Genomic DNA, 261,257 nt, shown 5'->3' on the forward strand with positions numbered 1-261,257 from the left:
AGGAGAGAGACTAAAAAATAGCTATTTATAACAGCAACATTTACAAGAAGGAAAAGCAAAAGTTTTTCCTCTTAACTTTGTCCACTCCGAAAAATTGTAGATTATGCTGTTTTAAGCCTTCAATAATAGAAGAAATTTTCAAAAACTAATTGGAATGAGGCCACGAACTCTGGAGAATGTGCTCATATTATTGGAGAAACAGTTTTCACTTAAGAGAAACTACCGCCCTACTAGACTTTCAAATCAATTTATGACGATGAAAATTTTATGAAGAATTTAAATTTAAAACAACTAATGCCTTATATTCCCATATATAAGGAGTAGGTGAAGTCGTTTTAGCCCTATTTAGCATTTGCAGACTGAGGGGGAGGGGAGTTAATTGCAGCCCATCAGTGATAGACTGTCACTAATTATACATTTGGCATTCGGTGAAGAGAGGCGGTTGAGAAGTGCCACCATTTCGTGGTCCCTAATTCTAACAATATGTTTACTATCTAGAAATATTTTGGATTTCTATGGTCGATTTTCTTGAGTTTATGGAATGATAAACCCGAGTTTCGGGGAGGAAAATCCTGCTTGCCATGCCGGAGATCGAAATAAAGGCTTAGTAAAAGTTCCTCTAGTAAGCGACTAAATAGAACGCTCTTTCTTCTGGCAGTCTAGCACCTTGACACGCCACTTCTACAGAGCTATACAGGCGCATCTTTGCCATTTTTTCCTTTGTTCTTTCTCTATTTCTTTTTCTTTTCTTTTCGTTTTAAATTCAGACTGTTGTGAGATGTGATTTAAAGAAATCTGTCTTAAAAATGAAATAAATATCTGGCATCAACAAACCTAGCCATATCTAAACAGCAAGATAAATTTAGCTAGATGAGCATATACAGTAATTTCCATGCAGCTCAAATTTTTATGGAGAGGGACTTGTAAAATAAGTCTAAAAAATGGCTTTCATTCTACAAAAATGAAATTCTATAGAAAGAAAAAAGAATATTAATATTAATACAGGCAGCCCTCGGTTTACGACGGTTCAATTTCCGCCGATTCACAATAACGGCGGATGCCTGCGCGTGCTTTCTTACTGTAGTGTGGTCTGACTGAGAAACGAAGCTAGCAGGCACTTTAGTGTTTGAGTGTTCACCGAGCTACTACGACGTATATGTATCAACCTAGTTTTACTGTTGAATCTACCTCATTGTTCTATTTAATTTTTTTACATACATACGTATTTAAATTGATAAAGTACATAATTACATTATACAGGCCCGTTTCTACATTTTGGGGGCTCTGTGCGAAATGGAAGAGCGGGGCACCTGAAAGTTAGTAACATTTATGGAAATTTTAAATGGAAGAATATCTTGTTAATTAATTAATTAAATCAAATATGAAAAATATTTATGCCTATAAATAAACAAGTATGCTCTCTAGCATCAATTTAAGTAAAGGGGAAAAAATAATTAAAAAATAAATGTGTTTGTATGTACATGATATATTATTTTATTATGTAAGTACACATTATCATATAAATACAGCAGAACAATGATTTATTTAATAATATACTGTAAATAATAATATAAAAAATATTTTTAAAAAATCTTTTTTTACTATAAAGAATGAATTATATGCATAACTTATAACATTTAAAAGAAATCTTAATATATTAAATTTATTTAACCTAATGCGCTTATCAATAAAATCATTTATAATGCTATCAAAATTCAATTTTTTTGCAATTTCATGCTCTATAGATATTATTGCCAGGGACGACAAACGTTCTTGAGACATAGAAGATCGCAAATAGGTTTTTATTAATTTTAATTTGGAAAATGATCTTTCTGATGATGCGACCGTAACTGGACTGGTCAATAATATTTTAAATGTCGTAGTAATATTTGGATAAATATCCGACAAATTATTTGTAATTACGAATTTTAAAATATTAATGGGTGCATCTTATGGAACAATATTTCTAAAAATAATTAATTCATTGTAAAATTCAGATTCATCAATATCTGTATTTAATTTTTGATACAGCTGTTTGCAGCAAAAGTTTAATTCATTTTATGTCATTTTTCTTATTAATTTCATATCATAAAGAAATTCAAATGATTTTTCGTGAATTTCATACAATTCAAATCTTTTTTTGACAGATTATAGAGCAGTATCTAAAATTACAAAAAAGAAATTTATCCTAAAATTATCTTTCTTATCACCTATGTGTGATTCATCAGGCGTTTCATAATCACAAAATACTTTTCTTCGACGTACTCGACTTTCTTTAAATTTAATTTCTATTTCTAATAGATTTGACAGTTCTTTAGCAATCTCAAAACAGCTATCAAATCCTGATATTCTCTGCTCTTCAAAGTACTGCACTAACTCTTTAATATGCTTAGGTGCTACGTCTATGGGAATTTTTGCATTTTGTAATACTTTACTTACTAAATTAACTTTTGACAAAAGCTCATACCAAATTACAAGACTTAGTATAAACTCAAATGAATCTATTTGTTCATATATTGAAACCACTTCTACTTTGATAGTATTATTTGATGCAGTTTTAGATAATTCTTTTAGTGCATTTAAAAATGTTATACGATATTGTTATATATCTTAGAGTAGTTTCAAATACTACCGCTCTAGCGTTACGATCTTAAAATTTATTGCCTATACTAATTACTGTTTATCCTAATGTTATTTCATCGAACAATAGAATATTGAACAATAGAACGGCCCTGCGCCACCGCACAGTTTGCACACCTATGAATACGGTTCTGATTACATACCATGTGTGATAAAAGAAGTGCAGAAAAGTTCGCAGAACTTGGTGTTAAGAAGGCGAGGAAATCAATCACACTTGAAAAGAAGATGGAGGTGATTCGAAGAATGGAAGATGAACAGACACGTGCTAATGTCTGTAGAAGTATGAACTTACCTCCATCGACTGTTACTACAATTATGAAAAATGCAGATAGAATAAAACAGTCTGAGCAACAATCTACGGCAGTACTAAATGCAAAATATGTAAGTTATAGCAGGGATAAACTCCATGAAAAAATAGAAAAATTATTATCATTATGGGTGGATGTTTTGAATCATAAAAACATTCCTCTGATGCAGGCCGTTATATAACTGAGAAAGCAAAAACAATTTTTGAGGATCTTAAAAAGACAGATGGAGGCGAAGAAACATGTTTAGGAAGCAAATGTTCAAAAGTTCATGAGATTTAAGTCTCCAAATAAGTTTCATAGTGTCAAATTATGCGGTGAGGCGGCAAGTGCAGATGTTGCAGCAGCAGCTGCTTTTCCAAAAGAATTTCAAGACTGTGTAGAACAAGGAAGTTATCCTCCTGATCTCATTTTTAATGTTGATGAGACTGGGCTCTACTGGATAAAACTGCCATCACGCACCTTCATTTCCTGTGAAGAACGTTCCGCTCCAGGTTTTAAAGCTGCAAAAGATAGACTTATGCTTTTGTTGGGTGCAAATGTCTCCGGAACTTTGAAGCTTAGACCAATGTTGGTGTACCATTCACAGACACCACGCACCTTCAAGGGTCTAAAAGCCATGCTGCCAGTCTATTGGAAATGGAACAAGAAAGCTTGGGTTACACAAGACGTTTTTATAGATTGGTACACAAATTATTTTTGTCCTATCGTGTCCTGCTTCTGTAAAGAAAGTGATTTGCCAGCCAAGGCATTGCATCTCTTGGATAATACCCCTGGACATCCTCTAAACCTTGCTGAAGTAAGAACACCATTGGATATCAAGGTTATTTACATGCCCCCAAATACAACACCACTTTTGAAACCGATGGATCAGGCAATTATATCAATCTTCAAAGCCTATTACCTCCGTATAGCATTTGTGGAAATGGCAAGAGTCTTGGACACTTCAGGAAAAACTATTAAAGACTATAGGCGGTCATTCGATATTTTGAAGGGCATTAACATCAAGGTAGCTTGGAACGAAGTGTCAACAAAGTGTTTAAAAGGAGCATGGCGAAAACTTCTTCCAGCATTTATGCACGACTTCGAGGAATTAGAACAAGAGGAGAATATTATTGAAGACGTTACCAAGCTTGCGCGAGAGGTGAGACTGGACGATATTACAGCTGAAGATGTGACAGAGGTCTTAGAGAGCCATGATAAACCGATTTCCAATGAAGACTTAAGAGAATTAGCCAAACAATTAAGTCAACATCCAAAGGAGGAGAAAGAAAACGAAGAAGGTCCTCTGAGAGATATAAAACGGCCTATTTAAAGCGTATCTTTGCAAGCATAGAGACAATGACTGATGAACTCTGCGAAATGGACCACGATTGGGAACGGAGTGCGAACGTAAAATGGAGTGTAATTGCATCTATTCGACCTTACACTGAACTCCTTAACATGTTCATTGCCGATTACGCGATATCGCGCGATGCGAGTTCTCACCAAACGGCCGATCACGCGTTATCGCGTGGACGTCGCTAACTAAATAAAAAAAAAATAAATAAAATTTGGCCACCACACGAAATTCCAATTTTCAGCTTGGCAATGAAAGTGTTAAAGAAAGAAAAAGAAAATCTAGGCAGTTAACACTGGATATACTTTTTCAAAAAAAAAATGCAGGTGATCCAAAACCAGGAACTTCAACATAGAAATATGTAATATCTTTTCGAAGTTTCATATTTTTTGCATATAATTTTGTTTGGAGCATAATTTTATTTTAACAAATATATATGTATGTATTATCAAAGCTTTAAATATAATAATGTTACACATACTTTATGAGCATATTTTTTGACTGCACGGAACATAACTTTGTACCTCCCATTAAAATTGGGTTCGTTTTACGCCGATTCAGTTTACGCCTGTTTTTTCAGGAATGGAAGTGAGGCGCAAACCGAGGACTGTCTTGTACTTCATCAACATCATCAGAACTATTTCCAAAAATGATCAGCAAATTATAATTTAATTATGTAAAATTAGAAAAAAGGAAAAATCTTAACACAGCTTAAACACTCACCTCTTTGGTAAGAGAATTGATGTTAGTAAAGGGTTTTTTCAAAATTCTATAAGGAGAAATATTATGACTGTTTTCTAAAGAACAGCATACACTGATTGATGATAGAAATTAAATATTTCTATAAAAAAATTCTTATAAGAATGAAACTTTGAAAAATATTGCCATTTATAAAAATACAGAGACTTGAATTTAAATAAATAATAATAAGCTAATGCCTTTTATTCCCTTATAGGGAGTAGGCAAAGCCTTTTAAACCCGATCTCGCTTTTGGAGACTGAGTGGGCAGTTCAATCTTCACCGATAGCTAATCAGAGATAGCTGGCCCATGTCTATTACTAATTATAGGAGGCCACCGATGAAGAGATTGGCAAACAAGTGCTGCCATCTCTTGGTACTTAACCTTAAAAGTATATGTTAATATCTGAAATACTGTGGGTTCTACGGTCGATTTTCTTCAGTTTACGGGACAAAACACCGGAATATCCAGGAGAAAAAACCCCTTGCCCATGCCAGAGATTCGGGAACCGGTCGAAGAAAGGCTTAGAAAAAGTTCCTCCAGTCGGCGATTAGATTTGGACTATAAGTCTATCTCCGGGCAGCCCAGCACAAAAGTTGCAAGTGCCACTTCTGCTGAGCTGTACAGGCCGACTTGAATTTAAAGAAAAAAAAAACTATTTTTTATAGAAATGCATGTTGTAATGAACCTGATGACTTTTTTTAAAAGCATAAGTTTTGTAAATATTTACTGTACTGCAGAACTCTAAACATTCCCCTCATTTACTAAAACAGTTATAATTTATAAATAACGAAGTGTTCCTACTTAGCCATTTGGATATGGCCATTAGTATCCACACCACTAGCCTGACTAAAGAGATACCATTATAACTTAATTCTGGTTGCCAAATAGAAGAACTATTTCTGAGCCTTTTTTTGTACTTCATCCTGAGTTAGTTGATCTCATGGGAAAATAATGCTTTTCCTTTCCAAAAACTCAGGTGTTTAACCTTGCATCTCAAAAAGGCAACAGTAGAATTCACGCTATTACAGACCATAGTACATGTTATGGCAACATGACAGCAGTCCATACTATTCAGCCAACCTTTGAAAGCTATTAGACAGTTAGTCTCCACACTTAGCCAATTGTAGAATAGCTAGCCCAGTACTACCTTGAAATTTTATGTGCAGAGAGTATGGCAGACAAATGTTGCTTTCTCTTGTCCCTAATCCCAACAATGTATATTATTATTATCTGAAATGGTATGAATCCTGTGGTAGATTTTGAGTTTATAGCATTCACATTCAATAATAATAATAAACCAAACAGAAGCTTCTAATTGCACCATTTTCTTACCTTTCCAGTATTTCACTCACTTTTACATGAGGTTTTTATGAGATATCACCTTTTTATAGATGAATAGGTAAAACAGTAAACATATGGTTCAAATTAGTTAATCCTGCAACCGCAAGAATTTTACATCCTTTATGCAGAAAATTTTAATTTCTTCACTTTTAACCCTCCTTTATTTTGGTCCAACTATTTGGGAATTATTAGGGAACTTTAAATAAAGTAAGAAATAAATATTTCAAATTTAGTTGACAACTATTGAACGATATGTTTAGAGGCAGTTGCAGAAAAAGGTTCCCCCCCCCGTATTTAATGTGACAAATAAATTTGACACCAAATATTCTTGGTATCAAAATCATTCAACTATCATTCAAAATCATCAAATAGTTGAATGATACGACGTATCATTCAACTATTTTCGATCAGATTTGATCGAAAATAGTTGAATGATACGTCGTTTTCTATGTTGGACTCAACATGCACATTTACCATTTCGCATTCATTTTTTTTTCTACCGTATTTACACGAATATAACTCGTCCTCGCGTGTATCTTGCATCCCTGATTTTACTTTAAGAAAAAGGTTTCGCATATACCTCGCACATGAAAAAAGGTTAAAAGTTAAGCAATAGATAGCAAATGTTGTTATGGTGAAATAGTAAAAAACTTTCGGATGTGAAGACCGATGTGGCCGTTATTTCTGGTGGTCTTATATCTCGTCTACAGCCCTTGGATGTATCGTCGACAAACCATTCAAGGACTACGTACGAAAATTCTATACGGAGTGGATGAGAGCCGGCGGCTGCAACTTGATTCTGGTGGGAAAATTAAGAGACCACCATTAGAACTGTTATTCAAATGGATTTTGAAAGCTTGGGACATGATTTCGCCAGAAATACCGTATATGTCGGCGTATAAGATGAGGCCTAAATTTTAGGATATTTTTAGTTTTAAGCTTATGTCGGTTGTATAAGACGACCCCTCCCCCCAATTTCTTCTTTCTTGTATTAAAGCAACATTAGGTATTGTTGTTATATCCGTTATTTTTATATATATGCATATCTGTTATTTTTTTGCATATCATAGATTTCGTATTTACGCGAATTACTGTAATTAAAAGTTATTAACCCCAATTTTAATTATTAATTTTACATTATTTTAAAATTTTAGGATTATTAAAATTGTTATTTAAAATCATGGAACCAGCAACAAAATGAAGAAAGTATGAAGCTCGATTTAAAATGAGGGTAATTGAAATGGTAAAGCAAACTAATAACTGTGCTGCTGCAAGAAAGTTTGACATAACCAAGAAGATGGTAAGAGAATGGAGGAAGAAAGATATTTTTTAAAAAAATGCCAAAAAAAATCTGCTATGAGAACGGGGATCACCCGATGGCCGCAACTGGAATATCACGTTGCAGAATGGGTATTCGAACAAAGGCAGAATGATTATCATGTTACAAGAAATATGATAGCGCATATGCACTAAAATGGTCAAGATTGAATCCGAATGAAAGTATAGAATTTCAAGCTACTTCAGGATGGAGTAATCGTTTTATGAACAGACAAAATCTGGTAATACGACAAAAAACGAAAATTGCTCAAAAACTACCAGCAGATTTTGACCACAAATTTACTAGTTTCCATAAATGTATTATTCAGTTGAGACAAGAACATAAATTTCTATCGTCAAATATTGGAAATATGGATGAAACTCCTATGAGCTTTGATATGATAAACAATAAAACATTGGAGTCTAAAGGTAGTAAGGTGTGCCTGTTCGAAGTACATGTCATGAAAAAACAAGGTTTACAATTGTGTTGTCATGTTTGGCTGATGGAACCAAGTTAAAACCAATGATCATCTTCAAACGTAAAACTAAACCTAAGATAAAATTTCCTTCAGGTGTTTTTGTATTTTCACAAAAAAGGATGGATGGACGAAAATGGTATGAAATTATGGATAAATAATGTGTGGAACAAGTGATCAGGTGGTATAATGAAGAAACAGTTTATTAGTATGGGATATGTTAGATAGTCATTTAACTGAAAATACTGTCTTCTAAAAAACAATAACACAAAAATTGCTGTTATACCAGGTGGTCTAACTTCTATATTGCAACGTTTGCTTGAACAAACCGTTTAAAGATCACATGCGAGAAGAGTGAAATAATTGAATGTTGAAAAATCATTTACAAACGGTGGATCTATGTGCGCTGCATCACTGGATGGTACAGAAGATGATCTGTTGTGGGACACTGATGATAATGAAAACGAAATCAATTCACCTTATTCGAACTGGGATCCATACGACGATCATTTAAACCACATATGGGCAACCCCCGGTCCTAATCTATTTCAGCAAAGTTTGTCTGATTCATGGTGGGAGAAAACATGGTGTTCTACTAACTCACATTAAGCTGACATCATATGACTTGTGCAAAATACTATGTTTTCTCCAACCAAGGTCTCTTTCTCACTTTGACTAGCGGCGTGTGTGAACGTGTTATGTGTCAGTTCAGTACTTGTATACTGGTGTTGTGCTTTGTTCAGTGCCTGCATTGATGTTATGTTCTGTTCGGTGCCTGCGTCGATGTTGTGTTCTGTTCAGTGCCTGCAGTGTAGAAGACAGTTTTGAATATCGCTTCTAAATTTGGGACAATATCAGGGGTTATTGCAAAAAAAAAAAAAAAAAAGTAGATGCAGAGAATCGTCAATTTCAAGACAACTGGACGGAGGATTGTTATTTTATTCTGAATAAAGGTTTGCCTGTATGTTTGCTGTGCAACGAATCCGTATCCGTCAACAAAGAATACAAGTTGAAGAGACACTTTACTTCGAGACATGCCGATCACCCAAAAATTGGACAACTACAAAATGATGAAATACAGAAGTTGAACTTCGATAACCAGCAGCAAATGTTCAACAAGCAAAGAACGCAGCACCACACATTTGTCAAAGCCAGCTTTGTGGTAACTGAAAAAAATCGCTAAGCATTCTAAGTCATTTGGTGAAGGAGAATTTATCAAAGAATGTCTGCTGGATGTTGCAAGTATAATATAATATGTCCTGAAAAGAAAACACTTCGAGAATATTTGTTTGTCGAGACGTACTGTTGTCCGACGGATAGAAATTACGGCTGATATCAAAAAAAAGTTTAAAAGAGAAGATTGCTAGATTGGAAGCATTTTCAATTCCTTTGGATGACAGCACCGATGCAGCACAACTAGCAATATTTATTCGAGTTGATGCGGATTTCAACATTACATAATTATTGGCGCTTCGGCCGTTAAAAGGAACAACTACCAGTGAAGATATCTTTGAAACAGTCAACACAGTCTTCTAGAGATTTGGGCTTAAATGGAGTTCACTATCTGGCATATGCACTGATGGAGCCACTGCAATGGTTGGTGCACAGAAGGGATTTATTGGAATAGTTCATGAAAGAGCAATAGACTAGATTCATCCGGAAAATTTAACAAATTTTCACTGCATTATCCACCAACAAAATCAGTGTGCAAAATCGATTAAACTCACAAATGTTATGGAATTTGTAGTAGCCAGTATTAACTTTATTAAGTCACGTGCACTTAATCACTGCCAATTTAAGGAGTATTTGACAGACCTATTTTCGGATCATGAAGATGTGTCTTATTATTGTGAAGTGAGGTGGTTCAGTAAAGGTAAAATGTTAAAACGATTTTATGATCTGAGACAAGACATTGCAGATTTTATGGACATAAAAGGAAACAATTAACCAAGTAAAAGATGATGAGTGGGTGTGATTTAGCATTCCTTGTAGATGTTACCAGATACCTAAACGAACTGAATCTTAAATTGCAAAAACAAGGACAATTAGTTCATCAACTGCATGGACATGTCAAAGCTTTTTGAAATAAACTGATTGTTAGAAAGTCAGATGAGCTAAAAATTGTTATCACTTTCCTACTCTAGCAACTCATAAAAATATCTCTTATAATTGTTATGGAGATGAACTGACGGCACTAATAGAGCAATTTGATACAAGGTTTGCTGACTTCAAAAACAAAGACTCCACATTCGCTATATTTGCTCGACCGATGGATGCTGATGTAAATAATGTGCCAGATGGAACTTATTGAGCTTCAGGTGAATTTAGTGCTAAAAATCACAATTTAACAACATTGCTTTGACGGATTTTTATAAATTTTATTTGGTGGAAAAAAAATAAACAAATTTACGTGCCTTTTCGAGAAAAATCATTTGTCTTTTCGGCAGCACATATATGTGTGACAAGTCTCTTTGGAGGATGAAATACAATAAATCAAAAATTCGGACAAGAATAACGGGTGAAAACCTCGAAAATTCTATGCGATTATCCTTAAGTAATATTAACGTCAATATTGATAGTCTTGTAGTTGAAGTACAAGGCCAACCTTCACATTAAATTGTTATGTCCTTCATTATATTATAAAATTTATGTAGAGCTTTATACCAAAGCATTATATTATAAATAAATGAAATATTAAGTAGTAACTTGTTTTTATTCATTTAATATTATTTTATTTTATTTAATAATTTGGCTCCCGAACTAGGAAAGGTTGCCCATGCCTGATTCAAACAATGAATCTGAATAACTATTTTTAGCAGATGAAGAAAATTAACATGAAAATTGAGGTTAATAATTGTTTTTTAAGACTTTTAAGTATTGTAATATTTTAAATTAATTTTTGTAACAAAAAATTAGTCTGATTTGTTTATAAACACTGCCTATTTTCTTATATAACGATGTATTGCAACTACCTAAATGCTCATCCAAGAAATTAAGCTTCCCTTTTTATACTCGCCGTGTAAGACGACCCATGATTTCGAGGGTTTTTCTGTAGTATTTGAGTCGTTTTATACGCCATGTACGGTAATTGCCAATAGTTTTTAAAAAACCGGCATCCCTAATGCCCTGGATGGGGACGAAGGTGACGCCATTTGGTTAGATTGACAATCCACACGACGAAACTGTTCTCGAACAGGAAATAGCGATTGCGAATCTTGGTTAGTCATGCCCATTTTCAGATTTTTTTTTTTTTTTTTTTAAATCATGATCTTATGATTCCGAAATGATAAAAGGGCAAGCAATAATGAAACTATTTGTTTTCATTTAATAAGGTGGGCATTGTCACTAGATTCAAATATATCGGGTGAAGGTGAGCGTCCGATCGCATAAATAACGTTGATAATTAAAATTTAAATGCATCACTTTATAAATAATGTGAGCAATTAATTTATTCATTCGTACGGGATTTCCCCCCCACTTACTCCCCAGTCCGTTAGGACAAGTTGAGCCCACTTAATGAGGGATTAAATATATGTATTTTATGACTAAATTCGTGTGTTCACCAGGCCGGTTTGCCTGTTCAGAGGAACGAAACTCCTGAGTTTCTGGGCGCAAAAACCTTTATTTAAGTATGAGACCGGCTAACTCACCTTTAATTGAAAGAGACCAGATACAGGTTCTTCATGTCTTGGACGGGAAAGAAACCCAGGTCTTTCCAACCGAGCTGTGGAGGCTCTGTGATCAATTAAAATTATAACAAAATACTAAGGATTCAGTTATAAAATTCAATTTATTTATTTTTTCTGAAAATCTTTAGTTTCCTAAAATCCCTGCATATATCTCACCACATTTTTTTTTTTTTTAACTTCAATTTTGGGAGAAAACGTGCGAGTTATATTCGAGAAAATACTTTATCGCAATTATCCGATAAAGAATAGACCCTTGGCCATGTTACAAACTATATTGCATATTTGGTCGAAATGATGTCATCAGTAGAGGTGTCCTAGGATAAGTTCTTGCGCACTTTGATTACCTCATCCTGTATTTTCCGACTGACTGAAATTCTAATGAAAGCAAAGCAACACAACTATATTCAAAAGTAGCTAATAAGAATGGAACGAAGTACTATTGTCATATCTCCACAAGGGACTTCATTGGCTCAATTCAAATTAACACCTGACATAAATATAGCAAAACCTCCAAGTGACAATCCTTCGTTACAATAGGCTGCTTTCAAAAACCTAAGCAATTCTGAAATAGTGATCCTGCCTGCAGATAAAGGAAACGCTAGTTATTCTTGACTCAGAAGAATATGGCTACAAAATTAAGCAGCTGAATACTGATACTTGCTCCATTTGGAAGCTCAGTAGGATCATGATCCTACTGAGCTTCCAAATCACACGAATAATCTTTTAAAAACAACTTAGGAATATAACAGATATATCAAACTAGCTCTCCAACATATTCACATCCTCTTCCTCCACGCCTACACAGGACTCCCAATATTTATAAAGAAGGCATACCTCTATGTTAATCAGTAGAAGGGTTGGATTCTCTGACATTCACTTCATGTCAAACCCCTTGCCAAACTGCACATGCTAGCCACTGAATTCGAAACCTTTATGCAGATATACATATGTAAATGTAACTTAAATGTATATGCAAAATACATGAAATGCTTCACGTCTTCTAGGCAACTAATTAAGAATGCTGCTCGTCAATAATCACCAACAGTGTTGATCACAATGGGAAAAAAACAATTCTTCAGAGTTCGATAAACGGCTTATTGTAGGTACCATGATATCCCAGGTGTTTAATCAGTGGGAAAATAACCAACATTACCTAAGAGGTGTAACTGTAGTTTTAAGACAGGGTGTCAGGAACGACAAAATCGCAGTCGCTTGAGAAGACTTGTACCAACTTCCTGTGTGCGACAATGGACTGAAGCATTCAATGAAGGCTGTTTTCCCGACCTATATCACACCGAACTATGTGCAGGGAAATGAAGAGAATCAGTACTGGTATTTGCATGCCTATACGGATTTCTGCAAACCAGAAAGTTCATCTAGTGGTGTCAGGAACATCATGACTGGACACTGGAAAAAAAGTCACGGTATATCTTACTCTGTACCAACACAATAGGCAGAGTTTAGTGACAGCGCCATGAACCCAGCTCAAGGTTCTGTTGGTACAGAACAGGCTCCCTGATATTGCTAGAAGTTCAGGCGTCTTCCAATGAATATCTCAACATTGTTGCAGTAAAGTCCATGCTACAATATTTACTTTTTATCCAGCAAGTGATGGTGGTTTGATGGATAATGATACTGTCCATTGAGCGAAAATTGTTCAGCAACAATGACAGCAACTTCCACTATCTTTCCTGGCCACCACAAAGTGCAGATCTGAGAGCAAATCCCTCTTCTGTCAAATCTGAGCCAGTTAAAGGACTACCTGGTATGTTTTAGATGTAGATGCAATCCAACACCTTGTGGAATATATGCCACTTGGCATATGTGCTGTAATTCAGGCTAAAGGAGGTCCAACATAGTAAATAAAAGTTCATAATTCAGTAGCTGTATGTGTACTAAAGAGCTTGACAGGACAGTCACCATCCTTTGTTAAAATCTCTGAGCATTTGGTTTCCAGCTCCTTGATGAACACGACATTTCAGTAAACTTTGATATAATAAATCTGTTTACCAATGTTCCAACAGAGAATCTCATCCCACTACAAAATAGCAAACTTTGGTTTAGCCATAGGCCATCCTCTTCGACCTGATTTAGCAAATATTTGTATGGAAACATAGAGAGAAAAAGGTCCTAGAATATCATCAAAAAGCAAAATCATGAAAAAGGTACATTGAAGATATATTTTTAGTCTAGAATCATGTCTACCTTCACTTTTAAATATTCACGAATACCTCAATCACTAACATCCTAAAATTTACCGAGTTAGAATCTAATGGTTCACTATTTCTAAATCTACAACTAAAGAATCTGGTAAATTAAGTCTGTATTTCAAAAGCTTACATATACTGAGATATCTACATACCTTACATGCTTCTTCCTATGATTACAGAACTCAAAAATTGTTTCAACACTAGGAGAAAGAGCCCACCACATTGCTGACAAGGATAAACTTGCTAAAGAACTCCAATATATATATTTTTTAAAGTTTCTACAAAATGGCTACAATGAATGCATTATCTCTAGACTGCTTAAACACTGGATTCGAAATATTTCTAATGGCGAGGAAAACAAATGATTCATCACTCTGCCACATATTAGCTGTTTCCATAAAATGTTCAAAAATACTTAAGAGAACATAAAATCAAAGCAGTGTTCATCCCTTTATCAAGATGAGATTAGTACTCCGATCCACAAAACCATGACATGGCTCACTTAAACATCCGAGTGTCTACTGGGCTACGGTGAAAATGCAGGCCATCTTAATAGTATTGGATTTAAAGCATCTAAATATAAATTCAAGCGGCAATGAGTATCGCACAGCATGCTAACAATGCAATGCACAACGAGAAATGTTTTTAAAAAAATTACTCTTCTATAACTACATAGTGCTAGTCACCTTTCTTAATCTTTACTCTTTGTCTACTAGTTTTCGCGTTTACACCTTAAGAAATGCTATGTTATTAGGATGAAATGTTGTTTTTTAAAATTAAAGTAATTGTTAATATATTATTATTAAGAGACCTCCAGGGAGTCAGAGACTCATCAAGGGATGCCACATACTTCAACTCTATTTTTTAAGTACATTTAAAGATTACATGAAAATTATTTCAATGATAAAGAGCATGTTCTCTGTATGTTTAGAGAAACAAAAAAAAAGAGTTAAAATAACATTATTATAAATTATACACTTTTCTTGAATTTCTCTTGAAAAGAAATGTAAAGTATAATGTAATGCATATTTATGTGTGTTCTTTAAAAGAATAAAATGCTAACAAAATGTTTTAAAAAAGACATTTCTTTATTTCCTGATTGTTGGTAGAACTGTAGACAAAAGTACAAGGATATAAAAGGTTCAGAAACTAGACTAACAACAAGGGAACCACTGAAGCATATGATGAAAACAAAATGCACACAGAAAAATCTATGTGCATATACTTTATAAGACAACATTTGTGAACTTCTTTCTAAATAAGCTCCTCAATGTTACCAGTATTTCTGGTAATAAAACCAAAAACATTTTTTCACTAAGTCAAGAGGCAGAACAGAAGGAGGTGTGAGCATCTGGAAGATTTATTTTTTTTCTCTCTCTCTCTTTTATTACAAAGTCACACCAAGCTTATACAAACTGATTCAAAGCAGCTGGAACTTTAGTATATAGGAACCATCTTGATGCAATTCTCATTTTTGGATCTCAAATGATCCTAATCTCAAAAAGCTCTTTATAAATGACTTGAAAAAGAGGTAGATCTAATTTTTTTCTGTTTGCTTGTTTACTTCTGCACCATATTAACTTATTTACTTTCTCAAGTAAAACTGTTTTTAAATTCTTCAGAAGATACATCACTTTAATTTGCACATTCTCATCCAACATATTAATCAACATGCACCAATTATTATTATTTATGCAATACACAATCGTATATCTGAGGCATTAGTGAAGCAAAAAAAAAACTTTAAAGACATAATGTAGGTGGCAGAATACAATATATTTGCATAATGCAACAAAAAATTTTTAATAATAAATGTGCAGAAATCAAATGAAAAAAAAAAAGAGAAGGTAATGCATTTTAATCACTGCTGGGAAATTTTTATGTTAAAGTATTTTTATTTTAAAATATATTCATAAACAAATTTAAATAATTCGTTAATTTAATAGTCTCAAGGATAGATATAAACTACTTAAACTTTTGGAGATATCAGCATAATGAATAATAATGAAAATGACACAGATAATTAGGAAAAGGCATTTCACTACAGAATGCATAAATAAAATTCCAAATTCAATAACTCTTTAATGGTAATATCAGAAAAATCATATTTGCAACTAACTTTTTCCCTCCACTTCCAATTTACTCATAACAAGTTACAACAGAAAAAACAGGATTAACTCATACTGCCAAAGGTGCAACCAATACCCCCCACCCCAATGAGTACAGACATTACTTCTTAATAGAGGTGATGAAACAAGTCAGCTGCAATAATGAAACCTAATACCTAATAAGAAAATGATTATTTGTTATCATTTATTTTCTATGACTATGCAAATCAATGGGTAGTAATTCAAACTTCAACTAATTTGCATTCAACAGATCTTAAGAACAAAAATTCAATTTGTAGAAAGTATATGTTTCATTTATACCTGTAATAGGTTTGTTTAGTACTTTCATTTATTTTCTGCAGAGAACCAATGATTATTCAATTCATATGATTTTAGAAGAGAAAAATGTTTTTCCTTTACTATTATAGTATATCAATGTGCATGTGCGAATGTGTGTAAAATTATGCAAAAATAGCAAAGATGATATCTAGTTTCCTGAGGGATTAACAATTCACACACTATTAATGAGGCCAACAGCTTAATTTCTGACTATTATAATAAAGTTCTTGGACTATTTGCTACACACACACAGGCAGTTATCTAGTCTGGTATTATCATTTGTTAGTTGGATAAAACTCGAAAACATATATTCAGTGTAATTGGCACATATGGTGTATACAATGAACACATACCTGACAGCTGTCTTTCTAAAAGCATGGCCAATGCAGTTGCCATTTACATATGGACTGTTTCAGACAGTCCAGTTTTCAGAAATACAACTACTGATTTTTGCAACACAAATCATGTTGCTGCTGCTGCTGTTTTGATGCTCTGATTACATTTTCATTTCAAATTACCTTAAACTTGTTTTTTATTAAAATCAAAGTTAAAGAAAGCATATAAATTATTTTTTGTAAGCAGTGAGTATCTGTCAACCTAATAAATTAGGTTGACAGATATTCACATAACATATATTTCTTATAGAAAAATAATTAAAATATGGCTTTCTATAAAATGACAAACTCTTGCTTTTCATACCAATCTACACAAAACATAATTTCACATAGAAAAATAATTTTAAACAACTTGATATTAGAATCTGTATTGTTATTTGCATCATGAAATTCTCTTTCAATTTCTTGTAGTTTTATGGTTTCCTCAAATTCTGGATCACTGAACTGCACAATTTCTGGAAAACTAGCCAAGTCTATAAGAAAGTTGCATAATTACCACTGTGATGTTAATTAGACCCACAACAAGAAAGGTAGCCAATGTTGAAGCTTTCTGAAAAAAACTGCACCGACATGGATTGCAATGCTTAATTTTAATTTTAAAAAAAACAAAAAAACTAAATATAACATGGACATTTTAATAGCATTATCTAAGCATTTAAAAATTCAACTCAACAAAGACACAAAATTAAATAATTTACTTAAAGAAAGCTATGTACTTAATGCTACAATTATGACTACTGCACTTCTTGTGGAAATCTTTTGTCACTGTTGTTGGAATTATGGCCAAAATAACAAGACAATGGAGCGAGTATATAACAACTGTTTTACAGGATAAAAAACCAGTTTCCTCGAAGGAAAATCCTGCCACCTATGTATGAGACTGGATAACTCACCTTCAATTAAAAAAAAAAAAGTCTTATAAAGGATCTTTATATGCCAAAATTGATTTTAAAATAAATTATTTTTGCTGCAGTTAAAATGATTTTGTAGGAGACTTGAGCTACTTCCATAAAAAAAAATAAATAAAATAAAGCGTTTTATTTATTAACAGTTAATGCATAAGTAAAGATTTAAAACTTTACTTATGCACTAACTTTACTTTCTTGATCTGATGGTTATTTTCTAGGTATGCTGAGATAGTCACTTTTGGGGTGTGTGGGGGGGGGGGGGTCAAGTTCTTTTCCTCTTATATATAAAAATTCTTAGCAAAAGCATAAATGAAACAGTCCATTTTATTCTTGATTTAGGCAAGACTACTTTTGCTCTATTTTGCTCAAAAGTTATTTGGAGAGCATGCTGTTCTCTCCAAGTAACTTTGAGAGATTCACATTGCGTGTTCTACATGCAATGTTATTCTGCTATAAAAGTTGCAATCTCTCTCTCTCTCGTTTGGTTTATTGCAAACTCGTGCACATGCCAATTTTACATCACTACCTTATAAAAAAAAATGCAGCATTTTGAAAACTTAACCTTTGGGATAGAGTAGATTTTTGTCATCAGAATCAGAATTGTCTCCAACAAAAGCCTTTGTTAGAAAACTTTCAAATAAAAATGGTTGGTATTTTATCAGCATTACCAAAATTCCGAATAAAAAAAAAGCCCTACTCTATAAACCTAATTAAATATATATCATCTCATTGCTTTTAAAATTAAATTAAAGGCAGAATAGATAAATCAGGGTGCTTTCTGAAACATCACAACTAAAAACTACTGGATCAAGTTTCTGCTCTCCTAAGATATATCAAAGAATGTTGAGAAGCACATTAAGCATACAGGAAGCACCAAAACAAAAAAATAAAATAAATAAAATAATATATATATATATAGCAATTTCTAGTATTAAAAAAAAAGCCATACTCTATAAACCTAATTAAATATATATCATCTCATTGCTTTTAAAATTAAATTAAATTAAATTAAAGGCAGAATAGATAAATCAAGGTGCTTTCTGAAACATCACAACTAAAAATTACTGGATCAAGTTTCTGCTCTCCTAAGATATATCAAAGAATGTTGAGAAGCACATTAGGTATACAGGAAGCACCAAAACAAAAAAATTGTCCATATATATATATGGACAACCTAAGAATTTCTAGCTCATCTTGTTCCTAGAAAATGAGCATTCCAGAACAGGAAAAACATAAGTTAGTGTAAAACAAAGTCATAAATTACAAAGATTCCTTTAAGTAGTTGAAGTCCTCCAAAATCTTCTTAAATGAAACATAAACTGCTCAACTGCAGTCAGTAAGTACAAGTGAACACGCTTCTGGCATCAAGCATGTTGTTGCTTTCTTTGCTTTTGCTGGATGTCTTTTAAGTGCCCACAGGTAACACTAGCCTGAACTAAAGAAACAACAGTTTTGTCAATTAAAATTAAGTGCTTTATTGCAATTCATGGAAACAATGTTGTTTAAAGCAAATGTAGCAATTTGCATTAAAGAAAGTGTAGTTATTTTTCCAGAAAACTTCAAAATGAATACTTCTAACAACCTTTGCAAATCTGCATACAGAAAGGAAAAAACGTCTACCAATACTGCAATATTATCAAATTGTTGTATTACTTGAAGGTAGTTCAGATTTGCAACAGGGATATATTTTTTTTTTACATCTCTTGTCAATTTTTCTTGGATAACTAGGGCCTAATAATAATGGCAATTAAAGGTTTAAACAATATACACACAGAGAGAGGCATTCTTCATAATTCAAATTATTCAAAAAAAAAATAAAATAAACATATGAGAATTAATTCAAGAACAAATGTGAAATAATGAATCACACAAAATGAACAAATAAATAACATAAGTAGCTTGAAGATTCCAGATAATCACAAATCTAATAAATAAATCACCATTTTTCTGTTTCATTTCCTCTCTCAGCAGAAAAAAATATCATTGGACAATACACAAAATTTAGTGTGAATAACAGAACAGCTGTATTTATTATTATTTATTATATTTTTACTTTTAGCAGTTGGAATGTGGTAAAATGTACATGACAAGAACTATCAAGTCTAACTGCTAATGATTAGTAATAGCCAAGAATGTAGCATTACCGTTTTAGTTATCTGATAAAGTGTTTCAAATGTCAAGATATAATTGCTTATTTTGAATGAATATACAAAAATCTTTAAAAAGTTGAGAATTATACTTCAGAACTTAATGTTTTGAAGTATAACTGATCCACAACAATCTTTTACTACATTCTTAACTTCCTCTTCAAATAGAAAAGATAACAAAAATCAATTTAACTTTTGGTCAACTATATATGAGTAAATGACTGAGAAGTTACAAAACACAAAGTTCAGTTAACACTGAACTACAAGCCATCAGACAATACATATTAGTATTCAGAGATAATTAATTTAAATATTGTAAAATAACAGCTGAATCAGCTAATGGAAATCTGTAAAGTGAAGCCTCTCTCTCTCTCTCCTAGTCATCACAACATAGACATCATATTCCTATCCAAATATCATCTTAATAAGCATACCAGATTGCTAGTTATTTATCAAAACAGTCATTAACACGAACATGATTAATTAACATGACTTAGTTGTTTTCAACTTGAACCTACTTTTCATGTTAAGTCTGTTAGGTGTGATTTGAATCATAGAAAAATGTTGTTTTGTTTTTTTAATTATATTCATCCTGAACAAAAATGGCATAAATGGTAACAAATTGCAGAAAGCCAAACCCAAAATTACAATAACCATCATTATGACTTAAGTAATTCCACTCTCTGCCATCCCCCCCCCCCCAATTTAATATGAAATCACTCTGTATTTTACTTGAAGTACAATAAGAGATTATTTTTTAGTTAGCATGAAAAAGCTTAACTCCTACAGATACAATGTCTCAATATGAAGTAAAATTATCAATTAAAAAAAAAATTCATTAAGTAAACTATGTTGAATGCTAGTTGCATGAAATGAATTAAAGGATACACAAAATATGTGTTGACATTTATTTAAAAATTGTGAAGTAAATATTCATAAATTCTTGGTCCACTCAAATTAACTTGTGAATTATGTATAAAGTTTTCTTAAACACTACATACAGAAAACATTTTAGAACGTCTCTGTGTATATTACTACAGAGAAACTAATTAAAGTAAAACTGCACCTGATTGTATTTACAACACTTATCTTACTTTATTTGTAAACATCTAAAGAAATGAAAATGCTATGAATATATAGATATTTCTAAGAAAACTGTAAATGGTACTTGCATATTATTATTTCCATATGCAGCAGGAATAAGTACAAATTTTCAACAAGAAATAAAATAAGTTTTAACTGATCTTTGCATACTACATTAGCTCTATGTTAATAATCTGAGATTAAATATAACTATTATCTCATAAAAACTGTATTTAAGCCTTATGTTGCTTAAAAATTGCTTACCTTTCTAAACTAAAGATAAAAATGGATCCAATGGAATAACACTGCTTTAGCATATAAAACAACCAAAAACTAAATAAATAACATTCATTGTAACTTCTTTAATTACAATATTTTTGAAAATATAAAGCGTGTTTTATATTTTCCAAGATGATCTGTTTTTTAATTAGCTTGATTTTTCATACTTATGGAAATATTAATTAGATCATGTAAAAATGAAGTCATAATATTAGAAATATAAAGGTTACATTACACGTTCTAAGTACATGTTTATATACTTCATTTATTAATTAAATGATTCATTTTTCAAAAATATTGCAATCAGTGTTATGGAATCTAAAACAGAGTATAACTAAGTTTATCTTTCTTTTTTCATGCTAATAGTCATCCTTTTGGGGAGAAAAGATGAAAAAAGGCCTACTACCCTGAAAATACTTATATTCAGTGATAAATATTAACTCAAATTCATACTATATTTGACTCAATATAGCAAACTCTTAGGGACCCTTAGCACAGTGTTTATGCCTATGAGGATCTTTGGTCAGTGCCTTTCAACAGCGTGTTATAATGAGTGAGTTTATTATAACAGTGCTTATTACAATAAGAATTTTACTGTTATAGAAATAACATTCGTATTAGTTATAGAAATATTAATTTTGTCTTTGCAGTAAACTTACATGCAACTACAATATGAGTTGGTCTAGAAATAAATAAAAAATAATACATATATATGTAGAAAGTTCTTTACCTTGGGTATATATTATGTTAAAGATACCAAGCAATTTTATAAGCTAGGTTTACTGGGGAAAAAGGATTAAAAACCTAGCTTATAAAATTGCTTGGTATCTTTAACATATATATATACTGTATATTAATTCAGGTTCCTTTTAAATAAGAAAAATAGTGGCTGATTTCTCCAGCATTTCTATGGGTTTTTTTTTTTTTTGTGATCCTAAATCAAAGTTTAAGATAAGAGGTGATGCTTAGAAAAAACATCACATCTTACCTAGCATGTCATAGAAATTCATCCAACCTCTTCCATGATAATAGGGTGAGACCGGCTGCCTACCAATTTCAAAAACCTTTGGGATAAAAACAGTGCCACCTGTTCCCTTTGGGGAATGAAGAGGCATTAGAGGAATCATTTTTATTTTATAAAAGTACACACTACTAAATTATTACAAGAGACGATAGGACAACTTTAATCCCTGAATGAAACATATTTTATATGAAGAACTTAAATGATCTAAAGTTCTCTATATTTTACTTTTTTTTTTATCAGCTCTTAAAACATAAATTTAAAAATGCCAAATTGCATATTTCAATTTCCTAATACAAGAATTTCAAATGAAATAATCTACAAAGTTATCAAGACCTAAAAAGATACCCTAATAAAAAATAATATTAAAAAAGGAACTTTGGCTCCTCAAATTAATAAGGACACCCTATATGAAATACTAACACCATTAATTTCCACTAGTTAAAGGTCCATAAATATTTCTGAATAAACATGGCTATAAAAACCTATTAAGAGGAACCTCTTTGATTCATTTACAATAAGGTACACTAGTAAACAGTCAACAGTGTAATAAGAAACCATAGAAAGCTACTTCTTCAATATCTTCAAAACTGGCAAACTATCTTGCCAAGTAATAAAATATTATTGTTCTTCTGAATGCAACACATGTACACGTACAAGGCAGTTTGAGTAATTCAAGAAAGCACCCAAGTGTATACATACAGAAGTAACATGCAGGTCCAAACTATTCAGGAGATATAATATATATATGTATATTCCTGAGAAAAAGAAAGGAAAATAATCCATGCTAAACTCAACAAGTGAGATCAATATACACTCCAAAATATTAAGTCACCATTTAAGAATCCCACAACATTTCTGTAATGGATTAAAATACTAATGACAATAAAGATGAATGCTAAAACATAATAGTGCAAATGAAATACAAGCAATTAATGAATACATTTTAAAAATTCTTTGATCCGGATTTAATCATTTGAATTTTGAATTTTTTTTTTTTTTTTGGTTTAAAATTGGTTACAACAGTTCTTAAATGAAGCTTATAGAATTCTAAATTTTTAAATGTATATTTGAGTAGTAAACTTTCTACCTTCCCCACCTCTTGTTTTGTTAAAATCAAATTTATTACTCTTCTGAACATAGAAAATGGTATAAATCAATTATTTTCTTTTCCAAAAAATAAAAACCTAATAATACATAACATAATTTATAGATGGAATATTTTTAAAAATCTGGATTAATGTACAGGCACTATTAAGAACATTAAAAAAACAAATTTCATAGCAACTCCATTAAAATGACAATAAAGCAGTACTATTTCTAGTCATTACTAGTAGGAATTAAGGAAATCAAAAAGATACATGCTGTGCTCAATGTCGTGTGACCTTAACTAAGGAGGAAGTAGTAGTTTCATCTGTATCCAATTCAACAGTTTCTTAGATTATTAATAATAAGAAATCCTTTATTACCTAATTTGTATTTTGATAATTTCAACTACGTATTGAAGATGGCGAATATTATTTTAAAGAAATATATTTTTTATTACCAGAAAAAGTGGAATGGAGATATAATACTGGCAATTTTACTTTGATTCTTACTTCATATTTTTGAAATAAATAGGTTGATTAAAGTATTGATACAGCAGCAAATAAGCAGAGTACATAATGACTATGTAAGATAAGAGGAATAAAATAATACTGCATATATGCATAACACTGATAAACATTTTTACAAAGGAAAATGTCAGAAGTTAAAGCTAAATCCCGATTTAAGCCCCCCCCCCCTTTTCCAGTTACAATAAAATCATGTGCAAGCAAAATTACAAATTACATGAATCTGATGACTATACCTTTCCCTTATAGTCATGTTTTAGCAAACACTTCATATTTAAATTTACTCTATTGATGTCTGAAATGTTTTTCTAAGAGAAAAGTGCATGACAAAACAAGATTTTACTTACAAGTTTTTATTATGATTAATATTTACTTATTTTACAGTAATCTGTGTTCATATTCTTGGCATTTGTAAACCTCTCAAACAAGTATGTCTACATCTAATTTTGAGAAACCAAATCAAACAGTAGGACAAAAACTCTTAGAAAAAATTATATGTTTAGGAATATATACCACCATTAATGCCAGAATATTCTGAATGTGCGCAAAAGTATTCCAAGTAATAATAAGTATGGGCAAAAATATTTGGAAAAAATCAGCTAAATAAACCAATTCTACCTGACATTCAGTAACTTTGAATAATGAGAAAGAAAATACACACATTTCTTATGTAAATCTAAGAAGAATGCAATTCTCATTCCCATTTCTGTTTAAGGATTAAATATACAACCGTCATATATAGAGCTGAATTTCTTATTTATGATGCAAGCTGCAGCAATCAATTAATTGGAATCAAGACAAACATAATTATAGATTAAAAACAGATTTTTTTTTTCTGCAGATATAACTGAACAGAGCATTTGTATATGATTGTATACAAACTTTATCTACAATGCACACAGTATGAGGCATTTATTTATGCCAATTCATTTAAATTAAATTAGTCCATAATGACAGTTCATTTCACGTATGGCAGTAATTATGATGAATATATGAAGGAAATGTACTCTGAATGTTATGTAATAGTTGAACTGGATGGGAAGTGATATTTACTATTCCAAATTAAATAACAAAATAGAGAATACTGAACCACCATATGAAAGATACAGATTTATAAATTACAAGATACCATCTTTGTATTTAAAAAATAAAAATAAAAATAAATAAAATACAAAAGCCGCTTGAAACTCTAATATACAAGTAAAGGTATTACCTGACATCAGTCACATTTGTGCATAAACATACTCTTCAGAATCTGCTGTGGGGTTCTATTACTAAAACAATACAAACAAAAATAAATTGTGCGATCCATTAATAGCCAACACCAGCACAGTATCGACCAACTGATCAAATGTGAAGCCCCTTTCCCCTATCTTTTGCATTCAAACCATAAAAGAATCATCAAGGTGCATATTCTGGCAATTTGTTCAGTTTGGCCTTATCCTCTTCTGTATCATCTCGAGCAATAAAAAGTGTATGCCCATAGCCACATGCCACACTGTGTATATGGATGCTGTCTAATGGCTTTACTTCTTGTGGAGTTGTGGAGGATTTAGGACGATTATCTCCATAGCCCTGATGGATAAAAAAATAACAACAGTAATATATATATATATAATAAAAACACACAATGCTAAACAATAAGTATTATCAAAAAAAAAGTTTTTTTTTATTTAATCAAAAGAATAAACTAACTTTTAAATTCTAATAATGACTTAACCTTCCAAATATAAAATTTCTAAAAACTACACAAACAAAGGCTAAATATACAATCTGAAAGTTATATGCACTAAATAATTAGTTATTGTCTGTTTATCTATGTACTTCACTTTAATGTGTTAGGTTCAATGCCCAAGAAACTCCACACAGACCTCATTAGTATCATGACAGCAAACTATGCAGGATAGGATTAACCATCTTCTTCTTCTTATTGCGCTATCTTCTATCGAAGGTCAGCGACCATCTTGGTGAACAAACTGCGCTCTTATGCTAATCTGAGCAGTTGTGCACTGCTCTTTCCTGTCCATGTCTTGATGTTGTCAAACCATGATATTATTTTTCTTCCTCTAGTTCCTTTGCCATCAATTCTTCCTACCAAAATAGTTTGTAGAAGTTGGTATTTGCTGTTTCTCATGATGTGGCCAAGATATGATGTTTTTCGTTTCTGAGCAGTTGTGCACTGCTCTTTCCTGTCCATGTCTTGATGTTGTCAAACCATGATATTATTTTTCTTCCTCTAGTTCCTTTGCCATCAATTCTTCCTACCAAAATAGTTTGTAGAAATTGGTATTTGCTGTTTCTCATGATGTGGCCAAGATATGATGTTTTTCGTTTCTTGATTATTTGTACAAGATGTTTAGCTTTGCCAATGGATTTTAAGACATCTTCATTGGTAATTTTTTTTGTCCATGATATCATTAGCATTCTTCTTATAGCCACATCTCAAAGGCTTCGATTTTCTTGATGGTTGTCGCCTTCAATGTCCATGTTTCAACTCCATAGAGCAGAATAGACCACACGTAGCATTTCAGCATTCGGCATCTGACTTCCATGTTTGTCTTTATTGCAGAATAGTGTTCTCATTTTCATGAAGGACTGCCATGCAACTTCAATCCTTGTCTTTATATCTATTTCTGGATCCCACTGTTCATTAAGCCAGCAACCAAGATATTTATATCTTGGCACTTGATCAATATTTTTCCCATTGAGTGTCAGTTTCATTGATGAGGCTGGATGTTTGCTGATGATCATGTATTTTGTCTTGTTGATGTTTATATTTATTCCCATTCTTTGGCTTTCTATGTATACTCTGTCAATGAGTTTTTGGAGATCCATAATATTATCTGCAATTAGCACGGTGTCATCTGCATATCGTAGGTTGTTAACAATCTTTCCATTTATTGTGATTCCTTCTGGACGTTCTTCCAATGCTTTTTTAAAGATTACCTCTGCATATATGTTGAACAGGAGTGGTGAGAGCACACATCCTTGTCTCACTCCTCTTTTGATGTTAATATCACTGGTGGTAATGTTGTCTAATTCAGTACTTCCCAAACTTCTGGATGTCAGGGCCCCCTTTGCAAAAATTAAAATATTTCATGCCCCCCCCTCAAAAAAAAATCATAATAGAGAGATATATTATTATAATATTTATTGTATTTATATTCAATACAAAACATACACAGCGAATATTGCAAAAATCAAATGCATATATTACATTTTTTGCTTCTTACCGTTCGGTTCTGAAGACGATGCGGGCTGTTCTGGTAAAATATGAAATACTGTCCTTTTTTTTTTTGAGTCTGTTTCTGCTTCTTCTGGTTGTTCGTGGGAATTTTTATTTTTTTTATTTTTTATCAGCCACTTATCCATCTCAGGGTTAAATTTTTTAACGTAGAATAGATCAAATAATATCACCACTTACCGATACTGGCACACCACAGACTGATAACATGAAATTAGTGAATATTACCTGAATAAGGGAATCCCAGGGCCAGGAAATTTTTCTCTTTTGTGACTTTTCTCCCTTTTGGTAATTAAGTCTAACGTGAAACAGACAGCAAAGGCAGGTTATTAAAACGTGCATATGATTGGTGCGGTATTAACAAAAGATCGCGCAACCAAAAGATAAAAGCACAGCTGACAATTGAGTTGAAATGGTACTCTCTTCAACCGAATTTCATATGTGAAACTGCCATAACATTCATTTTATATATATATATATATATATATATATATATATTACTTAGTTTTAACACTTTTACGAATTTTAACACGTTCGGTTGAATTTTATTGCTGCCTTGGGAAATCGAACTCACACACATCTAATTAATAACAATAGTTTTTAGTTAGATGCTGTGTTTGCCCATGCAACATATGGTTTTGTTTCAGTCTATACAGCATAGTTTCTGTATGAGGGGACATGTGACTCATTAATTAGTGTTTTTATCCCAGTTGCCTCTAATTGCACTATTTGTTGAGAAATATATTACACAGACTCCTCATACCTTATTCACTGGCATAATAAAAGTACTTGTTTTTATTGCCTTTGCAGTATAGTGTCTATTAGGGAGGGGTGTTGTTTACCACTGCAAGAGAGTTACTATCACCCCACATGAACTTCTTTAAGCTTTTTTTCATGTGTGAAGTATATGAGAAACTTTTATTGGTAACAGAAAACTAGCTCGGATGACAGTGATAATATAAAACGAGTTTTGATATGTATATAAAGTCAATATCAACAGTCCCTGATTACGAACGCGTGATGAAACGGACAGGAAGATTTGGAGCTTCCCTGGAGAGCATTCGAAGTAAATACAATTAACCACTGCTTTGAAATGAAGCATATGAATAAGCAATATTTACTAATATTCATTAAGCGCCGAAATACGCAGGAAGCAAAGTTTTGAACCAACACCAATGCGTGAATTTTTCCATTAAAATATAAAAAATAACAAAAAAAGAAATAATAAAAGTTAAATACGTTTCTTTTAAAATAAAAAAAATCAACTTAGTCTTAAAACATTTTAAGTTTGTTTTCATTATTTCACTGCCCCCCTCAACAAAACCTACGGCCCCCAAGGGGGCCGCGGCCCACAGTTTGGGAAGTGCTGGTCTAATTGAACGGTAGCTGACTGATTCCAATACAGATTTGTTATTAGTCTTATGTCTTGTTCGTCTGGCCTTATTCGTTGAAGGACTTCTATTAAGTTAGTGTGTCTGACTTTGTCGAATGCTTTTTCAAAATCTATGAAACACATAAAGACAGATTTCTGTTTTTCTATGCATTTTTGTATCAATATTTGGGTACAGAAAAGGGCCTCTCTAGTACCAAAACCATTCCGAAAGCTGAATTGTGTTTCACTTAGAGTTTCTTCACTTTTTCTATAAAGCTGGATATCTGAAGACTAACAATCAGATAGGTTATAGCTAAAGTTATTACTAACACAGACCATATTGAGGACAATTCATCCATTCCTGTTGTTATATGTGAAATATAGAGATCATATTTCTTTTTATCATTATTCCTTCCCTCCTCTTTGACAGAGGATACAAATCACCCACACCAGCTGTCATACCTTTTCCTGAATTCATTCACACTACTTGCTCTCACCACCTCCAAAGGCAAGCCATTCTTTCAGTCTCTATGAGAGAAAAAAATCCAGCTTTTACCCCTTTCTTGGCTGCATTCATTCTCGTCATCAAGTTCCTTCTGACGCATGAGGAAGTTTTATTGCAACAGTTCAATAAATTCAGCTTCATTCTACCCACTCAATATTTGGATAATTAAGTCATCTAGAATAATTAGTTATTTAGTACCCATCAGGTGATTTGGCAATGCAATTTGATCATCACCAGAAACTGACTGACTAGGTCTGTTACAACACCATAATCACCTCAATGATTATGCACATTTGTATCCTCATGATACCAAATGCATTCAAGTTCAGGCCATCCCTCTTATATAAATCCATTTTCTCTCAAACTCACTCCACACATCCGAAAACTTGTAACCATTCCTTCTACACAGCTTGCATATCGAATCATTTGTCATCATAGCCCTTCTTAATTCAGTACTATTATATATTGGTAACAGACTATCAATTTTTCTTACTCTTGCTTCTTCCAGTAATTCTTTCATATCCTCTCACATACTATATGAGAGGATATGAAATATCCTCTCATATAGTATGCGAGAGGATATTTCTGTTTATGTGAGAGGATATTCCTGTTTTTCTGATTTTCACTCCTGTAAACTCAAAGGAAGAAAGGAAGGAAAACTCAAAGTAGTAGCTTTTTTTTTTTTTTTAATTTGATTTTTATGGCACAAAGACATCAAAGGTCATACTGAGCTAGGACACAAGTTTACAGCAGTACATATGGTGAATGGTTAGTAGCACAATTACAAACATTCTTGGCTGGATTCGAACTCACAGCCTCTTGGCTGGAGAGCGGATATGCTAACCACTCAGGCAACCAGGCCGGTGAAATAGTAACAATGCCATCATTGACATGTTTTATAATTGAATCTCCATACCTTATTTGTGAAATGAATTTCATCACCCAGTGTGAGACCACTGCCCTGCTTATTGGAGAGCTAAAGTGACTTGAAAAAGTTTTGTATTTGGTCTCTTGAGAAAAGTTTCCAGATCAAATAAAATTTATTAAAAATATATATAAAAAAATTAATAAAGAAATAGGAAAAAATCCTTAGCCCACCTACAATTCTGATGTACTACAGGTTTACAACCTATCCTCTCACATACTGTATTTATCAGTAGTTAAATCAGGTATACCTATGGAAGTCCCCCTCCCACCAAATAAATAAAATAAAATAATATATATATATATATATATCCTTTTTATATTCAGCTGTAATTACTTACTGATTTTCATTCTCGATAACTCAACAAAATATTACAAAATACTCTTGGCCAATACAATAAAAACACAAAATTCATCAGTGGCGTGTTATAAAAAAAAACTAATTATTCTAAGGAGAAAAAAAAAACATAACAACATATAAAAGTAACCTGTTTCATAGGAGCATTGAACATACTGACTTTATGTGATATGGTCTCTAACCCAACTCTTATATGGTATTTGATACTGATAGAGATATGTTGTCAAAAATGATCATGGTTTTTGAATTGTTTAGAAAATTTTGGACTGAAGACTTGAAACATGCACTTTTTTTTATTTTATTTTAATTAGTGAACTAGCTAATCTGGAGAAAGGGAGATCAGCAATATCTACATGTGGACAAGACAGGGTTATCAACAATATTCTCCCTAAGCCAGGAAAGCAAATGCACAAGTGGCTTGATGATATCTCTGAACAGTAATTATGTTGGCCTGGACAATGCTGAACATGGGTAAGGGGGGGGGGGGTATGATTTTTCAAAAAAGTGCATAATGTACTTTACATTTAAAAAATCCCAAATTATTTTAAAAAATGAAAAACTTACATATTCTTATTCAACTGAAAATATAACTCTGCATAAAATATATGTACACACATCAAAACATCATTAAAAAGTAACTTAGCATAAGCTACTGTTGATACCTCTCAGTTTTTGTTATCTTTTGAATACACACCTCATTAGTGCATCATCTTTGACAGTAAGTGAGAAATTGAGTCATGTATGCAACACTGGCTATCAGGTTTTTTGGATATTTGGTCTATAAAATTTGGGAAGAGGGGGGTTTAGTTAATTCAAGAAATCAAAAGGTTACTGTTTTTTTTTTTTTTTTAGTAATTGTTTTAAGTGTTTCTCTTTCTGAGAGATGATGTGCATAATCTATGTGGTGTGGTGTGGTCTAAGTAAAATGTTCATTTTACAGTTGCACTCACTAGTATATTAAGGAATACAATAGAATTACTGTTATCAGTTCTTGTAATGACTAATTTATCTTTATGTAGATTTTTTAAGAAAAGAAAGTTGGTTTACAAAGAATATTCATTTAGGGGTGAAGCTCATGTAAAGGATCTTAGTCACTTCACGCCTGATGTTACTGGCAATATCTGGAGCTGAGCTTCAGATGCCACATTCTGTATGTAGCATATAGTTTGATGTTGGATCTGAGTGCTACTGTGAAGTTATGGCTAGGGTTTGCAAAACTGGTAAGCCAGTAAATGGGACAAAAATCCTTTGAAATTTCCTATTAATTTGGTGTTTTCTAATGGTATTTCACTAAATCAAAAACACTTTATTTATTAATGCATACTGTAAAAATTTTAATGTTGACTAATTTTGCAAAATATAATTCCTTGTTTGAATAAACTACTCGAATGTTAATGAGTCATGGCTCTATAGTTACATGTTTACGTTAGCTGTCAACTGCTTAAAATATTACCTCAAATATTTCATATACAATTTAACTTAATCGAATTAATAGACCTAGTAACTCACTATTAAATATATATGCCAGTTTCAATTCAGTAACTTTTATTTAAAAAAATTGTATTTGTGAACCACCTTAATGGCACAGAAAACCCCAAATGTAATGTTTTCTTATTTCATGTCACAAAAAGTATTTACTTTTGAATGCATTTTATAAATCTATTTATTACTGTACTTAATGAAGCATATATGAATGAACAAATTTCCCTTATCAATTATTTGAAATAGGTTGTTAGGGCATTGCACTTAATTTAGTAATAAAACTACTTTGTTTTGCTTATTTTCAGTAGTACAATGACTGTGGAGGAAGGATGTTTTTCACTATACCAGATCATAAATTTTAGTTGTCTCTAATTAAACTAAATGCAGTACATTGGTGCTATATATATTGTATTTAATGCTACAATAAAACTGTTTTGCTTTCAGCTGTTTAGTATGGTGCTTTTTGGAGAGATGTCTTTCACTACACAGGGTCATTTTCATTCCAGTACTAAGCTACTATATGGTAGAAGTGCTTTTTTTTTAATTACTGATTAGTTTAAACATACTGATCAAATATTGAGTTTTTTCCCTTAATTATTGGTTTCTGATAATGAAACCTACTGGTTTTGCCACTAAAACTCTTGGCTTCTTCTGGGTATAAAATGCATGAAAATAAATTCAATAAAGGCAAAAAAAAAAAAAAATTATAACATTACTAAAACAAACTATGTAAGAACCATTGTGCTATACACTGACTGAAAACACATGGAATGTGGGATGAGGTAGCCTGAGTTAGCCATAGTTCAGCATTGTCTCAAACTTCATTTTTTCAGTCAACTAATGCACACAATGCTGAATAATAGCTAACTCAGGCCACGTCCCCATGTTCCATATGTCTTTGGTCAGTTTATGTTGTAACAATACCTATATAGCTTGTTTTAGTAATGTTATAGTTTATGTTTGCCTTTATTGCATTTATTTTGATGTAATTTTTATCTAGAAAAAGTCACAATTTTAGTGGTAAAACTGGTAGGTTTCCAGAGCCAAATTATACTTTTTTTTTAAAATAAATAATGGAGATAACTGTGGAGTTGGTGTAATGCCTTTATAATACAAAAGAAACAGAAAATTCAACTGAAATTGTGATTTCCTGTCTGAGATGTTGAGATTCATGTTGAAAGCTTTTTAACTTGGTTATACTATAAATTAAAAGATGCCAAGAAATTGGACATTTGTTAAGTTATCAATGAAAGAAAAATTTCAACTGCCAATAAATTAAAAATCTGAAGTAGCTTGTGAAGATCTAACTCAAAAGTAAAAAATCCATAAAGAACTAACATAAAAAAAAGAACTTACTTATTTTCAAAAAGAAAAAAAATAAGAGGAAAATATTTTAAAATGGCTTTTGACTGCCTAATGACCAGTTGACCTACTGGTTTTGAATCAGAGCTTTTTTCCATTGCTGGATTATGAGTAATTTAAACAAAAATAAAGTCACATTTAGGAGACATAGAATTGGGAAGAAGGATTCAGAGGAGAAAAAAAGTTTCAGTTCAAAAAGTTGCTGATAGGTGGAATAAGAGCTATGTAAAGGAAAAACTTCACAAATGCATTCCAATTGATAACTGTGCTCAACATACGCTTCACTTTACTTTATTGCACATTACTTGTGAAGTTATTTTACCTTAATAAGTGCAATGCATCGGTCACTCTTCATGAGTTTAGAACCTGTTAGAACTTGAATAAAGGTCCTCTGTCAGCTAACACAGTTAGATCGATGATTCAGACGTTTGAAGAAACAGGATCTTTGGAAGTGTGACCTGGCAGAGGACATAAACAGTACCACCACGGGTAATTGAAGAAGTTGCCACCATGAATGTCAACAGATCACATGAAAACGTTGCAGGTAGTAGTAGCACCTGTAGAGTAGCGTGACAGTTGAATATGCCTTATTCCGCAGTATGGAAAGTCTTGCACATAATCGTTACATTTTATCCATACAAGATCAGCTACATACAGCAGCTTCTACACGATGATTATGACAAGCAATTAACATTTGCTCTGATGTTTCTGATCAGATTGGAAATCAACGATGCTTGGGCTTGAAAAATTCTGTGGGGAGATGAGGTGCATTTTATTTGAATGGGACAGTAAACACCCAAAATTGTCGAATTTGGGCTTCTGAATCACCCCATGTGCTCCAGAAACTCCCATTACACTCACAGAAAATTGCAATTTGATGTGGCTTCACAGCAGATGTTATAATATGCCCAGTCTTTTTTGAAGACATCACTACAGGACCAGTATTCCATTAATGCGATATGCTGAACTTCATCATCCCACAACTTCAGCAATGACAATGTCTAGACGAGACCACATTTATGCAAGATGGGGCACCTCTCCACATTGTACGACCGGTACAGTAGCTTCCACAGAAGAAAGATTGATTAGTTGCATGACCACCACACTCTCCTGATATTACTCCATAAGATTTTTGGTATGGGGTTACCTAGAAAGCTGACATCTATTCTGCCTTGAACTTGGCAGCCTAAAAGGATAGGTAGTGATGAACATTCCTCCAGACATGTTACGCTCTGCTGTTGAGAATGCCCTGTACAGGATTTCTAGTCCATGAGAATGGTGGCCACATCGAACCAGGTCCTGCATGGGTGAACTCAATGTGCTCGAGTTATGCAAATGGAGTGTGACAACACTTATGCTCCAGTAAGTGTAATACTGTAATTACTGTGCAAATTAAATTGATATTAAATGTTTTATTGCTTTAGTGCAACACATAAAGGTAATCTTTCATTTCAGTTTAGTCTTTGTTATTTATATGTCTGTTCATTTTAATCCCTTTTTTTTTATACATTGTACAGCACCACAACCCCCCCCCCCTAATATTGACTTTTCGAACTAAAAGTTTTTTTCGCAGAATCCTTCTTTCCATGTCTTGATTAGTCTTATTACCAAATTTGGTTACATTGTTAGATCAAACTACATAAGGCTGGCTGTGAATAGGGGAAGTTTAATTATGGTAATCCTGTACTTTGTTCCTTAAAGAAGGAAATTTGACTTTGCTGTTGGAAATATTAAATAAATTTATTGTAATAAATATTTAGTCTGGATATAGTCTAGTAAATATTTAGTCTAGTATAGATAATGTTATTCATTACCTATATGGATCACATTATGAAAGAAAGTGGTATTAAGCCTAATATCAAAATGGGGATGTTAATGTCAGCTCTTTGCTTTATGCAGATTATGTTATACTTCTAAATAAATCCACTACAAGTCTGCATTGTGGATGAAGAAAACCTATAGAACAAGTAAAACATTTCAGCTACTTTGGAACTCAATGAAAATGGTAAATTAAATATGGAAATAGACAACAAAATCAACAAAGCTGGTATGGTAGGAAGTCAACTAAATAAATATATATGGAATAAGAGAGAATTAGTCAAAACACTAAATTAACTGTATACAAGGGCAGTATTCAAACCAATTTTAACTTATGGATCTGAGAGCTGGTTTAGAAGTAAAACACTTGACCAAAGACTAGAGACCACAGATAAGAGAGTCCTGAAAAAGAGTAGGGATGTGAACAGATGGCATCAATGGCAATATCATATTAAAACAAGGATATTAAGAAAGAAGTTGATATTATTAGCATCCAGGAATGTGTAAGCAGAGCTAATCTCAGGTGGTATGGTCACTTAAACAGAATGAATGAGGAAGGATTAGCAAAACAAGTGTTCTCTGCCAGGTTGGCAGGAAAAAAGACCCAGAGGAAGACATAGATATAGGTGGATTGATACAGTAAAAAGTGCATTAGAAGATAGAAATATAAGATCTGATAATGTTGGAATCTTGACGGGTATCAGATTGATTTGAAGGAAAATTGCAAATAGGAAGTTAGGAATGATTCGTATAGTACTATCATATCTTGTACATGTCAGGAATTTGATGATGATGATATTTAGTCTATGTTGTAATTTCCTTAATTACAAAAATACCATTAGAAATCATAAAGGCTGTTGCATTTGGCACTGTTGTAATGCCAGGGAACACACCGGACTGAGAATGGCTGGATGAAGGTTGACCTGCTAAAAAGAAAACATGGATATGACTTAATGTAAGTCATACCCATTACATTAGCCCTTTAAGCACCATATTCAGAAAATCTCCAGCATTTGACTGCTGGAGATTTATGTAATGACTGCTGAGTAAAAATATATGGTAGGAGTGCAAAAAAATTCTTCCAGTTCGCTCCTACCATATATCTTTACTCGGCAGTTATTACATAGTCAAATGCTGGAGATTTTCTGAAAATGGTGCTTAAAGAGCTAATAAATAGTTGCATGAACTCTTATACCATTTCATGATCATGTTAATAATAGTGATTCTTTTGCATGAATAATAATTAATACCATAAAAGAGCATTTATAAATAAAACTTAAAGCAATAAATTTAAAATTGTTTTTTTTTTTTAAACATTTTTCCTCCATATGTCTGAATGATTTTTGCTACTGGAATGGAATCTAAAAAAATACTGAAAAGGGTCTGACAGGAGATCTTCAATTGTTTGTTGACAATGCCAAGATAGGCAGGGCAATCCAAATAGGCTGAAAGTGTAATAATGGTTGTCAATTCAATGTTAGTAAGTGTAAAGCACACTTTGCCAAGATATCCAAAGGCAATATTAAATCGGTGGGATTAAACTTGGAGTAATGGGTGAAGTTATAAATCTTAGGGTTATGGTGGACATGAATTTGAAGTTCAAGGGTCACATAGCAAAAACTGCAAATACAACCAAAAGGATAATTGCAGTCCTGAAACAAACACTGACATGTAGATTCCATAATTCCAATATCATCTTTATAACTCTTCTTTGCACCCTTTCCACAGCTTCTTTATCCCTTCTAGACCCAGGAGACCAAATCTATGCACAGCAGTATAGGTGCAGTCTTATCAGGGCCTTGTAAAGATATGGAAGTCATTTTGCCTCTTTACAAGGCCCTGAAAAGACTGCACCTATACTGCTGTGCATAGATTTGGTCTCCTGGGGTCTAGAAGGGAAAAAGATGCTGTGAAAAGGGTGCAAAGAAGAGTTACAAAGATGATATCGGAATTATGGAATGTAGTTTACAAAGAATTGAGATTACATAAGCTGCAGACAGGAGAAAGAGGGATAATATGATACAAGTCTATAATATTGCTCCTCTTTCTCCTGTCTCTATCCAGTTCTGATAATGTTATTAATTATCAGAATATAGCAAACTGGTGCCAAGAGCTCACAATCTTAATGCATTATCATCAATTAGTAATTAGCCAAATTGCATCAAACTTGGAGGGTGACCAAAGTAACAGTTTCTTATATGGAAGGTTTGCTAGTGAATTCCATTTAGAATAGTATTAATTAACCCTTTGACTGCTGAGAACGTATTATTACGGGCTGAGAAATACACGTCTGCTTTGCTGAGCCCGTATATGTTGGCACAATTTTTTAGTATGGAAAGAATCGTTGTAAGATATTCAAACTTTGAGAGTAGGTTCCTCCATCTATTGCCAACCAATTGATGTTTATTTGACTTGAGTTTCTGTCCTTATATGACATCTAAAGAGAAAAATCTGAACTGGTGCAACTAATCATATGTAGCACGATGCATAAACTACATGACTGTGGGGATTTCAGGGATGTCACAATATGGCGTCTACCAGTTGATGAATTGTTAACAACAAATGAGTCAGGAGAAGAATTGTCCGAGTTAAGCGAATTGTGTACTTCAGATGAAGAAGATCCTGGTGATGTAAGTGTTACAAGCGAGCAAGATAGTGACAAATGTCTCGATACGAATATGCATAAGTGAATGCGATTCAAAGATGTATTGTTCAAGTGCCATGATGATGCATTTACTCCAAGTGTACATGAATTTGATAGCAGTAATTCAGGAATAATTATTATTATCCAGGCCTCCATGGAGTCAAAAGACTCATCATGGGAGGTCGTTTTTAGGAAGCACAAAATTTATCATACCACTCCCCATTAACCCATTAACCATCCCCACTACCACCACTCTCTCAGGCAATGCATTCCAAGGTTCAACCACCCTCCACACAAAGAAACCACGCCTCACCCTCTTGCGCACAGCCTCCTTTCGTAACTTCCAGGGATGGCCCCCTTGTCATCGCTCCTTCCTGCCATTCCAGCAAATGAAAAAACTCTCCAATGTCTACCCTGTAACTGCCTCTCAACAATTTAAAAGTCTTGATCATATCACCTCTCCTTCTTCTATCCACCAAACTCTGCAGTCCACAATCCCTCAGTCGATCCTCAACTCATATTGTGCAGTCCTGAAACCATCTTTGTTATATGCCTCTGTACCTTTTCCACAGTCAATTTATCCCATTCAAATCCTGGGGACCAAATCTGAGAACAATAGTCTAAGTGTGGTCTGATCAGAGTCTTATACAACAGAATGATAACTCCAAGATCTCTTGTCTCCCTATCTCCTCCAATCGAGTATGCATCCTTCCATCGATGGATCCCAAACCTCAAGACTTTACATTTTGCTGCACTGAACCGACACCCCCATTCATTTGCCCATCTGTCTAGTTTATTCAAATCCTCTTGCAGGGCTGCCACATCTGCACTATTACTGATAACCCTCCCCAGCTTTGCATCATCCACAAACAACTGAGTGTTCCCTTGCAATCCATTGACAATATCATTGATATAAAGGTTGAACAATACAGGTCCCAGTACTGAGCCCTGTGGAACCCCACTTGTAACCATCTGCTTCCTTGATATTGCCCCACCATACACAACTCTCTAATACCTATCAGTCAGCCAATCCTGAATCCATTTGACTAACCCGACATTTAAATCCATATTTAAATGTCGGGTTAGTCGAACTGCAACTTAAATATCAGCTTATCATGTGGCACCACGTCAAACGCCTCTGCAAAATCGAAAAAAAATAGCAGAATATGCCTTTCCCTCATCAACTGCTCTTGTCACTTTATTATAAAAGGCAATCATATTACTAAAGCAAGCGTGCCCTTAACAAATCCATGTTGATTCTCACAGATAACATTACCCTCATCTGCCCAATGCTGTATATAGTCCCTCACTAATTTCTCCAAGACCTTAACAACTACTGATGAGACACAAACAGGCCTATGATTAGACACTTCCAGTCTGCTACAGCCCTTATGCAGCGGCATTATCTTACCTTCCTTCCATTCCCTGGGTACCTTTCCCGAAGCCAGACTTTTATTAAAAAGCCAAGTCAACGGAGCTGTCAGTTCTTTAGCACATTCTCTCAAAACCCGTGGTGAAATACCATCCAGTCCAACAGCTTTACTGGTATCCAGAGTACTCAGTATTTGGAACACACTCTTCTCTTGCACCTCTAAACCCTGAATCTGCCCTATCCCTCTGGTATTAAAACCTCCTCTAGGATGAAATACTCCAATAAAGTGCTCATTGAACAACTCCACTATGTCCTCTGCATCAGTCACTCTATTCCCATTTTTGTCCCGCAATGTCCTTCTTCCACAATCGTTTCTCCGCCTACTGGCCACACAGCTAAAAAATTCCCTAGGATTTTCTTTGGATCTTAGTGCCAATCTCTTCTCATATTCCAGTTTTGCCTTCCTCACCATTCTGGTCACTCTCCTGTCCTGCATCTTATATTCTTCGTGTATCTGTCCTCCACCCCTCTCCTTATATCTCTTCCATAATCTCTTTTTCAACTGCAGTTCCTGTTTGATATCGTTTGTCATCCACTTTACACCAAATTGTGTCCGCTTCTTCACCCATGGAATACAGCTTACTATTGCTGCTAACAAATATTCTTTCACAATTTCCCAAGCACTAATGATATCCTGGCCTTCCAATTCTGTCCTCCATGGAACTGCCACTAGTTGATACCTAAGACTATTATAATCCCCCGCCTTATAATTCCACATACGTTCCCTTTTTTTTGATACACCTGCATATCTGTTCATCTTCCAAATCAAAACCACGTGGTCACTCTCTCCAACTGGTGGGAGAGATGTTATCTCACTTATTATCAGCTCTTCTGATGCTATGGCCAAATCCAAAACCCTTGAACCTCTTGTTCCGTCTATTACATGCTGCCGAAGACATTTGTCCCTCAAGAATTCCAGAAATTCTATCCCCTTCTTACTACTTGCATTTTCCTCTTCCCAGCTTATACTGCTGTAGTTAAAATCTCCCATAACAATCATTCTTCTTGCACTTGCCAAGCTCAACTGCCTAAACATCTCCTGGTCCCCACCCTCTGTGCTCCCTGGTTTATAGCAACACCCCACCAAATATCCTGTCTTGACCACTTCTACTTCACACCATATGCTTTCAAAAACCATTTGTGTCACTGCCCTCCAAAAGCCTCCACTCTTAGAGGACATAAGTCATCGCTTATCATAAGAAGAATTCCACCACCATGTTTTCCTTTCCTATCCCCAAAAATGCTGTACCCTGCCACTTCAATTCCGGTTATTATATCATCCTCCGTCAACCACATCTCAGAGATCCCGATATCTTTGGCCAGGTTGATGCTATCAGTGCCACCAATTCATCTCCTTTATTTCAGATACTCCTGGCATTAGTATAGAGCATAAAAATGTCACTGCTTCTATACCTATCATTGTCCCCTCTCGACCCCCCCCCGGCTCAATGTTACCTGATGTCGTCCCCCCTTTCCCCCAAGCATCCATTCCCACAAGAGGCCAACCCCTGTAACCATCCGCCCTGGGAATTCTAGTTTCTCTTCATTGACACACTGACTCATTCAGAAAACAGCAATCTTTCCAGATGCCTTCGTTTCGTCCTTTCTCATTCAAATGCAAGCAGTCTCTAGCATACAGTTCCCTTCTGTCCTCAAACACCCTCCAAGTATCCACGTATTCCAATCCTCTCTTCTCACACATTCTGGCTATTATTCGATTCAGTATTGCTGCTCTTCTGCTCAGCTCGTCACTATCATACCTGGGCAACACACACACAATCTTCCCTCTCAGCATTTTCTTTTGCACAACTTCAAGCAAGAATCTCAGATCTCTCGCCACCCAATTTACACTGCCTCTCAAGTCATTCGTGTCCACCATCACAATCATTTCATCCATCCTTTCACCCCTCTTAATTGCCATAGCCACATTTTCTATCATCCTTCCAGGAAAACACACCTCTGGCATTCTATCTTGCACACCGAGATCATCAAGTCTCCATACATCACACCTCTAACCACTCTGTTCCTTGATTGCTCACCTGCATCCCTCACTCTCTCTCCTCTAACCCTTTCTCTCTGTGTTCCCCTATTTACCTGCTGTCCTCGCATCACTCTGTCCCTGGTTCCAGCACTCCCTCAATTCTTCTCATTTCCTCTCTCTTTGACTGTTTCCATTCTCCTCTCCTCTATCATTCCCATAACTCTCTCTCACTCCCTCTCTTCTAGCATTCTCATACCTCTATCTCTCTCATTCCCTCTCTCCTCTTATAGCATTCCCAAAACTCTCTCTCTCCCCTACTCCAATTCACCTTGCATTTATCTCTTCCAATCTCCTAATCTCATCTTTCATACTTCTCATTTCATTCACAAGACATTCCACCTCCTCTTTCAGCTCATCTATCTCTCTCTGCAAGTCAGTCACTCTTAATCAAAATTCATTCTCCCAAACAAAACCATCTCCGAAACTTGCACAGTCACTCACGCCTTCCACACTATCGACTATTATTTTCTTCATTCTCTCCTGTCACACTAGTCGTCTTCCAATATTCATTTCTCGTTCCTGGAGCAACTAGGTCAGTTATTGATATACCTAAATCATTTATTTCCTCCCCCTGCCTGCATTTTTGCATACATATGCACCCCCCCCACACACACACCAGCCATATATCCAACTCCTGAGACGCATACATGCCGCAAGCACTGCATGCCACAAAGTCCCTTATTATATTACTTATAATAGAGTTCTTAAATGGCGGAGGACTTGGTGACACGCCATTTGCGATTGCAGCTGAATCCGCCATCATTCCTTACTGTCGAGGAACTACTAAAGTAATCGTTTATTATATATAAATGCTATATAAACACTGTATTATATATAAATGCTATATAAACACTGTATTATATATAAATGCTATATAAACACTGTATTATATATAAATGCTATATAAACACTGTATTATATATATATATATAAACGCTAAATGTATATATACATATATATAAATGCTATATTCATCTATACCAAATAGCGAATAACTTATCTTTTCTTCCGCCGCCAATACTCCGACTGTGACCTCACGTTCTCGGTAACTCAAAAATCATTTATTTCCTCCCACATAATCACAGGTAATATCACTGATGATTCTTCAGCTTTAGATATTTTTGAACAATTTGTAACCATAGAACTAATGACAACAATAGCTGATGAAACACACAAGTTTCATACCTTTACCACAAATAATAGACCATCTACACCATCTTCACGACTAAAGCAGTGGAAAAACACCACTCCTCAAGAAATTTACATTTTTCTAGCTATTACAAAAAAAAACTATTTTTCCACCTTCTGGATATGACCATACTAAATTCCCACTGTCTCTATAATGTAAACTTTGGAAAAAACACAAACTTAGCAGACTACCAACTCATGCTTATCAGGAAAATAACTCAAAAGTACCATATCCCCCGAACAAGAGGGAGGTTGAAAGGACGTCCGTCACCTGGAGATCAACCACTGAGTCTCCAAGAAAGGCATTTCCCTTCTCTTGAGAAGAATGCAGCTTGAGTTTGTTATGTCTGTTCCAATACCACTCTTGAGCAGAAGAAGAGTAGTGAGAGCTGGTATTATTATTATTATTATTATTATTATTATTATTATTATTCGTGACACCTCCAAGGAGTCCGAAGACTCATCGCGGGAGGACACCTACAACTGTCTCAACTACTACACTGAACCTCTACTACGAATCATCTCCATCAATGCCATCTACCACAACTAGTATTTTTTGTCTGTAAATTGCGTGTGTTCTGAAGGGCCGATTTGTCTGTATGCAGGATGAAAAACCCGAGTTTCTGGGAGAAAAATCCCTGCTACCTCAGTATGAGATCAGCTAACTCACCTTCGATTGAAATCGTCCAGGTAAAGATTCCTCCCGTCGCAACGAGAATCGAACTTAGGCCTATTCCAATCGAAGGGTGCAATGTACCATCGTTCTTCCAATTGCGCTACGGAGGCGCTTAAAAAGTGTAGGGATAAGGTGTTATTGAGCTATTAAAGCTCTATATGTACACTAAATGTGATGTTGGACTCTGTGTACAGCCCTGTTTAGAAAAATATCATTCCATACTAAATTTTTAGGATTTTCATACCCTGGCACTTAGTAGGCTTAGTAATAACTGTGTTGTAAATAATAGTGCTCTTTATATATTTTAATTAATTTCTACATAAATTAATGTGTGTAATTTGTGTAATCAAGTTGACACCCCTTGATCATGCAAATTATATAAAACACTATTATTGCCATTTTTGTGGGTGAACAAGTGTATATCAAGACTGTATGATGCTGTCAGGACTTCTTACTTCGGTAAGAATTTTAATTGATTTTATTTATAAATTTGTTGCAAAATTAATTCAGCACATGGAACAATGTCAGTAGAATATAAAATCAGCAGTTAAAGGGTTAATGCTATGTGTTTTGCAGGGCATTTCAATAGTCTGTTATAAGTGAGAGTTGACTGTGATGTGGCAGCAGCAGCAGCAATATATTAAGATGATGCTTATGTTTACACCTATTTACCTTCTGGATTGTATGATGATGGTAAAAAAGCATTCAAGTAATTCGATTAATGAAATTTGAATTCTGTTCCACTCTGCCACATTGGTGGATGTGTTATTACCATAAGCTGTTGCAACAAATGTGTTGTTTTCAATATCTTAGTCATGATTTGGGAATTACAGAACTTTTACTGAGAATTTAACAACAAAGCTGTAATTTCGATGTTCTTTGTGAAGAATCTAAAGTTCTTGGTGAAAAATTCTTACAAAGGTTCTTTGTGTCCTACAGATGATTCAAACCGAAATCTTGTTTAACCTGTGCTGAGAGAGAGAGAGAGAGAAAAAGAGAGAGCAGGAGAATGGATCAAAAATTGTAAGTGCTTTGCAGCTAAACTGAGAATCTACAGGTATAAAAGGGACAATATCAGTAACATTAATAATGCTAAATTGTTTCCTTTTGTCTCATTTGCATGTCATTTAAAATTATATAATATGTGTCATTTGACATATTACACATAGTTCAGTGTAATAACATAATTTATTATTATTATTACACCTCCAGGGAGTCCAAAGACTCATCGAGGGAGGATACCTCCACCAACTACTTTCATCATCTATACCAATGCCATCTACTGCCGACCACCACCACCATTAGTATTTTCACAGACAATCACAAACATCCATGCCAACGGGATTCGAACCCGCAGCCTTTTGGCTGGAGAGTGGATACGCTAACAACTCAGCCAACCAGGCCAGCATAATGCATAACAAAATATCTCTAGACTCATTAACAACAAAATACATACAAATAAAATGTAATGCAGATAATTTAAGTAAAAAAGGTTTTTTAATAAAGTTTTATAAGTTTTAGATAACTTAAGTAAAAAAAAAATGTAGTTTTTTTTAACTGAAGTTTCGTAGCAATACATAAGACTTTAATCATATTTGATTAAAAGCCTGATAATTTTACTAATAACTATACATTTCAATCATATTTTAATCCAGGAGAAGAAAATATAAGAAAACTGGAAAGAAACAAACCTAGAAGCTGTGAAATGACTAACTGCTCTTTCTTTATTATTCAGTATATTATTTTGTGGATACTGGTGAAGCATTCCTAGTCAAGACCTGAAGATATATTGGCATACAAGAGGCACATAAATCTACACATTGTCATCAATCCCAATACAGATGACTGAATCAAGCATAAAATACGGTAATATTTCAATTATCCAACCCCAGAATGGGTTAGTGTGCCACAAACTCCTGATGCAGTATTACGTAAGTGCACTTTCAGTTAACCTACACTTCAATTATCAGACAAGCAAAATGAGTTCTTGCTATAGTCAGATAACTAAGGGATTACTGTATATAAATTAAGATATCTGTTCTACAAGAACATTTTTTTTTTTAAATGGTGATAAAACTTAAGGCCAGATCAAAATGGCACAATGACTGAGACATATTGTATTAGTTCTTAGAGTCTTGGCTTGGTGATGATGTAAAGCCCTATGTTTTAATATTCTGATGACTCATGTCATTTGGTTGATGGGATAATGATAAGGGACTGCATGCACATGTCTGTTTTCTGAATTCCTACAGACATCAAATGTAATGTTTTCCCATTGTTCTTTCTGAAGAGCAGTAAATATAGAAATCAGATTTGACAGCATTGTGCCAGTTGTTCAAATATTTTACCAATTCATGGAAGCTGCAAACTAGACAGGCATAGAAAATGTTCTTTGCACACTCGGAGGATTTTAATGACACACAATACACTTTCTAAAAAAAGAGAATGTGTGATTCTTCTGAAAGTGGCACAGACTCGTTGAGGGCTAATTTTTATTATTATGTATTTTTATTTTTTTTACTCTGCAAGAAATTTTCCACTACTTTTGTTGCTTCCATAGTGTCAAAATATTTGGAAGAGAAAACATGAAAATAAAATTTTAGTACACAAATTACCCAGAGTTCATTACTCAGTCAATCTGGTTAAAAAAGATTTGGGTTTGAATCATCTGTAGGACACAAAGAACCTTTGTAAGAATTTTTCACCAAAAGATAAATTAATTAGGCAGTCTCATAGAGAGATGGTAGGAAACATGGATTTTCATCCTGCAAACCAGCAGAATACACAAAACTGACAGGCACGGCAGTCTATGAAACATTAATAATGCCTGTTAGATGTTATTAATGCTGTGAAACACCCATAATCATTCATGTCCTACAATTTTGGCAATCAGGATATCTATTTTAAGTAAAAGAGAGTTTGTCACGTAGTATATATAACACCATAATAACAAATATTTTTTACAGAAGTGTTGATTCCCTGCTTGTTAATGCTTACCAATTCTCCATAGGTTGGACTGGGTCCCCAGGATATCACACTTTCATCAGCTAAAACCACTATGCTTGTGTTGCAACACCCCACACCATGAATCTGCCAACCAGTTAAATCTTGAACTGGCTTTGGATACATGAAAGCTTCACCAGACCTCTTGTTCTGTCCCCAGAAGAACAACACACCTGTTTAAAGAATAAATCTTAGAAACTCTACAGATATATACTCACCAAAGTAATATGAATCTAATTTACTTAACATATTTTCTCTAAAATGAATGGTCTATCACAATACCTGGAAACTGTTATTATCTCAAAAATAATTATAACAAAATAATACACAAGTGGAACATGTAAATTAAAACAAAAATTTAACTAGTGGTACAACATTTTGTTGTTGTCACAAAAGCATTTGCCTGAAAAGGCAAATACTTCTTCATCTCATGAAGGCAATACAAGAGTTAAGATGTAGAAAGAAAGTGACTAAAAACAAACCTAATATCCCAGTAAATACCTTCTAAAACAGTGCTTATTAAACTGGCCTTGGCCATGGGGCTGATAGAAGAGGCTGGTATTAAAATGATGAAATTCTTTATTTTATGTATGATAAAATAAATTAATAAATATGCTCAATTAGTTTATTTTTACTAACATGAATCAAAATAATCGTTCCAAGTTTCACTGATTAAATATCTGGTAACTTCTTCAGGATTAGAGAAAAATGGTACTGTAAAAAGAATTATTTCAATAATCACTACCAGGCAATGCAAGGTAACTGACCTGTAAAATCAGCACAAGAATGTTCTACAGTTTATATTACTAATAGTTTATTAATTGCATCTGAACATAGATTTTCTTTCCACTTATGTTATTTATTTTATTTATTTATTATTATTTTTTTGTACCATTTTCCTATATACTGATGAATTACCAAATAGGCAGATGAAACATGTAGGAATTATTTTGATTATAAAAAATATATTCAATCAATTTTTATAGTCAACGTCTCCCAAGATTTTGGGCAATTGATATAGCTTTCCTTGTATTTCTATCTGCTTCTATTCAGGGGCATAGTTTGCTGGAATAGACTTAATATAACAATTGTAGCAGAGCAGATATCTTTCTGAATTCATCCTGATGAATGTTCACAGCTTGCCACTGACCAGCATAGAAATGTACATAGATATCTTGTGCACTTCTTTTTTTTTTTTTCTTTTTTAACATTCATGCAACAGTACTATCCTTATTTGAGTAGAAGTAAGCCTTCCCATGTCACCATTTACTTTTTTTTTCCCTTCATTAATTCCTCTGTTACTGTTTTTATATTTTCTAAACACAATGCTAACCTTCGTCAGTGCCATCCATGTATTACACGAAGTCGCGGAGATGTTATTTCCTCACAGTGTATTAGCATTAACATTACCTATTGTTCAATGCAAACAACATCACATAAACTGCATCTTTAAAAGATCATCTATTAAACTACAGTGAGCCTGGACTAGTAGAGTAGTATGATTGTAAAGAAGCAGGAGGAAATGCTTGCTCATCAATTTGTCAGACACTTTTAGCAGATGCTGTTTCTGAGGAGGAATCAGCATTGTAATGTATGTAATAGTCACTGTCATGCAACATAAATGTGCTTCTGTCCAAAAAAAAAAAAAAGAGTGAACCCATATGAACAACTAATCCTTAGCATGAAATGCTTCCTACTCTGTGGCGTTTCTACGGAAACTGACCATTGTATTTTCAGCAAAGAGAGCGCACCATGTCATAAAGGCTGCTGCTGTAATTGAGTGGTTTGTGGACACAAATGTCACCACACTTACTGGCTTCTACAGAGTCCTAATTTCAACCCTATTGGACATTCAAGACATCTTTCACACACTGCTTGGAAAGAAGTTAATGGACACCATAGTGTAAGGAACAAACAGCCATGCCACCCACCTTTTGCTGCAGTGACTGCAGCAATCCTATGAGACATACTTTCCACAAGTGTACAATAGCAATCAATGGGAATTTTTGGCCTACTCTTCCTGTGGGCATGTAATGAGTTCCTGAACTGTTGTGGGGTAGACATCCCTTGAATAAGGTTGAAATCAGGACTCTGTGGAGGCAAAGTCAAGCATGGTTACATTCATTTCCACAAACCACACAATTACAGCAGCAGCCTTATGACACAGTGCAGTGTCTCTGCTGAAAGAGACAATGGCAACAGAGTAGGAAGCATTGCATTGTCCAGAATGTTCAGATATCTCTCAGAGTTAAATTTTCATGGCAGCACAAATGGAGGTCCGAAGTTAAACCAAGAAAAACAGAACCATACCATCATACCACCACCTCCAAATTTCATAGTTGGGGTTACGCGCTTTAGGAAGAGATGTTCGCTGAGCATCTACTCGGTAAAGGATGTAACATGATTCATCACTCCATAACACAGATTTCCAAGCTTCCACATCCCACTATACATGCTCTTTGCACCACTGAAGACAATGCTGCATGTTGGTTCAGGTAACGTGGAGGGGGGGGGGGGTCAAATATTGCAGTCCTACCATGGAAACCCATGTTGTGAACTTTGGTTCTGAATGTTTTTGTGCAGATTTATGTTCCAGTCAATGCCAGGACTCCAGGTTCAACACGTCAGCTAACAAATGGCTGTTTTTACATTGAATCCTAAGTCACATTTGGAAAGTGTGGTGGGTTGTCGAATGTGGATAGCGCTCAGATCAAAAATCACTGATTTTTGACCTGAGATGGCCCAATTTGTCAACAATTTGCTGAACAGATACGACTGTAACATGGCATCCTACCACAACACATCTTTCAAACTTCATCAGTTCCCTTCTCGCAGCCAATTCACCCAGACACAGTTGCACTGATTTGGGAGCATCGCATTCTCCCAATTTATCCCAATTACAAACACGACTCATTACATGGCATGATAAGCTGCGAATAAAGGGATGCAAACTACAGGCCTTTGGTTATATAGGTCTACTTGTTGTAAACGTTTTTCCATGGTTTGTCAAGATATCTGTGTACCTGTGCTTGAATGAAGCTGATTTGCAAGCTGACCTGCCATGGTGCATCAATTGCATTTTGCTGTTAGAACCAAAAATCTGTCTTCATGCTCCATGGCAGAGCAAGGGCAACCTCTTATCAAATGTCTGGAACACATTCCACTGGTTTGAAATGCTGCTCAAGGCCTGGATACAATACTGTGAGATTCTGGATGTCCATGGATCATCATACTACAGTAAACATGGCAACAAGGCATTAGATCCTAGCGATGGTGGTCTGGAAGACAGGATAGTAAAAACAGACTCAGGAGAAGCAGATAAAATAATATGGGAAGAAACGTATGGTAAAAGAATAAGAATGAAAAGGATCAGTATTATCCTTAGGAAGTCCCCTCCAACATGAACACATGCCTCATATGGAGGGACATATGAGGCATGTGTCAAATAACCTGCATGAATATAAAGAAGGATTTCACCTAATGTGACTGATTAATTTGATTTAATGCATTTCTCTATTACTTCTCTGCAACTGTTTATGCCACTACTGTATTTATCACTATGAAGACACCTTGGACACTTGTTCCCAATTTCAACACTTCCAAGATGTTTTGGCTGGCATGGGTTACAAATTACTGTGTTTAGTAACTTAAAGACAAATAAAGATTTTTTTTTTCCCTTCAAGTTACACAGTGATCAGAATTCATCATAAAAAATTATGGAAACAACTACTGTGTTAGAGTAAATCTTCAGTTTAATATAAACCAATCTAAAAACTCAACATTTCAAGCTTCACTACAATCTGCATGGTATGCTAAAGTTACATAGATATGGTCAACCATTAAAACTATTGGCCTGACCTCCGGTGAAAAAAAAAACAACTTACTACATCAACACTAGAGTCCTATTATTATTATTATCTATTTGGTTACAAAAATAAAAGCTAGAGAGCAACAAGTTCACACAAAGTTACTCATAAGTATACATATAAATTACAACAAAACAGTATGGATGGTGGCCAATAAAAGCTGAAATAATTGCTTAGAGTCCTAAAGTCAGGGTGCTGGAAAACTTGAGTAGGCTGAATATGTGCCATCCAAATTCTTGGGATTTTATGCCACCATTATTGTTAAGATTAGAATGGTTAATTAATTTTATTTGATTAATATTAAACTGAAGTTTTACTCTAACACGGTAATTGTTTCCGTATTGATTTTTGTTGACAAAAATGTGTACATATACAAATTCATCCTAAATGGTTAAGAATTATAAGTTGTCACTGTATAGTAGTCAGTCAGTCTTATCTACTCTACTGGAATTTGGTGTTTCATCCAGAAATACCATGTATGGTGCTTGTGCCAGGTTTGTTAGTGTGGCATACATGTTTTGCACATATGCCACATCTGTCAGGAGCTTAGCTGAGTGTGAAACATGTCTTTTCCACATCATGTGGACACATTTTTATACGTTCCATATATATGGCAGGCCAGTTTCAAGTTTTTTCATTAGAATTTTTGTTTAAAACTAATATTTATGAAGTGTCTTCATGGTATAGGTAATATCTTAAAAGTACATTTAAAAATAGCATTATTAATAATATTTTAATATTAATAATTATTATTAAAATATTAGTTGCTTTGGTTTCTGTGCCAAGTGAAAGATATATGAATAATTAGCAATATTTCTGTTTTCTGATTATACCATGGTGCATTATCTACAAAAATCAAAAGAAGACAAAGGCATTTATTGCAATCAGTACCCCCACCCCTACCATTCCTATCTCTAGGAATATAGAACTGCACTTTTATATGGTAGTATGCTAAATTTACTGATGTAAGCTAAAACTGCGTACAATTTTTTTTTTTTATTTAAATGAAATGCTGCTTCAATAATTTTTATTAGAATTATCAAATCATTAAGTTGCCATTGTTTTATATATTGGTGCTGAATAATATTTTTCACATTATCGATAGTTCCCATTCCTATTTCCCTTCAGTTCAGTCATCAAAAATAAACTAAACATTATACAGAAAACTGAAGTCACTGTTAACTACAGTTAACATTTCATAATCTTTAAAATAATCAGATACTATTTTTATATCATTTACATTCTTCTGTAAATGATTCATAATCTTGTAATATAAAATTGCTCATATATTTCAGTCTCAAATAAAGTCTCTAGATTCATCACCAAGTTTAAAAATTTTGCATAAAACCTCATAATTCTTTATTTTGCTTTTATACCTCAGGTGATTTCCAAAAACAAGATAAGTATTGCTAATCTTTTATGATTAGCCAGGCCTTTCTTTCTTGGAGTTAAAAGACAGAAGGAATAGATCCAATGTCTCGATAATTCTTAGAAAAAAAATTTTCCTTATCGATTATTTTAAAATAGGTTTTTAGGGTTTACTGTATTTCCTGCTATTGTAAGTTTTGCATATGCCTGTGCAGCACTCTGGTGATGGTGTGGGAGATTTATTCCTTTTAATATTTATTCATAAATCCCCCCCCCCCCCTTTTAACCAAGGTTCTTCATAAATATGCATCTGAATAACTACAGTTTATAGGATGACATGTAATTCAATTTCTATCATAGTAATTTATTGCATATTCCATAATACACCTGTAATTGGATATTTGTTTATCTGTAATTAATCTATGTGCATTCAATGCCTATTCTTTACCTTAGATGTGCCAGTCATAAGCAAATGGTTCATATATGTTAATGCAAACCTCTTAGAAATCTCTATCAGATTTACATTATTGCCTTCTAGGTATCAAGGTTTGTTCAAAAAACATACTTAAAGTTAAAACAATAAATTAGACAAAAATTTTGAATATGATGCTGTCATTATAGATATAAAGAAATTTTCTTTATAAACAATTTGCCACTAGAGTTAACATGTAAAATAAAAGTTACACATACCAAGTTCATTTACAGCCATACTATAAGTGCCACCAGCATATACACTTTTCACTCCTCGATTAGGCCCATCAAATGACTTGATAAGTCGTGGCACAAGTTCATCTTTCTGTTCTGCATGACCTAATCGACCATATCCTCCAAATCCCCAAGAAAAACATCTCTTATTAGTATCAAGAACAACCTGAAAGTTAGGTAAATGAAAAATTACTGTAAATCACAGTAGTGATTTTTACAACTCAGAAAAAAGTAACCCATTAAATCATGTTGATATAGGGATACTAACTATATTTATTTAATTATTAAGCCTATATTTCTATCTTAGTCACTTTTACAGGCATAAAGCAAGATATGCATATAGACACACAGAAAGGACCAACAATGAAGTGAATCAGAATGAGTACTAAAATGATACAATCTTGGGCAGATTAGGACTGCAGGATTATGCCTGTGTGCCTATTCCTACCTTTATACCTGTGATGCCTTAGCGAACAATGTACAATACTGGCTTAATAATATTTTTATTTTTTTTTAATTTTTTTTTTTAAATATTAGTCCTATACAAGGCAGGTAGGAGAACCTATAACACATCAGTATCTATATATGTGCTGCAGTTGACAGCTGAGAAAGAAGAAATCTATTAATATTTTACTTAAAAGAGTTTGGAGGTTGTAGTTGTTTAAGAACACTTTATGAGGAAGGAGAGAAGAGAGAGAGAGAAATGAATTGAATTAAACAGGAAAGGGAGATACACTGGCATGTCTGCAGTTGTACTGAAAAGGGATGTTAGGCAGCTGATAACCATCTGTTGGACCTATTAAAAGAAAAGCAGCAATTGAGTAGTCTTCATGAAAAAAAAAAAAAAAAACAGATCTGAAAAAATGCATTTATGAGGTAGATTGAAGTGTGTGTGTGTTAATATTTCACCTTGGTGTTGGCTCATTAATCCAATTAGTTAAATAAATAATTATTATTTATTGCAGATAATCAATGTTTCTCTTGCAAATCTAATGGTCCTGACAGGAATAAAATATCTCAAAAGAGATATGTTCTAAGATGTTTTAGATGCAATAAACCTGGTCATTTTGCTAAAGACTGTTATGTTAGGGATAAACTTTGTTTTCAAAATAAGAAATCTGAGAATATAGGAAATTTTGAAAATAATTATTATTCCAATATCATATTGACAAGGACAGAAATGTCAAACTACTCATTAGACATGGGTAAAGCTAAAGACAGCTCAAACCCTAAAAGAGAGTTTGATGTAGCATTAGCTCCTTATGCTAATGGAAATAATCCTTGACAGTTCTACAAGCATTTATTGAAAATGTGCCTTGTGAAATCTTACTTGACACAGGTGCTCACAATTCACTCATTTCTTATAGTTTGTTTAACAAAATTAAAACTTTAATTACAAATGACATTTTAGTTTTACGTTATCCAATTAAACTGAAGGGTATATTTGAATCAGAAATTTCAGCTGATAAGCAAATAAATGCTTTTATTTCAATTCCTTGTTTTCCTTTGAAAGTTTGTCATCCATTAGTAGTTCTTAAAGAATCTTGTAATCCAAATGTACAAGTAATATTTGAAATTGATTTTCTTAAACGTCTTTCTTAAATTTTCTTATATTGAGACTCGAAAAAAAGATGAGAGGGAAAACATTGAGGAAATAAAAGAGAATCTAATGCAGAATTCACTGAAATCAGTAAACACTAGTTAAGAAAGGAATAGAATTCTGAAATTCTTTAAATCTGCCTTTGAAGTTTTCTCTGGTGTTTTCACAGAGAATATTGTTTCAATGTCTTGCATTAATGCAGTAGAACACTCAGTGCAGATTTGTACTCAATCTCCTATTTACATTAGGCAATATCAGACTCCACTGAAATATATGGAGCAATTTTAGAAACTGCTGCAGGAATAATTGAAAAGTCAAATTCTCAGTAGAATAGCCCATTCACCTTAACTGAAAAACCAAATGGAAGCCTAAGGTTTGTCTTAGACTTGAGAGCCATCAATAAGGTTACAAAGCCTATTGATTTCTTTTTTTGTTTTGTTTATTGGATTTAAATTCTGGGTACTTTCAGATCCCTTTGAAGAAAGAAGACAGAAAATACTTTTTTGTCTTCTTTCTTCAAAGGGATGAAGGGATTTCGTTATTTACTACTAGATAGCAGAAATATCAGCTATGTAGATTACCACAAGGCGCAAGAAATCCTGCCATGCCATTCCAATCTTTAATGAATTCTGTGTTATCAGATATGTTGAGAAATGGAGTCATCTGTTTTCAGGATGATCTTCTGATTTATTCAAAGGATCTAGTCATTGTAAAATCCTGTGGAATGTTTTAAAGAGATTAGATGAAGCTAACTTATCTGTAAAGTGCTCTAAATGCCAATTTTTCTTAAAAGAAGTTGAGTATTTAGGTCATAAAATCAGCACAGCAACAAAGGAATTATTCCAACTTAGTCAAAAGTAGAAAGCATATTATCAGCTAAACCTCAAAAAACAGTTATGCACGTTCGTAAATTCATTGGCATGTTAAATTTCTATAGAAAATTTATTCCTATTGTTCACATCTATTAAGACCCATTGTGTACTTGATAAGGAAGATTTTAGATTCAACTAGGACAAAGCCCAACAAGAAACATTTGACAACTTAAAACTGGCATTAACCAAAGCTCCAGTTCTCATTTATCCAAAATTCGGTGAAATTTTTTTATCTTTCTGCTGATGCTTCAAATGACTGCATTGTTGCTGTATATTATCAAGAAAAGAAAGAGAAAGAAGGAGAAAATTTTAGGCCAGTAACTTTTATTAGAAGGAAATTATCAGGTCCAGAATTGAACTATTCGACCTTAGAAAAGGAAGCAGTAGCTTCCTTTTTTAAGGTCATGTGTGCACGTTATTGATATTATTATTGTCAAACCTCATAATTCTCCTGAGAAAATTTAGTTACTTCTTGTTAGGACAACCTATTAAAATAAGATCTGATCACCAGTCTCTGTCATTCCTAAGTATTGTGAAGGATAAAAATCAACATATAATTAGGTGGGCATTGGAATTGCAGGAATATAATATTGATGTGGCTTATATTCCAGGAAAAAGAAATATAGTAGCTGATTATCTATCTAGATCTCTAGGATCTGGTGATGATAAATCATTCAGGGATAACCATTGGAATCAAAATGAAGAGAAGTCCAAAGTTCATGTCATTCATAAGATGAATAAAGAATTAAGTTCACAGAAAACCAGATAGTATATTAAACATTTCATAAAGTATAAGTAATTTGCACTAGGAAATTTAGTATTGTTAGATGATAAATCTAGTATAAAAAGAGTTGGGAAATTAGGAAGGAAAGCTTCAGGTCCATATAGAATTTTAAACCAACTTTCTCCTGTGAATTTTAGGATTCAAGATGTCAGAAATCCTAGTAAATTTGTAAATGTACACTCTGATAGGTTAAAAAGGGAATTTTTAGGGAGGAGAAATTTAATTATGTTAGGAGATGATATGAATAAAATATTGAAAGATGAGGATTGTTTTCCTGATAACTAATTATGCATCTCATTCACAATCAGATGGTAGAAAAGAGAATAGTTTCAAACCTCATAATTCAAAAACACAGCAGAGGAGAAAATTAAATTCGGATAAAACAAAAACCCAATGCAAAAAATTCCAGAAGCTCCAGGGTACATAATTCAGATAATGTACAACATAAGAGTGATGATAATCAAAAAGAATCTAAGATGGATGAAATAGTGAGAGTATTATAGGTTAGTTAATTTAGAATTAAATAAACCAGAGGAATGTGAAAATAGCTGTAATTTAGTTAATGAAGATACAGAATCTCAGCCTATAGAATTTGATTCTGATAGTGATGATTCTGTAAACTCAGAACATAATTCAAATAATTTACGTGAAATATTTGAAAAGTACAGAAATGAAATTCGTAAATATAATGAATTGGGAGATGTAAATTCCCAATTATCTCTAGCATCAGATAATTCTGAAACTAGTACCTATTCAGAGATTGTAAATAATGATCAGCAAGAACCTCCTATTATTATTTAAGATCTAGGAATAAGCATCATTAAAAGTTTTGTTAGATGTAAGATAAAAATTTTGAAATTTAAAAAAAAAAATTTTTTTTGAGAGAAAGATGAAACTGATGTAAAAATAATCATAATTTACCATTATGAATCTTTTTACAATTATTTCTATATGTTAAATATATTATTAATTTTGGTTTTGTAACACATACATTGACATTTGCAACGTGCACGTTCTTGATATTATTATTGTCAAAATGAAATGTAAATGTAAACCATGTGAAATTGATGTACTTACTAGATTCTGATAGTTACATTATTTTCAAACTTTTTATTGTAATTTAAAACTATTAAGTTTTGAGATATTTATTGTGTTTTGTAAAGGCATTCTTATTATGCTAACGGAGATAACATGTCAACTATTATGCATAACTTCTTGCTTGCCATTTACATAGAGTGTGCATGCTCGGCAAGGAGTTTGATGGGTGATTGACAGCTGACAGAGAGAGCGTTCAGTATTGGGGTACCAAGGAAAACAAAAGGGAGATCTAATGGAAGTTTAAGAATGCAGACCAGAGAAATTTTGTTCTTAGGAAATTTTTAAGTTTTACGTGACAGTCAGGAGAATGTTAATAGAATCTGTAAAGGAATTGTAGAACTGTGAGTCTATAATCTGGATGAGTTGAGACTGTCAACAAGTATTTAGTAAATAAAAGTTGATATTGCAGCCAACATTTTAATTGAATGTTTGAGGAAACACTGAATGGAGAGTTTCATATTTTATCTTATGGACACCAGATTACTATGGAAAAAGTAACTGGTGAAATATGAAACTGTCAAGTGGCTTAACATGAAGAGAGCAACTTAGATATGTTGTTTATGAAGTAGTATAAGAAACTTTTTTCCTCTGGCACAAAAATTAGTAAATTGTGTGTTAAATAGAACTGCAAGAGGTAAGAATGTTTATACTTCAATGAGACAGGAAGATTAATCTTGTATGCTACATGAGGGAGATGAAAATGGATCCCATGAAAAAGAAGAAGAAAAATTTTAAAGGGCCTAACAAAGAAACTTACTCTGATGAATATTAAACAAGGTTTAATATTCATCAAACAATCAAACAATCCAATAATAGAATAAGTCAGGGAATAAATGATTTTAATCATTTTGGATAAGAAAATATCTAACGTGCAGATTTATTTTAGGCCTTGGCCAGTTATTTTTGTAGTTATGTAATTTTATTTAAAGTGTAAATATTGTTTTAGTTTCATTATATGTATATATTTTTTACATTGGTCTTGAGTCAGTGATTTTCCAGATTCTAAACAAAATAGTTAAAAGTCAATATGCCAATCAGAATTGAACCCCTGTTGAAATTAAATTAACACTTGGAGTAAACATCTCTTTATAGAGATGAAATAAAATAAGCAATCTCTTAACACTATATTCAGGCAATAACCAATGGGGAAAAGGAGTAGCTATAGTACTCAATACTAAATATGAAGCTAATTTCTTGAATGGCAGACAATATCAAGTAGATTGATGTGGGCAAAATATCAGAATGTGGGAACTGCACAATAAGACTTATTTGTGCCTAGGGTTCTACAAAAGGTTCTACTAAGGTAGAAATGGAAGCATTTTTTGAGACTTTAGAGAAAGCAACTGACAAATTGAAAAAAATAAAAGTTGAGCCTTGTTTGGGGATCTAAATAGCAGAGTAGAAAATGATTGTCAGACATACAAAAATATTTTGGAAAAATTTGGAGAAAAGAGCAAAGCTAATAATAATGGCAAATACTGGTCGGATTTCTGCTCAGGACATGGACTGGTTATTACTAACATAATGTTCCAACATAAAAATGTGCATAAAAGCCTCATTGACTATGTTATCATTGATAATGATGTTTTCTCATGGGTGCAGGACATTAGTGTACAGAGGATTTGAAATTGGAAATGATCACCATTTAGTCTTGAGCAGGATAAAATTGAATTTCATATTAAAAAGAAGAACATATAAGAAAGTTTTAAAGTGAATAAAAGTTGAGCAACTCTCAGATGTGAACTGTAGAGTAAAATACACAAACATTATTGAAGAAAAACTGAAAGAGTTTGAGAACAGGAACCAAACCTTGAAGATTCAATGGCAAGCAATGAAGAAAACATTGACCGATTCAGCCAGAGAGGCATGTGGTGAGGTTGTCTGCAAGGATAGAAAAATCAGAATCCCATGGTGGACACAGGAAGTTAAAGAGGCAGTGAAGGAAAAGAAGAAAGCATATTGAAAGTTCCTTGAGAATAAGTCAGCTTGTGCTCTTAAAGAATACAGAGACAAATGTAAGAAAGCTAAACACTGTGTAAAACTAGCTAAACAAAAGTCATGGGAAGACTTTGGCAAGAGCATAGAAAATAAATATCAGTAATGCGGCAAAATATTGTTGAAAAAGCTCAGAAATGGAGAAAAGAGTACAGTAAAAGGACTTAGAGATGATAAAAGTGATGAAAACTGGAGAAAAAGATATCCTTCATGTATGGAGTAATTACTTCAAAAAATTGCTCAATGAAACAAGCAGTGACAACACAGTGGTTAAAAAAATGCTGAACAGCATATAATCAGGAATACATATCCATACTTGAAGTAGAAAAAGCCATCAAAAGCTTGAAATGTGGAAAGGAAGCAGGAGTAGATGATAAAAGTATGCTATCATATTATTTCCTATTGTCATCATTTCAGTCCTCACCAGAATAATGGAGAAAGTCCCCAACAGTCGACTTTCTGAATAACAACTGAATGGATAAAAAGTAGCATCTAAAACTGGAAAAGAATGCCTAGTTTTTTTTAGAGATTGAGGAATTTATTGATGTGATGTTTTCATGCCAGGACAGGCTAGAGATAAATGTCAGTCTGTGGAGAGAGAAAGATGTACAGTCCAGTCTGGTGATTTGTATTACTGTGTATTACTGAGAGTAAGGGAAAGTGAGCTGCAATCCCTTTCATGAGAGAAAAGGCAAGACAGCATTCTGATTCTGATGAGAATGAAGTGACCAGATTATCCTCACCCCACTGAAGGATGGCATGAGATCAGTGTTTAAGACACTGGTTGCAAATGACCTTGATGCATGGAATGTGGTGTAGTTTGTCCAATGAGTAGGGTGAATGAAGTGTACTATTGTAGAATGTTGTAGACTGGATTAGTATAGGTCATTTACTGAGAATAGGTCATTTAGGTATGCAAAAAAAGAGAATAGGTGATAGAACACAAAAAAATGTCCTGAAGAACTGCTGCATTAGTGGCAAAGCTCAAAAGAAGGATCCATCCACCATGGCATGGCATGGAGTGAATGACCACAGAAAAACTGGCTACTCAGCTACAGCAAAGTGGCAGGTAGACCAAAAGATGGCAATTTACTGAGAAGGCCTCAATGCCAGGCACAATTAAATACTCTGAAAATGTCAAGGGCAGCAGCACATTTATCCAAACCTTTCCATACCATGTGTCCGGTAGTGGGTGATGTAGACTTAGACTAAGAAGCTGGCTCTGGATTTAGATTGGCAAAATCCATATTAGTAGTTGTTGATTAACTGACGATTTCTATGAAGAAGTCAACTGTTGACAATTTTCTCCATTATTCTGGTGATGACAATAAGAGGTAGTTTGATAGCATACTTTTATTTCCCTTTTTTGGAATAGGCTGGATATGTGCTTCCTTCTACAGAGTGGGATAAGTAACAGATGAGTATGAAAGAGATTGTAGAGATGATGGAGAGGAGGAAGGGGATCCAGGTGTTGTAATTTAATAAACAACAACACATTTCCAGAACAATGAATTGGTGTGTGTGTGTGGGAGGGGGTCCCTATAAAATGGCCCACTCAATCTCCAGATTTATTAACTTTAGTTTTTATTTATAGGGCTATGTTAATTCTCAAGTTTACTATAACAAACACCATGGAACTCAAATAGCATATTCAGGAAGCCATCACAACAATTTCTACATCTGTACTGCAGTGTACCATTGAAGAAACTGAATGCAAATTAATTATTGGACATGATAGACAGCATGTAGAGATTTATTAGCATTTAGATCTACATCTAAATGCTAATAATTGACATCTGCACTTGTTATTTTAGTTCTTACTATTTACTTCTAAGACCTTTAATAAAAAAAAAAAAATTAAATAAATAAAAATTAATTAATATTTCTTTTTTGGATGTCCTGTATAAGATATTCCCTATTTGTTAGTTTCTAATATATCCCAAAGCAAATATATGATTCCCCCCATCTATGCAGTTTTGGTTTCAATTGAAGCACATGCCACACACAATTTGTGGCATGCCTGCCAGACATGCAAAAGGTATGAGGTCTGCTGTAGAATAAGAATGGTGAAATCCGTACTGGTAATCAATAATTATGATGGATCTCCAGGCAGTTGTTGACCTTTGAAAATATCGGAGTGAGGAAACTGAGACATTACTCTGATGGCTAACTTTTATCTTACTTTTTAGGACATATTGGATAAAGGCTTGCTTATATACTGATAGACAGATGCTAAGTGAGTATGACAGCTTATATACACCCTATGTCCAAAAAGAAACCGAACTTTTGATAGAAAATAAAACACAGGCCAATTATAATTATTCAAATCATTCATTTCAATCAATATCCTCTCCCTCAGCTTTGATACAACATTTGGCATGGTCAATTAATTCATTAAATGAGTTTTTTATATCGGTTTTTGGGATACTGTTGAGGGTCGTGGTTACTGCCGCTCAAACATTTTCAATGGTGTCGTATCGCTTTCCTTTCATCAGCAAATGAAGTCAGGGAAGAGAAAGAAGTCACAGGGTGCTAAATCAGGTGAATATGGTGAGTGATCCAACACACAAACTTGGTTTTTACTCAAAAACTGCCTCACAATGTTCGAACAATGAGATGGTGCATTATCATGCAAAAGTGACCAGCTGACTGCATCACGATATTCATGCTGTATGCAACGAATTCTCGCTATCAATCGCTTCAAAACTTTGAGATAAAACTCACTATTTAGCCAGGCAGAATGAATTCTTTCTGGACAATGCCCTTGGAATCGTAGAAACAAATCAGCATTGTCTTTACTTTTGACTTCTTCGAGCAACTTTTTTTCGGATACCCCTCTTCTGGTGGTCTCCAATCAGCACTCTGGCGCTTTGTTTCGGGCTCAAAACACCATTTCGTCACCAGTAACAATCGGGTTACGAGCGGTTTAAATGAGGTCCTTGCAGTGTTCAATTTGATACATTTTTTAGTTGTCGGTTAACTTGTGTGGAACAAATCACGAATTCAATTTACTAAGGCACAAACGCCTGTCAAAATGTTGTGCACAGTTGATTTTGGAATTCCCAATTCATCTTCAATCACTCTCACAGACGATGTTGGGTTTTCTTTGATGAATCACGCACTTTTTGGATGTTAACTTCGCTCAGTCCAGTTTTTGGACAGCCAGGATTTTTGTCATCCTCAAGTGTCTCACGACCACTTTGAAATCACTTAAAACACTCGTAAACTTGAGTATGGGATAAGCATTCATCACCGTATGCTTTTTGAAGCATTTGATGCGTTTCTGTAAAACTTTTTATCAAGTTTAACATAAAAAAGTCAATCACAGCTCTCTGTTTGAAACTCATTTTCTGACCATTCATCAAAACACAGTCACTCTTGGCACTATTATAACTCGACTTCTAATGAAACAAATGTCATAAACTGTTGACACAACACTAATGGAGGTTGCTGCTTTCGACAAGACAACAAAAAGATGCAACAGGTGGCACCACTAGTTTCTTTTATTTTCAAAAAGTTTGGTTTCTTTTTGGACAGAAGGTGTGGGAAACAATGGATGGATATTAATCTGATGAACAACTGGAGGAAGAGATAACATCTTGACTAGACGATGTATTATCAAGACTAATGAGAATTTTTCCAGTGTACTTCTAGCAAAAGATGAGAGGAGAAATGTGGTGAATAGTTTGTTGTACTGGGAGGTGATTTCTCTTAGTCTCTCTTTAGATGATGTTATCATGAAATCACCAAGATGCGAGAAAGGTGGAAACAAGGAATATGCCCAATAGACAAGTGAAGGAACTAGAAGGCAAACTTACATCATTTGGCCCTTACAAAGTCTGCTTTGGATTTGCTGCCACAGACTGCAAAAAGCACATTTTTGCAGTCCCTGATAAGAGAACTATGGCTTAAATAGAAATTAGGAATTTGCAAAGGAGAAGGCCCTCATTTCAATAAGGATTATTTCAGTCAATTGGTCAGAACAGATGTTTGGATCAGGAGAGCAGAAATAGTAATCATACCACAGAGAAGAGTGTGGAAATTCCAAAAGTCACCCCTCTGCAGAAAAGATATGGTTAATGTTATATCATTCAAGTAATGAGAAGAAATGAAGGAAATAGAGGTAGATGTACAAGGGCTACTCCATCACATCAATGGACTGCAGTGCGGTCCATTGATGTGGTGCATGTAACAGACTGGGTGAGGTAAAGGATCTAAGATAGTAGTTAGGAAATGCAAAAGTGCAACAGCACAAACAAGCTCTTTCACTGGGATAGAAGACACTGCATCTGACAAAATATTATATTTTTCATCCATTTTACTCTAGCATAAGCAAATAAAAAGTTGCACACGAATGCACCTTCATGACTGTGCTATATGTATATAATACATACATACATACATACCGTATTTTTTGATAGATAATGCACCCCCCCCAACATTTATCACTCCTTTTGATGTATAGATAATGTGCATGTGCCAACTAGTGGTAGAGTTAGGAAGTACAGACAGAGGAATTCTTTAAAAGCACATGCGTTGCTAGTAGCAGTGGTCTATTATTCCATACATTCTGTTTTAAAATATTTCATACAGTAAATCATTATTTGTTTATATTTTGTTATTAGATCTGAATTACCCATGGAAGACAGAAATACTTCCCGGAGAAAAATCCTATACAGCACCATTCAAGCTTGAAGGTGGTAGAAGTAGCAAAGGAAAAAGGAAATCGTGAAGTTGGTAAATTGTTCACTGTTGGAGAAAGTAGTGTTCGTGAATGGCAAAAGGCTGAAACAGTCCTGAAATGTTTACGAAAAAACATGCTATGAGGTTTAGAAGGTGCTTGTGGCCAACCATAGAAAAAAAACTGTTTGATTGGGTTGTTAGTGAAAGAGCTAAAGGCATGATAATATCTACTGTCTGTGTGTTGCAGGAATCGAAAAGAATTGTGTAAAACGATAATATAAAGGATTTCAAGGCCTACCCATGTTGGGTTTTTGGATTTATGAAGAGAAACAATTTAAGTATGAGCTCCTCCACTAGCGTTGGATAAAATTTGCCGTGCGACTGGGAAGTGAAAGTAGCTAAATTTCATTTGTTTCTGAGAGAAAACTTGTGTGGGGTTTGATGCTTGTCACTTTGGGAATATGGATGAGGTTGCCATAAGTTTTGACATGCCTAGTTCTAGGACTGTGAATCTGAAAGGAGCAAAAGAGGGTTCAGTTGCTACAATAGGGCAGCACAAAAGTTACTTTACACTAACTTTACTGTGGTTCTCTGCATAACTGCAGATGGTTCCAAACTGCCACCGATGGTGATTTTCAAAAGAAAGACTGTTCCAAAAGGTTGTGATTCCAAAGATATTATTGCTACTGCTAATGATAAAGGTTGGATAAATTCCAAGGTTATGAAATTTTGGTTGGAGAATGTGTGTGTGGCAAAAGAGAAAAATGGCATTTTTAAACCCAAAATCTTTGTTAGTGTTGGAGTCGTAGGGTACACATGACAGCAGAGGTTAAAACAATTGTAAGTATTCCAAATTGGCTGTCATTTCAGGTGATTTAACAAAAAAAAAAAAAAAAAACCTCCAACCCCTTGATCTTGCAGCAAATAAACCATTCAAAGACAATTTGCAGGCTAAGTGGGAGGAAGACTGGATGATGAATGGCATCACGAATATAACAAAACAGGGCAGATGAAAAGAACGTTATATAAAGATATAGTTATGTGGATTGTAGAAAGTTGGGCTGCTGTAAGTGAAAACTGTGTTAGAAATGGTTTTATTAAAGCACAAGGGAATGAAGTGGTGTCCGGTGACAATTATTATGAAGCTGAAGAAATACCAAACGAAATTTTTATCGCAATTGATTCTTTCAATATTGAGTCTGATCAAGAATTTTTTGGATTTGAATAGTGTAATGTTCAATAAATATTAAGCAATACTTCTACCTTAGTTTTGTTATTACATTTGATTTACCTCTCATACCTTTCAAATGTATACCGTGCGTGTTCATTTTTAACGAACTTAGACTTTTTTGAATAGATAACGTGCGCGTTATCTATCTAAAAATATGGTATATAAGTTTATATTTATATAGCTGGTGTATCCAAGTATTGAGATAATACTTAAATTTATTTTATCTATTTTATTTTATTTATTTTACTTAGAAGTTGTTTACCCAAGTGTAAACAACGTTTGTTTATGCTAGTGTCAAATATGGATGAAAACAAAAATATGGACAAGAAAGTTACTGTCTTCTCTTTATAAGACCTTGATTAGACCATTTGAACACTGAGCAGCTTTCATTCAGCTACGATTTCTTTTGGAAAGGAATTAGTAGAGAGAAATTAGAGGTAAATCATTGGAATGCTCATGGGCATTTAAAGGTTCATGTGTCACAAAGTTTAGTAATCAGACAGAAAAGAAGGTGGGGTAGGGGGAGAGAGAAATATAAAAATAAGAAAGAGATTTTAAAAGGAGAGGCACAAAAAAAAATGTAAGGTATATTTTTTGTTCGATTATATTTTCATGCTCTGACAACTTTTAGAAAACCATTATGAATTTGATAAAGAATTACACCTAGTATTTGTGGACTATCAACAAACATGACAACAGTATGCATTGAAGCACATTATGGGATGTAGTGAGATTTTCTAGAATACCTTAAAGATATAGAAATATATGCAAATTTGAAATTCATCAGAATGAAGGAGCATCTCGACTCTGCCGAGGAGATGCTCCTTCATCAACTCTGTTTAATCTAGCCCTGGAAAAAAGGACCTAAATGAACAGAGGATGAAATGAATGGGAACAGCATCCTGTTGGATTATGATCATGATGGTACTAATATGCTTGAAGACTCTCATCAAAATGTTATCAAGGCAAGCAAGCATATTGGTTTTGTCATAAACCAGGAAAATAATAAATATATGCATTTCAAGGATCCATCAAGAGCAATCCAACTTGGTTGTTGATAATTATATATCTGAGCAGGTGGATAATTTTAACCATCTAGGAGTCACTGTTAACAGCCACATGATATGCATCAAAAGATAGAGGAGACAACTGAAAAGGTGAATCATGGATATTTTGTGATTTTACACCTCCCAAAGTCTAGAATACAGTAATACCCTATCTCACAATGCTTCACTTTACAACGATCTGCTCATATAGTGCTTTTCAATTATAACCAATGGCCATTTATACGACTCCACATTTGCTCATGTGATAGTTTTAGTGACATCATCATAACACTAATTACGGGTATAGACCATATTGGTCTGTTCTGGTCTCATTATCCATCCAATATCCTTTTTTGAGGTCTACCCTGCCTTCTCTTTCCAATTGGCTTATATTTTAGTATTTGTTTAGGATGTCGGGTGTTGGCCATTCAGTTTACATGTTCAATCCATTTTTGTTTATAATTGTTTAGTTTTTCTTCAATTGATTTTGTTTTTAGTTCTTTTAAAATGTCTTTGTTCCTTTTTTGATCTAATAATGTGTATTTTGCAGTTCTTCTCATAAATCTCATTTCACTTGTTTTTATTCTTTGTTTATCTTATTTGTTTACTGCCCAAATTTCACTGCCATATAATAATGTGGGCACTGCTAAAGTATTGTATATTTTCAAGCATGTTTCTTTTTGTACTATATTTGGGTTGAGTGTTCTATTTATTAGGCCAATAATCTGTAAAAATTTTGAAGTTTTTAATTTTATGTCTTTTTCTCCTTCATATGATATTTCACATCCAAGATAACTGAAAGTATTTATCTGTTATATTATTTTATCATTAATAACTATTTTGCTTCTAACAGTTTGTCCACAAAATGCCATTGTTTTATCTATGGAAATTTTCATTTCAAACTGTTCTACTATAATGTTTAAATTATATATTGCTCTTAATTGTCTTCCTTATCTGATATTATTACCTGATCATCTGCAAATAAGAGTATATATTTATTTTGTTATTCTGGTAAATTTCTATACCTTCATTGTTTAAGGTGTTCCACTGTATTAATATTGAAAAGTGTTGAAAAGTCACTCCTTGGTTTATAGATTGTTTTTCATACAACTTTTCATTTATTTTTATTTCATTATCTTTATATATATATTCAATAATGCATGTAGTAAAATATAAGGTATATTTATTCTTTGTAATATATCAAACAGCATATCTTTTTACTTTGTCAAATGCTTTTTTGTAATCTATAAACAAAAGATGAGTTTCCAAATTAAATTCTTTCCTTTTTTTCTATAAGTATTGGGTTGGCAAATAAGTTCGTTCGGTTTTTCAGAGTGGAATGAAACACATTTTATTTAATATATATAATACATATAGTCAGTTATATATTGCCTCTTTATCAATGACCTCTTGCCACCTGTCCACTAACTTCATTATGCCGCGTTCATAAAACTCCTGAGGTTTACTGGCAAAAAATTGACAGCCTCCTCATTAGTGAAGGTTTTCCCGTTCAGAGAATTCTGCAACGATCGGAATAAGTGGTAATCGGAAGGTGCCGAGTCGGGTGAATACGGAGGATGCGGCAAAACATCTCAGCCAAGAAGTAACAATTTGCTCCGGGTTGCTAAAGATGTGTGGGCTCTGGCATTGTCGTGGTGAAAGACAGCTCTTTTCCAATTTGCCAATTCTGGACATTTTGTGCTAATTGCATGGGCCAGTCGCGTTAACTGTGAGCAATAGACAGTTGAATCAATTGTTCTGCATGACAGTAGCACCTTGTAGTGGACAACACCTTTATAATCCCACCACACAGAGAGCATGATCTTCTTTGGGTGCAATCCCACTTTCGAGGTTGTTTGCGGCGGTTCGCTCTTGTGCCCCATGATCTTTTACGTACCACGTTATCGTACACAACCCATTTTTCATCTCCTGTAATCATCCGCTTCAAAAATGGGTCGTTTTCTTGGCGACGTCACAGCGAATCACAGATGGATATGCGAGCAGTCATATTGGCCTCAGTCAATTCATGCAGCACCCAAACATTGAGTTTTGAAATATATCCCAGCTTGTGCAAATGGTTTTCAAACGCTTGTATGGGATATGTTCAGTATTGTAGCAATCTCCTGCACTGTGAAGGATTTTTGTCGACGATATCCTTCACAATACTCGAATCAACCTCGGTCGGGCGACCGGCGCGAGGCTCACTCACTGACGTCGAAATCTCAAGAATGGAATTATACCACTTTTGGCATACGCGTTCTGTTAAGGCACTATCCCCATATACGCTGCATATTTTTTTTATGAGCCTCCGCAGCTAGTTTGTCTTTTTTGAAATAAAAAAGCAATATATGCCAGTAATGTACATTATTTCCTTCCATTTCTAAAAATATGTTACACACACACACACACAACTGAAGTAGGCCGAACGAAAATTCACTGAAAGATTATGTGAGATGTTGCCTTTCAACTGCGAAATAGCGACAGGCAAAGCGGCATAAACTTGTACTAACGCATAAACCGAACGAACTTATTTGCCAACCCAATAGTTTTAAACAGAAAGCTGCATCTATTGTAGAGCATCCTTTTCTAAATCCATTTTGACATTCTAATAATATTTTTTCACTGTATATTTTTAGTTTTTCATTAAGTATTCTGCTATATATTTTGTAGCATGTATTCAATAAACTAATACTTTTGTAATTAGCAGGTTTTGTTTTATCCCCTTTTTTAAATATAGGTATTACTATGCTTGTATTCCATTCTATTGGTATTTGTCCATTTGTATATATTTTATTTTAAAATTTTAGTAATCTTTGATGAATTTTTTCCCCAGCAAATTTAAACAGTTCAGAGTTTATCCCACCTTCTCCTGCTGATTTGGCACTTTTTATTTTATTTAGGTTGTCCTTTAATTCTTTCATTGTTATCATATCATTTAAGGTATTTTGTAAGTTTCTGGTGTAATTATTTTTGATGCCAGTATTATCCGTCCAAAGATCTGTAAAGTAATCCAAGAATTCACTAAGATTTTAGTGACATGATGCTGCCAAATCAACAGATGTGCAGTATTGTTGAACTCAATTTATTTACAAAGTTGTTACTCGCTATTATTTTACTGTTGCTCATAATGGTAGATAAAATTCAAAGTAAGGTATTGTTGCTGCAGTGAAAAGAAGATGCATGAACCTATTACATTAGATACTAAGATGAAAATTATTACATTTAGTAAAGATGTATCGAACACAGAGAGAAAGCCAGAGGAAACTTATCTCACACTCTGTTGTTACAGTTGTTAAAAACAAAGATAAAGTTCTAAGTGAAGTGAAAAGTGTTACACTAGTTACCACAGCTGTCTGTAAATGTGATAATCTTATTGCCAAAATGGAAAAACTTTTAATAGTGCAAAAGTGATGACCAAACTGATTGGTGAGTTTCCTTAAACCAAGCTATTCAGAATGACTTTTTCATTTGCAAAAATTATACTTTTTTTGTGCATCTGATGTAAATAAATGTTTTATCATGATTGCTTAAAACAACCATTACATACATCTACAAATGGAGGGGAAAGGGGAGGGACTGTGATTCACTATGCAATCTGGAACCTAATGTGTTATATGATCAGGGTTATGCCTGTATTATAAAGAAAATCCAAAGAAAAACTCCATTTAAGCTATCTACAATCAATATTAAAGAGTTATGAAACACTATCAACAACAAAGAGAAATAATTGTGAATGTCACATTTGAAACAAAAGTACTGAGAAAATTTCTTGGATCATCTTTCAATCAAAATACTGGACTGTATGAATGCAGACATAATGAAGAACTACAGAATTTATTTTAAAGACCCAATATCTTATCATTTATAAGTAAGAGAAATGAGTGGTTTGGTGAGGTTTAGAGAGCAGATGACCAGTTAATCGAACAAGTACTTATAAATAAAACTGACAAGAAAAGACCCCAAACACATACCAATGCATATGGTAATGAAAAACTTAAGAGAAAGACTGATGGAGAAATGTAGTGGCAGCAGATTTAGGCCTAAATGATCCATTAAGCTGTTGAAGAAGAAATTTTTTTGTCAAGTGAGTGATGAATGAATTACACGAAGAAGTGGCAGTGCATTGCCATGATCTTATGTGATGAGTCCTAATATAATAATAATAAATTACTAAAAAGTATTTAAATCATGCTTCACTTTTTCAGTATTCACTTACAGTATGATTAATTCCACAGGCAATATCAGCAATTGACACATCATCAACAATAGTAATATGGCCATCTCTTGTTTTCTCAATAAATGCAGCAACCCTACGAGGAACTACTTCACACCGAAATGAAAGCTTGTTACTGGTCACAAAATAACGTCCATCTGAATTGTGTCCTTCAATTACAAGTAAAATATAAATTAAATATTCTAATATTTTTTGTTTGTTTGTTTGTGGGGAAAAACAATCTGATTACATAGGTAAGAACTTTAAAAGTAAACATTCACGGAAATATAAAGAAGCTGAAAAAAAAAAGTAATGAAACAAAATTAAAATAATCTGAGTTAATTTTTTTTAAAGCTGTATTCTAGCAAAATAAATTTTTGTGCATGTATTTCACATGCACAAAAATTTTCACATTTCATAAATTGAATTACTCTATAACTGAAATCTTAGTTTAAAATTACAGGGAAAATTTCAAGTTTCTTTAAATTACAATAAAATTTGATAAAAAGGAATCCGAGATTATATAAAATGATCTGAATGTCTGAAGTAATTAAATTGAAAAATTATTACATGAGACCAGTCTATAGAACAGTGGTAGAAAATGCCATCAGACATATGAAAAGTGGAAAAGCAGCTGGAATAGATGATATCTGACCAGAAATACTCAAATGTAAAAGGATAAAAGTTTTACAGTAACTACACTACATGATTGAAGAAGGCATGGCCTGAAAGTTGAATTGCGGTTAATTAGAGTAGAGCTCTTAGTTCTCGTCTATATATAAAAAAGGGAGATAAAACAGTGAGAATTACAGAGGAATTTCCCTATTGTGTGTTCCAAGTCAGACTGATGCAAACAGACTTGAGAAGAAGTTAAGAAACATTGCAGAAGAAAAACCTGGATCAGATTTTCACGTCAAGAGAGGTAGCTGAGAAATCATGAGAATATAATAAGGATCTGTATTTAAGTTTTGTAGACCTCAAAGAGGCATAAGAAAAGAGTTTTTCAAACTGCTATAATTATATAGCAGAAATGGAACATTATACACCAATGTACAGTGTATATTTAAGTTGTAAGTCATGAGTTAGAACTGAAGGTTTGAAGTAAAATTGATTGTAAGACAAGGATGCACACTATGTGCTCACAATCATTCATTATCTATGTGAATCACATTATGAAAGCAAGTGGCATTCAACCTAATATCAAAACTGAAGATATTCAACTTGGCAAGAGAAGAGCTTTTCAAACTGCTATAATTATATAGGGTAAATGAAACATTATACAAAGCAATGCACAGTTTAAAACTGTGCATTGCTCTGTATAATGAGCACAATGATATAATATTGTAATCCTAAATAAATCCGGTACAAGATTTCAGGATTCTTTCACAAGATTAAATAAATGCTATAACAAATTTGATATGAAAATCGGCAATAAAGAGACAAAAGGCATGAAAATATGCAGGAACACAGAAAATATCAACCGAATCCCAAATAAAAAACCTATGGATTAAGTAATATACTTCAGCTATTTATGCAAAATGTTTAGTGAAGATAGCAAATTAAATATGGAAATAGACAACCAAATAAACAGAGCTTTAGGATTGGAAGTAAATTGAATAAAGTTTTATGGAATGAGAGAGAAATTGGTCAAAACATTAAACTTGTTTCTACACAAGAGCATTGGAAGGAACCATTTTTAACTTATGGATCAGAGAGATTGGTTAGAAATAAAACCTTTTATCAAAGACATGAGAGTTTCAAGAAAAATTAGCAGCATGAACAGATGTCATTAATTATTAAAATCATATTAAGAATGAAGATGCATGGTGATGAAAGGTGTTAAGTGCACCAAACATGTATCTAATGTGTATGGACCATGAGGCCAAACAAGAAACACATCATCAATATAGAACAGCCAAACTGTTGGTTTTAGTGTGACTGTGTTGAGTGCTTGGTTTTCAAAATGCTCCATACAGAAGTTTGCTAGAGGGGGAACCCACAGCATATGCTATGGATTCTAATGTTTAGTGCTGCGTGCCTGTCACAGTTATCACTGTACTCTGATGATGCTGGGTAGAAAACCAGAGAAATATTAGTGAGTTTAATAAATATATTTTTTTGCCCTCTGTTGTTGTTGGTTATACATTAAGCATTATTATGAATAATGAACAATACCTAATCCTTTCTTTACGTGTTAATATTTTAGAGAAGTGCAGTACAATCATCAGCAAAACTGTGTATTCAATTTCTTTAGCATATGATATACAGAAGATAGAACAAAGTTTGACGCTCAAGTTCCATCCACCATCACATCAAATGTGAGTTCAGAGAAAAGCTGGTAGCTCAGTTGCAAAAGTCAAAAAATAGCCCATATAATGGAAGCTTACTTTATAAGTCTTTGTGCCAAACCCAATCTAATGCCCTAGAGAGATATAAAGACCAACCATGTGGACTTCCCCAAACTTTTCCATAGCATATGTCTAAAGATAGGTAACATAAGCAGGATCTGTTAATCAACAGTACCATGCTGCTAATTTATTAGTCAAAAATATTCAAGATGACACAGAAGTTTAGTGTTGCTTTCTCCTTACTTTAACAAATGAAGTGGGATGGTAAATCAGATGACAACGATTTGTCACTATCTTTAGGAATAAGCTGAATATGACCTAATCCCCAGTCTGCATGATAAATACAAATGAAATAGGAGAGAATTAAAAGGCAACAAAGAATACAAGACAGCTCTGAAACACAAATCTTCAGTGCAATCTGAGAAATGCCAACAGGATTACAAGACCTTTTGATGTCCCACTTGGACAAGATTATTCTGATTTCTATCTGACAAAATTCATTCAATGTTTTGTATTTAGAAATATTACAAAGATATTTAGAATTAGACGGAAAAGTAATGAGATTGAATTTTTCTGTGTATAATGATGCAATGGAACCATCCAAGTGCAAAAGAGGTGAAAGCACTGTCAGACAAAAGTTACAGGCAATACTTACTTTACTTAATCCTCCTCTTTTACCTTTATGGTGTCAAGGTAAGTATTCTTGGACTTCCAACCACAACCATAACCCGAGAATAAGGTAAGCTCTATGCCTCCCAGTGTGTCCTATGTCTGTAGATGTGTGTGTGTGTGTGGGTGTTCACAGGGCAGGTTTTGCCTGTTCTGGGAGATGAAAAACCTAAGTTTCCTGGTGAAACCCCCCCCCACCTCTGTATGAGACTGGCTAACTCACCTTTCGTCGAAAGAGACCAGATAAAGGTTCCTCATGTCATTGATGGGAATCGAAGCCAGATCTTTCCAACCAAAGGGTTTCACCTAGACTGATTGAGCTATGGAGGCTCTACAGTCAGTAACTATGGAAATAAAAGAAAACATGACTGGCATTTGGACATGATGCAAGCTTCCTGCTTTTAGTCCTTTCAATATCAGTTTCAGATATGCTGATAGTTAACTTTCAGCTATTTCAGGGTTTGATATAAAGAGAAAAGTGAAAATTTCAATGAAAGCCAATTGTGATATGCCTGATTATTCTTTTGTATAGCTAGCCTAACAATTAATAATTCAGGCTGGAATGAAAAGCAGAAGAATGGGAGGGGAGGGGGGGAAGACAGCAGAAGAATTGCAATCAGCATAAAAGTGGGATTGAGCAAACCTTTGCATTTGAAGCTAGGCATGAGATAAAAACCAAGGGCAAAATATATAGATGGGTGCCTACTGGGTGCCAAAGAAGATATAAATGAAATGCAATGGCAAATTAACTCAATGTGCACAAAGAAGTTAAATAATCATTATGAGGGGGGGGGGGGGGAATCCAGTGCACAGAATGGAAGTGGGAAAGGGTGCATGGATGAAAAAAAAAAGGAAATTTATACAGAGTTAATTACCTAACAAAGCATGTAACAGAAGGAATATGGCGTCTTAGAATGCTGGAATTACTGGCAGCACCAGAAAATTTATCCACATGTAAGGTAACCAATTTGTCTCTAATCAGCAAGAATGAGCATTCAGTCTTGACTTGGTAGGCAGCTAAGTATGTGTGGATTTTTTTACATAAGAAAGGAGATATGTGTGGAACTATAAAACTGGTGGCTATGACAAACCCAGGAGGAAGCTTACAATAGTGATACGACATAAAAAACTGCAAAGAAAGAATATTAGTAATACATGGGAAATGGTCAAGAAGTGTTTAAAGAAAGTAATATTGCATTATATACCCACGATCAGGCAGATAAATCAGATGAGAGTTAAATGGATGAGTAGCATCATTAAACAAGAGCTTAAAAAAATAATAAAGAAAAGAAAAAAAGGTAAAGGGAGTATAAGGGAGAAAGATAATAACAAGTACAAAGCACAGGCAAGAAGGTGACCAGCAAAGTGAGGAAGGCAAAATGAATTATGAAATTATGAGAAGAAATTAGAAGAGCAAGCCAAAGTAAATTCCAGAGTTCTATTCAGAGATACAGGGCAAGAAGAACGATAACAGAAGAATGACTTTAATGAATGCTGATAATAAGTTGGTGACAGAAGAAATAGTTGAATTACTGAATGACTGACATGGGAACATATGTTGATAAAAATGGAGGTGTTTAGTATACCCAGAAGTTATACTCAATGCGACTACAACTACAGAACTGGATGATATATATTAGTCTGTGTGGTACAGGTTAGGAATGCAGACTGACTGCATTCCTAACCAGGCCATTTAATTTAGGACTCAGCACTGGAAGAGTGGAATGAGGGTGAGATTGTTCTTATAAAAGAAAGCTCCAAGACAGGGAAAGCAGTTTACAAACAATTAATATTTCAGGTGTAGTTGTTAAGATATTGGAAAAACTGGTTAAGGACAGAATTCATGAATGGGTGGAAAGGAATATGACACTCTACCCTTCACTTTGACAGTCTTTTGACACTCTACCCTTCACAGAGCTATCCATGGGAAACCATGGATAGCTCTGTGAAGGGTAGGTCTCATCTTAGTAACATCTTTTTTAAAATGACAGTTGACTTGGATAAGGGAAATTGGCACATGATATTACTACACTTTACAAAGGCACTAGATAGGATTTAACAGGGAATACTATTATATAAGTAGTAGCAATTGGGGATGGGGCATAAATCTGGTGAAAATGAAAACGGGGTAATGTACAGACATTACAGAGTAGTATATGGAGGAGATGAATTAAGAAGGCAGGTAATCACTGTTGTGCCCCAGTGATTTAATTTACACCGGAAATGATCTGAGGGGCAATATTTTGCCTACGATGGGAGGAAAATAGTTAATAAAGATTATGTCAAGATCCTGAAGGATAATCTAAACAGACTGACAATTTAGCCAAATATAAGATTACCAGCATGCTGGACTGAAGAGATTTCGAAGTATATAATTATGGGACTGGAAGAATAATGACGATAGAGATATGGAGGTCTGAACAACAACACAGTTGATGTTCAGACAGATTTATCATAAAGCGAACAAAAGAGCTCAAAGGATCACTTGGGTGTTAAGAAACACAATGGATAAGCAAGGAAAATATTATTCCTCTTAATGAGACTTGGATATGACCACATCTGGACTACTGTGCATGGAGTTGACTGCAACAGTTTCTTCTGAATGTGGAAGTGGAAAAGAAGATTCAGAGATGCATGACCAAAATTGCAAGTAAGCTGTGTAGAATTTTATAGAGTATATGCTAAAGCAATTTTCCAATAAAATTTTTGGATGATTCTTCTAAGAATATATTAACATTCATCAAGGAGCTAATGCAATGTACATAGATTTACACATTCTATCTCCTCTAATAGTCAAGCAATCATATAATGCTTTTGCTGCTGGTCACACACATCTTTATAAGAAATGTCATTATTTATTTATTTACTTCTTTTTGCTAGTTCTAACTGTTATAGATATAATCGTGGAATCATTTAAGAGTTTAAACATAACATGAAATTCTTAATGACTAAAGTATTTCTTTTTATTCTCACATTTCTTTTTATTAACAATGGGTTTCATGTATAAACTAGCAGGTGACAAACAAATTTTGTCACCTGCTGGTTTTACTATCTTATGGCCACACTGCCAGATATTTCTTTGAGCATGAAAATGAAGTATGTGTAATCACTGCACAAAAACAGTGTAAAATTAGATAATTTTATTATTATGTGTATAATATTCATAGTAATAAATTATGATAATACATTATCATTTAATATTATAATTACACAAGAACCTCCATGGAATCCAAAGAATCATTGCAGGAGATCTGCACTATCCAACATCTTATCATACCTCTCCTTGAGTGCACTCACAGCTGATTGTAGATTGCAACAATCAGTTGTGATAAAATAAAATCTTTTCAGTAACTTACATGTTTCTATCACATCTCCTGTCCATATATCAGCCAGCCACAAACCCTCATATTGAGTTGTTTTTTTAATGTTTAAATTCACAACACAAGACTTGCACTACTTTGAGGGTCAGCTAGACTCACAATACGTGCAGCCGCAAACTTAGACTTGTTTGTCTGTTTGCTTACTTGGGAAATGGAGTAAAACCAGGTTTAAAATATCTTGGTATCTTCAACATATATATATATATATATATATATTATTATTATATATTATTTCTGCCATTAAATTTTCTCTAAATTTCTTGGCAAATTATGGCTGAAAAATATCGGCATTGCTACAATATTGCATACAAGCTATGTGTCATTGCATATACTAAAGAACATGGAAAGAGTGCCACCCCCAACTGAGAAAATGATAAGAACTTGGCAGAATCAGGAAGAGGATCTAAAAAAAGCAACTCAGACTAAACATAACCTACAATAAATTTCTAGGTTTTGACAAAGAAGATTAAAAGGTGGGTAATCTTTCCAAGTTAGATTAGGTATTTGTTGAAAGTAGACTTACTTATTACTTTATATTTGAAACACTGTAATTTCATTATAATATTCAGTGATAAAGTTTTTTTTCCTAAAAAATGGGTACAAAAAAGGGGGTGCGTCTTATACGCGAGCAAATACGGTACATACTTTGATGCAGATATTTTGCTGGTTTTATACCCAACATCTTCTGAATACAAAGAATTTGTCACTGTAATAATTAGTTAATAGTAGATAAAAGTTTACAATTGTAACAAACAATACAAAAAGAACTAAAGTCCTAATTATTGGCCAGCATCTATTGTAGGGGATATATATATATATAAGAGAGAGAGAGAGAGAGAGAGAGAGAGAGAGAGAGAGAGAGACCAATCCTGTGTTAAGGGGTTTATGAAGCATGGTCTTGGTTCTATTCCTGGCTTGCCCTACCAGAGGTGCCAAATGTATTTCTTATTCTCCAAGACAGATTCAACAGATCCTGCCTGTTCACTGTAAGACAAGTCATAAGTATAGGGTACTTCATATACTCCTAAACGTGATAAAGGAGAGTTTGTCCTTCGGTGAATGGATAAGGGTTGCCAGGTTGATATATGGTTTAAATATGGTGTGGAGCTGATATTTATTAGGCAGTCTAGATGATATCTTTTCAGATGTGATCATATGTATTAGGGAAGGTGGAGGGCATTTAGTATTTTCTATTTTCAGCAAAACTGTTACTTAACCATACTATCCAAATTGCTTTAGGAAATTTGAAATTTTGATATCAATGTCAGCTTCTTTTGCATATTATTATTATTATTATTATTATTATTACATGACACCTCCAGGGAGTCCAAAGACTCATCGAGGGAGGACACCTACTCTACAACTCTCTGTCTCCACCACTCAATCCACCAACTATACAATGAACTGTAACTACCATCATCATCTACCACCCACCACCACTAGTATTTTCACAGACAATCACAAACATCCATGCCCATGGCGGGATTCGAACCAGCAGCCTTTTGGATGGAGAAAGAGAGAGAGCAGATATGCTAACCACTCGGCCAGCCAGGTAGGCATATGATATAGCACATCCAAGGTATTTTGAAGCAGTTAATCTTCAATTCTTGCTATGATTATTTGGTCATCTGCAAACAAAAGGGTATTAAATATAGTTTCACGATCCAGTTCAAATGCTGATTTTATATTTTTCTTCCATTTCTTTATTATTTCATGTGTATACAAGTGGTGACATTGGGCATCCTTAACAAATCCCATTTTTTGATTTCCATTCTGTAACTTTTTTCATTGATTTTTTGCAGCTGTTTGGTTGTTTTGATACACATTATGATTGCTGTGAGTAGCTGATTTGGAATGTTTAAATCATTGAGTATGATCCACAATTTCTTCCTTTTACTAATGATATTAGGAAGGACAAGAGATCCTTCCTAATATCATTAATGCATTTATTGAACAACAATGGTCAAGGATTGATTCCTGGAATACACCACTAGTCACCTTAAATCTGGCAGATTCGCACCCACCATATACACCTACTTTTTTGATACCTGTCTATCAACCATCTACTAACTAAGTCATGTTTCTATTCCAAACCCATATTCTGCAGTTTATGCAACAACAACCTTTCATGTGGTATCCTATCAAATGCCTTAGCAAAATTCAATAGTATTATATTGTACCATTCCCTTTATTATCTAACTCAGCCAGAACACTGTTGTAAAATATGAGCAAATTGCTAAACCATGACTTTTCTGTAAACCCATTTCTGTGAGTTTTTACCAGCTTTTCTAAAAATCTTCATCACTGCCATTCCAGATATACTGATAGGTTGGTAGTTTATCTATTGTTTATGAGCTTCTTTCTCATCTTTGATTACTGCTTCAATGTTGTCATCCCGTGATGAATCAGTTTTTGCACCATCCATATAGAACTGAACTAGCATTGGACTCAAGTTATACAAACAGGTCAAAGCTCAAGCCAATTCAGTTGAACATTCCTTTAGCACACATGCTGATATTCCATCTATCCCTATCACGAACTTATCCAGGTTACAAAATAGCTCTTCAACCTCATTCTCACGCACCTCTATCTCTGCATTCCAACGTAGTCGTAGCACTGTGCACCATATTATATACACCTGGTTAATATAGCTTAGCAAAGTGAGTACTCATTAAATGAATAATATCATCTGCTTCATACTCGAGAGTACTGTCTGCATTCACTAAGTTATTCTTCCACATTCATTTTTTCTTTTAATTGAAGAATCATGATGAAAATTTCTTTTGGATTGTCTTTTGCTTGCATGGCCAATTTCTCTTCATGCTACAATTTAACTTTCTGCAAATACTCATAACTTTTCTGTTCTGCACTTTATATATTTCATAATACTCTCATTCTTATTCTCCTGATATTCCTTCCAAATCACCTTCTTATGAATCTCTTGCTTAATAAGATTACCTATCCATTTCACTCACCCCTATTTGTTCTTTGAACTTTAGGGATACATTCAGATTGCCTCATTTAAACACTTTTTCAAATATAGTATTCTCCTGAGTTGGCCACAATTTCCAGCTTTTTTTAGTTGGAAAGAAGAAAGGATATAACATAGTAGCAAAACAAATCATCCAGATTAAAGAAAGAAAAAGTAAATTTTTATAAGGAATAAGGAAAAATTTTTATAAGGAAAAATGCAAAGTCACAAAGAAGAATAGATTCCTGGAGTTATTTTATTTCAGAACTTGGAACAGATATAATAAAAATTACTCCTAAGCAATGAAACCTGGTAAGATTGTTTTCAGAATGGTGGATTTGAAAATTAAGTTTCAATCTTAATATTAATAAAATGAAAATTAATAACTTAATAGCACACAAATTATTTGGAAACAAGACAATAATAATATAATAAAACACATGGAGAAGACAACATTAACTTAAATCTTGTCTTATTAAATCAAAGTTGCTAGAACAACTTTGAAATTGCATTTTTGGAATTTTAATATATAGGATATGACAAGAAAAGATGTTACTAGATGGCAAAAAGGATGATAATTCCAATACATTCACAATTGTAATAACTATGAAGGATTAGTTTATTAAATCCTGTAAATAAAATATATAGCAAATAATAAAGAATAGACTTTGGAAAGGTTGTTCATGCAAATGGCTATTCTACTTTAAAGATTTTGTTAGAAAAATAAGAAAATATAACAGAAACTTATATGCAGCAGATTCTCACTATAGCAAATACTGCTACAGTGAATTTACACACTATGCCAAACAGAAAGATCCAGTCAAAGTCCATAATAACATCAATGCCATGTTAAATGAAATTCACTACAGTAAACCTTCCCTTCCACTATAATAAACTATTCTTTTTGTCCCTAACATTGACTTCACTATAGTCAGAATCAATTATAAAATTCATAAGATTATATCAGAAGTTTTTAATAAAATTGACTTTTAGATATATTACAGTAGTTTAATATTTATCCAAACTTCAAAACAACAACCCTTCAATTTAACTGATCCTCACAACTTGTCGTTCTGATAACTGAATGGTCAGATAAATGGCAAATTGCTGTATTAAGTTGATATAATTTCCTGTCAATTAATTAAAACAATATAGACCATCTATAGAAGGAATGAAATTTCAATTAAAATCAGAAAAGAAATTTCTAATTGGAAAGCGATAGTAAGAGATGAGTGAGATAAGACTGTAGCCTTTCCTTACCACTTTTAATATCTACATAAATTCAATCATAACACACTGGCAACAGTCAGTCCATTGCTATTCTCATAAATTTAAATACAGATACCATCTTGTTCGCAGACAAGTGAGTTATATTTTGCAACTGCTGAAGATCTTTGGTATTCAATATACTAATTAAACACACAGTAAATGATTTTAATAAGGAAATCTCAAAAGGTAAAACAACCAAAATGTTAGTTTAAAGGGCAAAGATTCTGTTAAAAACAAAACTGTTTAGATAACAAAATGACAAAACAAGTGAAAGGTTTTAAATATTTAGAACACCACTTAAAGTATACAAGGGTGGTATAGAAGAGGCAAAACTGAAGAATGAGAAGGTGAAGATTGCAAGTCTCCTAACCACGCTAAGATTAGAGGCGAATTGATGAAGAGGGTTTGGTTTATAGTGGTTCCTATATGGCCAATAAGTTTATATTGTGCAGGAACAATGTAGGATTTGTTGATCTGTGATCTGTGTTTGACAGAAAGAAGGATTTGTAAATGCTGACAGACCGCATCTAAATGGTTTTGGAGTTAGTTATATTTGGAGAGAGCTTTGTTCACCGAGCATGCTGATGCACAAATCAGGAAAACTTAAACCATTAGGGTGGAAGCAAGTGAGTTTGTGTGAAGGCACCCATGAGGTGAGAGAGAGTGTGGAAATGACTAAGTGTCATCAAGTCTCTCAAGCAAAAATATTGAATATTTCAGTCAACTGAGGAAGTAAACATGGGTTGGGGCATAAGTGAATGCTGCAGATTCTATATATACACCAATGCCAGAAGTATCGGGAACAAGAGGGAGGAGTTTTTGGCATTGGTTAGTGCAACCTTGCCAAAAGTACAGGCATTAGTGAGACTTGGCTAACAGCAGATGATGTAGTTACAGGGACTGAATGTGAATGGTTTAGTTTTTTCCAGAGAAGATAGGATGGGGGAGGAGTTACTACTGATGATAGATGAATTGCAGCCAAAAAGAATAGGAGACAGGCAGGAGGATGGCTGTTCATTTGAAGCAATCTGGTTTGAGATTAAGGTCAGTAAGACAAAATATACAGTTGGTTGTTGCTATAGGCCAGGGAGTTTCACAGATGATCTGGAAGACATGCATTGCCAAATTAGTACAATGAGTACAGGTCGAGTGATTATTACAGGGGACTTCAATTATGGAGATATAAACTGAAAAGAAGAAAGATCACATGGCAGGAAAGAAATAGAATTTATACACCTACTAAGAGATAATTATGGGACCATTGGTGTTTAATTTGTCCATAAATGGTAAGGAAATAACCTGAAAGGAAATATTCATTGTTTGTTGATGATATGAAATTAGGTAGAATAATAGTTAATCAAGGCGATGTGGAGAGCTTGCAGGGCAATTTAAATAGGCTGTTAGCATGAACAAAAATTAATGGATGTCAGTTTAATGTCAAGAAATGAAAAGTTATGCAATTTGGGATAAACAGATTTACAAGCTGTGTATCACACAGATGGCACTCCACTCCGGGAAATAGATGAAGCTAGAGATTTAGGGATGGTGGTGGTAGGTAGAGAGTTAAAGCTAAGATAGCCCATAAGATTACTTGGCTATTGAAGAACACGTTAACAAGCAGAGATAAGGAAGTTGTTAATCCTCTTTATAAGGCTTCTTTATCTCTATTAGGATAGATTGAAGGTATATGAATTGCAGCAGTTGGTTGATAGGAGAAAAAGAGGGGATATAATAGAAACATTTAAGTAAGGGTTTTATAGGATAGATGCAGGGGAAATGTTTCAGCACTTGGCTGGAGGGACCAGAACAAAGCATGATCCCAGGAAGTAAAATAAAGGTGTGGTTAGTAGGGGTGTGACTAGATTTTTTTTTTTCATGGAGAGTTGTGAATGAGTGGAATGGGTTGCCAGAGTCAGTTGTGAGGGCTTTGTCTGTTAATGGGTTCAAGGAGAGGTATGATAGATTGGGTCTCCCAGGATGAGCCTTCAGACTCCATGGAGGTGCTGGTATTATAATAATAATAATAATAATAATAATAATATTAATATTAGCACTTGTTTAACAGCATAGAAGAGTAGTAAGGCATAACAAGACTCACACCACTGATTTAATTTTCAAGAATTTTGTGAGTGGGTTGTTAAACTGACAATGACTATAAACTATCGGTAGCAGCATACATGCACTTCAATCCACAATGGGTAGTGGCATTTAGGCAATACGTTTGTTTATGCTAATATGTAGTGTACACTCTAGCTGGAGTGTGCTTATTTTGGCACCTTTTGGGCTTCCTTTCCCTCACTTTGTTCCTTATGCAACAGCCTGTGTAAGGATTATCTCTGCCAGCAATTTTGCAAAAATATTATTTCTCAACAAACACCTACTTCATTTTATTGGAGTTGCTTCTTCTTAAGGTAATGACATTCCCATACTCAACATCTGTCAAAGAGTTCATGTTTCTAGAATTGTCATGAACCTGATAAGGTCATTACTATAAGAAGAAGCCTAGGCAATATTAAGCAGATGTTTATTGATAATGGAATTCGTTTATACATTTGGGGGGGGGTTGTAATTTTCAAAAGAAAACTAATAATAATAATAACAATAAATTTTTAGCAAGCTAGCTATTAAAAATTTAATAGCACACAACTGCTAATAATTCACCTATGAAAGTGAGGCTTGGATGCACTGAAAGAGATTATATAGGAAATATAGAAATTGTGGAAAAGTTCAATCGACCAATAATGCATTATGTCAGCAACTGAAAAAGGAAATGAAAGAGATATGTGTAGAAATGGAGATAAGAATTCCAAAGCAATACCACAGAAAATAAATATCAGGAAGTGACAAAATATTCTTATGGCAATTAAAATAACTTAGAAACGGAGGAAAGAGTAATAATGTAAAAATAATCAGAGTTAATAAAGGTGACATGAAAACTGAAGATAAAGATATTCTAGATGTCTGGAGTAATTACTTTGAAAGATTGCTCAATGAAACAAGAAATGTCAGCAGGGGTAGAAAACAACCAACAGGAATGCAATCAGGAATATATATCCATACTTGAAATAGAAAAAGCCATCAAAACCCTGAAATGTGGAAAGGCAGCTGGAATAGATGATATTCAACAAAAAAATGCTCAAATATGGAGATATAAATGTTTTACAGTGGCTACACTGCACAATTCAGATGGCTTAGTCAGAGGGACAAATTCCAGATGATTAGAGTAGAGCTCTCATAGTCTCCATCTACAAAAAAAAATATATATATATATATATATAAATTAAAAAACTGAATGTGAGAATTATAGAGGTATTTCTCTACTGAGTGTACCTGGTAAGATTTATGCATATACTTGAGAAAGCCTAAGAACATTGTAGAAGGAAAGATTAGTGAAAAACAAGCTGGATTCAAGTCAAATAGATGTTACCAGGATCAGATTTTTCACTTTAAGACAAATAGTTGGGAATATAATAAGGATCTCCGTTTAAATTTCGTATTCTAGAAAAGGCATATGACAAGCTGCAAAGAGGAAAGCTCTTCAAAATGCTCCAGTTGTATGGTGTAAATAGGACATTATATTGAGCAATATATAGTCTCCATTTGAGCTGTAAGTCAGCAGTTAGAATTGAAGGAGGTACAGGAAAATAGTGCAAAGTGAAATCAGGTATGTGACAAGAGTGCACATTATCTCTAATGTTATTCATTATTTTTATGGATCACATTGTAAAGGAAAGTGATATTAAACCAAATTGGTGATGCCAATCTCCACACTTGACTTTATGCAGATGATGTTATACTTTGGAATACATCCATTACAAGTTTATACGGTTCTCTGACTAAATTGAATAACTGTTGTAATAAATTTGGTACAAAAATCAGCTAAATAAATAGACAAAGACAATGAAATATCCAGAGACATTGAAAACATCGAATGCATCCTGAATGCAGAACCTACAGAACACGTAAAACATTTTAGCTATTTAGGTACAATTTTTAGTGAAGATGACAAATTAAATATGGAAATATACAACAGATTTCGTAAAGCTGGCATGATAAGAAGTCAGCTGAATAAATTTGTATGAAATTAGAGAGAAATTAGTCAAAAGATTAAATCAACTGTGTATACAAGACAGTGTTCAAACCAATTATTACTTAGGGATCTGAGAAATGGGTTAGAAATAAAACAATTGATCAAAGACTGGAGACCACAGATATGGGAGTTTTGAAAAAGATTGGGGGTGTGATATGATACTGCCATGGTATCAATGGCAGTATCATATTAAAAATCGGGATATTAGGAAAGAACATGCCATTGTTAGCTCTGCTAATGCATTCAGAAATGTGTTAACAGAGCTAATCTCAGGTGGTATCACTTAAACAGAATGGGAAAGGAAAGATTAACAAGTGTTCTTTGCCAGGTTGGCAGAGAAAGACTAAGATGTAGGTGGAGTGATATAATAAAAAGTGCCTTAGAAGACAGAAAAATAAGATCTGATAATGTTGGAGTCTTGATAGATAACAGATTAATTTGGAGGAAAATTGTCAATCGGAAGTTAGTAATAACATAACTTTTTCATGTAATACTATCATAATAATATGTACATGTGAGGAATTTCCTGAGGGTACATATGAGAAATTTGATGATGATGCAATACCAAAGATGACATAAGACTAACAGGCTACATGGCCTAACACATAAAAGGAAAAAGAAGAAATTTTAAACCTCACTTTTGTGTCTTTTCTTCTAATCTTTGAAGATCATTCAGCAAAGAATCGAGGGTATTCAAACCGAGTTCTACCTAGTTTCCTAACATTAATCTGAAACTAAATCATTTATGAATATATTAAACAACAAGGGATCTGACATCCAGCCTTGGGATACTCCATTCATATCTACACCAGCTCATAAAAGATCCCCCCCCCTTCAATAAAAACGCTACTTCTTCCTTTATTCTATCTTTAAACTAATTTCTTAACCACCCCCACAAAGTAATCAAAGTAGATAGATCCACTATTTAGATGGTTACTAATACCACCAAACCATTTGATTAAAAAAGTGATCCTCTAAATTAATAAAGCCATATTCATATAAGAGTGCAGAGCCTACTTAGCAATTCAATTTATAGTCAACCCTCATTCACTATCGCAAACCTGCCAAACCACGGAATAGTTTTTGGAAGTTTTTCCACTTGGTTATACTATAAATTAAAGATACCAAGAAATTATATACTTAGTTTAATCCTTTATCCAAGTGTATAAAGAAGCTAATGGCTTCACATCACTTGCCTTAATATCCTATAATGCAAAGCACATATCCTTGCAGACATGTATAATGCTATGCATTATGAGAAGGGGTCACTACCCAGACTGGCTTCTACCTTTATTGAAGTCTCATCAGTGGGAGCCAGACCCAGAGGTGATACTAAGGTTGAAGTAATGCAGAAGTCATATTTTCATATATGAGTAGCCAAAAGGTGTCACTTATTATTAAAATACTGTGACCCTTCCCATAATGCATAGCATTATACGTCTGCAAGGATATGTGCTTTGCATTATGGGATACTAAGGCAAGTGATGTGAAGTCACTTCTATATATGAATTGCCCAAGTCCTGAAAATACTTCAGGCGCAAACTTTGTTTGCTTACACTTGGATAAAGGATTAAACCAAGTATATAATTTCTTGGATCTTTAATTTACATGGAAAGTTTGTTATAGCGGATAGTTTCACGTAGTGAATTTTTAAAAAATATAACAAACTAAAAAACATTTCCAAGTTTTTTAGTTTGTCATAATGCTGTTTGCTACTGATACAGCAAGAATTAACTATAACTGGCACATAATGCTATGTTCTGATTATGTATTGCGAGTTTATTTTTCACTTGGTTAGACTATAATAAGTTTAGTTTAATCCTTTATCCAAGTGTGAGCAAACAAAGTTTGCACCTGAAAGTATCTTCAGGACTGGGGTAAGGTAGTACAACACCAAGGCAACTCGTTGCAAAGGTGGAGAAAGCACTCATCACTCCTATCTCAGTATCTCCCATAATGCAAAGCACATGGGCAGTGGCCCTTGCCTTAATGCATAGCATTACACATATCCGCAAGGAGATGTGCTTTGCATTATGGGAGATACTGAGATAGGAGTGATGAGAACTTTCTCCACCTTTGCAACGAGTTGCTTTGGTGTTGTACTACCTTATCCCAGTCCTGAAGATACCTTCATGCGCAAACTTTGTTTGCTCACACTTAGATAAAGGATTAAACTAAACTTATTACTGATTATGTATTCCTTGCTGTCAAACTTCACATTAATGAAATTAATCTTTTTAATTATGATTTATCAGCTAATATGAGTGCAACAAATCTACTTGAAGTGTTTCTAAACAACAATGATTTTAAATAATCTTTTCTTATTAGTATAAAGCCAGAGAATTTGTCAATTTCCTTACAGATAGTTTTGTTCAGATCACTTATATTCTAGCTCTATAAACTTCCTTAAGCAAAATTCTTATATCACCCACATAAAATATTCCATATTTCTCCAGAATCATCACACATTTAAATGTCAGCACAATACCTAACAGATTGTATGATATACAGTGGTGCATCATTTTTTACCATAGTTTAACTCAATTGTATAGATGTGTACAAAATACATGAGTGGGCAATCACGGCATACTCAACAGTGTGCAGGGACTAAAAGAAGTATTGCTAAAACTAGTTCTGTTCTCCAGCACACTTGAAACTGTTCTTCACATTTACAAAATTTGATATAGGTGAAGACAACACCAATTATTTATAAAATTAAATCAAATTTAACTTTGTTAATCTCTATTTCACTATTAAACTATTATTTATGTTTTTGTTTTCATTATAAAACAAACCTAATGAGCAGGAATTGTGTTTAGCTTCATGATATTTGTTAAGTACAGTCAACTCTCAACATAGCCAACTTGCAGTAGCCAGGTAATAGTTTTATAGGTAGACAGTTTGTTATACTGAATTTCTTTTAGCATAACACTGCATAGCTCTTTATGCAGTGTTATGCTAACTTTCTCTTGTTAATATTTTTCATAGTCTATCATAGTGGTTCTTGCTATGGTGAGAGTCAAGTGTATTTAATGTCAGTCCATTTAAGACATTCAGTGAACAAATTAATTTGCAAGAGAAAACAAATCATATTTCTACACAAACTACTATAATTTTGGCAATCAATGAAAGTACTGCAAAAAATGTGAAAAATTCATTAGTATTTAGTGGGTTACAGTTACATAGTTCATTGTGTACCAGTATTTTTAAACTCACTATAGAAACTTTCCACTTTAAAAATGTTTTAAAAAGCAACAAAATGAAAGTTTATAATGAAAATAATAGTTTGTTTAGTAATAACTGTGGATTTCTAATAAATAATGATGACAACACATATATATATATATATATATATATCAAGAATAGAAATAGAATAAAAACTCCATACCTAGTTGTCCATATTCTGGACACCCAAATGAAAATAAATTTCCTCTGACATCAACAATCATGCTAAATTCTGCTCCACATGCAATTTTGGTAATTGGTCGTCCTTTAAAAGATATCTAAAAAAAAATAAACTTATAAGACAAAGTGCAATACCATATGTTTTGTATTTTTTTCTGGCAGGAAAAAATTTTGTTGATTATCCTGAATCTTTCGAAAAAAAATATATCATCCTGGTCTCTCAGACATGCAATTTGCATACATGTTTTAAACATGTAAACTAAAGTTAGCCAAGTTTTCTAGCCAATTATCATACCAAACGATGTTGAATGAACTATTAGTTATTATCCATCTCAGTCAAACCCCCTCATCTGAATTCTTTTTATAAAGTGTTTACAATGATGCAAAGTAGGAAGAGCACTCCCTCCCCATTGCCACCAGATGAGCAATAGTATGTTGACTAACATTAATCACTAATTCTATGTAGCTTCCTATGCATATTCGCATGTGCAGTTTAATCAAATTGGGTGCTTTACGCGTTCAATTTTAAAATCACATATGAATCGTTTAATAAAACATTCTGATTTTTTTTTTTTTTTTATGATTGTGCAGGTTAAACACAAAAGCGAGTTTTGTTAAAGAAAAAAATATAAACAGTGATTACAGATAATACAGAGAAACGATTTGAATTAAAATTCAAACAGCATACCAGAGAACCACTAATTTGATTAAACTGCACATGTGAATATGCGTAGGAAGCTACATAGAATTAGTGATTATTAAAAGGGGCTTTAGAGTCTCCCCCACCCATTACCTTACAAGCCTGACCACTGGAAAAAAAAAAAAAAAAACCTCTAAAACCCCTTTTATATAACCAGAGAAAAAATTCATAATTATTCTTTAATGAAAAATACTAATAAAAGCTACTACAGCATCAGTGGTGGTCCAATCAATTATTTAAAAATAAAAGCTAAATTTTTTATTGTCAAATTATGAACGAAATAATTAGTGACTAGTCCTGAAGTAAAGGATTGTTAGAAACCTACAGTCAAAATTATTATGACCTGTCAGAGCAAAAGTTATGTGGATCAAATATATGCAATCCATATACTTGCGATTTTTAGGTAATGATTGTTATTGTTGAGATTAGGGTGAGTGATTAGAATTTTGCAGATCGCGTTAAGTTTGTGCTCATACATCCTACATCATGCCAGGTAATAACTGCTTATTTGGCATGATGTAGGAAACAGATGCTTTTCCTATCAATTCTGCACACATATTCAAGATATGATCAGAAAGGTCTGATATTCCAAAATTATGGAATGTGATATGTCATTTGTGTTCCTTTTTTCAGATAAGAATTGTGCATCCAGTTTCATACTAGGGATTATACACACGTTACCACAAGAATAATTTAATATTTGCCAAATATTTCAGTCTGAAACTAACAGACTATCTTCAATGCCTACATAGGAACCATTTTTAACAAGGTGGAATACCAACAACTGATCATTCAAAAATAGAACGAGCCACGTGATGTTACATTGCTAAGCATTAAAGAGAGGAAAAATTTCATCAGTGATGACTACATTATAGGCCTTAATTCACAATTTCAATCTTAATTTATAAATAACATTAGACTAATGTAGGAATTAAAAGTCTCAATTAAAAAAAATATTATTAATTAATGTGTTATCCTGACTAAACTTTCCCATATTTTTGATAAGGATATACAGTCATTTCGATTCAAGTTAGGGCATTGAAGTAAGGCCTCAGCACTCTCTTTGAATATGCGTTCAAATTTAGAGACATCTGTGTAGAAGGCGAGTCTTGGACCAGAGGATGTTGTGGCTTGTCTCTATCACATGCTGAGCCAATCCAGACCTATTGGATTTGTTGTGCAGAATATATGATTGATGTTCTTGAATTTGAAAAATTTGAATACCAAAAAAAGTCAAAAACTTCATGACGATCTTTTATTTTGCCAACCCTTGCCAGAATATACAACAGGAGAAGAAATATTCACATTAATTAACATCATGTGGCTTGTTCTACTTTTGAATGATCAATTGTTGGTATTCCACCTTGTTAAAAACAGTTTCTATATAGCAACTGAAGATAGTCTGTTAGTTTCAGACTGAAATATTTGTCAAATATTAAAATATTCTTGTGTTAACGTGTCTATAATCCCTAATTATAATGTCACAAGTGTCTCTCAAGAGTCAGTTTCACACTATCTATATGGCAAGATAGTCAGTATGCTCTAGGGCAGTGTTTCCTACTCAAATTGTAATAACTGCTTCATTTGAATAGTTTGCAAATTCGCGGGCAATCACTTGTGAATCATCGTTCAACTTCGTTGTACTAATGAAAATTGCGAGCTTGCAACAATGCAAAGAGCGTATGATAGCGACTGATAACAAAGTAATTATACGAATCATTAGTGGATGTAATTAAGACAATTAAGCAGATATTAATGTGCTTCATTATTTGATCATATTACAAATTTGTTGTTAGTTAAAATAATGATTAATAGGTTTGTACTATTTTTAGTGATATAATTGCTTTAATAATGTAAGGAAGTTATAATACCTATAATAAATATTGTAATTTTTTTTAGTTTTCAAATTCTTAAGTATGAATCATTGGTTAAAGACTGGATTTATAAAATGCACAAAAGAGAGCAATGTAGCAGATACAAGTAGCTGAAAACAACAAGAAAACATTGATATTGTATCTGGATCAAATGAAATTGATAACGTTGACATCTCTGAAGAAACAACTAGGAAGAAGATGAAAACACTTCATAAGTACGATATGAATTACTTGAAAGAAATGTGGATTTTCATGGATGGGAAATGAAGAGGAACCTATTCCATTATGTGTCATTTGTGGTGAACTTCAAAAAAATGAAAAAATGAAAGCATGAAACCATCAAATTTAAATCGCCATTTTGAATCGAAACATAATGAATACAAGGACAAACCTGTAGAAGTTTTTTTCAAAATAAATTAAAAAATGTCAAAGAATCTCAAAAAATGATGTTGATTGTGTCATTAGGTGAAAATATGAAAGCTTTGGATGTAAATATGAAGGCTTCAATATTGTGTGTCGCAATTAATAACAAAAAGTGGTGCAGCGGAAACAATTGGTGAAACTTTGGTCATGTCTGGAACAAAAATAATAGCAGAAATTATGATCGGAGATAATGTAAAAAGGTCTTTTGATCGGATTTGCATTTCAAATAGTACTGTTCATCAAAGAATCACTGAAATGGCTGAAAACATAAAACAAACATAATAATCTGATATACATAAGAGTTGTTACTATGTGATGCAGGTCGATGAATCTACCGACATTACAAATCTTCTAGTGTTTGCTAAGTACGGAAAAAAAGTCAAAAACTTCATGACGATCTTTTATTTCACCAACCCTTGCCAGAACATACAACATGAAAAGAAATATTCAACAATATATTTATGCATCAAAACAAACTTGATTGGAAAAGTTGTGTTGGAATAAGCACGGACTGAGAGAAATCCATAGTCAGATCTAAAAAAGGGTTGCATCAGGGATTCAAGCTGTTGCACCATATGCAGTCAGCACACTGCTGCATACACAGGGAGGCATTGACTACACATGATGTCTACAGACCCAAGAAAAGTTCTGGATAAAGCTGTAAAAATCATAAATTATATTAAAAGCCATCCTCTAAATGCCAGACATTTCTCTCAACTTGCAAAGAAATGGAAGTAATCATACACAACTTCTTTTACAAGCCGAATGTTCATTGGCTTTCTCATGGAAAAGTCCTTACCCGTTTATTTGAACTTCAGAATGAACTACAAATTTTTCTAGAAGAAAATTTTGAATTGAAAAAAACATTTGCATAATTGGAAATGGCTCAGTCAATTAGCAAACCAGTCCTCGCGGTTAGCCTAGTGGCTATGCGCTTCGCAACCATATGCCTGGGGAAGGAGTGTCCTAGGCTTGATTCCCGTCGGTGACGTGAGGAGCTGAAGGATCTTCCTCAGCCATAGCCAAGTTACCCAGTCTTGGGGTGGACAGCAGGGTTTTTTCCCCAGTTTATTCTGTAATTTTCATCCCGCAAAGCAGGCAAACTGGCCTTGAGAACTCAACACTACAGGCCATAGGATACACCGGGGCATAAGGCTGACCACCTTATCCTGTAAACGGAGTGAGGTCCGATGATCAATGGACCCTCGACACCGCAAGGTAAAAGAGGGTATAAGGAAGATGACAATTAGCAAACCTGGCAGATATATTTACTGTATTAAATAATCTTAATTTGACTTTACAAGGTAAGGAAATTTCTACATTTCAGTACAAGATAAAGTGAACACCACATTGGCAAAGATGAAGTTATGGTAAAAGAGGGTGCGTAATGGAGAATTTCATACATTTCCATCTCTTCATGAATCACTCGCAAGTTCAAATGAACAAATTGGTGATGATGATGTGAAAATTATCATGCAGCATTTACAAAGCTTACAAATGAATCTAGAAAAGTATTTTCCTGAATTGGACATTAATATTGAGTGGATAAGATACCCTTTCAATATCAACAAATCTATGCTAAAGGGTTTGTTGCCAATAGAAGAAAAACTTTTAGAACGAGCTTATGATGATTTTCTAAAAAAATAAATACAACCAGAATACGTTATCGTCATTTTAGCTACAAATACAGAATGAATTTCCTGAATTAACAGATAAAGCTCTAAGGCTCATTTTACCATTTCCAACTTCATATCTGTGCGAAGTTGGATTTTCGGCCCGTGTAGATATTAACATGAAGAGGAATTGCATTATAGATGTCGAACCGCATCTACGATTGAAATGAACAACTATAGAGCCAAATTTTGCTCAAATTTTATCCCACCAAAAGCAATTTCACTCCTCTCATTGTTGATAAATTATTTAAATTAAGTAAAAATTTATAATATCTATAAATTTTGTTCTATAAAAATAAATCATATTTTGTTGTTTACATGTACATCTAAATTCAAATAAAATAGACATTTACAATGAAATATACTTTATTTTTAATTATCTTTATTTTTTTTTTAATTTATTTATTATTTTGAGAAAGGGATCCTTGGTAATAATGAAAATTTAAAAAGTAGGTACATAGATATCTAAAGTTTGAGAAACACTGCTCTAGGGTAAGTACAGGGTAAGTAAATTAAAACTATTACTTATAATGTAGTAGTAGCCATAATTTCACCAAAATAACAACACAATTTTTGATTTCAAGATACATGAGATGACAGTAAAGTGTACAAAATTTCATATGAGAATTAATGTCTGATATGATGCAAAGTTGGGTAGAGCAATTGTGAGTGCACAGGATGTCAAAATTTTACAGGATGATTTGGATAGTTTGGAGGACTGGGCTAAGGAAAATGGATGTCAATTTAATGTGGCAAAGTGTAAGGTTATGCATTTTGGGGTGAAAAGAATAGCAGCAGTATATCACATTGGTGGAACCGTACTCCAGGAGATTGATGAGGCCAGGGATTTGGGAGTGTTGGTGGATAGGGAATTGAAGTTTAAGCGGCACATTGCAAAAGTGGCTAAATCAGCTCATCAAATCACTTGGCTTCTGAAAAATACTTTAACAAGCAAAGACAAACAAGTTATTGTTCCTCTGTATCGAGCCTTGATAAGACCCCATCTAGACTACTGTGCCCAGATATGGGCACCAGGGTTTCTTCTTGATGGGGAAGAGGTGGAGAGGATCCAGAGACGAGTGACCAAGATGATAGCAGGTCTGTGGAATGAACCTAATGAGAACAGGTTGAAGATTTCTGGGTTGCAAAAATTGGTTGATAGGCGGAAAAGGGGTGATATGATTGAGACATTCAAATTACTGAAGGGTTTCTATAAGATTAATCCAGAAGATATTTTTGAGAATAGGACTGATGGTGGGAGGACTAGGGGCCATACATGGAAGATGGGCAAGAATGTGGTTAGCAGGGGTGTTAGAGCTAGGTTTTTTACTTGGAGAGTGGTGAATGAGTGGAATAGGCTGCCAGAATCTGTTATGGGTGCTATGACCGTGAATGAGTTCAAGGCGAGGTATGATAGATACTGTGTGAATGTCGAATAGTTGTTCTTGACATGATGTTAGGGTCTCCCTCGATGAGTCTGTAGACTCCTTGGAGTTGCCCGGAATAATAATAATAATAGGTCTGTCACTGCTCACTGCATGCCCCACTTTCTCTTTATCTCTTCCTAATCAAATATAATGGACCATAACCCAAAGAAATGTGATTTAACTGCAAATCACAAAAATTCTCCAACAAAAAATAGTTTAAAAAAATCTCATTAAAAAAAACAAACTCCAATCAAACATATCATAAAAGAACAACAGAAATCCAATCAAACAACCCACCAACATTAATTCTTACCAAAAGAAAAAAAAAAGTTTTCACATCCACTTCACCAACATCAAGTGGCCTCACTATCATCAACATCAAATTCCTGACATGCTCCCTCAAGGGGTGTACAAAATATGATAGTAATACATGAAAAATTTACATCATTACTAACTTCCTACCTACAATTTTCCTCCAAATCAGTCTGTTACCTGTCAAGAACTCCAACATTAACAGAGCTGATGTTTCTATTATCTAAGGCACTTTTTACTGTGTGGGGTGCTTAAGGGTCAAAGCTGTATAACTGAGAGGAAACCTCCACATTGTCTTTAAAGGAATGCGGAGAACCGACTAGGGCTTCTGACCTAATGTCCAATCCTCACCTTCTCGTGGTGCACCCTGTTGGGTATCTACTTGGGTACTGAACGAACAAGGATGGGCTGGCAATTTGGGATTTAGAAGACCAAATTGTATTCTTATTGGTTAAACCAAAATAAAAAATGATGGTACAACATGACATAATTTCATGCCAGCTGGGGCGTTGCCCGGCTAAACAAGGCCCCCCGTTGTTTTCGCCAGGGAACCAGGGCGAACAGCGAAAAGTCAGCTACTGGAAGAAATCTGAAAACAAACCCCAACTCAACATCGCCAGAGTTAAAGATCGGTACTATCAATGTAAGAAGCATGAATGGCAAAGAAATGGAGCTACTGAGGAATTAGATAAGTATCAGATCGACATAATAGGGGTGACTGAAACAAAAAAGACCAAAACTGATGAGATCTTTCTGAGCAATAAATACAAAATGTTATATTCAGGCAATGACAATCAAGGAAAAGAAGGAGTAGCCATAGTATTCAACACAAAATATGAGGCTAATCTTATTGAATGGCAGTCAGTCTCAAGTAGAGTAATGTGGGCAAATATGAGAATGGGGAACTGGACAATAAGACATTTGTGCCTATGGTCCCACAGAAGGTTCTACTAAGGTAGAAGTGGAGGAATTTTTTGAGGCTTTAGAAAACGCAACTGAGACAATGAAAAAGAAAAAGTTGGTCCTTGTTGGGGATCTAAATAGCAGAGTAGAAAATGACTGTGAGACATACAAAAATATTTTGGGAAAATTTGGAGAAAAGAGCAAAGCTAATAATAATGGCAAATATCTGTTAGTTTTCTGCTGAGGACATGGACTGATTATTACTAACACCATGTTCCAACATAAAAATGTGCACAAATTCACATGGAGAGAAGAGGCTAGGAATAAGAAAAGTCTCATTGACTATGTTATTGTTGATAGTGATGTTTTCTCCCTGGTGCAGGCACCAGAGTGTACAGAGGATTTGAAATTGGAAGTGATCACTATTTAATCTTGAGCAGGATAAAATTGAATTTCATATTGAAAAGAATAACATGTAAAAAAGTTTTAAAGTGAATAAAAGTTGAGCAGCTCTCAGATGTGAACTGCAGACTAAAATACACAAAGATTATTGAAGAAAAAATGAAAGAGTTTGAGAACAGGAATCAAACCTTAGAGATTCAGTGGCAAACTCTGAAGAAAACATTGATTGATTCTGCCAGAGAGGTATGTGGTGAGGTTGTCTGCAAGGATAAAAAAAATCAGAACTCCCTGGTGGACACAAGAAGTTAAAGAGGCAGTGAAGGAAAAAAAGAAAGCATATCAAAAGTTCCTGTCAAATAAGCCAGCTTGTGCTCTTAGAGAATATAGAGACAAATGCAAGAATGCTAAACACTGTGTAAAACTAGCTAAACAAAAGTCATGGGAGGACTTTGGCAAGAATATAGAAAATAAATATCAAGAAGGTGGCAAAATATTCTGGAGGTTGTTGAAGAAACTTAGGAATGGAGGAAAGAGTGCTGTAAAAGGAGTTAGAGATGATAAAGGTGACATGAAAACTGGAGAAAAAGATATCCTTGAAGTATGGAGTAATTACTTTGAAAAACTGCTAAATGAAACAAGCAGTGATGACAGCACAGTGATAAAAAACACTGACCAGGCATGCAGTCAGGAATACATATCCATACTTGAAGTAGAAAAAGCCATCGAAGGCTTGAAATGTGGAAAGGCAGCTGGAGTAGATGATATTCGACCAGAAATGCTGAAGTATGGTGGTATAAGAGTCTTATAGTGGCTGCAATGCATAGTTCAGAAAGCCTGGACAGAGGGACGAATTCCCGATGATTGCAGTAGAGCTCTCATAGTACCCATATATAAAAAGGGAAATAAAACTGAATGTGAGAATTACAGAGGTATTTCTCTACTGAGTGTTCCTGGCAAGATCTATGCAAGTATACTTGAGAAATGGTTGAGAAGAATTGTGGAAGAAAAGCTTGGTGAAGAACAAGCTGGATTCAGGCCTAACAGAGGCTGTCAGAATCAGATTTTCACTTTACGACAAAGAGTCGAGAAAGCATGGGAATATAACAAAGATCTGTATTTAAGTTTTGTCGATTTGGAAAAGGCATATGATAAGGTGCCAAGACAGCAGCTATTCAATACGCTACAGTTATATGGTGTCAATGGGGCATTATATCAAGCAATACTTAGTCTTTATTTGAGTTGTAAGTTAGCAGTTAGAATTGAAGGAAGTACAGGAAGATGGTTTAATGTTAAATCTGGTGTCAGACAAGGATGTACATTATCCCCTCTGTTATTCATTATCTATATGGATCACATTATGAAGGAAAGTGGTATTAAACATGATATCAAAATTGGAGATGTTAATGTCAGCTCTTTGCTTTATGCGGACGATGTTATACTTCTAAATAAATCCGCTACAATTCTGCAAGATTCCCTCACTAAATTGAATAACTGTTGTAATAGATATGGTATGAAGGTCAGCAATAAAAAGACAAAGACAATGAAAATAGGCAGAATCGTTGAAAATGTCAACTGCGTTGTGAACGGAAAATCTGTGGAACAAGTAAAACATTTCAGCTACTTAGGCACGATTTTTAGTGAAGATGGTAAATTAAATATGGAAATAGACAACAGAATCAACAAAGGTATGGTAGGAAGTCAATTGAATAAATTCATATGGAATAAGAGAGAAATTAGTCGGAACACTAAATTAGCTGTACAAGACATTCAAACTAGTTTTAACTTATGGATCTGAGAGCTGGGTCAGAAATAAAACACTTGACCAAGGACTAGAGACTGCAGTTATGAGAGTCCTGAGAAAGATTAGAGGCGTGACAGATGTCATCAATGGCAATATCATATTAAAAACAAGGATATTAGGAAAGAACTTGACATTGTCAGCATCCAGGAATGCATTAGCAGAGCTAATCTCAAGTGGTATGGTCACTTAAAAAGAATGGCAGAGGAAAGATTAACCAAACAAGTGTTCTCTGCCAGGTTGACAGGAAAAAAACCCAGAGGAAGACCAAGATATAGGTGGATTGATACGGTAAAAAGTGCCTTAGAAGATAGATATATAAATATAAGATCTGACAATGTTGTAGCTTTGACAGGTAACAGATTGATTTGGCAGAAAGTTGTAGGTAGGAAGTTATTAATGGTGTAAATTTTTTATGTAGTACTATCATATCCTGTACACCCCTTGAGGGTAAATGTCGGGTATTTGATGATGATGATGATGGATATAAGTAGCTGTTAAATCGCATTTCTTCAGAATTCTTGAAATTGGTTCTGAAATCCTGGAAATATATGGAATTGGAACTCGACGTATTGATTCTTTGCTGTTCTGGATTGGATTGTAGGAATCGAACAGATGTTGTGCACTTTTTTCAGAGAAGCCATTTAATTTCATTTGATGTTTGATAGTTGAAAGTTCTTTCTGTAATTCATGAGGAGTTGAACAATTAGTTCTAGCTCGTTGGATTAAACATTTAATGATTCCTGTTTTTTGATAAGCATGATGAGCAAATAATTGTTTGAGAATATAACATCCAGTGAAAGAGGGTTTTCTGTAAACTATTGTTGATAGAACACCTGAAGGTGAATGTGAGGAGGATGTCTAAAAAGGATAACTTGTTGTCTGTTTCAATCTCCGTGGTAAACTTAATACGAGGATGTAAGGAATTGATTCTGGCTAAAAAAGGAAGGTAAGGAATCTGTTATGAGGCCACACTGAGAAGATGTCGTCTATATATCTCACCCAAATGGATGGTTGAGGGAATATAGATGAAAACAGGACGTCTTATAGATGTTCCAAATAAAAGTTGGGTAGAGCAGGTGAAAGTTGACTTCCCATGGCCGTTCCTTCTACTTGGTTGTAGAATTTGTTTTGACAGAAGAAATATCAAGAGTGCATCACGAAATCAAATAATTTTATAATATCTGTGGGAAGATGTCAATAATCTGCTCATCATCCTTATCAAAAAACAGGAATCATAAAATGTTTTATCCGATGAGCTAGAACTAATTGTTCAACTACTCATGAATTACAGAAAGAACTTTCAACTATCAAACATCACATGAAATTAAATGGCTTCTCCGAAAAAAGTACACAACATCTGTTCAATTCTTACAATCCAATCCAGAACAACAAAGAATCAATACGTTGAGTTCCAATTCCATATATTTCCGGGATTTCAGAACCAATTTCAAAAATTCTGAAGAAATATGATTTAACAGCCACTGATATCCCTATTAACAAAATATCCACCTATTTCACCTCTTCTAAAGATAAACGCTCAACTATGTCTCTGCCTGGTGTATATCAAGTTCCTTGTAACTACTATCTATCCTACTTTGAACAATCAGGATGCTCTATAGAAAAAAGAATTCAAGAACATCAATCATACATTCTGCACAACAAATCCAATAGGTCTGGATTGGCTCAGCATGGGATAGAGACAAGCCACAGCATCCTCTGGTCTAAGACTCGTCTTCTACGCAGATGTCGCTATAAATTCGAACACCTATTCAGAGTGCTGAGGCCATATTTCAACACCATAACCTGAATCAAAATCACCGTATATCCTTATCAAAAATATGGGAAAGTTTACTCTGGATAACACATTATTTTATTTATTTTTTTTTTTTTTTAAATTGAGACTTTTAATTCCTATGTTAGTCTAATGTTATTTATAAATTAAGATTATTATATGAAATTGTGAATTAATACCTATAATTTAGTCAGCACTCTGATGAAATTTTTTCCTTTCTTTAATGCATAGCAAAGTAACATCACCCAGCTCTTTCTACTTTTGAATGATCAATTGTTGGTATTCCACCTTGTTAAAAACTATTCCTATGTAGCCACTGAAGATAGTCTGTTAGTTTCAGACTGAAATATTTGGCAAATATTAAAATATTCTTGTGTTAACGTGTCATAATTCCTAATTATAATGTCACAAGTGTTTCTCAAGAGTAAAAAAAAATATTAGTGAAACGCATTGACCAAATTCAAATTATTAACATTGGATAAGTTGAACTACCATGTATTATTAAGCCTTATTATGCAAACAAACATTTACAACTTGTAATTCATTTTACCTGTGAGGTAGCTTTGCCTAACAGCAGCCTACAGGTCTAGATGGCATTTGCACCTGCTATGTGCTGCAAATACGAAGTTCATATTTCACTGAGCAATACTAATTCATAAATGATTCAAATTTGGATCTCAGTAAATAATTTGATTTTCCAAGCTTTAGAACTTAGAAAAGTACAAGATTAAAAAACAGTGTTCTGAAATTAATTTTTTTTTGGTTTGATTAATTATCAATTAATCAAACCAAAATTCTGCATAACACATATTAGCCATAATGACTAAGGTTGTCCTTATAAAAAGTATTTTTGTATGTTATAAATGATAATGGTAATAAATAATACTTTTAGCAATCTCTCTCTCTCTCACACACACACACACACACACACGTGAACATGTGCACACACCTTTCAAAAATGTTGGGCCTTGCATCTCTTGAAAGTGGTCTAACATTCTGATAAAATGATGTTTGTAAAATCTATATATATATATATAAAAATATTTATCATTTTTATAAAAATAACCAAGGAAAATACCTCTAAACATAACTTACTCTGGTTGGAATACTTAGTGCAGTATTCTGAGATCCGTTTCCACACTGGCCCATTTTGTTGTCTCCACAGCTATATACAATGCCTCGATCTACAAGTGGTTATGTAAAGCAGACCTATGTCAGTGCTTAGCAAAGTATACATCAAACATTCACAGGGAAAAAAAAAAAAAAAAAAAAAGGGGGGGGATATAACAAATCTCAAGTAAAAATCATGCTAATATAACCTCTGTATATCTACTGATAATAATACTTTGGATATTTATCTTCACAAGAAATCTACAAGAATCCAAAACAGCATTACTCGAGTGACTTTAATCACACATCTCTAATCTTAAATGATGATGCAACCTCCCATTTAAAAAGCAGAATCCACATACAAAAATATGAAGGATAAAAATAAATCAGCAGTAATATATTCCTGTGGCTGTCCACAATGAGATTTTCATATTAAAAAAAAAAAATGCACTTAAAAATTCAGCTTTGAAATAATGTTGGATTCAATATCCACTTAATTTGAATAATTGTGCATTGCCGAAGTGAAGCCTTTTGGCTCTCTTATTTCAGTAATAAAAACGTATAATCTAAAACGGATGCAGATAAAACTAATTTCCATACTCATGCTACTTTTTTGTATGTGAATCCCACCAACAAAAGATTGTATCATGGGGTAAGCTAAGGATTTTATTTATTTATTTTTATTTTTTATTTATTTTTTATTTATTTATTATTATTTTTTTTTGCTGGCCTGGTGTGATTAGCATATCCACCCTCCAACCAACAAGATGTGGGTTCGAATCCTGCTGCAGGCATGGATTCAAACTTACTGGAGGCCTGAAGTGGCTTGAAACATTCACGTTTGGTCTCTGGAACAGGGTTTCTAGGCCAAGTAAAAAATGAATTAAAAAAAAAAACACAAAAAAATTAAAAAACACTTAAAGAGAAATAAATGAATAACATTCTTATTTCAGCTTTGTTGCAATACGGATTCAAACAACTCAACAACATGAATGTTCTTTTCTAAGAATAATGAATATCTAACAGTAAAAGAAGGAAACAGTTTTAAAATAAAATAATTTCTTTATAAAGATATTATATTAAACTCATATAATTAAAGAATGTTTGATGTTGAGTTGTCCAAATGTCACATGAGGACCGGTGAATAACGTATTACTAGTTTGCATAAAATAATAAGTAAATTCACCAATTGCAATAAAAAAAAAAACAGATGATTTCTGTTTGTTTGTTTTTTTACAATAACTAAAATATGCAACATAACTACAAGTAATTCTCAAAAAATTCCTACTTATACTATTCCAAAAAAAAAAAAAAAAAAAAAAAAAAAAGTAACTGCTTGTTAAATTCCAGTCCTGTCTTTTCACAGTACCATTATTAAAATTAACAGTATTAGTAGGCAGATTTCTTGCTTATGTTATGCAAATACGTACAAATTTTAATACTGCTGGAAATATTTATTTCAATAGATCTGGCATGAAAACATTTCAAAAATTTTCCAGGTTCAGCATCCTCTGACCCAAGTAATCTCCAACACAAAGGATTATCGTCTATAATTGCATTATGTTAACTATACTTTTTTTTTCTTTCAAACATGCATTATTATTGGGTGCCATATGCCAAACAGTGCCACCAATTATGGCCCTTTTTTGAATTTTTTTTTTTATTTCACCATTTTTTATCTCGCCATTTTCGAAAAACTAAATTTTTCGAAAATGGTGAGATACCGTGAATATTCGAGAGAGAGAGATTGACAATATCTATGTGGAGAGGATTAATAAGGGAGATAAGAGAGTTCAGGTGCATAAGAAGTGTAGCATACTTATAGATTATGAGATATAGAATGTGAACAGTAGCAGGTTCTGCACCACCTGACCCAAGTAATCTCACAAAGGATTATCCTCTATAATTGCATTATGTAACTACAGAAAGTGCAGCACCACTGATATCATCCATCATTCCTCTGATGGATGATATCTGTTAAGATTCTGTATTCATTAAATTTCTTTGTTCCTTGTATGCAGCTTTCAGAGTATGAGTAAAATGTAGGATGCCACAAAAGACAAATGCAAGTAGCATAGATTTTTCAAAAATTGTGACATGCTGTGAATACAGTATATATATGCTTGGAGACATGAAGATATCAATGCAGAGAGGATTAATGAGACATAGAGATAAGAGAGTTTTAGGTGCATAAGAAGTATAAGCATATTATGGATTATGAGATACCGAACATGAGCAGTAGCAGGTAAAAAATCGTGAATGCAGCTCCAGGGTTCTGCACCCCCCCCCCAACCCAAATAATCTCAAGCACAAAATATTATTCTCTACAATTGCATTATGTAACCACAGAAAGTGCAGCGCCACTGATATTATCCATCATTCCTTTGATAGAAAATATCCATGTTCAATGAGGAAGAAAGAACATAAGCAAGAAATCTGCACACTAATACTGTTAATTTTAACAGTAGTGCTGTGAAAAGACAGGACTCGAATTTAACAATTTGGCAGTCACTTTTTTTTTTTCCAGAATAGCATAGATAGGAATTTTTTTTTAGAACTACTTGTAGTGATGTTGCAATACTGATATCTATCAAAGGATTGATAATATCAGTATTCAATCGGGAGTAAGCAGAGTTGACGATACAGCTGAGCATTTGAACAGTAATGGTAAGACAGCAAGCAAAAGTGGCAGTGAGTTAATGATGACGATTGGTAAGAGGGGATACGCAAGGTGGTGAAAATATGATCTGTGTAAATAGCAAGGAGAAAATAATTGAAGAGAAGAAAAGATGTGGAATGAACTGAGAAAATTATGGATATGCATGGGAATGTGAAGAAGAACAGGGTGAAACAAGATTTGAAAGAAATATTGAATGATTTAAGAGTGGCAATGTACAAGGATTTTGATGATAAAAGATATGATGAGTGAAAAAGTTCACAATGTCTGTTTTCAGGGAGGTAGAATGAGCAGGGTGGTTGAAACACTGGATAAGAGGAGTATACAAGCAAAACAGTTGGTAGAAGTGGCTGGCAGAAATTATTTGACTGGTAACAAGAAGAATGTAAGGAGGGATGCCACAAGTCTGTTAAGGAAAGTGAAAGATAACAGTGTGGTAGTTAAGGTAGTCAGTGTGTTGCCCAAGTATGATAATGATGAGTTGAGAAGGCAAGCGAAGATTATGAATGGTATGCTAGCAGAATCTGAGGATAGAGCTGTATAAAAGCGATGGGCTAGATTTCAATGGATTTGATGTAAGTCAGTTGGAGAAACTGCTGCTGCAAGAGAAAATGACTGAAGTGAAGGTAAGACCTGAGGAAGCAAAAGGTATTGTGGAAGAGCAGGAGAGTAAGGTAGGCAAATTTGTGAATGGAGAGGTGGGTGACACGAGTGAACACAAGGTGGACAGGGAGACACTGCGTGAGAAGTGTAGATGATGATTTCAGGAGTAGATGTGTGGGTGTGCAAGAAAGGATTAAGATGGTCAAGGTTGTGGGGGGATGACATTTAGGTCTCAGGGAGGGGGGGGGGGGTAATATCAATGATGATAGACAGGAATGGATGGGGGAGTGTGGAGGAGTCATATCCGAGAAATACGGTCAGTGGGATTTGTTATAGAAACAGAAATGAGCTAGTGTGTATGTTGACAAATGCTAGAAGTATTTGAAACAAGGTGAATGAATTTGCAACATTGATAGAGTTCACTGGTCCAAACATTGTTGGAATAAAGGAGGTCATAGTTAAATGAGGATGACATTCTGACAGGGAAAGAGAGAGAGAGGGATATGTGATCCTTGGTGAAAACAGACTACATATGTAAGGCAAAAGGGGAGGAGTGCTACTGATGATGGCAGAGGAGTTGTGTCCATCTAGGGTGCCGATCTTCAAAGCCAATGATAGTGAGTTTTGAAGCCACATAGACTGAAGTCGAGATGGATAGGATGAAATGTTCAGTAGGGTGTTGCTATGATCTGGTAATGTGGAAGGCAGTAAAAAGGAAATAATTAGGCAAATTGGTCTGACTAAGAAGAAAAAGGTGATGATTACGAGCAATTTCAATTATGGTAATATAGAATGGAATGAAGACACAGAATCAGGAACCAAAGAGAATGAATTTCTTGAGTTTTTAAGGGACAACAACCTTTAGCAGTATGTAACAGAAGCCACACATGAATCAAGGGTCATGGATTTGATTATCTAACCAGAAGATACTGTTGTAACTGAAGTGTCACATCTTCCTCCAGTTGGTGAAAGTGACCATGAAGTGATCACTTGGGTAGTAGCCAGCCATATGAGGAATTTTGTGAGGAAGGGTTATATGTGGAACCAAGGCTGGTGATTATGACAAACTCAGGAGGCATCTTGCTATGACATCATGGAATGAGGAATTGCATGGGAAGGAAATCAGCGTTTCTTGGTCTCTACTCAGAAAATATCTTGTAGAGGCAATGACTGAGTGTATTCAAAAAGTTCAGGAGATTAAATAACCTAAGTGTAAAATGGATGACTGGAGAGGTGAAGAATGTAATCTGGAAGAAACGGGCAGTGTGGAGGTGGCATCAAGATGAGTAGGGATAATCAGTTACATGAGGAGCACAAAGGGCAAGCAAGGAAGGTAACTCGATTGGTAATAGTAGCAAAAGTGCAGTATGAATAGCAGTTAGCAAATGACATAAAAAGAAATCTTAGGGAATTTTTTGATATGTGGCCAGTAGAAGGAAGAATAATTATGGGAGGATGATGTTGGTCAGTGATAATGGGAGAAGGAAAAAACACTGAGGAGGATATAGAAGAGGTGTTTAATGAGCAGTTCATTAAAGTATTCCATCCTTGTGATTGTAGCATAATGCAGAACTTTAGAGCAATGGGAATGTGGGAGGAACCAATGATGGTAAGTGATGAAGAAGTACATGAAGAACTGAGTAAACTTGATGTCAACGAGGCAATGGGACCCGATGATGTATCACAACATGTCTTGAGGGAATGTTCCAAGGAGTTAACAACTCTAATTTCATTTTTGGCATGAGTCTTAGGTGAGCCAAAGTTCCAAAGGAGTGGAAAGATGGCAAAATTGTTCCATTTCATAAAGGGGATGACAAGACTAAAGCTTCAAATTATAGGCTATTCAGCTGGTATGGAGTTGTGGTCAAGGTGTTGGAAAAGCTAGTGAGGATAAGGATTCAGAACTGGGTTCGTAGCAGAAGAATTTTCTTAAATGGACAGCATGGATTTGCTAAAGGAATATCATATTTTAGCAATCTGCTTACTTATTATAACAAAGTGACATATACAGTAGTATATTATATTTTGCGAAGGCTTTCAATAGACACCACATGACAAACTAGTAGTTAAATTGGAACAGATGGGGCTAGATAGTAGATTAGTGCATTGAATTGGAGACTGGCTGCTGATGGTATCAGCAGGTTGTGTATTGGTGGGGGGGGGGGTATCCTAGAAGAGGAAAGTCACTAGCAGTGTGCCCTAGGAGTCTGTTCAGGGACTTATTGTTGCTTAATTTGTATTAAATGACATTGAAAAGTATTTAAATGGTGATATACTGTTGTTTGGGGAGAGTTATGAGAAGCAGAGCAGATGTCATAGCTTTGCAAGAGGACCTAAATAGACTGTCTGCATGGGTGAGTGTGTATGAGAGGATGTCAGTTTAATATAGCAAAGTATAAGGTTTTTAAATTCTGGGAAGCAAAGATGGGATGAAGTACAGGATTGGCAGAGATATTTTAGAGGAGATGAAAGATATGGGGTGATGGTGGATAGGGACTTGAAATTTTGTGGACATTTGCTAAAATTATGAGGACAACACAGTGGATTATGGGAATGATACAGAGAACACTAATGTGTAGAAGTAACAAAGTTTTGATTCCATTGTACAGGTTTTGATCAGGCCACATATGGATTACTGTGCACAAATTTGGTCATTTGGTTTTCAAGGGGATGATTCAGAGATGATTGACTGAGTTGGTTTCTGGTCTCTGAAATATGAGGGCAGATTGAGAGAATGCAAATTACAGAGCCTAGTGGATAGAAGGAAGAGGGGAGACATGATCGAGACACAGAAATCGATAAGGATTAACTAACAGATTCACGTGGATGAGATTTTTCATAGAATATCTGAGACGGGAGGGGGGGATGGCAAGCCATCCCTGGAAGCTGTATAAGATGGGTGTGAGCAAGGGGGGGGGGGGGGGCAGAGAGTAGATTTTTTGCACGGAGAGTGGTGAATGATTGGAATGTATTGCCTGAGAGTGTAGCAACAGTGAATGCATTTAAGTCAAGGTATGATGAGCTGTGCATGTGAGAGTGAGACCTCCTGTGATAAGTCTCTTGACTCCATGGAGGTCAGTTGATGATGATGATAATAATAATAATATACCAGATTAGAACTGGTCTGCTCACACATTAATAATGTCAAGTTCTTTTCTAATCTTTATTTTTCATATGGTTATGCCACTGATGCTGTCTTCTCACTCTCCAAATTTTTCTTCTACCTCATGCCTATGCTCTCCAGACAATCTCTAATCTAAATTTCTTTCATACTATTGGCTTCATGTTTTTGCTAATTACTCTTGTTTTTTGTAAATCTGTTTAACTGACATCTAATCACCATATCATCCTTTACTTATTGTACTACCTATTTCCATTCATTTGGTATCTTCACTAAAAACTGTATATAAATAGCCGAAATAGTTCACTCATTCAATAAGTTTGCCAACGAAAATGCAACTGATATTTTCCAAGTTACAATAGTTTTTATGATGCAGAATTTTATATAACCTATCATCGGAATTTGTGTCAGCCTCATGAAGACTTGTAGCTGATTATTTCAGAAGAATTTCAGGAATCATTTAAAAGGTCAGTCACATCTACATAACTAGGAATAAACCATTACATAGCCTAGTATAAGGAATGGTAGGCAACCAACTTGGGACTCTGCAAACTGAAATATATTCTATATTAGCTGAAACTACAGAAAAACACATTGAATATTATTATTAGTTCGGTAACCTCCATGGAGTCAACATATTCATCGTAGGGGGGGAGGGGAGGGGCACACTCAATCAGCAACATCTCTATCATAATGAGTTTTGAAGTTATTTAGACTACCTGCATTCAAAATGCGCTCTGGCAAAGCATTGCACTCACTAACAACTCTTCATGTAGAAAATCTCCTCCTTGCACCGTTCTTCACCAGATCTTTATACAACTGTTATAGGGGTGGCCTCTTGTTCTACCCATCATAACATCCACTCTTTTTATAATTCCTTCTATATTAATCTGATAGCATCCTTATATACCTTATGATGATATAACACAGAATATCATCTCAATGGAGAACTTGGGGAAAAAAAAAAAAAAAGAGGGGGGACGACTGGTGTTTTTGTCAGGAAACAGAAGTAAAAGTGTGTGTAAACTACTGGAACAACATAACTGAAGAGAGGCAGTAAAAATCATCTATCATGTGTGTGTGTGTGTGTGTATATATATATATATATATATATATATTAGGGTTACCAAGTAATTTTATAAACTTGGTTATTTTACTCCTAATCCCAAGTAAGCAAACAGTTAAGTTTGCGCCTGAAACATAGTTCAAGTCTAAAGTTGGTGCAACACCAGGGCAACTCCTTGTAAAGGTGGGTAAAGCTCTGATCACTATTCTTAGTATTTTCCATAATGTAAAGCACATCTCACTAAGAGATGTATACCGCAATACATTATGGGTAGGGTCACTACCCAGACCGGTTTAAACCTTTTTTGAGGTCTCCTCAGTGAGTAGCTAGACCCTAAATACCAAGGTTTTGGTAAAACAGAGCCTTATCAACTTTACCTATGCAATTTGCTAAAAGGTGTTTTTATTTTGAATAATCTCTGGAGGAAATATAGATGTAAATAAGTTTTTTTTACCTTGGAAATAATGTATATTAGGGTTACCAAGTAATTTTATAAACTTGGGATTAGGAGTAAAATAACCAAGTTTATAAAATTACTTGGTAACCCTAATATACATTATTCCCAAGGTAAAAAAACTTATTTACATCTATATCTCCTTCAGAGATTATTCAAAATAAAAACACCTTTTAGCAAATTGCATAGGTAAAGTTGATAAGGCTCTGTATTACTAAAACCTTGGTATTTAGGGTCTAGCTACTCACTGAGGAGACCTCAAAAAAGGTTGAAACCAGTCTGGGAAGTGACCCCACCCATAATGCATTGCGGTATACATCTCTTAGTGGGATGTGCTTTACATTATGGAAAATACTAAGAATAGTGATCAGAGCTTTACCCACCTTTACAACGAGTTGCCCTGGTGTTGCACCATCTTTAGACTTGAACTACGTTTGAGGCGCAAACTTAACTGTTTGCTTACTTGGGATTAGGAGTAAAATAACCAAGTTTATAAAATTACTTGGTAACCCTAATATACATTATTCCCAAGGTAAAAAAACTTATTTACATATATATATACACACACACACTAGAGAAGGAAGACTGGCACAAATAGATTCAATGGAAAGGAGGTGGCACAAAGAAACAAAATAGAAAAAATAACGGTCAGGCACTCATAAAATGGTGTTCCTGTGATAAATAAAATTAAAGCAAGCAAATTATTCCAAATAATTCTAAATAAAATATGATTATTCAAGCAATTGCAACCAAGGAAATGGAGTAGTTATAATATTCAATATCAAACTCAAAAGAACTACTTTATAGAAGAGAAATGGGATTTCAAGTGGTGATGTGGACAAATCTGAAAATAGATATTTGTGTTTATGCTCCTATTGAAGATGATGACAGATGGTAAGAAGTAGAGGAATCTTTCAAGTTATCAGAAAGAATAGCTGAGATAAAGGAAAAACTAGTCTCTTGTTGGAAGCCTAAACAAGTGAGTAGAAAATTAGTTCCAAAAGGTTTTGGAAAATTTTTGTGAATGAGCATTAATAGTGATGGTACCTGCTACATTTTCGATTCAGGATTTCTAAACATGGAACAGTAATAGCAAACACCTGTTCCAACAGTAAAATGTGCATAAATTCACACAGACAGAATGCAGAGAAAAAAAAAGAAAAAAGAAAAGGCTTACTGATTATAGTTGACAGTGATGTTTTCAGATTTGTCCACAATAACAAAGATTAAACAGGGATTTGAAACAGGAAGCAACCCCCACATATTGCTGAATAAAGTTAAACATGAATTAGAGAAAAAGTAAAGGTTTGTTTCTTTTCAAACGTTTTGAAAGCTGTCTGAAGAAAAGAAAAGAAAAAAAAAAAATGAGAGAGAGAGAGAGAGACAGACAGAATACCATGGTGAATATAGAAAGGCGAGTCATTTCTAACTAGTAAGTCAGCATATGCACTCACTCTTACAGAATAAAGAAAAAAAAAGTGGAGGCTAAGCAAGCTTAGAAATATAGCCAGTGGATCACAATTAAAGCAATTAATCAGACAAAAAAAGAAAAAGTACATAAAACGGAATCAATAGCAGAACTATATTAAAAAAATGAGGATATTAGAAAACAACACATCAACATCATCATTAATTCTTCCTAATATTTACCGTCATGGATTACACAGTATTACTGTTATAGTACTAAATAATTAAGTTTACATGGATATAAAGTAAGATTATATGTCACCTTAGATTACTTATACACTCTTGCATGATAATGATCATCATTATAATAACAATACTTCATTTAAAAAATTATTTTGACATTGATGTCATTGTTCACCCCTTCTTTTTTCTCAGAACTCTCACATGTATGGTGGTTTCTCGCTTCTGATCAACTTTTATTTATAACCCAACTCTCAGATTTATAAGTTAAAAACTGGTTTGAAGAGTGTCTTGTAAACTATTAGTTTATTCTTTTGGCATATTTTTCTCTGATTTCGTCATCATCATAATGCTAATTACAGATATAGACTATATTTGTCTGTTCTGGTCTCATTATTCCATTTAATATCCTTTTTTGAGGTCTACCCAGCCTTCTCTTTCCAATAGTTTATATTTTATTTTTTGTTTAGGATATCAGGTGTTGGTCATTTGGTTTACATGTTCTATCCAGTTTTGTTTATAATTGTTTAATTTTTCTTCTAATGATTTTGTTTTTAGTTCTTTTAAAATATCTTTGTTCCTTTTTTGGTCTAATAATGTGTATTTTGCAGTTCTTCCCATGAATTTCATTTCACTGCCATATAATAAAGTGGGCACTGCTAAAGTATTGTATATTTTCAAGTGTGTTTCTTTTTGTACTATATTTGGATTGAGTATTCTATTTATCAGGCCTATAATCCATTAAAATTTTGAAGTTTTTAATTTTATGTCTTTTTCTCCTTCATATAATATTTCACATCCAAGATAACTGAAAGTATTTATCTGTTCTATTATTTTATTATTAAAATAATAGAACAGATAAGTTTATCCATGGATAGTTTTATCCATGGATATTTTTATTCCGAACTGTTCACTATGATGTTTAAATTATATATTGCTCTTTGTAAATTGTCTTCCTTATCTGATATTATTACCTGATCATCTGCAAATAATAGTGTATTTATTTTGTTATTCCAGGCAGTGCTGTAGCTAGAGCTTTTGCCATCTGGGGTGGTCCCTGAGTTTGTCGCTCCTCTCAATACACATCAAAAATACTACAAAAAGTCAAAACGACATATAGGAAAATAAATTAAAACACTATGTTTATTTTTGAAGTAAAATTTTAATTCCAACATTCTAAAATGTTATTTTTCTTGTTTTTCCATTAGCAAAATCGTCTATGACATTGTCGAAGTCTATTTCATCACTCAATTGCTCTTCTATAGATAGTATGACAAGATTTCTTAAACGCAAAGTGCTGCTCGGGACGGACCACCCCCTTCGCCCCTGATTCGGAAATTTCTATACCTGGATTGTTTAAGGTGTTTCACCGTATTAATATTTCATTAATGTAAATATTGAAAAGTGTTGAAGACAAAGGGTACCAGGGTATCCATGTCTTACTCCTTAGTTTATAGATTGTGTTTCAGGCATTTTTTCATTTACTTTTATATATTCAATATTGCATGTAGTAAAATATTAGGTATATTTATTCTTTGTAACATATCAAACAGTATATATCTTTTTACTTTGTCAAGTGCTTTTTCGTAATCTATAAACAAAAGATGAGTTTCTAAATTAAATTATCTTCTTTTTTCTATAAGTAGTTTTAAACAAAAAGTGCATCCATTGTAGAGCATCCTTTTCTAAATCCATTTTGACATTCTAATAATATTTTTTTGCTGTATATTTTAAATTTTTCATAAAGTATTTTACTATATATTTTGCAGCATGTATTCAATAAACTAATACTTCTGTAATTATAGGTTTTGTTTTATCACCATTTTTTAAATATAGGTATTACTATACTTCCATTCTACTGATATTTGTCCATTTGTATATATTTTATTTAAAAATTTTAATAACCCCTGATGAAATTTTTTTCCACCAAATTCATACAGTTCGGAGTTAATCCCATCTTCTCCTGTATGATTTTTTTTTAAAAAAAACTTAGGTTGTCCTTTAATTCTTTCATTGTTATCATTTAAAGTGTTCTGTAAGTTTTTGGTGTAATATATCTATATCTATATATATATATATATATATATATATATATATATATTTGATGTTAGTATTATCTGTCCAAAGAACTGTAAAGTAATCCAAGAATTCTTTTAAATTTATTTTGCAAATCATACTTGCAGTTTCTTTTAAATCTGCATTCATGTATTTTAGTATTTGATATTTGATATTATTCAACTCCAAGTTTAATCGCGGTGCCACTACCATGATCTCTCACCTCAAGACTGGCCACACAAGACCAATCAAGTTTAGCAATGGCATAAGTCTTCTCCACCTACAAAAAATGTAACATTGAGGAAGCATCACCAATGCATTTGCTAAACTGTATGAATATTTCCAAATGTGAACTCTATAACCACCCAGAAAAGGTGCTGTATAAAATACATGAACTTGACCTCTATGATCTGGTGGTATATGTCATATTCTAGATATGATAAAAATTTTTCCATTTTTTTTTTTTGTATCTCTTTCTGGTTTCTCTTTTGGCTATTGCTCGTCATTTTTTTATATTCAATTTCATCTTCTTGTTTTTTGCTATTTAAAGCAAAATGTTAATCTCTGATTTCATATAAATTTATTTAACTGGTTCCCAGCCATAATGCCATTTTTGCTTATTCTGTTATCTACTTACTTATTTAACTTGCCATCATCACTAAAAAGTATTCCTAAATAGTTGAAATATATTGCTTGTTCTACGGTTTTTCCACTAAGAATGACTATTAGTTGATGCATTTTCATGCACTTGCCTATTTACATACTTTTCCATTAATGCCATATAAATGAGAATTTTGAACAACTTTTCTCTTAGTATCTTTTTTCGCATGCCTTTTTCAGATCCACAAAACATATTTGTTAATTCCCATGAATTCTCAATTATTTCAGAAATTCTTCATCATCAATCAATTATTGATATGTATTCTCAATGGGTGTACAAAATACAGTCAACTTTTACTATATCAAACTTACATGGATGGCCACAGGAATAGTTTGTTATAATGGATCATTTGCTATAGTAAATTTCCTTTAGCCTGAAGCATATGGGACTATATTCAGAACTTTAAAGTAGTTTAATATAATAAGCAAGTTTGTTATAATGAGTGTTGATTGTACTACAAGGAGTCACTTAAGGGTTGCAAAAATCTTTGTATTTCTTACTTAATGCAAAAACCAAACAAACAGAACTTCTCACTCAAAGTTCAATTTCACTTTATTATCTTTATTAGGTATCCATCTGCATACTGAAAGAATAAGAATAGGCTAGCCAATACAGAATACCAAAGTACATTCTGTATTTTAAACCACAAACAGTTATTTGTCGTAAAGTAAAAATCTAGTCTTGATTAAAGTTTTTCAGATCCGAGTACTGGGAATCAGATTCACCGTGTCTTTTAATTTTACTTGGATTCAATGCTTGATCTAAAACTTGATGAGTCTGAATCAAAATTTTGCGTATGCTAATAAAAAAATTTCATATGGTTTTATTACTTGTGCCTCTAGTTTACGGTTATTATTTATCTTATCTATAATTTTTATTTTTGTAGTCTACAGATTGCATATATATATATATATATATATATATATATATATATATATATATATATATATATAGTGACTATTAGTCACTATATAATGAAGTTGATATATATATCAACTTCATCTAAAAATGGAATTTAAATAAAAATGGATTTACATATCCATTTTATTTTCAGCCAGATTCAAAACTTCCCTAAGAGCTTATGAAAATATAAACTTGAACATGGTGGTTGCCTTGGTTTGCACTGCTTAAAAGACATGAACTCAGTTAACGAGCTCAAAAATTCACCTTTATTAGTGTGTTTAAGTTTTACTGGCCTGGCAGCTGTTTCAAATGGTTCTCATCAGAGACCAGGCAGAAAACTTTAAGAGGACAAAAACCCTCTGTTTAACCATAGCCATCATCTCATCTCAGAAAGTTATATTTTTCATAAGTGAACTCTCACTAGGTGTGTAGATAAATTACTAAAATAAATAGCCTAAAAAAAAAAAAAGCTTCATTCTAGCAAAAGTAAGTTATTTATTAAAGGATATTATTATATTTACTGAAGATGGTAATATTCTTACTGAGTCTAATATAAGGATCATCGTCTCAAGAAGGTGCTTTATGCTGAAGAAATTTATCATTTTTATTTATTATTATTATTAAAGTAGTTAGAGAAGGTTTCTTCTTGGCAACAAAATTAAAATAACCAAAAATGTTGTAATTTTTTTTTTTTCCAGATCCACATAAAAGTGATAATTTTCTTGATTTTGTAGACCACCTTTTGTTACACGTCAAGTATTTTATAATTAAAATTGCGTAAACTTAATTTTCTCTTTATAATTGTTTCTTTGGATAATGTAATTGAGAAAATGCAATTAATTACTGTATAGAATAATAAATTATGCACTGTTTATATAACTTTATGTATAATGTGACTTTTGAAACAAATGAATTTAAAGACTTGTTAAAAACGAATATCATAATTTTATATCACCATTATAATTTTAAATATTATATTCTAAGTCTGTTTTATAAGTAGTGAGAATATAAAAAACTTACTTTTTTAGTCAAAGTGTGTCAATTCCCATTTTCAATTAAAGTGCCATGATGATAAGAAGTAATGGCAGCTCCAGTTTCATGTTCTAAAATGGAAATCGGAAGTATCACGCATGCTAAAGCATGCACAAGAAAGAAGAACATGGTAACTATGATACAGTTGCTAGAGAAAAATGAATAAAATTTTTGGATGCTGATGGCAGATACTTCTGTTTGAAGTTTGAAATCTTTCATATAGAAACAAGAAAAAAAAAACGTTAAAAAGTTGTGAACTGTTATGATATGATGAAACTAGGATAACAGCTCTTAGAGAAATTTTGGAACTTGATGACAAATATTTGATATAATCTTTCAGATGAAAAGAGAATGTTTAAAAGTGCAACTATACAGTTGTTAGGGAGAATATATATAGCACAACTGAGGTTTAATAGTGTTGTGTGTTTTACTAAGAAGTCTTTCAAAGAAAAATAAAAGGAACATTGAAGGAGATATCAATAGAAAGAAAGTGAAGATGACTGTTTATGTGACTTTTAGAGAAAAATGGCAACAACTAAAATTGTAAGATTATCTGTGACTTTAAAAGGAATGTAGGAGTGTTCAAATTTTTGTAAGAGAAGACTGATCAGCTATGAAAACTTAGAATTTTCATTGATAGCATTCAGCAAATTCATTAAAAAGGGTTAGAATAATTGCTCTCTCCTTTACTTCTTAGAAATATAAAGATTTTTCGCTCGAAGAGACAGACAAACAGAGAGAGAGAGAGAGCATTGTTTCCTTACAATTTTATTAAAATGGCTGATGCAGAACTAAATATATATTTCAGAGAGAAAGAGACAGAATACTTTAAGCAGCTAACATAATTTGGACTTGGCTGGGTTTTATTTATTTTTATTTATTTTTTTTTAAGTTTTAGAATGATATACTGTTTTGAATGATCATTTAGAATGATATATATTTTTCTTTTAATTAATGCACCTGTTTTGGATTATTAAACTATTTTCTGTTTGGTATTTAGAAGTGTAAGAACTCAATTTTATTAATTATTAAAAAGATATGACTGTTTTAAAATAATAAAAAGGAGAGAATTATCATTACAAATATGTACATCTAAAATCAAACTTGTGTGCTTAGTTTTCACTTTAGAAATTTAATACCACTCGCAGTTGATAGGACAACCATTACAGATAAGAGAGACATACATATATGTATTGTAAAAACAGTCTAAACAATCGTTTAGACTCTTTTAGACTGTTTAGATGGGCTATCTATCCCTTCGACTATCAGCCAGAGTGGTGTGTTTTGTTTGTGTATTTTCGGTAGCCCGTAAATTCTCGGGGAACGAGCGTAGTTCGTTCCCTGAAAACAGAGAAACTACTTAAATCAATTACTAGGAGAAGGACACCAGGTGGCGCCAGTAAATAAGCTACTATAAGATGATGCTCCCTAATTTACCGTTATTGCGAGTTTTTCCATTGAAATTAACCATCAAAAGGAAACCTAACAGCGGGTGCCGAGCAGCGGAATACTTCAGTACAACCTGTAAGTACTTTTAGTGTATTAAAACAGCTATCCTTCCAATTCAAAATCAGCCACATGTAAGCGCTCTTGATGCCTACCATACGTAGCAAAGATGGCGGCAATAAAAGCCAATGGTGAACGAGCACCATGTGTTTTGCCAGCACAGTGTCATCCACCACTACCGACAATCCTATTACGTGCCGCAACTGCAAAACCGGTGTCACAGACAAAAAAAAAGAGCATATTCTGCGAGTTCTGTTGCCACTGGCTGTACACTTCCTGCGCAAAAATTGACGAAGCTGCACATAAGCTACTTATCGAACTTAACCAGCCATTCTTCTGTTCGCTGTGCCTTCCTTCAATAAAACAACTTCTGAACATAGGCAAACGTGTCGAAAATCTCAAACAGCACATCAATGCTTTAAATGAAACTTTTACTGACAAAATATGTGCAGCCGAATCTAAGCTAAATCAAATCAAAAACCAGCGCAACGCAAGCTCCACTCCGCCAGTGAAAGAACTTCGCGATCTAATCGCATCAACGGTAAACGACTTGATGGAGGCTGAACACAAAAAACTTAACGCCATCATTCTGAATTTCCCAGCGGAAAACAGAAAATCACTACAAGAGGACATCAAGAAACTAGCCAAAGAATGCAACATCGATCCTGAGAATATCGTCAGGTGCCATCGCTTCGGGCCTATAAATAAAAGGAAGAAGGGTACGAACTTTCCGTGCCTAGTAAAAGTGACTTGCAACACGCCGACAAGCACATTAAAAATAATAACAGTGATCAACAACAAGTTCAAAGACTCCTGCTGCCAATCGCACATACGTGCCAACCAGACTTACCATTTGCACAAAGAGAACGAAGACGCCAGCTTCGAAGACAACTCAAAGAAAAATGTCAAAATGGTGACAACAGTTGAACCATCAACTACAGACAAGATAAACTGATGAAAAAACCAAGTGATGCCACTAGCAGCCACCATGGAGACCAGCAGGCAGGCACCGCATAGGAAATGTGTAAGACCAATGCGGCCAAACAAACATCCCACAAAACCCTACACATCCACTTCACCAACATCCGTGGTCGAAACTCCAACCTGAATAGTGTCCACTACCACCTAAAGTCTACCAAACCACACCTACTCTCCATGGCAGAAACCCAAATCTCACCACCCCACCAGCACCACTTATCTCAACCTCCCAAACTACTCACTCTTCAACAACTTTCGCCCCAAGGGTGGTATGTATGAGGGGATGTGCCTGCGCATACATCTGCTCAGACATACCTTGCCAGAGAGCACCTAACCTAGAATCACCACTTGGACCTTCTTTGGTTGAAAATATCCCTTCCACACTCAGTTCAATTCATCTGCTGCCTCTATCACTCCCCAATGCAACCAACCACCCTGAGCTATTCAATTTCCTCTCACTAAAAGTAGACTTTCTCCAATCCTACTTTCCCAATAGCGAAATCATCCTCCTAGAAGATTTTAACATCCACTACGCTAGCTGGCTGGCTTTCCTCCTCCAGTTGACAGATCTTGCAGGCAGAGATGCAGAAACATTTGCCATTACCAATGACCTTACACAACTTGTCCAGATGCCAACCAGATCTCATCCTCATCAATGACGCCCTCCAAATATACAGTGAAAGTAGTGAGCCCCCCCCCCCCCCCCCCCCGGGCAATTCTGACCACAACCTAATGCCCCCCCTCCCATGCAACAACGTTTACACAGATACTCCCATACAAGAGTAGTTTGGCACTATAACAGTGCCAAGTGGGACAGCCTCTGCAACTTCTATGCCGCATTCCCGTGGTTGGACTATTGCTTCTGGCCTTCCAACCCAAACATATGCACCGAACTTATTACCAAAGTAATCCTCACAGGCATGAATACATACATTCCACACAACACTCTGAACTGCCATTCCCTAACGAAACCCTGGTTCTCCAAAAGATGTGCCAAGACTGTAGAGATGAAACACCAGACATACCATAACTGGATGAAATCAAGAGCCTCATCCTCCTTCAAAGCTTACACCGAAGCCCGTAATAGATGCAAAAAAAAAAAAAAAAAACAATCAACGTTTCCAAAACAGAGTTCGAAAGAGCAAAAAGCAGGAAACTAGCAGCCTGTCCAAATGACAGCCGAGCCTTTTGGTCTCTTGTCAAAGTAATTGGCCGTAACTTCTGTCCAACACTATTCCCACCTCTATCACACCCTGATGGCTCTACTGCCTCATCACCCACAAAAAAAGCCAATCTTCTGGCCTCATACTTTGCTTCAAATGCATGCATAACCGATGATGGTAAATGTCTCCCAACCATTCCAGACACCCAACATACAATGCCCCCTATATCCTTTTGCCAGGATGAAATTAGAAAAATATTGTCCCAATTAGACACAAAAAAAGTCTCCTGGTCCTGATGGCATTCCCCCAATTGTTCTGAAAAATTGTGCTCCAGAACTGATCCCTATCCTATGTCACCTATATATACTCTCCTACTCCACTGGAATCTATCCCACAAACTGGAAATTGGCCTATATTCAGCCCATTCCCAAGAAGGGTGACAAGTCACTGCCATCCAATTACCGCCCTATCTCGCTTACCTCAGTCCTGTCAAAGGTAATGGGAAAAATCATCAATTCCCACCTCCTACACTATCTTGAAGACACTCACCAAATAAATGACTGCCAGTATGGATTCTGCCACTGCCGATCAACAGGAGATCTACTCACATATGTCACCCATCTCTGGACAAATGCTATGGAGAGGTTTGGCGAATCTCAAGTGGAGATATCTCACTAGATATCTCCAAAGCCTTTGACCGGGTCTGGCACAAAGGCCTACTAGGCAAACCACCATCATTTGGTCTGACCCAGGACTTCTGTAGGTGGATTGCCAGTTTTCTGTCTGGACGCACACTGTGTGTGATGGTGGATGGCCCCCTATCCTTGCACCACTCAATCAATGCTGGGGTCCCACAAGGTTCTGTCCTCTCACCAACCCTGTTCCTGCTATACATCAATGACCTACTGCAATTGACCTCCAACCCAATACACAGTTTTGCAGATGACAGCACACTACACTCCTCGCTTGCATTCGATAAGCCTTACCCTACACAACTTGCCTCATCCTACAGAACATTGACCACCACCACCACCACCCTCAACTCCAATCTCCAAGCCATCCTATTATGAGGTTCAGATAACCTCATAAATTTCAATGCCAGCAAAACCCAGTTCTGTACTATTTCCCATAAAAAAGAACAACTTTTTCCCAGTATCCTTTTCTACGATACCCACATTTCCAGACAGCCTGAGATCTCGCTCCTCGGAATCACCCTCACATCAAACCTCTCCTGGCACAAACATATCTCAAACATTGCATTCTCGGCCTAAAAAAAACTAGGATTTCTCTTCCGCTAGAGATGTTAATTCACCCCCCAAACAGCTACTAACATTATACATGTCACAAATCTGACCAACTATTGAATACTGCTCCCACACATGGGATGGGGTCCCTAAAAGCTCTCTCGAAATGCTCGACTCAATACAGAGGAGGGCAATTAGACTTATCAACAATCCATCCCTTACCAACTCTCTCTCCCCACTTTCACAGAGACGTTTGGTCTCTGCAGTAAGTATATTCTACAAATATTTCCATGGGAAATGCTCATCCGAAATAACATCAATAATTCCCACGCTCAGTACTAAGGTCATTGGAACACCTGCAGCACAACAACCCTTCACAGTATACCTAGAAACAAACAGAACAAATTTCTTTTCCTCTTCCTTCATCCCTGCAACTGCTGCACTGTTCCCAACAAATACAATTTAAAGTCAAATCAAATGTAAACAAATTCATCCTTTCCCAGCCCACCACCCATACACGGTACTAATGTACTATAGGTTAACCAATCAACCTCCTGTGTATGGGCCCAACATAAAAAAAAAAAAAACATGGCCCGAAGAGATACGATCAAAAAACTACTTCCACACTATGCTCATTCCCCGGGCTACCGAAAATACACAAACAAAACACACCACTCTGGCCAACAGTCGAAGGAATAGATAGCCCGAATTATCACCTAGCGCCAAGAAATTAGCAGCAACACTCAAGGAATCGGTAGGTCATTCCTGCTCCTATATCAGAAACACACAACACTTCATAAACATAATCAAAGACATTACATTAGAATAAGATGATTTATTAGTCAGTTTTGATGTCTCTGCCCTCTTTACGAATGTCACAATCAATGACACAATCTTTTTTTACAGAACAAATTCCCTCCAGATATCACGGTGCTCTTTGCACATGTATTACGTTCTGGTTATTTTGTATGGCAAAACACTTTCTACCTACAAAAAGAAGGCACAGCCATGGGCTCGCCATTATCCCCCCTCCCTGTCGCTAACTTTTATATAGAACATTTTGAGCAATGTGCTTTAGATTCCTCTCCTTTAAAACCCAAAGTCTGGCTTAGATATGTTGATGATGTTTTCGCAATCTGGTCCCATGGCCGTCAGACACTAGACACTTTCCTTAGCCATCTAACCAAACAACACAAACACATACAGTTCACAACTGAGATTGAAAAACAGAACACACTTCCGTTTCTAGATACACTTGTCACACGTCTTCCTTCTGGCAATCTTTCCTTCACTGTTTACCAGAAACAGACACATACTGGCCAATATATACACATAAACTCCTACCACCACTCAACACAAAAACTAGGTGTCATTAATACTCTAAAAAACAGGGCTTTGAAGTTCTGATCCAATGAACATGTACTGAAAGACGAATTTAAAGTTATCAGCAATACTTTTCTAAAAAATGGTTACAGCCAAAACACTGTTAACAAAATTCTCTACAAGACCTCAATAAAAAACAAAGACAAAGCAGACTACAGTAAAACTATAACCATTCTCTACATTAAAGGGACATCAGACAAAATAAACAGAGTACTACAAAAATACAACCTCAAAGCCACCTTTAAACTTCCTACAAAAATTAAAAAGCTTACTCAACTCATCCAAAGACCCACTCCCTCCGCTGGCCCACCCTGGAGTATATCGTATTTACTGCACCTGCAACATACCATACATAGGAGAAACAGAACGCACAATTCCTATCAGACAAAAAGAACATAAACAACACATTAAATATAATAATTATGGTGAAGCTGGCCTTTCTGATCATGCCCTGAACACCTTACATAGAATTGACTGGAAAAGCACCAGGTGTTTACATCACACCAAAACATGGTATGAACACAAATTTAAGGAAGCCTGTGAGATTATTATCAACCACCCCAATCTGAACAATAATGATGATCTAAAAATCCCAAACATATGGAAGGCACATATTCGACCCACGGAACCCTCCTCTCTAAGAGTAACTATAAACAGGACTGTAGATAATCCAGGATCCTAAATCAAAAATAACAATTGTAATGCTAAAAATGGGACATCATTGTTACTGAAAGAAAACTATCCATAAGAAAGAATATTTGCTCATTTTATCATAAATAGAATTTAGCTTGATGTAGTTTCTAAATAATTAATTCATTTGTAATTTTTTTTTCCACTAGAGGTCATGCCAGTAGAATAACCTGTGATCAAATAATTGTTTCCCTAGCTTACTGTATGTAATGTAACTCAGCCTGTCCTGTATATTTGTATATGCTCCAGATGATGATGATCTTAATATGAAGATCGAAACGTCGAGAAATTAAAAGTTATTTATAACACGGTTGTAAAGTCCATAATTTCTAAAATGATGGATATTATGATAATACTGCATGAAAAGATGACATCACTACTAACTTGTTACTGACAATTTTCCTCCAAATGAATCTGTTTCCTATCAGGACCGCAACACTGTCAGATCTTATATTTCAGTCTTCTAATTCACCTAGATCTTGATTTTCATCTGGGTCTTTATCCTGCCATACAGGGAAAAACTTGTTTTCCTAGTCTCCAGTCTTTGATCAAGTGTTTCATTTCTAACCGAGCTCTCAGACTCATAAGTTAAAATTGGATAGAACAATTTCTTGTATACTGCTAGTTCAGTGACTGATTTTACAAATATAAATGTATTCAGTTGACTTCCTACCAAACTAGCTCAGCTAATTCAATAATCTATTTCCATTTTTAATTCACTACCTGCATTAAAAATTGTAATTAAAGAGCTGAAATCTTTTACTTATTCTATAGGTTCTCAGTAGAATAACCTGTGATCAAATAATTGTTTCTCTAGCTTACTGTATGTAATGTAACTTAGCCTGTCCTGTATATTTGTATATGCTCAAGATGATGATCTTAATATCATCATCGATACAGTTGATGTTTTAAATGTTTCTGCCTTTCATTGTTCTTTTCATTGCTATTGCTGATTTTCACACCAAATTTATTAGAGCAGTTATTCAATTTAGTCATGGAATCCTGCAGACTTGTACTGAATTCATTTAGAAGTATGCATCATCTGCATAAAGTAAAGAGCTGCTGAGATTAACCTCCCTACCAGCCGAGGTGGATGAAACAGTGAGATCAAATCGCACTTCTTATCCATGTTATTCAATGTGTTACAGCACATATGGGCAACCCCTGGCCCAGTCCTCTACTTCTTTTGATCCGGCCCTAATCTATTTCAGCGAAGTTTGCCTGATTCATGGTGGGAGAAAACATGGTGTGTTCTACTAACTCGCATTAAGCTGACATCATATGACTTGTGCAAAACACACTATGTTTTCTCCAACCAAGGTCTCTTTCTCACTTTGACTGGCGGCGTGTGTGAACATGTTACAACGTGCAGTTCGGTAAGTGCATTGATGTTGTGTTCTGTTCAGTGTCTGCGGTGTAGAAGACAGTTTTGTTTGACAGTTCTGAATATCGCTTATAAATTTGAGTCAATGTCAGGGGTTATTGCAAAAAAAAAAAAAAAGAAAAGTAGATGCAGAGAATTGTCAATTTCAAGACAACTGGACAGAGGATTATTATTTTATTCTGAATATAGGTTTGCCTGTATGTTTGCTGTGCAACAAATCCGTATCCGTCAACAAAGAATACAACTTGAAGAGACACTTTACTTCGAGACATGCGGATCACCCAAAAATTGATGAACAACCACAAAAAGATGAGATTGCTAGATTGGAAGCATTTTCAATTGCTTTGGATGACAGCACCGATGCCTCCAATACAGCACAACTAGCAATATTTATTCGAGGAGTTGATGCAGATTTCAACATCACAGAAGAATTATTGGCGCTTCGGCCATTAAAAGGAACAACTACTGGTGAAGATATATTTGAAACAGTCAACACAGTCTTCGAGAGAGTTGGGCTTAAATGGAGTTCACTATCTGGCATATGCACTGATGGAGCCCCTGCAATGGCTGGTGTACAGAAGGGATTAACTGGAATAGTTCATGAAAGAGCAATAGAACTACAGATCCATCCGGAAAATTTAACAAATTTTCGCTACATTATCCACCAACAAAATCTGTGTGCAAAATTGATTAAATTCACAAATGTTATGGAAGTTGTAGCAGCCAGTATTAACTTTATTAAGTCACGTGCACTTAATCACCGCCAATTTAAGGAGTATTTGGCAGATCTATTTTCGGATTATGAAGATGTGTCTTATTATTGTGAAGTGAGGTGGTTGAGTAAAGGTAAAATGCTAAAACGATTTTATGATCCAAGACAAGACATTGCAGATTTTATAGACATAAAAGGAAAAACAATTAACCAAGTAAAAGATGATGAGTGGGTGTGTGATTTAGCATTCCTTGTAGATGTTACCGGATACCTAAACGAACTGAATCTTAAATTGCAAAAACAAGGACAATTAGTTCATCAACTGCATGGACATGTCAAAGCTTTTTGTAATAAATAAGATTGTTGGAAAGTCAGATAAGAGCTAAAAATTGTTATCATTTTCCTACTCTAGCAACTCATAAAAATATCCCTCATAATTGTTATGGAGATGAACTGAAGGCACTAATAGAGCAATTTGATACAAGGTTTGCTGACTTCAAAAACAAAGACTCCACATTCGCTATATTTGCTCAACCAATGGATGCTGATGTAAATAATGTGCCAGAAAACTTACAGATGGAACTTATTGAGCTTCAGGTGGATTTAGTGCTAAAAATCACAATTTAACAACATTGCTTTGACGGATTTTTATAAATTTTATTTGGTGGAAGAAAAATAAACAAATTTACGTGCCTTTTCGACAGCACATATATGTTTGAACAGTTTTTTCGAGGATGAAATACAATAAATCAAAAATTCGGACAAGAATAATGGATGAAAACCTCGAAAATTCTATGCGATTATCCTTAAGTAATATTAACGTCAGTATTGATAGTCTTGTAGTTGAAGTACGAGGCCAACCTTCACATTAAATTGTTATGTCATTCATTATATTATAAAATTTATGTAGAGCTTTATACCAAAGCATTATATTATAAATAAATGAAATATTAAGTAGCAACTTGTTTTAATTCATTTAATATTAATTTACTTTATTTAATAATTTGATCCGACCCTTGACTGGGAGACAGAATGATAATTTGGCCCCCAAACTAGGAAAGGTTGCCCATGTCTGTGTTACAGAATCGTATGCAGATTTAGCTGGACGTCTATAGACGTCATGGTCAGTTAGGAAGGGGTGGTAAATCTCAAATTTTGATATAAGGTTTGCCACTTTCATTCATAATGTGATCCAAATAGATGACAGATAACAGTGGAGATAGCATACACCTTTGTCTCACACTTAATTAAACATCAAGCCGTCTTCCTGTATCTGTCCTAACTGATGACTTACAACTCAAATACAGACTATTTACTACTTGATATAATAACTCATTTGGGCCATATAACTGTAACGTTTTGAATAGCTTTTTTCTTGGCATCTTTTCATGCCTTTTCCAGATCTACAAAACTTAGATACAGATCTTTGTTGTATTCCTATGATTTATGAACTATTTGTCTCAAAGTGAAAATCTGATCCTGACAACCTGAGTTTGGCATGAACCCAGCTAGTTGTTCTCCGAGTTTCCCTTCCAGATTTTTTCTTAGCCTTTCTAAAATATACTTGCATAAATCTTACCAGGAACACTCTGTAAGGAAATTCATTTGTAATTCTCATATTTAGGTTTTATTTCCTTTTTCAATAGACAGGTATTATGATAGCTTTACTCCAATCATCTGGAACTACCAACCCAATGGCCAAACCTTCTGAATTATGCAGCATAGCCAATGTAAAACTTTTATACTAGTTTTTATCAAAAAACTTTTCTTTGGTGGCTTTTTATGCCTCAGGTACTGACAATACTCTTGATTCCTCTAAAATGTTTTTTTACTACTGTGCTGTCACTGCTTATTTCAATTAGCAATCTTTCAAAGTAATCAATCCAGACATCTAGAATATCTTCACTTTTTGTGCAACCTTTATGATTTCTTTTATAGTACTCTTTCCTCCATCATTTCTAAGTTTTTTTTCCAAGAATCCAAAATATTAATCTACCTTTCTGATATTTATTTTCTATGTTCTTACCAAAGTCTTCCCATGACTTTTGTTTCAGCTAGTTCTAAACAATGCTTTGCTTGCTTATATGTTTTCCAGTATTCTCTTGGAGCACGACTTACTTGCTAGAAACTTTTGATAAGACTTCCTCTTTTCCTTGAATGCTCTTTAACTTTCCGAAGCCTCCATGGAGGTCTCATTTTTCTATCCTTGCATATAGTCTCATCATATGAAAGCTCCAGCTGAATCAATCAAGGCTTTCTTCAGGGTCTGTCAACGAATCTCCAATGTTTGGATCTTGTCTTCAAACCTATTTATTTTGCTTTATTTGAGTCTACATTTCACCTCTAAAAGCTACTAAATTTTGATTCTTTTTATAACTTTCTTACACACTTTTCAATTTTATCCTGCTCAAAACTAAATGGTGATCACTTCCTATTTCAAATCCCCTTGTATACTCATGCATCCTGAATTAGAGTGAAGATTTTATATCAACAATACCATAGTCAATGAAACTTTTCCTATTGTGTTTACTCTCCAGGTAAATTTGTGCACAACTTTTTTGCTGGAAAATGATGTTGTTAGTAATGACTAGTCAAAATGACCTGAACAAAAATCAGACAGGTACTTACCATTATCATTAGCTTTGCTCTTTACTCAAATTTTCCCAAAACATTTTTATATTTACCAAATAATAATTTCCTACTCTGTTGTTTAGATCTCCAACAAGGACTAATTTTTCACTTTTCTTTGTGTCAACTGAATTCTTTAATATCTTCAAAAATTACATTACTTCTTCCTTAGAAGAACCTTCTGTCAGTTCATATACAGAAATAAATCTCATTGTCCAATTCTCCATACTGATATTTGTCCACATCACTGTACTCGATAATGCCCACCATTTAAGAAAATTACCTTAATTAGTGTTGCATGCTATAGATACTCCTATGTTTCCATGATTATTATTGCCTGAATATTACATCCTCTATTTATGCTTAGAAATTCCTTAAGCAAGTAGAAAGGCTTCATGTGTTGGCAGTTATATCAATTTACTTAATGGTATTGATTCACAACACAAGAATAATAAGAAAATAATTAATATTTATTTAACTTATTTGCTGATATTTTGCTGGTATTATATCCAGCATCTTTAGACTACAAAAACAGTTTATCACAGTGTGGATTACGAGCAGACCAAAGTCAAATAATAGTATTATATGTGAATTTAAAGTTAGACCATATAGCACATGAACAGCAATAATTAAGTTAACAGTGGAACCAGTTTATAAAAATTGTAACAGACAAAACAAGGAACTAGAGACCTAAAAGGTGCCATTTATTGTTGGATAAATAGAGAGAAAACACAAATATTAAATTGATTTTAAAATGACTATTTCTCAGATTTTTGGTAAATTGATACAGCCATAATGTTGATGTTTGGGGAATGCTTTAAGACTGCTGCTGATTTCAAAATCAACCTCTCTGACTTATAATGGCTTCTGTATAGCATTTTTGTTTTCTTCCATTTGATCCTGTGTAAAGAATATCCAAAACATGATTTGCTACCCAAGTGGCTATAACAATAATGCTGAATGTACTTATTTTTTTATGTTCTCCCAGGCAGATATCAAGACTTCCTCCCATCTATCCATAGTAAGCCAGGTCACAAGTACAAGGCACTTCATAGAATCCTGAGGTGATAAAGAAGAGAGTTTGTCCTTATATGAATGGATGAGAGTTGCCAATTTGATATGTGGTGAGGAGCTGATATTTATTAAGCACTTTAGATATCTTTTCAGATATACCATGAATGTACAGGATGGTAACAGTTTGCATATTAAGTAATGAAGGGGATTTTGGGAGAGCATTTATTATTTTGTCTATTCTTTTAGCCATTGACTTTAAAAGTGTGATGCAAGTGAGTTCAGCAGTAAGAGCATTGTCAGTGGAAGAGATGGCCCTGAATCTGTGAGTTAATGATTTTAAGATATCATATTGCTGAGCAGGATGATGGTGTAATTGTTTGTGCAAATAATCTCCCTTATGTGTAGATTTTCTATAAACATCATCATCAAATTCTTGACATATACCCTCATGAGGGTATGGAGGATCTTATGATAGTACTACATGAAAAGTAACATGATTACAAGCATCTTATCAACAATTTTCCTCCAGATTAGCCTGTTATCTGTCAACATCTCAATATCATCAGATCTTATATTTCTGTCTTCTAAGGCACTTTTTGCTGTATCAACTCACCTACATCTTGTTCTTTTTCCTTCCTCCTGGAAGAACACTTGCTTAGCTAATCCCCCCCTTTCTGTTTAAGTGACCATACCACCTGAGATTAGCTCTGCTAACACATTCCTGAATGCTAACAATGTCAAGTTCTTTCCTAATATCCTCATTTTTAATATGATACTGCACCTGATGCCATCTGTTCATCCCATAATCTTCTCAGGATGACTCCCATATCTGTGGTCTCCAGTCACTGATCAAGAGTTTTATTTCTAACCCAGCTTTCAGATCCATAAGTTAAAATTGGTTTGAACACTGTCTTGTATACAGCTAGTTTAGTGTTTTGACTAATCTCTCTCTTATTCCATATAAATTTATTCAGTTAACTTCCTGCCATACCACCACTGCTAATTCTGCTATTTCCAAATTTAATTTGCCATTTTCACTGAAAAGTGTGCCTAAATACCTGTGTAAAATCTTTTGTGGCAAAATATAGAAAAATTTTTCACCTACATCGATTTGACATGGGCCATAAAATACATATAATTAGAAGTGTATATAGCCTGTTTTAATGTAATAAATTTTGTAATACATTGTGAGAATAACTGAATGTAGAACCACTAGCATTTTGTAACTAAAAGGATCAGACAAGATTATGCTAGTAAACTGAAGGTCAACAATAGTCTCAAAGGTCACTGAATTATAGGAGTTTTGCCGCCAAAACCTAACGTAATTTTGTAATGCATTGTGAGAATAACTGAATGTAGAACCACAAGCATTTTGTAACTAAAAGGATCAGACAAGATTATGCTAGTAAACTGAAGGTCAACAATAGTCTCAAAGGTCACTGAATTATAGGAGTTTTGCCGCCAAAACCTAAGGCGTAAGCATGGATGACGTCAGGCGCTTCTGGAATATCTGGGAAGTTTGGAAGGTAAGCCAAGGAACGTCCAATGATATAAAAGGGGGAGAATGTGGGACAAGAAATCTCTTTTTTTTTTGGCTTTGGAAGAACTTTCAGGGAGGAGAAGAGTTGGATTCCCACAAGTGAGTCTTCTGGGAGATCGTGGGGAGTTCACTGGCAAGAGAGGCCATATTTCAAGATATTTCCAAGATATTCTTCGACAAATGTACTGATCCATGTGCATGCTGATTTGTTGCAGCCAAAGCAGTTCCTAACATCGCCAAAGAAATACATTACTTTTTCAAGGAAGGAATTTGTAAGACGGCAACCATCGAATAGTGCCCGATCACAACCATCTCGCAAAGTGAGAAAGGAACCAGCAGAATTCACCCTTATCCCTTGAGGACCCAGGATTTTACAAGATATTGTGAACTAGTAGGTAAATTGCTCTATGTTAATGTCCAAGATTGTGTGTGTAGATGATCAATGTTAGTTCTGTTTAATTAATGGTGTAATGTAGTGAAGAGGTCAGAAAGCCAAACGTTTGTTTGAATGTGCTTAAAAGAATACCGTAAACTTGAATATTGCTTCTGTTATATTATTATCCTAATGCTTAGAATGTGTTATATATAATTTTGCCTTATATTAATAGGAATGAGAGTAGGGATATGTATGCTAAAATCCATTCATGTGTCTAATAAGTTGGGTGTAAAAAAAAATTCTTTGTCTAGTGCTTTAAGTGAGTTGTCTCACTTAAAGCACTAGACATTCTCCACATATGAATATGTGGAGAATCAGGCACGTGATATGTCCCATTACTTGTGTGACAAAAGTGAAGTAACCGCCACAACTGAGTAATTTGAAGTTGCTTGAGATGAAATGATCTAAGGGTTATTATACGTGCTTAGCTAAATTATTCTCTTGTATGTAAAGGAAAATTATAAACCATTTTACAAAATCCTTAATGGTGCAGTCATTAACAAAAATAAATTTTTAAGGATTAATGCACTTGAATTATAGCAACCTAAATTAAGGATTTCTGCCCCGGTTCTCATACGTGCTAGCACCTTATACTAGGGTGCTAGCACGTGTGAGAGTGCACTTTACGACATTGGTTGGGAGGGGGGGGGAGGGTAAGCTAAGTGGATTACGAGCGGACTAAAGTCAAATAATAGTATTATACATGAGTTTAAGGTTAGAGCATATAGGCATTTTACACAAGCTCAAGCAGATACGAAAATAACGAAGAGAGGAAAATAATGGAAAACTCACAAACAAAGATTATTTAATAGTATAATTTTCACCTGTGTATCACAGGCATCTTCAGTACATTTTAAGCTCAAATTAAACAATAACTGACAATTCCAAAAAGAGCCACCTAAGTAGCTGGTATAAGATAATTAAAAAGGTGAATAAATTTCCTAACAAAAAAAAAAAATGTATACAATAAAAAGTTAGGAAAGAATAGGTGATTTATAAAGTACTATCTCCCATAAAGGGGGTAGTGTAAGCCGTAAGACATTTTTCTCTCATATTCCTTCCTATCTTGAATCAATATGAGAGAAAAATGTCTCTATTACTTCGTGACTATTCAACTTATAGGCCTCTTACACCGGATCCTACCGGGATTCAATTGAAGAGACTTAATTCTCTTATAGATAATGTATCTACATGGAATGAAGATCAAAAGAAAAAACTCAAAACCTTCTTCGGTCGTCCACCTAGATTGTATGGTCTTCCAAAAGTTCATAAACCAGGCATTCCATTGAGACCAGTCGTAGATTGTATAAGTTGCCCCACTTACAAAATCTCAAAATTTTTATCAAATTTACTCTCCTCTTCAACTAGAAGAACTGATACTTATATAAAAAATACTTCGGATTTCAAAAATAAAATTTCAGATCTTCATTTGGACATTTCTGATATCATGATCAGTTTAGATGTTGTTTCGTTATTTACAAATGTGCCTCTTTCTGAAAGCATTGAATTACTGCAACAGGAATTTCCTTCAGACATTGTAAAATTATTTGATTTTGTAATACATTCTGGTTATTTTTCCTTTAAAAATAAGTTGTATCAACAAATTGAAGGAAAAACAATGGGCAATCTTCTTTCTCCTGCTATCTCCAATTTCTTTATGGAACATTTTGAACAACGTATCTTTGACAACATTTCTCCCAGACCTACTCATTGGCTCAGATATGTCGATGACATTTTTGCTGTATGGAATGGCTCTTCTGATGAACTCCAACAGTTTCTAAGTTAAATGCACTTCATCCTAGGATCCAGTTTACCCTAGAAGTAGAATCAAATAAGCAGTTAGCCTTTTTAGATCTTCTAATTCTTCGTCAACCAGATGGTAATCTACATTTATCAGTCTATAGAAAGAAGACTCATACAGGCCATTATATCCATGCTGAATCTCATCACCATCCCAGTCAAAAGGCAGTAACCATTAAAACACTGGTTCATCGGGCCCACTCCTTTTGTTCTTCAGACGATCTTTTACAGAAAGAACTGCAATATATAACTTCTTCCTTTCTATCTAATGGTTATAAGAATTGCTTCATTAAAAGAGCTTTGAGTGGTTTTAATATGTTTTCCTCTTCAAATACAGAAGAAATAACGCACATTCCTATCCCTTATGTACAAGGCATTAGTGAACGTGTAGCAAAAGTTTTAAAACCACTGAATATTTTTGTTGCCTTTCGACCGTTTAGAAAAATCTCAACCTTTCTCATTTCTCCTAAGTACAAGCTTCCACATCTTAATTATAAAGGTGCCTACCAGATTCCATGCTCTTGTGGATTATCTTATTTCGGACAAACAGGAAGATGTGCCTCTATTTGGCTAGAAGAACACCAATCTTATATTGAATACTTTAAACCTGAAAAGTCTGGACTTGCAGAACAAGCCATCTTCACTAGACATAGAGTTCATTGGAGAAAGACAAGAATCCTTCACAAAAGTCGGTTTTTTTATAAAGGCATTCATGGAATGCCTTTATAAAGAAACATGTGAAACTTTGGTTCATTCTCCTAACTTAAACAGATCCGACAGCTTACGCCTATCGCCTTTATGGGAGATAGTACTTTATAAATCAGCTAATCTTTCCTAACTTTTAATTGTATATATATATTTGGGGGGGGGGGGAAATTTATTGACCTTTTAAGTTATCTTACACCAGCTACTTAGGTGATGCATTTTGGAATTGTCAGTTATTGTTTAATTGGAGCTTAAAATGTACTGAAGATGCCTCATTAAAAACACAGGCGAAAATTATACTATTAAATAATCTTTGTACGTGAATTTTCCATTATTAATTTTGTATCAATTGAAAATAAAAGTAATGCTACGTACATAAACAAACATAAAATAACTATATATTAAATACGTATATAAAAATGTTACACCTGAAATGTTTTACTTGTTCTATAGGTACTCTATTCAGGATGCAGTTGATGTTTTAAATGTTTCTACCTATTTTCATTGTCTTTTAATGCTGATTTTCATACCAAATTTATTAAAACAGTTATTCAAATTTGATCAGGGAATCCTGGAAACTTGTCATGGATTTATTTAAAAGTATAACATCATCTGCATAAAGTAAAGAGCTAAGATTAACATTCCCAATTTTGATATCAGATTTAATACCACTTTCCTTCATAACGTGATCCATATAGATGATGAAATAACACCAGAGATAATGCACACCCTTGTCACACACCTGACTTAACATCAAACCATCTTCCTATACTAACTGCTGATTTACAACTCAAATAGAGGCTATGCACTGCAGGACATAATGTCCCATTTAAACCATATAACTTTTTCAGATCTACAAAACTTAAATACAGATTATATAAGCTAAGTGGATATTAAATCCAACATTATTTCAAAGCCGAATGTAGAAACTATGAAAGTTTCGTAAGGTAAGTTAACCAGAGAGCTTATGGGAATACACTCCCTGGCATTCACGAGTTGCCTTAGTGTGGACTATTTAGAAGACATAGATGCCACTCAAGCATCTATATATTCTTGGTTAGACGCCCAAGTGTCTAAGGCAACTCATGACTCATGAATGTCGGGGAGTATATTCCCGTAAGCTCTCTCATGAACTTAATTTTTCATTCTGAAAAACTGTTTCATCAAATCTTACATTCTGACAATTTCACTCCAGTAGGCTCACTACCTTACATTCCCCTGTACCTAATTTTAATTTCCTCATTTTTACTTCCTTTCTCTCCCTCATCAGTTATTTTTGCTACTACATTCTTGCATCCTTCACTCTCTCTCTAAGTCTCAGTAGCTTTCATTCCATTTCTTTCACTAATGCTATACCAAATTGTATTTATTGTATATATTTATATGTTTATAGTAAATATTTTAATTTTAATTATTTAAGCTTAATTCTTTGAAATACGCAACACACACAGATTTTGAAGTTGATGCACCATCACAGGAACAAATTATTATCCTAAGATCCCTATGGAGTTAAGGACTCATCTAGGAGGTCCCTTTGTCATACACACAACTCATCATACCTTGCCTTAAACATTCAAATCCTCTACAGCAGGGGTGGGGAACCCATCGCCTGTGGGCAAAATTTCGCCCGCGAGTCTATTTCAATTCGCACCTTTGCTGATGTACTCGTATGTACATGTAAATAAAATTTTATAATAATTTCAATTTATTATAATTAAATTGATTTAAATTTAAATATACAAAATCAAAAATAACTATATTACATAAAATATGATCATCATACGTCTGGCAACCATCATATCGAGACCAGCCATTAAAATAAAAAGAAATCAGGAGCATTTCTCGCAGGCAAAGTTCAGACTCTCTCTAATTGGTTGCTTCCCAATTACCACCATGACATTTTCCTGCATGTCAAAACATATTGACTTTTGATTTTGTTTTTCTCATGCAGTACTCGCAGTACTGCATGAGAAAAAAATTTGCCAGTCGCCCGTGGAAGTTTTTAAATTAGCAAATTTCTTTGCTCTCAATACTAAAAAGGTTCCCCACCCCTGCTCAACAGAAACCATACTCTCAGGCAAGGTATTCCAATTATTCACAACTCTGCATGCAAAAAAACCTACTTCCCACTAGACTCTGCAAATTGCATCTTCTCAACCTTTCCTCATATTCAATATTCCAGAGATCAGTAACTACCTTAGTCAATCACTTCTGGACCTTTCCAACATCTCTTTGTCCTTTTGAAAATCAGGTGACCAAATCTTCGCATTGTAGTCTATATGTAGTTTAATCAAAGCCTTATACAACGAAACAAAAATCTCATACTTCTTATGTCAGTGTTCTCCACATCATTCCCAGAATTTATTGTGTTAACCTCCCAATTTTGGCAATGTCTCATCTAAATTTTAGATCCCTATCCACTATCACCCCAAGATATCTTCTATCTAAATTCTACATCCTATCTTTGTTTCCCAAATTTTAAAACCTTACATTTTGCAACAATGAACTGCGTCCCCACTCCCATTAACTCAATCTATTCAAGTCGTCTTGTAAGGTTGCAACATCTGCTCTACTCTTCATAGTATGTCCCAACTTTTGCATCATTTGCAAACAACTGAATATCCCCATCCAAATCTTTCCCAATATCATTAACATACAGGTTAAACAGCAATGGTCCTAAAAGAGACCTCTGAGGCACACCACTAGTGACTTTACTCTTCTGGGATATTGCTAACCCCCCTCCATACACAACTTACTGATATCTATCAGATAGCCAATCTCCAATCCAATGCACTAATATCCAATCCCATCCACTCTAGTTTGCCTACCAACAGATAGAGTACTCTATCAAATGCCTTTGCAAAATCTCAGTGTATCCATCTCCTTTGTCCAATGAAGCTGCCACCTAACTGTAATAAGTAAGTAGATTACTAAAACATGACCGCCCTTTCGCAAATCAATGCTGTCCATCAACGATAATACCACTGTTGTCAACCCAATTCTTGATCCTGGTTCTCACCAACCTCCTCAACACTTTAACCACAACAACTGACACACACACACACACACACACACACACAGATAGGACTATAATTTGATGCTTGAGTTCTGCCACCTTCCTTATGAAGCAGAACAATCTTGCCTTCCTTCTACTACTTCAGAACTTGACTCAATGTAAGACTCATATTAAACAAATATGTCAAGGCAGATTTCAACTCCCTGGCAAATTATTTCAAAATATGTGGTGATACATTATCAAATCCCACAGCCTTATTAACATCAGGTTTGCTTAATTCCCCATATAACTCTTGCTCACTTACAGACAGTCTGTCCTCCTCATCATCCACTGCTCTCAAACTCTCCATGATAAAACATGATGATTCACAAGGATGAAATTGCTCATTAAATATCTCAATTATGTCCTCTGCAGCAGTTATTCTTATATCATTTTCTCCAATCGATGTCATCCTTCCATAATGATTCATCACCCCCTTCCTGCCTGTTCTTTGTTACCTCTGTATCGCATGCTTAATCTTTTCACTGATCCATTTCACACCTACCTTATTTAACCTTCTGACCTGTGGAGTACATTTAGACATTGCTTCTACTAAACAGTTCTTGAATATCACCCAAGCAGCATTGATCTCCTTTCCACCCAATGCTTCATTCCATGCTATGCTGCAAGCTGTCTCCTGAGATTCTCATAATTACCAGCTTTGTAGTTCCACATACACCCTTTTCTCACAGAAGTACTCACACTGCTGGCAACATCCAGGAAATCACTTCATGGTGACTGTCACCAACTAGAAGATGATTTGACACCTTATTTCTAATAACACTCATGTGACGATCAAATCCAAAACTCAAAAATCCTCGTGTGCCCTCTGTTACATAATGCCTGATAGCTGTCTCTAAAAATCTGAAGAAACTCATTTTCTTTACTTCCAGTTGCTATCTCATCATCTCAGTCTATATTGCCATAATTAAAATCACCCATAATGATCACCCTTTTATTTACTTGGCTAATTTCATTATACATTTTATGGTCACTACCACCCACATTATCAGGTATATAGCAACATCCAACTAAGTATTTCATTCTATTAATTTTGTATCTCACATGTCACTATTTCCCTTTTGCATCTCTTCCTCGTATGGACATAACTCTTTTTTTTATCATCAATAGCACCCCCCCTCTACCTTTTTTACACTTTCTATCTTCATGAAATACATCATACCCTTCCATCTCTATTCCTGACAGAATGTCATCCAACCAATATCTATCACACCTGTCACACTAATATCTTTTATTCTTCTCAACAACCTCCTGATGTCCAATCTTATATTTTCCTTGTTCTCAGTCAAGTCATATGTTCCCTATTACCACTACCAACGCTTTTGCTCACTTACTCCTCATATCCAACACTTCAATCATTCTATTAATTTATCTCCAAGAAAAAACAAACCTTGTGTATCTTCTTGCTTACCACACCTCAAATAAGCAAATCTCCCATATAACGTCACTCGTAGGTCTTTTGTTACCTCTTTCATACTAACATCATTTGTTTTTGTCTTCTTCACTCTTCCATACATATCTACAATTCTCTTCATTTTACTCTGCACTGTTTCACTTCATCCAACCAATAAACAAAAATAAAAATTATACATAAATATACTTAATTTACTCTCCACAACTGATTTAACAAAGAAGATTGGATTCAGACAGATAGGTGGGGGATGACATGACAATATGCTGTAACTGCAGAGGATAACTACATCTACAATTAAATTAAGGGAATAAAAATCCCTTATTATTTTACAGCCAGTATGTGAAACTCTAAGATCGAAAACTACGATCTACGAGTTTCATGCCGAAGAACTATCGGCCAATCCAAGCGTAAGTGATCACTTGGTAGAACCACACCAAGGCAACTCGAAGCAAAGGTGGAGCAAGCTCCCTCACTATCCTTGATATGATTGGTGTGGTACTACCAAGTGGTCACTTATGCTTGGATTCGCCGATAGTTCTTTGGCATGAAACTTGTAGATCGTAGTTTTCGATCTTAGAGTTTCGCATACTGGCTGTAAAATAATAAGGGATTTTTATCCCCTTATTTAACTAACTTTGCCAGAAAATATACCCATTTGGCTTTTCATCTACATCTACAATTATTAGAATTCAAAGAAATGTATTTTAAATAATAATTATTAATTCATTAGACAAAGAAATAAGGAGTGCTACTTAGGGTGACTTTTCAAAATTGGGAGAGTTTAGTTTAAGATAGTTGTTTTCTTTGAGGTTCAAGTCAATGGATATGGCCTTCACAACTTTTTTATATAGTCTTTCAAGTAAAAAAAAAAACTTTTGTGCAGAACTTGAGTTTTATTCCAAATGCCTAGTGGATAATGTGTGGCTGGCCAAACCAGACTTATCAGACTCATGAAGTAGAATATACTTCATGAGAAATCTCTAAATAAATCTGAGCTGAACGAACTGCCTGCCCATAATAACAAAGGGCACATGAGCACAGGATTACATAAATTCCAGAATGAGAAAGTGGAGGATGTCTTTTGCTAAACTTCAGTTTCCCATTTTGTTTAATCGATCATACCATCACAGATTACCTCTTCTTGCAGATTTTTGAATATTAATAATGTGTAAAGACAGTCAACTGTCACCGGAGTTGAATAAATAGTGAATACATCAGTGATCATATAGGACCAAAGGAATATTGTAGTTTACATTAAAGAAAGATTTTACTTATTATAATTTACTATATTTAAATATTAGATTTATTTAAATTAAAGGAAGATTTGCTATAGCAATTTATTCCAAAAATTTATTCCATCCAAAGTCCCATAATCAGTTATGGGACTTTGGATGGATCTTTTCAACAGTTTGTTCTAAAATTGTATTATAATCTCAGAGTTAAATATATTTTGAAATAGTTCATTTGTTTTCAGTGTTTATGTAAAACCATTGTATATTTGTAGTTTTTCCACTAATGCTTCATATACTGATAGAATTCATTCACTTACAGTTCTGTTATGGGCTGTCTCATTAGCTGACTTCTCAATATTTAAATTGGTTCCCTAATAAAAATAGTTGGAGGGGGGGGGTTAACCAGGCAATATCCCCACTAAGCATAATTTCTATATGATATTATAGCATTACAGTGTGTGTATAGTTTCAGTCAATATCAATACAGAATACAATATGGTTCACCAAATCATAAACAGCGGTTAATCCTCATCTGTTCAGTATTTATGATGACTATTAATGAAGTCTAATGAATGCACCACAAGAAGGCATCACCACCTGGTCAGTCCAAATTCCTCACAGAATGCACGCAGATCTCCTAATCATATAGTTTTGAGCTTTTGCTCTAAGGAAGCCTATCTTCTTGTAAAGTTCTTACCAACATTAGTCTGGTTAGTATATCTGCATTCCAACCTATGGGTTTGAATCCTGCAATGGATGTATTTTGATAGTCTTTAAGGTGGTAGATGAATTTCCTTACCCAGTGCGAGAGCACTGCCCAGATTATTGGAGGCCTGAAGTGGCTTGAAAAAGTTCTATGTTTTGTCTCTAGAGTAGGGTTTCTGAACGAGGTAAAAAAATGAATTTAAAAAAATATTAAAAAATTGAAAAAATTAATAAAAGTAGAAAATTGGACTGGGATGGCAGTGGTGCACCCAGGGGGGACAGGCCCCACCCAAAAGATAAAGGAAAAAACACTAGAAAATTTTCCAAAATCTTAAATATAAAGAGCTAATAAGCTTCATTTCGGCGATATAAACATTATTTAAATTAAACGGATATTAAATCCCACATTGTTTTAAAACCGAATAAGAAACTCAAAGATTGGAATCGGAGAGTTTCTTGCCGAATATAGTAAACTATAAAGTATCGGCAATCACTAGCGTGAGCTAATGCAAATGACCCTAGTATGCAAAAACACATTTCCTAGGAAATGCTACGAGTTGTCCGGTATTGTACTACGCACTAGGGTCACTTGCATTAGCTCACGCTAGTGGTCGCCGATACTTTATAGTTTACTATATTCGGCAAGAAACTCTCTGATTCCAATCTTTGAGTTTCTTATTCAGTTTTAAAACAATGTGGGATTTAATATCCCCTTAATTTAAATAATTTTCCAAAAATCTTTTCCTAGTTAAAATTGATTTTTTTATTTACGTTGTGTCATGTCTTCTATACTACTTATGAATTAGCGATCACTGCAGATGCTCAGTCATAGGTCGTATGCAATGCATAGTGTGAATTCTCAAATCATCTACTCAACCCCCCCCCCCCCAAACACACACCCCAAGATTAAATCCTGAGTGTGCTACTGCTGGGATGTATGAAAGATTATTAATTTAGGAGAATGTCAAGGGAGAAATAGTAAGCAAGAGGGAAAGTTAGATATTTATTTTTAGTAAAAAGTGAATATATTCATATTATCAAAAATGAATTTACCTGAGAGAAATAAAGTATGAGATCGTCCACAGGCAGCATCCACGATTAGTTGCTCTCGTAAAGTGTCTATGGCAGTTGGATTATCCTTTCTTTTTAGATCACAATGTCCTAACTGCCCTTTATCATTTCTTCCTATATAAATAAACAATTTTTTTAGAAAAATAAATAAATACATAAACACCCACTGCACTTTCTAAATGAAAACAGTGATATTATTTCTTAAAAAGGGCTTTTCTTCACTTGAATTAGAGCAAAAGTGACATTTATAAAACTACAAAGTAATCCATTATCTCAGATATAAAATGTACAACACTAAAAATAAGTAAATTTACTGGCATTAACTATTAATTTTTAACAATTCCCTAACAATTTGCTCTGATGAACAGACACTAAAGAAGGATTATGAAATCATTAACCAAACCTTTAGAAAAAAAATAGCTACATCAAAAAAAAAATAATAATAATTCACAAGATCCTCAACAATAATGCCAAGAAAGGTAAAAAAGATTGCAAAAATGGTATGGCCATACTACACATTAAGGGAATATCAGAAAAAAATAGAACACTATAGAATACAATATTAAGACAACTTTCAAACCTCCTGCAAAACTCAAAAGTATACTCAGCTCATCCAAAGATCCCCTTCCCTACCTTGTCTAACTAGGAGTTTAAAAAATTTCATCACCCACCTGCAACCCTACATAGGGAAAACAGGATATACAGTTCCAACAAGAAAAGGCAAACACAAATGGCACATTAAATTCCTTCACTACAGTAAAACAGGTCTGTCAGACCATGCACTCCAGACATCTCTAGAATTAACTGAAAGGGCACAAAGTTCCTACACTGCTCCAAAAACTGGTTTGAAAGAAAATTCAAGGAAGTGGTGAGATGCTGATTCATCATCATAATCTCAACAAGAATGATAGATTAGTAATTCCAAGAATATGGAAGACCCATCTGCAGTCAATATAGAATCCAGATCATGATGGCAGAATGCCAAACAGGACTGTAAAGATGAATTTGATGTAGTCCTACTGTAATTTTTTGAATCATCTGTATGTTATTATACGAATTATGTATAAAAAGTATTTATTAATTTAATTTTTGTTTGTTTGTTTCACCAGAGGTCAGGCTAGTACAAATAATTAACAAAGCAGTTAGATTTAGCTTACTTTTGAATAGTGTCACGTAGCTTTTGTCTTGTTCATTATATTTTCCTGATGATGACCTCGACATAGAGATCAAGTGTCATTTTCCTAATTATAAGTAAAATAATTGCTCTAATATGTGTTTTTGTCTCCATAAATTCTACACAATGAATGCTGACCACCATGTGACCTTGAAAGAAAGTAGAGTAAAGATGATCAGCCAGCTACTGGAATAATCTCATGACAACGGAGGAAAGGCCCCATAAAGGTAAGAATTATCAATGGAAAAAGTTCCAAAAGTACTATGTGGGCATGATAGGTATTATTGAAACAAAGTGGACTGAAAAAGGTGTTATCCTTCTAAATAATAAGATTATTTTATCAGGCAATACTGGTCAGCAAGGAAGAAGCAGCAACAGCATTCAACACCAAACATGAAAAATAAACTTTGTGAACAAGGGATGATTGACAAATTTTAAAATGAGAACTGAAAAAGGCAACTAATTTTTGTCTACTGTCTCACTAAAAGTGGCAGTAGTAAAAAAAAAAGAAAAAAAAGTGAAATGTGTATGTAACTGGCGTACCCCTTTTATAGATAGATAAAATTATAAAACACGATAAAACTGAAACCAATAAACACAAAGAGTGACATAAACAATTTTACAATTTAACAAATGTGTATAGACATGGATTACAGCACCGCACTTCATCACCTCAGGCCTCAGAAATTAATCAGTATCAGTGTTGCCAACTTAGTGACTTTGTTATTAGATCTACAGCATACTCCCTAATAATTTTACCATGTACCCCCCCCCACAAGGGTTATGCATACCACACGTTTAGAACCCACTATTCTAGAGAGCTCCTACAGATTCTATCCCAAAGGGCAGGGAGTCTGTAAGAGAATATTATCTGTGAGAATATTATCAAATTGTAAGATAGATTGGTACAGCATAACAGTTGTTCAGAGGTAAAGTAATGCTTCAAAAAATGAATTTACTAAATGTTAAGATGGAAAGACTAGATATATTTATGTCAAGAAAAAAGGAGGTTAGAATTATTAAGAAGAGAAATGTCATCTTGTTTAGAGATATGGGTAATATCAAAAGTAAAACTAGATGAAGTGTTTTTTGATGCAAAAAAAAAAATAATAATAATAATAATAATATCATCATCATCAAATTCCTGACATGTACCCTCAAGGGGGTGTACAGTATATGATAGTACTACATGAAAAATTTACATCATTACTAACTTCCTATCTACAATTTTCCTCCAAATCAGTCTGTTACTTGTCAAGACTCCAACATTATCAGATCTTATATTTCTATCGTCTAAGGCACAGTGTACCGTATCAATCCACCTATATCTTGGTCTTCCTCTGGGTCGTTTTCCTACCAACCTGGCAGAGAACACTTGTTTTGTTAATCTTTCCTCGCCCATTCTGTTTAAGTGACCATACCACCTGAGATTAGCTCTGCTAATGCATTCCTGGATGCCGACAATGTCCAGTTCTTTCCTAATGTCCTCGTTTTTAATATGATATTGCAATTGATGCCATCTGTTCGCGCCTCTAATCTTTCTCAGGACTCATATCTGCGGTCTCTAGTCTTTGAGGGTACATGTCAGGAATTTGATGATGATGTTTATCTGGTTTGATAAACATCATCATCATTTGATAAACTGGTTTGAACACCGAATGAATATTCAGTGTTCAAACCAGTGTTTTACTTCTGACCCAGCTCTCAGATCCATAAGTTAAAACTGGTTTGAACACTGTCTTGTATACAGTGTTCAAAAATTTAGTGTTCCAACTAATTTCTCTCTTATTCCATATGAATTTATTCAATTGACTTCCTCTTCCTACCATACCAGCTTTGTTGATTCTGTTGTCTATTTCCATATTTAATTTACCATCTTCACTAAAAATCGTGCCTAAGTAGCTGAAATGTTTTACTTATTCCACAGGTTCTCCGTTCACAACGCAGTTGATATTTTCAACGATTCTGCCTATTTTCATTGTCTTTGTCTTTTTATTGCTGACCTGCATACCATATCTATTACAAGAGTTATTCAATTTAGTGAGGGAATCATGCAGAATTGTAGCGGATTTATTTAGAAGTATAACATCGTCCGCATAAAGCAAAGAGCTGACATTAACATCTCCAATTCTGATATCATGTTTAATACCACTTTCCTTCATAATGTGATCCATATAGATAATGAATAACAGAGGGGATAATGTACATCCTTGTTTCACACCAGATTTAACATTAAACCATCTTCCTGTACTTCCTTCAATTCTAACTGCTGACTTACAACTCAAATACAGACTAAGTATTGCTTGATATAATGCCCCATTAACACCATATAAAATATATGGCGTTTGGAATAGCTTCTCTCTTGGCACCTTATCATATGCCTTTTCCAGATCGACAAAACTTAAATACAGATCTTTGTTATATTTCCATGCTTTCTCAACTATTTGTCGTAAAGTGAAGATTTGATCCTGACAGCGTCTATTTGGCCTGAATCTAGCTTGTTCTTCACCAAACTTTTCTTCCACAATTCTTCTCAACCTTATTCAAGTACACTTGCATAGATCTTGCCAGGAACACTCAGTAGGGAAATCCCTCTGTAATTCTCACATTCAGTTTTATTTTCCTTTTTATATATGGGTACTATTAGAGCTCTACTCCAATCATTGGGAATTCGTCCCTCTGTCCAGGCTTTCTGAACTATGCACTGCAGCCACTGTAAGACTTTTATACCACCATACTTTAGCATTTCTTGTCAAATATCATCTACTCCTGCTGCCTTTCCACATTTCAAGCCTTTGATGGCTTTTTCTACTTCAAGTATGGATATGTATTCCTGACGGCATGCCTGGTCAGTGTTTTTTATCACTGTGCTGTCATCACTGCTTGTTTCATTTAGCAGTTTTTCAAAGTAATTACTCCATACTTCAAGGATATCTTTTTCTCCTGTTTTCATGTAACCTTTATCATCTCTAACTCCTTTAACAGCACTCTTTCCTCCATTTCTATGCTTCTTCAACAACCTCCAGAATATCTTACCACCTTCTTGATATTTATTTTGTATGTTCTTGCTAATGTCCTGCCATGACTTTTGTTTAGCTAGTTTTACACAGTGTTTAGCTTTCTTACATTTGTCTCTGTATTCTCTAAGAGCACAAGCTGACGTATTTGCCAGGAACTTTTGATATGCTTTCTTCTTTTCCTTCACTGCCTCTTTAACTTCCTGTGTCCACCATGGAGTTCTGATTTTTCTATCCTTGCACACAACCTCACCACATGCCTCTCTGGCTGAATCAATCAGGGTTTCTTCAAGGCTTGCCACTGAATCTCCAAGGTTTGGTTCCTGGTCTCAAACTCTTTCATTTTTTCTTCAATAATCTTCTATAGTACACACCAGAGAGCTGCTCAACTATTATTCGCTTTAAAACTTTCTTACATGTTATTCTTTTCAATACGAAATTCAATTTTATCCTGCTGAAGACTATATAGTGATCGCTTCCAATTTCAAATTCTCTGTACACTCTGTTGTCCTGCACCAGGGAGATAACATCACTATCAACAATAACATAGTCAATGAGACTTTTCTTATTCCTTGCCTCTTCTCTCCATGTGAATTTGTGCACATTTTTATGTTGGAACATGGTGTTACTAATAACCAGTCCATGACCTGAGCAAAAGCCCAACGGGTATTAGCCATTATTATTGGCTTTGCTCTTTTCTCCAAATTTTCCCAAAATATTTTTGTATGTCTCACAATCATTTCCTACTCTGCTATTTAGATCCCCAACAAGAACCAACTTTTCCTTTTTCATTGTGTCAGTTGCTTTTTCTAAAGCATCAAAAAATTCCTCCACTTCTACCTTAGTAGAACCTTCTGTGGGACCATAGGCACAAATAAGTCCCATTGTCCAATTTCCCCATTCTGATATTTGCCCACATCACTCTACTTGAGATTGCCTACCATTCAAGAACATTAGCCTCGTATTTTGTGTTGAATACTATGGCTACTCCTTCTTTTCCTTGATTGTCATTTCCTGAATATAACATTTTGTATTTATTGTTCAGAAAGATCTCACCAGTTTTTGTCTTTTTTGTTTCAGTCACCCCTATTATGTAGATCTGATACTTATCTAATTCCTCAGCTAGCTCCATTTCTTTGCCATTCAGGCTTCTTATGTTGATAGTACCGATCTTTAACCCTGGTGATGTTGAGTTGGAGTGTGCTTTCAGATTTGTTCCAGTAGCTGACTTTTCGCTGTTTGCCCTGGTTCTCTGGCGAAAACAACAGGGGCCTTGTTTAACCGGGTGATGCCCCAGCTGGCATGAAATTTTGTCATGTTGTACCATCATTTTGTATATTGGTTTAAGCCAATAAGAATACAATTGGTTCGTCTAAATCCCAAATTGCCAGCCCATCCTCGTTCGTTCATTATCCAGGTAGATACCCAACAGGGTGCACCACGAGAAGGTGAGGATTGGACATTAGGTCAGAAGCCTTGGTCAGTTCTCCACATTTCTTTAAAAGCTATGTGGAGGTCTCCTCTCAGTTATACAGCTTTGACCCTTAAGCACCCCTAATAATAATAATAATATATATATATATATATATATATATATATATATTATGTTTTGCTAATAATGAAGTCAAAAAGTATCAAAACCATACTAAATAATAGTCTAAAGATCAGAATTAGAGTTAGAAGTATGTATTATAGTAGATTTGTGTACTGCAAGGTTTGTCAAATAAGAAAGAGTGCAGTATACAATCATCAGCAAAGAAGATAACTAATAAACAAAAGGAAAAGAGCATGTGAATGAATCAAACCATGTAGTACTCTACCATTCATGGCAAAATTTAAAGATAAATATCCATCCAGCATATAATCTATGATCAGAGAGAAAAATAGCCTAGATGCAAAATTCAGAAGACCATACATATAGTGGGAACTTGCATAATACACCCTCTGTCCAAAAAGAAACCGAACTTTTCAAAAATAGAAGAAACTAGTGGCACCACCAGTTGCATATTTTTGTTGTCGAAAGAAGTAACTTTCATTAGAGTTGTGTCAACTGCTTATGACGCCAAGAGTGACAGTGTTTTGACGAATGGTCGGAAAATGAGTTTCAAACAGAGCTGCAATTGACTTTTGTGTTAAACTTGGTAGAAGTTTTACCAAAACGCATATGGTGATGAATGCTTATCCCATACTCAAGTTTAAGAGTGTTTTAAGCAATTTCAAAGTGGTCGTGAGACGCTTGAGGACAATAAAAAGCTGGGTCGTCCAAAAACTGGACTGAGCGAAGTTAACATCCAAAAAGTGCGTGATTTCATCAAAGAAAACCCAAAATCGTCCATGAGATTGATTGAAGATGAATTGGGGATTCCAAAATCAATTGTGCACAACATTTTGAAGGAAAGTTCGGGCCTTCATAAATCGAATTCGTGATTTGTTCCCACACCAACAACCAAAAAATGTATCGATTGAGCACTGCAAGGACCTCGTCAAAACCGCTCGTAAGGACTCAAACTTCCTTGTAACAATCATTACTGGTGACGAAACATGATGTTTTGAGTATGAGCCCGAAACAAAGCACCAGTGTGCTGAGCAGAGACCACCAGAAGAGGGCATCCGAAAAAAAGCTGCTTGTAGAAGTCAAAAGTAAAGACAATGCTGATTTGTTTCTACGATTCCAAGGGCATTATCCACAAAGAATTTGTTCCACCTAGCCAAATGGCGAGTTTTATCTCGAAGTTTTGAAGTGATTGATAGAAAGAATTCGTCGCTTACGGCATGAATATTGTGATGCAGGCTGCTGGTCACTTCTGCACGATAATGCACCATCTCATCGTTCGAACATTGTGAGCAAAACCAAGTTTGTGTGTTGAATCACTCGCCGTATTCACCTGATTTACACCCTGTGACTTCTTTCTCTTCCCCCGACTTCATTTGTCAACGAAAGGAAACCAATACAACGGCACCGAAAACGTTCAAGCGGCAGTAACCACAATCCTCAACAGTATCCCAAAAGCCGATATAAAAAACTCATTTAACGAATTAATTGACCATGCCAAATGTTGTATCAAAGCTGAGGGAGCGGATATTGATTGAAATGAATGATTTGAATAATTATAAATGACCTATGTTTTATTTTCTATCAAAAGTTCAGTTTCTTTTTGGATAGAGGGTGTATGCCTCTCTGCCAATTTTGAGCAAATGTAGAACATTTAAACTGTATTTAGGATAGCCAGTTTCTAAAAATTTTCATTTGGGCAAAGTTTGTCGCCTGCCTTTGGACAAATAGCATTTGTCCAAAGGCAGGTGACATAATGCAAGATCTACTGATTTAGAATTGTACAATCATAATGGCAATCATTTATTTGTTGAGAAGTCCGAAACAGCAGGAATTATTTTTTCAGATCCCTTTCTGGAATCAGAAGACACAGAATGTGTGTCTGGAATGGCAGAAAAACATTATTTTTCAAAATCAGAGCATTCCTGAAATGCTTTGTTAATCATCTGATTATATCATCCTCCAGTTCCTCTAAATGCAAGAACTGGAAGAGATGCAATAAAACCCTAGCCGTAAAGAAATGGAAGCCGCACAGTTCGACAAAGCTAGAGTAATAGCTTTAGCAGATTACTGACTGCCATTTCCAGGTTTGCTGCTTTTAGACCCTTCGAAATCAGATTTTAATTTTATTTTATTATTTTTTAAAGTGTTGATAATCTACTTATAATCATTTCTGGCTTTAGTATAGACAAAAAAAAGAAGGTACAGATTTCAAAAAGCCAGTTGAGATAAATTTGATTCTCTTTTCCTAAACATTTTTGTCACACTTCATGGGGAACAATAGCTTAGATAATAGATAAGAATTTAAAGTGAAATGAGGAATAAAGATTTCGATATTATTAAGAATTGTTTCAGTGATGCATTCAGCACAAAATGTTTGGATCAGAAGATGGAAACAACAATCTAATTAAAGATATTAATCACAGAAACCATGAAGATATTTCACTTGGCATTTATATAACACTTGACAGTACTAGGAGTGGATGTGTGTATTACATTCTTAAAGAAATTACTATCAGGTTATAATCTGCAATCACTAAAAAACACACGTACTAACCACAGTGATAAGTTTTAATACGTACATATTTCATCCCAAGTATCATGGGACATCCTCAGTACAGTAATTCAAACAATACTAGGAATAACATACAGTTAGGGTGCATGATTAGTGATGAATTCACCACAGGTTTCATTGTATAAACAAAAATATAATCTGCAATGCCAAGTCCTTTCTGACAAATATCTATGATGTATTTAGAAAGATAATTTGTAAGAAAGAAATCGAGAATGTTTGTAGAGTTACTAGGATTATCAGGTAAGAACTGCATTCTTGAAGAAATTGCTATCAGGTTATGATCTGCAATGTGAGAAAGAAACCAAGAGAGTTATTAGTTTTTTAAATAACGAAACCTGTGGTGCAATCATAATTAAAAGAAACGCATATTAACCACAGTGAAAATGATTTAATTGTAAATATTTTTATTTATTTTTTACTTCTGTAGCACGTTATGCACGTTTAATGAGATTCTATTGTAATCATGCGCCCTAACTGTATGTTATTCCTATTATTGTTTAAAACTACTGTACTCATGATATCCTAAGATACTTAGGATGAAATATTTACAGTTAAATAATTTTCACTGTGGTTAATAAGTGTGTTTCTTTTAATTAGAGTTATTAGGATTATCTGGTAAGAATCTCGCAATTTTGTGTGAGCTCACTGGTGACAAAAATACCTCACATTTCTATCCAAGGTATTAGCATGTTGGAAAAGATAGCCAGTTGGAACCAAGAACATTAACAAGGAAGATGACTTCACTATTAGGAAACTGCATGAGAGAAAATTCATACTTGAAACAAATCAAAAACATCAGAATGGTTTTAGTATTAGGAGAAAGATACCAAAAAAATAAAAATAAATAAATAAATAAATAAAAGATATCAGAAAAAGGAAATTTACATTGAATACTACCTGATATTCCATATCAGAGAGAGAGAGAGAACATATACACAAAGGCCATCTTTGAGATGGAAAGATTTTATAATTGGGAAAAGTGAGATAAGTAGACATTGAAAAAAGCAGAAAGTTCAGGTACTTAAGAAAAGTAGGCATGATTTGGAGATAAAAATGAACAACACTAAGGTTGGAACTAAGACCATGTATATTTGTAAATGAAAGATTTGGAGAGGACTGCCTTGTTCTGCAAGTAATCTAGTCATGATTTTTGTTTAATGTAAGCTGACACTAGGAAGGACATGAAATCTGGTAATGGATTCTTTGCACAACATACCACTCTTAACTTTGTGTCTCAACATCTGGAATGAATTCTGAGATTTCTAGTCTTCTTTTCAATGGTAAGACCACTGTTTGCACTCCCAATTTAAAAATCTGCTCTAATCAAGTTACAGAAATTTTCATTCTATTCAAAATTCATCATGCAAATTATGGAAACAATTACCGTGTTAGTTTAATATAAACCAAAATAAATACTTGATGTTTTGACCTTCATATTAAGGTCATCATCTGGAGTATACACATATATATACAGAGAAACGAGCTGCACTACAATCTACATGCTAAAGTTACTGACCAACCATAATAATTATTGGCCTGATCTCTGGTGGAAAAAAAAAACATGTCTACAAAAAGGAAAAAAATTAATAAATAATAAATAAAACTTATTACTTATATAAATATACATATAAATCACAGCCAATTGGTATAGATAGTGGCCAATAAAAACTGAAAAACTGCTTAAAGTCCTAAAGTCAGGGTTTACTGGAAACTAAGTGGGCTGAATCTGTGCCATCCAAATTCTTGGAATTTTTATGGCGGCATAAAAATCCCACGAATTTGGATGGCACACCACTAGTCCCCCATTTTAGCTTTGATTCTGCCTCTCCATATACACTTTTTGATATCTGTCCAGCAGCCACCCTCTTATCTACTTAAACAGTGTCATATCCATCCCCATTTGTTCTAATTTGCATAACAGAGCTCCATGTGGTATTCTGTCAAATGCCTTCGCAAAATCATTATGTAGTCATTTCCTCTATCCAACTCAGCTATAATTCTATTATAAAAAGTTAGTAAATTACTAAGGCATGACGGCTCTTCACAAAGCCATGTAGACTCTCATACAGTATCATATTTTTATGTACTCATTCTTGAATTCTTTTTTTTTTTTACCAATTTTTCTAGTACTTTTACCACCACACTTGAGATACTGATTGGTCTATACTTTGCTATTGCAGTCTTAGAACCTTCCTTATGCAGAGGAATTATTTTGCCCTCTTTCCATCCCTTGGAACTCTACCAGAGCTGGCACTTAAATTAAAAAGCCCAGTCAAAAGCATTTCCAGTTCCCTTGCACGTTCTTGCAAAACCCTAGCTGATATCCAATCTAATTCCACAGCTGTATTTACATTGAGATTTTGCAATATCCTAAGAACCTCCAATTCATTCATAATCAACGTGTGTGTCTCCTTATCTGAATATCTATAGAAATATACAGAAGAAGACAAACTACTGGAGTCATTAATTTCCTAAACTAATTGTTGTTTAATGGCATCAGCAATAACTAATACAAATTCTTTACATTTCATGCCATTTTGATACTGTTCTACTATTGTGCCCAGGAAGTTTGTGAAGTTAAACGATTTATAGAAGTTAGCTTTATAACAGGCTATATTAAAAACGCACTTCAGGTTTAAGTATTCTAGAATCATCCATCTTTCTTTGGAAAATGGATAGAGGTGCGTTACCCAGATGATTTCTGATAAAGTCTATATCACAGAATTTTTTGGAAAACTGAACATCTCTTGAAACCTAAATGTCTCCACTTTAAAATGGCCTTGAAAATCTTGAAGTAATCTACAATTTCTGTGTAGCCCAAGATTATTTTTTATGCATTACAGAATGCAACTTCACCTTTGTAGTGCCTTAGAAAGCATGTATTGTTTTTAGATTATTGATACAACAGAAGTATTATTTTTCTCTAGTGTTATTACTATTTAATGGTCTCTTATCTTAGCCTTGAATTTTGCACTGCTTCACAAAAAGTGCAGTTTGTATTTCCTTTCATTTATTATCCATAAAGGTGAATTTATACAAATTATTCATGAAAATAATTCAATAGGAAAGGCAAATAATGAATTTTACAAATACAACTGAAGACAGTCAACTCTGACAACAGAGGAGCCAGACTAACTTTTCAAGGTGTCATGTCAATAACGTGATTCATCTTTGACAAATAATTTTGTAAATAACACTATTAAAAAAGCCTTTCATCATGTAAAATGTTCAAATATATAATTACCTCCAAGCTAATTCACATTGTGAATTGTGGAAATAAGCTTATGCCAATCAACTGCATTACAATTACATATCTACTTAAGGGTTAAAGAGGGTATTGGGAGAATAAGAACATAAATGTCATATTTTGTATTATAATTGGCAGTGAACAAATGAAAATTGCTTTTCGTAAATTATATATATAATTTTTTTAATGGTATCCATGATTTTGATAAGAACAGTGATGACTTACAAATTATGCAAATTAAAATGCTTAAGAATATTTGACTATTTATTTAAAAATTGATCTATGGATGTAGGGTGAGGGATAAATAGTACCACCTGTTGTCATAGATTGGAATTACTTCATATTTCAGAAACAACAGTGAGGTAGTTGGCATGAAGATGCTCACTTTGAGAGCATCTTTGTGCAAACTGACTTTTGGCAGGGACAAACAGTCTATGAATGAATTACTTATTAAATTAATTACATAAAATTTATATCTCCTGGTTGAAAATAAAACTTCTTTATTACATTCACTGGAGGCCACTATGATCACATAATTTGATAGTGAATGAGGTAATAAAAAGAAAATGGGGGAGTATATTCTCGCTGCATTTAGAACAAGACTGAAAATTCTGCCACTTGTCTGATAACGTGCATGTGTAGAGTGGGCAAATGGATTTCTTCAGCCCTGCTCACAGTACTAACTTATCAAAGATTTTAAACAATAGCAAATTATACTTACCCCAAGTCATAGTTCTACCATCTTCTGTAAGCAACACTGTGTGGCAGGATGAATTCCCCGACACCACTGTTCGTACTCTAATTCCCTGAAGAGGAGCCAAACGATGAGGTCCCCACAAATTTCGACCACCTGCTCCCTTAGCTAGAATATTAATAAAAAGTTAAAATCAAAAATAGATTCCAAAATCAGTCTAATAATTTAAAAAAAAAAAAAAAAAAACACTAGGGTATGAATAGTTAATTATTTTTCTCTTTTCTATCTCACACCCCTTCCTTCTACCTATTATTATTTCTTATCATTATATAAAGAAACCTGTGGAGAATTCATGACTAAATAAACACATTTAAAACCACAGTAGGTTTTTTTAAAAAACCTACTACTGTGGTTTTAAATGTGTTTATTTAGTCATTTCTTATCATGTTGGCTAGGATGGGAAAGATGTTTGTTTACAGGATGATAGCGCATTTTTATACACAGTAAACAGCCTTAATAAAACTGAATTCAATTTATCTTCTAATTTACACAAATGGCTTAGGTTACTTAGTAATCATAGCCAGAGAAAGTCAGAGCTTGTCAACCAAATTTTGGATCCTGATGCTCACTAATCTTTCCAACACTTTAACTACAACACTTGACACACACACACACACACACACACGTTAATCTATAATTTGATGCTTGGATTCTGTTACCTCCTTTAGAACTTGACCCAATGTAAGACTCATATTGTCATGGCAGATTTCAACTCCCTGGCAAATTATTTTAAAATATGCAGTGATACATCAAGTCCCACAGCCTTATTAATATTAAGTTTGCTTCACTTCCTCACTCACAGTCTGTCTCTCCTCCTCATCATCCAACCACGTCTCACCTAAATCCACCAAAATGTTTGCGTAAACAAAATCAATGCAACCATTTAATTTCCCTTGCAAGTGCACTTCTAGCATTTGTATACAAACATAACAAACTCTCCATGATGTCACATTCACAAGGAGATGAAAAGCCTTTATGAACTGCTCTTTAAAGATCTCAACTACAGTAATCCCTAGATTAATGCACCCCCAATTAGTGCATCATTTTTTTTCGATACCCAAATTCAATTAGTGCACCTATATGCATCTTAAAAATAAATATTACAAATTTTAAAAATTTTTGATCTATACATTTTTTATGGCTAACTATTTTAAAAAATCACTCACCAGAATGAAATAATTTAGTTACTGATTTAAAACATTTTACAGAGTTATTTTTAATGGCATACTACACTACTTCCATGTACGCTATGTATACTATGTTCCAAATTTTTACCGCCAAAATTTATGTCATCTGCTAATTACATAGCATTTTCCTGATCATATCTTGTACCTCCTTTGCTATTATTTTCCTTACATTTTTTTTTATTTTAAAGTATTTTTCCAACCTTTCATCATGAGTAAAAGAAAGTGAAAGTGTGAAAATGATTCGAAAAGTAATCTCATTGGAAAAAAAACATGAAATAATAAAAAAAGTGAACAAGGCGAATACAGAGCAAAGATAAGAACAAGAACACAAAAATGGGTGAATCAACTATGAAAGCAATTTTAAGCAAAGCTGCCGAATACAAAGTATTATGATGACAGAATTAGAGAGACTTCTTTGAACATGGATCAAAGATTGTAACCAAAAACAGATCCTACTAAAAACTGACCTTATTAAATCAAAAGCATTAAGTCTCTTTGCAACCTTGAAAGAAAGGGTTATCTATCAATGATGGAAAAGAAGAATTCCACGTTAGTGCTGGGTGGTTTGAGAAATAGCCTACATAATTTTCTAATCACAGGCAAAGCTGCAAGTACCAATAAAGAGGATTGAAGAAAATTGTAAAAGAAGGGGGCTATTATGACAACAAATATTTAATGTCGATGAAACCAGCCTTTTTGGAAGCCAATACCCTCCAAGACTTTTCTGGCTAAATCAGAGAAATCTCAGCCTGGTTATAAAGTCACAACATCAAATGAAATTACTGCCAGCAATATGCGATCCATTTGGAAGCACATTCTTCCACATTGTGCAAATGATTTTAGAGGCTTTTCAAATGAATCTAAGTTAATTAAATCTCATTCTGAGAAACTGAGTGATTCCAACCTGCTAAATTTAGATGCACAGCAGGAAGATCCGGAAGAATATGAAGAAAATTTAATCACTGACAAGCCCAAAGAGATTTCACAGAAACAAATTTAAAATATTTTTCGTGAAACCGAAACTTTTAAGTAGCAATGCTTAGAAACTGGCCCTTGTGAAGAGAGAAGCAGGAGAATTTGCTGAAGAGGTAGTTGTATGAAAAAAAGAAACAGAATGCCCACCAGAATAATAGATTTATATTTTGAATATGTTTTATTGAATTTCAGCTTCATAGTTTTCCTTTTTTACTAGGCCCTGAGACATACCCTAATTCTTTTATAAAAAAAGAGTCAAGGGTAAAAAAAGAAATTTGAGGAACGAATTATACTTTTTTCCATAGGTTATACTCAATCAGTGCGTTTTCGATTAATGCGCCTGTTTTAAAGAATGCATTAGGCACATTAATTGAGGGATTGCTGTATATCCTCTGCAACAGTTGTCCCTATATTATTTTCTTCAATCAATGCCATCCTACTATAATTGTTCTTATTTTGGCTAGCTACATATTGAAAGAACTACCTAGGATTTTTTTTTTTTTTTGCTTCATTAGCTAACTGCTGTTCATACTTGACTTTCTGTACTCTTATCAATCAAGTCACCCTCCTTGCCTGTTCTCTGTATTTCTCATGGAATTGATTATTACCACTCATCTTATGTTGCCTCTATAATGCTTTTTTCTCTTTATTGCATGTTTAATCTCTTCATTTATCCATTTCGCAGCTACCTTATTTAACCTTCTGAGCTTTGGAATAGATTTAGACATTGCTTCTATTTGAATATCACCAAAGCAGCACTGATTTCCTTTCCACCTAACTCCTCATTCCATGCTATAGCTCCAAGCTGTCTCCTGAGTTTCTCATAATTATCAGCCTTGTAGTTCCACATATACCTTTTCCTCACATGGCCAGCAACCACTGACATAATCATTTCATGGTCACTCTCACCTTCTGGAGAGAGATTTGACACCGCAGGGCAAATGAATAGCGCTGTGGATGCCGCCAACTCGATCCCTCATGACACCACCCCCCTCGGCAAAAGGAAGGAAGAAGCCTTCTTTCATTGTTCCAATCAGTAGAGGTGAATAACACCTGCTGATGAGATGTCAAATCCAAGACCCTTAATCCTTGAGTGCTCTCTATTACATACTACCTGAGGAGGTAGTTGTCCCTCAAAAACTCATTTTCTTTACTTCCAATTGCAATCTCATCATCCCAATCGATATTTTCGTAATTAAAATCGCCCTTTTCTCATTTGCTTGGCTAATTTGCTTATACATTACCTGGTCCCTGCCTTCCACATTACCAGATCTATACCAACATCCAACAAAATATTTCATTCTATACACCTCTATCTAACACCATACTGCCTGAAAACCACTACCACTATTTACCCCTTGCATCTCTACCTTGTATGGACATAACACTTTTTCTATCCCCAATAGCACTCCACCTTCCTTTTAATGCTTTCTACCTTCACAAAATACATCATACCCTTCCATCTCTATTTCCTGTCAGGATGTCATCTTCATCCAACTACGTCTCACCTAAATCCAACAATGTTTCGGTAAACAAAATCAATGCAACCATTTAATTTCCCTTGCAAATGCACTTCTAGCATTTGTATACAAACATAACAGCTCATTACTGGATCTATAACAAGTTTCACTGATACCACTTATTAGATGTGACTTCTCCATACTTTCCTCAAACCATTTCTTTTTCTCCTCAATCATCTCAGAACCTTCTTCAAATCTAAGTTTTCCCTACATCCCAGGTCATCTCCTTCCTTACACTCTACACACATTCACATCCTCTTGGAGCATCAGCCTTTCTCATGCTGTGTTCCCATCCTTTCCGAGTTTTCATGTTTGTCGTGCATGCACACTTGTTCTCCCATTCTCTACACTCATGCCACCCACTTCTTCGTTCATAAACACCACTTCAATCTCTTCCTTCTTACTCTCCTGCTCTTTCACATCGCTTCTTACTTGATCAGATTCATTCTCTGCACTCATTTCTCTACTCACCAAAACCATTCAAATGCAGTCTATCTCTTATACAGTTTAATTCAAACTCATTCCACATTAACAAACTGCACTCCTTTCTCCTCACACATTTCTGCTAACATATCATTCATAATTCTTTCTCTCTGTCTCATCTCATCACTGTCACATATTGGCAACACACCTTTCCTCACACTCTTATCTTTTATCCTTCTTAACAACCTCCTGATTTCCAATCTTACATTCTCCTTGTTCCCAGTCAATGAGAACAAGTAGAATGTACTTTCATGTTTAATTTGCCATATTCACTAAAAAACTGTATCTAAATAGCTGAAATGTTTTACTTTTTCTATAAGTTACCTATTAAAGATGTTCCTGCTTATTTTGATAGTCTTTGTCTTTTTAATGTTGAATGTTCATAAGAAATTTGGTGCAGTAGTTATTCAATTTAGTTAAAAAATTCTGCAGACTTGTTTATAGGATTTATTTAATAGTATAATATTATCTGTATTAAGTATCTGCATTAAGTGTTGAGATTAACATCTCCAGTTTAGATATCAGTCTTAACCACTTTTCTTTGTTACGTGATCTATTGAGAACATGAATAACAGTGGAAATATTCTGAACTCTTGTCTGTCCCCTGATTTTACACCAAACCTATTCTAATGGGTGGCTTGCATCTCAAATATAGACTATGTATTGCACAGTGTCCCATTTACATCACATAATTGCAGTATTTTAACAGGTTTGTTCTTGGTGCCTTGTCATATGTCTTTACCACATCTGCAAAACTCAAATACAGATCACATTATTATTATTACCTAACACCTCCAAGAAGTCTAAATACTCAATCTTGGTAGAGTACACCAATCCACCCAACACTGCCTGCATTGCTCAATCCTCCATTAATACCACTGTTCACCATGTACTACCCAGGAATAGTAATTTTTGTCACTAACCTGTAGTGTTCTCTCACCAATCTACCTATATATAGTATGAAAGACTAGTTTCTGAGATTTAAAAAAAAAAAAAAAAAAAACTGGCTACCTCCATCCGAGATCAGTTACACTCACCTTCAATTGCAAGAGCCCATTGCAAAAAAAAAAAAAAAAAAACTCTTATTGTTACAACAAGAATCAAACTCAGATCTTTCCAATAGAAGAGCAAAACATCCAGTTGTCCTTTAAGTCACACTATGGAAAATTATATCATCAAATTCCTGCCATGTACCCTCAAGAGGTGTACAGGATATGACAGTACTACATGAAAAAATTACATCATTACTAACTTCCTATCTACAATTTTCCTCCAAATCAGTCTGTTACTTGTCAAGACTCCAACATTATCAGATCTTATATTTCTATTGTCTAACACACTTTGTACCGTATCAATCCACCTATATCTTGGTCTTCCTCTGGGTCGTTTTCCTGCCAACCTGGCAGCACTTGTTTTGCTAATCTTTCCTCTCCCATTCTATTTAAGTGACCATACCACCTGAGATTAGCTCTGCTAACGCATTCCTGGATGCTGACAATGTCAAGTTCTTTCCTAATATCCTCATTTTTAATATGATATTGCCATTGATGCCATCTGTTCATGCCTCTAATCTTTCTCAGGACTCTCATATCTGCAGTCTCTATTCTTTGGTCAGGTGTTTTACTTCTGACCCAGCTCTCAGATCCATAAGTTAAAACTGGTTTGAACACTGTCTTGTATACAGCTAATTTAGTGTTCCGACTAATTTCTCTCTTATTCCATATGAATTTATTCAATTGACTTCCCACCATACCAGCTTTGCTGATTCTGTTGTCTATTTCTATATTTAATTTACCATCTTCAGTAAAAATCGTGCCTAAGTAGCTGAAATGTTTTACTTGTTCCACAGGTTCTCCATTCACAACACAGTTGACATTTTCAATGATTCTGCCTATTTTCATTGCCTTTGTCTTTTTATTGCTGACCTTCATACCATATCTATTACAACAGTTATTCAATTTAGTCAGAGAATCTTGCAGACTTGTAGCGGATTTATTTAGAAGTATAACATCATCCGCATAAAGCAAAGAGCTGACATTAACATCTCCAATTTTGATATCAGGTTTAATACCACTTTCCTTCATAATGTGATCCATATAGATAATGAATAACAGAGGGGATAATGTACATCCTTGTCTCACACCAGATTTAACATTAAACCATCTTCCTGTACTTCCTTCAATTCTAACTGCTGACTTACAAATCAAATAAAGACTAAGTATTGCTTGATATAATGCCCCATTGACACCATATAACTGCAGCGTATTGAATAGCTTCTCTCCTGGCACCTTGTCATATGCCTTTTCCAAATCGACAAAACTTAAATACAGATCTTTGTTATATTCCCATGCTTTCTCGACTATTTGTCGTAAAGTGAAGATCTGATTCTGACGGCCTCTATTTGGCCTGAATCCAGCTTGTTCTTCACCAAGCTTTTCTTCCACAATTCTTCTCAACCGTTTCTCAAGTATACTTGCATAGATCTTGCCAGGAACACTCAGTAGGGAAATACCTCTGTAATTCTCACATTCAGTTTTATTTCCCTTTTGATATATGGGTACTATGAGAGCTCTACTCCAATCATCAGGAATTCGTCCCTCTGTCCAGGCTTTCTGAACTATGCAGTACAGCCACTGTAAGACTTTTATACCACCATACTTCAGCATTTCTGGTCGAATATCATCTACTCCTGCTGCCTTTCCACATTTCAAGTCTTTGATGGCTTTTTCTACTTCAAGTATGGATATGTATTCCTGACTGCATGCCTGGTCAGTGTTTTTTATCACTGTGCTGTCATCACTGCTTGTTTCATTTAGCAGTTTTTCAAAGTAATTACTCCATACTTCAAGGATATCTTTTTCTCCCGTTTTCATGTCACCTTTATCATCTCTAACTCCTTTTACAGCACTCTTTCCTCCATTCCTAAGCTTCTTCAACAACCTCCAGAATATTTTGCCACCTTCTTGATATTTATTTTCTATATTCTTGCCAAAGTCCTCCCATGACTTTTGTTTAGCTAGTTTTACACACTGTTTAGCTTTCTTACATTTGTCTCTGTATTCTGTAAGAGTAAAAGCTGACTTATTTGCCAGGAACTTTTGATATGCTTTCTTCTTTTCCTTCACTGCCTCTTTAACTTCCTGTGTCCACCATGGAGTTCTGATTTTTCTATACTTGCACACAACCTCACCACATGCCTCTCTGGCAGAATCAATCAATGTTTTCTTCAGAGTTTGCCACTGAATCTCGAAGGTTTGATTCCTGTTCTCCAACTCTTTCATTTTCTTTTCAATAATCTTTCTGTATTTTAGTCTACAGTTCACATCTGAGAGCTGCTCAACTTTTACTCGCTTTAAAACTTTCTTACATGTTATTCTTTTCAATATGAAATTCAATTTTATCCTGCTCAAGACTAAATAGTGATCACTTCCAATTTCAAATCCTCTGTACACTCTGGTGTCCTGCACCAGGGAGAAAACATCACTATCAACAATAACATAGTCAATGAGACTTTTCTTATTCCTAGCCTCTTCTCTCCATGTGAATTTGTGCACATTTTTATGTTGGAACATGGTGTTACTAATAACCAGTCCATGACCTGAGCAGAAATCCAACAGATATTTGCCATTATTATTAGCTTTGCTCTTTTCTCCAAATTTTCCCAAAATATTTTTGTATGTCTCACAATCATTTCCTACTCTGCTATTTAGATCCCCAACAAGGACCAACTTTTCCTTTTTCATTGTGTCAGTTGCTTTTTCTAAAGCGTCAAAAAATTCCTCCACTTCTACCTTAGTAGAACCTTCTGTGGGACCATATGCACAAATAAGTCTCATTGTCCAGTTCCCCATTCTCATATTTGCCCACATTACTCTACTTGAGACTGACTGCCATTCAAGAAGATTAGCCTCGTATTTTGTGTTGAATACTATGGCTACTCCTTCTTTTCCTTGATTGTCATTGCCTGAATATAACATTTTGTATTTATTGCTCAGAAAGATCTCACCAGTTTTGGTCTTTTTTGTTTCAGTCACCCCTATTATGTCGATCTGGTACTTATCTAATTCCTCAGCTAGCTCCATTTCTTTGCCATTCATGCTTCTTACATTGATAGTACCGATCTTTAACTCTGGTGATGTTGAGTTGGGGTTTGTTTTCAGATTTGTTCCAGTAACTGATTTTTCGCTGTTCGCCCTGGTTCCCTGGCGAAAACAACGGGGGCCTTGTTTAACCGGGCAACGCTCCAGCCGGCATTAAATTTTGTCATGTTGTACCATCATTTTTTATTTTGGTTTAACCAATAAGAATACAATTTGGTCGGCTAAATCCCAAATTGCCAGCCCATCCTCGTTCGTTCAGTATCAAAGTAGATACCCAACAGGGTGCACCACGAGAAGGTGAGGATTGGACATTAGGTCAGAAGCCCTGGTTGGTTCTCCGCATTCCTTTAAAGGCTATGTGGAGGTCTCCTCTCAGTTATACAGCTTTGACTCTTAAGCACCCCTGGAAAATTATATGGAGGGTTATATTCCCATCATGTCTCAACTATTTGTCTTAAAATTTAAAATGTAACCCTGACAATCTGTATCTCATCAATCTAGCTTCTTGTTCTCTCCAAGTTTCTCTGACAATTTTTCTTAGTCTCATCTGAAGCATGCTTGCATAATCTTACATGGAACCCTCTACAAAGTTCCTCTGTATTTCTCACACTCAGTTTTATTTTCCTTTTTACAGATGGGAACTATGAGAGATCTTTTCTAATCATCTAGAATTTGGGGCCTTCTGAATTATGCAGCATAGCTAATATAAAATTTTTATACCTCCATCTTTGTACATTTCTGGTCTAATATTAAAACAATTTTAATTTAAGGTGAGGTAGGTTAGAAATAAAACAGATATGAGAGTTTGAAGAAAGGAATGTGGAACCCTCTACAAAGTTCCTCTGTATTTCTCACAGTCAGTTTTATTTTCCTTTTTACGGATGGAAACTATGAGAACTCTATTCCAATTATCTAGAATTTCGGGCCTTCTGAATTATGCAGCATAGCCAATATAAAACTTTTGTACCTCCATATTTGTACATTTCTGGTCAAATATCAAAATTTTAATTTAAGGTTCTGAAAGTTGGAGGTAGGTTAGAAATAAAGCAGATGTGAGAGTTCTTTGGAAAATTAGGAGAGTGAACAGATAGCATCAACAGCAGGATCATATTAAAATTGAAGAAAGGAATTCAACATTGTCAGCATTCAAGAATGTGTCATCTAAGGTGATATGGTCACTTAAACAGAATAGGAGTAGATAGGCTTGATTTGTGGGGAAACAACAGAAGATGACCACAATCTATATTATTATTATTATTACGTGACATCTCCGGGGAGTCCAAAGACTCATCGAGAGAGGGTACCTACTCTACAACTCTCTGTCTTCACCACTATCCACCAAATACAACGAACCAAAACTACCATCATCATCATCTACACCAACGTCTTCTAATATCCACCTGAACCACTAGTATTTTTCACAGACAATCACAAACATCCGTGCCCATGGCAGGATTCGAAACCGCAGCCTTTTGGCTGGAGAACGGATATGCTAACCACTCAGCCAACCAAGCCAAAGTGGTTTAGATGAGTATGATGTTAATTTTATAATATCAAAGATCTGATGAAAAATAATAATTTAATTTGAAGGGGGGGGGAAGCTATTACTAATGCAAACTTTATCTTGCAGTGCTAACTATCCTGAATATCCCTCGAGGGTACATATCAGGAATTGGATGGTGATGATGATGATATGACTATCTCTGAAAAGTTTTCTTATTATATGACTTTAAAGATTATAAATAACAGCTAGACAAGTTTCTTACCCTTTTAATATTATTTCAACAATGAGTTTTGAATTCATGTAACCCACATGGTATCTTTCCCACTGCCTCATCTCTATGGTTTATAGAGAGAAATGGAAAAGACAATGAAAAAAAAGCACCATGCCACCACCACCACCACCCCCTCCATGAGGGAAATATCAAAAGCCAGTTTTTAATATTTATGGCACTTTTTGTCTGGGTTTTCTCAATGTTTGCTTCAAATACTGCATCTCCCGTATTACAGCTGTAGTTTTGAAACATCACATCTTATCTCATCTTCCCTTTCCCCTCTTTTACCTTGTGGTGTCGAGGGTTTATTAATCATCGAACTTCAAACCGTTCACAGGATAAGGTGGTCAGCCCTATGCCCCGGTGTATCCTAAGTCCATAGTGTTGTTCTCAAGGCTAGTCTGCCTGCTTTGCAGGATGAAAAACCCCAGGACTGGGGAAAAAACCCTGCTGTCCATGCCCGAGACCGGCTAACTTGGATATGGCTGAGGAAGATCTTTCAGTTCTTCACGTCACCGATGGAAATCGAACCTAGGCCACTGCTTCCCCAGGTATATGGGTTGCAAAGCGCACAGCCACTAGGCTAACTGCACAGACTGTCTTGAAACATACTAATCTAATTTCCAAAATCTATATTTTGGAAATGCTGTGCCTATTCTGTGATAACTGCAATCATATATTCAGCAATGAAATATAATTTACAGAGTAAGTGAAAGTATGATACTAAAAGATAGCTCAGTAATTCAATTTAACTTCAAGAGTTCATTCACACACACATTTAACAATTTATACAATGTCAACTTATAAGTCTTGATAATATCCTCTGCCCTCCTCCTCCTTCTATCCATTAGACTGTAAACTGCATTTCCTCAATCTCTTTTAATGCTCAACATTCCAGAAACCACATTAGTCAATCACCCATGACTCTTTCCAGTGTTTCTTCATCATTTTCAAAACCAGGTGACTAAATCTGTGCATAGTAATACATATGCAGCTGATCATGGAAACATAAGATTCTTACTTCTACACATCAGCATCCTCTGCATCACTAACATAATCTGCTATGGTGTCTGCATAATTTCTACAATTCTAAAATTTTTTATCATTATCCACGATCACTCTCTCAGATTCCTCATTTCCTTTATCTCTTCTAATACATCTCCACCAAGTGTGTACTCTGAATCACATTTTTGCTCCCAAAAACTTAAAACCTTGCACTTTGAAACACTAAACTGACTCATTTGCCCCACTCATTACCATTCACCAAGTCTATTCAAGTTATCCTGCAAAACTATGACATCTGCTCTATCCCCCATAATTTTTCCCAACTTTGCCTTATTTGCAAACAACAGTATATCACAATTCAAACCTTTCTCAATATCATTAACATACAGGTTAAACAACAATGGCCCCAAATCAGACCCTTGGAAAATATTACTAGTGACTTTTCTCATCTGAGATTTTTCTCATCACTTACACAACTGCCGATAACTATCCGACAGCCAATATCATCTGCATTCTCCAATCCAGTGCACTAATCTATTACCATCCAACCCCATCCATTCTACTTTAATTAACAGACAGCCTATCACGTGTCATAATTGAGAAACTGTTAAGAAAAATTGTGGAAGGGAAGCTTGGAGAAGAACAAACTAGACTCAAACCAAATAGAGATTGTCAGGATCAGATTTTCACTTTAAGACAAATAAATGGGAACACAACAAGGATCTGTATTATTGTTTTGTAGATGCAGAAAAGGCATATGACAAGGTGCCACGAGAAAAGCTGTTCAAAACACTACAGTTATATGGTGTAAATGGGATGTTATATCAAGCTATACTTAAATACTTAATCTATATTTCAGTTCCAAAAGAAATCTATATTTCTTTTGGAACTAATAAATGCAGAGAGTGAAAAAATGGGATTAAAAATAAATATCACCAAAACTAAATTCGTGGTCATAAGTAAGAAACCAATTCTTAATTTAGCACTTTCTTTAAATAGGAAACAAATAGAAAGAGTGGCAAAGTTTAAATATCTCGGATGCTGGTTAAATGAAGATTGCAATCCAGAAATGGAAATAAAAGTTAGAATTGAAATGGCAAGAAAAAATTTTCTCTTCATGAAATCAACACTGTGTAACCGCAGTTTAAGCTTAGAACTTAGAGTACGCATGGTTAAATGCTATGTATGGTCTGTACTGCTGTACGGTGCAGAAACTTGGACCTTGAAGACAACATCAATAAAAAGACTTGAAGCCTTTGAGATGTGGTTATACAGACGAATGTTAAAAATCCCATGGACAGCAAAAACGTCCAATCAGGAAGTACTGGAACAAATGGGGAAATCACGTGAACTTTTAGATACCATAAAAAGAAAGAAAACTGCATATCTTGGTCACCTACTTCGTAACGAAAAATATAAGATACTTCAATTGATTATAAAAGGGAAGATAAATGGAAGAAGAAGAAAATCTTGGCTGGCAGATATCAGATAGTGGACTGGTATGAACTCTGAGAGACTGCTCAGAATAGCTGAGAATCGCTCAAAATTTGCCAAGGTGGTCGCCGACCTCCGATAGGAGATGGCACTCAAAGAAGAAGATATTTCAGTTGTTAAATCAGTGTAAGATATAGATGTTACCTATGTTCACTGTTATTCATCTATTATTATTATTATTACCACCCAAAGACTTCATGGAGTCAAAGACTCATATGGGAGGTCCTTTTATCACACACACACACACACACACACACACACACACACACACACACACACACACACACACACACACACACACACACACACACACACACAGCTCATCATACCATGTTTTAAACACATTCAAACTCTTTGCAGACACCACATTCTCAGGCAAGGCATTCACAACTCTGCACAAAAAAAACCTATACAACGGAATAAGAATCTCCCTACTTCTACACGTGTGTCCTCCACATCATTCCCAGAAGCCTTTGTGTTGTCTTCACAATTTTGGCGATGTTTCCCCTAAATTTTAGATCCTTATCCACTATCACCCCCAGATCTCTTATTTCCTCTACCTCCAACAATATATTTTCACCAAGCATCAATTCTGCATCCCATCTTTGTTTTCCAAATTTTAAAACTTTACATTTTGCAACATTGAACTCACATCCCCATTTCCGTGCCCAATCACTCAATCTATTCAAGTCTTCCTGTAAGGCCACAACATCTTCACTACACTTCATGGTTCGTCCGAGCTTTGCATCATCTGCAAACAACTGAATATCTCCATCCAAATCTTCACCTATATCATTCATATACAAGTTAAACAGTAATGGACCTAAAACAGACCCCTGAGGCACTCCACTAGTGACTTTCCTTTTCCTGGATATCACTCCCCCATGCACAACTTGTTGATACCTATCAGATAGCCAGTCTCCAATCCAATGCACCAATCTAATATCCAACCCCATCTGCTCTAGTTTGACTGTCAACCTATCATGAGGTACTCTATCAAAAGCCTTTGCGAAATCCAAGTATATTACTGTGTATCCTTCTCCTTTGTCCAAGGAAACAGTCACTTTATTGTAATAAGTAAGGAGATTAATAAAACATGACCTCCCTTTAGCAAATCCATGCTGTCCATCAAAGATAATACCATTGTTATCGACCCAACTCTGGATCCTAGTTCTCACAAGCTTCTCCAACAACTTAACCACAACACCTGACACATAGATAGGCCTATAGTTTGATGCTTGAGTTTGATCACCTCCTTTATGAAGTGGCACAATCTTGCCCTCCTTCCACTCCTTATGAACTTGACCGAGTGCAAGACTCATATTAAAAAAATATGTCAAGGCAGGTGTCAACTCCCTGGCACATTCTTTCAGAATACGTGGTGATATATTATCAAGTTCCACAGCCTTATTAACATCTAGTTTACTCAACTCCCCATATACCTCTTGCTCACCTACAGTCAGTCTCTCCTCCCCATCATCAACTGCTCTCAATCCCTCCATGAAGTCACATTCACAAGATTGAAAGATCTTTATGAACTGCTCATTAAGTATCTCCACCACGCATTCTGCATCAGCTGTCTTTATACCATTTTCTCCAATCAATGTCATCCTTCCATAATTATTCTTTCTTTTGCTGGCTACATATCGAAAGAACTCCTTAGGATTCTTTTTGGCTTCATTAGCCAACTGATGTTCATACCTCTCTAGCTACCCTCACCAACCAAGTCACCCTCCTTGCTTGGTCTTTGTAGACCTCATAGAATTGGTTATTTCCACTTCTCTTATGCTGCCTCCACAATGCCCTTTTTCTCTGTATCGCATGCTTAATCTCTTTATTCATCCATCTCATACCCACCTTATTTAACCTTCTCACCCTTAGAATGCATTTAGACACTGCATCTACTAAACAGTTTTTGGATCTATATGGATCATAGTATGAAAGAAAGTGATATTAAGCCTAATATCTGAAGCTTAAAACAAGAAGACGACGACAATGAAAATAAACAGACACATTGAAAACATCAACTATATCATAAATGGAGACCCTATAGAGCAAGTAGAACATTTCATCTGTTTGAACAGTTTTTAGTGAAGATAGCAAATTAAACATGGAAATAGACAACAGAATTAATAAAGCTGATATGGCAGAAAATCAAATGAATAAATTTATATGGAATAAGAGAGAATTAGATAAAACACTAAACTAGCTGCATATACAAGACAGTTGAAACCATTTTAACTTTTAAATCTGAGAGCTTGGTTAGAAATAGTTGATCAAAAACTGGAGATCATAGATATGAGAAAAATTACAGGAATGAACAGACAGTACTGATGGCAGGATCACATTAAAAATGCAGATAATAGGAAAGAACTCAACATTGTTAGCATTCAAGAATGTGTTAGCAGAGCTAATTTCAGATGGTAAGGTCACTTAAATAGAATGGGAGAGGGGAACCTTTCCTTTAGTGTTCAGCATTTGTTTTATACAAATTATGGACTCTACAACATGTTATAAATAATTATTTTAATTTCCCAACGTTTCGCCCTTCGTATTAAGCTCATCATTAAGTTAAATTACATTTCACACAGTATGCTGAAGAGAATGATTTGATGAACAGGCATTTTACTAGCCTGACCACTAGTCAGGCCAATAAAACGATTAACAAACTTGATATTATTTACCATATAGAAAGAAGCTTAAGATTTATCCTAACCACCATAGCAGATAAAATACGTTTGGAAACCTCTAATATTTTAAATTTAAATTATGCGAAAACAATAACCAGCAACCTGACAAAATCTGAATTGACAGCGGTGAAATTTCTTTTCCATACAATTCCCCAATCCATGATAAGCTGTATCCTGCATTTGTAATCATCAACCTCATAGTTTAACCCTTTCTCCTAAAGTTCTTATAATGCTGACACCACTCAGGTGATCACTTCATGGTCACTCACCAACTGGAGGTAGATTTGACACCCCCATTTACAATAACATCCTTGGATGTGGCGATCAAATGCAAGGCCCTCAAAAATTCAAGAAATGCAACAGTTTTGTCCACAGATGACACTCTTCATTCCTCAATATCGCCCACATCTAATTAAATATTTATCTTATCTTTCCAAGCATAATAATACATTTATGGCATCCTACCATTTTCAAAAAATCTGCAATGCTTACAATCATCGTTGTCTCAAATCAATGAAGAAAAGAAAAAAAAAAAAAAAAACAGAAATGAATTAAACCTAAGACTCAATTGAACAGCATGCCAATCTCAGCTATCACACAATGAAATTCAATTAAAAAATATCAATATTTGGCTCCTTTTTAATGATTTTGGGAGTGGAAGAATAACGATAACTAATTCAGCAGAGCACTGTGCATGAAAGTATCAATAGAAGAGGCAAAAGGCAGAAACTGAATGTTTGTGAGGGAGGTATTGAAGTGGGTCTGAGAGAGAGAGAGAGAGGGTTAATTATACAGATTGCCCTCTTCTGCCAGAAGAGGGCAATCCTATAGAGGATTTTGGTGCACCATCCCAAATATGGGAGCATTCCATGGCTGGGTGAATTTGGGCTTTGTATAGAGTTAGCAGATCTGAAGTAGTGTCTTGCGCAAAAAAAGTGTCACATAATAATAACTACACTAAGTTTTTTGGTGGCTGCAAAAGCTATATTTGAAATATGGTTGTGCCAGAAAAGATTGGAAGTGCAAGTCAGTCAAAGAAGAGAAATCTGATCATGTTTGGATATCTCAGTTACTGAAGATAAGGGAGGGGGGGGGAGTTTTTTTTTTTTATTTTTTTAAAAAAAACTTTTAAATATCACTCTCTCTCTCTCACACACACAAGAGGCCACAAGGCTTATAACAAATAATCTTAATCTATAGATATTCTTTTTGAAGATGGAGGTCATAGTCATTGGGAATAATCGTGGTAGTAGTAGTAATAGGTTCCATGAATCATCACTTCAGCAGGTAAAATCATGCTGTTGATCATGCTATTTGTAGGTTTAGTAGATATGGGAGGGGGTTATGAAGTACGCAAGTTCTGCTGAACAACAACATCATCAACAACCATGGGTCCAATGCCCATAGGTGTCTGATGCCATCTTGATATGATTCTTCCAAAGCATTCTATTTTGCGCAAGAAGATTCAGTTTATGTATAGAGTTTCCACACCATTTGCCAATGTCATCACCCCATTCTCTGTTTGGTCTTCTTTTTTTATTCTTTCCTTCAATCATCCAAAACACAGCAACATTTTTATTTTCCTCTCATCATTCTTTCTACATATATGGCCAAAGAGACGTAGTGTCTTTTGATTATTTTCTGGATCAGGTTTTCTTTTGGTTGTATTCATCTGTAGATTTCCTCATTGTTCACTTTCTGGATCCAGCTTATCTCAAGATCTTTCTATAGCACTTCCTCTCAACAACACACAGAAAAATCTGTAGAAGAGAGACAATGCAGAAAACTGATCATCTGAAGAGTGTGAGGGAGTCATCTATTAAACAAACTGCCTTCTTCAAAAACATTAAAAAATTTTTAGTGGTTTTAGATGCACTACCTATGTGTGTGAACGGTATTCCAAGGTTGGATAAATTTGAGATTTGTACACAGTATTAGCTAGAAAGATGAAAAGTAGCAGTCTTTTTCTTAAATCCAAGGATGCTATGGAAGTAACATGCTTGTGGCAGAAGAGGCTAGTGTGCATTTCTTGAAGAATTACTTGTAAAAAATATACATTGTTTTAATTATTTCTAATTATTTTAACGTAATATATATATATGTATGTATGCTGTAAAATATTAAAAATATGTAAGTGACCAAGAATAAATGTGAATGGAAATTAGTTAAAGCATTATAGTATTATGTGATTGATGCTAGATATTATTGCTGACATTGCAGCAGAACCATTATGAAAAACTAATTTCCTTGGTGCGTTGGAAAATTTTAGATGCTTCTCACAATAGAATATTGAAGAAAACTGCAAATAATAGCATTTCAGAGAACTTATAAGAAGTTATTTACCTCTAGAGAGAAGTATACTATTATTATTATTATCTGAAACCTCCAGGGAGTCAAAGACTCATCAAGGGAGAGCAATATCAGCAAACATAGAGTAAGGGAACTAGATGCAACTAAGACTAATGCAAGCTGTATGATATCAAACAGCATTTCTGTTTAATAACAGAGATTGCTAGAAAATAATAGCTAGAGAGTTATTAGAAGCTTGGAGGAAAATCTGAGGGTTATCGAATTACACGGATCCAGAATTTCGATAAATTTAAGGAAAGACACAGAACTTTTGTTAAGAAGTGCATGGGCATTCAGTCAATAAACAGCAATTGATATATGATGTTAATTTTCAAGATATGAGGAACTTTTTCATTCAATTCAGAGAATAAAGTATCTGTTGTTGAAAGTTTTTTTTTTCACTTAGTAATACTATAAATGAAAGATGCCAAGAAATATTCTTGGTTTCATCCTTTATCCAAGTGTAAGCAAACAAAGTTTGCAAGTGAAGTAACTTCATGACTGGGCTACTTGTATATAGAGGCCAATGACTTCACATCAGTTGCCTTAGCATCATACAATAAATATGACTTCTGCATCACTTCAATCTTGGTATCCTTCTGGGTTTGGGTAGTGGCACTTTCCATAATGCATGTCCACTAGGATATGTGCATTGCATTATGGGATACTAAGGCAACTGATGTGAAGCCATTAGCCTCTATATAAAAGTAGCTCAGTTGTGAAGTCACTTCACGCTCAAACTTTGTTTGCTTATACTTGGATAAAGAATGAAACCAAGATTATAATTTCTTACCATCTTTAATTTTGTTAAGAAGTGCATGGGCATTATTGACAGATTAAAGTATCTGTCAATATTTATATCACTAAAGACTGGAACAGAATAAATTAGTATATGTGCATCCACTGTTATGAAAGAACTCTTATTCTTCATATTACGTGGAAGCAGCAGTTTCTGTTTAATGAATATTCCCTCAATTGCTAGAAGATAGGAATATTTTATTTCTTAGTTGAATTCTCTCGTTTGTCAAAAATGGAATGGATAACTAATTTATTTTTAAACTTATCAGTACAAGAATTGATACAATTTTTCTTGCTCTGCTTAGTTTATTCAAGGAACTAGCAGTAGCGAAAATTTACTTGAAGTTGCTTGAAATGCAGTTAATGGATTAATATGATGTTACTTCTCAGACTATGTTCTTGTCTAATTATGAATTTTCAATTGAACTGAATGTAGTCAACTTTCTGACCATGCATTGAGCAGTCATCTATTTACTGCACAATTTAAATAAGAGAAAGTTAAAAATTACCTAACATTATTAATTCACAGTTAATGATTTTTGTACATATGTAACTAAATGAAATGTGTATATCAGGACTATCCAAAGCACTGCCCGCTGGCTGGATGTGGCTCGCGGCACGATTTTCTGCGGCCAACCTGTGGGTTTTGATTTTCACGAGTGACAAAATAAAAGGTTTTATTTCTGGGAAAATTCCCATGTTACTCCTCTAAGCAATTATTAATTTTATGGCTATTTTGCCTATTTTTGCTTAGGAGTGCCTGAATCGAATGCGTATTAGATATTTTAATTCTATCACTAATTGATAATCTCGATGTTGGTAATTTTATGTGATGTTTTTACATCACTATATACCCACGTGTTTTTCAAATATCAGATATGTCAAAGAAGCGTTCTTACACTGTTTTGTTCCAATGTGCATGCTCTGGGTGCTCACGGGGAACGTGAGCACATGATTAGTGTTGTTCGTTTGTTCAGCTATCAAGGTTGTGTCGCTGCTGCTCACCAAATTATTAGATATGCATTGTGATGCGACCCTCAGATAAATTTTTTCTTTTTTAATGTGGCCCTTGGATTACCTAAAGTTGGACAGCCCTGGTGTATGTAATTACTATAAATAATATTTCATTCATTGTATTTATTTTGGATATACTTTCTTTCTTACTTCAGATATAATAGTTAAAGACATGTGTTCTTTGAATTGCATTTAATACAAGTCTGAGATCCATAATAGCATTTTCTAAGAACAAACCATGTTCGTCCTTAGGAAGAACATCTTATCAGTGTCCTCTGCATCACTGCCATGATCTGCTGTGCTGCCATTACAATTTGAGTAAAATATCCCTGAAATTTAGTTCCCTATCCACCACCATCACCCCCTGATTCCACATCTCCACTACAATATCCCCACAAATCTTATTCTATCTTTGCTTGCAAATTTTAAAACCTTAACTTTGCTGCATTGAACTGACAGCCCATCCAAGCCACTTGCAAAGCTACAACATTTGTTCTACTCTTTCATAGTACTTCCCAACTTTGCGTCATCTGCAAACAAAAGTATATCACCATTCAATCCCTTCCAAATATCATTTGCATACAAGTCAAATGGCAACAACTCCAAAACTAATCCTTGGGGCACAACACTAATGACATTCCTCTGCTGGGTTATTGCCCCCCTCCTCCCAAAAAAATAATTATAAATAAAACTAAAAATTTGCTGATGCCTATTAGACACCCAATCTCCAATCCAGCACACTAATCTACTACCAAACCCCATCTATCCCAATTTAATTACAAGCTTGTAATACAGCAATACAGTAAAACCCCGAACTTACGCGGTAGTTAGGACCAACAAAAAGCGCGTAAGTCGAATTCGCGTAACTCAGGGTATAATTTTGCATGTAATTGATATATACAAACATACAAAATATTAGTTAACTGGGACCAAAAGTTTACAAAAACACCTATATTTTTTAAGAAATATAATCATAATTGTAGTTTTTCGTACATAAAAAAAAAAAGAAAATTATTTCGATGTCGATGGTTTCATAAAATCTAATAGATTCGTCTGATGGCATAATGTCTTTTTCTTATCACGCAAAATTTCTTCATAGCAAGCCAATGATTTTTTTATTCCTTGCCTTGTGGCTACAATTCATTCCTCGTTAGAATCTATGTCCTCCAAAATCTGTAAACCTTTCTTAATTAAGCTGAGACCGTCTGTTAATTTTGCAACTGTCATGTGCTTTTCTGGTAGAACTGGATCTGAGGTTTCGGTCTTTTCAGTAGTGCTTTGCTCACGTATCTCTATGAGCTCATTGCTTGTAAGCTCCTTGTTATGTGAGTCTAACAGCTCGCTGACATCTTCACTGTCGACTTCTAAATCTAACTGCCTTGCAAGGTTGATAACTTCTTCTATTGTCTCAGCAACTTGATCAGTTTCTGGCAACATTTCTGTTTTGCATTTAAAAAAGGATGGACAAAGTTTTTTCCAGACACCATTCAAGATGTTTTGGGAAATTTCACCCCAAGAATCTCCGATAATCCTTACAGCAGCTAAAACATTAAACTGTTTCCAAAACTCTTTAACAGACAGTTGCTCATTTTGCCTCATAGCTTCATTCAGACTTGCAAACGAATGCTATGTGTAGTATGCTTTGAATGTTTTGATAACTCCTTGGTCCATCGGTTGAAGTAAGCTGGTTGAATTTGGAGGCAAGAAAACAACTTTTACACGTGGATCAAAATCAATTAAAGTTGCAGGAGGGTGACCAGGTGCATTATCAATAATGAGCATAACTTTAAAAACGGAATTTTTTTAAACTGGCAATAACGTTGAACTTCAGGTATGAAGTGGTGATCAAACCAGTCTTCAAAAATAAAAGTAGTCACCAAAGCTTTAGAATTTGACTTCCAAATCACTAGCAAGCCAGCTTTAGATTTATTTTTTTAGAGCTCTTGGATTTTCGGAGCAATAAATTAAGAGAGATTTTAACTTGCAATCACCAGCTGCATTTCCACCCAAGCATTACTGTCAACCGGTCTTTGGAAGCCTTAAAGCCTGGAAACGTTTTTCTTCACGTGCGATTAAAGTTCTCTTAGGCATCTTTTTCCAGAACAAGCAGGTCTCCTCTACATTAAATATGGTTTGACTGCTATAGATACCTTCCTTGATGATAGCCTTAAGTGTCTCAAGAAAAGAAGATGTAGCCTCTTTATCAGTGCTTGCTGCCTCTCCACTCTCTGCAATGCTGTGCCAGTTACAGTGATTTTTAAATCAGTTGAACCAACAATTACTGGCCATGAAATTTTTTTTTTTTGGTCGCTTCTCCAGCTTCAACTTTTAGCCTCTCAAAAATCAGCTTGGCTTGGCTAGATATTGTTGTTTGATCAACTGGACAATTTTTTAATCTCACTTGATTATCACACCATAATGTAAGCATCGTTTCCATCTCACCAATAATCCCATGACGTTTACGAATTATGCTTGAATTCAATGATTGGGCATTTTTCACAGCAGTGAGAATTCTTTCTTTATCTTTTATGATTGTTCTTACTGTGGATTCCTGTAGATCAAACTTCTTTGCTAGCTCACAAATTTTCATTCCACCTTCAAAATCCTTAATAATGTTGAGTTTTGTTTCCAAAATCAATGTTTTTCTTTTCTTGTTAGCTGTAGAAGAATCGGACTTGCTTCTTTTGGAAGACATTATTATATTTTATGTGATAAAATTTTTATCAAGAACATAACATTAAACGATCACAAGGTTTGTAGACTATAAAAACGTGTATGAATGGAGACCGCGCGAAACACATCAGTACTTCTTGTTCACAGTATGTGTGACACTGGCGAATGCGGCTGGCGCTGGAAAGATACGACTAGTGGTGAGGCATGAAGCGGGACGAGAATACGTACATATAAGAAACCACGTAACTCCGGATTCATGTAAGTCAGGATATTACTGTATATCAAAAGCTTTTGAAAAATCTAAATACAGTAAGACCCCCGTTTAACGCTGATTCACTATAACACATTTTTTTTCTGAATCCTAAAAAAGCGCTAAATATTCCATGACTCGATATAACATGGTTCTATCCAAAGCCTAAAAAAGTGCTAAATTTAAAATAATTCAATTTATCGCTATATTTCCCTTGATTCATATATAATACGATTATTCCCGAACCTGAACAAACCAGCGAATGGCTAAAACAAAACAAAATTGATACGAAAAAGCACTTCACTCGGCATTAAAATGCAGGTGCTGAGGCAATTAGAAAAAGGTAAACGTCAACTTGACATTGGACGGCTTTAAATTTGCCTACTTCTTTTATCAACAATTTAAAAAAAACGACAAAATTAAGTGTTCAGCAACCACAAACACAACATCTTCTGCAACAAAAGTAACCCGATCCAGAAGGAATGTTTTAGAGGAAATGGAGAAATGCCTTTCCATTTGGGTTGATGATGAAACCAAACACAACATGACATTAATTCAGGCAATAATCATGGAAAAGGCCAGAAGTATTTTTAATCATATTCAAAAACAAAGAGAGGATACGAGCGAAAACTTTGCAGCTAGAAGAGGTTGGTTCGATAGATTTAAAAAAAGAAGCAACCTCTACAACATTCGAATCACTGGAGAAGCGGCAAGTGCAGATACTGAAGCTGCTTCAGTCTTTCCATCAACTTTAAGAGTCATAACTGAAAGAGGAAATAATCCTCTTGAACTAATTTTAAATGTTGATGAAACTGTACTTTTCTGGAAGAGAATGCTAAAGCACACATTTATATCGTGCGAACAAATGCGAGCACCAGGATTCAAAGCTGCAAAAGACCGTTTAGCCCTTCTTCTGGGCAGTAACGCCAATTGTGATTTCAAATTAAAACTGTTGCTTGTGTATCATTCCAAAACACCAAGAGTCGTGAAAGGAAAATTCTTGGTCATGTGTTCCCCTATCCATATTTACTATGTGTTAAAATGGCCCTGTTTCGTTTGGCGCTTTGTCTTCTAGGAACGCATCCTGACATTAATCGAGGTATTACTGCATACCACTGTGTATGCATCTCTTTTATAGAATGTATTTGTTACCTTGTTATAATAAGTAAGCAGACTGCTAAAACACAATCTTTCTTTACCAAACCCATGATGTTAATCAAAGAGAATGTTGTTGCTGTCAACCCAATTCTGAATCCCTGGTCCTTATTAGATTCACTGAGACATCTTCAGGGATTACAAATACCTCTTGTAACACACACACACACAAAGACAACACAATACTAAATGAAAAAAATGGGTAACTCTAGTCCTATCTAGGTGACACACACACTCTATGGACATTTGTAAGTGGCCTAGGATGTAAAGCGGGACCTCTGTCAATTTATTGTTTCCCAAAATTGAATTTTGCACCCGTATTTATTTAAATTTGGTTGATTTCTGAGTGCCGCTGCAGATTTTAAAACCAGCCTTTCCTTTTTAAATTTACTAGGATGGAGCATCGTGGTTTGTTTCCAGAAGATCCTGTGGGTTGTATCTAATACATGGTCTGCAAGGTAAGACTGACCATAGTCGTGATTGCAGATGTACGATTTGTGTTCTTTTAAACAGATGGTTGCTACCTGTCTGTCCACAATAAGCCAACTTGTACTTTATATATTCCAGGCACTAAGAGAGGAGGGAGCTGATCTCTAATGGAAAAAATAAGGGTAGCAAGTTTCCAGTGGGGCTTAAAAGCTGCGTAGAGGTTGTGCTTTTTTACAACCATGGCTATTTTTTCTGAAGTGCCATGGATGTAGGGAATGGTGATGCCATTCTGTAATCATTGTAGCCATTGGAAAGGAAGGTGTTATGTATGGGTTGAGTTCAGTTCAAAGAGCGGTTCCAAAACTCTAACCAAGATTTTATCTTGGTTAGAGTTTTGGAACCGCTATTTTGAACTGAACCCTAATCTTGCGGTTCCAAAAAAAAAACCTAATTTTTTTTGGAACCGCTATTTGGAACCCTAATCTTTGTTCCACTGGAACAAAGATTGTGGGCTCTCTTGGTTAGAGTTTTAATAATGCCATATTGTTGAGAGGGATGGAGGTGGGAAAGTTTGTGAATGTATCTGCCTGTGAGTGAGTTTTCTTATATATAGCGAAGGAAAAGTTACCATTAGGAAGGGCAAACTATTGCTATTTTCCTTTTTCATCATAAACTTGATTTTTGGATGTAGACTATTGAGGTGACTAAGGAATGGGTCTGGGCCATGAGGCCAAATAGAAAGTTTGAGAGGGGCTGAGTTGATAGCCAGTTTTTTTTAAATTTTCCATGTAATAACTGGTAAGGGGGGGAGGGGGAAAACCATAATGGTTGCCTCTGTTTGTAAATTTTGTTCTTCCAAGAAAAATAACCAGAATTGATGGCAAAGGGAAAGAGATCTAAGATATCAGAAGGAAAAACGTTTTTTAAGAGTGTTAAGATGTTATTTAAGGGAACATTGGTGAACAGTGAGGTGATGTCAAAGCTTACCAATATATTTATATTATTTAAAGTTAAATTTTCAACAAGGTTTAATGGATAGTTTTTTATACAGGATGTGGTAAGGTCCAGTGAGGGGGAGGAGGTGGTAAGAATGTTAGCCAGCTGTTTTGACAATTTGTAGCATGGAGCATCAGTGGCATCTATCACAGGTCTTAGAGGAAAATTAGGTTTGTGGATTTTAGGTAAACCACATATCTGGGGGGGGGGGGGGGGGAGAACCGAAGAGTTTGAGGTTTTTTTTTTTCTGTATGGTGGCCAGGAAGATACATTTTTTAAGTAAGTTTTTTAATTTTTTTAACATGCAATTTTGTGGGATTGTGATATAGTGGGATGTAGGTCTCATGATCTCAGAGAATAATATCCATTTTTCGATTATATTCCATGACATTAAAGACAACTGTGGCATTACCCTTATCTGCTCTGGTGATGACAATACTTTTATCTCTCCGTAACTTACTGAAAGCAACGAGTTGACTAGAAGAAACATTACTTTTTGAAAGAGATGACTGGGAGAAGACATTAGTGATGTCAAGTCTGATGTTATTGGCTATTTCTGGAGCTAAGCGACAGATTCCACATTCTATGTTGTACATTATGTCTAGCAACAGCACTTCTTTCAGTGTGATGGCAAAATTGTAGCTGAGGCTTAGGATGCTCAGAGCATCTTCGAGACTTTTCGATGATAGATTCACTACTGTATGGAGCAGTTGAATTTGCAGTTGTGATTTAGAGTTACATAGAGTGTCGTACTTTTTGATGTACAAATTTGTGTTACAAATAATTCTTGTAACACACCAAAATCAACTGAATTTAAATAAACACAGATGCATAAAACTTCCCAAAATTTGGGAAACAATAATTGTCAGAGGTCCCAATTTACATCCTAGGCCACCTACAAATGCCCTAGAGGACACACCACCTAGATGGGACTTTAGAGTCACCCACGTTTCATTTAGTATTGTGTTGTCTTTGCATGTGTGTGTTAAAAGTTACTTGTAATCTCTGAAGATGTCTCAGTGACTGAGACGAAATATTGGAAACATTAGAATTAGTTTTTAATCCTTTCCTAGTGCTGTAAGTATTCCATTAAATCTTCAACATGATGTCTTCCTAGCACTTAAGCCTTAACACATGGCATCCAGGTTGTTCAAGATTCTTCTAATGTCTCACCCCGTACAATATTGCAATATCACCTATACATCTCCTGAATAGATGACCAAAACAAAATCACCTCCATTATTTGGAAGAACATTGCATCAGATGCCTCCTGTGTACCTCCATTAAAAAAAAATATTAGAAAGCGAGACTCCAGATGGATAAAAACCATGTCCAACAACTTTTGCAAGAGACCAGAAGGCACAACTGTCAGTGGCACAGGTGAAAGTTTTCTACACTTAGCCCTTTCAGTCAGACAAACTCTATTAATGATAGCCTTGCAAGTGTCTTGGGGTTCAGTGCAGAGCATCAGTTGGAGTTTATATATCAAGCCACTTATTAGTTTTTGTTGTTGTTGTTGTTGTTGTTTTGTTTTAGTTTGGGCAGATAAAATGTAGAGTGGTTGTTGCAAATTTGGAAATTCAGTTAAAATAGGAGATGTCTGCAAGAGGTGGTACACAATATTCAAGTTAGGGCATATTCCACCAATGCTGGTAAAGTGAATCCAAAAGAAATTTGTAAGTTTTTTTTTTTTTTTTTTTTTTTTTTAAAGCACAGTGACACTATTTTATATATATAAAGCACACAAAATAACAACATGAAAAAGTATATATGCAAACACTAATAAGAAAGAAGAGAACTAAAAGAGTATGGAATTATAAAAATTATAATCAAGATTTAAATGTCAAATTTCAAATTATGTTAGCTTAAATTAATGTCACTTACCAGAAATCTTCATAATGAACTAAATATGTGAAGTCTGTACCATTAAAAATAACCTGAAAATTTAGACAGCACAGTCAGCTTCATAACTGGTCACATTGAATTACAAAGAGGGGAAGGGAGAAAAGTGATAAACAGCTAGTTAGTAAAGCTAAGTGACACAGCTGCCCAACTGGATAGAAACTTGATGTCTATCTATCATTAGGACTCTATCCAATTAGAAACCTCACACTGCCAGCTGTGCCAATGCCTGCTCTTAGGCAGGCTAGCTGTTGGGTACTTGTGTCCCCACCTTGTTCTAATTTCTTCCCTCTTTATAATACTTAGAGTCAGCTGAAGTTTTCAGGTTATTTTTGATTTTAATGATACAGACTGCACATATTTAGTTCACTACAGACTAAATGCAGTATTAAGTGACGATAATAAGATTCTTCTTCCTCTGCACGTTTTTTCCTGCTTCCATTGCAAGGTTCGTGTGTTAAGTAGATACGACTTTTGTTAGTATAACCCCCAGATGGCCTGTCGCTGAGGAGGAAATGTATTTTTGACTGTAGCAGCATGTGTTCACGAGGCCGGTTTGCCTGCTTGTGGGACGAAAAAACCCCATATAAACTGGGAGAAAAACCCTGCTGTCCATGCCCAAGACCAGCGAACTTGGCTATGGCTGAGAAAGATCCTTAAGCTCCTCGCATCATTGAAAGGGAATTGAACCTAGGACGCTCCATCCCCAGGCATATGGTTGCAAAGTGCATAGCCACTAGGCTAACCATGCGGAAAAGTGACAATAAGATAAGCGGCATGAATTCTGATGACCTAATGTCCAATCCTCACCTTCACATGGTGCACCCCATTAGAAGGTATCCACTAGGTACTGAAAGAAAGGGATGGGCTGGCAATCTGGAACTTAACTGACCAAACTGTATTCTCTTTGGCTTAAATCTCAAATACATATGAAGGTAAACATTATGAGATGTAATGCTAGCTGGGGAATTGACCAGTTAAAAAAAACAAAAAAAAAAAGGGGGGGGGCTGTTTTCGTCAGGGAACCAGGGCAAAGAGTGAAAAGTCAGCTACTGGAACAAACTCCAACTCAACATCTAGAACAACCAACCCAACATCTGAAGATAGGAACTGTCAGTACAAGAAGCATTAATAGAAAGGAAATCGAACTTGCAGAAGAACTGAAAAATACTATGTGGGCATAATTGGCATTACTGAGACAAAGAAGACAAAAACAGGTGAGATCTTACTAAATAATAAGTACAGGATGTTATATTTGGGCTATAAAATCAAGAAAAGGAAGTAATAGCGATAGCATTCCAACACCAAACACAAACTTCTTGATTGTAAGGCAGTTTCAGGTAAGTTATGTGGGCAAAGTTCTAAATGGGGAATGGACAACGAAACTTATTTATGCCTATGGTCTCACAAAAGATTCTCCTAAGGCAGATGTGAAGGAATTTTTTGAGTGATTAAAGCAGGCAGCTGACACAAAGAAAACAGAAAAAGTAGTCGTTGTCAGAGATCTGAACAACAGAGTAGAAAATGGATCTCACCAGGCATATAAGAACATTTTATGTCAAAATGTTCCTATATAAATTAAAAGGGTTGATGCTCTTGTATTTCAGTAACTTCACTATTATCTGGCTCCTATATAGTTACTTTTGTTTCCATTTCAAAGAAAAACCAACAAAATATTAGTAAGTTCAGTAAATTAATTATTGTTTCTTCTTCTGATGTTGTTTATACCATGTAACACTGTTGTGAAAAACCTGCTTAAGGTAGGTATCCCTCTGTAATTCTATAAATTATCTTTCCCTCATCTTGCATGAATTCTCCTCCCTCATTTTATATCCCCATAGTTGTAATCACACATGATAGTCATCCATGAAATTTATATGCCTATGCAGTTCACTAATCTATTCAAATGAACTGCATAGATATTTAAATCCAACCAGAATAGAAATAATGAATGATTATTATACCTATGTGTAGTACAAGTAGTGCTACAGCAATGGTTTTGAAGCTATTTGAGATAGAAGTTAATAGGACAAATTATGCAATTGGATGCTGATACACACCATCCAACCACATAATTTGTCCTATTAACTTCTATCTCATACAGATAGCTTCAAAACCTTGCCTATATCACTACTTGTACTACACCTAGGTATAATAATCATTCATTATTTCTATTCTGGTTGGATTTAAAAATAATCTGCAATCATTAACAGTGCTCTCCTACTCTTCCTCCAGAATGCACAATACCAATCACATTTTGTTCCTATAAGAATATATATCCTCTTTGGTTACATCTCACTAATACCAATAAGGTTCCCCTTTGGCACTTACCAATGCCAACTCTTCACTTTTATTCCTGATGTTTTGGACATTAGTGAACCTGCATGACACCAGTCCACCAAATTGATTGGTATTTGAGTAAGTCTTAAAATGTGACCAGCTCAAATAAGCAGCTTGAGTTGATTTCTCAACCTAGAATCATTATTTTTGTTGTCTAAAAAATACTAATCTTACCATTCTTGGGATCACCCATATCAAACTATAATTGTGTTTCTTACTTTCTTTGTCATTAAAATCAAAATTTAAACCTCTCATCTTAATGTGCACATCCAGGTTCTTATACAACCATCCTGATACAGCTAGTTTCCTTGACTATTTATATTCACTCTATCACCAAACAACTTTGCCAAGTATCTAACTCCAATTCAATCCTCTAAATTTAAATCCTTTCAACCACTTCCTATATCAACATAATGTGCATAATTTCTCTTAAACAGTGTACACATTGAATCATTTTCAATCCTCTCCGTCCCAGCTAACTCAAAACATACTTCAGCATTAAACTCACAATCCTGACTCTTTTGCTCTTCTTTTCACCTCATTCAACAACTCTTTCATATATTCTCTCATATCATACTTATCTCCTTTTGAGTTAATCATTTCAACTAGTGCAATCATTTCTTATGCTTGATATCACCACCTGCTTATGGCCTTGGTCATGCCACAAATCGTCATTCCAGAAAATCATACCTTTGTTGTTCTTTCTTGTATCTCACAAACACACATTGTACCATCTTATGTTTCTTCTCATGCTTTATCTTGTTTCCTTACATTCATATCATACATTTGTTGTTCTTTCTTCTATCACACATACACACACCTAAATCATGGAATCACTACTCATTACCATATTTTTTTTTTATCCATTTCTGCTTCATTATACCATCTTATGTTTCTTCTCATGTTTTATCTTGTTTCCTTTCTTTACTTTTTTCTGGAAATCAGGAGGGATCTAGTCTTGGATGCATCCCAATCTTGAAAAACATGTGTTAATATTGCACTCTGTATGTTCTCTGGCTGTATTTGTAAGTTGCAGAATTAAAAAATAAGTTTCTTCTGAGAGAAAAGTTCAACTAACGGTGGAAATGACTAAGTATGAGATATTGAAAATATACCTTTGGTCATTAACTAGACCTTCTGCAAAAAAAAAGTAACATAACAGAAGTTACTGTGAGAAAGTGAAGACATCAATTTTTATAAAATTATATAGAAAAACTGCTTATAATTAAAACAGGAAGAAACTGGTTAATTTTTAAACATTTTTAATGTATAGAAATTGAATGGGAAGTTTGCTTCTTTATTCCCACGTTCTCAGTATCTTGAGACATTTGAGAAAGCAACTTATTATTGAATAGCCCAAATTTTATGAATTTACACATATAATTGGAGTGTTTAAGGGTCAAAGTTATATAACTGAGAGGAGAACTCCATACAGCCATTATAGGAATGCTCCACATTCCTTTAACGGCTATGTGGAGCTCTTCTGGCCTAATCACAGCCACAAGCCATGTCAAATCAGGGCTTCTGATCTAATGTCCAATCCTCATCTTCTCGTGGTATACCCTGTTAGGTATTATTATTACCTGCTGAACAAACGAGGATGGGCTGGCAATTTGGATTTAGCCAACCAAACTGTATTCTTTTATTTTGGCTTAAACCAAAATAAAAAATGATGGTACAACACGACAAAATTTCATGCCAGCTGGGGCATTGTCTGGTTAAACAAGCTCCCCGTTGTTTTTGCCAGGGAACCATGGCAAGCAGCAAAAAGTCAGCTACTGGAACAAATCCTAAAACCCACCCCAACTCAACATCACCAGAATTCAAGATCAGTACTATCAACATAAGCCTGAATGGCAAATAAATGGAGATAGCTGAGGAATTGGATAAATACCAAATCGACATAATAGCAGTGACTGAAACAAAAAAGCCAGAAACTAGTAAGATCTTTCTGAGCAATAAATACAAAATGTTATATTCAAGCAATGACAATCAAGGAAAAGGAGTAGCAGCCATAGTATTCAACACTAAATACGAGGCTAATCTTCTTGAATGGCAGGCAATCTCAAGTAGAGTGATGTGGGCAAATATCGGAATGGGAAACTGGAAAATGAGACTTATTTGTGTCTATGGTCCCACAGAAGGTTCTACTAAAGTATAAGTGGTGGAATTTTTTGAGCCTTTAGAGAAAGCAACTGACACAATGAAAAACGAAAAGTTGGTCCTTGTTGGGGATCTAAATAGCAGAGTGGGAAATGATTGTCAGACATACAAAAATATATTGAGAAAATTTGGAGAAAAGAGCAAAGCCAATAATAATGACAAATACCTGTTGGATTTCTGCTCATATAGACTTCTCTCCATGTGCACAAATTCACATGGAGAGAAGAGGCAAAGTACAAGAAATGTCTCACTGACCATCAGTACAGTAATGAGGGTATGAAGCGCCTGTGGCAAGTGTCTAACTAGCACCCTCCTAACCCAAAAATGACAAAAATTCTGAAAAATTTAAATTTAACAAGTTAAATTTTACTAAATGCAATATGATAAATACTTACTATTAACCCCATCAAAATGAGTTGCAGAATTTGTGTGTCTAAAGTGCCGTATTGCCGAAATTTAAAAATACAATATAAAATGGCAGACTTTTATATATATTTATTTATTTTTATTTTCTACATTTTTTATGTTTTGCGCTCCAAGCCTAGTTGTGCACGTAGTGGGTGCCTCTTCCGCCACGCCCTCGTTATAACACTGTTATGATTGGAGTAGAGCTCTCATAGCACCCATATATAAAAAGGGAAATAAAACTGAATATGAAAATTACAGAGATATTTCTCTACTGAGTGTTCCTGGTAAGATTTATGCTTCAGAAACAGTTGAGAAGGATTGTGAAAGAGAAGGTTATTGAAGAACAAGCTGGATTCAGGCCAAATAGAGGTTGTCAGGATAAGATTTTCACGTTACGACAAATTGTTGAGAAATCATGAGAAAATAACTAGGATCTGTATTTAAGTTTTGTAGATTTAGAAAATGCATATGACAAGGTGCCAAGAGAGAAGTTATTCAATATGCTACAGTTATATGGTGTGAATGGGGCATTATATCAAGCAATACTTTGTCTTTATTTAAGTTGTAAGTCGGCAGTTAGAATTGAAGGATGTACAGGAAGATGGGTTAATGTTAAATCTGGTGTCAGACAAGGATGTACTTTATCCCCTCTGTTATTCATTATCTATATGGATCACATTATGAAAGAAAGTGATATTAAACCTGATATCAAAATTGGGGATGTTAATCTCAGCTCTTTGCTTTATGCAGATGATGTTATACTTCTAAATAAATCTGCTACAAGTCTGCAAGATTCCCTGACTAAAGTGAATAACGGTTGTAATAGATATGGTATGAAGGTCATCATTATAAAGACAAAGACAATGAAAATAGGCAGAAACATTGAAAATATCAACTGCATTATGAATGGAGATCTATAGAACAAGTAAAACATTTCAACTACTTATGCACGATTTTTAGTGAAGATGATAAATTAAATATTGAAATAGACAACAGAATAAACAAAGCTGGTATGATAGGAAGTCAACTGAATAAATTTATATGGAAGGAGAGAGAAATTAGCCAAAACACTAAATTAGCTGTATACAAGACAGTATTCAAGCCAATTTTAACTTATAGATCTGTGAGCTGGGTCAGAAGTAAAACACTTGACCAAAGACTAGAGACTGCAGATATGAGAGTCCTGAGAAAGATTAGGGGCATGAACAGATGGCATCAATGCAATATTATATTAAAAATGAGGATATTAGGAAAGAACTTAACATTGTCAGCATCCAGGAATGCATTAGCAGAGCTATTCTCAGGTGGTCACTCTATGCAAGGAAAATGCAAGGAAATGCAAGGAAAAAAGAGGAAGACCAAGGTATAGGTGGATTGATATAGTAAAAAGTGCCTTAGAAGATAGAAATATAAGAGCTGATAATGTTGGAGTTCTTGACAGGTAACAGACTGATTTCGAGGAAAATTGTAGATAGGAAGTTAGTAATGATGTAAATTTTCATGTAGTACTATCATATCCTGTACACCCCTTGAGGGTATATATATCAAGAATTTGATGATGATGATGAATTGTGGATTTCATAAAAAAAATCATCAGCTGATGTCTTTTTGTTCCCATATAGGGAGTAGGCGAGTCCGTTTTTTTAGCCCTATCTAAGTTTTAGAGACTGAGTGGGCAGTTCAATCTCCACTGGTAGCCAATCAGAGATAGCTGGCCCAAGGCTATAACTAATTAATTGGCACGCAGTGAAGAAGGTAGCTAGTAAGTGCTGCCATCTGGTGGTCCATAACCCTTATTTATAAATAATTAATTTAGAAAGTATACTTTGCTTCTAGCAAAATGTACTCGCAGACTGAAGCTTCTACAAGATATTATCTAACAAAAACATAACCCTAGATTATAATTAGAAACACAATTAAAAAACATGAAACCAGTTTCTGTACTATTTTTGCAAGGGGATATGGATAAACATACCAAATATCATGGCATCAGTCAAAATTTGTATAAATGCATAGTAACAGTTACATTATAATTGATCTCATATTACTTTATAAAATACTGACGATGTTTTGGGAATCATTATATCTTGTTTACTTGAAATAACAGCAATTCTTATCACTTTACTCAAAGCTGTTAAAACTAAATTTAGTTAATTTTTATTTCAACTGGTTGAAAACATATTTTTTTTAATGTTTTTAGCAGACTAGGTACTGAATGAAGGAAGATGGGCTGGCAATTTGGGACTTAGCTGACCACACTATGCTCTCTATTTGGCTTAAGCCACAATTTTCTTAAATTCTTAAGAATTCACAAAATTCTTAAGCCAGAATTTTGTATGGGTAAATTAGTATACACTTACTTAGTTAACTGTTCAAGTTTTCAAGCAAAGTGCCGTGAAGATAATGTGCAATGCTTGCAGACTGATTCCCTTATTTCACAACTGAAGCAGAACTAGAAATATCATGCATGCTGGAGCACATGCAAGTGAAAAGAACAAGGTAACTAGGTAAACAGCTGGATAGACCTGTGTAAGTGAGAGGGATACAGATATGTAGTGATATGGAAGAGTTTTTGGAACTAGTGAGGAAAAGTTCCATTAGTAGTGGTCTTTCAGAAAGAAAGATGTTTTAAAAGTTATTCAGCTGTTACATTACAAAAGTAACTGGAATAACAGTTGTGGAAGAAATTTATAGGAACTCTGAAACTTGATAAATAAAGTTTCTCATATAGGAAGAGAGATGTTTATTGGATATTAAAGGTTCCATTAGTGCAGTAATGATTTAACAGCTGTTTTGGAGGATATAGCAAGGTGATTTTTAAGTATTCATTTTTTCATGGAAATCCTTTTTTACATGAAGAGGAAAAAGGGTTGTGAATCTTGAAGAAGAAAGTGGAAAGAAGTAATACTTATGTGTGATTTTTTTTGAAACCATTAAAGGAGGAATGCTAGACAACGTTCAAATTTGAAGATTTTATTGTCAAGTCTGAACTTTTCATATCTCTAAGAATAGGAATCTACAGTTATTTACAAGATGAAGTGGTTTTTCACGACCATAACTGTTTCCTCTGAAGGAATAAAGAAACTTCTTCTTTCAAGAGAAGTCCAGACACAATTAAAAGACATAATGTTATTTTTATCTGGTATATTTTTTGGGTCCAAAATGATAAGATGTGATTTAGTAAATTATATTTTTAGATTTTTACGTTGTTAAGTTTGGGATATTGTAAATTTCTTTTGATGTATTTGAGTATTATTAAACTGCTTTTCTTTTCTTTTTTTTTTTAATATTGAAGTGTGAAGACTCAATTTACTTAATTATTATCATAACAAAATTGTATATCTAGGATCTTACTTGTCTGCTTAAATTCCAGTATAGAAATTTGATATCATGTGCAAACTAATTTTTACACCAGGTGCAGCAGACAAGATTTAATAGTTCAAAATTTATTCACAATGCAATTCACAACAGGATTTAATAAATAAATAATAAATTAAGATTTCTACAAACAACAAAAAGTTTTAAAAACCTTCTTCAGTAAAACATGATGAGATTTCATGCTGAACGGGGCATCACCGAATTAAATAAAATCTCCACTATTTTTTTCCAAAGAGAAGAGCAAATACTGAAAAGTCAGCTACTAGAAAAAAAACTCAAAACCTAGGACATGAACAACAAACTCGATATCAGAAGAACTGAAGACAGGGACCATTGACATAAGGAGTATTAATGGAAAGGATACTGAACATGTGCAGAAGAGCTGGAAAAGTGACATGGGATACAACTGGCATTACTGAGACAAAGAAGACAAAAACAGATGAGACCTTACTAAATAATAAATATAGGATGTCATACTCAGGCAATCTCGATCAAGGAGAGGAAAGTGTAGCAATAATTTCATTCAACAACAAACAAAGTTCTTGATTGAAAGGCAATTTCAAGTAGTTACGTGGGAAAAATTCAAAACGGGGAAATGGATAATAAAACTTATTTGTGCCTATGGCCCCACAGAAGGAATTTTTCAAGTCATTAGAAGAGGCAGCTGAACAAAGAAAATCGGAAAAATGGGGATTCTTGTTGGAAATCTAAACAGCAAAGTAGGAAATGAATCCCAACAGGCATATAGAAATGTTTTGGGAACATTTGGAGAAAAAAGGCAAGGCAAATAATAATGGTAAGTATCTGCTGGATTTCTGCTCAGGATATGGACTAGTCATTACTAACACCATGCTCCAAATAAAGATGTACACACATTTATGTGAAGAGAAGACACAAGAAATAAGAAAAGCTGCATTAACTATGTCATTGCTGACAGTAATATCTTCTTTCTGGTTAGGATACAAAGAAATGGAAGTAACCATCATTTAGTCTTCAGAAGATAAAAATCAATATTTACATTGAAAAGATCAGTATGCAAGAAAGTTTTAAAAAGAACTAAAGTTGAGCAATTTTACAGGTAGACTCAACTATACACACATTACTGAAGTAAAAATTAAACAGTATGAAAACAAGAACCAAACCTTGGAGCCTCCTTGGCAAACTCTGAAGAAAACATTGATTGATTCAGCTAGGGAAAGCATGTGGTGAAGTTGTCTGCAAGGATGGAAAAATAGAAAACCATGGTGGACACAAGAAGTTAAAAAAGTAGTCCTGGAAAAGAAATTATACAAATCAATACATAGTCTATATTTAAGTTGTAAGTCAGCAGTTAGAAATGAAAGAAATACTGGAAGATGGTATGATGTAAAATCAGGTGTAAGACAAGGATGCACATCATTTCCACTCTTATTCATCATCTATGATGATCGCATTATGAAAGAAAGTGGCATTAAACCTGATATAAGAATAGGAGGTAACAAACTTAGGTCGTTGATTTATGAAGATGATGATGGTACTCAGTTTTACAACTGTAAAAAGTTGGCATGAAAATGATCAATAAAAACGCCAAAACCAGATAGGAACATAAAAAAATTTCAGGTGTATTCTCAATGGAGAACCAATAGAACAAATAAAATATTTTATAACAGTTTTTAGTAAAGATGGCAAATTAAATTTAGAAATAAAAAACAAAATAAGCAAAGCTCATATGCTGGGAAGCCAGTTGAATAAATTTATATGGAATAAGAGAGAAATTAGCCAAAACACAAAGCTAGCAGTATATAAGACAGTGTTCAAGCCCATTTTAAGTTATGGATCTGAGAGTTGGATTAAAAATAAAGAACTTGATAAAAGATTAGAGACCATAGATATAAGAGTTCTGAGAAAAATTAGGGGCATGAACAAATGGCATCAATGGAATCATATTAAAAATGAAGACATTAGGAAGGAACTTGACATTGTCTCCATTCAGAAATGTGTGAGCAGGGCTAATCTAATTCCACTTAAAAAGAATGGAAGAAGGTTATCAAAGCATATATCTGGTCTTTTCCCTGGGTCTTTCTCTGGGTCTTTTCCCTGCCAAGATGGCAGGGAAAAGACCTAGAGAAAGACCAAGGTCTAGGTGTATTGATTCAGTCAGAACTGCCTTAGAAGAATGAAATGTTAGACACAACAATATTGGAGTGCTGACAAGTAAAAGATTAATTTGGAGGAAAATTATTGATAGGAGATATCAGGAAATTGATTATTATGATGATATTTAGCTTTAACATTTTATTATATTTTTTTAACTTAACTTTCAGAGCTAGTACTACTGTGATGGTCTCAAAGACTATACATTGTCTGCAGTCTTCACTGGTGTGAAGTTTACAGTATCATGCATAACCTTGTCATTGGACTTACTGTAATGTCCTCCATTTAAAATGATTGCAAAAGGCATCAACTTGCAGAACTGATGGACACACTGTTCTCTTTAGCTTTGTGTTGCAGATTACATTCAAAGCTCGATCATGGAGTCAATTAATTAATAATTCAGTTCCTAATAAATAAATGATTGATCACTAATTTAATTCTAACTGCTAAAGAACTATTTAACTAATTAATTTTTAATATTAAATTAAAGTTATTATCCTTTAAGAATGATAAATTAAAAAAAAATTGTGTGTATATATATATATATATATATATATATATCACACAAATCAGATTACTTACCATTTTTAGGTAATTCTTTTCGTCCTATAAGATCCCAATTTGTACCTCCACAATAAAGCAAAGTGCCACATTGTTTTGATGCTTCTATACGCTAATAAATAATAATATATGTTGTATTCAACACTTTAAAGCAATTATTCTCATTTAATGTACTTCACACACACACACACACACCACACACACACACACACACACACACACACACACACACAAATCTATTATAAATATAAACTCAAGGAAAGAGATATTCATGATGATATCTAATAATATAAATATTAACCACTGAAGCATCCACGTGGATGAAATACATAAACCATCTTCCACTTCATATTCACATTCCAATAGAATATCCATAGTGTCAATTTTAATGGACACTTTGAATCCATCTGCAATCATCTTTTGGTTGATGTAAAGATATATCGTGGCTGAGTGGGTTGTTAAATACTATAAGGATCATGTTCAGTTTCAAATCATTGGCAATGATCACCAACAATTCAGAGTTATAAAAAAGTATACTTCAAACAAAAATAATATATGATAAATTCTGAAAAAACCATGATACACAACTTTTCAGTAGTAATTTTGGTGAGTATTTATCATTAACATCTGCAGAAAATGTCTTACTGCTGCTAATCCTGAATACCAAACAAATTTGCTTAGTATTACTTCTAGGCTTCCATGGAGTCACTAGATTCATCAGAGATGGCTAATTCATCACATGAGTGACTAAAACTCCATGAGTTTTAGTCACTCACCTCTCTCTCTAATGTTTTCTTTACAACTTATTATTCATCACTGTCACTTCCTAATTTGCATGATCCTTATGCATTTTCCACAGATGATCATGATCTTCCACCAACTATGACTATATGCAATATTTCTCCTATATCTATCTGATAGACATATCAATCTTCTAGAGGTTCCTGTCTTGCCAACTGGTATGTCTTAATACTACCATTTCTATTTTTATATGTCAAGCATTGCAGAGTACATTTCCCTGAATTTATCCCTATACTCACCAACATCACACTGCTGTAAGACAGTCTTCATTATTTGCCTCTACTCTATAACATTTTCTTGTCATTTGGATACCCAGGTGATCAGATCTTTGTAAAGTACCTCACACAGTTACATTAACACCCTAGTCATATGCATCATTCGCATTATTGCAGCAATTTTCTGTTGTAAATTTGTAGAGGGGGGATAACAATTACAATTGTGTTTTCTGAATGCAGTTACAGCAGCAGCAGACTGTTGACATAGTGCATTGTCTTGATGAAAGAGACAATGGTCAGTTCAGCAAGAATACCATGAAGTACTGCATTATCCAGAATATTCAGATACTTCTCAGAACTCTGGGCAGTATCTGAAAAAAAGTATCAAACCAGGAAAAACAGGACCATACCATCACACTGCCACCTCAGAATTTCATAGTTGGGGTTACACGTTCTGGTAAGAGACAGTCAATGGGCATCTGCCACACCCACTCAACTGTCCAGCAGCTTGGTAAAGGGTGCAGTGTGATTCGCCACTCCATAATATAGCTATCCAAGCTTCTGTGTCTCACTGTACACGCTTTTACACCACTAAAGACAATGCTGCATGTTGATTTGGATAATGTTGGGCTAGCATATAGCAGTCCTACTAAGGAAACCCATGTTGTGAGCCTTGGTTCCAAATATTTTTGTGCAGATTCATGTTCCAGTCAATGCTGGAACTCTGCACTCAATGTGTTAGCTGATGAATGGCAGTTCTTATATATTATTCTTTGTATAACCCTACAGTCACATTCAGTGAGTGTGGTAAGTCACCCATGGCAGATAGCGCTTGCATTTGACTCCCTATGCTTCCATCTCAATATGGTATCACTGACTGTTGACCTCAGATGGCCCAATTTTTCAACAATTCACCAAACGAATACCAAACAAAACGGCTTGCAACATGGCACCACTATCACAACACCTGTTTTAAATTTCATCATTTCCCTTCTCACAGCCATTTCACCTGGACACAGTTGCAATGACTTGGGAGTTTCATATTCCACCAATTTATACCAGCTATAACTAGGGATCCCAAATACATTGGAAAAAAAATACGGGACACTTATGACTGAGGGTGAAAGTGTAGTATGCGCATCCATCACATATGCCAGCCTTACAAAATGATTATAACTATCCAAGTGGGTGCATGGTAAGGTTTACTATGCACACACTTTACTAAGTATAAGTAAACAAATAGTAAATCCAATTGTTAGGCTGCATATTTTCATTAAGCCACTTTAAGTTGCCTTCAAGTGGTTTTTTACTTACTATTATAGATACAAAATAGATTATTAATACAGTAATGCTCTTCTCACCTGACAATATTCTTATTAATCAATCAGTCTTGCTCACTCTTGCAATACTTTTCTGAAGAATGAATTCTGAAGAAAGAATGCATCCCGTTTCATTCTGAAGAATAAAATGGGACGCATTAGCCAAAAACGGGACGATCCCGTATTTAAAGGGATGTCTGGGATCCTTAGCTATAACGTGATGCGTTACATGGCACAACGATGCATCTCGCCCAGAGGGATGTCTGGTGACTTCTTTCCAAGCAGTTTATATATATATATATATATATATATATATTATGGAAGTAAGAAAATAATATTCTATATTTTTTTAAATAACAGCTGTATGCATGTAAGAGAAAACTAAATATAATTTATTACTCCTATATATTTTGCTCAATATGCTGTCATGAGCTTCTTTCCAGGAGAAGACTGAAAAATTGGTAATAACATTTAAATTCTGAATACAAGAGCAAATCATACAGCATGCATATAATATCAGGTGCTTGGTCGCAGCTGCCCAGTAAGAGGAAACAATATTAGAGTTCAGAGACATGGGAATAGATGTATAATTAATTCATTTAAAAATAATAATGAAAGAAAAGTATAAATTATAAACAATTATCAGCAATCACTTCCCAAAACTTAGAAATAGGCATACAATCTGTCCGCTTAACCTCCCTACTGGCTAGGACGTCTATAGACGTCCAGCTAAATCTGGATATGATGCATGCTACCTGTTGAAAGAACATGGATAAGAAGTGCAATTCGGCCAGCATGTCCATTAGAAGGTGTGATAATCCCTCATGCTGAAGAGAGCACTTAATCAGATTATCTCAGGCTCATAGCTGTGTCTCAGTTACCTATAACAAGAAATGCAGTTCCTTGTTCTAGTTACTTAAAAAAGTATCTTCCTGGCCCCATGACGTCACGAAAAAACTTAAACCTTTCCGCTCCCGTCCCCCCCGAATTTACGGTTTACCAAAAATCCACAAACCCAATTCCCCACTCAGGCCTATAGTAGATGCCACCAATGCACCTTGCTATAGACTGTCTAAACAGCTGGCCAACTCTCTGACCCCCCCTCACTGGAAGGTCCACTTCCTTTATAAAAAACTCTACCCACTTTAAAGCTCTCACAGAAAATTTAACCTTGAATAAGACAGACATATTGGTAAGCTTTGATAACTCCTCTTTGTTTACCAATATTCCCTTAACTGACACCTTATCTCTCTTAGAAAACGTTTTTTCCCCCCCGACATCTTAGATCTCTTTTCCTTTGCCATTAACTCTGGGTATTTCTCTTGGAAGAACAAAATCTACAAGCAGATAGAGGGAACCGCCATGGGTTCCCCCCCTCTCACCCCCCCCTGCCAATTTCTATATGGAAGATTTTGAAAAACGAGCCATCGACTCAGCCCCACTCAAACCTTCTATCTGGCTAAGATATGTAGATGATGTGTTCTCTATTTGGCCTCATGGCCCAGACACGTTAGACTCCTTCCTCAGTCATCTCAATAGCCTACATCCAAGAATCCAGTTTACTATGGAAAAGGAAAAGAACAATTGCTTACCCTTCCTAGACACGTTAGTCACACGCCTGCCTAATGATACACTTGCCTTCACTGTATACAGAAAACCCCCACACACAGGCAGATACATTCACAAACTCTCCCACCACCACCCCTCTCAACAATTTGGCATTATTAAAACTCTTACCAAGAGAGCCCACAATCTTTGTTCCAGTGGAACCGCCCTCACTACTGAGCTTAACCACATACACAACACTTTCCTCTCCAATGGCTACAGTGATCACAGTATCAAAAAAATAATCAACTCCCCCCCCCCCATCCTTCTCGTCAACAAGAATTTAAAAATGCCATCACCATACCCTACATCCATGGCACATCCGAAAAAATAGCCAAGATACTAAAAAAGTACAACCTATACACAGCATATAAGCCCCACTGCAAACTTGTTACCCTTATCCGTTCTACGAAAGATCAGCTCCCTCCTCTCTCTCTCTGCCTGGAGTTTACAAAGTACCCTGTTCCTGTAAGCTGGCGTACTTTGGACAGACAGGCAGATCAGCATCCATCTGCTTAGAGGAACACAAGTCTTACATCTGCAAACACAACTATGGCCATTCAGGCTTGGCTGACCATGTTTTGGATACCACCCACAGGGTATCTTGGAAGAAAACCACCATGCTCCACCACAGCAAATTCAAGAAAGAGAGACTTTTCTTGGAAGCAGCAGCTCTCAAAAACCAACCAAATCTGAATAAATACGGTTGTATTAAGCTTCCGAAGATTTGGGAAACACTCATCACCAGAGGTCCCACCTTACATTCCAGGCCACCTACTACTGCCCTTAGAGGGCGCTCCCACTAGATAGGACTTTAGTGTCAACCACGTGGTTGGGCTCAGTATTGTTTATTATTTGTGTGTATGTTACATTAACTGTTTTTGTAATCCCCATAGATGTCCTAGTGACTAGGACGAAATATAGGAAGTATTAAATTCAATTTTAATTCTTTTTGAGTGTTGTAAAAAATCCATTAGGCCTCCAACATAACATCATTATCATATTTCTTTTTCTCGTGGAGGAAAACGGTAAAATGCCACTCTTGTAATTGTATCAGATGTTATAATGGCAAAAATAGTAAGAAAAAAAATCATTTGTACTTTCTTTTCAAAACAAAAAGAGAGAACATTGTAAATTCATTCAAAAAAAGAAAATACTCCATATTTTTCTTGTGTTATCTGATTTTTTTCTAGTACAAAGAAGAAATCACTGCGCATAAGATGGTAGAATACAAGAGGGCAGAAATCTATAGATTGATTACATTATAGTTGATAGAGAATTCATGCCAGAAACTTTATTTATGTAAGAGTTCTAACATCAGCAGATATAACGATATTTTCTTCTAGTTTAGATAAGTGACATTATTGAAGTAGCTAAATCTTTGCTACTATTTACACTAAAATGAATGGGCATGTTCCCCAAGTGATTTACGTTCATAACAGTTGTCTTGCGAACGATTTATAAAATAAATTCTCTGAAATATATGCAAATTGAATAAGCCTTCAATATAACCTTCCTGCCCTCCCCAAAAAATAAGATTATGTGAAGTATATGCTCCTTTTCTTTTAAAATAATTCAAGTCCTCTTTTTCAAGATAATTATATGAAATAATTTATAATTTTTCGATAATAAAAATGAAACTGATCATTATAAATTAAGAACTTATTTCAGCATAAATACTGTATCAGCCTGTAAAAGAAATGTCTGTATTTTCTTCTATGTTAGGATGTCTACTAATCAACAATTGAAAACAAAACACGACATTCTTGATGTATCTCGGACTATAGCTTGAGGCACTTTAGTGTCCCTTCTAGCTAAGTGTTCCCAATTTTCTTCCTCAATAGCACTGAGAGTAATCTAAGCCTTTACCTTTCCCACCAGCTAAGAGGATTACTACAAGTAATTCTAAGATGTAGATTACTTCAGAAATAGCAACCAGAAGCATAAGTAAAAATATTTAGATTATTTTAAGAAAAAGAAACTAAAATAATACTACTGAACTTTTTTTTGTGTGGTATGCATATAAGCAATTTTATGTGGTGAAAATATATTATTATTATTATTATTATTATTATTCCTGATACCTCCAAGGAGTCCGAAGACTCATCACGGGAGGACATCTTCAACTGTCTCTACACCTTACCTCTACTACGAATCAACGCCATCTACCACCCACCTCCAACACCACCACAACTAGTAATTTTTGTCTGTAAATTGCGTGTGTTCTGAAGGGCCGATTTGTATGTATGCGGGATGAAAAACCTGAGTTTCCTGGAGAAAAAACCCTGCTATAGCATAGTATTTCTAAAATTTCAAATCATTTCAGCAGACAGTAGAACAGCTGGTTTTAGATTGCAAAGAAATAGTACAGAATTAGAAGCTTCAGGGCACAACAATCTTATTGTCTTATTTCTTTTGTCGAAACGGTAAAATGAAGTAATAGATTTTGAATACTGTCTGAAAACGTTTTCTAACCTGTAGAAATTTAGAGTGGTTATGTAATTGAATTCCAGGAGAGGATAAGGATGGGGAGGGGGGTAAGCATTAGCAAATATTCAAAATGAGCATAAATTTTGAATTATTCTGTATATGATATCCTTCATATTATATTTTCAACATATCTACGCTGGTTACGCATTGGATATTATAGTAATGTGCATCCACAAAAAAAAAAAAAAAAAAGGCTAAAAATCCCTGCTAAATCATCATTGGATATAAATTCTCGATACTAAAAAGATTCACAATCGGAAACCGAGTTATGCAATATAACATCGTTTGTTGTTCATAAAGCAAAAAAAAAAAATCGTTTCTAGAACTGAAATGTGATAATCCACATAAAGGTATTTTGCTAGGAAAGAAAGCAAAAGGTCATATTTATTTCAATAAATATTATTTAAAAATATAAATACGTGACATAATATGTTCAATGCAAACATCTGAAAATTCGCGAAAAAAGTTGTTTCTATATTGGAACAACCAGGGCAACTGTTCCGTTGCAGTGATTTGAAGAATAAATTTATAATACAGCAGAATTTGCTACTACTAAATAGATTCGTTGCAAAGGCTGATCGATGGTCATTTCAAGATTGATTATTTTCGCACATGTGAAATTCGTTTCAATTTTTGCGAAGAAACACAATAAATCATTTTAGAGGCAAAAAAGTCAAATATTTTAGGACAGTAAAGAAAATTCCAAGTAAAACATTGTGTGTAAAGACAGGTGACACAAACTGTTAGTCAGGCACTAACAGTTAATCCACGAATGGCTCTAAAATAGCCATAAAGGGATTAACGGCGGAGGGAGGTAATGGCATGATAAAAGGTACAATGCCGATGAAGTTTTGATCCATGCAGAATGCTATGGGGGGGGCTGGATATTTCATCCGCCTCAGCCAGTAGGGAGGTTAAGACAGATTGTATGCCTAATGGTGAGCTAACAGATAAGAGCATCAACAGTTGTAGAGGTTGGTGTCAACACATTATCTAGTGAATTCTATAGCCTGTACCATAAGGACTTCAAATTAAGCAAAACCTAACCTCATACGATGTTCCCTGGTTTTTTCTTATATAGTGAAACCTGTGGAGTATCCATGGCTATAGAATAACACATATGCCACAGTAAATAACTTTTTTAATATGTAAATATTTCGTCTTATGTATCATAAGACATCATCGGTACAATTATCGAACAATGGAAAATGAATTAAAAAAACAGTAGTACGCATGCTTAATGCATGTTAATGGATTAAAACTAATAGGCTGAAATTAAAACTGAATTAATATTTTATTAAGTTATATTTTAATTATTTTATTTTCAGCCCACCCAATTTAAGCATGAACACTGCTGCTTTTAAATTCATTTCCTATTGTTGTTTGATAATTGTATTGATGATGTCTACATAATATTTACATAATAAAAAAAAAAACTTATTTACTGTGGCATGTGTGTTATTCTATAGTGATGTTCAGTGGTGTGATGCAGAAATCAGTGCAACTGGATATTAGACTGTTAGAAAACCAAATTAAAACATATAGACTCTTCAAAGAAGAATATGGCAGATACCCAAAAATAATGATTCAATAGAATGCAATTTGGCAGCAAATAGTGATGTTCCTCTTGGTTTCAACTAGGATTCTTTCTCATAGTGCCAGGAAAAATAAATACAAAATATACATTTTCAATAATTTTCTATGAGCTATGGTGACAACATGTAAGCAACCCAGCATAATTACCTTTAGGAGGAGCAGAATGTTGATTTAGAGCATGATTGTACACTGAAACCTCTTGAGAATTCATGACTAAACAAACACTTGTAATAATTAGTAATAAGTTTTAATGAGTAAATATTTCATCCTAAGTATCTTAGGACATCGTCAGTATACAGTTAATTCAAACAATACTAGGAATAACATACAGTTAGGGCACATGATTACAATGGAATCCCAATATGCGTGCAGTAGTATGTTATAGAATTAAATATAAATATATCTGAAGGGAAAAAAAAAAATTATAAGACATTTTATATAAAAAAATTATTTTATACAATTTCCCATACTTTGGGAATAGCAAGAACGTCATTACGGTTTAGATTTGGTCTGTGAAGCAAGGCTTCAGCCCTTTCTTTATATAAAGATCTATGTAGAAGTTTGGTCTTTTTCCAACAGATCCTATGGTTTGGGTTTTTCAATTCCTTGTTGTGCGAGGCCAGATTTCTGCGGTTTTATAAGACTGATAGGTCTTGATGTTCTAAAATGCATTTATCAACAGATCTACATGTCCGTCCATAGTAAGACAATTTACAGGGGCATAGAACCTCTTACATACCAGGTAGCATCACAGGTGAAAGTTTGTCTTTAGGAGAAGGTAGATCTGGTTGATTGGTTTGTAGGTAGTAGCAAGTTTGTATTTCTTCATCGGAAATGCCTTTGACATAAGGTATGGGGATCCTAACATGTCTAGGTTGATGTGTGGGGAAGTGACTGGTGATTTTTTGAGTTGTTTTAAGATTGTATCCATTTAGTATGGCTGTATTTTTGATTATTTCCAACTCTTGGTTTAGAGATTCTTCAGAGGAGCAGAATCTATGTGCTCTGGTTACTAATGATTTAATGATGCCAAATTTTTGAGATGGATGATGAGCAAAAGAATTGTGAATGTAGTGACCTGAAAATGTCGGCATGCGATAGACAGAAATGGAGATGGAACCATCTTCTTTTCTTTGGATGTGTAAATCCATAAAGGAGATACCCTGAAGAGATTCTTTTTCTTGCATGAATTTGATGTGAGGATGAAGGTTTATTTTATCTAGAAACAGGTGTAGTTCTTGTTCATGATGACCCCAGACAGCAAAGATGTCATCAACATATCGTAGCGAAATTTTTGGTTTGGGTTTAAACATGAAATTTTTTTCTTCAGAGTATTCTCGAAACAGGTTGGCTAAGTTTGGTGATAAGGGGGTCTTCCTCTTGCTTGTAAATGTTCTCTTTCCAAGTGAAGTAACTGGACGTAATAACAAATTTGAATAATTCAACAATATCAGATGGAAATTTTTGAGTCAACAAGTCTACCGTTTTCCTTATGGGGAATATTAGTGAAGAGGGAGACAATGTCGAAGCTTATTAGCATGTCAGTTTGCAACAGCAAAATGTCTTTCATTTTTGCATGAAATTCTGTTTGATGAGGCTGGGAGGCCTATGTGAGGATGGAGGTTAGATAAAAATCTTGATAATTTGTAAGTTGGGCTGCTAACAGAATCCACGACGGGTCTGAATGGACCGTTATTCTTGTGAAGCTTAGGTAAACCATATATTCTAGGAGGCCTAGCATGGTATGTTCTGAGTTTTTTTATTGTTTCTTCAATAAATTTATGGTATCATCAAATAACTTGTTGAGTTCCTTGAACTGTCTTTTTGTAGCATCATAATCAAGTTTGGTGCATGCATTTTGATCTCAGAGTAGTAAATTCATTTTTTGGTGATATGATATGGTGTCTAGAACAGTGGTATTTCCCTTGTAAGCTCTGGTGATGATTATGTTTTAAGGTAAGAGCTTTCAATTCTGACGGTGGGATATTCAATGTTTGCATTCATAAATTATTTTGGCTATTTCAAAACGAAGTCTGTTGGCTTCGATACTGGAAAGACAGCCGATGTTTCTTTCAATTTGTGTATAAAATCTAAATATGGAAAGCATTTAGGTGAAATGGCAAACTTTTGAAATCTTGCTTGAACATTTAATTCATCTTCTGTTAGTGGACGGCTAGATAAGTTGACAACCCATTTTTCAGTCAGTAATTTGTTGGTATTATTCTTAGATCGATTTAACAAATCAAGGTATTTTTTATGTAGATTAATATTATTTTTATCAAATGCTTTGATCCCTGAATTTTTTGAGACACTAATAATCACTTGTAGCAATTCTTGATTTAACATATTTGACAATTCTGCTTCTAATTCTGTAATTTTTAAATTATTTGTTGCCAATTAATATTTAGAAACTTGTAACTGATTAAGCAGTAAGGAATGGCTTGTTCCCTGATAGATTTTATGAGCACCTAGTGATTTGATAACTTCCTTTACTTTAGCAAATGCTGGAATGAGTTTATTGCATCTGCACTTTTTTAAAAAAAGAGATTCTGCGATGTAGCTTACCCTGTTTCATTTGCCTAGTAAGTCCATCTTCTGTGCTGTCATTTCCCCGTGAAGGAATAAGACTTTATTGTACAATGAAACCTGTGGAGAATTCATGACTAAACAAACACGTAATAACCATAGTAATAAGTTTTAATAATTAAATATTTCATCCGAAGTATCTTAGGACATCGTCAGTACAGTTAATTCAAACAATACTAGGAATAACATACAGTTAAAGCGCATGATTACAATGTAATCTCAACATGCATGCCGTAGATTTGGTATGTGAAGTAGGGTTTCAGCACTTTCTTTATATAAACATTCATGTTTATATAAAGATCTATGTAGACCTTTTTCCAATGGATGCTATGGTTTGGGTCTTCAACTCCGTGTTGTCCGAGGCCATATTTCTGCAGTTTGATAAGATGGTATGGTCTTGATGTTCTGAAGTGTGTTTATGAACAGATCTACCTGTCTGTCCATAGTAAGATAATTTACATGAGAATGGAACCTCGTACACGCCAGGTAGGATCAGAGGTGAGAGTTTGTCTTTAGGAGAAGGTAACAAGTTATAGATCTGGTTGATTGGTTTGTAGGTAGTAGCAAGTTTGTATTTCTTCATAATTTTTGAAAGATGTTCGGACATGCCTTTGACATAAGGTATGGGAATCCTACAGGCTGTTCTTGTCTAGGTTGATGTGTTGGGAAGTGACTGATGATTTTTTGAGTTGTTTTAAGATTGTATCCATTTAGTATGGCTGTATTTTTGATTATTTCCAATTCTTGGTTTAGAGATTCTTCAGAGGAGCAAAATCTGTTTGCTCTGGTTACTAATGATTTAATGATGCCAAATTTTTGAGATGGATGATGAGCAGAAGAATTGTGAATGTAGTGACCTGAAAATGTCGGCTTGCGATACACAGAAGTAGAGATAGAACCATCTTCTTTTCTTTGGATGTGTAAATCCAGAAAGGAGACACCCTGTGGAGATTCTTTTTCTAGCTTGAATTTGATGCAAAGATGAAGAAGGTTTATTTTATCTAGAAACAGGTATAGTTCTTGTTCGGAATGACCCCAGACAGCAAAGATGTCATCAACATATCGTAGCCAAATTTTTGGTTTGGGTTTAAACGTGAAACTGTTTTCTTCAAGGTATTCTAGAAACAGGTTGGCTAAGAGATACCCCATTGCTGTTCCTTCCTCTTGCTTGTAAATTTTCTCTTTCAAAGTGAAGTAATTGGACATAATAACAAATTTGAATAATTCAACAATATCAGATGGAAATTTCCATCCTCCACTTCTGTCTATCGCAAGCTGACATTTTCTGGTCTCTACATTCAGAATTCTTCTGCTCATCATCCATCTCAAAAATTTGGCATCATTAAATCATTAGTAACCAGAGCACACAGATTCTGCTCTTCTGAAGAATCTCTAAACCAAGAATTGGAAATAATCAAAAATACAGCCATACTAAATGAATACAATATTATACATTATCTTATAATCTTTTCCCCCCCCCCTCTAGATATATTTTAATTTAATTCTATAACACACTACTGCATGCATATTGGGATTCCATTGAAATCATGCCCTAACTGTATGTTATTCCTAGTATTGTTAGAATTAACTGTAATGACGATGTCCTAAAATAGCTAGGATGAAATATTTACTTATTAAAACTTATTACTGTGGTTAATACGTGTGTTTGTTTAGTCAGAATTTAGGGCATGATTAACCTTTTCAGTTTTGACAAGAACAATTTCTCTTTTGGTCACTTTTTTTTTAATTATCCCATATACGAGAGGTAGAAGAGCCTATAGCACATCAGTGATGTGCGTAGGGAGCAGGTGAGGACTGAAAAAGATGAAATCTATTCATATTTTTCTTGAGGTTGTGTTTGTTTGGAAACACTTTATGAGGAATGATGTTCCAGAAGAACAGAGATGGATGGAATAAATGAAGAGGAGGAAAAGCAGGTTAAACGTGTTTGCAGTTGTAATGAAAAGGAATGTCACACAGTGCTGCTCTTGTTTTAACAGACCCAACAGAAAGAAGAAAGATGATGCCTGTGAGATAGAGACTGAAGTGAGTATGTGAGAGAGGATTCATCTGTAAGTCAAAATAGCTCTCCTCTAGACAGCATCAAGAATTTTTCGAGAGATTTAGGTGCACCACCCCAAACATGTAAACAATATTCTAAGGATGGGTGAATTTGGGATTTACATGGATAGGTGAAAAATATTTTGAATGGAAAAGAATGCTTAGTTATTTAGAGGCAGAGAAAGCTATTGATGTGTTACGTTTATGCCAGTATAGGCTGGAGTTAAATGCCAGTACAAAGGGGGGGGGATCTTATCCTTTCTGGTGATTTGTATATTACTGAGAGTAAAGAAAGTTGAGGTCTCTTTTGCAAAGAAAAGGCAAAACTGTATTTTGGCAGCATTACAGGTGATCAGCCTCATTGAAGAACAGTATGATCAGTGCTTAATGTACTGGTTATAGATAATTCTTGAAGCCTGGGATGTCCGAGCACTGCACAGAAAGAGTAGGATAAATGGAGTGCACTATCACCAGTAAAGCTGTAGATAGGATTAGTGGTAATTGGGAGTAGTTGTTTATGTATAGAAGAAAGAGGGAAAGTGATGGAACACAGCCTTGAGGTACTCCTGCACTGGTGGGAAAGACTGGAGAGAGAGAGAGAGGGGGTGCCATCCACCATGAAACGGAGTGAACAAGCAGAGAGAGCTGGCTAGGCAAATCAAGAGAGTGTCAGGCAGACCAAAAGAAGATAATTTGTTTAGCAGGTCACGGTGCCACTCACAATCAAAAGTCCTGAAAATATCAAGAGGGACAGTACATGTCTTTCTGAACTTTTCCATGGCACATGTCCAGTGGTTGATGATGTGGTCAAGGATCTAGACTGGCAAAACCCATACTGGTAGTCAGTGATGAGTCTCTAGGTAAGGAAGAAGATTACTTTTGATAAATTTCTCCATTATTTTGGTGAGAATGAGATGATGCTGATTAATTGATAGCTGGATGATAGAACAGACTTATCTCCCTGTTTTGGAATAGGATGGATGGTCTTTCATGCACTGAGATATGTTTGGCTGAGTATAGAAGATTGTAGACAACAGGGAATAAGTGTTAGCTCAAGAGCACAAAAACAATCTATCTATCCCAATGGCTTTAACAGGCCTTTAAGGCCCACAACCTTCCAAGCATGCTTGGATTTCATAACCGAAATACGAGGATAGAATGGTCACTCCTATGCCTCAAGGTATTCTTGGCTGCATCCCTGTGTGTTCACGGGGCTGGTTTGCCTGCTTGCAGGATGAAAAACACCAGATAAACTGGTGGAAAAACCCTACTGCTCGCGCCGAAGACTGGATAACTTGGCTATGGCTGAGGAAGATCCTTCAACTCCTCACGTCTCCGACGGGAATCGAATCGAGGACACTCCTTCCCCAGGCATATGGTTGCGAAGTGCAAAGCCACTAGGCTAACCGCGCGGATGCACAACAACAATGTTTGAATAGAACTAGAGATATGCCAATGGGACGAAAAAACTTTTTTGATGTCCAAGATTTTAGTATGTTTCTATGTCCTCATTTTTGAACGATGACCCACTAGTCATATGTGCTTAATTAAGTGATAAAATAGGCATTGAGGCATTCTTGCATTGGTGGTGAAGATTGAAGAGAGGGTGCCATCCACCACGAAATAGAGTGAACAACCAAAGAGAGCTGGCTATCCAGCTACACAGGGTGTCAGGCAGGCCAAAAGAAGGCAATTGTTTAGCAGGTTACAATGCAACTCACAATCAAAATATCAGGGTATACTGATCCCAGGAGGTTAGCTTTGTCTATAGGTGCTGTAATAATGGAGCTATCTGGATGGGAAAGGTGTAAGTGCATATGGGCAAGTTGCACCTAGAAGTCTAGATGCAACTTGCCCTCCTCCAACTCCTCCTGTCAAAATTCCATTTGGACAGGAGTTTTCTGCTGTTCGCCCTTATGAAGTCAGATTCGATTTGCTAATGATGTGTTGTGCTGTTGTGCACTGACTGCATGTTTCAGCAAAGAACAGAGAATGAAAGCTTTTATGCCAGTGAGAATAATTTCAGTGATTCACTCAGGGAAGATGTTTGGGTCAGAAGAGCAGAAATAATAGGCAGAAATAAGCAGAAATTTAGGGTTGGTGAGATGGATAGAAGGGTAGTTGATGGAGAGATACCAGAGAGTGGTTTATTCAGGAGTGGAGTCCGAAAGATAGCTTGTGACTAGTGCTGCGCCACAGGGTTCTGTTCGTGGACCACTACTTTTCAATTTGTTCATTAACAATATAGGAAAGGATCTGAGAGGAGGTGTTCACTTGTTTGCTGATGATGCAAAGTTGGGTAGAGCAATTGTGAGTGCACAGCATGTCAAAATTTTACAGGATGATTTGGATAGTTTGGAGGACTGGGGAAAATGGATGTCAATTTAACGTGGCAAAGTGTAGGTTATGCATTTTGGAGTGAAAAGATTAGTAGCAGTATATCACATTGGTGGAACCGTACTCCAGGAGATTGATGAGGCCAGGGATTTGGAAGTGTTGGTGGATAGGGAGTTGAAGTTTAGGGGGCACATTGCAAAAGTGGCCAAAACAGCTCATCGAATCACTTGGTTGCTGAAAAATACTTTAGCATGCAGAGACAAACAAGTTATTGTTCCTCTATATCGAGCCTTGATAAGACCCCATCTAGACTACTGTGCCCAGATATGGGCGCCAGGGTTTCTTCTTGATGGGGAGGAGTTGGAGAGGATCCAGAGACGAGTGACCAAGATGATAACAGGTCTGTGGAATGAACCTAATGAGAACAGGTTGAAGATTTGTGGGTTGCAAAAATTTGATAGGCGGAAAATGGGCGATATGATTGAGACATTTAAATTACTGAAAGGTTTCTATAGGATTAATCCAGAAGATATTTTTGAGAATAGGATTGGTGGTGGGAGGACTAGGGGGCCATACATGGAAGCTGGGCAAGAGTGTGGTTAGCAGGAGTGTTAGAACTAGGTTTTTTACTTGGAGAGTGGTGAATGAGTGGAATGAGCTGCCAGTCTGTTGTGGGTGCTATGACCGTGAATGAGTTCAAGGCGAGGTATGATAGATACTGTGTGAATGTCGAATAGTTGCTCTTGACATGATGTTAGGGTCTCCCTCGATGCGTCTGTCGACTCCTTGGAGTTGCCCAAGATGATAATAATAATAATAATAATAATAGTCAGAAATGTGGAAAGGAGTAGAAGTTCCAGATACAATCTGTAAATACAAACCAAATCTGTTCAAGAGGAAACTTGCAAAAGATTATGATCTGAGTTACCGAGAAATTATCAATATGGTGTATTTAAAGGGAGAACTGGTCAAATAACAAATTTATATACACGACATTTCCATTTCTGGTGAGTCCACTGTATAAAGCCCGATCAAACCACATCTGGATTATTGTGCTCAGATGTCACCAAGATTTGAAAGGGATAAATTAACCTTGGAGAATGCGGAAGGAAGGATAAAAAAAATTATATTAGGATTGTACAACATTAACTATGAGAATAGATAAGGGAAGGTGAACTGCAGAGTATGGTAGGTACCAGAAGGAGAGATAAGAGAATGAGAAATAGCTTTATTTGCATGGAGGGTAGTTGTTGAAATTTTTTTTTTTCATTGGTTATAAATAAATTAAATATGCCAAGAATATATATTCTTGTTTAATCCTTTATTCAAGTGTAAGCAAACAAAATTTGCATGTGAAGTTTCTTCATGACTAGGTTACTTGTATGTAGAGGCTAATGATTTCACATTAATTGCCTTAGTATCTCACAATGCAAAGCACACACACACACACACATCCTTTCAGGTGTCTATAATACTATGCATTATGGAAAGGGCAATTATCCACATACTGAGGTCTCATCAGTGGAAACTAGTCCCTGCAGATATGCCAAGGTTGAAGTAATGCAAAAGTTGTATATTTCTCATATGTGAGGATGGTCTGAAAAGTTCCTGGCCTAACAATGAAAAAACGAATTTATAATTTCAAAAATATTTTTATTTTTGAACATAATCTTCCTTAAGAGTAATATATTTATTCCAGTGATGCTCCAGCGCCCTCTACAACTGCAATTACTTCTTGATTCGAAGAAAAACACTGACCAGCGAGGAAGAGTTTTAGTTTTGGGAGGAGATGGAAGTCAGAGGGAGCCAAATCTGAGGAATAAGGTGGATGTTCCAACAATTCATAGTGCAGATCCCTTAATTTTCCCACTGCCAAAATACCTTTGTGGGCAGGTGCATTATCCTGATGAAAGATGATTTTTTTCTTCTGCAAACAGGGTCTTTTTCTCACGAATTTTTTCGTCTAGTCTGGTTAAAAGATCAGAATAATATTCCCCAGTTATTGTTTTACCATATCAAGATAATTAATAAACAAAATGCAGATGCCATGACCTTTCCTGCTGATGGAACCGCCTTTGTCTTCTTTGGCGCTGAACAACTGGCTTCTGTCAACTGTTTTTACTGCTGTTTGGATTCTAGTGTGGGATGGCGAATCCAAGTCTCATCCATAGTAATAAATCGACTCACAAAATCAATTTTATTCTTGTTAAAATGCTCCAAGCACTGTTCAGAGATTTTCATGCGAGTACATTTTTGATCTGCTGTGAGCAAGTGCGGCACCAATCTTGTGCATTCATTTGCAATTCTTCATGCAAAATATATCCTACACGGTCATTTGAAATGCCTATAGTCTCAGCAATTTCACGCACTTTGACTTGCCGGTCATCCAATACCATATCGTGCACATGTGAAAATACATGACTTCTGCATTACTTCAACCTTGGTATCTCTTGTGGGGTTGGCTCCCATTGATGAAACCTCAATAAAGGTTGAAACCAGTCTGGGTAGTGGCCCTTCCCATAATGTATAGCATTATACACTCCCAAAAGTAAGTCTTTTGAATTATGGGATACTAAAGCCATTAATGTAGTGTCATTAGCCTTTATATACAAGTAGCCCAGTCATGAAGATACTTCACAGACAACGAAACTTTGTTTGCTTACGCTTGGATAAAGGATTAAACAAGAAAATAATTTCTTGGCATCTTTAATTTAGTGAAGGATTGGACTGTGGAACGCAATGTCTAACAGGGTGGTGAGAGCAAGAACAGCAAATAAGTAAAGGAATGGTATGATAGACTGTTGTTTAAGACATTTGTGCGCTTTAAGTTGTTTAAGATGAGCCTCCCATGATCCTGAGCAGTAACAATAAATTTCCTGCCATATAGACTTTGTGTTTCTTAGGGGAGGACCTCCCCACGATGAGTCTTTTGACTCCATGGAGGCCTGAATAATAATAATAATAATAATAATAATAATAATTACATAACAATGTTGTGCTATAGCAGGGGTTCCCAACCTTTTTGTTTCCTAGAGCACATTCTAAAATACTGGTAAGGCGACGGGCATCATCTATTTTTTCAAGCAAATTTTTTGAATTCTTGTGTTAAATGAATACATACAAAGTTTACATTATAATCAAATGTTTTATTACTTAAAAGCTCACATTATATAAAAATGTAAACATATATATGTAAATTAGTGTGATCTTTGGCATTGCATTTCATTGGCCAGTGCTTCATAATTAGGAGAATATGATGATATTCCAGTTCTTAAACAATTATCAAGATGCTCATCAGTGAGCCATGATCTATATTTTGATTTTATGATATTCATGGTTGAAAACAATGATTCGCAAAGGTATGTGGAACCGAAAAACGATTTTATCTTGTACGCTGCTCGTTTTAAGAATGGAAACTTTCTTCTATCCACTAGATTCCAGAAGTTTTCATCTGTTACATGGGATTTTAGCATAATGTCATTCTGAAGATCCAAAATTTCTAGCTCCAGTTCTTCAGCATTTACTTGAACAAGCTTTGCAATGCATGCCGCTATTTCCATTATATTTACTTGGCAAGTAAAAGAATTGATCAAAAAGGAGATCATTGGCTCGATGATAGTAAATTGCTGAAATCTCTTTTCAAAGTGTTCTTTAAGCACTTTAAGATGTTTAACAAATGGTGACAAGTTAAATTTATTATCGCCTACCATTTTTTTCATATTTGGGAAATGAATGGGAGATCCATCTGCAGATGTGAAATCCACAAATCCAGTTTTGCTTTAAATGAGTTTACAGAGCCTATCTTTTTAGCGACATGTCTATCTTTTCCTTGCAACTCCAAATTTAAAGAATTCAATTTTTCCATGATGTCTGTGAGAAAACATAAATCCAACAGCCAGCAAAAGTCATTTAGTTCATCAAAATTTTTCATTTTTGACGTGAAGATATTTTTTTATTTCTTCAATTAAGCTTAAAAATCTTGTAAGGACTTTACCTTTACTGAGCCAACATACTTCAGAATGCAGGATGAGATCAGGTTCTTTATCTTCAATGTCTTGCAATAGAGCCTTGAAAAGTCGGTGCTGCTCAAATGGAGTTGATTATTTTTGTAACAACTTTCATAACATGTCCAAATGGCAGATTTTACTGCACAAAGCTTCCTGGTGGATAACACAGTGGTAGACATAAAGTTTGGAAATGAATGATCTTTCTTGCAGAGTGCAATAAATCCATTAATATTGCCAACCATTGCTGGTGCCCCATCAGTAGTTATCGCAGACAGCTTGTGCAAAGGCATATCTATCGACTTGGCGTATATTCTGAATGTATTATAAATATATTCACCCGTTGTTCGTCCTTTCATGGGTAATATTTTCAGTAGATCTTCTTTTACAGTGAAGTTACTAAATATCATTCTCACCATAACTGCTAACTGTGCTGTGTCTGATACATCTGTTGACTCGTCAAATTGTAAAGAGAACCAGTTATATATTTTCAAGTCACTTTGTAACTGAGTTTGTATGTCCATTGAAATTACACATATTCTTCTTGTGACGGTGTTATTTGACAATTGTAAATCTTGTATTGCTGACAATTTTCTAACAATCTCATGTTTGTTAGAAAATCCCTCAAATAAACAATCGGCACCAGTCAAAAATGCTTCTTTTAACAACTCGCCATCTTGGAAGGGTTTTTTCTTCTTTGCGAGCATGTAAGAAATTTTTAAAGAAGCAATGGTGGCATTTTAGGTGTTACCACATGTCTAGTGAAAACCGACTGTTGGGCAGACAGGTTCTGATTTTAGTTGATTTATTTTTTTTTGTTCTAATTTCAGATTTAATGGATAATTCGTATTAAAAGTGGCATGCATTGTCTGGAAGTGACGTTCAACATTATGTTTTTTCAGAATTGCAACGCTACTTGCACAACAAAGAAACACAATTATCTTTAAAATTAACGAAATAATATGTTTCCTCTCAGTCAGTGTTAAAATTATAGGTTCGTTGTCTTATACTTGATTCACTCATTTAGGATTAAAAATCAAAATATTTCAAAAATTTAAGTACAAGACACCATTAAAATTATGTGCATATAACTAGCATCAGATAATGAACAACTTCGAATGCGCTTCTACTTTACATTGTATGCGTTTAATACTCGTCATGTGTCATATAGCATGCCATGAATTGTTGCGTAATTATTTCAACCTATACGGCACACGGTTGAACAGCAGCGGGCACACACAAATTGGTCGACGGGCACCTGCAGGCATAGGGTTGGGAACGCCTGTGCTATAGGCTTTGCAGCCTCTCATGTCATTTCTGGTGCTAAGGTTCTTGCTTTATGCTAACAAAGTATTTTGTTCTCTGTTGGCACTTGTTAGAACATTTTATAAAACTCATACTAGATAGTTCTTGTGTGATCACAATTTAGGCCCTATACTTGGGAGGGTGATCACTTGAGTTATATTTTACAGCTATTTATTTAATTGTTTATTATTATTTATTAATGTACAATGAGTTTGATCGATGCCATATGATTTAGCATTTTGATGATGCCTTAGGAGGTGGGGAGACCACTCTTTGAGCTCCAATGCTGCTTGCTAGCTTTATGAAACTTTTATCTGTGCATGGTGCTAATATGCTACAGATTCTGAAATCTCTCATATACAGGATTAAAATTAAAAATAATTAAAAAAGAGACAGATAATGATGACAATAACGACACATATCAGGTGGCACTGAATGGAAACAATACATAGTCTGGAGTGTGCTGCTTTCAAAATTGATTTCATTGTCTTATCTCGAAAGATAAAATAGTGATAATAATAAAAGATGACACTAAAGTATATCACATGAGGGAATGTCTAAAAAAAGTACTCCATTCACTTTTAGATACATCTTAATTCCTTGCATTATTTTCCCTTCTTTCATTTTTAAGCTGATGACTTTTTAATTCGTTTTGGCAATTTTTTCTGCTATTTTCAAGCGGAATTCGGTTTAAATGGATGACTCATTTCTGTTATCGCTAGAAATCCAGTCTGCAAACACTCAGCTCATGTTTAATTGAACTATAGTGACATGGTCAATTCTTCCCAATGGCACATTTAAAATATAGACAATTCTCATAAAGATAATTTTTTGTGCTTCTTCAACAGACTCTAATCAGATCTGTAATGACAGTGAATTTCTTGGTCTTCTGCTTTGCCATCATCCAGTATTTTTTTTTTTTTTTTAATCATTTTCCTGGCCTCCATGCAGTCACATGACTCATTGTGATAGGTCAACACAAAGTTTATCATTTCACTCCTCTTGCTTCACTTCTGGCACTTCATCACTAATTATCCTTCTAGGAATATAGCTTGTTGTACCAGGATGAAACACTCTAATAAAGAGATCATTTAACTTCAGTTCAGCTATGTCATCTGATTAGGTAACCTGATTTCCATTTCGATCCAGCAAGGTAATCCATCCACTACTGTTTTTCCTCCTACTCACAACATAGAGAAAACACTCCTTTGGAATTCTCTTTGGATTGTAGCATCAGTCTCCTCTCATATTCTAATTTTTGCTCCCTATAATACTAGTGAGTTTCCTTTCCTGAGCCTTATTTTTCCATAATCTCTTTTTCATTTGCAATTCCTCTTTTATTTCTCTTCTGATCCATTTGACTCCAAATTGATTTATCTTCTTCACTCAAGGTATCCCATAATGCAAAGCACATAATATACTAAGGAAAGTGATGTGAAGTCAACAGCCTCTATATACGAGTTGCCCTGTCCTGAAAATACTTCAGGCGCAAACTTTGCTTACACTTAGATAAAGGATTAAACCAAGGATATAATTTATCTATTAACTTTTTATAATAGAATGAGATCTGAGTTGGACAAAGGAACTGGCTACACAGTGGTACTTCTGGATTTTGCTAAGGCTTTTGACAGGATACCTCCCCCCCATGGAACACTGTTATGCAAATTGGAGCAGATGGGAATTGGTACTAAATTAGTGATATGGATAGGAGAATGGCTCAGGGAGAGATACCAGAAGGTGGTGTATGGAGGAGCCGAGTCCAGGAGAGGCAGGTGACCAGTGGTGTGCCTTAGGGCTCTGTGCTTGGGCCATTGTTGTTTAATTTGTATATAAATGATATAGGAAATGGCTTACAGGGAGATATTCAGTTTGTTTACTGATGATGCAAAGTTGGGTAGTGAGCGCAATAAAAAATCAAGCTGATGTTGCAAGTTTGCAGGATGATTTAAATAAGCTGGTAGAATGGGCAAAAGGTAATGGATGTCAGTTCAATGTGGAAAAGTGTAAAGTTATGCATTTTGGGATTAAAAGATTACCAGCTGTGTACTACATTGATGGAACAGTACCCCGAGAGATGTTATAGGCTAAGGACGTAGGGATGTTGGTAGATAGGGAGATGAAGTTCAGGGGACACATTGCTAAGGTGTCCAAGATTGCACATAGGATTACTTGGTTGTTGAGGAACAAACTAACATCCAGAGATAAAGAGGTTATTATTCCCTTTTATAAAGCATTGATACTTCCGCATTTGGATTACTGTGTTCAGATTTGGTCACCTGGATTCCTTGGAGATGAGGAGGAGGCTGTGGAGAGGGTTCAGAGAAGAGTGACTAAGTTGGTGAGTGATGTAAAAAAATGCTCCCTACATTGATAGATTGAGACCTTGTGGATTGCAGAGGTTGGTTGATAGGTGGAAAAGAGGGGGGATATGATAGAAACATTTAAATTACTGAAAGGTTTTTATAGGACTGATGCAGGGGAAATATTTCAGCTGTGTGATAGTGATGGAAGAACAAGAGGTCATCCCTGGAAATTAAAGAAGAGTGTGGTTAACAAGGTTTTTTGCCTGGAGGGTGGTGAATGAGTGGAATTCACTGCCTGACTTAGTTGTGAGTTCTTCGTCTGTAAATGAATTCAAGAAGAGATATGACAGATATTGTTTTGCTAGTTTGGGTCTCCCGCGATGAGTCTACTGACTCCATGGAGATACCCGTAATAATAATAATAATTTCTTGGCATCTTTAATTTATTTAACATATTTATCATATTAATATAATCTTAAAATCCTTAATATCTTTGCATCACAACAAGTTCTGGTAACGTGTTCTATTTACAATTATCCATGTAAAAGTTCTATTCTCACACTGTTCTTCAGTACACTTACACAACTTCCAAGGATGGCCTCTGGTTCTTCCCATCTCCCTTCTACTCCTTTTATAATCTCCTCTGTATTAATCTGATAAAATCTTTTCACCAACTTAAAATATCTTTATCATATCAGCTCTTTTCCTCCTATCCACTAAGCTCTGTAATTTACATTCCTTTAACCTCTCTCCATAGCCAACATTCTAAAGTCCTGATATTATCTTAAATCACCTATATCTGAATCTTATGTGATGTTTCCACATCACAATAAAAACTAGGTGACCAAATCTGAGCACAATAATCAAAGCATGGTCTGACTAGTGCTTTATACAGTGACACACACACACACGCACGCACGCACGCACACACACACACACACACACACACACACACACACACACACACACACACACACACACACACACACCAACCTTTGCAATACTTGAAATGTGCCATCTAATCTTCAATCTATTGCAAACTACTATCCCTCAGATCTGAAATCTCATCCATTTCCTGCTACAACCCCGCTTCAAGCTAAATATTTATTCAAATCTTCCTTATGAGAATACACATCGGCAGTGCTCCTTATAATTCTCTGCATCTTTGCAGCATCAGCAAATAACTGAAGATACCCAGTCTGGTTATCCTTATTCTTTTTGAAATACTGTTCTTCATATACAATATGATGAACAGTGATAAAGACGAATAACCAAAGAGATACAGGACTGTGGAGTGTTGGCTATGAAGAACGTTTGAGAGAATGTGGATTACAGAGATTGGTAGATAGGAGGAAAAGAGGAGATATGATAGAGACCTTCTAGTTAGTTATAATCTATCAGATTAATACAGAAGAAATTATTAAAAGACTAGATGTTAAGATGGGAAGCATGAGAGGCTATCCCTGGAAGCTGTATAAAGATGTGGTGAAGAAGGGTGTGAGGAGTAGATAATTTTTACGTGGGGAGTTGTAGTGAGTAATGCATTGCTTGAGTGCATTGTGAATGCAAGTAGTGTAAATAAATTCAAAGCTCATTAAGATAGATATGTTGCTGGTTGAGCGGGCCTTCCACGATGAGTATGTTGACTCCATGAGGTTACAAAAATAATAATAGACTATACTAATAATAGATAATAATAATAGAAAATTAAAGCATTCAATCCTCTGACAAAGGGAAGCAGCTTTGTCAGTACTGACACAAGGTTGAAGTCTCATGATGACGGTAAAGCTTGTGATTAGAAAATTGCAGATGGCAATACAGTTTATTGTGTACTTCTGTAATACTGTGGAGCAGAAAGCAAATGGAGAAACTACTGCTCTATTCTCTCCAGACTAACCACATGGCAAGCAAATCTACACAAATGGTCCTGAGTTCCCGGTATCCCTTCAATGGGACAGGGGTGCGAAGAATCTCCGGGCTCAAAATGGTGCGTTCACTAAAACTAGGCATGTCAGAACCCTGTACAAAGCAGATAAGCTAAGAAATGCTATTCAGGAAATGAAAAGACTTGAAACTGAGATTTTAGGAATGAGTGAAGTGGTGGCCAGGATCAGGCAAAAAAGTTAATGACATGACAATGTACTCTGGAAGTAGTGAAAACACCCATCAAAATGGAGTTGGAATAATATTAAACAAAGATGCCAATCAGTCACTGTTGAGCTTCATCCCCTACTCAGATAGGATGATGTTATTAAAACTAAAAGGTCAACCACTAGATATGAATCTTATACAGGTCTATGCACCTACTGCTGACAAGAGTGATACCGAGATCGAAGAATTTTATGACCAATTAAAAGAACTAATGAAAAACACAAAAAAAACATGATATTAACATAGTCATGGGTGATTTCAATGCTAAAGTTGGGAAAGGTAGAAGTAGAGATATAGTTGGCGAACATGGACTGGGAACAAGAAATGAGAGAGGAGACCATCTTATTAAATTCTGCCAAGAAGAGGAGCTAATAGTCACAAACACATGGTTTAAGCTACCATCCCGAAGGCTATATACTTGGCGATCACCACAAGATAATAATACAAAAATAGTCAGAAACCAAATTGATTACTTGCTAATAAATCAACAATTTCGAAGTTCCATAAAGAGCACAAAAAAACTATCCTGGTGCAGATACTGCTTCTGATCATAATCTACTGGTGACAGTGTTAAAAATTAGACTAAAAGCTATACTTCAAAAACATCAACAAAAAGGGTTTAATTTAGGAAAGTTAAAAAACCCAGAGATAAAAAACAAATTGAGTCAAGATCTGAATCAAGAGATAGCACTTATCAAGAATGATGATGTCATGAGGGTTGATGAATCATGGGACAAATTAAAATCTGTCTTCATAGAGAAATGTACCAATACCTTGTGTCCTGATAGAGCAGTAAAAAAGAAAGATTGGATACTGACAAAATTCTTTCTCTCATGGATCAATGCAGATCATATAAAAATCACAGTCCAACAAAATATAAAGAGGTTCAAAAAATTATTAAAGGCAAGATCAAAGAAGCAAAAGAAATCTGGATGAATGAAAAATGTAGAGAAATTGAAATTCTACAAGAAAAGCATGACAGTTTTAATCTACACAAAAAGCTGAAAGAGACCTCAGGTATATTTAGGAAAAAACAACTATGTGTCCTTCGAAACAAAAAGGGAGAAATAATATCAGAAAAAGATGACAAAATACAAGAATGGGTGAAACATGCAGAAGAACTCTTTTCTGATAACAGACAGAACCCAGAAAATACTTATGGACGGTCCATGCATTCTAAGATCAGAGGTAGAATGTGCGTTGAACTCAGCTAAAAATGGTAAAGCCTTAGGCCCTGACAGAATACCAGCAGAAATCGTAAAGTTATTAGAAGGTGACAACATTGCTATATTAGTAAAGCTATTTAATAAGGTCTACGATACAGGCATATTCCCACAAGATTGGTTACAGTCGTTTAACCTTCATCATGCTACCTAAAAAAAAAGCAAATGCGATAACTTGTAATGTCTATAGAATGATCAGCCTAATGAGTCATGTTCTTAAAATGTTCCTGAAAATAATTCAGAATATACAGAAAATGTGAAGATACCATCAGTGATACCCAGTTTGGCTTTAGAAACGGTTTGGGAACAAGAGAGGCTCTTTTCTGCTCTCAAATCTTATTCCAAAAATGTATTGATCAAAACAAGGAAGTATTCATTTGCTTCATAAAGTCCAACATACTAAAATGATTGCACTATTAAAGAAAATTGGATTAGATGGTAAAGATATCAGGTTCATTCAAAATTTATATTGGAATCAAAAGGCGTCTGTTCAAGTTGATTACATTATTACAGACCCCATTAACATCAAACGAGGAGTAAGGCAATGATGTGTGCTGTCACCTCTTCTTTTTAACATATACTCAAAGCCATATTTCAAATAATCTTAAAAGGAAGAGAGGAAGGGATTAATGTAAATGGTGAAATCATCAGTAACATCCAACATGCTGATGATACAGCTCTCCTGGCTGACAATATTCAGGATCTTCAAAATCTTCTGGAACTAGTGAATGAAGAGAGTGAAAAAATGGGATTAAAAATAAATATCACCAAAACTAAATTCATGGTCATAAGCAAGAAACCAATTCTTAATTCATCACTTTCTTTAAATGGGAAACGAATAGAAAGCGTAACAAAGTTTAAATATCTCGGATGCTGGTTAAATGAAGATTGCAATCCAGAAATGGAAATAAAAGTTAGAATTGAAATGGCAAGAAAAAATTTTCTCCTGATGAAATCAACACTGTGTAACTGCAACTTAAACTTAAGAGCACGCATGGTTGAATGCTATGTATGGTCTATACTGCTGTACAGTGCAGAAACTTGGACCTTGAAGACAACATCAATAAAAAAACTTGAAGCCTTTGAGATGTGGTTATACAGATGAATGTTAAAAATCCCATGGACAGTGACCCTATATATATAAAATGATAAGCCTTTTTATGTCACATTTTGAAACTCGGGGGCTACCCTGAGTGTCGAGTCATCAGAATTCAAGGAGAACCGCCGGAACACGGGGGGGGGGTTATCCCCAAAGCGTTTCAAATAACTTGACACAAAAACGTTACAAAAAAAGCTTATCCTTTTATATTATACAGTAGATTATATATATATATATATAAATTAATAAATAAAAAAATAATAATAATTTGTGCTCAAATTTGATCCACAGGATTTGAAGGGGATAAATTAACTGTGGAAAGAGTCCAGAGATATATAACAAAGATGATATCAGGATTGTACAATGTTAGTTTTGAGGATAGGCTGAGAGAATGTGGACTTCTGAATTTGGTAGATAGAAGAAGAATAAGTGATAAGATTGAGACTTTTGAACTGTTGAGAGTAGTTACAGGATTGACACTGGGGAGTTCTTTCATTGAGTAGAACAGGGGAGAAGGAGCGAGGACAAGGGGGGGGGGGGGGCCACCCTCCATGCAAAGAACCATGGAATGCACTGTCTGATAGAGTCGTCAGGGCATGAATAGTCAATGGATTTAAGGAGTGGTATGATAGACTTTGTGTTTTCTAGGGTGGGCCTCCACCACAAGTCTTCCAACTCCATGGAGGCCTGAATCATAATAATAATAATACATAAATAATCACTTATTTAATTAACATATATAAAATATTTTTATATATATAAAAACTTACACACACAAAGGTAATATATACACAAAAATTCATACCATCATCCAACACAAATACTAGGGGCCATCAGCACCCTCAAACATAGAGTCCTAACAATTTGTTCCAATGAAGAAGGAATTTGCAATTATTAGCCAGATGTTCATAAAAAATGGCTATGACAAAAAAAAAAAAAAAAAAAAAAAGTTCACAAGATCCTCCACAATAATACAATGAAAACGCAAAAAAAGATAATGATGCCATAACTATACATTAGGGTAATATCAGAAAAAAATAGAACACATAAATACAACATTAAGGGAACTTTCAAACCTCCTGCAAAATTAGAAAGTATACTCAGCTCATTCAAAGTTCCCCTTTCCTACCTTGCCCACCTATAGGTTTACAAAAATTCAGTGCACCTATAACCTATCGTATATATAGGAGAAACAGGATGCACCATTCCGACAAAAAAAGATGAACACAAATGCCACATTGAATTCCTTCATTATGGTAAAACAGACCTATGCACTTAACATGTCACAGAATCAATTGGAAAGGGCCCCAAGTCGCTTGGTGAGTCAGGGCCTTTGGTATTTTATTACTGGGAGTTGCACCACAGCTAAAGTTGGTTTGAAAGAAAATTTAGGAAATCTTGTGAGATGCTAAATCATCATTCCTAATCTCAACAATGACAGATTAGTAATTCCAAGAATCTGTAGGATCCATCTACAACCTATAACATCCAGAACATGATGGCAGAACCCTAATGCAAAAAATCTTAAGATAATAGGAAATTAGAGATGTGTTTGATGCAGTTCCATTGTAATTTTTTAAATCATCAGTATGTTAATATATTTAGTATGCATATAAAATATCATTATTTTATTTACGTTAATTAATTAATTACATAAGTAATTTTTTTTTTATTTATTTTATATATATTTTTTTTTCCACCAGAAGTCAGACTAGGGTAAATGATCAGCAAAGCATTTAGATTTAGCTTACTTTTGTGTAGTGCTATGTAGCTTGCGTCCTGTGCATATGTATGTTTTCCTGGTGATGACACCAATACAGAGGTTGAAACACTGAGTATTATTTGCTTAAATGTAAGTGAAGTAATTACTCCAACACGAGTGTTTTTGTCCCCATAAATTCTACACAATGAATAAAGAATCCCACATCGATCAACCTAATTACCACAGTTTTATTAACATCTAACCCAATCAACATCTGCGATTCTTATTATACCTGCTTATTTCTACATGTTGCACAGCATCATTTACAGTATGATATACAATTATGACGAGCTTGTTAAATATGTGTACTATAGCCTTTACAATGGTCATTCTACTATCATAACTATTCTACAATGTCAGTCTGCCATAATTATTCTTCCTCTTGCTTGCCATATAGCAGAAGAATTTCTTGAATAGCATGACCTAACCAGCCATTCTCCTCCCATATTCATCTTTTCTTTCTTTACCACAATTGCACCTTCTAGCCTGCATTTTATACACCTCATGTATTCGATCTCCACAGAATGTCCTGTACCTCCTACATAACATCTTTTCCCACACTGCTCACTTGATTTCATTCATACTCATTATTTGCTTAATTTAGTATGTAGTTATACATTGCTTGTGTCAAGCACTGTCTTATGAATTCCTATGCACAGCTTATTGAGTTACAGAGCATTCCATAATCACCCTTCTTATAATTCCACATATATCTTTTTTTTCTTTTTGAAAGTAACCTTTTCTTGTTTCACCACTTCTCAAACAAATACCTCACGTTCACTCTCACCAACTGGCAGCAGTGTTAATACTTCATTAATAACCACATCTTGTGACAGTATTGCCAAATACAACACTAAAACTTTGCTTCCATCACATGCTACTTAAGATAGTTATCCCCCAGAAATTCGACAAATTCATTTTCCTTGCTCTATACTATCTCCTCTTTCCAATCTAAATCCTAATCCTGTGGCTTCCTATCTTTGAGAGAGTTGCAAATGATTACTAGGAAGATATGATGCAAGGTAGTTTCCCACTGCCTTCCTTGCCATAAGCATTTATGACTGTAGCTATGTGTATTCACATGGCTACCGTCACATGCTTTGAGGGATGAAAAACTTGAAAAGAGGGAGAAAAAACCCTCCACCTCTATATGAGACCGGTTAACTCAACTTTAGTCGAAAGAGACCAGATAATGGTTCCTCATGTTCATGGACAGGAATCAAACCCAAGTCTTGCACCAAAGGGCTTTGTCTATACTGACTGAGCTATGGAAGCGCTCTTTACAATCCGCATTCCTGTAATTAAAATCTCCCATTAGGATCAGCTTTTTACATGTTCAATCAATTTTCCTAATCACTTAATAATCAGTATGCTTTACATTCCCTGGCCTATAGCAACATCCTATTAGATATACCATATGTTAATTTTAACTTCACACCAAACAGATTCAAATTCTTCACATGTACTACCATTTTCAACTTCCACACTAAAAGGACACAATTCCTCTGCTATCATTAACAATACTCTCCCTCCTCTTTTCACCTTCCTGTCCTTCCAGAAAACAGTATATCCTTACATTTCTATTCCCAACAGTACATCATCCTCAGACAACCAAGTTTCACTTACACCAATTATCTCTGGGTGTACTGACTCAATCAATGCAACAATCTCAACTTCCTTATTTCTAATACTCCTTTCTTTGTGGCCAACCCACCAACATCATTACTCCCTACTCTAGCAGCTATAGATGTTTTTTCTGAGGTGTCCCAGATGAAAAGGAATTATACCACATGATTGTATCTGTATGGTGTAAGGGATATGAGATACAGAAGGAACAAATACCCTTAATTTTGTCACTGTATAGGAAGGTGTGACAAATAAAGGAAAGTTCAGCTGTGAAAAAAGTCTAGTTGAAGTAGTTAATGACAGTGCTAATTTTTTTTTTTATGGCACCATATTGTTGGGAGGAGGAGGATGCGAATATTTGTGAATGTATTAAGCTATGTGGGGAGGTGTTCTGTAAACTGGGAAAAAAAAAGTACCTAGAAAAAAGACAGAGTACCGTCTTTTTCTATAGTGAACTGGATTCTCGGAGCTGGCTGCTGTGATGGAGGAAGAATGAGTCTATTATAGACAGTCAGAAAATTGAGGCATCAAAAGCATTTTTTGAAATGTTCCACATACAAATTGGCTAGAGGGGGAAGAAGTGGGGGTACTCACTGCTGTAACCTCTATTTGTTTATAAATGGTGTCTAAAGTAGCAAGACTTTTTCTCCAAGAAACTAAAGTTTTTCATCCCACATATAGGAAAATCGCCAATGGGACACACACAGTTTTACAGAACACAAAGTACTGTTGGTGATAGATGGTGTTGAGTATCGATGTTAGTAGTGTCGTAGCGTATAGTGGGAGGATTACATAGAATAGATGACAAGTTTTCATGTAGCGGAATAGTGTGCCCTCCCACAATGAGTCCAAAGGCTCCTTGGAGGTGTCCCATAATAAGTAACCAGCACAAATAGCAAAACTGAAGAAATCAGTAACGTAAGGTGAAAAAAACATTTTTAAGTGAAGGTAAGGTGTCAGAAAGGGAGATATTGGTAAATAATGAAGCAGACATCCTACATGGGCTTTGCAATATAAAAGAACTTTCTCTAGCAACCAACTCTCTGCACATTATAAGTTACACAAAGACAAAAATCTAATAATTATAATGGGTGGTAAGACTAATGCCACTGTGGTGCTCAATACCAGCAGAACAAAGTATTTAAAAGGACTTCTTTAAATTGTTACTTTACAGCCAGCTAAATTAACTAAAAAGCTCAAACCTTTTAGTTCTGACATCCTTTGGTTATATTGATTACCCAAAATTCATAAAATCAACAGCTCTCTCCATCCCATAGTGGGTTCTACTACCCCCCCCCCCCAACTTTAAACTAGCCAAACAACTAGCTAATTCTTTAACCTCTCCCTAAACTGGCTATGCTTCATCTATACAACAAAATTCCACCTACCACAATTCTTTAATCTAAAATTTAATTTGAAGTGGTACTGATATCGTGGTTATTTGCATTCCAGTTTTGTTGAAAACCAAGTCCACGGTCGTCTAACAGGCAACAAACAGTGTCATCAATTACCTGGTGAATACTTTACATATAACATCACATTTTAGAATATAAATACCTCCAGACTTTGCACACAATACATCACTATTAAGACATCATACACAATCTTCAGAGTATAAGAAACTATTACCACATTAGAACAGCATTGTAATATTTGATACACTTCTCTTATTAAATAAAACTGAACAGAATATTTTGTCAGTCTGATATTGCTACAGACGACTTTTTTTATGATAACCCTACCTAGACAAAGGTTGGAAATCTATAGTGAAAAAGCATGTGCATCTTTTTAAGCTACATCAGCACTTCAATAAGCAAAGTAGTAAACTCACATGGGTGATGAAAAGCAGCATATGCTTCTTTATATACTTCATTTTTAAAAAGTATTTCAAAATAGTCTTTAAAACTAGTTGTTAAATATGTTTTGCTCACTTCTTAAGGCATTTATTAAAGGGAGCTAAATAAAGTTAATAAACTTTTAAGTCAACTGTAACTGAATATTAAAAAAATTTTACTCATATAACCAACTGCTAAATAGTTTTAAAAGTTAACCTTTCAAAACTTGGAAAAAACTTTGTTAAAAGTTGGTTAAAACTTGATGTTAATTACTATGATGACTCTTATTTAAAAAACACCCAATTTTGGCATAGTTTTTTTTTTCTTAATTATGGTTGTGTACTTTTTTTTAATTTAAAAATTATCCTAAAGTACAGTTTCCAATAAGTTTTATTAGCGCTTAGCTAGGTGCATAGGAGACTTTATTTTAATTGGACACGCTACGACTGCTTTTGCAAGGAACAATTCATAAAAAACCATGGATATTTACAGATCTATGCCAATGAGTGCAAGTAACCATTCGGTCGACACTACAAGTAAAACACTGTAAAGCTTGTGTAAATGTAAGCTCTGCACTCACAAATATCGATCGCTCCGTACCCGCGCCCGTTCCTCCATGTCGATTGTCGTTGTTGATAGTGTTACTATTGCCGTATCTGATTATGCATCTGTTTTAAGTAAATATCGATTTCATTTCGATTACAGTTGACATTTCGCCTATCATATATAACTACAGCATGTGGTAAACAATAGCACGTGGATGCTTACGAATTTTTTCTTCTCCCCTTTGTCTCCGCTTCCATCGACGGCTGTTGTCTCCTCCTCAGTATAGTTGTCCGGGGTGTCGTCGCTGGGCCCAGGTTGTTCTGCCTTACCGCCATTGTCCGATTTTTGTTGACCGACTGCGTCGTCTAGGTTCCCGCTTCCGGCATCGGACGCATTTGTACCTGCTACATTACTCTCATCTTCCACCTCCGACGCTTTCTTAGCATCATCTTGATCTCCTTCATCTTCAGCTTTTCGCTTTCTCGGTGGCATTCTGACCGATCCGTGAGTATTGTCGGCAACAGAACGACAGTTGGCAGCCAATCAACAAAATAAACTGTGACTCAATAATAACATAAGATGCACATTACGTCTATGTCCAACTCAACCATCAAGAATGATGTAAATACCGCCAAGTCTATCAAACTCTCGCGAGATTTTGTTCAAACGAGATTAGACACATTTTGTTATGATGTGAGGTAAGGGAATAAGAGTTTCAGTTTTTAAAGTGACTTTTATAAGAAATGTGAATGTGTATTTAATAAGTATTTGTGTAATCTCCGTATTAAATGACTGTCAAATTATATAAAAATTTGAAAGTGTGTTATGCCCGTTCGCAATTCGTAAAGATAAAAAAAGTTGATAAGAACATATATATATATGCCAAACGATAAAAGTTTTCGTTTACTTAAAAAATTAATTAACGTGGCAATTGCAAGACAAATTTCACATTCTTGCTGTTTTGTTTAATTAAGACTTAATAAAAGAAACGTGGATGAGAAATTGTAATGGTGTGTGGTTCAGAATATAGAAATTATATATATATACCTGTGAAGTTTGCATGAAATGATGTGTAGATAACCGTATAGGAAATAAAGTGTCCATAGGAAGAATGATAGTTTGCCTCATATGTGATTTATAAACAACAGAGGCAGAAAATTATATGCATTTTAGCATATAATATATAATTATTTAGTTGAAAGAAAAATATGGTTAGATTTTGATTTCCGATGGAAGAAATACATTGTAAAATATGTTGAATGGGGCATTTGAAATGTCATTTACAAAACATGACAGGGAGTGAAAAATTCCTTGCACTGAGAGGGCAGCAAATTTTAACCAATGTAATTTAATAATTTTACATCATTTTAATAACTAATTATTTTATTATAATTATTATTATTATATGAATACTTTCTGGAGTTATAGTCTCATTTAGTGGCTGCTGATAATATAATACATAACTACTTGCCGTGTGTGTATATAGAGGGATGGGAAAGAATGCAGAAGCTAGTTTGTTTTTTTAACCCATGTGTTGGCATCCCATGTGATCCCAGATGAGTCTTTGACTCCATGAGGTCTTGGGTAATAATAATAATAATTTGAAATGCACCACGTGTTATATATATGTATATTTTAATGTGACCACCCACTTATTGGTTTTGAAAAGCATTTGATAAAGTAAAAAGTTTTATTTAATTAATATGTTATTTAATATTTAACATAAGCAAAAAAAGACTGCATAGCATTATGTAACAGATTGAAACTTCGTTAACTGAAGAGAATGTTCTAACAGGGATAGAACTTGAAGGATATGGCATATTTTGTCATTAGATAAATTGTGCCACCCTGCCCAGATTCAGGAATCAGAGTGGAAATGACCAGAATGGGTTTGAGAGTATATGGTGTGAGATAAAAGTTTATAACAAGATTTATGGGATGTTGCTATAGACCAGGAAATATAGATAGTGATGAGAAGAAATGTTAGACAAATTTTTAATGGAATTTGTGTCATTATTACAATTATTATATGTGATTATTATTATTATTATTATTATAGTATTATATTTGTTATTATTATTATTATATTATATGATAGAAACATTTAAATTACTAAAAGTTTTTATAAGATTGATGCAGGGGAAATATTTCAGCTTTGTGATAGTGATGGAAGAACAAGAGGTCATCCCTGGAAATTAAAGAAAAGTGTGGTTAACAAGGGTGTGAGAACTAGATTTTTTGCCTGGAGGGTGGTGAATGAGTGGAATGCATTGCCTGACTCAGTTGTGAGTTCAATGAATGTCTGTAAATGAATTCAAGAGGTATGATATTGTTTTGATAGTTGGGTCTCCCACGATGAGTCTACTAACTCCATGGAGATACCACGGGATAATAATTTTATATTCTTGTGAATATAAAATTATTATATTCACAAGAATATAATAATTTTATTAAGCTGCATATAGAATTAAGTAATTTAATAAAATTACTATCTTCTTGTGAATACATGTGTATAATAACAGAAATGTTTAGGCAAATTAACTTACTAAGTGCAAAGCTAGTGATCATTATGATGAACTTCAACTATAGCAGTTGGTTATACCATGAAAGGATCGGGTTGTAACTGAAATGTTATACCTGCCCCAGTTGGCAAGAGTGACCATGTAGTGTTAACTTGAAGGATGAATAGGCATTTAGAAAGAATTTATGTGGAAATACAAATCAGACAACCATCATTGACTTATAAACTGGCTTTCAACAGTACAATGGATGAAAAAATTTGAATGAAGAAAGATCAATAGTTCATGTCAGACACTTAAGAAAATATTGTTGGTAGGAATGACAGGTGAAGAAGATAAAGCCGTTTGACTCAAAGAGAATTAAACAGGAATTGCAGAGAAAAAAGTGGTTATGGAAGACATATAGAGAGGTGCATGACACAGTTGCATGGCAAATATAAGGATCAGGCTGGGAAGGTGACTAGTATAGTAAGAAAAATTAAAATATGAGAGGAGACTAGCACTGCAATCCAAGGAGTTTTTTTACTGTGTGACCATTAATAAAAGGAAAAATAATTGTGGATGAATTATTACTTGCTGTATGGTGACAAGACTCAGGTGGCCAATGCAGGTGTAAATATATATTATTTTCTTTATTTTTAGAGTACTTTAAAATGTTTATACTTCAATATTCAATATTTCTTTTCTTTGCTTATTTACTTATTTAGTTTCTTTATTTAACTCAGCTTAATTTAATTTAACAGTCATAACTCCGAGTGTAATCTCGTTGTTGCTTGAAATAGACTATTACCTTTTAATCCTTTTTGTCTACTAGTTTAATTCCCCCCCCCCCCTTCTCAAGGTCATGACTATGCTATTTCACATGTATATTTTAGAATATTAGGAATTGCCTCTGGCTGAAGCCAATTCCTTTGTCTAAGTAGTTGGCTTTTTCTCACAATGATCTCTGAAAATTTATTTGTATTTATGACTGCACCATCAGAGATCGGGTAGAGGAATTGTATATCTTCCAATACATGCAAAAAAAAAAAAGCGCTCAGCACAACACGGAAATATCTCTAATATTTATCTCTAAGACAAGCAACGTTTAAATCTACTATTTTTGAGTCTTGTCTACTTTTACTTTTAAGGTCTTTTTATGAGAGGTGCATTGGTCAGGTGGAATCAGGCAAGTTATTTTACAAACAAAACAATGTATTCATGCTAAATCAAGATACATAAAAAGGGTAACACTACACACTGAATTAATTTTAATTCAGCTCAAATTCACTAAATAAAATTGACATGCAAATAATATAAAATCACATGTCTGGTTCTCCACTAGATTAATTAAACAATTCTCTCTTAAGCTTAATGACTAATGCAATTAAATGCGCTCGCATATAATTCAGGCACAGGAGCAGACTTGTACACACTTTACATTACTTTAACTCAGACTATATATCTTATTAGGCTTAACTAAAACTTTCACATACTATTCCTTCTTCAATATAAAACATTATCTAATTCCTCATAACTCTGCAAAACTACGTCACAATTATTTTCAACAATTTGGCTTTCCGTCTTTACTACTGTTCTTTATGCTAACAAAAAAAATTCAGCAATATTTGCCATTAATTTCACACCTAGGAAAGTTCTATATAAAAGTCTTACTTGTTACTTTGTCATCCAGTTCATTACATGAGATCCTAGAGATCATTGACACCTTCTACTTTCCGGCAAATTTCACACACGGGCACGTTTTACGACATTGATGATACTTCACACACAGTGATCAGCAAGAAACTTAGTGGTGGGAACTCTGGAGTATTCTGCCACTGTTATTATGAAACTTCTATCATTGGCTGGTGGGATATGGGTCCCTGTCCTTGGAATGGCAGGACATACTGGAAACTCCTTGCAGCGAGAGCAGGAACAGAAAACCAGAACAGCAAGCCTAGCTTCCGAAAAAGCCCCTTTTCCTTCGATTCTTCTCCCTTTTATTCTGCTCTCCCAACCTTGGAATTCCCTCAGATTCAATCGCCTGGATTTTCTTGAAGGGGGTCGGTCTTCTCAGCCACTCGGCAGTTGCTGAGTCAAGTCGGGAAACCCCGTACATCGTTGACCTTCACAAATTGTGATAGCCTCAGGTCTTACATTTTTAATCCCGTCTGAGTTAGTCTTTGTCTGTATAATTTCTTATTACAATTTATTCTAACATTTTTTTCAGGTTTATTATAGAAAAATTGAGTTAATTATTTGCCACTCCTTATTCCTAGAGGGATAAGGAGTGGCAAAGTGTTAGAAGTGAATGAGTATGTATTCTAAATACCGAGTGTACTAGATGTTGGTAAGGTAGAGAGACTAGATGGAATTTAATTGCATTTTAAGGAAATGTGCTGTGGAATTAACCATGCCATTAACCTGGTTGTTTAATGAGTCTTGCAACATGGACAAGTTCCTGGAAAGTAGGATGATGAGATTGGGCCACTGCATAAAGAGTGCCAGCATAGGTTGGTCGATTGGTAGAGCCTCTGCTACTAATGGCTCACAAACAGTTAAGCAAGTTTGAGTGCAGTTAGTAGTTGGGAGGAGATCAATCGTTCCATGCTGTTGGAACACTCTTCTTCGATGAGTCTTTGGACTCCTTGGGAGTGTCACATAATAATAATAGTGGTAGAATGAAGGTATCAAACTATAGGCCAGTTTGTATTTCTTCTGTAGTTAATATTGCTCTCATCTTAATGAAGGCAATATGCAGGCCAGCATGGATTTGTTAAGAGACAGTCTAATAATCTTGTAATAGTAATGTGTTTTAGTAATCTTGTTACCTTTTGCAACCGACCTTATTGGCCAAGTAGTTAGTGTATCCGCTCTCCAGCCAACAGGCTGTGGGTTCGAATCCCACCAGGGGCATGGATGTTTGTGATTGTCCTGCTAACCATTTACCATATGTGTTAGAAGTTTCTTCACTTGGTTAGACTATAAATTATATATTTTGTTTAATCCTGTATCCAAGTTTGCTCCTGGAGTATCTTCAGGACTGGAGCAACTCGTGGCAAAGGTGGACTGACTTCACATCACTTGCCTCTAGTATCCCATAATGCAAAACACATCTCCTGGCAGACATGTATAATGCTATGCATTATGGGGTCACTGCCCAGATTGGTTTCAACCTTTATTGAGGTCTCTTCAGTGGGAGCCAGACCCAGAGGTGATACCAAGGTTGAAGCAATGCAGAAGTCATATTTCCATATACGAGTTTCCAAAAGGTGTTACTCTGGATTAGAGAAAAATGTTGGAAGTTTTTTCACTTGGTTAGATACTTCAGGCAAAACTTTGTTTGTTTACACTTGGATAAAGGATTAAACTAAATATATAATTTATAGTCTAACCAAGTGAATCGGATCACATCTGGATTACAGTGTTTGTATCTGGTCACTGGGATTTGAAAGGGATTAAGTTTATAAAATATATTTACTATAAGTTTATAACACACTAGCTTTATCAGTGTTGCTATATGGAAGTGAAATCTGAATGCTGACCGGGTTGGCATTCAGATTTATATAATTAAATAATTAAAAAAAATTTTTTTAATTATTATAATTGAATAATTAAATAATTATTATTTAATAATTTATTATTTAATTTAAATAATTAAAATAAAGTAAAATAAATAAATAATAATAATTAAATAAATTTAGGAAATTTAACCTTAGCTACTTAGGTGGCACTTTGTGAATATAACAGCTATTGTTTAATTAGCCTTGTACCTGTACTGATGATGCCTGTGATACTCAGGTGAAAATTCTACGAATAAAGAATAATTGACGTGAGTCAATTCTGTTACTATAGTAGTTAGTAATATGTCTACTCATGGTATTTCCTTACTGAAACTTAAGATCTTCCTTATAACCATCAGGAAAAAGAAGTCCAAGACGTCTATTGAAGAGACTTGCTGATGGCTTCTGAGCCTAGAACAGACCATAATAGGCCTAAATCTTTGACAAGCACAGTGATGTCTCCCAACCACAGAAGGTTGTAAACTTATAGTACATTAATCCTATGGATATGCTAGATTTTTTGTATTTTTGATATAATCTGGAAACCATACTGTGGAGACCAAATATGGAACTTTTTAGCCATTTCAGGCCCGGTGTTAAGCCAGTGGCCTTCAAGGGTTAACACCAGGCAATGAAACTCATCTCACACCTAAAGATATTCATAAATGTGACAAGATTTGGATGGACCACATATTAATTATTATTATTATTAAGATGAATCTCCGACTCCAGGGAGTCAGAGACTCATCGAGGGAGGCCACGTACTACATTCACCAGCTTACTTATTCTTGAATTCATTGACACTGCTTGCACTCACAACATCCAATGGAATCCATTCCAATCATGCACCACTCTCTGAGAGAAAAATCTAGCCCTCACACCCTTCTTGACAGCTTTCATTCTCAGCTTCCAAGGATACCCCTCTTGTCCTTTCCCCACCCTCCATAAATTGAAAAATTCCATCAATTGAAATCATGCATGACCCTTTCAGAAGTTTGTAAGTCTCGATCATATCACCCCCCCTCTTTCTCCTGTTTGCTGGTGTCTGCAGTCTACAAATTCTCAATCTGTCTTCATAATCAGTATTCCACAATCCTGATATAATTTTTAACACTCTCCTTTGTACTCTCTCCAATATATCAGAATCACAATGGAAACCAGGAGACCAGACGTGTGCACAATAGTCCAAGTGAGGTCTTATCAAGGCCTTGTAAAGAGACAAAATGACATCCTTATCTTTACATGCAAACGTTTGTTTCAGCATTGCAATTATCTTTTGAGTTGTATTTGCAATCTTTGCCACATGGCCCCTAATCTCCAACTTCCTATCTATTAATACTGAAAGATCCCTGGCCTAATCCCACCAATATAATATGACATTGGATATCTAATCGTGCCGAAGTGAATGACTTTACATTTACTGACATTGAACTGACACCCATTTTCCCATGCCCACAATTCCAGCCTAATCAAATCATTCTGCAAAGACTGCATATCAGCAGCATTCCTGATTACCCTACCTTATCTTTCCATCATCAGCAAATAACTGTATGTCATGTCAAATCTTTCCCAATATCAGTGTACAGATTGAATAACAGTGGACCAAACACTGATCCTTGGTCCTATTTGCTTACTTGGTTTAAGATAACAAGTGGTACACCACTTGTTATCTTAAACCTTGCAGACTTAGATCCCCGTATACCACTTTTTGATATCTTTCAGTCAGCCATCCTCTTATCCATGCTAATATTGTATAACCCAAACCCATTTTCTCCAATTTATACAGCAGTCTGCCATGCTGTATTCTGTCAAAAGCTTTAGCAAAATCCAAAAGTATCATGGTGTATCCATTCCCTTGTCTAGTTATTGTTATAGAATGTGAGCAAGTTGCTAACATGAACCTTCCCTTAATAAATCCATGTTGCTCATTGCAAAGTAGAGATTTACTGTCAACCCTTTCTGAATGCGAGCCCTAACAAATTTTTCCAAAATCTTCACCACCACTCCTGAGATACTAATTGGTCGATAGTTGGATACATCAGTCTTTTGCACCACCTTGTGCAATGGAATTACCATACATTCCTTCCATTCCTGCGTTTTCATTGCAAAGTAGATATTCACTGTCAAGCCATTTCTGAATGCGAGCGCTAACCAATTTTTCCAAAATCTTCACCACCACTCCTGAGATACTAATTGGTTGATGGTTGGATACATCGATCTTTGCAGCGCCCTTGTGCAATGGAATTACCATACATTCCTTCCATTCCTGCAGAATTTTCCCTGTTCTGAGACTCATATTAAACATCCTGGTCAAAGGAATGCCCAGTTCAGCTGAACATTCTTTTAGCACATGGGCTGATATTCCATCAGTCCCTATTGATGAATTCTTTTTCAGTTTGTACAACAGCTGTAATACCTTGGCCTCATACATCTGCGTTTCTTCATCTAGTGAAGAGGTAACAATGAGCTCAATGTTGCATTCATCAGGTTGATAGCTTTTAATGAAATGGGCACTCATTAACTGAAAAACCTCTTCTGCATCTGTAACCCTCATGCCATCTGGATTTAGAAGAGTTATTCTTTCATATTCATTTTTTCTTTTACTTGCAGCATATCGATAGAATTCTTGTGGGTTGTCTTTAGCATGCAGAGCCAGTTTCTTTTCATAATCAGACTTTGCTTTCCGTACAACAGTTGTGACTATTCTAGCCTACTGCTTATGACAGTGTTTCTCAACTTGTGGTCTGCGACGATGGGACAGGTGATCCACAGGCAGACTTAAATTAATTAAATAAATATTTTTTTTAATTATCCAAATAAAACAAATTAAAATTGAATAAGTAAGTAAAAATTATTGAAATCAAATGGAGCCTCAAAAAAAACAACAAATAGCATCAGAATGTTCAAAGGCAGAAGCAATAAAACTATATTGTTTTTCACTTCACCCCTCTTTTATTATTCGTCATTCTGCCGCTAAATTTGTAGCTGCAGTTTTATTATTTGTAAATGAACGTAATTCTGATTTTGCATCACTCTCCTTGTTGACGAACATTGGTTATCAACACTGTCCTATCTTTCAGATATTTTTTTCGAAATTAAATGAACTAAACTAAATCTCTCCCTTGCAGAATTGTTTTTTAACTGTTCTTGATGCCTATGACAAAATAAAGGCATTCGAAAAAAAATTGGTTTTATGGATTAATTATGTAAAAGACAGACAGATTGCACCTTTTCCAACATTGGAATCCTTTTTGGTGGAAAATAATATTTTTGTTCATTCTGAGTTTGTGACCAGCTCAAAAATCTGAAACGGAATTTTGAAACATATTTTCCGAATAACTTTTATAAGAAATTTCTGTTGGTTCGCGATCCATTTCAGGCTTGCAGTCACAGTCACCTTTTGTTATTGAAAAAGGAACAGTTAATTGAGCTTTCAAGTGACAGTGGGCTTAAAATGCAATTCCATGATCTTGGTTTTGCTCGATTTTGGATCTCGTCTTCAGTGAGAAGTGAATTTCCGGAATTATCTGAAGAAACATTGAAAATCATCCTGCAGTTTTCTACAACCTATCTTTGTGTGAAAGGATTTTCATCGCTCCTTCAAATAAAAACAAAATACAGAAATTGTCTTAGTGTGTGTGTGCCGATCTTCGACTGAAGCTGACCAATATTGAGCCAGATATCCAGCAACTCTGCAAGGGCCGAGAAGCTCAACCATCTCATTAAAAGTAAGTAGTAACATAATTATATCACCTTATTTGTTTAATAAAAATTAAAACTTTGTTCAATGATGATACACTTTTAATCGTTTACTTCCAATTTAATTAATTATGTTGCCATATCTTTCAGAACATGCTTTTAGATTTATTATATTATAAATGGCACAGTTTTTCCGAAATATTGGTAATTCCTACATAGTTTTTTTTTCAAAAAAATCACAAAAAGTCAAAATGACGTATAGGGAAATAAATTAAAAACACTATGTTTATTTTTGAAGTAAAACTTTAATTCCAACATTCTAAAATGTTATTTTTCTTGCTTTTCTGTTCACAAAATCGTCGATCACATTATCGAAGTCTATTTCATCACTCAGTTGCTGTTTTATAGACAGTAAAGCAAGATTTCATAAACGTCAAAAAAAAGTGCCGCCAAGGGTGGATCTCCCCCCAGCTACGCCTCTGTAACTTAGTGATCTGCAGAATTGTTTTAGGCATTTTACTGGTCCTTGGGCTTAGAAAGGTTGAGAAACGCTGTCTCATGACATTCATAACAGACGTCATCCTTATGCAAACGGTATTCCTTCCACATCGTCCTTTTCTTACGAATCTCTTGCTTAATAAGATTACACATCCATTTGACTCCTACTCTATTTATTCTTCGAACTCTCGGGACACATTCTGATATCACATCATTTAAATATTGTTTAAATGCTTCCCATTCACTCCCGATATTCTTTCCATCCAGCAACCAATCCCATTCCACTGAACTCAGTATACTCCTTAGTTGGTCATAATTTCCTGCTTTGTAGTTCAGCATGTAACCTTTTCTGGATGGAACATTCACATTCCCAAGTGAGTACCGCATGATCACTGTCACCAACTGGAGGTAGAGTAGTTATGTCTTTAAGTGAGCCGCCCTCTGATACTATAATCAAATCTAACACTCTTTGACCTCGAGTTCCTTCTGTCACATGCTGCTTGATTGAGTTGTCCTGCAACAGCTCAATAAATGCATTTCATTCTTCTCATGAGATTCTTCTGCTATCCAATCAATATTTGGATAATTAAAGTCTCTCATTATGATTATTCTTTTCACACTCACCTTTTCTATTTGGTGATGTATTTCTTCATCACCAGCAACCGATCCACTATGTAATTTGTCTTGTTAGATTCCACCTCACACCAGATGGCTTCAAACTCACTGCCACATGAAATATTGTTAGTAGTATTACTACATCAACTCTAACTGGATTTAAGTCATTGAATATCATTAGCAGCACGCCCCCCCCCCTCCCTTACCACTCTGTCCTTCCTAAAAATACTGTACCCATGACACTTGATACCAGTTAGTAGGTCTGATTCTGTTAGCCAGGTCTCACTAATTCCTACAATATGAGGTCACGACATATTGATTAAGGCAACAAACTCTATGCCTTTGTTTCTGATACTCCTAGCATTCGTGTACAGACATAATAATCTACCTGCATGTTCTTTTGTATACTCTTGTTTGCAGTCTGCCTGACACAGTTGGACATCTTGCAGATCTCTATTCTTCTCTGTTGCTTACACATGTAGATATCTTTGCATACATATGATGGGTCCGAACCGGATGAACACAAACCCGAAATCGTTCTCGCCTCGTCAACATTACCATGACAAAGCCCATTCCTGTCATTAATACGGTTATATACCATTGTTGCTCTTACACTCTCATTCCCACCATTCCTCCCTTTATAATTTAGTTTCCCTGACTCTGAGTTAGGTCTCATACCAGTTATTAGTTTTTCCAGACTCCTGATATCAAACGCATTCAGGTGTAGGCCATCCCTCTTATACAAATCCAATCTTCCCTCAGACTGACCCTACACATCCAAAAACTCGCATCCATTCCTTCTACATAGCCTACGCATCGAATCGTTTGCCATCATAGCACTTCTTTTTAATTCATTTTTATCATAGCGAAGTAAAATGCTAACGATTTTCACTTTCTCACTCTTTCCTCTCGCCTCTTCCAGCAACCCTTTCATGTCCTCTCTCATACTGAACTTATCGCCAGTTAAATCGTTCATACCTAATACAACTACGATTTCGTTTACTTTTCTTTTCTGTTTTTGAATTACTTGTGTTATATTTTTAATTTTTGCTCCAGGAAAACTCGATGTTATAACTCTCTCATCTATAGCATGTTTTATTATAGAGGCACCATACCAAATGACTTCTTTCTTTTTACTAATGTCACTTACCTGAATTTCATTGTTTCCTGACTTACCTGTTTCCTTGCTTTGTTCTTTCTTATTTTACTGTACATTTTTCTTTTTCTCCCTATATTCATTTAAACGTCTCTCAACTTTTTGCAGTTCCCGCGTTGTCTCTCTGATGATCTGCTTCAACTTTGCTATTTTGGTGGTTTGTTAACCTCTTCCATTTGCACAATAACCTTGTTGGTAGGGCTAACCTTCTTGTTCTTGCCTGTGGTGCTTTTTTTTAGCATTACCTTTCTTGCCCCTTTTTAGCACCATTTTAAACGTATACTAAATATTAAAATATCTTAATAAAAATATATGATAAAAAAAATAATTACACTATAAAACACTAAAATCTACACTAGTATACTACAAAGCACTAATTTTCTAAAGGAAAAACACAATAAAAACAGACAAAAATCACCAACTTTACAGAGGTCTAAATTTGCTGACCAACACTATGTATCCTCGAATCCAATTGATTAATAGGCTGGAGAGCATCTACATTAACCACACAGTCAACCAGGTTGGCTACTATTATATATAGGAATTTTTTTATTTAATCGGAGAACACTGATTTCGTATGTGCTGACTGCCATTAATAAGACTCACTCATTAAAATTACTTCAGTTTATTTGAAATTGAATACAGTAGACGTAAAAATATTAAAACCCATTTTGCTAATGAGTGCCTGTTTCGCTAAAAGCAGCTGTTAACTTGGTGTATATACAACATGGATCTCAGAGCTACCTCTACACTGAATAAAGGAAGAGGCACCAGAGCTGTTGCATCAACTGAAGAGGAATTTGTCAATAGGGGCTGATGATATATTACATGGAAGTATGCTCAGTTGAACCATCTGTACCTTTTGAGTTGGTGCTATAAATGATCTTATCATAAGGATTATTCTGCAGGAGTGAGTGAAAACGAATGTAATTCCATTGCGTAAGGATGGTGCAAGGACTGATGTATCTAATTATATACTTCTTAACACCTCCAGGGTTGTGGTGAAGATTTTGGAAAAGTTGGTAAGAGCTTGCATACGGTAATCTTTTCTTTTAGAGTTACACGGTTATCAGCATTCATTTTAAAAATTTATACCTTCGAATATATACCTATATGTTTGGGATTTTTAGACCATTAAATATAATAATTATGGTGAAGCTGGCCTTTCTGATCATGCCCTGAATTCCTTACACAGAATTGACTGGAAAAGCACTAGCTGTCTACATCGCACTAAAACACGGTATGAACGAAAATTCAAGGAAGCATGTGAGATTATTATCAACCACCCCAATCTGAACAATAATGATGGCTTAAAATTCCCTAACATATGGAAGGTATATATTCGACCCATGGAACGTTCCTCACTAAGAACAAGTATAAACAGGACTGTAGAAAATCCAGTATCTTAAAGGCAAAAATAAGAATTGTAATACTAAAAATAGGACATCATTGTTTCTGAAAGAAAACCATCTGAAAGAATGTTTATTCCTGTCATCGTAAATAGAATTTAGCTTGATGTAATTTTTTTTTCCACTAGAGGTCATGCCATTAGAATAACATGTGATCAAATCATTGTTTCTTTAGCTTACAGTTAATAATGTAACTCAGCTTGTCTTGTATATTGATGTATGCTCCAGATGATGATCTTGATGTGAAGATCGAAACGTTGGGATAATAAAACAGTTTTTTTAACACGGTTGTAAATGCCATAAATTTTTAAAATGAAAGCTTGCATACAGAAATGTGTTGAACTGTACTCTGCAATAAACAGCATGTATTTACTAAGGGAAGGTCATGTTTGAGTAATTGCTCACATGTTATATTACAGTTGAGTCAGACAAGGAGGATTGGATACAACATGATACTTTTGGAGTTTACTAAGGCTTTTGACAGGATACAATAGGGAAGGCTGTTGCATAAGTTGCAGGATATAGGAATGGATTATAAACTATTAGCTTGGGTAAGAGGATGGCTGATTGATAGATATCAAAAAATAGTGTGAGGGAGAGAGAGTACAAGATTTAAGATGACCAAGGGTGTATACTCCTAGGGATCAGTCCTTGGTCCATTGTTATTCAGTCTACATTAATGAGATCAGGAAGGATTTGTCAAAAGACATACAACTGTGTGTATGTCTCTTGACATACAGTTGTGTATGTCTTGTGTGTTAATGATGCAAAGATAGGCAAGGTAATCAGGAATGCAGCTGACAGCAACATTCACAGAATGCTGTGAATCAGCTGTAATTGTGGGTATGTGAAAATTGCTATCAATTCAATGTTAGCAAATGTAAAATTATGCATTTTGGTGTGTTGAGATATCCAATGGTGTGTTATATTGGTGGGATTATATTATTATTACATGACACCTCCAGGGAGTCCAAAGACTCATCGAGGGAGAGTATCTACTCTACTCTCTGTCTCTGACAACAACAACGAATCGCAGCTACACCAACACATCTACTGCCCATCATCACTAGTATTTGCATAGACAATCACAAACATCCATGCCTACAGTGGGATTCGAACGCTTAGCCTTTTGGCTGGAGAGTGGATATGCTTACCAGGCCAGCTAGATGAAACTGATAAGGTTAGGGATTTGTCAGTTTTAGTAAAGAAATTGAAGTTCTGGGCCACATAGCAAAGATTGCAAATGCAACTCAGTGAATAACTGTAGTGCTGAAATGAGCATTGGCATGTAAGGATAAGGAAGTCTTTTTGCCTCTCTGCAGGGTCTTGATATGACCTCTGGAGTATTTTGTGCAGACCTAGTTTCCTGATTTCTGAGTTGATGCAGATACAGTGGAGAGGGTGCAAAGACAAGTGTTAAAAATGACATTGAAACTGAATTGCAGATTAGGAGGACGTATTGAGAATTTGTGGACTGTAGAGAGGAGTGATATGATATACTTTCTTCTGAAAAGTAGTCAGTTCTGCATAATTAGGATGGCTTGCCTTTCAAGGTAGTCAGTGTGAATGAATTCAAGTAAAGGTATAGCAGCTGTTGCAGGTAATATGTGGCCTTCTGAGATTAGTTCCTGATTCAGCGGAGGTCTCCGGTAATAACAATAATAAAATAGCAATACTAAATAGTAATAAATAGCAATACTAAGAAAATTAAACAGCTAACATCAGTAACATTACTAATAACTTTACCAAAATATTAAAATAATTACAAATAACCTTTAAAAAAAAAAACTATCACAAAGACAACAGAAAAAATCACCAAAACTAATTTTAAAATAATTCCAGTACCACAGTTTTCAAAAACCATAACAAAATGTTCAAATTAAATACATTCAAGCATAATTCTCTGTTAATTTTTTAAACATGCAAGTAACAAAAAGCAATCACCAGGATCTCTACTACCAAGGACAACCACTACAATATCTAGGGGTTATAATGTCATTTAAAATCTATAGGCTAATCTGACCTTTTCAAATCAGTAAAAGGATTTTTCCAAGGCATATTACATAGTGCCACATGACAAGTTGCATCATATGGGTTTGGATAGATATCAGGTTAGTGGATTGGTGATTGCCGCTCTGATAGATATCAGAAAGTTATGTGCGTGGGGGGGGGGTGAGCAGTATCAGGATGTAGGAAAGTTACAAGTGGTGTTACACAGGTTTTAGTCCTGGGACTATTGCTGTTCAATCTTTATGTCAATTATACAGGGAGATGTTCAGTTTGTAGATAATGTGAAGCTTGGGAGGGTTATTAAGAATGGTGCTATTTTCGCTATTCAAGAGGATTTGAATAAGTTGGAAGGGTAAGCAAAGTCATGGGGATGTCAGTTTAATGCAACTAAATGTAAGGGTTTAAAATTTGGGATTTACAGAAGGGATGCTTCATACTTACTTGGTGGAGTTACATTTGAAAAAGTGGGAGAATCAAGGGATCTTGGGGGTGATTGTGGATAGAGATTTAAAGTTCTGGGGACATATTGCAAAGATTGTGAAGAAATCTCAGAGAATTGCAGCAATGTTGAGGAGTACATTGACCATGAGAGAGAAGTGTGCTGGTCCCATTATATAAAGCTTTGATCACATCTGGATTTCTGTGCTCAGATCTGGTCACCAGGATTCGAAGTGGATGAAGTAACCTTGGAGAGGATGCAGAGACAGATAACAAAAATGTCATGACTGTACAACATTGATTATGAGGATAGACTTGAGTGTTTGCAGACTGCAGAGTTTGGTGGATAGACAGCAAAAGGGGAGGGGGGGGATATGATTGAGACATTTAAGCTGTTGAAGGATTATTATCCTATTAACATTGAGGAAATTCTTCATATGGTAGAATGAGGGAAAGGGAAAAAGTACAGGAGACCATCCCTGGAAGTTGCAAAAGGAGGTGATGGGTAAAAGGATAAGAAGCAAGTTTTTTGCATGGGGAGTGGTAGGAGCATGCAATGCATTTCTTGAGAGGGTGGTGAACAGGCAGATTGTGGATGATTTTAAGGAGTGGTATAACAGACTCTGTGTTCACTAGTGTTGACCTCTCGCGATGCCTTGTGACTCCATGGGGATAAGGAAAATGATAATAATATATCAACATACTACTCCTCAAGAATGCCACTATCTCTGGTACCATCACTGCACCATCCTGCAACGCTCATCCTCAATACCAAATTGGATCTTTAAACTCAGTAAAATCAATATACTACCACTTCTAACATCAGGAAATTTCAACACCTTCCTATAAAATTTTACACCACCATAACTTATTTTCTGCCATATCACATTTTTAAATTTTTCATTAATTCAAGCAACAGCTAAGATCACATCTAGTGATGTCATTCATATATGTTCGCATGTTTGTTATGCAAAGTCAGTTATGAGAAATAGCTATCAGAGATATCTCACTGCTAACATCAAGAATTTTGAATGTATTATTTTATTTCAAGTACATATTTAAAAATAATTTTTTTTTCATATTCCATATATTTTTGTTCAGATACAGAGAATGGTGATGCTTGATAAAACAAGTGACTATCATGTGTCTCTTTTCTGAAAGAATTATGAAAAATAATGTCAGTTTTACTTTTGTACTAAGCATCAAGTTATTGCTGAAAATTTTTATATTATATGGTTAATAAAGAAAGAACCATATGGCTTAACATTTCAACGACACAAGTAATATAGAAATAGTGGATATTAAAGATCCAACATTATTTCAAAGTTGAATGCATGTAGAAAGTTTCATAATTTGGCCAGAGAGCTTATGAGAATACATTCCTCAGTATCGGAGTCGCCTTACCTTGCATTACTTAAAAGAACATTGTCATAATGAAGTCATATGACTCTTTCTTTATGAATTACTTTTATGCACCAACCAAAAGTTCAGTTATGAAAAATGAATTTCTCTGACATCGGATTGCTATAGTGTTGGAAAAAAGTTTTTGCTCTCTTAAGCTTCCATGGATGTGTGTCCACAAAAGTAATCTCAATCACTGCATTCCATTCGATGCTTGTGTATGGTGTGGGTGCCTTTCCTTGGGAGATGAGCTGGTTCTGCTAGATGGAGGCTGAACTGAGTAGAACCACTGCTGAGATCTTTGATTGAGAATTATGAATTAAAATGATCCTTTGGCTCACTCATTGAGATTAGAGTGATCTGAGGGATCACCTAGTTTTTGGAGAAGGCCCTGGAGAGAACTGTCTGGTTTGAAACAGCTGTCAGGACAGTGAAACATATCAAATGTACTAATAAAGGCAAATATACCGATGCTTAGGCAGCGGTCATGTTCTTTTTAAGTAGTGCAAGCTAAGGCAGCTTCAATGCCAAGGATTATATTCTCATAAGCTCTCTGGTCAAATTACGAAACTTTTAAGTTTCTACATACGTTCAGCTTTGAAATAATGTTGGATTTTTAATATTCACTATTTCTATGTAATTCATATTATATTGTTTCATTTTAGTCCTTGATTTTTTTGTAATTTTCTGTGCATAAATGCCTCAATATATAATAAGGTTCTATTCATACAGTATCACCCTATTGCATGAAGCTGCTGAGTTGGCACATTGAATGTAATCAGCCATTATGTTGGAGGCTTAATGGATTGTATACAGCACTCAGAAAGGATTAGAACAGAATTTAATACTTCCTATATTTCATCTCAGTCACTGAGACATCTTCAGGGATTACAAAAAAAACTAATGTAACATCTACACAAATACCACACAATACTAAGCCAACCACATGGGTGACTCTTAAAGTCCTATCAAGGTGGATGGCCCTCTATGGGCGGTTGTGGGTGTCCTGGAATGTAAGGTGGGATTTCTGATGATAAGTGTTTCCCAAATCTTAGGAAGCTTAATGCAACCATATTTATTTAGATTTGATTGATTTTTGAGAGCCACTGCAGATTCTAAAAATAGTCTCTCTTTTTTGAATTTGCTGTGGTGGAGCATGGTGGTTTTTTCCCATGAGATCCTGTGAATTGTATCCAAGACATGGTCAGCCAGGCCTGACTGACCATAGTCGTGGTTGCAGATGTATGACTCGTGTTTCTCTAGGCAGGTGGTTGCTGATCTGCCTGTCTGTCCAAAGTACGCCAGCTTACAGGAACAGGGTACTTTATAAACTCCAGGCACTGAGAGAGGAGGGAGCTGATCTTTTGTAGAACGGATAAGGATAGTAAGTTTGCAGTGGGGCTTAAATGCTGTGTGTAGGTTGTATTTTTTTTAAATCTTGGCTATTTTTTCCGATGTAGGGTATGGATGGCATTTCTAAACTCTTTCTAAAGAGAAGGCCAGAAAGTGTGGGGAAGGAACTGATTATTATTTTTTTAATACTGTGATCGCTGTAGCCATTGGACAGGAAGGTGTTGTGTATATGGTTGAGCTCAGTTGCAAGGGCAATTCCACTGGAACAAAGATTGTGGGCTCTCTTGGTTAGAGTTTTAATAATGCCATATTGTTGAGCAGGGTGGTGGTGGGAGAGTTTGTGAATGTATCTGCTTGTGTGTGTAGGTTTCCTATATACAGTGAGGAAAGTGTACCATTAGGAAGGCGTGTAAGTAATGTGTCTAGGAGGGGTAAAAGGGTATTGTTCTTTTCGTTTTCTGTAGTAAACTGGATTCTTTGATGTAGGCTATTGAGGTGACTGAGGAAGGAGTCTAATGTGTCTGGGCCATGATGCCAAATAGAGAACACATCATCTACATGTCTTAGCCAGATAGAAGGTTTGAGAGGGGCTGAGTTATTATTATTATTATTACCCCAAGACCTCATGGAGTCAAAGACTCATCTGGGAGGTCCTTTTATCACACACACAGCTCATCATACCGTGCCTTGAACACATTCACACTCCTTGCAGACACCACATTCTCAGGCAAGGCATTCCAATCATTTACAACTCTGCACCAAAAAACCTGCCTCTCACTCCCCTACTCACACCCTCTTTATACAATTTCCATGGATGACCTGTAGTTCTCCCCCGATCTCCCACTATTTTCTGTAGAACTTCTCCAGCATTGATCCTATAACAACCCCTTACCAACTTGAAGGTCTCTATCATATATCCAAAGGACAGGAGGAAGTTCTTCAAACTTTCCTCATTTTTCAAAATTTTCCATGTAATCAGCCATCTTAGATGAAGTAATGTCTTAACAACTTACAAAGTGCTAACAGACACTAATAGGAATAATAGTATGATGCAAGGAGTTAAACAAAAGATAAAACTATAAAACATACCATGATGGAAATAATTTTTTAATTTTATGACCCCATTTTTTTAATAAATATTTACATAGAGCTAGAAGTACTATTTTTTTTACAATAACTAAATGCTATTTGAATTAGCTTTTATTGCCATTAGATTCATCATCATCATCTTTTATTTATAATTTTATAATTATAAATAGGGAAACCAATCAAAAGAAATAAGTAGCCTGTGTGCACTAAGATAGGACTTGGAGGTTGTTATGATATGAAGGAAAACCAGGCTTCTCTGTCATATGCTAATTGACAGATCTCTGATGCAGAGAGTTGGTGGAAATGGGGAGAATATTGCTGATGTATTTCCAATATGGAGTTAGAGGTCTGCCCCTTTTTTTCTTTTTCCATCGGGCGTAGAGGACCAGAGCATCAGATGGTGGATGTCTGAGTTGGTGGCTGAGCCATTTTATTTGGTTTCTTTGAACAGTGCTGACTAGGGGATCTTGCTGGTTTCATCTAATATAGTAGAGTTGGAAATGTGGTCTTTCTGAAATGTCATCAAGGGAACAGCGTAAGACTATAGCTGGGGTGGCCAACTACACATCCTTTTGGAGCCAAAATAATTCAGTAAGACTTAGAAGAGCCGCAACCTTTGACCGATGCGATGATACAGGAGTAACTGAGTGTGTGCACATAGCGAAGTTGTAACGAGCTTGTAAGAACTGCTTTGACTAGTTACACATCTAATTTTAAGGAGCTTACTAAGAAAATGGATAAAAGAAAAGCTCTGCTAGTAAACAAGTATCTAAAATTATTGTGTTTCTACTTTCAAATTATTCTAATTGTTCAAAGTAAACTTCATTTAATGTGTTTCAAATTTAACTTTTTTATTGCAGTAATTTTTATTAACCCTGTTTTTTTTTTCTCTCTTCTCTCATTTTTTTTTAAATTTTGTTCCTCTTCTCTTTTTATTTTTTCCTGATAAATCATGAAGTGACACGTGGATGCAAGCCGCGTTTGGCTCACGAGCCACGTTGTAGCCATCCCTGGACTATAACATGCACACAGAGCAATCCAAAGGAAGGGAAACTGATTAGATTCAGAATCTCAACTCCTAAGAGAATGATGTCTTCGTGGATTCTTGTTAGTAGCCTTAACTGCCATGTGAGAGACTTTAAAATTGCTCTTTCCTATATAAATACACATTCATATTTATTAAGGATAGGTAGTTTTTAAGAACAGGCACAAATTCTAGAAATGCTTCATGCTGAAATTTACTGCAATGAAGCATCATAATTTTTTCCATTTGCTGAATGTGATCATCTAGGCTGTACTTTACCTGACTTTCCATAGTTTTAAATTAAACTTGACAAGAAATTATATTCTTGTTTAATCCTTTATTCAAGTGTAGGCAAACAAAGTTTATGCATTTTAATTTGTAACCAAATAAAAAAAATTTCTACAGTCATCCATAGTCTTTACATTAATTTCAAATTATAAGCAACCTATCTTTATAGAAGCGTAACGAATTAGCTGTTAGCACCCCTAAGCTTAGCCACAGCTATGCTGTTACCCTCTAACAAATGCCATTTGCAACTTGGCACTTAGAAATTGACAACAGCATCAGGTGTAATGTGGCTAACGCTTATGTATGCCATTCCTCAGAAAAGAAACGCCTCCACCAACCAATTCGCTGCCTTCAGCAATCTATCTAGATAAAATAATAAAAGGAGACCATTTTTCAACAATCTATTTGAGTATTGAGAAATGCATTGGACAAGGAGATATTTATATGGCATTATTTAGATTTTGTAAAGGTATTTGAAAGTTGCCACATGAGAAGTCAATAATTAAACTGGAACAGATAGGGTTAGATTATACTAGGGATACAGCGAATATTCGATTAACTTCAGTATCCACTGTGTTTTTCAGATATTAGGGTTCGGCTGAATCAGTAGAAAGATTCAGTATTCAGCCAACCAAAGCAGAAAAATTATTGTTATGTGCGTCATAACAAATGCATAACAAAAGCCTTCCCTTTCTTGCACAACCATCAAATAGAAGGGCTAATGAGCAAACTTATTCTGTAATTTTCAGAAAATTTCTTTTGGCACCAGCATATTCCTTGAAAGAGTTTTTTTATCAGATGCCAGAAACATTTATGAAGAAACCAGACGTATGCTATTCCCAAAAATGCTGAAAATGTAATTTTTTTTACATTAGAATTTATCGCAAATTCATTTTGATTGTTAAATATATAATTATTCTCCATATTTTGCAATTTAAAATAAGTTTCATTAATATTTTTGTTATTTGAAGAAATAAGTTGCACTTACAATAATACAGTGTTCTCTATGAAATTAAATTGTAGTTTTATTACATAGAAATGAAGGATATTATGCATCCATCTATATTTTATAGCCGAATTATTATTATTATTCAGGCCTCCATGGAGTCAAAAGACTCATCATGGAAAGTCCTTCCTAGGAAACAGAAAGTCTATCATACCACTCTATCAGGCAATGCAATCCTCAGTTCAACCACTCTCCATGCAAAGAAACCACTCCTCACCCTCTTGCTCACAGCTTCCTTTCGTAACTTCCAGGGTTGGATGGCCCCTTGTCATCGCTCCTTCCTACTGTTCCACCAAGCGAAAGAACTCCTCACTGTCAACCCTGTAACTACCTCTCAACAGTTTAAAAGTCTCAATCATATCATGTTTCCTTCTTCTATCTACCAAACTCTGCAGTCCACATTCCCTCAGCCGATCCTCATAACTAACATTTTACAGTTCCTGAAACCATCTTTGTTATCTGCCTCTGTACCCTTTCCACCGTTAATTTATCCCCTTCAAATCCTGGGGGCTAAATTTGAGAACAGTAGTCTAAGTGTGGTCTGATCAGAATCTTATACAATGGAACAATAACCCTTTTATCTCTGTAGGTCAGCATCCTTCTCAGTATTGCAGCAATCCTCTGGGTTACCTACACCACCTTTGGAATATGTTCTCTGAATTTCAGTTTTCTATCAATCATCGCCCCCAGATCTCTTGCTTCCCCTACTTCCTCCAATACAGCTCCTCTAATCGAGTATGCATCCTCCCATCAATGTATCCCAAACTTCTAAACTTTATATTTTGCTGCATTAAACCGAAACCTCCATTCATTCGCCCATCTATCTAGTTAATTCAAATTTTCTTGCAGGGCTGCCACTGCACTATTACTAATAACCCTTTCTAGCTTCACATCATCTGCAAATAACTGAATAGCCCCTCCTCCCTCCTGCAATCCATTGACAACGTCATTGATATAAAGGTTAAACAACACAGATCCCAGTAGTGAGCCCTGTGGAACCCCACTTGTAACCTTCTGCTTCCCCTTGATATTGCCCCCATACACAACTTCTTACTACCTATCAGACAGCCAATCCTGAATCCAGCTGACTAACCTGACATCTAAGCCCATGTGCTGAAATTTAAATATCAGCTTATCATGTGACACCCTGTCAAATGCCTTTGCAAATACAAAAACAAAATGGCAAGTATATGCCTTTCCCTCATCAACTGCTCTTGTCACTTTGTTATAAAAGGCAATCATATTACTAAAGCAAGAGTACCCTTTAACAAATCCATGTTGACTCTCACAGATAACATTATCCTCGCTGCCCAACACTGTATGTGGTCACTCAATAATTTCTCCAAGATCTTAACAACTACTGATGAAACACAAACTGGCCTATAGTTAGACACATCCAGGAGAATTTGAATAGATTGTATGAGTGGGCAGCTGCAAGGTTCTGAAATTTGGTAGGCAAAGAATAGATTTTCCCAACATTTGGTGGGAAAACTTCAAAGGAGATAGACCAGATGTGTGAGCTCTAGGAATTGTGATGGACCGGGACAGACTTGAAGTTTAGGGATCATATTGCATGAGTTATGAAGGTATTGCAGTAACAGTAACTGATGTGATAGATTATTGTTATTGTGGATTTCCATGGAGTTATGAGATCCATTGTGGGCTAGATTAACTTGAAGTTTTTAGGATATTAAAAATCTGAATACTGGAAATGGATGATATATGTATTTATGTGTCATGAGAATGTGCAAGTGAACCAGGCTGTTTAATTCATGCCTTACCTCCAACAAGTTCCTGGGAATAGTGCAAAACAGTTCCATTACATAAAGTAGGCTCCTCGGCAGAGGTAGCTAATTATAGACTGATCAGTATTTTATGAGTGACAATTAAAGTGTTGAGAAAGTTGATTAAACGCAAATTCTGGAGTGGGTGGATAGATCTTATAATAAAGTGATAGATGAGTTGGATAAAGGAGATGATTGCACAATGATATTGCTAGATGCAAAAGCATTTGACAGTATAACACAGGAAACTCTGTTGTTGTTATTATTATTATGCAACATGGAATCCAGGAATTCATTGTAGAAGGGCACCCCTACCATACAATTCTTTGCCTACACTATGCAATCCTCAATCTACACACTGTACCATCTGCTATCTACTAATAGTATTTTTATCTATAATTGTATGACTCTGTTCTCTGGCTGTTTTCGTAATGAAAAACCTGAGTTTCCAGAAAGAAAAATCCTTCTGCTTCACTATGAGAGCACTAAGTTACCATTAGATGAAAAAGTCAATATAAAGATTCCTCTCATCATGATAAAAATTGAACTCAGGTCATTTTCATCAAAGGACACAGGTTCCTGTAATTCTTCAAACTGTGCTATGGAGGTGTTTATGTATGTGTTTAAATCAGAGCAAGTTATGACGGATATGAAGCTGGTGACACAGGTAAGACAGTGGCTAATGGACTAGCATCAGAAAGTAGTATATGAAATAGTAGAATTCAGGAATTGCAGGTGACCAGCAATATGCTGCAGGCTCTGTATTTGGCTGCTCCAATTTAATTTGTTAATTAATGGTATAGGAAATAATTGAGGAGTATGCAGTTGTTTGCTGATGGTGAAACACTGGAGTTGTTAATAAAGGTGATGTGATGTAGAAATCCTGCAGAATGATTTATATAGACTGACAGTGCAAACAAACAATATAGGTTGTTACCATTAGTTGTCAATGTAATGTGGTGAAGGGCAAAGTTATGCACATTGAGATGAAAATATTACAGGGTGTGCATCACTGTGACAGAACTGGACTGCATGAAATTGATGAGAATGAGATCAGAGATTTGGGAATGATGGTGTATAAGAAGTTGAAGACAGCATATAGCAAAAGTGAGTATAGTAGCTCAAAGGCTCACTTAGATCCAGAGAGAGTGCTGACAATAAAGATAGGAATGTTATTATATCTCTTTGCAAATCTTTGATATATCTATTGCTGGAAAATAAATGGTTATTAAGTTTCTTAAGGATGAGGTAGTATTGTAGTAAATCTAGAGGAAAAGCTTAGGGTGGTTACAAGTGTGATAATATTGTTATTATTATAAAAAGGTTTTTTCTTGTAACAAAGTGTATTATATGGAGAAATAATATTTTGTTGTAATCCTTTACCCAAGCATAAGGAAACAAAGTTTGCACATGAAGTATCTTTATGGCTAGTGTGCTTGTATGTGGAGGTTCTTGACTTCACATGCCTCTGTATCCCATAACATAATGCAAAAAAGTGGAGGGGGAAGGGGGAGTCACTACCCAGATATGTTTCAACCTTTACTAAGGTCTCATGAGTTGGAGCTAGACCAAGAAGATACAAAGGTTAAATCAATGTAGGAGTCATATAAGTCAACAGTCTCTATATATACAAGTAGATCATGAAGATACTTCACATGCAAACTTCAGTTACTTATACTTGGGTGAAGGATTGAAACAAAAGTATAATTTAATTTCATGTGAAGTATAATATATTATTATTATTTTCTCAGGCATCTGCATAGTCATACTCACTGTGAGAAAACCACACTAATCATTATTGACACAACACTTACCTTACATGTGAATGGGTTGGCTGAGTATGCCATGAGTGAATGAGTTCAAGGCATACTCAGCCAACTCTGGCAACTCATTCACTACCCTTAAAACAAAATTCTAGTCCTAACACCTTTGTTGCCCTTGGCACCTTGCAAGAACTAAAGCTTGAATTGAGCCTCGGTTCTGGGAAGCTAATTCTCTTGCACATTCTTGTAATGCACAGGCTGATATCCCATCTAATCCCACAGCTATATTTGCATTAAGGTTCTGCAGTATTGTAAGCACCACCAGTTCATCTACCTTTATTCTCACATCAGTCAGTGTCATACCTAGTTGTGCCATCTCGGTCAGTGGTCGGCAAACTGCGACTCTTTGGTACGTACATGTTGCTCTGAAGTAAAATTGAAAATGAAAATAAAACTATCATAGTTTCATTATAAAATTTTTAAAGGATTTTATTCACATAATGGTGACTAATTAGGATTAGGTTTTAGGGTGCCTCAACATCTGAGGTCATTTGCAGAGCAACAAAGTGACTAATAAGTGAGCGCATGGGTGCCCTCTACTGGACAAGGCAACGTTGGCAATCGCGAAATTTGAAAGCAGAGTCCATGTTGCATTGCTGTTTCTGCAACTTAGTATTCTCTTTTGGCTGGGTGGATCCAGAAACTGCATTAAGGTGATAAAGGCAACCTGGCAATTATTTTATATATATATATAAAACGTGTTACTGGTGAGATTTATTTTTATTATATTTTCGAATTATTGTCATTTATTATTTTTAATAATCACTTAGCTCTTTTTATGTATTTATATAACATGTTAAATAAAATATATTGTTTAGGGTGCTTTTCAACATGGCTACGAAGAAAAAACTAAGAAAAACAACAGATGAGCATCGTGACTTTAAAACTGAATGGACTGAATCTTTCTTGTTTATCTCGAACTCAGATGGCCTTCCAACCTGTCTTATTTGCCAAGAAAAACTGCCGCACAATAAAAAGTCAAATTTGGAGAAACACTTCACAACAAAATGTGCCACATTTGCCAGAAAATATCCTGTCGGTGACACAAGAAAGAGAGCAGTTGAAGAACTTCAGAAAAATGTTGAAAAATCAAGTTCTGTATTTAGTTATTGCAGAGAGTCTGCCAATGATGTTAATATTGCAAGCTTCGTAGTGAATCAGGAGATCGCTAAGAGAGGAATACCATTCACAGATGGTGAATATATAAAATATTGTTTTTTTAATGCATCTGAAGAACTTTTCGGGATTTCAAAAATAAAGCAGAGATTTTAAATAAAATTAAAAACATACCGTTATCTGCCCAAACAGTAGCAGATAGGACAGTTACAATGTCCTCAAATATTATTATTATTATTGTTGTTGTTCCGGGAAATTCCAAGGAGTTGACAGACTCATCGAAGGAGGCCCTAACATCATGTCTGGAACAACTATTCAACATTCACACGGTATCTATCATATCTTGCCTTGAACTCATTCACGGTCGTAGCACCCACAACAGACTCTGGAAGCTTATTCCACTCATTCACCACTCTCCAAGTAAAAAACCTAGCTCTAACACCCTTGTCAACCACGCTCTTGCCCAGCTTCCATGCATGGCCCCTAGTCCTCCCACCACCAGTCATATTTTCAAAAATATCTTCTGGATCAATCTTATAAAAACCCTTCAGTAATTTGAATGTCTCAATCATATCACCCCTCCTTCGCCTATCGTCCAATTTCTGCAACCCACAAATCTTCACCCTATTCTCATAAGGTTCATTCCACAGACCTGCTATCATCTTGGTCACTCGTCTCTGGACCCTCTCCACTTCCTCCCCATCACGAAGAAACCCTGGTACCCATAACTGGGCACAGAAGTCCAGATGGGGTCTTATCAAGGCTCAATACAGAGGAACAACAACTTGTTTGTCTCTGCATGTTAAAGTATTTTTCAGAAGCCAAGTGATTTGGTGAGCTGTTTTAGTCACTTTTGCAATGTGCTAAACTTCAACTCCCTATCCACCAGCACTCCCAAATCCCTGGCCTCATCAATCTCCTGGAGTACGGTTCCACCAATGCGATATACTGCTGCTATTCTTTTCACCCCAAAGTGCATAACCTTACACTTTGCCACATTAAACTGACATCCATTTTTCCTAGCCCAGTCCTCCAAACTATTCAAATCATCCTGTAAAATTTTGACATCCTGCGCACTCACAATTGCTCTACCCAACTTTGCATCATCAGCAAACAAGTGAACACTTCCTCTCAAATCCTTTCCAATATCATTGATGAACAAATTGAAAAGCAGTGGTCCAAGAACAGAGCCCTGCGGCACTCCACTAGCCACAAGACGTCTTTTTGACTCCACTCCTGAATAAACCACTCTCTGGTATCTCTCCTTCAACCACTCTCTTATCCATCTCACCAAACCTCTATCCATCCCCATCTGCTCCAGTTTACTGATTAGGGTTCCATGTGGTATCCTATCAAAGGCCTTGGCAAGGTCCAGTAGTATCACTGTAAACCCACTACCCCTATCCAGTTCAGCCGTCACTGTGTTATAAAACGTGAGCAAGTTACTGAGGCATGATCTACCCTTCACAAAACCATGTTGGCCCCCATACAATATCCCATTTTCATCTATCCAATCCTGTATTCTTTTCTTGACTAATTTCTCTAAGACCGTGACAATGATTCCTGATATGCTAATCGGTCAGTAATTTACAACAGCAGTCTTGGAACCACCTTTATGCAGTGGAACTATTTTCCCCTCCTTCCACCCGCTCGGGACTAACCGAGACCCGAGACTCAAATTAAACAAAATGGTCAAGGGTACTGACAATTCTTTAGCTGCCTCTCGTACTACAAGAGCTGGTATACCATCCAATCCCACAGGTGTATTGACATTGAGGTTATGCAATAGACTGCTCACCTCCTCTTCATTCACCACAATTCCCGTATAATCTACTGGTACATTCGTTTCTGCAATGTCACCACCTGGATAATATATTCTTGCAAAGTGCTCACTGAGTAACTCAACTATCTCAACTGATTCTGTTACCTCCCTACCATCGGCATTCTTTAAAATCATTCTGCCATGTACATTTTTCCTTTTACTTGCTACATATCTAAAAAACTGTTTAGGATTCTCTTTAGCCTGCATGGCCAATGTTCTTTCGTAATCCTTTTTTGTTTTTCTTACCACACTCGTCACCCTTCTGGCCTGCGATTTAAACCGTTCATGTGCCTGCCGGTCACCTTTCTCCTTAAATTCCCTCCATAGTTGTTTCTTTTTTTGCAGCTCAAGCTTAATGGTGTTATTCATCCATTTAACCCCTAGTTGATTTATTATTCGGACTCTAGGTATACAGTCAGCCATTGCTTCATGCAAGCACTTCTTAACTACCTCCCATGCACTATCATCTTCTAGTCCTTGCAGTTGTACATGCCATGGCACTGAGCCAATCAAACTCCTAAGCTTGTCATACTTTCCAGCCCGATAATTCCACATGCACCCTGTCTTAATTGAAAATTCTACACCTTTAGCCACCTCCCAAGTCAAGACCCTATGATCACTCTCACCGATTGGTGGCAATGTGGTCATATTTGTTACAGCCAAATCCTCAGATGTAATTACTAGGTCAAGCACTCTCTGACCCCTAGTATTTTCCATTACATGCTGTCGCAGATAGTTATCCCTTAATAACCGCATAAAATCCATTTCCTTCCTGCCGTGTGTTCTCTCCTCACTCCAATCAATGCGACCATAGTTTAAATCTCCCATAATAATCACCCTCCTTCCACTCATTTCTTCTGTTTGCTTGTGCATACTGTCACCACCATCTTTTCCATCACCTGGTCTATAGCAGCACCCAATTGTATATTTAGTTCTGCTAGCCACAATCTCACACCAAATGGCCTCAAATGTGCTCTTTTCTCTATCCTGCAATTCAACTTCTATTCTCCTTGGCTGTGGCTCATCAGCTATCATCAACAATACTTCTCCCCCCATTTTATTCTCTCTGTCATTCCTGAACACACTGTACCCATTACATTCAATCCCACTAGCTATATCATCTACAGTCAGCCATGTTTCACTAATACCAATAACCTGTGGTCTGGAAGTGCCAACCATGGTCAAAAACTCTTCCTTCTTGTTCCTAATACTCCTAGTATTAGTGTACATGAATTTAAGACCCCCATTAGCCCCAACCCTACCTTGATGCCTTATATTAACTATCCCACTCTGATTTGTTGTCCTTATTTGCTCTAGCATATTATATTCATTCTTACATTCAACTGCCTCCCTAAGGACTGTATATCTACTCCCCCCCCCCTTAACAAATCTAGTTTCCCTGAATTTACACATCCACTACATTCAGCAACACTTTCTCAAGTCTTCTTACACCGTAACCATTCAAATGCAAGCCATCCATCTTATATAGATCCTTTCGCCCATCAAACTCACTCCACACGCCCACAAATTCCACACCACTCGTCATACATAACCCACGCATAAAGTCATTCGCAATTATGGCCCTCCTTTTAAACATTTCACTGTCATACCGTGGCAAAAGACTAATCATTCTAACTCTCTCACTCTTTTCTTTTGCCACCTCAAACAATTCATTCAGGTCTTCTATCATTTCCATTTTATCTCCTTTCAAATCATTCGTACCTGCCACAACAATCATTTCTTTCACCCTTTCCTTTTGCTCTCTAATAGACTCAGTTACATCCTTTATGGTCGCACCAGGTTGGTACGATTTTGTCAAATCCTCTACTAACACACCTCGTACTAACGAGTCTCCATACAGCACTCTATCCTTCATTTTGTTCATGTTCACATTCATACGTCTATTTTTCCTGTCATACCTTTTATTATTGGTTGGTTCATTCAGTCGACTTTTGTTCATGCACTCTAGTTGCTGTTTTGCCTTTTCTATCGCACCATTCAACAACGCAATCTCACTCAATGCATCTATCTCATCTTTTTTATTCTCTGAGAAACCATTAATACTATCATTCACACTCTCATAATTCTCGTGTACAACCTTGTCATTTCGCTATTTTTTTCATTCTGAAGTTTGACAAAAATATCACACTCACGATCCGAAATACACTTCAATTCCTCATTCTCCCTACATTTTCTACACTCATTCAATCCTTTATTATCATCTATCCACACTCCGCAAAGCGTACATTTCACAGCTAGTACACTGACTGATTTCTTTTATACTACCGTTCTTTGATAAAGATGGCGAACCATCATTACTGGCCGCCATTTTCCTTCGTACAGGTGCCATAATTATTTGCAACGTGTTTTATCAAATAATAACCAACCAACAAGTCGAAGACGTTAAATTAGCTTCAGCTTTATCAATTGCGATAGATGAGTCTTGCCACATCAAGGATATAGCCCAAGTTTCCCTTTTTGTGCTGTATGTATCATCTGAGGGTCCGAGAGAAGAACTTCTGTGATTATTGCCACTTAAGGGCCAAACACGTGGAGAGGACATAGCAAATGCCATCCTTGAATGGAATGGAAAAAAAAAATTATATCCCACTCAATAAAATTGTGTCAATTGCAACCGATGGTGCATAAAGTATGATGGGAGCGAAAAGGGGTTTTGTTTCAATTTTAATAGGAAAAATTAATCATGAAGTGATTACTTTCCATTGTATACTCCACCAGGAAGCACTTTGGGCACAAACATTTACAGAAGAAATTGGTAATTAAGATTACCAACACCATTATAGTAAGGGGACTTAATTGTCGACAATTTAAAGAGTTGCTAAATTTGAAATGGAGAGTGAGTATTCAGATCTTCTCCAGTACAACAGGGTTCGATGGCTTTCCAGAGGTGACATGTTAAAGCGTTTTGCATCTTGCATAAACGAAATCAAACTATTCCTCGACAACAAGGATATTCAATATCCAGAATTAACAGAACATTGGTGGTTGCAAAAATTGTACTTTATGGTGGACGTTACATCACAACTGAATCAGCTCAATCGTAAATTACAAGGCAAGGGATATACTGCTTTTCAATGCTAGAGGAAGTTATTTCGTTTGAAAAGAAATTGATTCTGTTCGCTGAAGATTTAGACAGGGGAACTTGAGTTCATTTCCCAAACTTGTCTCAATATCGCCAAGAAAACAAGGCCTTCATTAACAAAGATTATTTCAAGACAGCAGTTTTAAACCGGAGAGAATCTTTTCTTCAAAGGTTTCAGGATTCAGAAATAATAAAGTGACTCTAGCTTTTATTACAAATCCTCTTAATGCCAATGTGAAGGAATTAAATTTTTCTATGTTTGATATTCACACGGCTAATTTTGAAATACAATTGCTGGACTTGACAAGCAAAGACTTATGGAGCTCCAAATTTGTACATCTTGGTACTGAAATAGAAGAACTGGAAAAAGAAAAATGCAGTCTGATTTCACAGTGCAAGCAGACTGCTATAAAAGGACTACAGAAGGCAGACTCAATAATTTTCAATTCTTGGAATAGTCTTCCGGAACTCATATCATGAGTTGAAAAAATTTGACCAAATGCATTCTCAGTATCTTCGAGTCTACATATTTATGTGAGCAATCGTTTTCTAACATGAATTTCAATAAATGTAAATTGAGGAGCCAAATTACTGAAGCTAACTTGGAATCATTCCTTAAATTAAAAACGACTAGTTACAAACTGGACATACAGAAACTTTCTAAGGAAATGCAAGCTCATTATTCACACTGATTGAAACCAATCAGAGCAATTTTTTGTGTGATTTTTTTCTTCATTTAATAAAGATATAATTAATATTATAACTTGTTATATATTACTATAATATTACTTTAAATTTTCTTTATTTGTAAAAATATATTTATGGCTCTCGAATAATTTTTAAGTTCATGAGGGACATGTTTGGTTCTTCCGTCTCAAAAGTTTGCCGACCCCTGATCTAGGTGGAGCAGTATCCACAACTTTTTATTTTTTTTGCAATTCCTACTTAATAATACTGCTCATGCATCTAATCCCCTAACTGATGTATACAGTGATATTGGAAGTTGTTTTTTTTCCACTTAGTTAGACTATAATAAATTTAGTTTAATCCTTTATCCGAGTGTAGGCTTGCGCCTGGAGTACCTTCAAGACTGAGACAACTCGTGGTACAGGTGGACCAAGCTCTCATCACACCTTGTCTTAGTATCTCCCATAATGCAAAGCACATCTCCTATGCATTAAGGGATAGGTCACTACCCAGACCGGTTTCAACCTGTATTCAAATCTCGTCAGTGGGATCCAGACCCAGAGGTGGTAATACCAAGGTAGAAGCAATCCTGAAGATACTTCAGGCGCAAACTTTGTTTGATTACAATTGGTAAAGGATTAAACTAAATTTATTATAGTCTAACCAAGTGGAAAAAAAACTTCCAACATCTTTCTCTAAATCCAGAGTAATTTAATAATAAGGAGAGACACCTTTTGGCAATTTGTATAGGTAAATATGACTTCTCCCTTGCTTCCACCTCTGGGTCTGATTCCCACTGACGAGACCTCAATAAAGATCGAAACTGGTCTGGGTAGTGGCCCTTCTCTTAATGCATAGCATTATACATGTCTGCAAGGAGGTGTGCTTTGCATTATGGGAAATACTAAGACAAGGAATGATGAGAGCTTGGTCCCCCTTTACCACAAGTTGCCTCAGTTCTGAAGATACTTCAGGTGCCAACTTTGTTTACTTACACTTGGATAAAGGATTAAACTAAATTTATTGTTGTATACAGTGATACTCTTTCTTCAAATTCTCATTGGCCATCTCCCATTTGCTTCTAGCATCCTTTATCCTTAAATTTGTATGCCATGTACTTCTTTAATCTGGCTCCTTAGCTTTTCATAATCGTCTGCTTTGTAATTCCACGTATATTCCCTCTTAACTGAAAATTCTACATGTCTGGCAGTCTTCTGTGTCAAGACCACATCATCACTGTCTTCAGTAGTAGGCATCACTACCTTGGTTACTGCTAAGGGAGAAGATCCGGCATTCTCGAACCTCAAGTCCCCTCCATTCATGTTGTATTATGTAATTATATCTTAGAGGCTGCATAAATTCCATTTCCTTCCTTCCCTCCCTTTTTTTCTCCCTCTTTACCTCTGGACAGTTATTATGCAAATCCATCAAATGTCCCCAACAGCTCTCTAAAAATACTTGATTCGTTAAGAGAATAGCAATTAGACTGATGAAAACTCACCTTTCATGAATTCACCTACTCACTTTCACACAACCATTTGGTTTCTACTGCTTGCATTTTTAACAAATACTTCTGTAGCTATTCATCTGAACTGGCATCACCCACCCATTTAAAAATGTCCAGCAGCTACCAAACACCGTTCACAGTTCAGCTCCAACTCAGATCAAATTTCATTTCCTTCATTCTTTTCTTCGGCTACTTGCCTCTGAAACATCCTTAGGAGTTTACCAAGGAATACAATACAGGTCTAATTGTGAGTATTCTGCCTTATCACCAAGGTGTCTTCAAGGGCACAAAGAAATATACCAAGCACATGCATGCAGGAATACCAGCAGGAAGGCAAACACAAACTGATTGTAACAATATTAGCTAAATTATAACTAATTAGCTAAATAAATTTAGTTAATTATTATCTTTAGACGTGTGTTTTTTCCATTGAAGCCGGCAAAGGTTGGTCGATTGGCAGAGCCTCTGCTACTAATGGCTCAGTTAAGTAAGTTTGAGCGCGGTTAGTAGTTGGAAGGGGGCCAATCGTTCGATGCTGTTGGCACTCTCCCTCGATGAGTCTTTGGACTCCCTGGAGATGTCAAATAATAATAATAATAATATCAACACAAGAGAGAGAGCTATCTATCTGTAACAGTGAAATGGATTCCTTTGATGTCCTGTTTATAGCTGTCTTTTCAGTTTACTGTGGCCATAGGTGAAAATATTTCCAACCAGACTGAATTAGGAAAGCCCAGTTGAAGTGCACTCTATGCAAAGAAACCAGTGGTAGTCACCATAACCATTAACCATAAAACCACCACACAGCTCGTTGAAACTGGTGCCATGAACATATGACTTGAAGCCCTGACAAATGGAGTATGGTTCTGGTGAGTCCTGTTTTAGCCTGCAAATGGATTGCATTGTTCTGGAGAGAATGAGGAATGTAGTACCATCCCTTTAACATCATCAAAGGAGACTACAACAGAGGTAATGTTCTCATGTAGGATGGAATAATGATCCATGGCCACACTACTTCATGTTTTTGATGTGGATATCATAACTGTGCAGAGGTACCAAAAACAGATCCTGAAACCTTTTTTGTGACTTTGTAGGGATGCTTTTGACACAAATTTGCATTTTTCAGCATAACAATGCCATTGCTCAGAGAGTGGTGGAGGAGATCTTGAAACTGAAGATATCCTGTGACTGCTGTGACCATCATGATCACCAATGCATAACATTATACATGTCTGAAAGGATATGTGCTTTGCATTATGGGATACTAGAGCAAGTGATGTGAAGTCATTAACCGCTATATATGAGTTGCCCAGTCCTGAAGGTACTTCAGGTGCAAACTTTCTTTGTTTATACTTGAATAAAGAATTAAACCAAGAATATAATTTCTTGGCATCTTTAATTTATAGCCTCTGATCTGATTGACCATGTTGAGATGCCCTCAAACATTGCATTGCCCACTGACTTCCACCACCTCTACTTGGTGAGTTAAAGTCTGCTCTGGTGGAGGAACTGTTGCCATAGAATTTTGTAAGACACCCTTATTGTTTGCCTGGTTGAGTGGTTAGTGTAACTTTTCTTCAACTCTAACAAGCTGTAAGTTTGAATCCTGCCATAAGCATAGGTGTATGTGATTGTCATTTATTGATGAATTTCATTGCTTGATATGATGCTGTCTCATATCAAGCAATTTCTTTGCTTGATATGAGACTGCATCCTGCTTATTGGAGGCCTGAAGTGTATTGAAAAAGTTCTATGTTTGGTCTCTAGAACAAGGTTTCCGGACCAGGTAAAAATGAAATATATATATATATATATATATATTCATCATATATATATTCATGTGTATTGCACTACGTGCTAGGGTCACTTGCATTTGCTCATGCCAGTGTCGCCGATACTTTATAGTTTACTATATTCGGCAAGAAACTCTCTGATTCCAATCTTTGAGTTTCTTATTCGGTTTTAAAACTATGTGGGGTTTAATATCCCCTTAATTTAAATATTGTTTTCATTGCCGAAATGAAGCTTATTATCTCTTTATACTTAAGTATATATTCATGTTTTTTTGACTGACTGAAACCGAGAAAACAGACAAGTTAATTTAATGAGGCACACATGTATCATCATAAATGACTTCTTGTGGGAACACTTAAAGCAAATGAAAAAACCATAAAAACACTACCATTGTTGTTGTCTTCTCGGTTTCAGTCAGTCAAAAAAACATGAACATATCTACTCACCCAGTAAATATAACTGATGATCATATATATATATATATAGCAAAAGAAATTCCTTAGCTCACCTGCAGTAGTAATTTACTTTAGCTCATGTCATGTAAAATTAAATAAATATTGAGTATGACCTACCACTGTCTGGCCTGTTTAGCCATCAGAGGGAATCATACATCGTACCGTTATGTGACCATATTTTCAAGCATATTGTGTTAACTTTTGTAATGTGATTTGTTTGGTAATTCTTATACACACCTATACAATGTCGTGTTTCATCACAAAATACACAAGTTATACACCACATTTTTTATATGTATTGTTAATTTTGTCAAGCAGCATACTATAGGCTAATAAACCTTGTATCAGGTCTTCATTTAAAAAAAAAAAAAAAAAAAAAAGTGATATGCTCAAATTTGGTGGCCTAGTTTTCATTGCGATGTGGAAACCAAAGACGAATGACCAAATATCAGAACTCCGGAGTGTTGGGTATGCAGAGTGGTTGGGGGAATGTAGATTTCTGTTTGGTGAAGGGGGGGGGGGGGGAAGTGATATGATAGTGACCAAATTGGTTAAAGGATTTTGCTGGATTAATACAGAAGGAATTATAAAAAGTATGGAGGGTAAGGTGGGAATAACAAAAGGCCATCCCCAGAAGTTGTGGTGAAGAAGGGTGTGAGGATTGGATTTTTTACATGAAGAGTGGTTGGTGAATAGAACACATTGCCAGAGTGCATTATAAATGCAGGGAGGTTCAATATGGTAGACATGTTGCTGATTGAGTGAACCTTCCACAGTGAGTACAACTCCATAGCGGTTACTTTTAAGTTATATATTTTAAACCTCTATCTAAGAAGTAGACGATGGGAATGCTGCTACTTCTCAGCTATACTAAACTATGATGTGATATGTCTGGGAAAGGCTTTGCCAGAATGCATTGTGAATGCAGGGAGCTTAAATGATTCCAAGATTCAATATGGTAGACATGTTGCTGGTTGAGTGGACCTTCCATGATGAGTGTACCAACTTCATGGAGCTTACTTTAAAGTAATATATTTCAAATCTATATCTGAGAAGTAACAGATGGGAATGCTGCTACTTCCCTACTATACTAAACTATGATGTGGTGTGCTGGGGAGGGGAAGGTAAATAATAGCTGAGAAGAGAGGATCCATGTATTATCAAAATGAAAGGAAGATTAAGTGAGATCTGTTTTGCATGAAGAGGAAAGGACTGTTATGAATATTTCCTATTCAAGTTAATTTGCCATTTGATTATTTTCTTAGAATGCCCAAAACAGTTGCATCTGTTTCAGACTACCTGACCACTTATATTTCCAATTTGTTCCTTTTTTTTTTTTTTAAATCCGAAAGCCAGGTGTATGTCATTAATTAGATCTGTTGGGAAAGCCTGACAAAAAAAAAAAAAATATATATATATATATATATGCATGTATAGATCAGTGGTGGCCCGTACATAAACACTGCGACACTGCAGCACTCCCCTCCCCCAAGGAAAAAATGAAAATTTTTAATTTTGTTTGTGTTTATAATAATAATGCTTACATGTTAAAGGTTACAGCTTATGCTTATATTTCGACAGTGATTGAATAGTTAATAATTGGAATTGTTCAATTAACGCTTTAGATTATGAAAGCAAATACACTGGGATCTAATGCAGTGTCGATATTATCACATTCGACCAATCGCAGCCAGACTCACCGATATTCGTTTGCGCTTGTGATTGCACGTTACAAGTCATTCCGATGCTTCTCATTTGAGCAGTGTATCGTATGCTTGCGCGCGTTATTTCTGTGAGATACAAAACTTTTATTATTGGTGCGTGTTCTTGGTGAGGGTGAAATATTTTTTGCAAATCTTATTTTATTTTGTTAAAATAACATATTTATTTATTATAGATACAAGGCTGAATTATGATGAATGTCACTGTTGAAAATATGAAAAGAATTATATTTTTCAATTATTGTTACACAAAACAAATACACTGCGATCTAACGTAGTGTCAGAATTATCGCATTTGGCCAAATGCAGCCATCTCTCCAATATTCGTTTGCGCTTGTGATTGCACGTTACAAGTCATTCTCGACACTGCTCATTTGGGCAGTGTATCGTATGCTTGCACGTTATTTTTGTGAGATACGGAACTTTTATTATTGGTGTTTGTTCATGGTGAGGGTGAAATATTTTTAATAAAGTAATTTTTTAATATGTAAATTTATTTATTAATAAATTGGTTACTGATTAGGAAAAAAGAATATTTTATTTTGTATATGCAGCACCCCCCCACTTAAAATTTTCACCGGCCGCCACTGGTATAGACAAACAAATCGGCCTTCAGAACACACATACTGACAAAAAAATACTGGTGATGATGGTGTTGGACAGTAGGTGCCCTCCCTCAATGAGTCTTTCGACTCCTTCAAGGTGTCACAAAATATACAGGGTGGCCATAAAATAACTTTCCCTCTTTGAAGGCATCTGTAGCCAAAACCAATAAACAGAATGAGACCAAATTTTATATGAAGACTTTTGAAGGCATTTGGAGATGATTTCAGCGGAAAAAAGATTTAATACCAAAAGTCGCCGATATGGGGAAATTTTGGCGCTGGCTGAGCTGAAAACAAGCGGATAATTACATTAAAGGCAGATGAAATGGAATAATGACATTTCGACGGTGTAAGCGACAGCCGCGTCAATCATTCATGCTGGATATGTGACTTGCTACAATGATAATAAGAATAATAATAATTAAACTAAAACAACAACTTGTGTGAGATCAATCACTACATTACATAAATTAATGTAGTGATTGACCTCACAGGAAATAATGTTTTATTCATCAGAATCACCTTTCTGTCCTCTGCCAGATCTAACTCCTAGTGATCCAGTTTTTTAAAACTTCTTAATCATAGCTCTCAGTGCTACAGACTACATAGGACCTATACGCAAGTTATAAAGCCTTCTAAATTCCTGAAGGGCTGCTATGGCATTGCACTGTTTAAGGTAAAACAACTTAACAAGTAAAGCAAGGTAGGATGCATATTCAGGGCCATTTCTACATTTTGCAGGGCCCTGTGCAAAATGGAAAAGCGGGGTCCCTGAAAGTTAGTAACATTTATGGAAATTTTAAATGGAAGAATAGCTTGTTAATTAAATCAAATATGAAAAACATTTATCCAATAAACAAGTATGCTCTTTAGCATCAATTTAAGTAAAGGGAAAAAATTAATTAAAAAATAAATGTGTTT

General features: G+C 35.0%; 1 protein-coding gene across 1 annotated transcript; it reads right to left on the reverse strand.

Annotated features, from left to right (window-relative positions):
* Positions 1–24,135: 24,135 nt before the first annotated feature.
* Positions 24,136–222,538, reverse strand: LOC150110425 (protein RCC2 homolog). The gene is made up of 10 exons (XM_090393729.1): positions 222,095–222,538; positions 189,030–189,120; positions 151,198–151,338; positions 138,894–139,025; positions 99,997–100,085; positions 87,578–87,692; positions 69,466–69,632; positions 51,926–52,106; positions 45,996–46,174; positions 24,136–25,527 (listed from the first exon to the last, which is right to left on the reverse strand). The coding sequence occupies exons 1-10, from the start codon at positions 222,362–222,364 to the stop codon at positions 25,354–25,356; spliced, it is 1,539 nt and encodes a 512-aa protein (XP_090249855.1). The 5' UTR covers positions 222,365–222,538; the 3' UTR covers positions 24,136–25,353.
* Positions 222,539–261,257: the final 38,719 nt, after the last annotated feature.

This window comes from Typopeltis vanoorti, chromosome 1, assembly GCF_054136105.1.
Source record: "Typopeltis vanoorti isolate ZY-2024b chromosome 1, IOZ_Tvanoo_1.0, whole genome shotgun sequence".
Classification (NCBI taxonomy): Eukaryota; Metazoa; Arthropoda; class Arachnida; order Uropygi; family Thelyphonidae; genus Typopeltis; species Typopeltis vanoorti.

Excerpts from the sequence above, each read along its gene's own strand:
- LOC150110425 (XM_090393729.1), bottom strand. The coding sequence starts at position 222,364 with ATGCCACCGAGAAAGCGAAAAGCTGAAGATGAAGGAGATCAAGATGAT. Across the intron at positions 100,086-138,893 it reads TCATACTTTATTTCTCTCAG|ATCGAGGCATTGTATATAGC; the intron begins GTAAATTCATTT and ends AACCACTTGTAG. Across the intron at positions 46,175-51,925 it reads TATGGCTGTAAATGAACTTG|GTGTGTTGTTCTTCTGGGGA; the intron begins GTATGTGTAACT and ends TTCTTTAAACAG.